At 37.6% G+C, this 241,458-nt stretch overlaps 1 protein-coding gene and 2 long non-coding RNA genes across 3 annotated transcripts; 2 read left to right on the forward strand and 1 right to left on the reverse strand.

Moving 5' to 3' along the window:
• The first annotated feature begins 7,768 nt into the window (after positions 1 to 7,768).
• On the forward strand, positions 7,769 to 137,680 carry LOC133070013 (uncharacterized). Its single transcript, XR_009696058.1, has 3 exons — positions 7,769 to 7,936; positions 62,768 to 62,841; positions 136,937 to 137,680. It is a non-coding gene; the product is annotated as an uncharacterized LOC133070013 (long non-coding RNA).
• Positions 128,414 to 129,786, reverse strand: LOC133070608 (uncharacterized). Its single transcript, XR_009696186.1, has 2 exons — positions 129,712 to 129,786; positions 128,414 to 128,940 (listed from the first exon to the last, which is right to left on the reverse strand). It is a non-coding gene; the product is annotated as an uncharacterized LOC133070608 (long non-coding RNA).
• Positions 137,681 to 143,342: 5,662 nt separating the features above from the next.
• On the forward strand, positions 143,343 to 240,778 carry PHYHIPL (phytanoyl-CoA 2-hydroxylase interacting protein like). Its single transcript, XM_061161575.1, has 5 exons — positions 143,343 to 143,515; positions 229,198 to 229,394; positions 231,197 to 231,371; positions 234,600 to 234,717; positions 239,728 to 240,778. Exons 1-5 carry the CDS (start codon positions 143,410 to 143,412, stop codon positions 240,260 to 240,262), a joined length of 1,131 nt encoding a protein of 376 aa, XP_061017558.1. The 5' UTR covers positions 143,343 to 143,409; the 3' UTR covers positions 240,263 to 240,778.
• The last annotated feature ends 680 nt before the right edge of the window (positions 240,779 to 241,458 follow it).

Here is a 241,458-nt window from a genome sequence, read left to right on the forward strand (position 1 = left end):
TGGACATCTAGGTTTCTTCCATGTTCTAGCTATTGTAAATTGTGCTGCAGTGAACAATGGGATACGTGTGTCTTTTTCTATTTTGGTTTCCTCAGGGTATATGCCTAGGAGTGGGATTGCTGGGTCACATGGTGGTTTTATTCCTAGCTTTTAAAGGAATCCCCATACCCTCTTCCATAGTGGCTGTATCAATTTACATTCCACCAACAGTGCAAGAGCATTCCCTTTTCTCTACACCCTCTCCAGCATTTATTGTTTGTAGACATTTTGATGATGGCCATTCTGATCACTGTGAGGTGATATCTCATTGTGCTTTTGATTTGTATTTCTCTAATAATCAGCGATGTTGATCATCTTTTCATGTCCTTTTTAGCCATCTGAAAGTCTTCTTAGGAGAAATGTCTGTTTAGGTCTTTTCCCCACTTTTGGATTGGGTTTTTTGTTTTTCTGGCATTGAGTTGTATGAGCTGCTTATATATTTTGGAAATTAATCCTTTGTCAGTTGTTTCATTGGCTATTATTTTCTCCCAACTGAGAGGTGTCTTTTCACCTTGCTTATAGTTTCCTTTGCTGTGCAAAAGCTTTTAAGTTTAATCAGGTCCCACTTTTTTACTTTTGTTTTTATTTCTGTTACTCTAGGAAGTGGGTCATAGAGGATCTTGCTTTGGATTTATGTCATCGAGTCTTCTGCCTATGTTTTCCTCTGAGGGTTTTATAGTTTCTGGTCTTACATTTAGGTCTTTAATCCATTTTGAGTTTATCTTTGTTTATGGTGTTAGGAAGTGTTCTAATTTCATTCTTTCACATGTAGTTGTCCAGTTTTCCCATCCCCATTTATTCAAGAGGCTGTCTTTGCCCCATTGTGTATTCTTGCCTCCTTTGTCAAAAATAAGGTGCCCATAGGTGCATGGGTTTATTTCTAGGCTTTCTATCTTGTCCCATTGATCTACATTTCTGTTTTTGTGCCAGTATCATGCTGTCTTGATAGTATAGCTATCAAGACTATAGCTTTGTAGTATAATCTGAAGTCAGGAAGGTTGATTCCTCCAGCTCCATTCTTCTTTCTCAAGACTGCTTTGGCTATGTGGGGTCTTTTGCGTTTCCATATGAATTGTGAAATTTTTTCTTTTAGTTCTGTGAAAAATTTGATAGGGATCGCGAATCTATAGATTGCATTTGGTAGCATAGTCATTTTCAAAATATTGATTCTTCCTCCCCAGGAACATGGAATATCTCTCCATCTGTTTACATCATCTTTGATTTCTTTCATTGTGTCTTATAATTTTCTGTCTCCTTAGTAAGTTTATTCCCAGATATTTAATTCTTTTTGTTGCAATGGTGAATGGGATTGATTCCTTAATGTCTCTTTCTTATTTTTCATTGTTGGTATATAGAAATGCAAGTGATTTCTGTGTACTGATTCTGTATCCTACAACTTTGCTAAATTCACTGATTAGCTCCAGTAATTTTCTGATACTATCTTTAGGGTTTTCTATGTACAGTATTCAGAGAAGGCAATGGCACCCCACTCCAGTACTCTTGCCTGGAAAATCCCATATATGGAGGAGCCTGGTAGGCTGTGGTCCATGGGGTCGCTAGGAGTTGGACATGACTGAGCGACTTCACTTTCACTTTTCACTTTCATGCACTGGAGAAGGAAATGACAACCCACTCCAGTGTTCTTGCCTGGAGAATCCCAGGGACCAGGGAGCCTGGTGGGCTGCTGTCTATGGAGTCACACAGAGTCAGACACGACTGAAGTGATTTAGCAGTAGCATGTACAGTATCACATCATCTGCAAACAGTGAAAGCTTTACTTCTTTTCTGATCTGGATTCCTTTTATTTCTTTTTCTTCTCTGATTGCTGTAGCTAGGACTTCTAGAACTAGGCTGATTAATAGTGGTGACAGTGGACACCCTTGTCTTGTTCCTGATCTTAGAGGGAATGCTTTCAGTTTTTCACCATTGAGAATAATGTTTGCTGTTAGGCTTATCATATATGGCCTTTACTCTGTTGAGGTAGGTTCCTTCTATGCCCATTTTTTGAAGAGTATTAATCATAAATGGGTGCTGAATTTTGTCAAAGGCTTTTTCTGCATCTATTGAGATTATCATATGGTTTATATCTTTCAATTTGTTAACATGGTGCTTCACATTGATTGATTTGCATATATTGAAGAATCTTTGCATTCCTGGAATAAACCCAACTTGATCATGGTGTGTGAGCTTTTTGATGTGTTGCTGAACTCTGTTTGCTAAACTTCTGTTGAGGATTTTTACATCTATGTTCATCAGTGATATTGGCCTGTGGTTTTCTCTTTTTATGTTGCCTTTGTCTGGCTTTGGTATCAGGGTGATGGTGGCCTTGTAGAACGAGTTTGGAAGTGTTCCTTCCTCTGTAATTTTTTGAAAGAGTTTTAGAAGCATAGGCATTAGCTCTTCTCTAAATGTTTGATAGAATTCTGCTGCGAAGCCATCTGGCCCTGGGCTTTTGTTTTCTGCGAGATTTTTGATCACAGCTTCAATTTCAGTGCATAATTTCTATTTCTCCCTAGTTCAGTCTTGGAAGATTGAACTTTTCTAAGAATCTGTCCATTTCTTCCAGGTTATCCATTTTATTGCCATGCAGTTGTTCATAATAGTCTCTTGTAATCCTTTGTATTTCTACCTTGTCTGTTGTAACCTCTCCTTTTTCATTTCTAATTTTGTTGATTTGATTCTTCTCTCTTTTTTTCTTGATGAGTCTGGCTAAAGGTTTGTCAGTTTTGTTTATCTTCTCAAAGAACCACCTTTTAGTTTTATTAATCTTTACTATTGTTTCTTTGGTTGCTTTTTCATTTGTTTCTGCTTGGATCTTTATGATTTATTTCCTTCTACTAACTTTGGGGGTTTTTTGTTTTTCTTTTTCCAGTTGTTTTAGGTATAAAGTCAGGTTGTCTATTCAATGTTTTTCTTGTTTCTTGAGGTAGGATTGTGTTGCTATCAACTTCCCTCTTAGGACTGCTTTTGCTGCATCCCATAGGCTTTGAGTTTTCATGTTTTCATTTTCTTTTGTTTCTAGAAAATTTTTTATTTCCCTTCTGATTTCTTGAGTAACCTGTTGGTTATTTAGAAACATGTTGCTTAATTTCCACGTGTTTGTGTATTTTACAGTTTTCTTCCCCTTGCAATTGATATCTAGTCTCATAGTGTTGTGGTCAGAGAAAATGCTTGATATGATTTCAATTTTCTTAAATTTACTGATGTTTGACTTGTGACCCAAGATGTGGTCTATCTGGAGGATGTTCCATGTGCACTTGAGAAGAAGGTGTATTCTGCTTTTGGAATGTCCTGAAGATATCAATGAGATCCATCTCATCTAATGTATCATTTAAGACTTGTGTTTCCTTATTAATTTTCTGTTTGACGATCTGTCCATTGGTGTGAGTGGGGTGTTAAAGTCTCCAACTATCATTGTGTTACTGTCAATTTCTCCTTTTAGGTCAGTTAGTGTTTGTCCTATGTATTGAGGTGCTCCTATGTTGGGTGCATCGATATTTACAATTGTTATGTTTTCCTCTTGGATTGATCTCTTGATCATTTGTAGTGTCCTTCCTTATCTCTTGTAATCTTCTTTATTTTAAGGTCTATTTTGTCTGATACAAGGATTGCTACTCTAGCTTTCTTTTGCTTCCCATTTGCATGGAATATATTTTTCCATCCTCTCACTTTCAGTCTATATGTGTCTTGAGGTCTGAAGTGGGTTTCTTGTAAATAGCATACACATGGGTCTTGTTTTTGTATCCATTCAGCCAGTCTGTGTCTTTTGGTTGGAGCATTTAATCCACTTACACTTAAAGTAATTATTGATATATATGTTCCTATTGCCATTTTCTTTATTGTTTGGGGTGAATTTAGTAGATCTTTTTTCTTCTCTTGTATTTCTTGACTATGTAAGTTCCTTTAACATTTGTTGTAAAGCTGGTTTGGTGGTACTGAGTTCTCTTAACTTTTACTTGTCTGAAAAGCTTTTTATTTCTCCACCAATTTTGAATGAGATCCTTGCTGGGTACGGTAATCTTGGTTGTAGATTTTTCCCTTTCAGTACTTTAAATATATCCTGCCATTCCCGCCTGGCCTGCAGTGTTTCTGCTGAAAGATCAGCTGTTAAGCGTATGGGGTTTCCCTTGTATGTTACCTGTTGCTTCTCCCTTGCTGCTTTTAATATTCTTTCTTTGGGTTTAGTCTTTGTTAGTTTGATTAGTATGTGTCTTGGCATGTTTCTCCTTGGGTTTATCCTGTATGGGACTCTTTGTGCCTCTTGGACTTGATTGGCTATTTCCTTTTCCATCTTGGGGAAATTTTCAACTATAATCTCTTCAAAAATTTTCTCATACCCTTTCTCTTTCTCTTCTTCTTCTGGGACCCCTATAATTCAAATGTTGGTGTGTTTGATACTGTCCTAGAGGTCTCTGAGACTATCCTCAGTTCTTTTCATCCTTTTTACTTTATTCTGCTCTTCAGAAGTTATTTCCACCATTTTATCTTCCAGCTCACTGATCCAGCTCGCAAATCAGTATTTTTAATTTCAGTAATTGTGTTGTTTGTCTCTGCATGTTTATTATTTAATTCTTCTGGGTCTTTGTTAATTGATTCTTACATTTTCTCCATTTTGTTCTCAAGTTTTTGATCATCTTTACCATCATTATTCTGAATTCTTTTCAGGTAGTTTGCCTATTTCCTCTTCATTTATTTGGACTTCTGTGTTTCTAGTTTGTTCCTTCATTTGTAGTAGTTCTCTGCCTTTTCTTTCCTTTTTTTTTTTTTTTTTAACTTATTGTGTTTGAGGTCTCCTTTTCCCAGCCTTCAAGTTGAATTCTTTCTTCCTTTTGATTTCTGTCCTCCTACAATGGTACAGTGGTTTGCATAAGCTTCGTATATTTTGTTTGTTTGCTGGTTTTTCCTCTGATGGGCTTGGTTGAGTGAGGTGATAATCCTGTCTGCTGATGATTGAGTTTGTATTTTTGTTTTGTTTGTTGTTTAGATGAGGTATTCTGCACAGAGTGCTAGTTGGGTGATGCCAGGTGTTGTATCCCAGTGGTTTTCTTTGCGTGAGTTCTCACTATTTGATACCCACTAGGGTTAGTTCTCTGGTAGTCTAGGGTCTTGGAGTCAGTGCTCCCACTCCAAAGGATCAGGGCTTGATCTCTGCTATGTGATATTGAGCAAACTTCTTAATGTTGCTAAACCTCAGCTTAATCAGCAGCAAAGCACAGACTGAAAATATCACCTACTTCTTCCTGGGGTGCTCAGTTGTCAAAGCATTAACAAAGTCTCCTTTTGGGAAGAATTCGAATTCAGTGGTTTTTGTTTTTTTTTTTTTTTTTTTCCATGAGGTACTCTACACAGCAGCTCATGATTGTGTTGGCAGTGGCTTTGCATAACTTGGTTTCCTTGGCTGGAATCACCTCTCTGAGGACTGGGCAGGCTTGGGTTCCAAGGCTGGATTGTTGTGAGGCTCAGCATCCTGGGAGAATGTGGCAAGTAGTGTGACCCCACAATGTTCCTGGAGTGCCTTTTGCCCTATGAAGGAGCCCTCAATCTATCTCACACTGAACCCTGGATCAAGGAGAGAGACTTGAGAGCTTTACCTCCTATCTTCTTCCTGGTTGATCTCTCAGTAAAACTCTTTTCTCAAAAGCCTATCACAGTATTGGCCTCTGTCACTGTTTTTATTTTGTGATTAGTTCTCCCTGAGTGCAGGTGTTCTGTATTACCAGCATTATACGTCTATGTACTTATTAGCACAGGTCTGCATATTAAGGCTCCTGGAAGATATTGGTTTAATGGCAGAAAGAAAGTACAGAGGAAGGAAAGGAGGAACCAGGCAAAGATTCAAATCCAGTTCTGTCAGAGTCTGAAGGCTGAGCTCTTTCTGATTTCCCACACTACAATTACTGTGTTGTGGCATCCCATCCACTAGATTGTGGTCTACTTGAGTACAAGGTTAACATTTCATTTATCTTTACATCACCAGTGCTATGTAAAGTGGCTTCATATATAGTATATGATAGACATTTGTGGAACTGATTAGCAATCAACAGAACAACATAATCGTTTAATTTATGTGGGTGGAAATGGAGTAATGAGACCATGCCAGGGGATGTTAGTGAATTATATGTGGCACTGAGCCTCCTCTTTGAAACTGTCCTTTATAAGTAACTGCCCTCCTCTTAGCATCATAGGGGAAAAAAGCTCATCTGGTCTCTTAACCATAATGGAGTATAACAAAAACTGACAATAAGTGGGTTCTCTGTATGCTGGTCTTCTTCTGTCTTCCCCTGACTTGGCTGAGAGCTGGGGTAACACACAGTGGAGCTTGCTGTCCCTAGTCCTTCCTCTATGACTTTTCTGCTGAGCTGCCATGCCCCTTTCTAATGTTTCTTTTCTCTTTCCCTTTCACTTGACTCAGCTTTTATGTATCTGTCCATCACTGACTCTCTAACTACCAGATAGAATGGCCTGGCTCTTTTCTAACTTTCAAAGGAAGCTGCCTGCTCTGAATGTGTGACATTAGAGAATGGGTTTGATAAGTCCTTAAGAAGAGTTGTTTATATTCTTTCAAAATTTCCTGGGTAATAAACAATTGTTTGAAAGTGAAGGGTAAAGTGGTATTTCAACAGCTTGTTCTCTGCTATTCCTGTGATGGCTCAAATCATACAACATTGCATTTCAACCTTTGTAAGGAGATCTCACCAGTCCAGGGCTACTGAGTGGGCTGAGTCACTTGATTCCCTACTTGGTACCCAGGGACCTACTCAATTCTAGCCCAGTTGGAACTCCACTGGTTGAATCTTTGAAACTCTGAGGCTGACTGAAGCTTCTAAGCCAACAAAAAGAGGCAAAGGGCCTTTGTACTTCAGCAAGGAAATGTTCCAGTTCTTTTGCACTTTCGTAATGAAGGCTGACCCAGCAGCCCTAGTGTCCCTGGCACACAGAGGGGGGTTGTAGGCAATAAAGGGGATTTGACTCTTTGGGGTAACTCCTCTCTTCCCAGGACTTTTATAGATGGCTTTCCAGCCATTGAGAGGTTCACTGCTCATTCACATTCCACAGCTTTGAATCTTGGGGAAAAAAATTTTTGTGTATTGATGAACTGCATCGAAGTTCCAATGCATCTCACACATGCCATGTCTCATTTACATCAATCCCTATCTAGCTTCATTAATTTAGGTCACTTGACCAGGCTTATAGGGATTTCAGTTTGCCATCTCAAACTTAATTTGTAAATTACAGGGCTAGGAAGGTGTAAACTGTTCATCACTGTTGTTATTGCTGGAGCGAGTTAAAGTGCTTCACAGTATGAATTCAGGTATTAATTCCAGTACAGTGCAATGCCTCCAGTAAGCTGCATGAAGGGAGTTTTACTTTTCCTCCTGACAATTTTAGAAAATGTGACATTTTAAAAATCCCAGGACCAAAGTTGCAAATTCCATCATGACTAGTTTTGTTAGATATCTGGATGTGGGAACTGAGGTAAGTAGAATTGCAAACAGCAGCCCTGGAAGGAGCTTTGTGATTTGATCCTCAATCCTTGACTGTATAAACAAGCTATCAGGGACCCAGAGTAATTACTGGATATGATTCAGCTCATACGATGACCACAGTGTCCTCCTGATCATCAGTTAGAAATCTCCAAATATGGTGAATCCATTAGAATAATTATGGTACAGCATCTGAGTTGGCAATGAAAGAATGCAATATAAAAGACTGTTCTGATACCACTTAGAAGCATCTGGCCCTAATCAGACTTCAATTTTAGACAGAGTCCTACCTAAAGCTTCCTGTAATTCATTACATCAGAAGACAAAGCACAGTACCGTGACTATTGAAACATGCTACAGATATAACAAAGAGCATGAACAGCAATGAAAGATGATCTTGACTAGCTGCCAAGGTAAGCAAAGATGAGGGGAATGTTTCTTTTGATTAGAGGGGAAAGTGAGGCAGCAGTAATTTCTTTTCAGAATGTTTACACACTCTGTTTGGTTAGATATTTTATTAAGGGTTCATGTTAACTATGATATTGATTATTCTTTAGCAGCATGTAGCTCATTTGAGCAATAAAGTGCATTTTTATTGCAAGTAACTTCAAGGAATATGGTCTCCCATTGAGAAAATAAAGAGACAGACTTATGATTGGGTCAGGGAATGTGAATTTGAGCTAACAGACATAGAATCTAGACTTAGGCTACAGGTCCATATTCTTTCAGGCGATTTTTTCGGTCCCTGGGATAACACAAAACTGCATTATCATTGAGGAGGGAAACAGTAGCATTGATGAAAGAAGATCTAGGCAAAAACAATACCTTTTAAAAGGTGAAGCAAAAGAAGATCTGTATGATGAAAGAGCTCATAAGTCAGTCAGCTATTTTGAGTTTTTGAAAAACACAAAGAACTCTGGTTTAGAGATAAACTTCAACTTACTCTCAACTCTCAATTACCTGTATGTAGCAGGTTGAATAGATTTAATTTATCTAGTTCCTTTCTAATACACTGCTGCTGAGAAGCAGTCTGCCTACAAATCACAATCTTTCTAAACCTCAATTTCTTCATCCACCAAATAGTATAAATCAATGTTATTTGGCATGAGAGGTAAGTGTAAAAAGGTAAACCTCACTAAACAGTAGTTTTAAATTAAAAAACTTAGAAAACGTCTGATGAACAGACCGTTTTCTAAGACTCCGAACTGTCAGTATAGTTTCATTGTCTCTGGAAGTGATGGGAAGAACAGTTATTTTCTTATTCATATAGTTACCCTTGCTGCCCAAGGAACAAACAACTTGGAAAAAGATATCTCTACTCAGGATGAGGGTTTGCACTAGTCCAAGATATATTACTCACTAGAAAACGGAAGAGGGAGGAAGAGGTTGGAGCAAGTAATTTTCATGCTCCTGTGAGCTAAAAACTTACTGTACTCTCAGTTTGACAAATCATCAGAGTTTCAGACATGGTTGTATATAAATATGTTGTTATATAATTATAAATACCAGTGGCTAGTTGAGCAGGCTGTTAAAAGGTATCACTCCACAAGCATGGACATTTTTATTTTGCTTTAAATTCGTATTAATGAGCATTCATTATGTGTTCAATATACACATATTGTTTAGGTGTGTATGTTTAGGTGTGTACTTTATATAATCCACCTGATTTAATTCTTGCCATTATACTATGGAAAGAATCTTATTCTAATTTTGCATGGGAGGGAACTAACACAGAGGTTAACCCGGCTTCATGAGCAATTTTACAATGTAAAGCAGAGGTAGGTAGGCCAGTCAGGACTCCTTTGCATTAATCTAGTTGAGAGGAATTATTGGTCTGTGAGAAGGGAAAGTAGTTAATCTTTTGGAAAGATTCTATGATGTTGTTTTTGCCCTAAATAGCATTTTACAGATATCAATTAATCCAGTTAAACTGCAACAGAATGTGCAAACATGTTCTTATGACTCATCTGGATCATATCTTGTACTTTCCCTTTAATAAATATGATTTATAAATACATTAAAAGCACTTGATTTCAAAATCTCCAAACCCCCACCTAGTCTCTATTTTAAACATCTTTAGATAGTGAAATTGAGAAAGCTGCCTTGCAAAGTGTGTTCTGCATCTTGACTGCCAGGACTTCCTTTTGGAAATCTGAATAAAACTGAGTCTTTGGTGGGTAAGCATTATGTAGGCTCTGAAGGGATCACTACCATCTCAATGATTTAGCCTTATCATGAATCTACTAAATGAAGATATCCAATATAATCTTGTTTTATTTAGCTGTTTCTTTTATACTCCCTCTCTCTTCTCTATAGTGAAACATGTATACAAAACAGCTGTAAAATAGAAGAACTATATTTAAAATATATATTTTTCTGAACTTCATTTTGAAAAAATGTATGACTTATCTGTAAGTTACACGGTTGGCCACTAAAAACATTTTCTTCACTAACCTGATGCTAAAATCATTCTGCCCTCAAAGAGGCTTTCAGTATCAAGATGCTAATTAATTTAGAGTGAAGTTTCTCAAACTTGACACTCCAAATGTCATTTTGGACCAGACAATTCTCTCTTGTAGGGAGTCAGTTGTCCTATGCATTGTAAGATGTTCAGCAACATCCCTGATGTCTCCACAAATGCCCCTTCCCATTCAGGGATCACAGCCTTGTCATGGTGAAGGGGCTTGCATAACTCAATGAAAGAATGAGCCATGCCATGCAGGGCTGATGGATTGGTCACAGTGAAGAGTTCTGACAAAACATGGTGCTCTGGACAAGGAAATGGCAAACTACTCCAGTATTCTTGCTGCAAGAACCCCATGAACAGTATGAAAAGGCAAAAATATATGACACCAGAACATGAGCCCCCCAGGTTGGAAGGTGTCTGATATACTACTGGGCAAGTGCAAAAGGCAATTACTGATAGCTCCAGAAGGAATGAATCAGCTGGGCCAAAGCTGAAATGATGCTCAGTTGTGGATGTGTCTGGTAGTGAAAACAAAGAACAATGCTATAAAGAACAATACTGCATAGGAACCTGGAAGGTTAGGTCCATTGGATGTGGTCAAGCACGATATGGGAAGAGTGAACATCAACATCTTAGGAATCAGGGAACTAAATGAATGGGAATGGGTAAATTTAATTTAGATGGCCATTATATCTACTACTGCGGGAAAGAATCCCTTAGAAGTAGTGGAGTAGCCCTCACAGTCAATGAAACAGTCCGAAATGCAGTACTTGGGTGCAATCTCAAAAACAACAGAATGATCTCGGTTTGCTTCCAAGGCAAACCATTCAACAATACAGTAACCCAAGTCAATGCCCCAACCACTGATGCTGAAGAAACTGAAGTTGAACAGTTCTATGAAGACCTACAAGAGAACTAACACCAAAAAGGATGTCCTTTTTATCACAGAGGATTGGAATGCAAAAGTAAGAAGTCAAAAGATACCTGGAGTACAGGCAAGTTTGACCTTGGAGTACAAAATGAAGCAGGACAAAGGCTAACAGTTTCTTCAAGAGAACACCCTAGTCACAGCAAACACACTCTTCCAACAACACAAGAGATAACTCTACACATGGACATCACCTGAAGAATAGTACCAAAACCAGACTGATATATTCTTTGCAGCCAAAGATGGAGAAGCTCTATACAGTCAGCAAAAGCAAGACTGGGAGCTGACTGAAGCTCATATCATGAGCTCCTTACTGCAAAATTCAGCCTTAAATTGAAGAAAGTAGGGAAAACCAGTAGGCATTTCAGATGTGACATAAATGTATTTCTTATGATTATATAGTGGAGGTGATGAATAATTTCAAGGGATTATATCTGGTAGACAGAGTGTCTGAAGAACTAGGATGGAGGTTCATAATACTGCATAGCAGGCGGTGACCAAAACCGTCCAAAAGAAAAAGAAATGCAACAAGGCAAAGTGGTTGATTGAAAAAGCCTAACAAATAGCTGAGGAAAGAAGAAAAGTGCAAAGCAAGGGAGAAAGGGAAAGACATACGCAACTGAACACAGAGTTCCAGAGAATAGCAAGGAGAGATAACAAAACCTTCTTGAATGAACAATGCAAAGAAATAGAGGGGGAAAAAATAGACTGGGAAAGAGTAGAGATTGCTTCAAGAAAATTGGAGATATCCAGAAAACATTTCATGCAAGGATGGGCACAAAAAAGGACCTCAAAGAAATGGTAAGGACCTAACAGAAGCAGAAGAGTTTAAGAAGAGGTGGCAAGGATACACAGCAGAACTATACAGAAAATGTCTTAATGACCAGTATAACCATGATAGAGTGATCACAACCTAGGGCCAGACATCCTGGAGTGTGAAGTCAAGTGGGCGTTAGGAAGCATTAATATGAGCAAGGCTAGTGGATGTGATGGAATTCTAGCTGAGTTACTTCAAATCCTAAAAGAAGACACTGTAAACTGCTGAACTCAATATGTAAGCACATTTGGAAAACTCAGCAGTGGTCACAGGATTGGGAAAAGAGAGTTTTCATTCCAATCTCAAAGAAGGGCAATGACAAGAACTTTCAAACTACCATAAAAATGCACTCATTTTACAGGTTAGCAAAGTAATGCTCAAAATCCTTCAAAACAAGGCTTCAGTAATATGTGAATCAAGAACATATTCAAGAATAGGGAACAAGATGGTGGAAGAGTAGGTGGACATGGAATATATCTCTCTTAACAGATGCATCAGGAATACACCATCAGACACAGAAATGCATGCAGAACACCAGCTGAGAGCAGACAGGAGTACCTGACTAGTGGAAAACAATATATAGACCATGTAAAACTTGAGATCAAGGCCTAAGCCTTTGGAGTGGGAGCACTGACTCCAAGACCCCAGACCACCAGAGAACTAACCGTCAGTTCAGTTCAGTCACTCAGTCATGTCCGACTCTTTGTGACCCCATGAAATGCAGCATGCTAGGGCTCCCTGTCCATCGCCAACTCCCAGAGTCTACCCAAACTCATGTCCATTGAGTCGGTGATACCATCCAGCCTTCTCATCTTCTGTTGTCCCCTTCTTCTCCTGCCCCCAATCCCTCCCAGCATCAGGGTCTTTTCCAAAGAGTCAACTCTTCGCATCAGGTGGCCAAAGTACTGGAGTTTCAGCTTCAGCATCAGTCCTTCCAATGAACACCCAGGACTGATCTCCTTTAGGATGGACTGGTTGGATCTCCTTGCAGCCCAAGGGACTCTCAAGAGTCTTCTCCAACACCACAGTTGAAAAGCAACAATTCTTCTGCACTCAGCTTTCTTCACAGTCCAACTCTCACATCCATACATGACTATTGGACAAACCATAGCCTTGACTAGATGGAACTTTGTTGGCAAAGTAATGTCTCTGCTTTTAAATATGCTATCTAGGTTGGTCATAACTTTCCTTCCAAGGAGTAAGTGTCTTTTAATTTCATGGCTGCAATCACCATCTGCATCACAAAATAAAGTCTGACACTGTCTGTTTCCATTGTTTCCCCATCTATTTCCCATGAAGTGATGGGACCAGATGCCATGATCTTAGTTTGCCGAATGTTGAACTTTAAGCCAACTTTTTCACTCTCCTCTTTCACCAAGCGACTTTTTAGCTCCTCTTCACTTTCTGCCATAAGGGTGGTGTCATCTGCATATCTGAGGTGATTGATATTTTTCTCAGCATTCTTGATTCCAGCTTGTGCTTCTTCCAGCCCAGCATTTCTCATGAGGTACTCTGCATATAAGTTAAATAAGCAGGGTGACAATATACAGCCTTGACTTACTCCTTTTCCTAATTGGAACCCGTCTGTTGTTCCAAGTCCAGTTCTAACTGTTGCTTCCTGACCTGCATACAGGCTTCTCAAGAGACAGGTCAGATGATCTGGTATGCCCATCTCTTTCAGAATTTTCCACAGTTTATTGTGATCCACACAGTTGAAGGCTTTGGCATAGTCAATAAAGCAGAAATAGATGTTTTTCTGGAACTCTCTTGCTTTTTCGATGACCCAGCAGATGTTGGCAATTTGATCTCTGGTTCCTCTGCCTTTTCTAAAACCAGCTTGAACATCTGGAAGTTCTCGGTTCACATATTGCTGAAGCCTGGCTTGGAGAATTTTGACCATTACTTTACTAGTGTGTGAGATGAGTGCAATTGTGCCGTAGTTTGAACATTCTTTGGGATTGCCTTTCTTAGGGATTGGAATGAAAACTGACCTTTTCCAGTCCTGAGCCCACTGCTGAGTTTTCCAAATTTGCTGGCATATTGAGTGCAGCACTTTCACAGCATCATCTTTCAGGATTTGAAATAGCTCAACTGGAATTCCATCACATCCATTTGCTTTGTTCATAGTGATGCTTTCTAAGGCCCACTTGACTTCACATTCCAGGATGTCTGGCTCTAGTGAGTGATCACACTATCGTGATTATCTGGGTCATGAAGATCTTTTTTGTACAGTTCTTCTGTGTATTCTTGCCATCTCTTCTTAATATCTTCTGCTTCTGTTAGGTCCATAGCATTTCTGTACTTTATTGAACCCATCTTTGCATGAAATGTTCCCTTGGTATCTCCAATTTTCTTGAAGAGATCTCTAGTCTTTCCCATTCTGTTGTTTTCCTCTATTTCTTTGCATTGATCACTGAGGAAGGCTTTCTTATCTCTCCTGTCTATTCTTTGGAACTCTGCATTCAAATGGGAATATCTTTCCTTTTCTCCTTTGCTTTTCGCTTCTCTTCTTTTCACAGCTATTTGTAAGGCCTCCTCAGGCTTTGGCTTTTTGCATTTCTTTTCCATGGGGATGGTCTTGATCCCTGTCTCCTGTACAGTGTCACGAACCTCTGTCCATAGTTCATCAGGCTCTCTGTCTATCAGATCTAGTCCCTTAAATCTATTTCTCATTTCTACCGTATAGTCATAAGGGATTTGATTTAGGTCTAGTGGTTTTCCCTACTTTCTTCAGTTTAAGTCTGAATTTGGCAATAAGGAGTTCATTATCTGAACCACAGTCAGCTCCTGGTCTTGTTTTTGCTGACTGTATAGAGCTTCTCCATCTTTGGCTGCAAAGAATATAATCAATCTGATTTCAGTGTTGACCATCTCGTGATAATCTCTTCAAACATTTTCTCTTACCCTTCTTTTTCGCTTCTGCTGCTGCTGCTACATTGCTTCAGTTATGTCTGACTCTGTGCGACCCCATAGACAGCAGCTTACCAGGCTCCTCCCTCCCTGGAATTCTCTAAGCAAGAATACTGGAGTGGGGTGCCATTTCCTTCTCCAATGCGTGAAAGTGAAAGTGAAGTATCTCAGTCATGTCCGACTCTTCGCGACGCATGGATTGTAGCCTACCAGGCTCCTCCGTCCATGGGATTTTCCAGGCAAGAGTACTGGAGTGGGTTGCCATTTCCTTCTCCACTTCTTCTTCTGGGACCCCTATGATTCAAATGTTGGTGTGTTTGATACTGTCCCAGAGGTCTCTGGGACTATTATCAGTTCTTTTCATTCTTTTTACTTTATTCTGCTCTTCAGAAGTTATTTCCACCATTTTATCTTCCAGCTCACTGATCCAGCTCGCAAATCAGTATTTTTAATTTCAGCAATTGTGTTGTTTGTCTATGCATGTTTATTCTTTAATTCTTCTGGGCCTTTGTTAATTGATTCTTGCATTTTCTCCATTTTGTTCTCAAGGTTTTTGATGATCTTTACTATCATTATTCTGAATTTTTTTTTTCAGGTAGTTTGCCTATTTCCTCTTCATTTATTTGGACTTCTGTGTTTCTAGTTTGTTCCTTCATTTGTATAGCAGTTCTCTGCCTTTTCTTTTTTTTTTAACTTATTGAGCTTCAGGATTCCTTTTCCCAGGCTTCAAGGTTGAATTCTTTCTTCCTTTTGGTTTCTGCCTTCCTAAGGTTGGTCCAGTGGTTTGCATAAGCTCCCTATAGGGTGAGATTAGTGCTGAGTTTTTGTTTGTTTGTTTTTCCTCTGACGGGCAAGGCTGAGTGAGGTGGTAATCCTGTCTGCTGATGATTGGGTTTGTATTTTTGCTTTGTTTGTATTTTAGATGAGGTGTCCTGCACAGGGTGCTAGTGGTCGTTGGGTGATGCCAGGTGCTGTATTCCAGTGGTTTCCTTTGTATGAGTTCCCACTATTTGATATCCCCCTAGGGTTAATTCTGTGCAGTCCATCTCAGCCTCCGCATCTGAATGCAGAGTTCCAAAGAATAGCCAGGAGAGATAAGAAAGCCTTCCTCAGCGATCAATGCAAAGAAATAGAGGAAAACAACAGAATGGGAAAGACTAGAGATCTCTTCAAGAAAATTAGAGATATCAAGGGAAACCTAGAAACCTAGATGTCCATCGATGGATGAATGGATAAAGAAGTTGTGGTACACACACACAATGGAATATTCAGTTCAGTTCAGTCACTCAGTCGTGTCCTACTCTTTGCAACGCCAAAGAATGCAGCACGCCGAGCTTCCCTGTCCATCACCAACTACCAGAGCTTGCTCAAACTCATGTCCATTGTGTCGGTGATGCATCCAACCATCTCATCCTCTGTCATCCCCTTCTCCTCCCACCTTCAATCTTTCCCAGCAACAGGATCTTTTCCAATGAGTCAGTTCTTTGCACCAGATGGCCAGAGTCAGTTCTTCAGCATCAGTCCTTTCAATGAATATTCAGGACTGATTTCTTTTAGGATGGACTGGTTGGATCTCCTTGCTGTCCAAGGGACTCTGAAGAGGCTTCTCCAACACCACAGTTCAAAAGCATCAATTCTTCCATGCTCAACTTTCTTTATAGTCCAACTCTCACATCCATATACATTGGACAAACCACATTTTTGACTAGATGGACCTTTGTTGGCAAAGTAATGTCTCTGCTTTTTAATACACTGTCTAGGTTAGTCATAACTTTTCTTCCAAGGAGCAAGGGTCTTTTAATTTCATGGCTGCATATTACTCAGCCATAAAAAGGAATGCATTTGAGTCAGTTCTGATGAGATGGATGAACCTAGAACCTACTACACAGAGTGAAGTGCATCAGAAAGAGAAAGATAAATATCATATTCTAATGCACATATACGGAATCTAGATAAATGGTACTGAAGAAATTATTTACAGGACAACAGTGGAGAAACAGACTTAGAGAATAGACTTACGGACATGGGGAGAGGTGAAGAGAGGGTGAGATGTATGGAAAGAGTAACATGGAAACTTACATTACCATATGTAAAATAGAATGCCAAAGGGAATTTGCTGTATGGTGCAGGAAACTCAAACAGGGGCTTGTATCTACCTAGAGGGGTGGGATTGGGAGGGAGGTTCAAAAGGTGGGGATATATATATACACCTATGGCTGATTCATGTTGAGGTTTGACAGAAAACAACAAAATTCTATAAAACAATTATCCTCATGAACAAAATAAATTTTTAAAAAATGAGTCAAAAAAAAAAAAAGAAAAGAACATCCAGTTGCACATGCTGGATTTACACAAGGCAGAGAAACCCAGGGTGCAAATTGCCAATATCTTTTGATCGTAGAGAAAGCAAGGGAATTTCAGAAAATGTCTACTTTCTGCTTCATTGACTACTCTAAAGACTTTGACTGTGAGGATCATGACAAATTCTGGAAAATTCTTAAAGAGATAGGAATACCAGATCACCTTATCTGTCTCCTAAGGAACCTGTATGCTGGAGAAAAGCAAGAGTTAGAACGGGACATAGAATGGGCTGGTTCCAAATTGGGAAAGGAGTACGTCAAGGCTGTATATTGTCACCCTGCATATTTACCTTACATGCAGAGTACATCATGCTAAATGCTGGGCAGGATAAATCACAAGCTGGAATCAAGACTGCTGGGTGAAACATCAACAACCTGAGATATGCAGATGATACCACTCTAATGGCAGAAAGAGAAGAGGAACTAAAGAGCCTCTTGATGATGATGAAAGAGGAGAATGAAAAAGATGGCATAAAACTCAACATTCAAAAACCTAAGACTATGGCATTCATGGCAAACAAAAGTGGAAAAAGTGGAAGCAGTGAGAGATTTTATTTTCTTGGGCTACAAAATCACTGTGTACAGTAACTGAAGACACTAATTAAGAATGTTTGCTCCTTGAAAAACAAGCTATGACAAATCCAGACAACATATTAAAAAGCAGAGGCATCACTTTGCCAACAAAAGCCTGTCTAGTCAAAGCTATGTTTTTTCCAGTAGTCATGTACAGATGTGAGAGCTAGACCATAAAAAAGGCTGAGCACAGAAGAATTGATGCTTCTGAATTGTGGTGCTGGATAAGACTCTTGAGAGTCTATTGTATTGCAAGGAGATTAAACCAGTCAAACACTCTGAATAATCATTCATTGGAAGGAGTGATGCTGTAGCTGAAACTCCAATACTCTGGCCACCTGATGTGAAAAGCAGACTCACTAGAAAGACTGAAGACAAAAGGAGAAGGGGGTGGAAGAGGATAAGATGGTTAGATGGGATCACTGACTCAATGGAAAAGAATTTGAGCAATCTCTGGGAGACAGTGGAGGACAGAGGTGCCTGGTGTGCGGTCACGTGTGGTCACAAATAGCTGGACCTGACTTAGTTACTGAACAACAACAACTGCCCCATACTTTGTCCAAATTTTGACAATAAAAATGTCTCTAGACACTGCCATATGACCCGTGAGGAGGCAAAACTGCCTCAAATTGAGAACCATAGCCCCAGAAACAAGATTCTATTATTCTACTTTCAATCATGATCAAAATGGTGTTCTCTGTTTTTCCATGTGTCAAAAGTCTGTAAGAATAAGCCTCAATATACAAGTCATCATCATTATTATTAAAAACAAATTTAACACTGTTAAAAGAAAAAGTAACATATGGCCATACAAATACACAAATACAGGTAAAACTATCAGATGGTACTTACTCAGTCTTCTTCCTTGTTTCAGAAACAGCCAGAATTATTATTTATGTATTAATCTTTCTGGTGAAACCTCAAAATAAGATTATACTGTACTTACTGCTTAGTAACTTGATTGTTTTTAAATTCAAAATATATAAAATTTCGTTATCTACCTAGAGCATAATTTTAAATAGAATAGCATTCCACTGTATGGCTTTACAATTAGTGAGTCACTCATTCATTTTATAAATACAGTAAACTTCTATATGTCAGGCACTGTGCTAGGTGCCAGGTTTAAAATGTGAAGAAGATAAACAGACAAGAAATTGTGTCATGAAGTTGGAGAGACCAACAAAGAAAATAGAATAGGAGAGGCTAGGCGATAGCCTAATACCCTCTAGGAAAACAGGCCTTGGCAGCCAGGGCAGTTAGATTAAGACAAACAAGAATAACAAAGTGAGGAGTAGCTAGTGCTGAATACAACCATGTGACCTATTGATCTATGTTTCTCTCCATTCATTTATCATTATATTGCTTAATAAATTGCTGAATAATTTAAAATTTTACATAAACTTGGACATTTCCAATCATTCGTATTGCTAGTTTGGTAACCTTTTTGCTACTCTTCCCTGATCCCAGTTCCCCAAGATGCAGGCAAATGCTTGGTGTCTTGCAGCTGTGTTCTTAACAGGTCTAGATATGCAGAGTGACCCTCAGATCCTAATGGAAATATTCAATAGATGAAAATTATGATTAAAAAGGTATTTGAACTCAAATTGATATCACATTTTAGAGGTTTTCTAGTTTTGTGTGTGTGCGTTTTTTCTAAGTGTAATAACAGCTCTGTGTGTGTGTTAGTCACTCAGTTGTGTCCGACTCTTTGCGACCCGTGGACTGCAGCTTTCCAGGCTCCTCTGTCCATGGGATTTCCCAGGCAAGAACACTGGGAATGCCATTTCCTTCTCCAAATAACAGCTCTATCTCCCCTCACTAGTGTCGATAATTCCTGCCAGAATGGTAATTCATTTTTGCCAACTGATCCCTTGAGAGAAGTAGACTCGGATGGAGTTCAGTGGAACTCTTCTTATTCCCTCTATAATCTGCAGAATCCAGAATTGTAGGAATTGGTAAGTAAAACTCTATGACTGGGTTACTAGGAGTGATGGGAAAGAAGTAATCAGGATCATTTCTCTTTCTATTTCTAGGTTCCTGGACCCATGTATTTTGCTAAATGAAGGAACAGAACTATGTAACAGTCACTGATTTATGCCATACTCTGTTCTTAGAAATGGAATCCTATCTTCACTGGGTATCATTTCTAAGTTGGCACTGTAACAGGTAGTTCTGTTACTCTTACCGGCCAGCAGATCCAAGGTGGTACAGTGTGATGGGACTAGTAGATCCTGTTGTAATATGTTCACTGCTGTACTTCCTTTACTTTAAAATAAGTCCCTCAATCTGTGTAATGTCTTGTGGTCAGTGGATCAGTCTGTAAGCCTGCATATAGTGGTGCTGACTGAGGACTATAGGCAAAAAAAGACAAACTCATACCAAGAATACAAGTCCGTTTTCATCAAAATGGAAACTTCAACATTGTACTGTGGTATCTAGTCAATGCAATATTAGAAAAAAAAAAAAAAAAAGGCATTCAAATTAGGATGGGAGAAATAAAACTATTTGCAGAAGACATGCTTATCATTGTAGAAATTCCTAATCAATCTACAAAAAACCCCTATGAGAACCACGAAGTGAATTTAGAAAGGCCATAGTGTGTATGTGTCTGCATACACACACACACTTTCAGCTTATGGCACTTACATAACAATGGGATCAAAATATATCTACAAACCAAATAAACAATAATAAAATCAACAACTAAGTATAATTTTTATTTTTTTAATTTTTTTTTCCATTTATTTTTATTAGTTGGAGGCTAATTACTTTACAATATTGTAGTGGTTTTTGCCATACATTGACATGAATCAGCCATGGATTTACATGTGTTCCCCATCCCAATCCCCCCCTCCCGCCTCCCTCTCCATCCCATCCCTCTGGGTCTTCCCAGTGCACCAGCCCTGAGCACTTGTCTCATGCATCCAACCTGGGCTGGTGATCTGTTTCACCCTTGATAGTATACTTGTTTCAATGCTGTTCTCTCTGAACATCCCACCCTCGCCTTCTCCCACAGAGTCTAAAAGTCTGTTCTGTACATCTGTGTCTCTTTTTCTGTTTTGCATATAGGGTTATTATTACCATCTTTTTAAATTCCATATATATGCATTAGTATACTATATTGGTCTTTATCTTTCTGGCTTACTTCACTCTGTATAATAGGCTCCAGTTTCATCCATCTCATTAGAACTGATTCAAATGAATTCTTTTTAATGGCTGAGTAATATTCCATGGTGTATATGTACCACAGCTTCCTTATCCATTCGTCTTTATCATGAATATCAGACAACAATTATCATCCTACATTGTTTTGAGATGAGCCTGCCTGTTATCTTGTTCCATGTGATAATTTCCATTCTTCTTCCACTCTTTTCTATTTCAGTTATTTATACAGCTTTCTACAATTTATTTGCATTTTAATTGGTTTGAATACTTCATTTATTTGTTAACTCCTGATTAGTAAGCACAAAAAAGTGATACAACTTGGTCTCCATGCTATTGTATAATCACAACTACAAATACAAACTTTGGCACTGAAATGTAGTGTTAGTACTCAATCATACTCCAGAATGTGATATTAATCAATTTAAAAAGATTTTCATAAAACTGTGAAAAAATTACACAAGGATCTTCCATAATAATACAACCATGGACCATACAGAGGTTTATTGATCCTACTTTTGAGACATACTGCTAAATACTACTCATTTGGCAATAAATTCTATGAAGTCTGGTATTATCTCTTATACCGTATGCTACACATTAGAGCTAGGAACTTTTCAAGCTTTTATGGTACATGGAAAGGGTGCTCAGTGAGGGTTTACTTCTTATTTCCTAACACATAGAGGATATTCATCTGGTATTTATGGGTTAAAATATACCCAAATTCCTCTTCAGTGGACAGAATGCCTTTGATCTGCACAAAATTCTAACCTTCAAATTTTGTTTTCCCTGATTGTAAAAATAAGGACATTTTATATGTGCCATCTAGTTTAAGGAGATGCTCAAATTAATATCTCCTGAATACTAAGCATTAATGCTTTATGCATTTCTGAGAATATAAGCTTTACCTCATTTGAACCTACCACAGTCCTATGAAGAAGGTTATATTGCTATCCTCACTTATAGTACTTAGGAAAATTAAAGCCCTGAGGCTTAGAGAGTGATAACAATTAACCTGGCTACTACCAGAACTGGGGTTTATACTCAGGCAGGTTTATTTTGAACTAGAGTACCAGACCCCCATGTTGTAATGCTCAGTGAATCCTGGAAGCTTCTTGTATATCCTTGATGACATTTGTTTCCTGAGTTCTACAGTTTGCCCTCCAGCTTATTAAGTTGCTTGGAATGTCTTGTCCATGGGGATTCTCCAGGCAAGAAAAGTGGAATGGGTTGCCATGCCCTTCTCCAGGGGATCTTCCCAACCCAGGGATCAAACCTAGGTCTTCCACATTACAGGCGGATTCTTGAGCATCTGAGCCATGAAGGAGGCCCCAATGGGAGTTTAGTAAGCTTATTTGTACTCTGGAGTTTTATGCATCTATTTTTTTAATAGTTTGATTTGGGCAGCTGTTGGTTTGCTAGGAGCACTAATGTACTTATGTAAGGATACTGACTTTTTATAGTAAAGAAAGAGATGATTCTAAATTTCTTTGATAATCAAAACCTAACCACTCCCCCTTAAAATACCCAAGAAAAGGAACTGCTTCTTCATTTTCTACATTAACCCAGATGGAACTGAAGGAAATTCACAAGCCATCTGGATTTAATTAGACAGTATACTGTATAGATATGCTGGCAACAGCATGGCTGAGGGGAATTAGCTTTAATGGAAAGAAATTTAGATTTGGAGTGAGACATTTTGGTTTCTCTCTGGCCTCTGTCACTAACCTCTCATGGTATGTTTTTCTTTTATGAAAAGAAAAGAATATGTCCTCTGGTACCTCCCTGAGTTTTACTTTTACTTTGGAGATCAGAAAATGTTTCAAAAAGCATAAATCACTGCAGAATATAATTCTTTTATTATTATCATGGTACTGCAGAATTTAAACCATATTTTTTGTTATTGCTGCTTTTAACAACTTTTATGAATATAGGATAATTAAATCTTTTTGGCATTTTTGACTACTTGCTTGGACCTAAGATGGGAGGCAGGACATTTTGAATCTCTAATTTTGGAATCCAGTATCTCTGTATTGGGGCTTCCCTGGTGGCTAAGATGGTAAAGAATCTGCCTGCAATGCAAGAGACCTGGGTTTGATCCCTAGGTCAATCTCCATGAGCCATAGAAGCCTTCAGTCATGTAAGTACAGTTTGCCTTTGTTTGCAGACTTCCTCTCCCTTTCCTATCTCCCTCAGGTTTCAGAAGTTTAAATATTCAGGCATGGATATAGAAAGCCAAAGAGTTATTATTGATTCCATATTGGGCTGAGGATTCCAAAACAGCTCAAATGAGAGAAAAATAATCTACATAGAACATGTAATTAGCCAGCTGTGGCTGTGGGTAACCAGCTTCTATTAGAGGAATCTTGGATTCCTAATAGCAATGTGCAGTTAGCTAATTCTTGCCCTAATTAGGAAACTCAGTGACTCAGCACAGAGTTTGCTCATATAAAAGTATTTGTAACCATCTTCATTTCATGGCCAAATATTTGGAAATTTGGGACATGTAGTGTTTATGAAAAATGATCAACTGTTCATTAGGCAGCTCACAGTAGGACAGGTGAAAAGATTCCATATCTCTATTTATAATTATACTCTCAGCACTAATCTTACTCCTTTGGGAAGTTGCAGGAAGATAAATAGACAAAAAATAAGCAAACAAAAAATTAGCATATGTGCACTGAAAACCTAAAAGCATCAAGTTTTGTTTTGCCAAAACCACTCTTTAAAGAGAATTAGGCTGATTTAGTAGCTGGAAAACAGATCTTCATTAGTTTTCTTCCCCATCACCAAACTTTAATTTTGCATTTTTAAAATTTCTTTAAAAATATTTTAGAAGTTCAAGATGGCAGAGTAGAAGGATGTGTGCTCATCTCCTCCTGCAAGAGCACCAAAATCACAACTAGCTGTTGAACAACCGTTGACATGAGATGCTGAAACCTACCAAAAATAGATACCCCACATCTAAACACAAAGAAGAAGCCTCAGGGAGAGGGTAGGAGGGGCACAATCATGATAAAATCTAATCCCATGCCTGCCGGGTGGGTGATCCACAAAGTGAAGAATAATAACATTAAAGAAGTTCTTCTACTGTTGTGAAGGTTTGAAATCCCACGTCAGGCTTCTGACAGACCTTTGTTGGTAGAGTCACGTCTCTGCTTTTTAATATACTGTCTAGGTTTGTCATAGCTTTTCGTAAGAGGAGCAAACATCTTCTAATTTCATGGTTGCAGTCACCATCTGCAGTGATTTTGGAGTCCAAGAAAATAAAGAGGATCTTTTACTTTCATCTAGTTTGTTTCATTTTTTCTATCTCATATTCAGTGCTCCCATTTCACTTAGTTTGTGTTTTCCGTCTCTTCTTTTTTTAGTGACGCACTTTCTCAAGACTTTATCAAGCACAGTAGAAAAGCTTTTGTATATATATATACAAATAATATGTATAACATATATATTTTAGAAAAGTTATGAAGTTTTGCCTAACAAAAAAATTTATGACATTTTGATTCTGCTTGTTTGACTTAGTATGAATAGAATGCTAGATTTCTAATTTTAAAAAAATAGGCAACAAGCATCAAAGGTTCACTGTATAGCACATGGAACTATAGTCAATATTTTGTAATAACCTAAATGGAAAATAATTTCAAAAATAATATATGTGTATATGTATAACTGAATCACACACACAAAAATTAATTCTACATTTTGAAATTTAGTAATGTTTATCTTTTTACCAGTTTTTCTAAATGTCCTATGGACATCTAATAAAAACATATGAGATACAAAATTTTAAATACATTTGTGTAGGATATGATTAATATAAATTAATTAAATATAAATCTATTATATTTAAATTATTAATGACATCATTCAAAATGCTCCTAGTCTTATTTTTTCTGTACTTGATAAAAATATTCTCAGAGAAATGTTAATATGTCTCACTATTATTTTATTTTTTTTTCCCTTATATATCTTCTGGTTTTTGCTTTCTGTACTTTTGTTTCTTTGTTGTTGAGGTGTCTAATGGTTTATGATATCTATCTTCTTTGTGAATTATATCTTTTATCATAGAAAACATTCATCTTTGTTTCATTTAAAATAAATAAATTTTAAAAATATTTTAAAGTATTATTGCAAAGAAAGCTGAGCATGGATAATTGATGCTTTTGAACTGCAGTGTTGGAGAAGACTCTTCAGAGTCCCTTGGACAGCAAGGAAATCAAACCAGTCGATCCTAAAGGAAACCAGTCTTGAATATTCATCAGGAGGACTGATGTTGAAGCTTCAATACTTTGGCCACCTGATGCGAAGAACATTGGAAAAGACACTGATGCTGGGAAAGATTGAAGGCAGCAGGAGAAGGGGATGACAGAAGATGAGATGGTTGGATGGCATCACCAACTCAATGGACATGAGTTTGAGCAAGTTCTGGGAGTTGGTGATGGACAGGGAAGCCTGGTGTGGTGCAGTCCATGCAGTTGCAAAGAGTTGGACACAACTGAGTGACTGTACTGAAGTGACTGCAAAGATGGTATGTTGTTTTGGTAGAAAAACTTCTATTTATTGACAAATAAAAATGAAATAAGATGAAAAAAAACAATCAACTTGAACTAACCCTGGGGTTCATGATCATTCTTGCTGACCTTAGCTTACTGCTCAGTGAAAATTAAAATCAGATAAATGATGTGACAGTCCTTTAAAAGGGTCATGTTGAATATAGAACAATAAGAGCCGACCTTCACTACGAGCTTACTAGATACCAGACATTTTTCTGACCACTGTGCAAGGGTTATTATGACAGCCCCAGATAGGTACTGCTATCCCTACCACAAAGATAACAAATGTCAAAGATGTTTAGTAATTCACCCAAGATCGCAAAACTAGTAAGGGATAGAATCTGAATTAAAATCTAGCAGTCTGACTCCAGAGCTCATATTCTAAACTGAGAGTCATCAAATTATATCCCAAAAGTCAAATCTGGCCCTACCACTTGTTTTTGTCAATAAAGTTTTATGGAACATACACAAACATACATTCATACTGCAATCAAAATCTTAAAACTCAGGAATAAATCTTGCTGATTATCGGTAGGCATATCCATGGTTTTCCAATTCTTTCCTGTTTTTTTGTTTTTTGGATGGGAAAGGGAAGAGATGATTTAATGACTAAGAATAGAGAGTATGCTAAACTTAATATTGATACCAATTCTAGACAACTACCACTCAAAGGATTTATAAGAAAGGGAAAAGAATTCTATATTACCTCAAAGGGAACAGAATATGAATTCATTGAACCCTTTGTATCTATTAGATAGGGCTAAACTCTCAGACAGATTTTGATAATGTTGTTTTTGATAAGCACAGTTAGCTGTATTGTTGTCACAGCTCATGACTTGATGATAATACTGATTTATGCCTTGACTGTAAGAAGGACTCTGAAAAATGCCACTAAATTTCAGATCCTGGTTTGGAAGTCAAGAATTGTGCGATGTAAATGTATCTTTTAAAATACTACTCATTTTTGAAAACAAAACAAAATAAAATCTAAAGACCAATAATTAAACAAGTGAATATCAACATGTGTTTATTAAGCCCTGCTATGACAACTATAAAATAGATACTATAAAGATAACATCTGTTTTTAAGTAGCATACAACCTTGCTGTAATAAAGTTTATTCTCTTCACAAACAGAGCTTCTTGCCAGTATACATTCATTGTTTAAAGCACACATCCCAGATTATTCTAGTCTATGGGGACTGTGAGCTTTCACTGCCTTTGACCTATTTTATAACACTGTAAGTCGTAGATAACTGAAAGCAGTACAAAAGAATTCTTGTGTATATATATGCAAATAAATTCTTTCCAGTGTAAATTCAAAGACTTCCCTCTTCCACTATGGACATAGTTGTGCTTCTATTCACAAATTCATTTCAACATTCCTGATCTATAATAAAGTCTATTCTTCAGATACTTTTTGAACTGGTTATAACATCTTACCGGTTTTCTTTGAGACATGTGGTCATTGTATATCTGTTATAAAATTATCCCTTAACGTGAATTTAGGCTCTAGAGACAGTCAGTGAGAGATCCTAATCCTAGTTTAGCTATTACCAGCTGTGTAACATTAGGCAAAAAACTACCCTCTCTATTAATAATATCTGCCTCACTAAACTGTTGATATCAGGGCTTCCCTGATGGCTCACTTGGTAAAGAATCCACCTGCAATGCAGGAGACCCCTGCTGGAGAAGGGATAGGCTACCCACTCCAGTATTTTTGGGCTTCCATTGTGGCTCAGCTGGTAAAGAATCCACCTGCAATGCGGGGGACACAGGTTCAACCCCTGGGTCGGGACAATGCCCTGGAGAAGGGAAAGGCTACCCACTTCAGTATTCTGGCCTAGAGAATTCCATGGATTACATGGGGTTGCAAAGAGTCAGACACAACTGAGTGACTTTCACTTTCAAACTGTTGTGGGATTATGTGACATGTTACTTCTGTTATAAAACTTAGATGCACTTGATAAAATAAAATTCATACTTTAAGGCAAAAGAAATTTAAAAATAAATACTGTAATATAGTTTATTTATAATAAATAAATGTATTTATTTATTGTTAATTTCTGCTGTATAGCAAAGTAATTCAGTTATATATATGCATATATAAAATTCTTATTGATATTCTTTTCCATTATGGTTTATCACAGGATATTGAATACTATGCTATATAGTAAGACTTTGTTGTTCACCCATTCCATATATAATATCAATAGTTTGCATCTGTTAATCCCAAACTTCCAACACATCTCCACCTACCTAGCAACCACTAGTCTATTCTCTCTGTGAGTCTGTTTCTTTTTTGTAAATAAGTCCACTTGTGTCATATTTTAGATTCCACATATAAGTGATATATGGTATTTATCTTTCTCTGACTTACTTCACTTAGTATGATAATCTCTTGGTCTATGTTGCTGCAAACAGCATTATTTCATTCCTTTTTATGGCTGAGTAGTATTTCATTATATATATATATATATATATATATATATATATATATATATATACACACACACACATCAAATCTTTTTTATCCATTCATCTGTTGATGGCTGTTTAGGTTGTTTCCATGTCTTAGCTATTGTGAATAGTGCTGCTATGAACATAGGGGTGCATGTATCTTCCCAAATTATATATAGTTTTGCCTGGATATATGCCCAGGACTGGGATTTCAGGATCATATGACAACTCTACTTTTAGTTTTTTGAGGAACCTCCATACTGTTTTCCACAATGGTTGCACCAATTTACTGCTTTACCAACAGTGTAGGAGGGTTCCCGCTTCTCCAAAACCTCTTCAGCATTTGTTATTTGTAGACTTTTTAATGATGGCCATTCTGACCAGTATGAGGTAGAATTTCATTGTAGTTTTGATTTGCATTTCTCTAATAATGATGTTGAACATCTTGTTATGTGTAAGGCAAGAGACATTTAAATGTATTTTTTCCTCTGCTGTTTGGGCCTCCTCTCTACCATTTAGTGCCTTTAGTGTGCATTGTGCATCTGTCCTATGCATTAACCACACCTTCCCAGTAGCAGAAATAGCTGTTCAACCATAAATATCTATTTTTCTCCTTCTGGAGCCAACCATGTAACTCCTTAGAAGATAATACACCGTTATCAATCCTACAAGGTGTGGCAATGAGCTACCACTGGCCTTGTACATGCAGATATCTTTGGTGAACTTTGCATACAAGGCCAATGTGTCATTTCCTTTAAAGCTAGCAACTGGTATGGGAACAAATTGGGTCAGATAACTTGGGGATATTCTGGGAACCATAATGGAAGTTCTTAGTTTAAATGCTAACTTATGACCTCATTAGTGTCACTAGCTATGTTACTTGTATTTTGTCTGCTCTATAAGATTGTTACTTCTTCCACTACCAAATATGTGACTGAGTCTCTGATAAAAATTAACTATGACCAGGTGACTTGAAATGATTGAGCAAATACATAATTCTATAAGATCAATAATGTAACTCTAGATATGGAAAGAAACAATGAGAAAACCATAGCCTGGAGCATAACAGACTAGTAGAACAGGTGGTCCAGAGCTTTGGACTACTATTAACAGGGCCTAGTCCAGTAATAAGACACTGAGGGGCCTATCAATGAAACCTATGCTTGACCTGGGAATAAGCACTCCGAGCACCATGGAACAAATTTGTCACAAAATGCCTCCCAAACCTTGAACAAAATGAAAACAAAAAGGAAGGGATTGTAAAATAATGTGGCCCACCATCCAGTTCTGTAAGAATCAAGTCATTAGCCACTGCAGTTGCTGACCTATAACACACCCTGACAGGAATTCCACTTGAAGATCAGGATGAGTTACTTTGTGCTCTAGGAAAATTGGTACTAGTCCTCAGATAGTTAAATATTTTCAGGAGAAAATTTTATGAGCTCAGTTTCTGGCATCTTCCCATACTTAGGAAAACACTTAAACCACTAAGATATCTGTTCCTCGTGAATAGCAGTAACATTCTGCCAAGACATGGCCTTGATTGCATGTACCTCTTTACCAAAATTACATACACACCTGATTCCTCCCTTACCTCTTCAGAACAGTCTTTAGAGCTTTCTGAAAGACTGTCTCCCAGGTTATAATCCACAGGTTGGCTAGAGTAGACTGATGTATTTCCTCTTAGATTGACCATTAATTAATTTTACATCAACATACTCAACAACAATAAAGAATGTCTTTTAAGGAATTAGCAGAGTCAGGTTATGAACTGGCTACTGTGTAACAGCAATAAAGTAAAAGACTCATTCTATCAATATCCAAGAAATACAATGAATGTGACTTCTTAAAACAAAACAAAACAAAACCTTTAAAGTTCCTACTTTGAGGCTTATGACACAACTACCTAAATTGGTCAAAATATTTCCCAAAACCATGTAAATGAAACAGGCTAATGACTTTCAAATTCCAGTTAGGCAAATTTAGTGTGCAAAGGTTAATCAGTGAATAATCTTTGCAATCATGTTTGTACAGGAAGACACCCACCATAGTCAATTACATGAATTTCCTCTCCTCAATAAGTTTTCCTGAAGTTCTTCTTCTAAATTCTCATCTAGTACACATTTACTATGAGTTATTTTTCAGTGGATTAAGAGCACAGGCTATCCTCAAAAGATCAGTAATCTTTATCCTTAATTCTAACTCAAATCATGAATATAATTAATTCCTCCTACAGTTATACTTTGCCTTTTACATTTAGAAATACTGCAACAAGCCTCTTATTTTTGGAAACTGGAATAAATAATTAAATATCTCTAAGTAGTGAAGAGTCAGTTGACAAAACACAACATATCACTGTGTGGTATTAATGTCATTTATGTGAACAGCCATTAATTCCAATTTGAGGCCCCTTTCAAAATCCTGCAGAGATTAAAATGGTCTCTGGATTTTAGAAGATTTATTATCAATCTTCTTAACTTCTGGAACAAAATTATTCCACCCATCCCTGCTTCAACATTTCTCACCCATCTAGTCCTTGCTATACTTATATACATACAAGCAGAATTTCCTACTATACTTTCATACATACAAGCAGCATTTTCTAAAGGAGAAATGTGAGAGTCCCCATAAGCTCTGTATAAAGTAACTTCAGATGGCTATATACAACACCCCTTTTGGAGCTTCACTAAACACTGGATTACTGAAGATTCTGAGAAGGCCTATGGCAAAGAAACCTATTTAACTTTGTTAAATTTACTACCTGAGACCTCTGAGAAAAGTTTGAGATAGATATGAGTGTCTTGAGAGGTCAGTGGGGTGTCAGAGAACTTTTAAGATTGCCAAATAATTAGCCATTGAAAGTGAAAGTGTTAGTGACTCAGTCACATCCGACTCTTTGCAACCCTGTGAAATGTAGCCTACCAGACTCTTCTGTCCATGGAATTCTCCAGGCAAGAATACTGGAGTGGTTTGCCTTTCCCTTCTTCAGGAGATCTGCCTGACCCAGGGATCGAACCCTTTCTTCTGCACTGCAGACAGATTCTTCACCATCTAAGCCACCATAATTAGCAGTTGAGGGGAGCCTATTCTTCCAGGTGAACATGAAAAAAAGCCAGATTGTTCTTCTCTCACCATTCACCATGTTTCTTTCTCTACCCAACTTTACAGATGAGCTACTTTTAAAAAGGGCTTGCAGCAGTGGCAGACTAGAATCACCTGAGGAACATCTAGAAAATACAAATGCTCAGATTTTATCTAAGACCAATTAAATTAGAATCTTTAGAGATGTGGTTGGACACTGGTATTTAACATAGTATCCTCAAGTGAATGGAATGTGTGGGTAGATTTTCAACAATCATTAACAAAAAGGAGATGCTCCTCCGAATAAGAATCAACAGGCAGTGAACAAACCTTCAGAGCAAGGGCATTATTCTAGGTAGAATCAAGGAAACAGAAAACAACCAAAACTTGTCTCTGTACTCAAGGAGCTTTCAGTTACTTATAGGAGAAAACTTCCATTAGGGGAAAAAAAAAAAAAAAAAGCCAAAGGCTCTAAGTGGCGAGTGTATGTGTGCATGTGAGTGCTAAGTCACTTCAGTTGTGTCTGACTCTGCGACCTTATGGACTGTTACAGTCCATAAGAGGCTCCTCTGTCAACGGAATTCTCCAGGCAAGAATATTGGAGTGGGTTGCCATGCCCTTCTCCAGGGGATCTTCCCTACCTAGGGATCAAACCCATGTCTCTCATATCTCCTGGACTGGTAGGTGGGTTCTTTACCACTAATACCACCTGGGAAGTGTATATGTAGGTAGGAACTAAATGCTGCAGAAATTTAGAAATGAGAAATCAGTGGAAGTTGGAATGGTCAAAGGTTTCATGGCAGAGGAAGGAGGTCACTGAAGATTTAGAGGGATATGAAGTCTGCTGGATCATCAAAAAAGCAAGAGAGCTCCAGAAAAACATCTATTTTTGCTTTATTGATTATGCCAAAGCCTTTGACTGTGTGGATCACAATAAACTGTGGAAAATTCTGAAAGAGATGGGAATACCAGACCACCTGACCTGCCTCTTGAGAAACCTGTATGCAGGTCAGGAAGCAACAGTTAGAACTGGACGTGGAACAACGGACTGGTTCCAAATAGGAAAAGGAGTATGTCAAGGCTGTATGTTGTCACCCTGCTTATTTAACTTATATGCAGAGTACATCATGAGAAATGCTGGGGTGGAAGAAGCACAAGCTGGAATCAAGATTGCTGGGAGAAATATCAATAACCTCAGATATGCAGATGACACCACCTTATGGCAGAAAGTAAAGAGGAACTAAAGAGCCTCTTGATGAAAGTGAAAGAGGAGAGTGAAAAAGTTGGCTTAAAGCTCAACATTCAGAAAACTAAGATCATGGCATCTGGTCCCATCACTTCATGGGAAATAGATATGAAAATAGTGGAAACAGTGTCAGACTTTATTTTTCTGGGCTCTAAAATCACTGCAAATGGTGATTGCAGTCATGAAATTAAAAGACTCTTTGGAAGGAAAGTTATGACCAATCTTGATAGCATATTAAAAAGCAGAGACATTACTTTGCCAACAAAGGTCCATCTAGTCAAGGCTATGGTTTTTCCAGTGGTCATGTATGGATGTGAGACTTGGACTGTGAAGAAAGCTGAGCACCAAAGAATTGATGCTTTTGAACTGTGGTGTTGGAGAAAACTCTTAAGAGTCCCTTGGACTGCAAGGAGATCCAACCAGTCCATCCTAAAGGAGATCAGTCCTGGGTGTTCATTGGAAGGACAGATGCTGAAGTTGAAACTCCAGTACTTTGGCCACCTGATGCGAAGAGTTGACTCATTGGAAAAGACCCTGATGCTGGGAGGGATTGGGGGCAGGAGGAGAAGGGGACGACAGAGGATGAGATGGCTGGATGGCATCACCGACTCGATGGACATGAGTTTGAGTAAACTGCGGGAGTTGGTGATGGACAGGGAGGCCTGGTGTGCTGCGATTCATGGGGTCGCAAAGAGTTGGACACGACTGAGTGACTGAACTGAACTGAACTGAAGTCAACAAATATCAACCTTGACTTTTTCATATCAACTTTGGGATATATTTTCAGGAGTGTAGGGGACTGTTGCAATACTCATATGTTTGTGGCCTAAATTTTTAAGACACCATAAAACCTTTGTAAATATAACTTGTTATGTCTTTAAAATTTCAATTCTCAGAACAGCTCCTGAATGCAACACTACTGTTATTTTCTGTTTAGGAAACTGACACTTGGAAGAGCTGAAAGTAAGTGATAGCTTTAAGGAAGTGTGGTGTATAGGCAAGTGCATATTAGACCTGAGGGAACAAACATGTAACCTCTGAGGAACTCGTATTCAGGCCAGGTGCCAATGTCCTCAGAAAAGTCAGTGTTCCTTCTGCCTTTTTGGTCTCTTCCTAGGTCACACAGGAAGGACACACTTCTCCGTAAGCAGCAGCACAAAGCTCTAATGGCCTGATTTCCCGTTTGGCAGCCTACAGCCTCCTTCTCTGCAAGGGGAATTGAAACTAGTCCTTGACTACTGTGCTTCTCTTGGTAGGAAACAGTCATTTTATTTCTATTCATTTCAACACAGTTTCTTTGCTGCTGAACCTCAGGGTTTTATACAGAGGGAAGAAAGCATTGAAATTAATGTATATTTTGTCTCAAGAGTATCTTTTTTTACACACATAGAGTCTGAGGTATCTAAGACTTTCATTTCTGAGAATCACACCTTTGTAACACTTTTGTCAAAAGAAACTCATTAACTTTTTCTAATGGAAAAGTTAGAGACATCACAGGCTTATTTGAAGTTTTATTCTAACAGAGTTGGCTGAAGATCCTTTGGTGGGGGGGGGGGGGTTCTGACTGAACATTGACCCCAATTACTGGCATTTTTTGTGCTTCAGTGCTGCTGCTTCAGAATAAAAACCAATAACTCAACCCTACAGAGAAGCTTTACAAACTTCCCTAGTGAGTCTGCAGCTCATTTCTCTTTTTTCATGGGCAGTGAATTGATTTTTCCTGTTGCTAATACATGGCATTCAATTATAGTGCATTGCCAGAATCAAATGACAGTATGCTATAAGAAAAATTGTAGAACCTGGGGGAAATACAAATTTTGAATACTTCTCCATGGATAACATCCCAGGTTTTGGCTCTCTATTCTGGAAAACTTATCACAATTTTAGGTTGCTCTACCAGGAAGTTTTGATCTTGCTTTTTGGGGGGAGAACATAGCAGTTACCACAATTAAGAGTAATGTGTAAATTGGCTTAATTTTCTATTTGGGGGTATCACTAAAATATAAATGGAGCAATTTTTTTTTTTTTTAAATCAGAGATACTTTAGAGTTGATCTTAAAATCAGGTTATTAAAAATGAGTTAGTCTGCACCAAAAGAAAAAAGTAAAACAAACAAAAAAATTGAGTAGCCATGATGGAAAGCAGTATGGAGGTTTCTAAAAAAACTGAAAATAGAACAACCATATGACAAAGCAATTCCGCTCCTGAGTGTGTGTGTGTGTACACAAAAAAACAAAACTCAAAACACTAATTTGAAAACATACATGAACCCCAATGTTCATAGCAGCATTATTTACAATTGCCAAAATATGGAAACAACCTAAGTGTCCATCAACAGATGAATGGATAAAGAAGATGTGGTATAATGTTCTTTATATCACACAAAATGGAATACTATCCAGCCATTAAAAAGAGCAAAATTCTTTCATCTGCAGCAACATGGATGGACTTGGAGGACATTATGCTAAGTGTAATAAGTCAGAGAAAGAAAAATACTGTACGATACGACATATATGTGGAATCTAAACAATACAACAAACTAGTGAATATAACAAAAAGCAGCTGACTCACAGGCACAGAGAACAAATTAGTGGTTACCAGTGGGGAGGGTGGGGGACTGGGAGGTAAAAACTACTGGGTGTAGGATAGGCTTAAAGATGTACAACACAGAGAATACAATCAATATTTTTAAAGAGTTGAATGTAAATTTCAAAAATTTTATAAAAATAATTTGCAACAATTTGATAGTTTTTAATTTAAAAAATGAGTTACCATTTTCTCCTCCAGCAAAAGCAAAAAAAAACAAAAAAACCCAAAAAACAGCTATGTATCCTGGCTACAGGATTCAAGCCAAGGGAATGACAAAGAATAAGAGCTGTGAAGTTTCCCTTCCAGGAAACCAGTTCAAATTGAAATAGGATGCCTAAATTGACTTTAGGAAGAAAGTCTAGAAAAAGTAGAAATAAGAAATTATCTGACAGGTTGTGTTTGTGAGCAATTCTCTGCCAGAGGATGTAGAAAGACTTTAAGTGTAAACACAGAGAAAATCAAGTAAATTTTTTAAAAAGATGCAATAAATAACTCTAGGAAAAACAAAAATTATGTTCAGGGAAAGAAAATAATATCATGACTTGGCACAATAATGAATTATATTTATATAATTACACTAACCTAAAGTTAACCTTTTGTTGTCTTTTGACTATCTTTTTTAAAAAATGTATTTATTTTAATTGGAGCTAATTACTTTACAATATTGTGGTGGTTTTGCCATACATTGACATGACTCCGCCACGGGTGTACAGGTGTCCCCCATCCTGAACCCCTTCCCACCTCCCTCCCCATCCCATCCCTCAGGGTCATCCCAGTGCACCGGCCCTGAGTGCCATGTCTCATGCATCAAACCTGGACTGGCGATCTGTTTAACATGTGGTAAGATACATGTTTCAATGCTATTCTCTCAAATCATCTCACCCTCGCCTTCTCCCAGAGAGTCCAAAAGTCTGTCCTTTACATCTGTGTCTCTTTTGTTGTCTTGCATATAGGGTCATCACTGCCATCTTTCTAAATTCCATATATATGCATTAATATACTGTATTGATGTTTTTTCTTTCTGACTTACTTCACTGTGTATGATAGGCTCCAGTTTCATCCACCTCATTAGAACTGATTCAAATGCATTCTTTTTAATAGCTGAGTAATATTACATTGTGTATATGTACCACAGCTTTCTTATCCATTCACCTGCCGATGGACATCTAGGTTGCTTCCATGTCCTAGGTATTGTAAACAGTGCTGCAATGAACACTTGGGTACATGTGTCTCTTTCAATTCTGGTTTCCTTGGTGTGTATGCCCAGCAGTGAGATTGCTGGGTTGTATGGCAGCTCTATTTCCAGTTTTTTAAGTTAATTCTTTAAAAAATGGACATAAATACCAGATGAAACAGGTAACATACTTGAAAAGAGTTGCCTTTGGAGAACAGGGTAAATGTTGCTGGTGGGGGGACAGGGTGGTGGGAGCAGCTAATTTTTTTGTCTATTTTGTTTTTTTATAAGCTACTAGCACTATTTGACTTTTAGAACTTTGCATCTGTATGATTTTGATTTAAAAACCAAACATTTAAAATACAAGTTTGTATTTCTAGCCCTTTGAGCATAAGTACAAACCTAACACACTTTCCTCCATGTTTTGCAGAGCAGTACTGGAGAAGGGGATTGACTTTTTAAGCATATGGCCTAGGATGACTTTGGTGGAATTTGTAGGATGGAAAAAGATCCTTAAGACTGAGGTTATATCTGGAAAGGACGGGGTCAAATTTTGTTGATAACATCAGCTGGTACTGATCCAGCCCTGATGAATACGGAGAGAACATTTCATCAGCCTCAGAATGTTGAGTTTTGTGTGCTCCTTTGAGCTGCTGAGTTCTTCCTTGTTCTTACTGGCTATTGGCCCAAACATAATTCTCATTTTGAAAAATGTTCCTCTGGGCTTCTGGCTATGCACTGGGCTTGTGTTTAACCCTTGGATGTGTTAAAGCACCTTGCTGTATCTAAGGTCTTTGGATGAATATGAATACAAGAGGCTGAGGAACTACAACACATTTTGAAAAAAAAAAGGACAAGGATTTATCCTGAACATTTGCTTGTAAGCAGACATGCTCTGTACCTTCTTACTCATCCTTAAAGCAATTTTTCTCAGTTTGCAAAGTAGGACCCAATGCATGGTGGTAAGTTTGGTGGGTGGTATGTTTGACTGTTTTTCACTTGAGTAAGTTTCAAAATCTAAATCAACTGATTTAGTTGGCTTTTGTGACATGGATAACTATATGCATGCATTAATGTTCTGTCATGCCTGAGTCATTCAAACATAGCAAAAATGTTTCTGGGATTGGCAACTGGTCATTTGAGTTGAGGTATGTGATTTTTTCATGATCTGAAACAGTGGAGTTGTTTACAATCAGGTTAGGAATTAAAGGAGAAATACATTCCAGTTTAGGCTCAGATTAAGAAGGAAGACTTATTTATTTGGGGAAAGAATTTAACATTATTTAAATGTCTACCATGTACCAGGCACTTCACATATATTATTAATCCTTGCAAAACCCTGAATTATTCTCAAAGTCAAGACACTGAAAGGTCATGTTACTTTTCTAAGGACTTCCAGCTAGTGACTTGTGTAACTGTAATTTTAACCAAAGTTTAGGTAGAAACCAGAAAAGGAAAGAGGCTGAACATTTTTTATCAACATAAATCCACTTGAAACAATTACTTGTAAAACTTGTTAAAAAGTGGAAATTGTGGGGCTCCACTCCCGACATACTAAATCAGAATTTCTGGGAGAAAAGTCAGGGAATACCCAGTGACTCTTATGTACTCCACAATTCGAGAACCGCTATATCATAACTGTAAACTGTGCTTCAATTATTTTGCAGAATACATGGTGTTATCCTTCCATTAGACTTCCTTGAAGATCAGCCTTGTTTTGTCATCTACTATTTCTCAGTCTCTATGGATGCAGTCAGAATTTTTGGAAACTACATACAGAAAATATCAGAAGATTATATTCTAGTCTTAAATTGGGCCACAAAGAATTAGCATTTTCTCTTTAATACTAAGTTAATGGGATAGTCATACAAAACAATAGAGAAGTAGGAAGAACAAGAATTGAGAAATTTTCTGAGTGTGCATTCATGGTAAGATGTGTTGCACCTGTTTATAGTGGCTTCTTCTCTATTGATATTAGTTTTAACATTCACTCAAAGATCTTTCTCTCCACCCCTTCTGATGGATCAATGGCTGTGTGCTAGTCCTTTTAAAATTTTTTTTCTCTCTCTCTCATGCTTATGCATAACTTATGCCTTAAATAACTTAGAACTCGAGAAGACTGAATGAGTGTTTCCAGGATCCCTGGAAAGGTTATTACCAGAAATTTAATAAAAAATATATAGACAAAAATCAAGTGCAATGCAAAATTAAGAAAACATAGGAAAGGGGTTGAAATGGGAAACTTTGACCTGGCCCATGTTTTCCATAAACCCAAATAAAAGGGTTGTGCCTTAAATATAACAGAACAGAAATGACCAAAAAGGATAAGGGCAGTGTAATCTCTTCCTACTGTGTCCTTTTCCAAAAAGGGAAGTGTGTTAATGTAGGAAGTGTGTTAATGTAGTAAGATGGCACCAGAGTTTGGCTTTCCTTTTCTAATAATTCAGTGTATTTTAAAACTGGAGACTATCAGGTCACCAGTTCAATCTGCAATATTCATTCTGAGTTTAACATGTATTTATTGAATGGCTTCTGTCTTAAGGCACTCTGAGTTGTGAAATACTGAACTCCTACTTAGGGAATCAGGACACATACGTTGTAATCTCAATTAGTTGTGTGACTTCAAAGTGGTCATTCATTTGTTCTGATCCTCAATCTCTTTCTTTTATAAAAAGCAATTCAGATTATTTCTGAGGCTCTTTCAAGCTCTGTGAGCCTGTGTCTGCATTTACACTTGTGCCACAAAGAGTCTGAATATTTTCTTTAGTGGATTAGGAGATTTTGAATGAGGTTTTAAGCTTTTTGAAAATGATGAAAAATTATAATTGTACTGGAAGATACTTAAAGTCAACATGGTGGTGATTATTTGGGGGTAATGTACTCAGTGGGGCTTCTGGGGTGACGGTAATGACAAAGAACCTGCCTGTAGATCCCCTGGAGGAGGCACGGCCACCCACTCCAGTGTTCTTGCTTGGAGAATCCCAGGGACAGAGGAGCCTGGTGGGCCACAGTCCATGGGGTTGCAAAGAGTTGGACATGACTGAAGAGACTTGGCATGCATATACATATTTAGTTAATATGAGTCCAATCAAGGTTCCTAGTCAGCACCTTTCCGCTTCAGAGACAGTCATCAAGTTAACTGTTCTGCTGATAAAATAAAATGCTAAGGTTTAAGGTGTAAAGTGGATAGGAGAAAGTGATAAAATATTTGCATCCTGCTCACTCTGAGGTGAAATCTTCTGTGCATACTATTGTATTCCAGTTGTTTTTGAACACCTTCAGTTCAGTTCAGTCACTTAGTCAAGTCATGCCCGACTCTTGGTGATCCCATGGACTGCAGCACGCCAGGCTTCCCTGTCCATCACAAACTCCCACAGCTTGCTCAAACTCATGTCCATAAAGTCGGTGATGCCATCCAACCATCTCATCCTCTGTCAATCCCTTCTCTTGCCTTCAATTTTCCCCAGCGTCATGGTCTTTTCCAGTAAGTCAGTTTTTTGCATCAGGTGGCCAAAGCATTGAAACTTCAGTTTCAGCATCAGTCCTTCTAATGAATATTCAGGACTGATTTCCTTTAGGATGGACTGGCTGGATCTCCCTGCAGTCCAAGGGACTCTCAAGAGCCTTCTCCGACACCACAGTTCAAAAGCATCAATTCTTCGGCACTCAGCTTTCTTTATAGTCCAACTCTCACATCCATACATGACTACTGGGAAAACCATAGCTTTGACTAGATGGACCTTTGTTGGCAAAGCAATGTCTCTGCTTTTTAATATGCTGTCTAGGTTGTTTATAGCTTTTCTTCCAAGAAGCAAGCATCTTTTAATTTCATGGCTGCAGTCACCATCTGCAGTGATTTTGGAGCCCAAGAAAATAAAGTCTGTCACTATTTCCACTGTTTCCCCATCTATTTGTCATGAAGTGATGGGACCAGATGCCATGATCTTAGTTTTCTGGATGTTGAGTTTTAAGCCAACTTTTTCACTCTCCTCTTTCACTTTCATCAAGAGGCTCTTTAGTTCTTGTTTGCCTTCTGCCACAAGGGTGGTGTCATCTGCCTATCTGAGGTTATCAATATTTCTCCCTGCTCTTTTGATTCCAGATTGGAATTCAATTGATTCCAGCTTTGTACATTTATTGATGTATAAAGAGTTTTTACTGATGTACAATAAGCTGCACATATTTAAAGGGTTCAATTTTATATGTGAAATGTGTCCACATGTTAAATATGACCTATGACTGTATCATCACACTAAAGTTATTGAACATAATACACCACTTTCAAAAGACCCCTTCTGCACCTTTGTCATCTCTCTCACCCCTGCCCACAATACCCGCCTCCTGTTCACCCATGTGGCACCCAGTGATTTGCTTTCTGTCACTACATGTTAGTTTGCATTTCCTAGGATTTTATGTAATGAATTACATAGTAGTTTGTTTCTTTTTTTTTTTGTCTGGTATCTAAGCTGAGCAATTATTTTGAGATTCTTTCACACTGTTCCTTGCATCAAGAATCCATTCCTTTTATTACTAAATACACCAAGGAGTGAAAGGCCTGGGTCATATGGCAAGTCTATGCTTAACTTTATAAAGAACCTCCAAGCTGTTTTCCAAAAAGACTGCTGCCGTTTAACATTTCCACCAGCAATGGGTGATAAACTTATAATTATGAAATGATACTGTTAGTATGGCATCCCTTTTTCCATACTTTCAACTTGTTTCTGTCTTTACATTACAAGTAAGTTCTTTATATGCATCATATACTTGGGACAATCTCTGTCTTTTAACTGAGGTATTTAGATTATTTATACATGGTTCACATTATTAATATGGTTAGATTTAAATCAACCTCTTCAACTTCTCTTTGTCGTACATGTTCTCCATTTCCTTTTCCCTCTTTTTCTGCCTTCTTTTGGATAACCAGGGTATTTTCTATGAGTCCATGTTATTTCCTTTGTTAATTTGCATGTGTGCTTATTCACTAACAATTCTTATTCTCTGTTCTGTTATTTAAGGGATGTTTTAGGATTTATAGTATACATGTTTAATTTATCTCAGTTTATCTGCAGGTGATAATGTATCATTCCAAATGATATTATAAGGACCTCATAACAATTTACTTCCACTTCTTCCCTATTAGTCTTTGTGCTGTTACAGTCATACATTTTACTTCCACATATCTTATAAACTCTACATATCAGTGTTGCTGTTCTTAATTATGTACTCAATTATCTCTTAAATATATTTAAACAATAAAAAAATCTTTATGGTGTTTGTATAGATCCCAATTTCCAACTGGTGTCATTTTCCTTTGGCCTCAAGAGCTTCATAAAACATTCTTATAGTATAAAATTACTGCCTATGAGTTATTTCAGTTTTTGGATGTTGGAAAGAGCCTTTATGTAACATTGTTTTGGAAAGATATTTTCACTGGGTATGGAATTCTGGATAGTTTTTCGCTCTTCCAGAAATTTTTAAATGTTGCTTTGCTATGTTTCCACTGGCATTGTTTGCTTTGTTTTTGTTTTTGTGTTTTTTTTTTTTACAAGAAAGCTGCTGTCATCATTATCTGCATTCCTCTGTATACAATGTAAAAATTTTCTCCAGCTGCTTATAAAATTTTCTCACTATTACCAGTTTTGGGCAATTTGGTTATGATGTACACGGGGGTAGTATTCTTTCCATTTCTTAATTCTTGGGATTTTGACTTTTGTGAAGGTTTATAGTTTTCACAAATTTGAAAACTTTTTGTTTACCATTTATCTTTTTCTAGTTCCCTCTTTCCTGGGAACTCCAATTATGCATACATTAAGTCACTTGAAGTTGTACCATAGTTCACTGATTTTTATGTTTTTTGTAATTTTTTAGCTAGTCTTTTTTTCTCTATGTTTGATTTTGGATAGTGTTTATTGTGTGTATTCAAGTTCACATAACTTCTACGATGTTTAATCTGCTATAATCCCATTAATGCTTTTTTCATCTAGGCTTTATTTCTAGGATTTATTTTATGCTTTTTGTCTCTAAAAGTTTGACATGGGTCTTTTTCTATTTCACATGTTCAGTTTTTACTCTAGCTTTCTGAACATGTGAAATATAGTATAATGATTTTCCAATGAACTTGTCATTTAATTTTAACATCTCTGTCAGTCCTGGGTCAGTTTTGGCTGATTAGTTTTCCTCCTTATTATAGTTTACCTGTTTCTTTACATGCCTGGCAATTTTTGATTGAATGCAGGATACTGTGTTTTACTTTGTTGGGTGCTGGATATCTTTGTATTCCTGTAACTACTCTTGGGTTTTGTTCTGGGACACAGTTAAGTAATTTGGAAATAGTTTGATCCCTTCTGTCACTGCTTACAAGATTTATCAGGCAAGACTTGAGCAGTGTTTTGTCTGGGTCTAATTATTCTCCACAACTGAAGCAAGACTATTCCCAGCATTCTATCCAAATGGTTCATGACTTACGAGTTTTTGCTCTCCAGTAGGGGGGATGGGTCTAGTCCTATTCTCTAGCTTATCCCGCTAGCTCTGGCCCCATATGGGATCTGAGTGATGTTGTCTCTGATCTTTTTGAGTATTTCTTTCTCTGTACTCAGTTTCTGCACATACATGCCCTGATCATTATGTGACTGAATACTTGAGGAGGACCCTCTGCCAATCTAGAGAGAACTCTCTCTTGGCAGACTTCTCCTCTCCAGCATCCTGCCTGCAAACTCGAAGTGTCTTGGTCTCTCCAGATTCTCAGTTCCAGCTCAACTTCAGTTTTGCAGCCTCTGCCTGTGTTTCTCCTCGGTGTGCAATGGTCTGGAAACTCTCAAGCAACAAATTTTGGCAATCCTAGGGTTCCCTCATTTGTTGGTCATCTCTCTGAGATCACTGTCTTTCATTGCCTAATATACAACATCTTAGAAATCATTTCTTAATTTACTTTGATTTTTTTTTTTTTGTTTCAGGCAAGAGGAGAAATTTAATTCTTATTACTACTTTGCCAGAACCAGAAGCCTTCTCAATACTTTTTTTCTTTTAAAAAAGAGTAACCTGACAATACTAAATGGAAGAGAGAGTAAGAACACAGAAATCACTTAGGAAAAAATTCTATAGCATTTTGGAAAAAGAAATAACCCTAATCAATCTAAATGAGCATATCTTTGTTTAAACATATACATATGAAAGACTTTGAAAATCCATCTTGCAGAAAGGCTCAAGAGTAGCTTCAAGAAATATATCATTTATAATCATGCCAATATCATTATTTTTATACATCTTCAATGCAAAACAGAAGAGGGAAAATATCATCCTAGTCATAAAACTATAGTCTTAAAACATGTGACTCTTTCCCCTGCCCCAACTTGGCCATGCTGATGCATTTACTATGCCTTGGGTAACTGCAGCCAAGGGCACTGTAGATAGCAATGAGGTTTTATAAGGCTTCACATGAGACTCAAGTCTCATCTTTGCAAAATGACGCAAGAACTCATTACTGTTGATGAATTTTAAATAGAGCAATCATTTTGATTACTTAAGTCTGACTCAGTAAGACTGCAAAAGCATTCTCGCAACATGCTGAATCCTCAAAAAATCTCAGGATTCCACCAGACATTTTCATGAGAAAATCTGAAAAATGTCCAGAGTTTCCCATATTACCACCAGACCAATGTGATCCCTTCTTCTGTGCCACTGTCTATGGGCATTAAATAGAAACAGAGAATAGAGTGCTAGAGAATAAAGTTAGGGAGGTTAAAACTAAACCTCGAATTTCATAGTTGTTCTTATACTTCCTATTTTTCATATATTTATTCTCATTTCCCATTCCCTTTTCTGAATTCTTTCTTTTAGCTTAAAAAAAGTATTTATGGTACCTCAAAGTCTTTAGGAAAGGAATGGGTAATAACACATGTAGTGCATGTAAATGGCATTCTAGTCAATTAAAGCAGGTGACTGAACTGTTTGGAGGGCAGACACTTAACATCTTATTAAGAGCAAGCAGAGAATCAGTCCTTGGAGAAGGCACTGGCGACCCACTCCAGTACTCTTGCCTGGAAAATCCCATGAACGGAGGAGCCTGGTGGGCTGCAGTCCACGGGGTGGCTAAGAGTCAGACACGACTGAGTGACTTCACTTTCACTTTCATGCATTGGAGAAGGAACCCACTCCAGTGTTCTTGCCTGGAGAATCCCAGGGACAGAGGAGCCTGGTGGGCTGCCGTCTATGGGGTCGCACAGAGTCGGACACGAGTGACACGACTTAGCAGCAGCAGCAGCAGCAGAGAATCAGTCACAGCCCGAGGTGATGCTAGAACTAGAAAGGTCTTAGTGATTTTGTGGTCTAGGGATAGCAAGATTTGGCATAAGGGCTTTCATTCCTCCATCCCATGCTTATGGTTAATTTATCACAAAACACTCTCCCAATGCATCAGGTTTTATCTTCGCTGTCTCAGCTCAGTACCAAATACTCAAAGGAGGACTGCAAAATAAATCCTATTTGCAATTCAGGACCTAGTCCACTCTCTTACTGTTTTAGATATGGGAACAGAGGCTTCCAATCAGCTGCGGGGCTCAGATTGAGCCCTAACTCCGAGAACATTCACTGTAGAATGTCTCCAGAGTCCTAGAGGGCCGAATATTTTCTGTGAATATACAATGACAAAGCAGATACGTAGAAACAAGATGACAGAGCTGTCCTGGAAAGAAAGATTAAGAGATGTTCATCTTGCTCTGCTTGTTGCCAGACTGAAAATTTTACCAAAAAAAAAAAAAAAGACTTTCAAGTGCTTTAGAAACTAAAATTGTTTGTCAGGCAACCCAAAATCAAAGGATAGCATGAGATTTTTGTTTGTCTGTTTTTCTTTTTTTCTTTTCCAGTTTTATATAGAGGCAGAAGAAAATATACATATATAAACATATTTCAGAGTCACTGGAAGTCTCTACCCACTTCAAAACTCCTCTTCCATCATCAGTTCTTAATAAGTAACATTCCTTTAGTAGATATATAGTTTATCAGAACTTACTGAATGATTACATTGAAAAGTAAATTCCTGTGGAGAGAAGCAATTCTTCATTAAGGTGTCAACAAGTATCAACAGATTCCTTTTCTCAAGGAAGTCTGTATAAAGAGGGGAAAAAACAGAAAATACATAGCAAGAGAGATGTGAAAAAGGCTAAGACAGTATTTTTAATAATACTGAGGACACGTGAGGATTAGGTGAATTGTCCAAGGTCATTCAGGTAAAACTGAATTTTGAATCCTGAATTCCTTGAACTTATTCACACTACACTCTTCGGCATTGCACACAACCCTAGAGGTTCCTCAGAGACTCTTTCCAGGACCAAAAATTATATGTCACTCAAAGTTCTAGATAACAATCACTGATATTAAGGGAATACTTACTATATACTAGGCTATATGCTTTCTGCTTCTCATATGTGTTACCTCATTTAACATTCACAGAAAATTTATGAAGTTCATTTTTTATTATTCATTTTTATTATTATATCCACTTTGCAGATAAGAAAATTGAGTCTTAGAGAAGTAAAGTAATTTGCCTAGACTTCTAGATAGAAGGTGACAGAGTACAGATAGGAAACACAATCCATCTGATTGAAACACAATCCATCTGATTGCAAGCCAAACTTCTGATCACTACAGTAATCTGCTTTCAGTCTTCCCAGAGCCAAATAGAAGAATCTTAGCCTGGATTTGTATGTTCCTCAGTATTAAGAATGCATTATGGGACAACATATAAAATTCTAAAGAATTCTTATTTTTTCTTCAGTTTTGCTAAAAATCAACAAATCATGTGAAGGGACATCCAATAAAAGATTGTGAGAGACAACTTAACTGTGGAAATCAACCACCAAATCAAGGTCCTTGATCAAGCTGACTCTTGCAGGAGGGCAGGGATTTTAACATTATTCTCTTGGGCTTGCTTATTGGAGGTATGCTAAATCATAGATCAACTGTCCCACTTTCAATAGCTGATCAAAAATGGGAAGTCTGACTAATGTCTGTTGTTGGACTTGCACAGACTTGAAATGAGTCACAGATACTGCATCCACTGAAGCCATTCATTCAAATGACATTTACTTGAACATCTCCTAAGTTCCAGAAACGATGTTAAGTTTTGAGGATTCAAAGGTAAAACAATATGATCACAGGATTCAAGAGCCTCCTGAGGTGATAGGCTGACTGTTGTAAGTAATTACAAAACTAAGAGTAGTTGTTATCATGGAAATAAAGACACACATTGCACTGCAAATATCAGAAGAGGGGTTTCTGTCCTAGTCCACTGGGTGATGACAGTGGACTGACTGTCCACAGACTGGGTGGCTTATAAACAATAAAAAATATTTTTCTCACAGTTCAGGAGGCAGGAAGTTCAATGTCTAGGTGATAACTGATTAAGTATTTGGTGAAAGCCCACTTTCTGTTTTATAGACAGCTGTCTTCTGTGTCCTAACATGGTGGAAGGGACACGGGAACTCTCCAGAACCTCTTTTATAGGGGGCATTAATCTCATCTGCAAGGGCATTGTCTTCATGACCTAATCACTTCCTCGAGGCTACTCCAAATACTATTACACTGTGGATCAGGATTTCAAAACATGAACCTTGAGGGGGAACACAATATTCAGTCTATAGTAGTTCCTAAGTCTTCCAATACAGCCTGGGAAGGCAAGAGAGGATATCCACTGAAGACTTAGACAGAAGTCATGTTTTTCTGTTTTGGGCAGTGCCACAAGAAGGATAAAATCACACAGAGTTGAGGGTGAAGTTACTACCCAGGAAAAGGCATTACTGAGTAATTCTGAAAGTTGCTAACAGTTATTCTTTTCGATAAAGGAAGTATTAAGACCCTAAGTTTCTACTTATACAGCAATTTAAACATGTAAGTTGAATGCTCCCAAGTCTCTCTCTATGAATCCAAATAAAATCACAATATTAATATTTTGGTCATTTATCTCAAGCTGCTACTGCTAATCAGGACTTCTGGTTCCTTGCAAGATTCCTCAAAAAGTGACAGAAAGCATGAAATTAGATATTAGTGATGGTTGCACAACATTATGAATATACTAAAAGTCATTAGAACATACTTTAAAATTATTACAAAGGTAAATTTCACATTTTATGAATTTTACATTAAAACAAAAAAATTCCATCAAAATATTTTCAAAACTCAAAGGATATTTTTAAAATGACTACAAAATCAATTCACGACTTGCTCACTTCTGGCCTCTACTACACATCACTTGTATAAAAGCTATATATGACAAACCCACAGCAAGCATCACCCTCAATGGTGAAAAATTGAAAGCATTTCCCCTGAAATCAGGAACAAGACAAGGGTGCCCACTCTCACCACTACTATTCAACATAGTGTTGGAAGTTTTGGCCACAGCAATCAGAGCAGAAAAAGAAGTAAAAGGAATCCAGATAGGAAAAGAAGAAGTGAAACTCTCGCTGTTGGCAGATGACATGATCCTCTACATAGAAAACCCTAAAGACTCTACCAGAAAATTATTAGAGCTAATCAATGAATATAGTAAAGTTGCAGGATATAAAATTAACACACAGAAATCCCTTGCATTCCTATACACTAACAATGAAAAAACAGAAAGAGAAATTAAGGAAACAATACCATTCACCATTCCAACAAAAAGAATAAAATACTTAGGAGTAAATCTACCTAAAGAAACAAAAGACCTATACATAGAAAACTATAAAACACTGATGAAAGAAATCAAAGAGGACACAAACAGATGGAGAAACATACCGTGTTCATGGATTGGAAGAATCAATATTGTCAAAATGGCTATTCTACCCAAAGCAATCTATAGATTCAATGCTATCCCTATCAAGCTACCAACGGTATTTTTCACAGAACTAGACCAAATAATTTCACAATTTGTATGGAAATACAAAAAACCTTGAATAGCCAAAGTAATCTTGAGAAAGAAGAATGGAACTGGAGGAATCAACCTGCCTGACTTCAGATTCTACTACAAAGCCACAGTCATCAAGACAGTATGGTACTGGCACAAAGACAGAAATATAGATCAATGGATCAGAATAGAAAGCCCAGAGATAAATCCACGAACCTATGGACACCTTATCTTTGACAAAGGAGGCAAGGATATACAATGGAAAAAAGACAACCTCTTTAACAAGTGGTGCTGGGAAAACTGGTCAACCACTTGTAAAAGAATGAAACTAGAACACTTTCTAACACCATACACAAAAATAAACTCAAAATGGATTAAAGATCTAAATGTAAGACCAGAAACTATAAAACTCCTAGAGGAGAACATAGGCAAAACACTCTCCGACATGAATCACAGCAGGATCCTCTATGACCCACATCCCAGAATATTGGAAATAAAAGCAAAACTAAACAAATGGGACCTAATGAAACTTAAAAGCTTTTGCACTACAAAGGAAACTATAAGTAAGGTGAAAAGACAGCCCTCAGATTGGGAGAAAATAATAGCAAATGAAGCAACAGACAAAGGATTAATCTCAAAAATATACAAGCAACTCCTGAAGCTCAATTCCAGAAAAATAAATGACCCAATCAAAAAATGGGCCAAAGAACTAAACAGACATTTCTCCAAAGAAGACATACAGATGGCTAACAAACACATGAAAAGATGCTCAATATCACTCATTATCAGAGAAATGCAAATCAAAACCACAATGAGGTACCATTACACGCCAGTCAGGATGGCTGCTATCCAAAAGTCTACAAGCAATGAATGCTGGAGAGGGTGTGGAGAAAAGGGAACCCTCTTACACTGTTGGTGGGAATGCAAACTAGTACAGCCGCTATGGAAAACAATGTGGAGATTTCTTAAAAAACTGGAACTAGAACTGCCATATGACCCAGCAATCCCACTTCTGGGCATACACACTGAGGAAACCAGATCTGAAAGAGACACGTGCACCCCAATGTTCATCGCAGCACTGTTTATTATAACCAGGACATGGAAGCAACCTAGATGCCCATCAGCAGATGAATGGATAAGGAAGCTGTGGTACATATACACCATGCAATATCACTCAGCCATTAAAAAGAATTCATTTGAATCAGTCCTAATGAGATGGATGAAACTGGAGCCCATTATACAGAGTGAAGCAAGCCAGAAAGATAAAGAACATTACAGCATACTAACACATATATATGGAATTTAGAAAGACGGTAATGATAACCCTATATGCAAAACAGAAAAAGAGACACAGAAGTGCAGAACAGACTTTTGGACTCTGTGGGACAAGGTGAGGGTGGGAAGTTTCGGAAGAACAGCATGTATATTATCTATAGTGAAACAGATCACCAGCCCAGGTGGGATTCATGAGACAAGTGCTCGGGCCTGGTGCACTGGGAAGACCCAGAGGAATCGGGTGGAGAGGGAGGTGGGAGGGGGGATTGGGATGGGGAATACATGTAATTCCATGGCTGATTCATATCAATGTATGACAAAACCCACTGCAATGTTGTGAAGTAATTAGCCTCCAACTAATAAAAATAAATGAAAAAAAAAAAAAAAAAAAAACAACTCTATGTAATAAAATACTTCAGGCATGCAGAAAAATGCACAGAATATCCACAACCCAAAATTAATATCATTTTGTCATTTTCAGATTACTTTCACTTAATATTTTTTTTCTTCCATTAAAAGTGAAATGATGGCACTTACTTGGTGGCCCAGTGGTCAAGAATCTGCCCTGCAATGCAAAAGATGCAGGTCTATCCCTGGTCAGGGAACAAAGATCCCACACACCATGGACAAACTAAGCTTACACACTGCAACTGTGTGCCAATGCACTCTGAACACACACCACAACTAGAGAGCCTGATGCCACAACTACTTAAGTCCGTGCGCACTGGAGCCTGTGTACCACAGCTACTGAGCCCAGACAGAACAACTAGTGTCTGTGCACCATAACAAAAGATCCTGCATGCTGCAACGAAGACCCTGCATCCTGCCTAAGACCCAACGCAGTCAAATAAATATATCAATTTTTTACAAATAAAATGTTACTTACAGTTGAAGACTTTTCCCATCTCTTTCTCTGCTCTCCTCAAAGATAGCGATTTTTCAGAAGCTGTTATGCTTTCCTTCTGTAACACAGTTAAAAATATTTACCACTTGTATGTTTCTTCATAAATTGTAAACAATATTTAACAAGTTTAAATTTAAATATTTTTACCACACAATTTTTATTCCATAATATATTTTCAAGATTTTTGTTGAAACAGGTAAACATGCTTAATTCAATTAAACTGCTGCATGATAAATATTTTATGATATGTATATACAAGTATTCACCCATCCCTTATTTACGGACATGTAAAATTGCTTCCAAATATTTGCTATTACAAATAAGAGAGCACTCATCGTCACTGTTAAGTCAGTATATGCACATTTCCATGAGTTTCTCAAAAATGTACATGTGATATAAAATTTGAAAGATATTACCAAATGCCTCTTCAAAGAAGTTGTTGCTATTTTCTCACATCTCCCCCCAGAATTTGTTATATTTATGTTTTATTTTTGCTAGTTCTCAAGGATGAGAAATAGTATCTACTGATTTGTATTTCATTAATTATTAGTGAGTTTGATCATCTTTTCTTAAGCTTTTTGGCCATTTGCAGTTCTTCCTCTGCAAATCTGCAGTTTGCACCTTTTGCTAGCTTACTGTTTGTTGTTTGTATCTCTTACTAATTTGTGGAAATTCTTTATATACTCTAAGTTCAATTCTTTTGATTATATATCTCCAAGCTTGACACAAAATCTAAATGCACATATAATCAAATTTATCAATCTCTTCTTTACAGTTTCAACCTTTCATCCTATTTAAGAACTTGTTTCCTGTCTTGTCACATTTTATTAACAATTTTACTTTTTTGTTCTTTACATTTATGTACTTACTCATTGTGGGAATTTTTTGGCAAAAGGCCTATTTTTTCCCCACCTGTTTGACAACTGTCAGAGCAACTATTGGTAAACAGTGCATATTTTCCCAATATAATGTCACCTCTCACATATACCAAGTTCTGTTGTATTCTTTTTCTGTTTAATATGTCTATTCATTTATTCTGAAGTCAGTACCATGCTATATTAAGGACTATAGCTTTATAATAAGCAGGCTTTGATATCCGAAGAAGTTCTCAGTCACTGGTTAGATTCCAGGAGCAAGGAAAACCCTGAGATAGATATAACCATGCAAGAGCTTTGTCACAGATTCCTCTTGGAGTTAGAACATGTGGAAGGGAAAGATAGGAAGCTGAACTGGGCAGAAGGAGAAGTTGAGCTATGATCCATTCCTACTGAAGGTCTCAGTGAACCTCAGAATTGTCCTGAGGTGGGACAAGGGTGTGGTCTTTATACTCTAGCATGGATCCGTAAAACACCCTGGACAAGGGGCATGGCCTTGGGCTGGAAAACTCTTCTCAACTGGGGCAATGTCCAAAGGCAGCTGACAACTAAGGAGAGTCTGTTGGCAGCACTCATCATTTGGGGCATAAATCCCTTCATTCCTACAGAGGGATCCGTGTGCCACATCATATACCCGCTTTCTTTATTATTCACAGTCACTTCAATTCAAATTGGCTCTTTACTATTGAAATGAATATTACATTTATCTCATAAAATTTCATAAAATTAAAACACCTGTTCAGGTATGACTGAAATTTAGAATGCATAAATTATTTGCAGTGAGATGACATTTATGATATTGAGTCTTCCTATTCACTGACAAAATCACTGCAGATGGTGACTGCAGCTATGAAATTAAAAGACATACACTTGCTCCTTGGAAGAAAAGCTATGACAAACCTAGATAGCATATTTAAAAGCAGAGACATTACTTTAATGGCAAATGTCCATCTAGTCAAAGCTATGGTTTTTCCTATAGTCATGTATGGATGTGAGAGTTGGACCATAAAGAAAGCTGAGGGCCAAAGAATTGAAGCTTTTGAACTGTGGTGATGGATAAGACCCTTGAGAGTTCCTTGGACTGCAAGGAGATCAAACCAGTCATCCCAAAGGAAATCAATCCTGAATATTCATTGGAAGGACTGATGCTGAAGCTGAAGCTCCAATACTTTGACCACCTGATGCAAAGAGCCGACTCATTATAAAAGACCCTGATGCTTGAAAGATTGATGGCAGGAGGAGAAGGGGATGACAGAGGACAAGATGGTTGAATGGTATCACTGACTCAATGGACATGAGTTTGAGCAAGCTCCAGGAGATGGTGAAGGACAAGGAGGCCTGGCATGCTGTAGTCCATGGAGTCGCAACTGAGAGACACAACTGAGAGACTGAACAAAAAATATTCATTGACTATGGTCTTAACTATTTAAGTCTTCTTTTATGCCTTGCAATAATATTTTACAATATTTTCCAAAATGATCTTGTACATCATTTGTTAGGTCTATTCCTAGACATATCAGTTTTTGCTGCTGTTACATTGTGATTATTGTTATTATTACATTCAAAAATTGTTAAAAATGATATATAAGGACTTCAAATAACTCTTCTATTTTGGATTTGAGGATAAAAGGACAGAATAGAAGGACCTGAGTGCATCTTATCTCACAAAACAACAGTATCACAATTAACTGCTAAATGTGTGTGTATTAAATTGCTTCAGTCGTGTCTGACTCTTTGCGACCTTATGGACTGTAGCCCTCCAGGCTCCTCTGTCCATGGGATTCTCCAGGTAAGAATACTGGAGTGGGTTGCCATGCCCTCCTCAGGGGATCTCCCAGTCCCAGGGATTGTACACATGTCTCTTACATCTCCTGCACTGGCAGGTAGGTTCTTTATCACTAGCCACCTGGGAAGCCCAACTGCTGAATAACCATCAACAAAAAAGTCTGGAACTTACCAAAAAAGATATTCTACTTCCAAAGACAAAGAAGCCACAACAAGATAGCAGAAGGGGAGCATTCATGATACAATCAAATCCCATTCCTACCAGGTAGGCAACCCACAAACTGAAAAATAATTATATTGCAAAGGTTCTCCCACAGGGGTGAGAGTACTGGGCCCCATCTCAGGCTCCCTAGTCTGGGGGTCTGACATTGGGAGGAGGGGGCCCCCAGAGCATTTGGCTTTGAAGGCTAACAGGGCTTGATTGTAGGAACTCCACAATACTGAGGGAAACAGGAACTCTATTCCTGCAGATCACATACAAGGTCTTGTGCACACTGGGACCCAGGGGGAAAAGCAGTAACTTCATAGGAGTCTGGACCAGACCTACCAGTTGGTCTTGAAGGAAGGTCTCCTGGAGAGTGGCTCACTGTGGAGAGGGGACATTGGTGGCAGAGGTACTAGAAAGTATTCACTGATGTGAGCTGTCCTGGAGGCTGCTATTTTGATGCCAAGACCTTGCCCCATACAATAGCCTATAGGCTCTATTGCTGACCAAACAGCCAATGCCTCAGGCCAAACAACCAAAATGGCAGGCACACAGCCTCATCCATCAGCAGATAGGCTGTTTAAAACCTTCTTGAGCCCATAGCAACCTGTAAACACACACATTAACATGGCCATGTTCACCAGAGAAACAAAGTGAAAGTGCTCAGTCGTGCCCGAATCTTTGTGACACCATGAACTATACAGTCCATAGAATTCTCCAGGCCAGAATACTGGAAGTGGGTAGCCTATCCCTTCTCCAGCGGATCTTCCAACCCAGGAATTGAACCAGGATCTGCTGCACTGCAGGTGGATTCTTTACCAACTGAGCTATCAGGGAAGCCAAAAACACAAGAGAGACAAGCTCCTGCCAAACCCACCAGTGGGCTGGCACCAATCTCTTCCACCAGGAAGCCTGCACAAGCCTCTTAGGCCATCCTTAACCACAAGGCGGAAGACACCAGAAGCATGAGGAACTACGCTGCTACAGCTTGTGGGACCACAAATGTAGGAAGTTAGACAAAATAAGATGGAAGAGGTATATGTTCCAGATGAAGGAACAAGAAGAACAACTAAGTGTAGTGTAGTTAGGCAATCTATATGAAAAATAATTCAGAGAAAGATAGTAAAGATGATCCAAGATCTCAGGAAAAGAATAGAGGCACAGACTGAGAAGATACAAAAAATGGTGAACAAAGAGTTCAAAGAACTCAAAGAACAAATAAACAGAGATAAACAATGTAATAATTGAAATGAAAAATACACTAGAAGAAATAAATAGCAGAATAAATGAGGCAGAAGAATCAATAAGTGAGCAAGAAGAGAGAATAGTGGAAATCACTACTGTGCAACAGAATAAAGAAAAAAATAAACACAGTTTAAAACTTCTCTGGGACAACATTAAATGCACAAACATTCACATTATATAGGTTTCAGAAGCAGATAAGAGAAAGGACCTGAGAAAATATTTGAAGAGATAATATCTGACAAGTTCCCTAACATGGGAAAGTAAACAGTCACCCAGGTCCAGAAAGCACAGAGAGTTCCATAGAGGACAAATCCAAGAAGGAACATGCTGAGAAACATATTAATCAAATTGATTAAAAATTAAAGACAAAGAGAAAATATGAGAAGCAACAAGGGAAAAGCAACAAATAATATACAAGGAAATCCTCATAAGGTTATCAAACTGATCTTACAGTAGAAACTCTGCAGGCCAGCAGAGAGTGGCATTATATACCTAAAGTAATGAAAGGGAAAAACTTATAACCAAGAATACTCTATCCAGCAAGGGCCTCATTCAGATTCAATGGAGAAATCAAAAGCTTTACAGACAAGCAAAAGTTAACAGAATTCACCACCACCAAACCATCTTTACAACAAATGCTAAAATAACTTATCTAGGAGGAAAAGAAAAGGCCACAACTAGGAACAAGAAATTACAAATGGGAAATCTCACCGGCAGTAAAAGTAGGAAATCATCCACACACAAATATAATATCAAAACCAGTGAGCAAAGTACAAATTCTGGATATTGAGAATGAATTTTAAATTAAGAGACCAGCAACTTAAATCAATCTTGTGTTTGTATGTAAGTGTGTGTGTGTATATATATACACACACACTGCCAAATAAAAACATCATATTAATTGCAACTCAAAAACCTGTAAGATACACATGCAAAAATGAAAAATTAATCCAAACACAACACTAAAGAGTCATAAAATCACAGGAGAAGAGAACAAGAGGAAGGAGGAAGAAAAAAGACCTACAAAAATAAATCCAAAAAATTTAACAAAATGGCAACAAGAACATACAGATCAGTAATTATCTTGAATGTAAATGGATTACATGCTCCAACCAAAAGACATGCACTGGCTGAATGGATACAAAAACAAGACATATACACACTGTCTACAAGAGACCCACTTCAGATCACATGTATAGACTGAAAGTAAGGAGAAGGAAAAAAGGTATTCCATGCAAATGCAAGTCAAAAGAAACCTGGAGTAGCAATAATCACATCACACACAATAGACTTTAAAATATTGTTATAAGAGACAAAGAAGGATACTCCATAATAATCAAGGGATCAATCCAAGAAGAAGGCATAACAGTTATAAATATATTTGCACCCAACACAGGAGCACCACAAATGCTAATAGCCATAAAAGGAGAAATCGACAGCACAGTAACAGTGGAGGACTTTAACACCCCACTTACCTCAATGGACAGATTATCCAAACAGAAAATTAATAGACCAAATGTACTTAATTAACATTTATAGAGCACTGCATTCAAAAGCAGCAGAATATACATTCTTTCCAAGTGCAAATGAACATTCTCAAGGATAGCTCACATGCTGCACCATAAAGCAAGCCTCAGTAAATATCAGAAAATTGAAATATTAGCAAGCATCTTTTTCAATGATCTTTTCCACAATGACATTAGAAATCAACTGCAAGAAAAAAAACTGCACAAAATCACAAACACATGGAGGCTAAATAATACATCACTAAACCAATGCATCACTGAAGAAGTCATTGAGGAAATAAAAAATACCCAGAGACAAATGACAATGAAAACTCAATGGTCCCAAACCTATGGGATGCAGCAAAAACAGTTATAAGAGGGAAGCTTATAGCAGTACAACCTTACCTCAGAAAACAAGAAAAATTCCAAATAAACAACCTAAAGTTATACCTAAGGCAACCAGAGAAAGCACAAACAAAACCCAAAGTTGGTAGAAGGAAAGAAATAATAAAGATTAGAGCAGAAATAAATGAAATAGACACAAAGAAAAGATAAAGGAAACTAAAATCTGTTTTCTGGAAAGATAAACAAAATTGATAAACTTTTAGGCAGACTTGGGTCTCCTGCACTGCAGGCAGCTTCTTTACCATCAGAACCACCCAGGGAAGCCCCAAGGCAAAAAAAGAGAGTGTTCAAATCAATAAAATTAGAAATGAAAAAGAAGTTACAACATGAAAACAAAGGGTCATAAGAGACTTCTACAAGCAACTATACACCAATAAAATGGATAATCTAGAAGAAATAGATACATTCTGAGAAAGGTACAATTTTCCAAGACGGAACCAGGAAGAAAGAGAAAATATAAACAGACTAATTACAAGTAATGAAATTGAAACTGTGATTAAGAAACTCTCAACAAATTGAAGTCCAAAACCAGATAGCTTTACAGGAAAATTCCAGCAAACATTTAGAGAAAAGTTAACACCTATCCTTTTGAAACTCTTCCAAAAAAACTACAGAGGAAGGAAAACTTCCAAACTTATTGTATGAGGCCACCATCACCCTGATACCAAACCCAAGCAAAGATACCACAAAAAAGAAAATTACAGGCAGTATCACTGATGAACATAGACCCAAAAATCCTCAACAAAATATAAGTAAACCAAATTCAATAATATATTAAAGGTTCATACAAATGGGATTTACCCAAGGGATGGAAAGATTTTTCAAAATCCACAAATTAATCTGTGTGACACACATCATGTGCTATCATTTATAAGTGAAATCTAAAAATAAAATACAAATGAACTTAATCACAAAACAAACATACTTCTATAACAAACTTATAGTTACCAAAAGGGGAAGGATAAGTTAGGAGGCTTGTGATTAACATATGCACACTACTATTTATAAAATAATCAACAGTGACTTACTATATAGCACAGGGAACTCTACTTAATACTCAGTAATAGCCTCTATGGGAAAAGAATTTGAAAAATGATAGATATTCATATACACATAACTAAAGCACTTTGCTGTACATCTGAAACTAACCAACATTGTAATCAACTATACTCCAGTATAAAATAAAAATTTTAAAAGGGAACAAATAATTATTCTACCATGATAAAATACATTGCAAACTTGATGAAATCTTATTATTTCTCTAATAAGAAATATTCAATGTGAATATAAGAATTTTCAGAATTTTCAAGTTCTCTGTCCATGAAAAATATAACAACAACAGGAGACCAGAATCTGGTTTCTACCTCTAGAAGGCCTTAAATCAGCATTACAAGTCAGAATGTTGTCTAGATAATGTGCAAATACTACAATTAAGGAACTAATCTGTGTGGGGGCCACTTCTACTTACTTGGTAAAGACGACTTCATCAATTTATTATCTATAATTTACATTCATTAAAATTCACCTATTTTTGAGGTATATACACTTCTATGAGTTTTAACACTGGAGTGAGTAGCCACTCCCTTCTCCAGGGTATCTTCCTGATCCAGGGATTGAACCTGTGTCTCCTGCATTGCAGGGAGATTCTTTACCATCTGAGCCACCAGGGAAGCCCTTTAACACATGCCTTGACCCTATAACAATGTTCACAATAAGAACAGACAGCTTCATTATTCTCCAAATTCCCTTGTGCTGCCTTTTATAATCATACCTTTCCCTGACCTTGTAACCCCAGCTGCCATTGATTTGTTTTCTGTCACTACAGCTTTGCCTTTTCCAGAACATCATAAAAAGCAATCATACAGTATGTAATTTTTTGAGATCAGCTTTGTTCACCTAGCATAATCCATGTGAAGCTTATCCATGTTGTTACATATGTCAACAGTTTGCTTCTGCTTGATGCTGAATAATCCATTGTATTAATTTAAATACTTTGTTTAGACACCTACCTATTGAAGAAAGTGTGGGTTGTTTCTAGGTTCGGATGATCATAAACAATGCTGCCTAAATATTTTTATACAACTTTATACAAGTTTTTATGAACACAAGAACTCATTTCTCTATGGCAAATACCATGAGTGAGATTGCTGGGTAATGTGGTAAGGGTACATTTAAATTCACAAAAAAACTACTAAACCATTTTCTAGAAGGGCAGTGCCATAAGCAATGTATGAATGTCCCCACAGCTACATATTCTTTACCAGAATTTGAGAGTGCCAAGATTAGGGTATGTTGTTATTTTTTTTTTAAACTTAAGAAATTCTACCCTAGAGGTGTACAGTATGGATAGTAAAATAAGCACACAAAGAGACACTGAACATCTTAATCATTAAGAAAATGCAAATCATGATCTTTTAATCATGATCCTTAATACCCTGAAAAGGGTATTCAGTTTCACACTAAAAAGACAAAAAATACTTCCTTCCAAGAGGTAAATTCAGTTCAGTCACTCAGTCATGTCCAACACCTTATGACCCAATGGACTGCAGCACACCAGGCCTCCCAGTCCATCACCAACTCTCAGAGCCTACTCAAACTCATGTCCATTGAGCTGGTGATGCCATCCAACTATCTCACCCTCTGTCATCCCCTTCTCCTCCTGCCTTCAGTCTTTCCCAGCATCAGGGTCCTTTCAAACAAGTCAGCTCTTCACATCAGGTGGCCAAACTATTGGAGTTTCAGCTTCAACATCAGTCCTTCCCATGAACATTCAGGACTGATTTCCTTTAGGATGGACTGGTTGGATCTCTTAGCTGTCCAAGAGACTTTCAAGAGTCTTCTCTAACACCACAGTTCAAAAGCATCAATTCTTCAGCACTCAGCTTTCTTTATAGTCCAGCTCTCACATCCATACAAGACTACAGGAAAAACCACAGCTTTGATAGACGGATGTTTGTTGGCAAAGTAGTGTCTCTGCTTTTAAATATACTGTCTAGGTTGGTCATAACTTTTCTTCCAAGGAGCAAGAGTCTTTTAATTTCATGGTGCAGTCACTGTCTGCATTGATTTTGGAGCCCCCAAAAGTAAAGTCTGTCACTGTTTCCATTGTTTCCCCATCTATCTGACATGAAGTCATGGGGCCAGATGCCACGATCTTAGTTTTCTGGATGTTGAGTTTTAAGCCAACTTTTTCACTCTCCTCTTTCACTTTCATCAAGAGGCTCTTCAGTTCTTCTTCGCTTTCTGCCATAAGGGTCATGTCATCCCCATATCTGAGGTTATTGATATTTCTCGAGGCAATCTTGATTCCAGCTTGTGCTTCATCCAGCTCAGCATTTTTCATGATGTACTCTGCATATAAGTTAAATAAGCATGGTGACAATATACAGCTTTGATATACTCCTTTCCCAATTTGGAACCAATTTGTTGTTCCATGTCCAGTTCTAACTGTTGCTTCCTGACCTGACTACAGATTTCTCAGGAGGCCAGTCAGGTGGTCTGGTATTCCCATCTCTTTCAGAATTTTCCACAGTTTGTTGTGATCCACACAGTGAAAGGCTTTGGCATAGTCATTAAAGCAGAAGTAGATGTTTTTCTGTAACTCTCTTGCTTTTTCGATAGTACAATGGATGCTGGCTATTTGATCTCTGGTTCCTCTGCCTTTTCTAAATCCAGCTTGAACATCTGGAAGCTCAAGGTTCACATACCGTTGAAGCCTGAATTGGAGAATTTTGAATATTACTTGGCTAGTGTGTGAGATGAATGCAATTGTGTGGTAGTTTGAGTATTCTTTGGCATTGCCTTTCGTAGGGATTGGAAAGAAAACTGACCTTTTCCAGTCCTGTGGCCACTGCTGAGTTTTCCAAATTTTCTGGTCTATTGAGTACAGTACTTTCACAGCATCATTCTTTTAGAATTTGAAATAGCTGAGCTGGAATTCCATCACTTCCACTATCTTTGTTCCTAGTGATGCTTCCTAAGGCCTATTTATCTTTGCATTCCAGAATGTCTGGCTCTAGGTGAGTGATCACACCATTGTGGTTATCTGAGTCATGAAGATCTTTTTTGTATAGTTCTGGGTATTCTTGCCACCTCTTCTTAGTATTTTGCTTCTGTTAGGTCCATACCATTTCTGTCCTTTATTGTGCCCATTTTTGCATGAAATGTTCCTTGGTACCTCTAATTTTCTTGAAGAGATCTCTAGTCTTTCCCATTCTACTGTTTTCCTCTATTTCTTTGATTACTGAGGAAGGCTTTCTTATCTCTCCTTGCAATTCTTTGGAACTCTGCATTCAAATAGATATATCTTTCCTTTCCTCCTTTGACTTACGCTTCTCTTCTTTTCACAGCTATTTTTAAGCCCTCCTCAGACACCATTTTGCCTTTTTGCATTTCTTTTTCTTGGGGATGGTCTTGATCACTGCCTCCTGTACAATGCCATGAACCTCTGTCCATAGTTCTTCAGGCATTCTATCAAATCTAATCCCTTGAATCTATTTGTCACTTCCACTGTATAATCGTTAGAGATTTGATTTAGGTCATACCTGAATGGTCTAGTGATTTTCCCTACTTTCTTCAATTTAAGTCTGAATTTGGTAATAAGGAATTCATGATCTGAGCCACTGTCAGCTCCTGGTCTTGTTCTTGCTGACTGTATAGAGCTTCTCCGTTTTTGGCTGCAAAGAATGTAATCAATTTGATTTTGGTATTGACCATCTGGTGATGTCCATGTGTAGAGTCTTCTCTTGTGTTGTTGGAAGAGGGTGTTTGCCAAGACCAGTATATTCTCTTGGCAGAACTCTATTAGCCTTTGCCCTGCTTCATTCTGTACTCAAAGGCCAAATTTGCCTGTTACTCCAGGGATCTCTTGACTTCCTATTTTTGCATTCCAGTCCTCTACAATGAAAAGGACATTGTTTTTGGGTGTTAGTTCTAGAAGGTCTTGTAGGTCTTCATAGAGTCATTCAACTTCAGCTTCTTCAGCATTACTGGTAGGGGCATAGACTTGGATTACTGTGATATTGAATGGTTTGCCTTGGAAACGAACAGAGATCATTCTGCTGTTTTTGAGATTGCATCCAAATACTTCATTTTAGACTCTTTTGTTGACTATGATGGCTATTCCATTTCTTCTAAGGGATTCTTTTCCACAGTAGTAGATATAATGGTAATATGAGTTATATTCACCCATTCCAGTCCATTTCAGTTAGCTGATTTCTAAAATGTCAACGTTCACTCTTGCCAACTCCTATTTGACCACTTGCAATTTGCCTTGATTCATGGACCTAAAATTCCAGGTGCCTATGCAATATTGCTCTTTACAGCATCAGACTTTACTTCCACCATCAGTCACATGCACAACTGTGTGCTGTTTTTGCTTTGGCTCCATCCCTTCATTCTTTCTGGAGTTATTTCTCCACTGATCTCCAGTAACATATTGGGTACCTACTGACCTGGGGAGTTCATCTTTCAGTGCAATGTTGGCAGTGTGACTCTCAACTAGATGGTTTTGGATAGGAGGAAAAAAAAGGATATTCAATAAAGATTCTGGAAGAATGCCAAAAATAAGAAAATACACTTCACAGTGTCCTGAAAGTTACTCACCAGGTATCTTTAATCTGTTGTTGGAAATTGGGTGTAGAATTGATTTTCCAATAATGGATTTTTGACAGTTGTTAAAAAAAAAAAAAGGTATTACATTTGCAGTTGAAAAGTGTAATTTTTCTGTGCTGTCTGAAAATCCAATGGTGCCTTCACTACAGGAAACAATGCATTACATACAGATAAATAGAGGGAAACTGAATTACTGGACATCAGTCCCACCAAAGGGTTCCATAAAATTGAGAAAGACCCTTCATGGTTTGTATAAATGCCAGAAAGTTGAAGTCAATTTACAGCCATAGACTTAAAATCCTGCCAGGAGACCTTACCTCCTATCAGTTATCCTCCCTGACTCAACAAATACTAATAGCCTCTGTTCTCTTGGCCTTCTCTAGTTTCCTCTCGGTGCTTTGGAATTGTGAACATTTCCCCCTACTTGCTTCTGCCTGAGAATGGAAGCAACCCCAAGTCCAGGCCTCCTGTCTGGTCTTGTTTTGTATCTCATCCTGCCTCCAACTCTCCCAAACCTCAGCCTCAGGCTTCGAGCCAGGGACACTTCCTTTTTTTCTTTGTTGCCTCTGAAGGCACCCACAGAGCTCTTCTAATTTTGCCTCCCTCCACTGATGATTTCATGTCAATTTGTTGTCAGCCCCAAGGACACATTTCTCTACTTTGAGCTTTGGCAGCATTGTTAGCTAAACTCCACAAGTCACATTCGAGTCTCGCTTGAGTCACTTTTCCTTCAGATTGTAGTGAGTTTTCAATTAGTTTCTTCCTAACTTATTTCATATCTTTCTCAGCTTTCTTTACCCACTTCTGTGCCAATATACACTGTGGATTATTTAATGAAAGTCATTTAAGTCCAACCCTAAATTGAGGGCCCTACTGTTGATTGAATGATTAATTAGTACAGTAAGAAAGCTTCTGTTTTCCATTTGCTTCATTATAGGGTCATTTCTCTGTTTCACTGCATCAGGAAGGTACTTTGGTGTCACTTATTTTGATCTATTCATTCTGGAAATAAGAGATAATATTCTTTAAGAAGAAGGATGGCCTGAGAGAATTTATGACAAAAGCTTGGCACTTTAAGCACAGATAGGTTCTAATTCTGTTGCTGACTCAGGACAGGACTTCAAAAATGCCATTCAGAGGTATGTTGCTTGTTAAGTGAGGATGAAATGTCTCTCAGGTTTCAGTTGATGGATAAATCGCTAAATCACTTTCCTAACATACTGTGTTCTGCAGCCCATCCACTGTCAGGAACCTGAGCTAAAGAGCATGGAAATGGCTCTCTGGACATCATCACACATCACTCATAGGTGAGTCAACTCTTCTAGGCAACAGAACTCACTCATGGAACCTGAAAAAAAAGTTTTTAACTAAAACATAAATGAGTCGATTCTTTCTGCCACGTAGAAATTTACACATAGAAACTAAAAGTTTTATCTAAAATGTGTTAGCTAAATTTTAGTTTAACATAATTTATGATGTTGCAAAGCTGGGTTACTCTAGCCTGGAACCCACAGGTCAAAAGAACTTAAGGACATTTCTCCTTGTATCACTGAGTGACACTATAACTAATGAAATGATTTAATACCTATCTTGCTAGTATCTTGTAAGTTCCATCAGAGTAGAGTCAGTATCCTGTTGTGTTCCATCCACATATGTTAAATAACTAAGAAGTAAAAAAAAAAAAAAAAAAAAGATTTTAAATTAAACAGCCAAAATATTATTTAAAAGTGAAACTAATATTGGGATTTTGTTTTGTCAGGGAATTCCAAAATACTCAGGAGTTGAACATTAAATTCCACTTGTCATACCTTACTGGCACAGTTCACAATTACCATTTGGTGTGTGCTAGCAGGCAGAATTTTTAGAGGAGGTTGGTCTAATTTTTAGCGATATGGAAGGTTTCTAGGTTTGTTTGTTGAGGGTGTTTTTGTTTTGGTATTTAAGTGCTCTAGTGGAATTTACTTAGCCTACAAATGTTGAACCCAAGGCATAAAAACAAATAAAAGACTATTTACATAGGCTAATTAGATTGGAGGTCTAAATAGGGTTAGGGTCACAGAATTGAGTTATAAATACAAATATACCTATCCCATCAATTTGGCCTCTAATCAGTCCTACATGTGGAAGCACCTCATTTTTTTTTTTTTTTTAATTTTTTTTTTCCAGTGGGTTTTGTCATACATTGATATGAATCAGCCATGGATTTACACGTATTCACAATCCCAATCCCCCCTCCCACCTCCCTCTCCACCCGATTCCTCTGGGTCTTCCCAGTGCACCAGGCCGGAGTACTTGTCTCGTGCATCCCACCTGGGCTGGTGATCTGTTTCACCACAGATAGTATACATGCTGTTCTTTTGAAATATCCCACCCTCACATTCTCCCACAAAGTTCAAAAGTCTGTTCTGTATTTCTGTGTCTCTTTTTCTGTTCTGCATATAGGGTTATCATTATCACCTTTCTAAATTCCATATACATGTGTCAGTATGCTGTAATGTTCTTTATCTTTCTGGCTTACTTCACTCTGTATAAGGGGCTCCAGTTTCATCCATCTCATTAGGACTGGTTCAAATGAATTCTTTTTAATGGCTGAGTAATATTCCATGGTGTATATGTACCACAGCTTCCTTATCCATTCATCTGCTGATGGGCATCTAGGTTGCTTCCATGTCCTGGCTATTATAAACAGTGCTGCGATGAACATTGGGGTGTATGTGTCTCTTTCAGATCTGGTTTCCTCAGTGTGTATGCCCAGAAGTGGGATTGCTGGGTCATATGGCAGTTCTATTTCCAGTTTTTTAAGAAATCTCCACACTGTTTTCCATAGCGGCTGTACTAGTTTGCATTCCCACCAACAGTGTAAGAGGGTTCCCTTTTCTCCACACCCTCTCCAGCATTTATTGCTTGTAGACTTTTGGATAGCAGCCATCCTGACTGGTGTGTAATGGTACCTCATTGTGGTTTTGATTTGCATTTCTCTAATAATGAGTGATGTTGAGCATCTTTTCATGTGTTTGTTAGCCATCTGTATGTCTTCTTTGGAGAAATGTCTGTTTAGTTCTTTGGCCCATTTTTTGATTGGGTCATTTATTTTTCTGGAATTGAGCTGCAGGAGTTGCTTGTATATTTTTGAGATTAATCCTTTGTCTGTGGAAGCACCTCATTTTTTTCAATGTGTACTTAAGTCTGTGCACATGTGTGCTTAGTCACTTGGTTGTCTCCAACTCTTGTGACCCTGTGGACTACCTCCCACCAGGCTCCTCTGTCCATGGGATTCTCTAGGCAAAAATACTGGAATGGGTAGCCATTCTTTTCTCCAAGGAATCTTCTCAACCCAGGGATCCATGTCTCCTGTGTTGCAGGTGGATTCTTTACCAGCTGAGCCGCCAGGGAAGCCTGAGATACTTAGGTAGAGCCAGTGACAATAGTTTCTGTCTACCTTCAGAGTTTTGTTGTACTGTGCCACTGGAACTAAACAGGAATTGAACTGAAGTTACTAAGAGCTCTCTGGACATAGCTGAGGCTGTGTCGAAGGGGGATCAATTAAGCTCAAAGGTCAGAACTAGACTTTATCTCATTGCTGGAATAGTCACTGCTTTGCTGGCTCAGAAATAACCTCTTTTGTGGTAGCCTGCAATGGCAATCCCACATCAAAGCAGAATCTTCACTTTTCTATAAACTAATCTCCAAGACATTCTCTCACTTTCCTCAAATGCCTTTGAGGCAGGTGGCTCAGATCTTCCCTCTGCCACCATCATCCCTTTCATCTGCCACCATCATCCCATTCATCTTCATAATAAAATTTGATAACTCTTCCAACTCTCTGGTCTAAACCATCTAAATTGTAACCCCCAATTTAGAGATCAAAACCACTCAAAACTGTTTCAGATCCTGAACCTTAAACTCAAGCATGTGAAATGAAGAGGTGTCATTCATATTGAGATGCAAAGAATGAGTAAAATCAGAGGCTAATGGAAGAACAATTGACAGAGAGGAATCTGCATCTCTAAAGGATCAACTATGAATGAGATTGCCCCGCTCTTTTAAGGAGCAGAAAGACACTCAACATAGCTGAGGTAAAAGCTGAGGGAGTATAATCAAGAGTTTAAGAGGAAGACAATGGAGGGCACTGGGAGCCTTGGGAGTCACACTAAAGAGTTTGAACTTCATTTTAAAGCTACTGAAGGATTTCCAGCAGGGCTGTAACAAGATAAAATTTATAATCTTGGAAAGATTAGTCTGGCTCCTATATAGCGTAGGGATTTGAGAGGGGTTAAGACATGTGGTCCAGAGATCACTAAGTGGATGTTGTAGAAATCTAGAAAAGACATGTCTGCCTGAACTTGGGCAGTAGGACTGGATAGAAATGGATGAATCAAGGAGGATTTCAGGAGGGAGAAATGGCAAGCTTTGGCGATAAACAGAATCAAAGGGTAAGGGAGAGGGACTTGCTAAGACTGACTCTCAGGTATGTAAGTTTAAGCAACTGGATGGTGGAGGAAGTTGGCTAATTTGACTTTACAAAAGTCTGAAATACCTGTCAGAAACCAATGCATAAATACTCATAAGACATTTAAGCAGTTTTATCTGGCTATTTAAAAATAGAAGGACTTGAGTTAAAGATGCAGATTGAGAATGTCTTGTACATAGATGGTAACTGAAACCAGAGTGGATGAGGTTGAGAGATGAGGTTAATAAATGAGGCTGAGAAACAGAGATGGGCAGGGAGGAGAATATTTATGTCTTAGCCTCAGTTCTGCAGAAAGAACAACTCAAGCAGAAGCTTCTAAAAAGTTACTAATTTTTTAGAGTGTACAATTTAATGAAAGCAAGACTTGAAAAAAGGGAAAGGAGTTAAGTAAGAAAGAAGGACTCAGAGGAGTTTGCTTTAACCAGCTAGTTGCTGCGCAATATCAAACACCAAAATCAAGAGGATGGGCAGAGGCAAATAAGTGGTAAAGGATATTAAAAAGGCTGACAATGTTTTAGAAAGGTGGGAGTAAGGGAAGGCTTAGAAGTGGGCAGTATCAAGCAAACAAGTATGTTATATTCCAGCAAAATGAGTAATTCCACAAGTTTCCCCCCTTCTGTACTATTGCTAATGATGTTTCTACTTCTTAAAAGTCTCTTCTCCCTCAATTTCACTGCTAATCTTGTAATTTTACCTACCAAACTGGCAGGTAATGAATTATTTCTGCACTGATAGTCTCTTTTATTATCCCTCTCCACCCAAACCAAAGGTCATTTCCCCTCTTCAGCTCACGTAAGACACTTAAAATACATTTCCCTTTGGGTTACTGCTACTTATGTATATGTTGTAAACTCCTGGTTATCTTCTCCAAGGTTCTGCCAGTTCTAGGGGACCTAGAGATGCTCTAGGATTTGAAGCATAAATCAAATCCATCAAATCCTGGATTCTAGGATTTAAAGAATGAAATTACCATTGAAAAGCTGCCCTCAGAGGTTCTCTAGCTAATATATCAAAGGACTGAATTCTATGATGACAATTCCCTGAAGCTCAGACTCTGAGTGAACAGTGTGAGTCAGGAAGTTCGAATGATCTGGGCCTTACTCCATCTTCCTGCCTCCCTTTTTGTCTCCCTTCTTTTGCCAGCTTCTTTTCTCTACTCTTTCACCACATACATACTCCCCGTTATCTTCTTCCTTCTTCATGGCTATCTCTCATTCTCTCTTCACTTCATTTTCAGTCCATTTGTCCCTTCTCCTCCCCCTTGGCCCTTCCCATCTTTAGAGTCTTATTAAACACCTATTATATATAAGGCACTCAAAAGAAATCAAATTATGGACCTCAAGGAAAAGAAAATCTAACTAAACAAATGGAACACCATGTTAATATAATCCGTTGGTAAGTGTCTGGAATATGTCTCCAACTATTTCTATTACCTGTTCTTCCTGGCCTTGCCACCCTTATTGGTCTCCATTCCTAGCAACAACAGCTCATTTTCAACTGGCCATTAAAAGGGACCTCATCTTTGGGTTTGTGACCTTGGGATTCAACCACAAGCAGGGTCAGCTCTACTACTTGCCAGCAGAGCAACCCTGGGCCAATTAAGCCTCAGCTTTCTCACTGGAAAAGCTGAAATAATAATAGTGTTTCTTTCTTAGGACTGTTGTTAGATTTAGAGATAATGTATAATACACAAAGCATGTAACAGAGTATCTCATATAGGAGTGCTGCTCAATAAACAGAACTATGCTAATGATAATCATAAAATATCATACATTATTGAGTCATATTTTACATTTTATGTTTGAAAATCATATTCGAGATTAACCCTATACAGCTGTTAAAGGTAATATACAACTAAATGAAGCTGCTTATATACCACATGGTTTTTGATAGCTGTTGGGGTGGGTAGGGGAGTTATCCTATTTCATGGGAACTAGCATAGGAGAATTTTGCCTGAATATGGATGGCTGTGTGCCAAGATCCCATCCTTTATCCCCTTAACCTCGCACTCTTCCAAAGACTAGGGAAAGTATGCCTTCTCAAATAAAAAGTCTCAAGAGTCTGTTTTCTTTATGTTTAAATTTAGTTCCAAGCTATAAATTTCTAACTTTACCCTGGGATGTGGGCTGCTTTCTGTTAAGAAAATCCCATGAAAGGGTCAGGCTAGTGTTTTCTCTAGAATTGTGCTTTTGGTATGCTATTGGCACTAACAGTTCCTATGGTTACACATTCTGTTAGCCAGAGCACTTTCTGTGAGCAGGCAGAGAAGTAGAAATCAGAGAGGAGGTTGTGAGCAAATGCCCAGCAAGTAGTCTTGTCAAGGAAAAGTAATGGGGTAGGAATGATGGATGAAAGAATGGCTTCTGAAATAGAGACAAGCGAAGGCAGGAGGAATAATAACCAGGCTTAAAAAGGACTCTGGAAAAAAAAAAAAAGGACTCTGGAAATAAAGGGGAAAAGAAAGAATTTACCATAAAAGAACACAGGGATTAAAAAATACAATAATTATTAATACAAAGATAGATCACAATGAACTTTAAGTTCATAAATTATTATGTGGAGAAGAAAAATTATACATTTTGTGGATTTAAGGCATTTAGAGTTATTTTATAGCTCCATACATTTTTTGCATTAAAATTTGGAATTCACATCTGATGATATAGATTCTCCTATACTTCCAACTCCAGAGAAATGGTTCTTCAGCTTTTTGGAGCCATGAGATGCTTCTAAGAATCTGATGAGAGTTGTGGACCCTCCTTTTAGGAAAAAAGCCCACACTTATAAACAAAATATTACACATATAACTTTATTCATTTATGGATATGAACATAATAAAGCTTATTCATGGGCTCAAATATTCTCAAATAAAGAAACTGGAAGAAAATCTTTTACCCTCATTATACTGATGTTTTAGATAAAAGAAATCATTATTTTCAGAAATGAATCATGATATTCTCAAATGGTAAATAGTGGGAAAGACAGTTATCACTGAGTCCTAGATTCTAAGAAAGTATTAAACCTTCACTCTGTTTATGTGATAATAAATTAAATACAACATCAACAAGACTATCAGCTTGATTTGACAGCCTCTGTTTGTGTGTTTTCTATAAGGGTCTGAATTGTGTCAAGAAAAGTGAAAAGTGTACATTTTAGCTGATCTACTTTATATACATTGCTCGCCTGGTCAGAGGCATGGGGTCTTTGGACATAAGAGGAAGGACAGAGAGAAAGGGGGACAGAAAGGGACTGTGAATTGGAGAGAGATTTACAAACCTCTGATAATGGTGGATAAATGATAAACACAAGAAATTCAGAGAAATAAAATCAGGAAATCTCCAAACACATAATTGACCTGATATAAGAGCTCTGCAGAATATAAATATTAAGACCTAAAAGTGAAATCTGAAGAACCACAGATTGCTAAATGAAATGGAGGATTCCAGGTTGAATCCTAGAACAAAAATAGTTCATCAATGAAAAACTTAGGAAAATCTTAATAAAGTCTGTGGTTCAGTGAATAGTACTGTACCAAGTTAAATTTATTAATTTTCATAAATATCATTGTATACAAGATGTTGAGACTGGGGGGAACTGAGAACTGTTTTTGCAACATTTTATAAATCTAAAATTATTCCAAGATAAAAAGTTAATTTTTTTTTTAAGAATCCTAAATGGAGGAACTAAGATAGATCTTGAAAAAGTCATCAAATTACCAAAAGTGACTTCAGAAAACGCGGAGCTAATCCATCACACTTTGAAAGAAAGATTCCACCTGGTTCCTCAGTAAATCTCCTCTCTCATTTCATTCCCCTTATTATCACAGTCCTACTTTATATTTACCTTGGACCCTATGACCAGGATTCTTTTCATTCACAATGAAATCAAAATGCTTGGATGACCACAATTCAGTCTTTTATATTTTTGAGTTAGTGTTTCTATTTCCTGGAGCAAAAAGATTCCTCTTAAACCTCTCAAAAACTAAAGTAATCCAGCAATTAATCATTTTCATGCTGTTCAAACTTGCTTCAGAATTACAGTTTGTCCTAAGATCCTGTCTATAAACAGTCAGTTTAATTAGATGGGAAAATATCTAATATATGTTATTAAATGGATGCCTTGGTGCGTGAGCAGTAGGGGAAGAAAATACTGGTTTTCCAATGTTTAAGCAATTATATTGTCTGGCTTACTAAAAACAGATTCCATTGAATACATCTATGCAATCCAATACAACAAATGTTTATTGAGAGCCTTTTATTAGCCATGTGCTGAGCTGAATGATGGGAAAACAAGGCTGACTAAAATGAAATCTCTGACTTCAAGGAGATTCCATTTGGGAGAGAACACAGACAAGAAAAGGGTTAATTTTGATGTGTTTAGTGCTATCAGAGAAGTACACAGAGGGTCTCATGGAATGGAGTTGTATGAAAAAAAGTGTCAGGACTAAGGCCAAATGTATGCTCAATCATTCTTCTGCCCAGTTGAACACCTGTAAAACAGACTAAAATGGTGTTTTCCCTATGGCTTTTTTAAAAAGATGTTTATTCCCTACACACAAGGATCTTTAAATAATTGTTCTACACTAGACACAATGCACCTATGACATGCCATTTTCTGTGAAACACATTGTTGTATTTTTTGTCTAACATGTTATTTTCCCAATGACTATTTATCATCTGCTCTGTGTTTGTCTAATGAACAAAAAGTGTGAGGCAATGAAACAAACCTCAGTGAAACAATGAAAAGGCAACCATGCATCATTGATTTAGCAGGGGAACAAAAATAACAAATAAAAAGAACACATTCAGTTGCCTCTGAACACCAGGAAAAGGCAACTGTATCTCTCAACTAGTTAATAACATCAACTCTGCCAACTAGTTGGAAACACTGAGGGAAAAAAAAAGTCAGCCACAATTTGATACAAAATAATAAAAAAAAAAAACTATTCAGCTGTTTTCAGGGCTTCCGACAGTATGCAGTCAATCAAGAAGCCAACAAAAGAGCCATAATAAGATGTCACATGTGTCTACACACAGTAATCTCTCCCTCCACTAAATCAACCAAGGAAAAGATATTACTATTTTCGTATAATGAATAAAAATCTGGAACCTATTCTGTACCTATAGGATTTTGTTATGGCCATTCTGGCTGTCACAACAAACCACCACAGACTACATGAACTAAACAGAAATTTATTTCCCACAGTTCTGGAGACTGAGAAATCCAGGATCAAGGTGCTGGGGAAAAAAGTTTCATTTTAAGGCCTCTTCTCTTGGTTTATAACTAGCCATCATCTCACTATGTGTTCATACTGCCTCTTCTTTGTGAACTGGGGTAGGGGGCTAGCTCTCTGATATCTCTTCTCATAAGGACACTAATACTATCAAATCAGGGCCCTCTCCATATAACTTCATTTAACCTTAATTACTTCCTTAAAGACTCATCTCCAAATATAGCCACAATGGAAGTTATGGCTTCAACATATGAATTTGAGGGGGACGGAAATATTCAGTTCTTAACATCTCACAAAAGAGGGAGTTGGTGGAGGTGCTGAAGAATGCAAAACATTAGGTGAAAATAATATAAAACTATAGGTTAAAAAGTTAGTTCTTGCATACACATTTTCTAAAAGCAGTGTCAACTACAGCAACATTTCTAGAGATGTCAGTGCCTTAGGCATACCTTCCTGATTGTCAGAATGAATAGTATGTCCTGGGAAACTCACATATCACACATGATAGGAAGTAATGTAGGTTTACAAAAAAAAAGCAGTGGATTGAATCAGGGTTAGAAAAGACCCAGTGGATGCAAAGAAGATGCTAGGAGAATAATATTCTTCAAGAGAACATTTAAAAATCTGAGAAATTATAACTTTCTAAATTTATATTTGAATTAAAATAGCATGTTGATGAATTTCTGGAGGTAGCTTTGGAAGCACATTTAAAGGCATCTTAAGAGAGCTACGGGGTTCTTGCTAGGTGGCTCGGTGGTAAAGAATCCATCCACCTGCAATGCAGGAAACCCAGGTTCAATACCTGGGTGGGGAAGATCCCCTGGAGAAGGGAATGGCTACTCACTCCAGTATTCTTGCCTGGAGAATCTCATAGACAGCGGAGCCGGGCAGGTGACAGTTCACAGGGTCACAGAGATATTCTTAGGTCCACATAAATACCACTTTCAAATGGAAAATTAAAAAATTATTCTTCAGAAAAACATATTATGTATTTCATGAGCATTTACTGAATATTTACCACGTGCCAGGACTGGGCTTTGAGTTTAGGTTAATCATATCAGAGTCAGCATAAGATGCTTCTCTACAAAGCAACTATGAATCCATAGACATGTTTGCAAAGCTGAAGTTTCTACCAGTTAATAATATTTGTACTCAGCCGCTTATTAATTTTTAGTCTTTCTAATTTCTATCCCTTTCACATGTTAGGAGGTAAAAGATGTGTTCTTTGACATCGGAGCTTACCTACAGGTATACACTGATTTAAAGATGTGGTAAAAGGTAAAATAAGCAAGGAAGGTGTCGTGTTATGGGTTTATTTTCTGTGTGCAGCTTCTTAGCTCTTATACATGGTAACCGACTGCTTTGTGCTATTAGGCTAATGTACAGTGATGGATGGTAAAAATAAAGTCTTGGTTGTGGTGACAGCTATCAAATGATGATGGTAGGCAATTGCTCTGATGAAATAGAGCAATTTCACAAATAAGAATAATTCACTAAAGGAAATTCCATAACATAGTACTATCTTAATATGATTGAAAGATTACACAGTCTTTGCATGTTAAACCACTTGGAGGTGAACATGCTGTGTACTAGTATAATGGCTGTATAGTGTTTCTGCTGTTAGAGCTATCTGTAGCTGGAAAAAGTTTAGAAAGGCAGTTCCTAAAAGATATTTTTCTTTATTACTAGAAAACTGAAAATGTAGGGACTTTGAGAAAAGATAAAGCTTAGTAATTAAGAGCACTAATGGGGGAGGCAGGATGATATCTGAAATTATGTGATCAAAATAGAGTTGGATTTGGAAGTAAAGAACTGATTTCTAGACTTAAATTTAACAAGCTGAGAAGACTGAAAAATCTCTGAACCTAGACCAGGGTGTGGCATATGGTTGATAGGAAGGGATGGCCTGGATTCGACACAGGGCTCACCAATGAGGCTATGTAATTGGGAACTTTCATACATCCTCAATTAATCACTTGTTAAAATTTATTGAGGAAGGCCACACTCTGTTCAAATATCTCCACATATCAAAACCACATTCTAGGTGGGTTTATTTCCAAGTCCTTCATGCAAGACAATTACATTCTTTGCAACCCCATGGACTGTAGCCTGCTAGGCTTCAGTGTCCACGGAATTCTCCAGGCAAGTTTACTGGACTGGGTAGCCAATCAAAACCAGTTCTCCCACATTGCAGGCAGATTCTTTACAGTCTCAGCTAGCAGGCAAGTTCAAGAATACTGGAATGGGTAGCCATTCCCTTCTCCTGAGGCTCTTCTTGACCCAAGGATCAAACTGGGGTCTCCCGCACTGCAGATGGATTCTTTACCAGCTACCAGGGAATCCCTTACATTCTACTTATGTTACTTTTGCAACTGAAGTCAGAGAAATGGCTTCATGGGAGTCATGGGGTCAGTGAATATTGCTAAATATATATTTGGCCCAAAGAACCCTTGACATTAAGAAAAATTAATTGGTTTTTACATACAAACAAACACATTTTACATTGCGGAAGCACAGGGGAGAAATTCGTATGAAATAATTATTACACATGAGAGAAAATGTATGAAAATTAAACATTAGGAGTTTGCAATTAACATATTAGTTCAGTTCAATTCAGTCACTCAGTTGTATCCGACTCTTTGCACCCCATGAATCGCAGCATGCCAGGCCTCCCTATCCATCACCAGCTCCCAGAGTTTACTCAAACTCATGTCCATCGAGTGGGTGATGCCATCCAACCATCTCATCCGCTGTCGTCCCCTTCTCCTCCTGCCCTCAATCGTTCCCAGCATCAGGGTCTTTTCCAATGAGTCAACTCTTTGCATGAGGTGGGTAAAGTACTGGAGTTTCAACTTCAGCATCAGTCCTTCCAATGGACATCCAGGACTGATCTCCTTTAGGATGGACTGATTGGATCTCCTAGCAGTCCAAGGGACTCGCAAGAGTCTTCTCCACAGTTCAAAAGCATCAATTCTTCAGTGCTCAGCTTTCTTCACAGTCCAACTCTCACACCCATACATGACCACTGGGAAAACCATAGCCTTGACTAGACGGAACTTTGTTGGCAAAGTAATGTCTTTGCTTTTTAATATGCTATCTAGGTTGGTCATAACTTTCCTTCCAAGGAGTAAGCATCTTTTAATTTCATTGCTGCAATCATCATCTGCAGTGATTTTGGTAAAGTCTAACCCTGTTTCCCCATCTATTTCCCATGAAGTGATGGGACCAGATGCCATGATCTTAGTTTTCTGAATGTTGAGCTTTAAGCCAACTTTTTCACTCTCCTCTTTCACTTTCATCAAGAGGGTTTTTAGTTACTCTTCACTTTTGGTCATAAGGGTGGTGTCATCTGCATATCTGAGGTTACTGATACTTCCCCCGGCAATCTTGATTCCAGCTTGTGTTTCTTCCAGCCCAGCGTTTCTCGTGATGTACTCTGCATATAAGTTAAATAAGCAGGGTGACAATATACAGCCTTGACGTACTTCTTTTCCTATTTAGAACCAATCTGTTGTTCCACGTCAAGTTCTAACTGTTGCTTCCTGACCTACATACAGGTTTCTCAAGAGACAGGTCAGATGGTCTGGTATTCCCATCTCTTTCAGAATTTTTCACAGTTTATTGTGATCCACACAGTCAAAGGCTTTGGCATAGTCACTAAAGCAGAAATAGATGTTTTTCTGGAACTCAGAGGGGCTGCAAAGAGGAGCCACACCCCACCCAAGGACAGGGGCGGAGACCGAGAGCACCAGGATGCGATGGCGCAGGAGGGGCTGAGAGAAGTTATCCCACGTCCAAGGTCAGGGGCGGCAGCCGAGAGGAGCTACCCCACATCTGAGGTCAGGGGCGGTGGCCGAGATGAGCTACCCATGTCCAAGGTCAGGAGGGGTGACCTCGTCCAAGGTAGCTGCGCTTTGCTGGAGCAACCATGAAGAGATACCCCATGTCCAAGGTAAGAGAAACCCAAGTAAGATGGTAGATGTTGTGAGAGGGCATCAGAGGGCACACACAATGAAACCATAATAGCAGAAAACTAGCCAATCTGATCACACAGACCACAGCCTTCTCTAACTTGATGAAACTAAACCATGCCCTGTGGGGCCAACCAAGATGGACAGGTCATGGTGGAGAGGTCTGACAGAATGTGTTCAACTAGAAAAGGGAATGGCAAACCACTTCAGTATTCTTGCCTTGAGAACCCCATGAACAGTATGAAAAGGCAAAATGATAGGATACTGAAAGAGGAACTCCCCAGGTTGGTAGGTGCCCAATATCCCACTGGAGATCAGTGGAGAAATAACTCCAGAAAGAATGAAGGGATGGAGCCAAAGCAAAAACAATACCCAGTTGTGAATGGGACTGGTGATAGAAGCAAGGTCCAATGCTGTAAAGAGCAATATTGCATAGGAACCTGGAATGTTAGGTCCATGAATCAAGGCAAATTGGAAGTGGTCAAACCAGAGATGGCAAGAGTGAATGTTGACATTCTAGGAATCAGTGAACTAAAATGGACTGGAATGGGTGAATTTAACTCAGATGACCTTTATATCTACTACTGTGGGCAGGAATCCCTTAGAAGAAATGGAGTAGCCATCATGGTCAACAAGAGAGTCCAAAATGCAGTACTTGGGTGCAATCTCAAAAATAACAGAATGATCTCTGTTCATTTCCAAGGCAAACTATTCAATATCAAGGTAATCCAAGACTATGCCCCAACCAGCAACACTGAAGAAGGTGAAGTTGAACAGTTCTATGAAGACCTACAACCTTTTAGAATTAACACTCAAAAAAGATGTTGTTTTCATTATAGGGGACTGGAATGCAAAAGTAGGAAGTCAAGAAACACCTGGAGTGACAGGCAAATTTGGCCTTGGTGTATGGAATGAAGCAGGGCAAAGGCTAATAGAGTTTTGCCAAGAGAACACAGTGGTCATAGCAAACACCCTCTTCCAACAACACAAGAGAAGACTCTACATGTGGACATCACCAGATGGTCAACACTGAAATCAGATTGATTATATTCTTTGCAGCCAAAGATGGAGAAGCTCTATACAATCAGCAAAAACAAGACCGGGAGCTGACTGTGGCTCAGATCATGAACTCCTTACTGCCAAATTCGGACTTAAAGTGAAGAAAGTAGGGAAAACCACTAGACCATTCAGGTATGACCTAAATCAAACCCCTTATGATTATACAGTGGACGTGAGAAATAGATTTAAGGGACTAGATCTGATAGACAGAATGCCTGATGAACTATGGACGGAGGTTTGTGACATTGTAGAGGAGACAGGGATCAAGACCATCCCAATGGAAAAGAAATGCAAGAAAGCAAAATGGCTGCCTGAGGAGGCCTTACAAATTAACATATACATACTACTTTATGTAAAATAGATAATCAACAAGGAAGCACTTGTTGAATAGCACACGAATGCTACTCAATATTCTATAATAGCCTAAATGGGAAAAGAATCTGAAAAAGAGTAGATAGATGAACATATTTATAACTAAATCACTTTGTTGTACAGCCAAAACTAGCATAACATTGTAAATCAACTATACCCCATTATAAAATAAAAATTAAATTAAAGAAGGCAAGGATATTCTTGGATTGGACGAATCAATATTGTGAAAATGACTATACTATCCAAGCAATCGACAAATTCAATGCATGTATACATGGTCAGTCTCTCAGTTGTGTACAACCATTTGTGACCCCATGGACTGCAGCCCCATAGACTGTAGGCTGCTTTGTCTGTAGTATTTTCCAAGTAAGAATACTGGAGTGGGTTGCCATTTCCTTATTCAGTGTTAGTCACTCAGTTGTGTCTGACTCTTTGCGACTCCATGAACTATAGCCCGCCAGGCTCCTCTGTCCATATGATTTCCCAGGCAAGAATACTGGAGTGGGTTGCCATTTTCTTCTCCAGGGGATCTACCAGACCCAGGGATTGAACCCAGATCTCCTGCATTGCAGACAGATTCTTTACCATCTGAGCCACCAGGGAAGATCCTCCTTATCCAGCGGATCTTCCTAACCCATGCATCTCCTGCATTGGCAGGTGGATTCTTTACCACTGCACCACCTGGGAAGCCCCACAGAGTCAATGCAATCCCTATAAAATTACTATTTTTTGGGTGGACACTTTTCATAGAATTAGAGAAAACTATAAAATTTTCACATAAATACAAAAGATACTGAGTAGCCAAAGCAATCCCGAGAAAGAAAAATAGAGCTGGAGGAATCGGGCTCTCTGACATCAAACTATACTACAAAGCTACCATTACTACATGGTACTGGTACAAAAACAGAAATATAGATCAATGGAACAGAATACAAATTTTAAAGATAAACCCATGCATCTATGGTGACCTAAACTATGACAAAGGAGGCAAGAATATACAATGGGGAAAAGATAGTTTCTTCAATATACAATTCTGGGAAAACTGGAAAGCTGCATATAAAAGAATGAAATTAGAACACTCCCTAACATAGTACACAAAAATAAACTCAAAATGGATTAAAGATGGGCATGTAATGCCAGACACTATAAAATTCTTAGAGGAAACATAGGCAGAACACTTTTTGACATAAATTGCAGTAATATCTTTTTGGATCCACCTAAAAATGAAAATAAAAACAAAAACAAACAAATCAGACCTCTGAAACTTAGGAGCTTTTGCACTGCAAAGGAAACTATTAACAAAATGAAAAGACAATCCTCATAATGGGAGAAAACATTTTCAAATGGAGCAACAAAGAAGGGATTAATCTACAAAATATAGAAACAGTTCACACAGCTCATTACCAAAGAAACAAATCACCCAATGAAAAAATGGGCAGAAAAATGGTAAAGACATTTCTCCAAAGACAACATATAGATGGTCAAAAAAGCACATGAAAAGATGCTCTACATCGCTAATTACTAGAGAAATGCAAACCCAAACTATACTGTGTGCTTAGTCATTCAGTTGTGGCTGACTCTCTGTGACCCGTAGGACTGCACCCTGCCAGGCTCCTCTATCCGTGGGATTTCGCAAGACAGAAACTACAATGAGGTATCACCTTACCAGAGTCAGAATGGCCAATATCAAAAAATCCACAAACAATGCTGGAGAGGGTGGGGAGAAAAGGGCACCTTCCTACACTATTGGTGAGAATGTAAACTGGTACGGACACTATGGAAAAACAGTAATGGAAGCTCCTGAAAAAAATGAAAAACAGAACTACCATATGATCTTGCGATCCCACACCAGGCATATCTCTGGAGAAAACCATCATTCGAAAAGATACATGTACCACAATATTCATTGCACACTATTTACAATAGTCAGGACATGAAAGCAACCCAAATGTTCATCAAAAGAAGAATGGATAAATTTGTGGTATATGTATACAATGGAATATTACAAATTGATGCCATTTGCAGCAACGTGGATGGACCTAGAGACTGTCATACTGAGTGAAGTCAGTCAGATACAGAGGGACAAATATGATATTGCTTATTTGTGGAATCTAAAAAAAGGGCATAAATGAACTAATTTACAAAACAGAAGTACAGTCACAGATGCAGAAAACAAACTTATGGTTACCAGGGGATAAAGACGGGTAGGAATAAACTGGGAGATTGGGATTGACATAAATACATATTCAGTTCAGTTCAGTTCAGTTACTCGGTCGTGTCTGACTCTTTGTGACCCCATGGACTGCAGCACACCAGGCCTCCCTGTCCATCACCAACTCCCGGAGTTTACTCAAACTCATGTCCATTGAGTAAGTGATGCCATCCAACCATCTCATCCTCTGTCGTCCCCTTCTCCTCTTGCCTTCAATCTTTCCCAGCATCAGGGTCTTTTCCAGTGAGTCAGCTCTTCATATCAGGTGGCCAAAGTATTGGAGTTTCAGCTTCAACATCAGTCCTTCCAATGAAAATTCAGGACTGATTTTCCTTTAGGATGGACTGGTTGGATCTCCTTGCAGTCCAAGGGACTCTCAAGAGTCTTCTCCAACACCATAGTTCAAAAGCATCAATTCTTGGGCGCTCAGCTTTCTTTATAGTCCAACTCTCACATCCATACACCACTACTGGAAAAACCATAGCCTTGACTAGACGGACCTTTGTAGGCAAAATAATGTCTCTGCTTTTTAATATGCTGTCTAGGTTGGTCACAACTTTTTTTCCCAAGGAGTAAGCGTCATTTAATTTCATGGCTGCAGTCACCATCTGCAGTGATTTTGGAGACCCCCAAAATAAAAGTCTGACACTGTTTCCACTGTTTCTCCATCTATATGCCATGAAGTGATAGGATCGGATGTCATGATCTTTGTTTTCTGAATGTTGAGTTTTAGCCAACTTTTTCACTCTCCTCTTTCACTTTCATCAAGAGGCTCTTTAATTCTTCTTCACTTTCTGCCATAATGGTGGTGTCATCCCCATATCTGAGGTTATTGATATTTCTCCCGGCAATCTTGATTCCAGCTTGTGTTTCTTCCAGCCCAGCGTTTCTCATGATGTACTCTGCATATAAGTTAAATAAGCAGGGTGACAATATACAGCCTTGATGTACTCCTTTTCCTATTTGGAACCAGTCTGTTGTTCCATGTCTAGTTCTAACTGTTGCTGCCTGACCTGCATACAGATTTCTCAAGAGGCAGGTCGGGTGGTCTGATAGTCCCATCTCTTTCAGAATTTTCCACAGTTTATTGTGATCCATGCAGTCAAAGGCTTTGGCATAGTCAATAAAGCAGAAATAGATTTTTTTTTTTTTGAACTCTCTTGCTTTTTTGATGATCTAGGCGATGTCAACAATTTGATCTCTGGTTCCTCTGCCTTTTCTAAAACCAGCTTGAATATCTGGAAGTTCACGGTTCACGTGTTGCTGAAGCCTGGCTTGGAGAATTCTGAACATTACTTTGCTAGCATGTGAGATGAGTGCAGTTGTGCAGTAGTTTGAGCATTCTTTGGCATTGCCTTTCTTTGGGATTGGAATGAAAACTGATATTTTCCAGTCCTGTGGCCACTGCTGAGTTTTCCAAATTTGCTGGCATCTTGAGTGCAGCACTTTCACAATATCATCTTTTAGGAGTTGAAATAGCTCAACTGGAATTCCATCACCTCCACTAGCTTTGTTCGTAGTGATGCTTTCTAAGACCCGCTTGACTTCACATTCCAGGACGTATGGCTCTAGGTGAGTGATCACACCATTGTGATTATCTGGGTCATGAAGATCTTTTTTGTACAGTTCTTCTGTGTATTCTTGCCACTTCTTCTTAATATCTTCTGCTTCTGTTAGGTCCATACCATATCTTTCCTTTATTGAGCCCATCTTTGCATGAAATATTCCCTTGATATCTCTAATTTTCTTGACGCGATCTCTAGTCCTTCCCATTCTGTTGTTTTCCTCTATTTCTTTGCACTGATCATGGAGTAAGGCTTTCTTATCTCTCCTTGCTATTCTTTGGAACTCTGCATTCAGATGGCTACATCTTTCCTTTTCTCCTTTGCTTTTTGCTTCTCTTTTTTTCACAGCTATTTGTAAGACCTCCTCAGACAGCCATTTTGCTTTTTTGCATTTCTTTTCCATGGGGATGGTCTTGCTCCCTGTCTCCTCTACAATGTCACAAACCTCCATCCATCATTCATCAGGCACTCTGTCATATCTAGTTCCTTAAATCTATTTTTCACTTCTACTGTATAATCATAAGGAATTTGATTTATGTCATACCTGAATGGTCTAGTGGTTTTCCCTACTTTCTTCAATTTAAATCTGAATTTTACAATAAGGAATTCATAATCTGAGCCACAGTCCGCTCCCAGTCTTATTTTTTTCTGACATTATAGAGCTTCTCCATCTTTGACTGCAAAGAATATAATCAATCTGATTTCAGTGTTGACCATCTGGTGATGTCCATGTGTAGAGTCTTCTCTTGTGTTGTTGGAAGAGGGTGTTTCTATGACCAGTGCATTCTCTTGGCAGAACTCTATTAGCTTTTACCCTGCTTCCTTCTGTATTCCAAAGCCAAATTTGCCTGTTACTTCAGGGATCTCTTAACTTCCTACTTTTGCATTCCAGTCTTCTATAATGAAAAGGACATCTTTTTGGGTGTTAATTCTAGAAGGTCTTGTAGGTCTTCATAGAACCATTCAACTTCAGCTTCTTCAGCATTACTGGTCAGAGCATCCACTGGATTACTGTGATATTGAATGGTTTGCCTTGGAAATGAACAGAGATCATTCTGTCATTTTTGAGATTGCATCCAAGTACTGCATTTTAGACTCTTTCATTGACTATGATGGCTACTCCATTTCTTCTAAGGGATTCTTGCCCACAATATTAGATATAATGGTAATCTGAGTTAAATTCACCCATTCCATTCCATTTTAGTCCGCTGATTCCTAAAATGTTGACATTTACTCTTGCCATCTCCTGTTTGACCACTTCCAATTTGCCTTGATTCATGAACCTAACATTCCAAGTTCCTATGCAATATTGCTCTTTACAGCATTGGACCTTCATTCCATTACCAGTCATATATACACACTACTATACATAAGATAGACAACTATTAAGAACCTACTATACAGCACAGAGAATTCTACTCTGTACACTGTAATGGCCCATATGGGAAAATAATCTTAAAAAAAAAAAAAAAGAGTAGATACGTGTATAACTGATTCACTTTGCTGAACATCTGAAACTAATATAACACTGTAAATAAACTCTACTTCAATAATTTTTTTTTTTTAAAGACGAGGGTTAATTTGGGCTTCCCTGGTGTCACAATGTTGAAGAATTTGCCTGCAACACAGGAGCTGCAAGTTCAACCCCTGGGTTGGGAACATCCTGTGGACGAGGAATTGCCAGCCCACTCTGGTATTCTTTCTAAGATAATCCCGTGGACAGAGGAGACAGGCAGGTTATAGTCTATGGGGTCACAGAGAGTTGGACATTACAGAAGCAACTTTGCGTGTACAATTATATTTGTAGTTTTCAGTGTTAAAAATGAGGAAATCCAGGCAAAATGAGTTTAGTTGATCACTCCACTAAGTATCCTTGCCTCTTCTATCTCAAAAATGAATGTAATGTCTAGGGATAGAACTTTCATCCTGAGACAATAAGGGGAAAAGCTTTAAGCAGATGGAAGTAAAAACAGATAAGGAAAAACTGGGTCCTTAATGCCCTATGTGAGCAGCTATATCAGTTTTAATCGGAAACTTCTAAATTTCATGTTGTGTGTGGAAAACCAGCCTGGTTTTGTTCAAGTTACTACAGTAGTAGTACTTCCTATTAAAAGAATCCAAATGCATTTCAAACTCATGGATCTAGAATTCAAAGAAACTTATTAGAATAGTTAATGATTAATCTGAGTCTTGATCAATGAGTGAAAATTTTGAGGGCTTAGAAAAACTTTAATAGCTGAGGTCAAGCCACAGTAGGCACTTCATGGAGTGACCAAAATTCCAGAGAAAACCCATACTCTCTGGCATGCAGAACTAGAGGACAAAGTTGAGAACAACCACAGTCACTGGAAAAGTAACTGTGAGTGTATAGGATGGGGGTGGGAGGGTTGTAAAATCAGATGGAAGCTCAGAACTTGAAGAAGTGAAAAAAAAACCCTGAAATTATAAATATATTGGTAGATATAAAAGACTATCTGCTCTTTTGTTATTAAAATAAATGACTATTTAAAAAATCATGCCATTGTGTTGTGGGGTTTAATTTTGTAGATGTAATAATTATGACTGGATAGTTGAAACAAATGGCCTATATAGGTACAAGGTACTGCATTTTACACTAAATAATGTTAACTAAGCATAGTGTAAATTGTTTACTGTCTATATTTAGAAATACAGCTTAACAGTCAATAAATGTATTAAAATGGAATTCTAAAAAATTTCAAGTAATCTAAAAGAAGGCAGCAAAAGAGAAACAAATGTAACAAACAGGAAAAGCAAAAATTAAATAATAAAATACGCAATCCAAATTCAACCATATCAATGATTATAATAAATGTCAATGAACTAAATGCTGCAACTAAAAATTAAAGAAAATCATAAATGATTAATGAAAAAAGGCCCAAATATAAGCTTGCTACAGGAATGAACTCTAAAATATAGATACAAATAGGTTGAAAACAAATGGATGAGAAAGATTTACTATGCAAATAGTAAGCATAAGAAAGCTGGAAGAACTCAATATTTGATAAAATAAGCTTTAAGACAGGACACAACCAGAGATAAAATGAACATTTCAAAATGCTAAAACTCATAAGAAATAACAAACATAAATGTGTGTATACCTAATAATAGAGTTTCAGAATACAGTGGTCCCTTGAACAATGCATGGGTTGAGGGCTCTGACAAAGAGCAATCCAAAATCTATGTATAGCTTTAGAGTTGGCATTCAGTGCCCGAATTTGCATTTGTGGATTCAGCCAACTGAAGATCATGTGGTACTGTACTATGTAGTTACTGAAAAAAAAATTCCAATATAAGTGGACCCACACTGTTCAAACCTGTGTTTGTCAAAGGTCAACTGTATATGAAGTAAAAATTGACAAAATGAAAGGGAGACACAGACAATTTCATTATCACAGTAAGAGCTATCAACATCCTCCCTTCAGCATTTGATAGATCTAGGCAAAATTCAATAAAGATATAACTGGCATGAATTACATGGGCTTAAATGATACCTTCAATAGCTACGGAATATACATCATTTTTCAAGTATACACAGTATGTTCAACAATAAAGGAAATAAATCACACAAAATATGTTTTCTGACCACAACATAATTTAAAAATAAATCTGTATCTGTAAGATATCCAAGAATTTCCTTGGGGGGAATCAAAAGGATATGAGAAGACAAGCTACCACAGGATGGACTGAAAGACAGCAGAGTTGAAATGTATGTCCAAATATTGTCACTTAGAATTATTCATGAAAATAATATAAAAGTATTATAAAATACCTAACCTCTGAGTTTTAGGCTATATTCAGAGCAAAGGATATCTAAGTATGAAGATTCCCAAATTAAATGTGGGAAAGAAACTATCAGATTTATCAGAACTTATGATAAAAATGTACATTTCTCGGAAAGGACAATTGTGGCCCTTTCATTCAGAAGCGCTGGTACAGTGTCTATATTGAGAAAAAGGTGCTTCACAACTGGTCCCTGTTCAATTTAGGGAACCTAGAGTACATCAATTCAACTCTCTGTATTTTAGTTTCCTGTTTATTCTTATCAACCTTGGTCATGAACTCTTAGAATAATTAATGAATTAACAAACTGAAACCATCTAGGGTTATTTGAGAAGATGCTGTTCATTTGGGTTTTATGTTCTTAGGGTAGAAGTACTACTAGATATTCAGTGGTTGTACTGTATACTTTTCTTCTAGAGCAGAAGTTGTGAATACAAGTCTTACATGATCACAATATCCTCTATCTGGCATGGCATAAAGTGGACATTTACACCGAGAAGTCTTTAAAAAAAAAAAAGGATGGGGGGAACCCTAGGGATTAGAAGAACAGACTTTAATCATCTCCTAGCTAACAGGTTATGAGTGGTACTTTCAGAGCAGAGCAAGTGAGTGGTGGTTAAATTCTCATGATGAAAATGGGCTCCTGCCACCTTCACCTCCCTAAGCCAACTTGTTAACTGTTGTTGACTAAAGACTACAAAGTATAAAGAGGCAAACAGTGCTAGGCACAAAAATAAAGCAAAGCTTTCATTTCTTCATCAGAATGATTAATTAAAATTAAGAGCAGTTTGAAAATGTTTATTGATTACTTAGTGTACAACCACACTTGGATGAAATATATTCACAAGACAGATTCAAGTGAGGTAACTGTAATCTGTTTGTCTTAAAAACCTGAAATCAGAATCATAATACTGGATCAAATCTTTTTACCCCACATTTTGAAAGTACCATGTTTCTGAAACTGTTTGCAATTTTATAGTTTTTAAAGATTATTTGTTTGTAATTGAACCATAACTGCTTTATAATATTGTTTTAGTTTCTGCCATACATAAACATGAATCAGCCATAGGTAGACATATGTCCTCTTTTGTGATTATTTGAATAATACTTTTTTTCTCTACTAGATTTTAAGTTATAAGTGTATATACCATGTTTGTTTTGCTAACAATTATATTTCTAGCACTTAGCATAGTGACTGGAACAAGGTGTGCATTCATTTTTTTATTGAAAAAAAATTATCATCTGTTGTATTCTTTCAGCTCTCTTATTTCCTCATCTACATAATGTGGATAATAAAACAACATTCAGTTCAGATCAGTCACTCAGTCATGTCCGAATCTTTGCGACCCCATGAATCGCAGCACGCCAGGCCTCCCTGTCCATCACCAACTCCCAGAGTTTACTCAAACTTATGTCCATCGAGTGGGTGATGCCATCCAGCTATCTCATCCTCTGTCGTCCCCTTCTCCTCCTGCCCCCAATCCCTCCCAGCATCAGGATCTTTTCCAATGAGTCAACTCTTTGCATGAGGTGGCCAAAGTATTGGAGTTTCGGCTTCAGTATCAGTCCTTCCAACGAACACCCAGGACTGATCTCCTTTAGGATGGACTGGTTGGATCTCCTTGCAGTCCAAGGGACTCTCAAGAGTCTTCTCCAACACCACAGTTCAAAAGCATCAATTCTTTTGTGCTCAGCCTTCTTCACAGTCCAACTCTCACATCCATACATGACCACTGGAAAAATCATAGCCTTGACTAGACAGGCCTTTGATGGCAAAGTAATGTCTCTGCTATTTAATATGCTAAGTTAGTCAGAACTTTCCTTCCAAGGAGTAAGCATCTTTTAATTTTATGGCTGCAATCATCATCTGCAGTGATTTTGGAGCCCCCCAAAAATAAAGTCTGGCACTGCTTCCACTGTTTCCCCATCTATTTCCCATGAAGTGATGGGACCAGATGCCATGATCTTAGTTTTCTGAATGTTGAGCTTTAAGTCAACTTTTTCACTCTCCTCTTTCACTTTCATCAAGAGGCTTTTTAGTTCCTCTTCACCTTCTGCCATAAGGGTGGTGTCGTCTGCATATTTGAGGTTATTGATATTTTTCCTGGCAATATTGATTCCAGCTTGTGCTTCATCCAGCCCAGCGTTGTGTACTCTGCATATAAGTTAAATAAGCAGGGTGACAATATACAGCCTTGACGTACTCCTTTTCCTATTTGGAACCAGTCTGTTGTTCCATGTCCAGTTCTAACTGTTGCTTCCTGACCTGCATACAGATGTTTTTCTGGAACTCTCTTGCTTTTTTGATGATCTAGGAGATGCCGGCAATTTGATCTCTGGTTCCTCTGCCTTTTCTAAAACCAGCTTGAACGTCTGGAAGTTCACGTTAGTAACTGTTAAAAAGATTAACTTAGATAACATACATTAATGTTATCTAAAAGAGCAAATTGTTTTGCAAATCTTATACTTTACTTTTGTGACCCAAGATGTGTTCTTTTTTAATTGTATGTTTTTTTGTTTTTTTGTTTTTTTAACTGAAGGATAATTGCTTCACAGAATTTTGTTGCTTTCTTTCAAACCTCAACAGGAATCAGCCGTAGGTATACGTATATCCTCTCTCTTTTGAACTTCTCTCCCCATCCCACCCCTCTAGATTGATATAAAACCCCTGTTTGAGTTTCCTGAGCCATACAGCAAATTCCTGTTGGCTATCTATTTCACATACGGTAATGTACGTTTCCATGTTACTCTTCCATACATCTCACCCTTTCCTCCCCTGTCCCTATGTCCATAAGTCTATTCTCTATGTCTGTGTCACTATTGCTGTCCTGTAAATAACTTCTTCATTTTTCTAGATTCTGTATATATGCATTAGAATGCAATATCTGTCTTTCTCTTTCTGGCTCACTTCACTCAGTATAATAGGTTCTAGGTTCATCCACCTCATCAGAACTGACTCAAATGTGTTCCTTTTTATGGCTGAGTAATTTTTCACTGTGTATATATACCACAACTTCTTCATCTGTTCACCTGTCGATGGACATCTAGGATGCTTCCATGTTCTACATATTGTAAATAGTGCTGCAGTGAACAATGGGATACATGTGTCTTTTTCCATTTTGGTTTCCTCAGGGTATATGCCTAGGAGTGGGATTGCTGGGTTATATGTTTGTTTTATTCCTAGCTTGTTAAGGAATCCCCATACCCTCTTCCATAGTGACTGTATCAATTTACATTCCCAGAAACAGTGCAAGAGCATTTTCCTTTTCTCCACACCCTCTCCAGCATTTATTGTTTGTAGACTTTTGATGATGGCCATTCTGACCAGTATGAGGTGATATCTCATTGTGCTTTTGATTTGCATTTCTCTAATAAAAAGCAATGTTGAGCATCTTTTCATGTGTTTACTAGCCATTTTATGTCTTCTTTGGAGAAATGTCTGTTTAAGTCTTTCCCCCATTTTTTGATTGGATTGTTTTTCTGGCATTGAGTTGTATGAGCTGCTTGTATATTTTGGAAGTTAATCCTTTGTCAGTTGTTTCATTGGCTATTACTATCTCTCATTCTGAGGACTGTCTTTCCACCTTGCTTATAGTTTCCTTTGTTGTGCAAAAGTTTTTAAGGTTAATCAGGTCCCACTTGTATACTTTTGTTTTTATTTCCATTACTCTTGGAGGTGGGTCATAGAGGACCTTGCTTTGATTCATGTCGAGTGTTCTGCCTATGTTTTCCTCTAAGAGTTTTATAGTTTCTGGTCTTACATTTAGGTCTTTAATCCATTTTGAGTTTATATTTGTGTATGGTATTAGGAAGTGTTCTAATTTCATTCTTTTACATGTAGCTGTCTAGTTTTCTCAGCCTCATTTATTGAAGAGGCTGTCTTTGCCCCATTGGATATTCTTGCCTCCTCTGTCAAAATTAAGGTACCCATAGGTGCATAGGTTTATTTCTGGGCTTTCTATCTTGTTCCATTTGTCTATGTTTCTCTTTTTGTGCCAGTACCATACTGTCTTGATGACTGTAGCTTTGTTGATTCCTCCAGCTCCATTCTTCTTTCCTAGGACTGTTTTAGCTAGTTAGGGTCTTTTGTGTTACTGTATGAATTGTAAAATTTTGTTCTAGTTCTGTGAAAAATGCCATTGATAATTTCATAAGGATCACATTCAATCTGTAGATTGCATTCGGTAGTATAGTCATTTTCACAATATTGATTCTTCCTACCCAGGAACATGGATCATCTCTACATCTGCTTATGTTGTCTTTGATTTCTTTCATTAGTGTCTTATACTTTTCTGTGTACAGTTCTTTTGTCCTCTTAGGCAAGTTTATTCCTAAATATTTAATTCTTTTTTGTTGCAATGGTGAATGGGATTGAGCCCTTAAATTCTGATTTTTCATTGATATAGAAATGCAAGTGATTTTTGTGTATTGATTTTGTATCCTGCAACTTTGCTAAATTCCCTGATTAGCTCTAGTAATTTTCTGATACTATCTTTAGGGTTTTCTCTGTACAGTATCACGTCATCTGCAAACAGTGAGAGCTTTACTTTTTCTTTTCTGATCTGAATTCCTTTTATTTCTTTTTCTTCTCTGATTGCTATAGCTAGGACTTCCAGACCTATGCTTAATGATAGTGGTGACAGTGGACACCCTTGTCTTGTTTCTGATCTTAGGGGGAATTCTTTCAGTTTTTCACCATTGAGAATAATGTTTGCTGTTAGGCTTATCATATATGGCCTTTACTCTGTTGAGGTAGGTTCCTTCTATGCCCATTCTTTGAAGAGTTTTAATCATAAATGGATGCTGAATTTTGTCAAAGGCTTTTTCTGCATCTATTGAGATTATCATATGGTCTTTATTTTTCAGTTTGTTAATATAGTGTATCACAATGTTTGATTTGCATATATTGAAGAATCTTGGCAGTCCTGGAATAAACCCAACTTGATCATGGTGTATGAGCTTTTTGATGTGTTGCTGAATTCTGTTTGCTAAACTTCTGTTGAGGACTTTTGCATCTATGTTCATCAGTGATATTGGCCTGTGGTTTTCTTTTTTTGTGTTGTCTTTGTCTGGCCTTGGTATCAGGGTGATGGTGGCCTTGTAGAATGAGTTTGGAAGTGTTCCTTCCTCTGCAATTTTTTGAAAGAGTTTTAGAAGGATAGGCATTAGCTCTTCTCTAAATGTTTGATAGAATTCTCCTGCAAAGCCAACTGGTCCTGGGCTTTTGTTTTTGGGAGATTTTTTTAATCACAGCTTCAGTTTCAGCACATAATTTCTATTTCTTCCTGGTTCAGTCTTGGAAGATTGAACTTTTCTAAGAATCTGTCCATTTCTTAGAAATAATCTGTCCAGGTTATCCATTTTATTGCCATATAGTTGTTCATAAATGTCTCGTAAAATCCTTTGTATTACTACCATTGTCTGTTGTAATCTCTTTTTCATTTCTAATTTTGTTGACTTGATTCTTCTTTTTTTCTTGATGAGTCTGGATAAAGGTTTGTCAATTTCGTTTATCTTAGAAAGTCAGCTTTTAGTTTTATTAATCTTTACTATTGTTTTCATTTCTTTTTCATTTATTTCTGCTCAGATTTAGGATTTCTTTACTTCTACTAATTCTGGGGTGTTTTGTTCTTCTTTTTCCAGTTGTTTTAGGTGTAAAGTTAGGTTGTCTATTCGATTTTTTTCTTGTTTCTTGAGGTAGGATTCTATCGCTATAAACTTCCCTCTTAGAACTGCTTTTTCAGCATCCCATAGGTTTTGAGTTGTCGTGTTTTCACTGCTATTTGTTTCTAGACATTTTTTAATTTACCTTTTGAATTTTTCAGTAGCCTGTTGGTTATTTAGAAATGTGTTGTTTAATCTCCATGTGTTTGTGTTTCTTACAGTTTTTTTCTTGTAATTAATACCTAGTCTCATAGTGTTGTGGTTAGAGAAGACATTTGATATGATTTCAATTTTCTTAAATTTACTGAGGCTTGATTTGTAACCCAAGATATGGTCTTGTTGTTGTTCAGTCATGAAGTCATGTCTGACTCCCTAAACTGCATCATGCCAGGCTTCCCTGTCCCAACCATCTCCTGGTTGCTCAAACTCATGTTCATTGAGTCAGTGATGCCATCCAAACATTTCATCCTCTGTCACATCCTTCTCTTGCCTGCAGTTTTTCCTTGCATCAGGGTCATTTCCAATGTGTTGACTCTTCGCATCAGGTGGCCAAGGCACTGGAGCTCAGCTTCAGCATCAGTCCTTCCAGTCAATATTCAGGGTTGATTTCTTTTAGGATTGACTGATTTGACCTCCTTGCTGCCCCAGGGACTCTCAAGAGTCTTCTCCAGCACCATAGTTTGAAAACATCATTCTTCGGTGCTCAGCCTTCTTTGTGGTTAAACTCTCACATTCATACATTACTACTGGAAAAACCATGGCTTTGACTTCACAGGTCTTTGTTGGAAAAGTGACATCTCTGCTTTTTAATATGTTGTCTAGGTTTGTCATAGCTTTTCTTACAAGGAGCAAGCGTCTTTTGATTTCACAGCTGCAATTACTTGTCTGTAGTGATTTTGGAGCCCAAGAAAATAAAATCTGTCAGATTCCATTTTTCCTCCTTCAATTTGTCATGAAGTGATGGGGACAGATGCCATGATCTTCAATTTTTGAATGCTGAGTTTTAAGCCAGCTTTTTCACTCTCCTTTTTTTTTTTTTTTTTTCATTTTATTTTATTTTTTTTTTCAGTGGGTTTTGTCATACATTGATATGAATCAGCCATGGAGTTACACGTATTCCCCATCCCAATCCCCCCTCCCACCTCCCTCTCCACCCGATTCCTCTGGGTCGTCCCAGTGCACCAGGCCCGAGCACTTGTCTCATGCATCCCACCTGGGCTGGTGATCTGTTTCACCATAGATAATATACATGCTGTTCTTTTGAAACATCCCACCCTCCCCTTCTCCCACAGAGTTCAAAAGTCTGTTCTGTATTTCTGTGTCTCTTTTTCTGTTTTGCATATAGGGTTATCGTTACCATCTTTCTAGATTACATATATATGTGTTAGTATGCTGTAATGTTCTTTATCTTTCTGGCTTACTTCACTCTATATAATGGGCTCCAGTTTCATCCATTTCATTAGAACTGATTCAAATGAATTCTTTTTAACATCTGAGTAATATTCCATGGTGTATATGTACCACAGCTTCCTTATCCATTCATCTGCTGATGAGCATCTAGGTTGCTTCCATGTCCTGGCTATTATAAACAGTGTTGCGATGAACACTGGGGTGCACGTGTCTCTTTCAGATCTGTTTTCTTCAGTGTGTATGCCCAGAAGTGGGATTGCTGGGTCATATGGCAGTTCTATTTCCAGTTTTTTAAGAAATCTCCACACTGTTCTCCATAGTGGCTGTACTAGTTTGCATTCCCACCAACATTCACTCTCCTTTTTTACTTTCATCAACAGGCTCTTTAGTTCCTCTTTGCTTTCTGCCAGTAGATTGGTGTTATCTGCATATCTGAGGTTGTTGATATTCTTCCTGGCAATCGTGATTTCAACTTGTGATTCATCCAGCCTGGCATTTCGCATGATGCACTCAGCAAGTAAGTTAAATAAGCAGGGTGACCTACTCCTTTCCCAATTTTGAACCAATCCATTGTTCCACATCTGGTTATAATTTTGCTTCTTGACCTGCATACAGATTTCTCAAGAGGCAGGTAAGGTGATCCGGTATTCCTATCTCTTTAAGAATTTTCCATAGCTGTGATCCAAGGCCTTAGCATAGTCAGTGAAGCAGAAGTAGATGTATTTTTTGGAATTCTCTTGCTCTTTCTATGATCCAATGGATGTTGGCAATTTGACCTCTTGTTTTTCTGCTTTTTGTAAATCAAGTTTGTACATCTGGAATTTTTTGGTTCATGTACTGTTGAAACCTAACTTGAAGGATTTTGAGCATTACCTTACTTGAATGTGAAATGAGTGCAACTTTATGGTAGTTTGAGCATTCTTTGGCATTGCCCTTCTTTAGGATTGGAATAAAAACTGACCTTTTCCAGTCCTGTGGCCACTGCCGAGTTTTCCAAATTTGCAAGCATATTGAGTCCAGCACTTTAAAGGCATCACCTTTTAGGATTTGAAATAGCTCTACTGGAATTCTATTACCTCCATTAGCTTTATTTGTAGTAATGCTTAAGGCACACTTGACTTCACACTTTAGGATGTCTGACTCTAGTTGAATGATCACACCATCATTTTTATCTGGGTCATTAAGACCTTTTTGTATAGTTCTGTGTATTCTTGTCACCTCTTCTTAATCTCTTCTGCTTCTGTTAGGTCCTTACTGTTTTGTCCTTACCATGCGATAACACCTGGGTTCATTCCCTTGGTTGCATTCAGCTAATGAATCAGTTGTGAGTGATGCTTAGTTGTAATGTGGAAAAGGCTGAGGCTTGACTCTCCAAGATGGCTTCACTGACACATCTGACTACTCAGTTGTAATGACTGGAACAGTTAGGGGATGGATAAGTATCTCTGTCTCTTTCTCTCTCTCATCTCCCCAGTCAGGTAGCTGAATCTTCTCACATGGTAGTTCAGGGCTCTAAGATGGATGAAGCAGACACTCTCTTAAGATCTAGAGTTGGAAGTTACACATCCTGCTTTCCACACAGTCTGTTTACCAAAGCATGCCACAAGAACAGCTCAGAATTGAGCAGCAGAGAAAGAGGCTTTGCTTCTTAATGGGTGACTAGAAAGAGCATGTAGAATGAGATATAGTTGTTAACTATCTTTAGAAACAAAAGCTACCATCAGTTCAGTTCAGTTACTCAGTCGTGTCCGGCTCTTTGCGACCCAATGACCTGTAGCACGCCAGGCCTCCCTGTCCATCACCAACTTCTGGAGTCCACCCAAACCCATGTCCACTTGTGTACATTTCCCAGTGGGTAGTTTTCTTCAAATAAATATGGGATCAGTATCATCAAAAAGAAAGGAATCTTAGAAGTTGCCTAGACTAACATGTTAACCTATCAATAATACTATATCTAAAACATCCCTGGCAGATCATTAACTTCTTTACACCCATACAGTTACTGTGATAAAGGAAGCAACATTTTAAGAAGCAGTTCATATTCAGACTACTCTAATTTCCTCTAGCTTTCTTAATCAGAATTTAACTAGAATCTACAAATTGTATTTGGTTGATAAAGTCCATATTTTTAAGCAGTAACAGAAAAAAAATTAATCCTCTTTATTACCTGCCATTTATTTGATATAGAAACTACCTCATTTATCTTACAGAATTCCCCATATTCTGACCTTGACTTTTTGCTTTCTTGGGATGTTGTTCAGCATGTTTCTCTGTCCACTGTATTTCCTGTAAAATGGTAATTGATGCCTAATTAAATTAAATTTTCTTGGCATGAATACATCATAACTGGTGTTGTATACTTTTGATCAAATCACTTCAGGAGATACATAATTACCAGTTGTTTCTCTCTGTGTTATTTAAAATTTATCAATGGGTTCAGATGTGATCAGTGTAATCTCCCAAGTAGGAAGTTCCCCCATGAACCTTTCTTATGGTTACTTTAGCATGCACAATGCTTTATGTCATTAGGTGTTGCAAACTGATTACTTCCTATGATTCTGTGCTTATTAGCTGAAATTCTTCTATCAGAAACTTGATTAAACACTTTATAAGGCAAGAGAAAATAAAATGCTTGATATTTTTTCCCTTTTATTTTCCAGTTTTTAGAATAATTATTTGGTGACCTAGCAACCTTTGAAGGTGAAAAATGAGTTTTGCTTTGTTTTGAACTCATGCATTTTAATGTACTTGCTTCAACCATTGGAGTCATTATTCTTTTGATGCACAAATGCCCATCTTTGGGCTGTAGCAGCCCTTTCAAAATGGTATCCTCTGTATACAACCACAATGGTCTTTGATCAATTTTCATGCTTTCCAGCATATGTCCCAAAGTAATCATAAACATTACTTGCCAGGATGCGGCATTAGTCATTCCTCCTAAAAGGTTCTCCTAGATTTAGTAAGAATAGGTTATTTAGAGAACTTTATGAGGGCTCAGTGATGTATTTCTACTGTGCTGATATTGCTTCCAGGAACTTTTCTATGGATAGGGAAAGGAACTAAATATTTTTTAAAAGGAAAAACATAGCATGAATTTATAGTGGTATTAACAATTCAAGATTTAGGATTTTTCATTAATTCACTTAATATCAGTATATTTATGTCTTTTCACTTATTCTGAAATAATAACTCCTAAAGATATGAACATAAGTATTACTTGGTATAGAGAATAAGTAATGAATCCAATGAATTTATGAGAACTTGTATATATACAAATTAATCATAAAACAGCAATACCAATATGATTATTAAGTATCTTTTAATTTTATTTTTTATCTTTTTTCTTGAGGATATATCTCCAAGGAATGTACATTCAAATTACTAAGTTTTGTAGATACTTGAAAAATTTGTTCTATGTGTAACTGTTTTGACATAGAGTTGGTCTTATTTACTTCGTTTTGTTACTGATTTTTTTTAAAAGAGATTGCTTTGCTTTTCAGATTACTTTGATCTATCTGTATATATTTTGTTTATACAATTATCTTTTCAAAACAATTTTAAGTTATATGAGTCACTAAGTCATGTCCGACTCTTGTGACCTCATGGACTGTAGCCTGCAAGGCTCCTCTGTCCATGGGATTCTCCAGGCAAGAATACTGGAATAAGTTGCCATTTCCTTCCCTCATAGCTCAGTTGGTAAAGAATCTGCCTGCAATGCAGGAGACTCTGGTTCGATTCCTGGGTTGGGAAGATCCCCTCGAGAAGGGATAGGCTACCCACTCCAGTATTCTTGAGCTTCCCTTGTGGCTCAACTGGTAAAGAATCTGCCCGCAATGCAGGAGACCTGGGTTCAGTCCCTGGGTTGAGAAGATCCCTTGGAGAAGGGAAAGGCTACCCACTTGAGTATTCTGGCCTAGAGAATTCCATGGACTATATAGTCCATGGGGTCACAAAGAGTCGGACATGACTGAGCAACTTTCACTTCCTCGAGGGGATCTTCTCATTCACTTAAAGTATACAATAAAACATTGCTTAGTGTGCTCACAGAGTCCAACCATAACCATAATCAGAATTTAGATCATTTCCACTCAACCAAAAAGAAAGCTTACACTCATTAGCAGTCACTTGCCATTCCCTGCCACCTCTATGCCCTTAAACCCTAGTTAATCACCAATTTACTATCTATATCTATAGATCTGCCTGTTCTGGACATTTCACATGAATAGATAGTGGAATATCATTTATGACTGGCTTCTTTCACTTACAATGTCCTCAAGACTCATGCATGTTGCAGCATTTTTCAGTACTTCATTTTTAAACATTTTAATTGGAGGCTAATTACTTTACAGTATTGTAGTGGGTTTTGCCATACATTGACATGAATCAGCCATGGGTGTACATGTGTCCCCCATCCTGAACCCCCTCCCACCTTCCTCCCCATCCCATCCCTCAGGGTCATCCCAGTGCACCAGCCCTGAGCACCCTGTCTCATGCATTGAACCTGGACTGGCGATCTGTTTCACCTATGGTAATGTACATGTTTCAATGCTATTCCCTCAAATCATCCCACCCTTGCCTTCTCCCACAGAGTCCAAAGGTCTGTTCTTTACATCTGTGTCTCTTTTGCTGTCTCGCATATAAGGTCATTGTTACCATCTTTCTAAGTACTTCATTTCTTTTTATTGATGAATAATGTTTCATTATGGAGGAGATAATCAAGATGGAAGAGTAGGAAGACTGAACTCATACTCCCCTACAGGTGCACCAAAAACAACTACTTACAGAGTAACTATGAAAATGACCTGAAGATGAGCAAAAAGGATTTTCCACAAGTAAGATATAAACAAAAAGCACAGCAGATCTGTAGAAGGGGCAGAGATGTGGTCGAGTCAGGACTAACACTCCTAAGCTAGAAACAGGAGGGCTATCACAACCACGGAGGTCCTTCCAGAGAGGGGCCCAAGCCCTACATCAGGTTCCATAGCTCTGAGGTCCTGCACCCAGTAAGCCAGGTTTGAAAACCATCAGGGCTTGTTTGGGAGCATCCAAAGGTTACAAGAGACTCTGTTCTTAAAGGGCACACAAAACATCTCACATGTTCTGACTCTCAGAGCAGGGGCAGTTATTTGAAAGGTGCTTAGGTCAAACCCAAATGCTGACCATGAAGAGCCTCCCAGAGATGTAAGTGGCATCTGGGACTCCTCCCAGGGACTGAGAGACAGTGATGGCCTAGCCATTTTGGGCATCTCAATCTACCAAGCTAACAGAATGCTGGCAAGTGACATTTTTCCTGCTAGCCTTTTAGCACTGCAGGCCTGTCCCACTTCCTGCAGGCCTACAGCATCACATACCACCAGACTGCATGGCCAGATGCACAAGGTGCCAGCCCCAACCTTCGGTACATCTGCAGCCAGTAGACAAGGGAGGGCCTCACAAAACCGCCACCTCCTAGCAGACTCATGGCAGCTGGCCCCGTCACAACAAAAGCACACACACACAGCTTCTAGCTTACATAGGGGACACACTGAGAGCTTTTAACTCAGGTGAGCAAAAGGGGAGTGTGATTTGGGGTCCCATAGAGGAATTCATACATAAAGTCAATTCTCCAAGATTGGGAGATGTGACAGACCTACCACACATACAAATAAACACAGAAAAAAACAACAACAACAAATAAACACAGATATTTAGGTAAAATGAAGAGACAGAGGAATGTGTTCCAATGAAGGAATAAGACAAAACCTCAGAAAAAGAGCCAAAAGAAAATAATTCAAAGTAATAGTCATAAAAATTATCACTGATCTTGTGAGAAGAATGAATGACCATAGTGAGAACTTTAATAAAGAACTTGAAAATATAAAAAAGAATGAACCAGAGCTGTAGAATGTGACAACTGAATAAAAAACACACTAGAGGAAACTGACAGAAGATTAGATGACAGGGAAGAATGAAACAGTGATCCAGAACACAAGGTAGTGGAAATCATTCAAGCTGAACAGAAAAAAGACCAAAAAAAATTTAATAAGAAAAGTTAATTAAAATGTTAACAATTAAAGATAAGAGATAATCTTACAAGCAATGAGAGAAAAGCAACTATTTACTCAAAAAGGAACTTCCATACGACTATTAACTAGTAAAGACAAATGTATCCTATTGTTCATTGCAGCACTATTTACAATAGCTATAACATGGAAGCAACCCAGATGTCCATTGACAGATGAATGGATAAAGAAGTTATGGTACATATACACAATGGAATATGACTCAGCCATAAAAAGGATCTCATTTGAGTCAGTTCTAATGAGGTGGATGAACCTAAAGCCTATCATACGGAGTGAAGTAAGTCAGAAAGACAAGGATAAATATCATATACTAACACAAATATACAGAATTTAGAAAAATGGTACTGAGGAATTTATTTGCAGGGCAGCAATGGAGAAACAGACATAGAGAATAGACTTATGGACATGGGGAGAGGGGAGGAAAGGGTGAGATGTATGGAGAGAGTAACATAGAAACTTACACTACCATATGTAAAACAGATAGCCAATGGGAATTTGCTATATGTCTCAGGAAACTCAAACAGGGGCTCTGTATCAACCTAGAGGGGTGGGATGGGAAGGGAAATGGGAGGGAAGCTCAAAGGAGGGGGGGTGGATATATGTATACCTATGGCTGATTCATGTTGAGGTTTGACAGAAAACAACAAAATTCTGTAAAGCAATTATCCTTCAATTAAAAAATAAATTAAGAAAAAAGACTATCAGCTAAATTTTCAGTAGGAATTTTTCATGCCAGAAGGAAGTGACATGATATAGTCATGGTGCCAAAAGCATAAGAAAACTACAAACAAAAATGCTTTATCCAGCAAGGCTATCATTCAGAATTGAAGAACTGATAAACAGGTTTACAGTGAGTCCATCACCAATAAATCAGACTCGAAGAAAATGTTAAAAGGACTTATCTAAGTTGAAAAGTAAAGATCAGTATGAGAAATAAGAAAATTATAACAAGAAAAATATCATTGGTAAGAGTAAATATATAGTATAGGTAGTGGATCAACTATTTATAAAGCTAGCAGGAAGGTTAAAAAACAAAAGTAGTAAAATAATCTTATCTACAATAAGTAAAAAACATACAAAATAAAAAAATGTAAAATACATCAAAAACAAAACAGGGGGGCATGGCAAAATACAGGGTTGTTAGAATGTGTTCAAGCTAAGAAATTATTAACTTAGGACAAGTTCATATACATAAGTTGTTATATGAACCTCATGGTTCAGTTCAGTTCAGTTCAGTAGCTCAGTCATGTCCGACTCTTTGCGACCCCATGAATCACAGCACGCCAGGTTTCCCTGTCCATCACCAACTCCCGGAATATACTCAGACCCATGCCCATCGAGTCGGTGATGCCATCCAGCCATCTCATCCTCTGTCATCCCCTTCTCCTCCTGCCACAAATCCCTCCCAGTATCAGAGTCTTTTCCAATGAGTCAACTCTTCGCATCAGGTGGCCAAAGTACTAGAGTTTCAACTTCAGCATCAGCCCTTCCAATGAACACCCAGGACTGACCTCCTTTAGGATGGACTGGTTGGATCTCCTTGCAGTTCAAGGGACTCTCAAGAGTCTTCTTCAACACCACAGTTCGAAAGCATCAAGTTTTCAGCACTCAGCTTTCTTCACAGTGCAACTCCCACATCCATACACGACCACTGGAAAAACCATAGCCTTGACTAGATGGACCTTTGTTGACAAAGTAATGTCTCTGCTTTTTAATATGCTGTCTAGGTTGGTCATAACTTTACGTCCAAGAAGCAAGCGTCTTTTAATTTCATGGCTGCAGTTACCATCTGCAGTGATTTTGGAGCCCAAAAAAATAAAGTCTGAAACTGTTTCCACTGTTTACCCATCTATTTCCCATGAAGTGATGGGACCAGATGCCATGATCTTAGTTTTCTGAATGTTAAGCTTTAAGCCAACATTTTCACTCTCCTCTTTCACTTTCATCAAGAGGCTCTTTAGTTCCTCTTCACTTTCTGCCATATGGGTGATGTCATCTGCATATCTGAGGTGATTGATATTTCTCCCAGCAATCTTGATTCCAGCCCAGAGTTTCTCATGATATACTCTGCATATAAGTTAAACAAGCAGGGTGACAATATACAGTCTTGACGTATTCCTTTTCCTATTTGGAACCAGTCTGTTGTTCCATGTCCAGTTCTAACTGCTGCTTCCTGACCTGCATACAGGTTTCTTAAGAGGCAGGTCAGGTGGTCTGGTATTCCCATCTCTTTCAGAATTTTCCACAGTTTTTTGTGATCCACACAGTCAAAGGCTTTGGCATAGTCACTAAAGCAGAAATAGATGTTTTTCTGGAACTCTCTTGCTTTTTCGATGATCCAGCAGATATTGGCAATTTGATCTCTGGTTCCTCTGTCTTTTCTAAAACCAGCTTGAACATCTGAAAGTTCACAGTTCATGTATTGCTGAAGCCTGGCTTGGAGAATTTTGAGCATTACTAGCGTGTGAGATGAGTGCAATTGTGCGGTAGTTTGAGCATTCTTTGGCATTGCCTTTCTTTGGGATTGGAATGAAAACTGACCTTTTCCAGTCCTGTGGCCACTGCTGAGTTTTCCAAATTTGCTGGCATATTGAGTTCAGCATTTTCACAGCATCATCTTTCAGGATTTGAAATAGCTCAACTGGAATTCCATCACCTCCACTAGCTTTGTTTGTAGTGATGCTTTCTAAGGCCCACCTGACTTCACATTCCAGGATGTCTGGCTCTAGGTGAGTGATCACACCATCGTGATTATCTGAGTCATGCAGATGTTTTTTGTACAGTTCTTCTCTGTATTCTTGCCACCTCTTTTTAATATCTTCTGCTTCTGTTAGGTCCATACCATTTCTGTCCTTTATTGAGCCCATTTTTGCATGAAATGTTCCCTTGGTATCTCCAATTTTCTTGAAGAGATCTCTAGTCCTTCCCATTCTGTTGTTTTCCTATATTTCTTTGCATTGATGGCTGAGGAAGGCTTTCTTATCTCTCCTTGCTATTCTTTGGAACTCTGCATTCAAATGGGAGTATCTTTCCTTTTCTCCTTTGCTTTTCACCTCTCTTCATTTCCCAGCTATTTGTAAGGCCTCCTCAGACAACCATTTTGCCTTTTTTGCATTTCTTTTCCATGGGGATGGTCTTGATCCCTGTCTCCTGTACAATGTCACAAACCTCCATCCATAGTTCATCAAGCTCTCTGCCTATCAGATCTAGTCCCTTAAACCTATTTCTCACTTCCACTGTATAGTCATAAGGAACCTCAGAGTAACCAAAACCTAATAATCTATAATAGGTAAATCCAAACTTAACAATAAAGATACTCATCAAATCATAAGGAAGAGAGCAAGAGAAGATCAACAGAATAGAGAAGAATTACAAAAATAAACAGAAAAAAACTAACAAAATGGCAAAAGAATAAAGGAATTGAGAGGAACTACAAACTAATCCAGAAAAAAATTAACAAAATGGCAAAAAGGGCATACCTATTAATGATGAGACAGGGTGCTCAGGGTTGGTTCACTGGGATGACCCTTAGTGATGGGATCGGGAGGGAGGTGGAGGGGTGGGTGGTTCAGGATGGGGAACACATGTACACCCATGGCTGATTCATGTCAATGTATGGCAGAAACCACTACAATACTGTAAAGTAATTAGCCTCCAATTAAAATAAATTAATTAATTAAAAAATAAAATTTAATTTAAAAAATAAAATAAAAATGGATTAAATGCTCCAATCAAAAAACATACAGTGGCTGAATGGATATTAAAAAAAGCAAGACCCATGTATATACTGCCTACAAGAGACTTACATCAGATCTAAGGACACACATGAACCGAAAAGGTGGGTATGGGAGAATATATTCCAAGCAAATGAAAATGAAAAGAAAGCTAGGACAGCGATGATTACATCAGACCATACAAACTTTAGAGCAAAGACTGTAACAAGAGACAAAAATGGCAGTAATTACTAATAAAGGTATCAATGCAACAAGAAGATACAAGACTTATAAATATTGCACCCAACCTAAGGTACCTAAATTTATAAAGGAAATATTAACCTATATGAAAATTGACATGAACAGCATAACAGTAAAGAACTTTACTCGAGTTACCTCTGGAAAGATCATCCAGACAGAAAATCAATAAAGAAATACTGGTCCTTAAATGACACATTCAGTTTAGTTCAGTTCAGTCGCTCAGTCATATCCGATTCTTTGTGACCCCATGAATCACAGCACGCCAGGCCTCCCTGTCCATCATCAACTCCCAGAGTCTACCCAAATCCATGTCCATCGAGTCGGTGATGCCATCCAGCCATCTCATCCTCTGCCATCCCCTTCTCCTCCTGTCCCCAATCCTTCCCAGCATTAGGGTCTTCTCCAATGAGTCAACTCTTCTCATGAGGTGGCCAAAGTACTGGAGTTTCAGCTTCAGCATCACTCCTTCCAATGAACACCCAGGACTGACCTCCTTTAGGATGGACTGGTTGGATCTCCTTGCAGTCCAAGGGACTCTCCAGAGTCTTCTCCAACACCACAGTTCAAAAGCATCAAATTTTCAGTGCTCAGCTTTCTTCACCATCCAACTCTCACATTCATAGATGACCACTGGAAAAACCATAGCCTTGACTAGATGGACCTTTGTTGACAAAATAATGTCTCTGCTTTTAAATATGCTATCCAGATTGGTCATAACTTTCCTTCCAAGGAGTAAGTGTCTTTTAATTTCATGGCTGCAATCACCATCTGCAGTGATTTTGGAGCCCAAAAAATAAAGTCTGGCACTGTTTCCACTGTTTCTCCATCTATTTCCCATGAAGTGATGGGACCAGATGCCATGATCTTAGTTTTCTGAATGTTAAGCTTTAAGCCAACTTTTTCACTCTCATCTTTCACTTTCATCAAGAGGCTCTTCAGTTCCTCCTCAATTTCTGCCATAAGGGTGGTGTCATCTGCGTATCTGAGGTTATTGATATTTCTCCCAGCAATCTTGATTCCAGCTTGTGCTTCTTCCAGCCCAGCGTTTCTCATGATGTAGTCTGCATATAAGTTAAATAAGCAGGGTGACAATATACAGCCTTGACGTACTCCTTTTCCTATTTGGAACCAGTCTGTTGTTCCATGTCCAGTTCTAACTGTTGCTTCCTGACCTGCATACAGGTTTCTCAAGAGACAGGTCAGATGATCTGGTATTCCCATCTCTTTAAGAATTTTCCACAGTTTGTCGTGATCGACACAGTCAAAGGCTTTGGCATAGTCAATAAAGCAGAAATTAGCCAAAAATTTCCCTGGTGGTCAAATGGTTCAGAATCTGCCTAGTAATGCAGAGGACATGCATTCAATTCCTAGTTGGGGAACTAAGATCCTACATGTCGCAGAGCAACTAAATGCCTGCACCACAACTACTGAGCCTATACACTCTGGAGCCCATGTGCCACAACTAGAGAGTCTGTGCACTGCAGTGAAGATCCTGCATGATGTAACGAAGATCCTGCATGCCACAAGTAAGACCTGACATGGTCAAATAAATAAACAATAGTAAGATTTTTTTTGAATGACACATTGACTAAATTGATTTTATAGATATATACCAAACACTCCATTGAAAATTAGCAGAATACACATTCTTTTAAGTTCACATGGAACATTCTCCAGGATAGATTACACGCTAGGCCATAAACATCTCTCAGTAAAATTTAGAAGACTGAAATCATACCAAGTATCTTCTGTGACCAAAATGGTATGAGGCCAGAAATGAAATACAAGAAAAAACTGAATAAAAAACCCAAACATATAGCCTAAATGACATGCAACTAAACAACCAATGGGTCACTGAGGAAATAAAAAATGAAATTGAAAACTGAACAAATGAAAATGTAAACACAACATTTGAAAATCTATGAGGCACAGCAAAAGCAGCTCTAAGTGGGAAGTGAATATTGATACAGGTCCAATTCAAGAAATAACAAAAAACTCAAATAATAATCCAACCTCTCACCTGGAGGAAACAGAAAAAGAAGGACAAACAAAACCCAAATTCAATATAAGAAAGGAAATAATCTATACCCAAGTGGAAATAAAAGACACACACACACACACACACACACACACACACACACACACAACCAACAAGTGATTCTTTGAAAAGATAAACAAAATTGATCAACCTTTAGTCATACTCATCAGTAAAAAGAGAAGTCTCAAATGGAAAGTCAAAAATAAAAGAGAAGCTACAACCAACACCATAGAAACATGAAAGATCATAAGGGACTACTATACACAATTCCATGCATACTCAGCCATGTCCGAGTCTTTGCAACCCCATGGGCTGTAGCCCACCTCTGTCCATGGGATTTCCCAGGCAAGAATACTGGGATGAGTGGCCATTTCCTTCTCGAGGGGATTCTCCCAATCCAGGGATCAAACCCGTATTTCCTGCGTCTCCTGCATTGTAGGTGGATTTTTTACCACTGAGCCACCTGAGAAGCCCACTACAAACCATTAAATACCAACAAACCATACATCCTAGTAGAAATGGATACTATCATTCCTAAAAGTGTACAATCTCCTAAGACTGAATAAGGAAGAAATAGAAAATCTAAACAGATAAATCACTAGTAATGAAATTCAATCAGTAATCAAAAAATTCCCAACAGACAAAATTCCAGAAATAGAAACTTCCCAGGTGGACTAGTGGCTAAGACACCACACTCCCAATGCAGGAGGTTCAGGTCAATCCCTTATCAAGGAACTAGATCCCATATGCCACAACTAAGTCCCAACACAGACAAATAAATAAATATATATATTTTAAAGTTCCAGAAACAGTTTCACAGGTAAACCTGACCAAGCATTTACAGAAGTATAAAAACTTATCCTTTTCAAACTACTCCAAAAAAGTTTCAAGGAATATTTCCAAACTCATTCTATGAGGCCAGCCCTGATTCAAACACCAGATAAAGACACCACACACACACACACACACACACACACAAAATTACAGATCAGTATCATTGATGACCCCAATATCATTGATGAGTATCAATGTAAAAATCCTCAACATCATATTAGCAAGTCAAATTTAAAAATATATTAAAAGGATCATATATTATGTTCAAGGGGGATTTATCCCAGGGATGCAAGGATGGTTCAGTAATAATGAATCTATGTGATATACTACATTAACAAAATGAAAGATAAAAATAATCACCTCACTGGATGTAAAAAAGATTTTAACAAAATTTATCATCTATTCATGACAAATGCTCTCAACAAAGTGGGTATACAAGGATCATATTGCAACATAATACAGCCCATATATGACAAATCCACAGTATGTATCATACTCAACAGAGACAAACTGAAAACATTTCCTGTAAGATTAGAAACAGCGAATGATGCACACTCTCACATTTTTATTCAACAAACTATTGGAAGTCCTAGCCACAACAATCAGACAAGGAAAATAAATGAGACATCTAAGGTAGAATGGAACAAGTAAAACTGTCACTATTTGCAGATGACATGGTATTATATATAGAAAACATTGAGAATTCCACCAAAAAACTATCAGAATATATGGATTCAGTAAATTTGAAGAATACAAAATTAATATACATGTATCTGTGGCATTTCTATGCACTAGTAACACACTACCAGAAAGAGAAATTAGGAAAAGAATCCCTTTTACAATTACATGAAAAAGAATAAAATCCTAGTAATAAAGCTAACTAAGGGGAAAAAATGATGAAAAGTATCTTTTAGCAAACACTGGGCTATGAATTTAAAATATTGACATCTAGTGTTGAAATATATTGACATAAATTTACTAAAATAAAAATGTAACAGATATTCATCTGCAGAAAATAAATCTAACCAAGGAAGTGAAGGGCCTATGCTCTGTAAATTCTAAGCTACTTATGAGAGAAACTGAAGATGATACAAACAAATAGAAAGACATACTGTGTTCATAGACTGGAAGAATTAATATTGTTAAAGTGTCTATACTACCTGAGGTAATCTACAGATTAAATGCAATACCTATCAAAGTACCAATGACATTCTCCAAAGAATTAGAACAAATAATCCTAAAATTTGTATGGAACCTCAAAAGACAAAACAGACAAAGCAATCTTGGGAAAGAAGGATAAAGCTTGAGGTTACATGACCCCTGATATCAGACTATGCTACAAAACTACAGTAATCAAAACAATATGGTACTAACAGAAAATGATATATACATAGATCAGTGGAAGAGAATAGAAAACCCAGAAATAAACACATTTACACAGTCATGTAGTCTATGACAAAGGAGGCAAGATTATACAACAGGGAAAAGATGATGTCTTCAATAAGTGATGCTGGGAAAATTAGATTGCTTCATGAAAAATAATGAAACTCAATCACTTTTCACACTATATATAAACTCAAAATCATTAAATACTAAAATGTAAGACCTGAAACCCAAAAATTATGGGAAGCAAACATAGGCAGTAGGCTCTCTGGCATAGGCCTCAGTAATATTTTTTTTGATATGTCTCCCCAAACAAGAGAAACAAAAATAAGTAAACTGAATTACATCAAACTAAAAAGCTTTTGTACAGCAAAGGAAATCATCAAGGAAACAAAAAGGCAGCCTACTAAATGGGAGATGTTTGCAAATGATACACTTGTTAGGGAGTTAAAATCAAAAATATATAAAGTTCTCATACAATTCAGTATCAAAATAAAACCAAGTAATTGGGTTAAAAATGGGCAGGAGACCTTGAACAGACATTTTTCCAAAAAGACATACATGTGGCCTACAGATACATGAAAAAATGACCAACATCACTAATCACCAGGGAAATGCACATTTAAACCATGCAATACAATGAGTTATCACCTCCCACCTGACTGAATAGCTGTCAATAAAAAGACAACATATACCAAGAGTTGGCAAGGATGTGGGAAAGAGGGAATATTCCTGTACTGTTGGTGGCACTGTAAGTTAGTGCAGCAATCCTAGAAAACAATACAGAGATTCCTCAAAAAATTAAAAATAGAACTACCATATGACCCAGAAATTTTACTCCTGTATGTTTCCCTGAAGAAAAAAAAAACACTAATCAGAAAAGATATATGCACCTCTATGTGTTACAGTATTATTTACAATAGCAAGCTAAGTGTTCATTAATAAATAAATGGATATGTAATAGGATATATATGTGTGTTTGAGTATTCAGCCATAAAAAAGAATGAAATCTTGCCATTTGGAACAACATGAATGGATTTGGAGGGTACTATGCTAAGTGAAATAAGTCAGACAAGAATAAACAGCATATGACCTGCTATATGTAGAATCTAGAAAGACAAAACAAAGAAAGAAAATGAAAATAGACTCAGATACAGAGAACAAATAGGTAGTTGCCAGCAGGGAGATGAAGTAGGAAATGTCAATCCACTCCAATATTCTTGCCTGGGAAGTTCCATGGAGAGAGGAGCGTGGCAGGCCATTGAGTTCCAGAGTTGGGACACAACTGCACAAAGCACAGCAGCAGCAGAAAGGAGAATTGAGTATGGAATAGGGAAACTAGCGGAAGGGAAGAGAGGTACAAACTTACAATCACAAAATAAATGTCACAGAGAGGGAGTACATAGCATAGGGAATATGCCTAATAATAATGTAGGAATTTTATATGGAATTCCAGCTGAGCTATTTCAAATCCTAAAAGATGATGCTGTTAAAGTGCTATACTCAATATGCCAGCAAATTTGGGAAACTCAGCAGTGGCCACAGGACTGGGAAAGGTCAGTTTTCATTCCAATCCCAAAGAAGGACAATGCCAAAGAATGTTCAAACTACCACACAATTGCATTCTTTTTCACATGCTAGCAAAGTAATGCTCAAGTATGTAAAACAAGAACTTCCAAATGTACAAGTTGGATTTAGAAAAAGCAGAGGAATCAGAGATCAAATTGTCAACATCTGTTGGATCATAGAAAAAGCAAAAGAATCCTAAAAAAAAATCTACTTCTGCTTCACAGACTATGCTAAAACCTTTGACTGTGTAGATCAAAACAAAACTGTGGGAAATTCTTAAAGAAATGGGAATACCAAGACCACCTTACCTGCCTCCTGAGAAGCCCGTATGCAGGTCAAGAGGCAACAGGTAGAAGCAGACATGGAACAACTGACAGGTTCCAAATTGGGAAAGGAGTAGGTCAAGACTGTATATTATCACCCTGCTTATTTAAATTATATGCAGTGTACATCATATGAAATGTCAGGCTGGATGAAGCACAAGCTGGAATCAAGATTGCCGGGAGAAATATCAATAACCTCAGATATGCAGATGACACTACCCTTATGGCAGAAAGTGAAGAGGAATTAAAGATCCTCTTGATGAAGGTGAAAAAGGAGAGTGAAAAAGCTGGCTTAAAGTTCAACAGTTGAAAAAAAATCAATATTCAAAAAACGAAAATCATGGCATCTGGTCCCATCACTTCATGGCAAATAGATGGGGAAACAATGGCAACAGTGACAGACTTTACTTTCTTATGCTCCAAAATCACTGCAGATGGTGACTGCAACCATGAAATTAAATGAGGCTTACTCCTTGGAAGAAAAGCAATGACAAATAATGACAGTGTATTAAAAAGCAGAGACATTATTTGCCTATAAAGGTCTGTCTAGTCAAAGTTATGGTTTTTCCAGCAGTCATGTACAGATGTTAGAGTTGGACAAAAAAAAGGCTGAGCACCAAAGAACTGATGCCTTCAAAATATGGTGCTGAAGAAAACTCTTGAGAGTCCCTTGGACAGCAAGGAGACCAAACCAGTCAATCCTAAAGGAAATCAACCCCGAATACTCATTGGACAGACTGATATTGAAGCTGAAGCTCCAATACTTTGGCTACCTGATGCGAAGAGCCAACTTACTGGAAAAGATCCTGATGCTGAAAGATTGAAGGTAGGAGGAGAAGGGGACGACAGACAATGAGATGAGTTTGAGCAAACTCGCGGAGATGGTGAAGGACAGGGAAGTCTGGGTGCTCTAGTCCATGCGGTCAGTCGCAAAGACTTGGACATGACTAAGCAACTGAACAACAACAATTTTGCACGGGAACAGATGGTTACTAGACTTACTGTGGTGATATTATAGTGCATTTAAATGTTAAGTCACTAGGCTGTAAGAAAGAAATGTAACATTGAATATCAACTATATTTCAATAAAAAAGAATTATGTAAAACATTTCCAGTTAAACATATATTTACTAAGTGCTTTCTCAGATAGTTTACTTTAAATAAGTTATTAATTAAAAATATTCCCTCATATACTATTATATGTATATTCTATATGTATCTTATTTATCCATTTATTATAGATATCTTGGTGAATGATGGATATCTTGTTTCTCCTTTTTGCTATCATGAATAGTACTACTATGAACTTTATGTATACACTTTCGGGTGGATGTATGTTTTCATTTCTCCTGGGTCTTTAAAAAGTACAGTTTTTTTCTTATTAAAGAAAACAGTAGTGACTCCACTGTTTATCATGTTATGACTCCGGTGGTAAAGAATCTGCCTGCAATGCAGGAGACCTGGGTTCAGTCTCTGAGTTAGGAAGATCCCCTGGAGAAAGAAATGGCTACACACTCCATTACTTCTGCCTGGAGAATTCCATGGACAGAAGTGGGCTACAGTCTATGGGGTTGCAGAGTCAGACATGACTGAGATACTAACACTTTCACTTCACAGACCTAGTACTAAGAACGTCTCTACCACCTTATGTGATAATTCAGAAAAAATATCTTAGGTAGCTGTCCCCATTTTCTCCTACTTAGTAGATGTCCAAAGAAGTTGCCCCAACAAAAGAGCAAAGGAAAGTATAATGAAGTTTCAGTTATATCACCCATTCTTCCTTAGGTCTTTTGCCAGCGGTTCACACCTATTTCTTAGGTTTTTGACATGATTTTAGCTTTCTACCCATAGCTCAAAAATACCTTGTATGAATATTCATTTGTATATCTCTTACAGATTGACCCAAACAATCAAAGAGTATTCACTGATATATGTATAAGAAAAGGAAAATTATGTAGTGAGAAAAACATGTAGCTGAAAGTTAGAGATCTGGATTCAAATCATGATTCTAACCTAGTAGCAGAATAACTCAAAACAAATTACTACTTAGTTTCTGTGCCCAGGTTCATTCTCTGTAAAAAGAAAGCAAACAACACAGACCTCCCTAATCTTATAAAAATTAAATTTAAATATCATGAAATCCATAATATTGGATGCATTGCATGCTCTATGTACCTAACAAATGCTGGTCATAATTTTTTATTGCATAATTTTTAGTTTAAGAGTAAGTGATAATAAGATTTAGTGAAAAGAGTTTAGTAACTGCACTGAATTCTTATTCTACAGGCTATATATAATTTATTATCACCAACTCAAGAGAGGTTTAGAACTGTCATAGTACTGAGCTGTACACTGAGTTGCCTTGACAAATTATTGTGGGAAAGTTGTAAATGCTCTTTTTCCAGCAGTTTGTTTTTTTCCCTTCCTTTCACATACTATAATAAAAAACTTGGAACACCACTCAAGGGGATAGAGGAGAAGAAGGTGTCTTTGTAACTAAGGATAAGAATCCAGCAACTTGGCCTCTGCCTAGAGTTTCATTAGTTAAATGTAAATACCCGCATTCAGCTTTTTCCACTGAGACTTAAATCTCTTCTAGTAATAGCAACTTCTATGCCCGTTATCCTTAGGAGAAATGAAATTAATTTCTCTAGGTTGAGTTCCTATTAATATCATCATAATGGGTTCCTGTCTTCAGTCATTGAATCTAAATCAGTTGGTCATGACCCAGCCCCATTTGTTTCAAATTATAATTATGTTTGCCAAGTTAAGTTTATTCATAAATCTTCCCAGGTGTCCAAGGGTCTATATTATGCTCATAAATTTGTTAAGAATTGGAATGCAAATTTAAGCTTAGCAACGTTTTAGATTATATTTTCATTTATTCCACTTAACATTGTGAATTGTAAAGCTGGTAATAAGCCAAAACATCTTTCATAATTCTGACAAAATCATTGTGTTTTACAAAATTGCTCTCTAGTTGACATTTCCTTATTTGCTAATGGGAAACAACATAAAATTTTCTAAAATAACAACTATTCTATAGCAATAAACTTTTCAGAGATCTTATTCATCACTATCGTTTTCGTAACTACAAATGTAAACAAATCTGTAATGCCCTACAGCTGGGGTCTATTTTATAATCATTGTTTACCTCCTACAAATAAAATTTGTTTTGTAAAAAAATGGCATTGGGTAAGATCAAAATGCATGACTTAAAAGAATTTTGAGGTACAGTCAACATGCAATACATGTACTACTTGTATTCCCCAGGAAACCATCAACATAATTTTAAAAATTAATTAAAAAATTCATTCCTAATGGTTTTCTCATGCTCTTTTGAACTCCCTCTCTTCCACTCCCCTCCCCACTCTCCCTCTGCCAACTCATCCCTTGGCCATCACTGATTTGCTCTGTGTCCCTCTAAATTTTCTGGCAGTATGTATTTTTTGTCTGCTTTCTTTCACTTAGAATAATTATTCTGAGATTCACTCATGCTGTAACATATGTTTCTTTGTCAATCATGAATATTTCATGATTCATGAATAGTTCATGAATATTTGGGTTATTTTTGGCTGGGCGATTATAAATAGCACTGTTGTGAACACTCGCCACAAGTCTTTATACAGTCAAATCCTTTTGTTCATCTTAGGTAAAAGATGAGTAAGAGTGGCTGATTCATACAGTATATGAATGGTTAATTGTTTAATAATTGCCCATTTTTCAAAGTGGTTGCAGCATTTTACATTCTCATTAGCAGTGTATCAGAGTTCCAGTATATCCACATACTTGTCAACACTTAGTACAATCAGTCTTTTAATTTCAGCCATTCTCACAAGTGTGCAGTGGTAATTCACTGTGGTTTGAATTTGTGTTTCCCTAACAGTTCATGATGTTGAGCATCTTTTTGAATATTAAATGAGCATCTAAGTGCTTAGCATCTGAATACTTATTTACATCTTTACTGAGTTGTCAGTTTTCTCACTATTGAATTTTATAAAGTAATTTATATATTCTGGATACAAGATTTTTATCAGGCATATAAATTTAAATTATTTCTCCCAGTCTGTGGCTTTTCATTTGCCTAACAGTGCCTTACGAAGATCTAAAGCTTTTCATTTTGATGAAGCTCAATTTTTATGAATTGTGCTCTTGGTGTCATGTTGGAAATGTCTGCCTGACATGAGATCACAAAGACTGTCTCTAAAGTTTTCTTCTACAAGTTTTATAGTTTTAGGTTTTACATTTAAACTTATGATCCATTTTGACTTAATTTTGGTACATAGAGCAAGGTATAGATTAGGTTCCTTTCTTTGGGGGAGGTTTCAGCATCATTTGTTAAAAAGACTATCCTTTCTCCACTGAATATCATTTAAGCCATAGTCTAGTATCAGTTTCCCAAATGTAAATAGATGAATTACTGTCAGAAAAATAAGACAGTTGCTTCCCAATCTTTTAGCTCATAAATTTTCTAATTTCCTTCTTGATCTTTTTATCCATAGGTAAACACATCAGTTATTTCAATTGCTATTCCCTAGTCACAATACGATGATGGATATTTTTCCTCCTTGGGAGTGAGAAGAACGAGAAGTAACAGTCTACTTTTGTGACTAATTCTGTTTGCGTTTGGTGCTGTTTGTTATTTTATTATTTGTCTTTAAAGATACAACAATGTGGTAACTGTTGCCACTATGTATATGATTATATTAATAACTAAGGTACTAACACCATCCTTCAATGTTAGCAAGACACAAACTGGGGCTTCCCAGGTGGTGCTAGTAGTAAAGAACTTGCCTGCCAACGCAGGAGACATAAAAGACGCGGGTTCAATCCTTGGGTTGGGAAGATCCCTTGGAGGAGGAAATGGTAACCCATTCCATTATTCTTGCTTGGAGAATCCCAAGGACAGAGGAGCCTGGTAGGTTACAGTCCATGAGGCCACAAAGAGTCGGACATGGCTGAAGTGACTTAGCACAGCACAAGACAGCAAGACACAAACTAAGGCATCAAAAACTCTCTCATGCACATGTGACATCTCTTCAGAAAAATCAGGCTGAAATGGCAGGAGGACACACATGTCACAAAGCTTTTTACATGTTTATGACTCCTGAACAACACAAATATGCACAGAATTAAAAGTCTGCAGAAGAGAGGCAGGAAAGAAGATGCAAAAAAATGAAGACAAAGACAATAATAAGGGGCAAATGTAGGATTGTGCCTATCTCTAAAGTATGTTCTTCTAGTGTCTATTCCTAGAGAATCAACAATTCCTGATATCATACATTAATATTCAGTCTTACACAGGACAGTGGCCAGATCATGAGGCTACTTTAAGATACTACTCTGAATACTTATATTCACACACACACACATATATCCCAGATTGAGTTTCTGAAATAAATATTTAGCTTTGACTCACAAGAAAGCCAGAGAAGGAAATGGCAACCCACTCCAGTATTCTTGCCTGGAGAATTCCAGAGACAGAGGAGCCTGGTGGCTACCATCTATGGTGTCACACAGTTGGACATGACTGAAGCGACTTAGCAGCAGCAGCACAAGAAAGCTGCTGAATTCCTTTAGGAAAAATTCTAACAATGACATTAAGTTGACAGTTATTAAGAGTCTTTGCCATACTGCTATATCTTATTCATATTAAAAAAATTTTTTTCTCCTTCTATTCAAATACCTACTTGATGAGAAATAAAGAAATAATCAGAGGGACTTCCCTGGTGGCCAAGTGGTTAAAAGTCCACCTGTCAATGCAGGGTACATGGGTTTGTCCCTGGTCCGGGAACTAGGATCCCACATGCCACCTCACAACTACTGAGCCCGTGCATCTGTGATCCACAACTAGAAAGCCAATGAAATGAGAAGCCAGCACACTACAACCAAGAGTAGCCTCCACTTGCCGCCAACTAGAGAAAGCCCATACTTGCCAACAAAGAGACCATGCCCTGCAATGAAGACCCAGTGCAAACATAAAGAAAGAGCAGTAATTAGAAAACTTGACAGGTGAGACAAGTTAAATAACTTCTTTAATTCTTATTATCTGCTAAATACTGGTGCCGATGGAAAAGACTCTATGTAAATAATACAACTAACCCTTTACTAAGTCACTCACATAAGTCGATGAGTATACTGATAAATTCAGCCCCAAATGAACTCATTACTGTTTTCTTTTTTTCTTACATATGGTTTTCATCATGTAAGGTATTTTTGCTCCTTAGTACAAAAAGCTGAGGGGGGGTGGTCACAATTTAAAAATCCTATATTATCATTATAAATAGTGATAACGAGTTGGCCTACTATTCTTGTATCTAAACTTAGCTGAACATCAATGTATGAAATTCATGTCTGGTACAACTTCGTGATCAAAAGGCCAAAATTTTTCTCCTATGAAAACATGTAACTTAGGAAGCTAGATACACTCAAGATACACTAAGAATCATATTTTCTAAATAAGAAGAGAATGAAAACAGAATATAGTTGCAGCCAATGGGTTTCTTAACAGCCTAGAGCAAAAGTAAACAATACACTGCAATTTTCATTAGTATTTCATAAAACAAAACTAAATTGTCCTTTGCTTTACACAGTACTTTATGTTTTTAAACCTTGGTTACATCTGAAACCTCAAATCAAATTATTCTCACCCATAATTACCTCTGAGTTATGAGATAATAGAGAAATGTAAAAAAAAAAAAAAAAAAAATAGGGACAACTCCATTGGGATCCTGTATATTTAATTATGCAGTATCTATTAAATAAAGACTCATAGTTCTTTAATGGCATTTTAAAAAATATAAGCACTATACATCTCAGGGCAACGTGCCCTTTGGGGTTTTGATCCCAAGTAGGTCATCCCAAGGGCTTTGTCTACATATGGCCAAAGACCCACCTGCTTGCATAGGACATCATTTAACAGGCTCTCTTAATGATTCAAATAGGTCACTGCACAATTGATTTGTATGTGGCACATTCAAATAGACTGAATAAAATCTCTAGTTCCATTATGTTTGTTCATTTTTCAACTGCCAAAAGCTTGCACAATGTGTGAATATTTTAAAAATGGCAATTAATAGTTTAGGACACACTTGCCCCAAAGTTTACATTTTTGTGTAGAATGAATATATAAGCAACTTTAGATATGTTAACTAAAAGAAAAGTCTTGACTGAAAAAGTGTAATGAGAAAGCCACCTTTCTGTTGCTTTGAGGAGAATATCCCTCTCTTTTGATACAAAGAGGGAATAGTTACAAATACTTACATAATACCTACCAGGTACCATGTTACTTTTTGCACATTTTACATTCATTATTGCATAACAGCTATATAAAATGGATTCAATTATTATCTGTTTTACAGAGGTAGAAACTAAGGCATAGAGAGGTTAAATAACTTGCTCAACATCTCACAGTAGTAACTGGCAGAGCTGGAATTTGGATCCTATCAGTTTGGCTTCAGAGCCTGTACCCTCAACCATTAGGCACCACTGCGTTTCCTTCCTTTTGCCTTCTAGTTTCCCTCTTTCTAAATTCAGCTTCACTCTGATTTTCAAAGAGACTTTTCGCCACTTCTATCCTCTTATCATCATGCCCTCTTTGACACAGGATGAGGTGGGAATTGGTCAGAAAATAGTTGAGTTGAGAAGAAATGAGCACAATGATCAAAAATGGTTTTTTATTTATTAATGCAAGGAGCTAGTATATAGTGAAAGATCAAAGAGTAGCAATGGCAAAAGTTTTGTTTTTGTTGTTTAGTCGCTAAGTCATGTCTGACTCTTTTGTCACCTCATGGACTGTAGCTCACCAGTGTCCTCTGTCTATAGGATTTTCCAGGCAAAGGTTTTAGGAAGTCAAAATTTTGAAGATTAGTTTCTCAAAACAAGAGAATGCACTATCTCCCTGGATTTGAAAGAATGTAACATGGGATTTATCTGGGATCCCTGAGCTGACACTGAAATCCCCATAAAGTAATGTGACTCTCTAAAAGCACAAACTACTGGCAAATCATGTTTAAAAATCATGTTTTAAATATATTTCTGAAATCCTACAAATGGTAGTTTGAGTGGTGGTGCTAGGGTGCAGGATTAGCAGTGGCTCAGAGTGACAGTTGGTTAGCTTTGCACTGGTGTGTGGTAAAATGTTTTAACAACTAGGTGGGAAGAAGTAGGTAGATTCCTGATTTGTAGCACTAGTTACCTGATTTCTGTGAAATAAATGCTCCCACTATGGTCAGTTTCAAAGTACCAACCTGACATCACTGAACACAGAGTTTAGAAGAGACATGCCACAGCACACTGTTTCATGGTGCTCCTTCCTGACAGATGAAATAGACGTCAATAAACTCAAAAACACAAATAATAGTAAAATGCATTGCAATGATGTGTTCTGAGTATTTATAACCACTGTGCATACTGTGGAAATGAACAGAGATCATTCTGTCATTTTTGAGATTGCATCCAAGTACTGCATTTCAGACTCTCTTGTTGACCATGATGGCTACTCCATTTCTTCTAAGGGATTCCTGGCCACAGTAGTAGATATAATGGTCATCTGAGTTAAATTCACCCATTCCAGTCCATTTTAGTTCGCTGATTCCTAGAATGTCAACATTCATTCTTGCCATCTCCTGTTCGACCACTTTCAATTTGCCTTGATTCATGGACCTAACATTCCAGGTTCCTATGCAATAGTGCTCTTTAGAGCATCAGACCTTGCTTCTATCACCAGTCCCATCCACAACTGGGTGTTGTTTTTGCTTTGGCTCCATCCCTTCATTCTTTCTGGAGTTATTTCTCCACTGATCTCCAGTAGCATATTGGGCACCTACTGACCTGGGGAGTTCCTCTTTCAGTATCCTATCATTTTGCCTTCTCATACTGTTCATGGGGTTCGCAAGGCAAGAATACTGAAGTGGTTTGCCATTCCCTTCTCCAGCAGACCACATTCTGTCAGACCTCTCCACCATGACCCGTCCATCTTGGGTGGCCCCACAAGGCATGGCTTAGTTTCACTGAGTTAGACAAGACTGTGGTCCATGTGGTTAGATTGGCTAGTTTTCTGTGATTATGGTTTCAGTGTGCTTGATGCCCTCTTGCAACACCTACTGTCTTACTGGGGTTTCTCTTACCTTGGACGTGGGGTATCTCTTCACGGTTGCTCCAGCAAAGTGTAGCCACTGCTCCTCACCTTGGACAAGGAGTTTCTCCTCACAGCTGCCCCTCCTGACCTTGAACGTGGAGTAGCTCTTCTCAGCCCTCCTGAGCCTGTGCAGCCGCCGCTCCTTGGACGTGGGGTAGCTCCTCTCGGCCACTGCCTAAAGGAGATCAGCCCTGGGTGTTCATTGGAAGGACTGATGCTGAAGCTGAAACTCCAATACTTTAGCCACCTCATGCGAAGAGTTGACTCATTGGAAAAGACCCTGATGCTGGGAGGGACTGGGGGCAGGAGGAGAAGGGGACGACAGAGGATGAGATGATTGGATGGCATCACTGACTCGATGGACATGAGTTTGAGTAAACTCTGGGAGTTGGTGATGGACAGGGAGGCCTGGCGTGCTGCGATTCACGGGGTCGCAAAGAGTCAGACATGACTGAGCGACTGAACTAAACTGTGCATACTTTATTTGTATATTTATATAATTTTTAATAATGGCTGCTTTTAGCAGCCAGCTTGCAAAATTCCTGAAAATTTACTAATTAGTTCTTGTGAGTTGTTATGAACTGACAACACTCTACTGCTAACAGAAAAATGTACAGATGACTTTTCAGGCTATAATGTCAAAAATAAAAATCCACCAAATTTCATGGGCCTATTGTCAAGTATTTAATTATTGGTAGACCACATCTTCGGGTTTCCCTGGTGGCTTAGTGGTAGATAACCCACCTGCCAATGCAGGAAACACAGGTTTGATCCCTGGGTTGCGATGATCCCCTGGAGAAGGACATGCTAACCCACTCCAGTATTCTTGTCTGGGAAATCCCATGGACAGAAGGAACCTGGAAGGTTGCATTCCATGGGGTCGCAAAGAATTGGACATGACTTAGCAATGCACAGGACACATCTTCTAGTTTTCTTACTCTAGAATCCAAAACCAAATTCTGTATTAAATCAATCCCTGAGAAGGCAAAGTGTTTATTAAGAATGTTCTCCTAGCCAAGAATACTTAATATAGAGGGTGCTGTTTGGTAGGAAACTATTTTCCAAAATTGCCTTACCTGAAACAACTCAGTGTTTAAGAAATTCTATAATCACTAGAAAAGGAATATAGATTTCCTATCACAGACTGGCTGATAGCACACCATTGATTCTAAAAGAGATAAAGTGCAGCATAGTATTGAAAACCATGGACACCAGAGTTAGATAACTTGACTTCAAACCCTGTTTCTTATACTCATCATCTGTGTGAAGCTGAACAAATAACTTGCTTTGTGTCTGTTTTTCCCATCTGTCAAATGTGAATTAACATAGTGTCTACTTCAAAAGACTGTCATCAGAATTAAATAAGTTAATATATGCAAGTTCTGAAAACAGTACCTGGCACATAATAAGCATTCGTTTAGTGACTGCCTATTGTTAAGAACAGAAAATCTATCCTTTTAATAGTTTTTACTTCTGATAGTTTTTCTTCATTTATTGTCATATAGCAGTTATAAAAGCCACTGCCGGGCACCTATTTCTGCTAAGCCTTTCATGTATATTTGTGTGGGTATGTGTGTGTCACAAGTGTATTTGTGCATGGAAGTGAAAAGTTAAAGTGTTAATCACTCAGTTGTGTCCCACTCTTTGTGACCCCCATGGACTATAGCCCACTAGGCTCCTCTGTCCATGGAATTCTCTAGGCAAGAATATTGGATTAGGTTGTCATTCCCTTCTCCAGGGGATCTTCCCGACCCAGGGACCGGACCCAGGTCTCCCACATTGTCGATAGATTATTTACCGTCTGAGCCACCAGGGAAGCCCACTGATGTCTAGTTGCTCATAATTTACAACCAGACTTAAGAAAAACTCCTATTACCTCTTCTTTATATATCAGGCTTCCCTGATAACTCAGTTGGTAAAGAATCTGCCTGCATTGCAGGAGACCCCGGTTCGATTCCTGGGTCGGGAAGATCCCCTGGAGAAGGGATAGGCTACCCACTCCAGTATTCTTGGGCTTCCTTTGTGGCTCAGCGGGTAACGAATCTGCCTGCAATGCAGAAGACCTGGGTTCTATCCCCGGGTTGAGAAGATCACCTAGAGAAGGGGAGGGCTACTCACTCCAGTATTCTGGCCTAGAGAATTCCATGGACTGTATAGTCCATTGGGTCGCAAAAAGTTGGACATGACTGAGCGACTTTCACTTTCACTATAATTGAAAATATGAGTTTTAGTGAGGTAACGTGACTGGCACAGCTTTCAGAGTTAGTAGGTGGTGAATATAATTTTTAAACTCGGTACTTTCTACCTCCAAAGACTGAATTTACTCTTTTCCCTATTTAGCACTGCCTCTCTATAATATCCATAATTTGATGCTCTTGTTCACAACCTATTTCTTGAAATAATCTTTCCATGGTTGCTATGACACTTAATTTCTTCTGATTATTCTGATTCTATATCTACGTAATCATCCCTATCTCAATGAGTCATAGCCACACATTATAAACCATTCACATGATATTTACTGTGTGCATGTCTATCTCTGTGTCCAAATTTATAAGGACAACAGTCATAACAGAGTGGAGCTCATTCAAATAACCTTAACTTGATCACATCTACAAAGACCCTATTTTCAAATAACATCACATTTTGAGGTTATAACTTGGGTGTTATGACTTCAACATATGAATTCTTAGGGTAGACGTCATTCAACTTATAGAACTGCTTAACCCTACACTTAATTTCTCACGATGAGAAATTTCTGTTTGGGATTTTATTGTCTATACATGATTCTGTTCTGGGCTTTCATTTAAAAATACATAGATTTGCCACATAAAAAAATAAACTTTTCAACTATTTATTTACATCCTACCTCTTCCAAAGTGAATTAGCAATAATTTACAATACAAGAAAATGGACAGACAAGATGTATATAATAATAAAGGTAGAGATATGGAATTAGCCAAAATATTTGGGTTTTTCCATAAGATGTTACAGAAAAATCCAAATGAATGTTCTGGCCAACCCAAAACATGCTGTGATTAACACAGGGATTAATATCTTTTCAAATTACTATTTTAATATTCTTCAGATAAATACCCAGAAGTGAAATAGCTGGGCCATATGGTAGTTCTGTATGAACAGTCATGTATGGATATGAGAGTTGGACTATAAACAAAGCTGAGCATCGAAGAATTGATGTTTTTGAACAGTGGTGTTGGAGAAGACTCTTAGAGTCCCCTGAACTGCAAGGAGATCCAACCAGTCCATCCTAAAGAAAATTGGGCCTGAATATTCACTGGAAGGACTGATGCTGAAGCTCCAATACTTTGGCCACCTGATGCGAAGAACCGACTCACTGGAAAAGACCCTGATGGTGGGCAAGATTGAAGGCAGGAGGAGAAGGGGACGACAGAGGATGAGATGGTTGGATGGAATCACCAATTCAATGAGCATGAGTTTGAGAAAAATCTGGGAGATAGTAAAGGACAGGGAAGCCTGGTGTGCTGCAGTCCATGGGGTTGCAAAGAGTCGGACATGACTGAGCGACTGAACTGAACTGATGGTACTTCTATTCTTAATTTTTTGAGGAATCACCATATTGTTTACCATACTGGCTGCCTCAATTTACAGTATCAAAAAATGGTGTATGAGAGTTTTTTCTTCACATCCTCTTCAACATTTACTATTTCTTGTCTTTTCAATAATAACTATTCTAACAGGTATGAGGTGATACCTCACTGTAGTTCTGATTTGTATTTCCCTAAGAGTGATGAACAACTTTTGAGGCATCTGCTGGCCATCTGTATTATATCGTCTTTGGAAAAATTCCTATTCAGATCCTTTGCCCACTTTTTAAACCTTTTTTTTGGTCATTGAGTTGTATGAGTTCCTTATATATTTTGAGTATTAGCCCCTGGAAGTTTCTTTTTATTTTACATGCCATATGTCATGCACAGTAACTAGAAATGAGTTTCAAGGATAGATTATAATGATTTGACAATTTAAAGAAATTTCATGATTATAAAGTAACACATTTATTATAGAAGTTTTAAAAATGCAAAGTATTAAACCCATACTGAATCCTATCACTCTGACATTTTGATATGTATCATCCCAAGTTACACTATATCAATAAGCAGACACATATTTGTAATTTGGAAGTTAATGGTATACACAAGTTAGTAGGTTTTCAATTTATTATAATGTGAGCATCATTCTATAGTTTATTACTACTATGATTTAAATTTTATTACAAATAAGTGACAGAAGTCACTGTATTTGTTTTTAAGTACTGGCAAGTGAAAGTCGCTCAGTCATGTCCGACTCTTTGCGGGGATCTCCCCAACCCGGGAATTGAACCCAGGTCTTCCGCATTGCAGGCGGATTCTTTACCAACTGAGTCACAAGGGAAGCCTTTTTTTTTTTTAAGAGTTTGACTAAGGATTATAAAATCAAGAACTAGATGTTAAAATTCAATTTTACCCAAATAGAATAGGCAGAGCTGAATATAATTTAGCAAGACTCCATTGAAAAATATAAATCGCCAAAGATAGAATTTCAGTAAAATATCATACAGCAAAAGGGCACCACTAAGATTTGAAAGAACCTCACTCCATTGATAGTTTTCAGGACTAGACTGAGCAAAATTACTCAGGAATATATGCTCAGTAACTTCTTTTTGATATGCAACTGTTCCATCCTACCATCAGAACTACTTCTTATGAAGATGATATATTCTTACTATTACTCTCAAAAAGGTACAAAATCCCTGAGATTTTTTTCCCTGCTTACAAGCTAATAAGTTTATCTTATACTGTTTCACAAACACCAGCAGAAGACACAAGATTCCTGGATCAGAGACAAAGGACTTTATTACTCATGACAAAGCAGTAGCCATAACTTCCTGTTGGTTTGCTTTGGCTCACCATGCCCTTTCAAATCCTACAGGAATAATATAAGTGGCCCTAATGGATGTCTTCATAAACAGTGGGCTACATTTCAGGAGAGGAACACTGAGCTTGGGGAATTTACTACTTTTATAGTAGTAAACTTGTTCTCTGTATGAGGAAAATACATCACCTCATCCCTCAAGGTTGTTTACTGCAAGCACAAAACTGAGGAACGGCTCGAGCAAAATGCAGTCAGGGTCTTGCATTCTTGCCATTACAAGTCAGAAAGTACACCAATCTTCATGGCCCATGGTAGATGGCTCTCGTAACAGTCTCTATGTTCTAGTCATAATCTCAGTCTCACCAAATCTTGACATTTATGAGACTGTTTTCTTCCCTTTATGTTTAGATTCACTTTTGGATAGGCCTTTAAAAATAGGCATTATTTTAAAAGTTTTTTGAAGCCCTTTATATACATTTACATTAATAACTATAGTTATTGAGCATCTATTAAGTCTGGAAACTTGGGACATCTGAACTAGCCTTGTTCCCGACGCTTGTCTTTATTATTTTCTCTTAAGAATTACTGGATATGCAGTATGCTTGATATTTACCAAAGTGTCAGATTTTATATTTTTTCATACATTTTCTTTCCCAAATTTGATCTTCCCTAACCACATTAAAATTTTTTCATGCATGCTCTTTCTAGTTTTTCACTGCCTACCATCCTACACCTAGTCAAGAATCCATCATTATAGCATATCATCATAAGGAAGATAAAACCCTACTTTCTAATAGCATCTGCATAAGCAGTATTTAACTTTCACATTCTGTTTTTTGTGCCAAAGTCACAACCTCCAACTTGAGATCTAAATCCATCTGTGCTCCCTTTAGTCTTTCAGATTCCCTTCCCAAATTTCCAAGTCACTAAGTCTATGTTCCAGTTTCTTCTGGCTCCCTCAATCCTCCTATGAAAATCTGTCTCCACAGAGAGCAGTTGTTAGGTTTCACGTATCTTGGCAAGCTTGCTCATGCATCTTAGGTGCTTACTCCAGGAAGGGAGCACACATTCCAAATGACAATTCAACTTCAGACCTAGATATGCCTATCTCACTCCACTTTCCATTAAGGAGCTGCATACTACCATATTTTTCTCTTCCTCCAAGAAGTGATAACTTGATTCCAAACAGCTGTTATTGCCCATGGACCTCCTTTTCTTGGTCTGTGATGCAAGGAATGCTGAGTCATCTTCAGAATGTACACATTCCCAATTAACTATATTGCATTTCTACCCCTCTTTCTATTCTGCGGCAGGTTCTACTCCACGCTAACCTCTTGGCACTGATTTTGATTGCTTTTTATCTCCTTGAATCTTTTTTCTTTCTGACTTTTTCCCATCTTATCCAAGAAGTCTTTGTCCTAACATGTAAACCAGTGTCAACAGGCATTCCTCAATTTCAACCTTAGCAGGAAGCTAGCCTGAATAATTATGCTAGGCAGAAAAGCAAAAACATTGTATCTCTGCTTATAATTTAAATACATCCCCTAAATTTACATTTATGGATCCCAAGTTGAAATTTTCCCCTTGGAAGCCAAAAGAGTAATGATTTGGAGGAGCTAGTTTTCTGGAGATAAAAGGATTCCTACAAACACTGCCCTAACCTTGCTTGGCCACTCTGCTCCACTTCCAGATAATCTCTGCTAACACTTAAATATAACTAAATACTACTAATTTTACCAGAACATCAACCTCCATTTTGTTGGTAAACAAATAGCCATATTACATGGTTCTGACATTTAATGAATATCTACAGTATGTCAGGTACCTTATTTTGCTAAATTCTAGTTTAGATAGCTCTTACAGTATGTTATCGAAGTGAAAACTACATAATTATAAATGCTTTCAAGTATTAAAATAGAGGGGCTGGGAATCAACCCCAGGCAGTCAGATTCCAGATCTGTGCTCTTCAGTTTAGTTCAGTTGCTCAGTCATGTCCGACTCTGCAACCCCATGAATCGCAGCACACCAGGCCTCCCTGTCCATCACCAACTCCCGGAGTTTACTCAAACTCACGTCCATCAAGTCAGTGATGCCATTCAGCCATCTCATCCTCTGTCATCCCCTTCTCCTCCTGCCCCCAATCTCTTCCAGCATCAGGGTCTTTTCCAATGAGTCAACTCTTCTCATGAGGTGGCTAAAGTACTGGAGTTTCAGCTTCAGCATCAGTCCTTCCAATAAACACCCAGGACTGATCTCCTTTAGGATGGACTGGTTGGATCTCCTTGTAGTCCAAGGGACTCTCAAGAGTCTTCTCCAACACCACAGTTCAAAAGCATCAATTTTTTGGTGCTCAGCTTTCTTCACAGTCCAACTTTCACATCCATACATGACCACTGGGAAAACCATAGCCTTGACTAGATGGACCTTTGATGGCAAAGTAATGTCTCTGCTATTTAATATGCTATCTAGGTTGGTCATAACTTTCCTTCCAAGGAATAAGCATCTTTTAATTTCATGGCTGCAATCACCATCTGCAGTGATTTTGGAGCCCAGAAAAATAAAGTCTGACACTGTTTCCACTGTTTCCCCATCTATTTCCCATGAAGTGATGGGACCAGATGCCATGATCTTAGTTTTCTGAATGTTGAGCTTTAAGCCAACTTTTTCACTCTCCTCTTTCACTTTCATCAAGAGGCTCTTTAGTTCCTCTTCACTTTCTGCCATAAGGGTGGTGTCATCTGCATATCTGAGGTGATTGATATTTCTCCCAGCAATCTTGATTCCAGCTTGTGCTTCTTCCAGCCCAGCGTTTCTCATGATGTACTCTGCATATAAGTTAAATAAGCAGGTGACAATACACAGCCTTGATGTACTCCTTTTCCTATTTGGAACCAGTCTGTTGTTCCATGTCCCGTTCTAACTGTTGCTTCCTGACCTGCATATAGGTTTCTCAAGAGGTGAGTCATGTGCTCTTAGTGACATATATTTAATTTTCACAATAATCCTGCAAGGCTAGTTATCCATAATTTTAAAATGAGAAAACTTAGGGAGGAAAAGGATGAATAAATTTCTCAGGTTCATTCACTTACAAGTGGTAGACCCAGGTTTCACTAATCTCTTTTCGCAACCATATCATCTCCTGTATAAATTCTTTCCTTCCTAATAAAATCTTGCCAAATCATAGCATCATTGTAACAGTCATCTATTAATAAAGCAATGCTATATAAGAAACAACCACAAAATCTCAGTGAAAACATTTTAAAAATGTATTTATGTACCATGTCCCTATTGCTCCACATACTTGTGCTAGACTTGCTTATGCATCTGTACTCAACAGTAGGTCAAGTAAACAGATTTCTGATTTTGGCTGGGCTCACTCATATGTCTTGGGATTGGCTAGCTGTCAATTGATTTAGGATGGTATTAGTTTCAAGGCAGGAAAATCTGGCTTTGCTAGATTGAATATGTTCTAATAGTAACAGCAGAAGTTCAAGAGAAAGAGTGGAAATACGGTCTTTTTCAAGCTTCCACTTATATTATGACTGATAACATCCCATCAGCCAAAGCAAGTCACTTGGCTCATCCAAGAATATCGGTGGCAGAGTGTTACAAGCCCATGTGGCAAAGGATGTAGATACAAGAGAGGGGAAGCACAGGGCCATAACGTATCAGGCTACTGCAGTTGTTATTATTGGGACTAAGTAATCAAGTCATATAATTATGCATTTAGTTGTATGTGAGAGCTGAGTACTAAATTTTCATAAATTTTGCAAGGCAGTTGCTAAACCATTAGCAGCTCGAAATTAATCCATAATAAGAGTATTTGTATCACAAAACTAGTCAAATGCTACAAATGACAAATCAAATTTTGTATAGCCAATTTAGCAGCACGCTGCTGTATGCATCTCAAAAGTTTAAATCTAATGCTACTTCTATATATAGAAAATTTCAAGTGATTATGTGATCAAGTTGCATTTCCATTTTGCATGAAAAATTATGTAGGATTATGATCAGGTTGCTGTTCTGTTTTCTTTTCCTTAGTTACCTTCCATGTATGCAAATAGCTTAAAATGAATAGTTCTAAAGATAGATGGCTCATCATTTCTTGAACAGTACAGTAAGGATAGTAATTAAGTAAACATCATCAAAGAAATTACTTATGAGCCTAAATATTCCAATTTGCTACTTTAAAGAGTATTTTAATTCTAATTCATTCTGTGTTTTCAGCAAGTTTGTTGTAGATAATCCCAAGGGCAGTATCAGGTTCCAGAATCTGTTAATTTTGTCTGAAGACAACTGAAGTGGTAATTTAATCTGCCTTAAATCACAGATCACACGTGGAGTTCCTTCTATCACTCGAAGAACTTGCACATAGGTGTGTCCTTTATAAACAAAATAAAAATTCATTCATTTTAAATACAAGTAAGTATGTTTCACAAATTATGACTGATGAAGCTGGGGATGCAGGAGATGTAATTTTTCTAAGCTTTTAGCCATTCCCCATGTCTCTAGTGTACCATCACTGCCATCATCAAAAAAAGAGAAAGAAGGAAGAAGTTGCCAACAGACCACAATATGAAACATTAAATAATGCTAAAATGGGTTGAAAATGACTATATATTTGGTGTTTTACTTTCCTCAGTGGCTAAGGAAAGTGTGAAGTGAGTCTGCTTTCTCTATGAAAAGTTCAATTATGGTAGTAAGTTATGAAATTGTATCCAGTATTTCTTTCTTATTAAGAACTGAAAACACTGAATCTGAGCATATACACATATTCTCTCTTTCTCCCTTTCTTTCCCTTTCTCTGCCTGTATATGTGTGCCTGTGTTTCTTTTCTTTTTTGAATATAAAGATTATGCATGAAGCCAACTATGTCAGTTCAGATTCAAGCTCTGGTACCTTGAGCAAGTATTTAACCTTTGTGTCCACTTTCCTCATCTACAAAATGTGGACAAAAACAGTATCCACTTCAAGGGTTGTTATGAGTATTAAAATAATTAATACATACAAAGCATTTAGAACAGTGGCTATAAATTCTCAGAAAATGTTGCCTGCCATTATTATATGATACCCAAACCATTTAAATCAGTTTTAAAAAACAACTCAAACTGCAACATTCCCTAACACCACATATAAAATAACCTCAAAATGTATTCAAGACCTAAATGTAAGGCCAGATACAAAATACTTTTAGAGAAAAACACAGGTAAAACACTCTTTGACATAAATCACAGCAATATCTTTTTGGATCCACCACCTAGAGTAATGAAAATAAAAATAAACAAATGGGACCTAATTAAAATTAAAAGCTTTTGCACAGCAAAGGAAACCATGACCAAACCACAAGCAAAAGCCACAGAATGGGAGAAAATATTTGCAAATGAAGCAGCTGAAAAGGGATTAACCTCCAAAATATACAAGCATCTTAAAAATATCAAGAAAGCAATCAAAATATGGGCCAGAAGTTCTAAATAGACATGTCTCCAGAGAAGACATATAGAGGCCAAAAACCACATGAAAAGATGCTGAACATCACTAATTATTAGAGAAATTCAAAACAAAACTATAATGTGGTATCACCTCACACCAGTCAGAACAGCCATCATCAAAAAGTCTACAAACAATAAATACTAGAAAGGATGTAGAGAAAAGGGAACTCTCCTACACTAGTGGGAATGTAAATTGGTATAGTCACTATGCAGAACAGTATGGAGGTTCCTTAAAAAACTAAAAATAGAGCTATCATACGGTCCAGCAATCCCGCTTCTGGGCAAATATCCAGAGAAAATCATAATCCGAAAGGATACATGCACCCCAACATTCACTGCAGCACTATTTACAATAACCAAGACATAGAAGCAACCTAAATACCCATCTACAGAGGAATGGATAAAGTAGATGTGGGACATACATGTTCATACAACAGAGTTTTACTCGGCCATAAAAGAATGAAATAATGCCATTTGTTACATGGATGAACCTAGCGAGATGACCATACTAACTGAAGTAAGTCAGAGAAAGTCAAATATCATATAATTATTATGCATATGTGGAATCTAAACATATGAGACAAATTAACTTATTTACAAAACAGAAACAGGCTTCAAAACAACAACAACTTATGTTTACCAAAGGGAAAAACTGGAGAGGAGGTATCAATTAGGAGTTTAGGATTAACACATACACACTACTATACATAAAACAGATAAACAACAAGGATGTATTATATAACACAGGGAATTCTACTCAATACTCTGTAAGAGAAAAGAATCTGAAAAAGAATGGATATATGTATAACTGAATCACTTTGCTATACATCTGATATTAATACACTATAAATCAACTGTACCTCAATATAAAGTAAAAACTAAAATAAAAAGTAATTAGTTAACTCAGAAAGTTTAATTTTATTTGTCATGATTTTAAAACATATTTATTTCTCAAGGATCTGTGTGTTACATTAGTAACAGTTTAAAAGTGTGTAGACAAGAATATGAGGAGGGCATCAGCAGCTCAGACTCATGGTAAAGACAAAGACCTCCCACCTTAGTTTTGGTGGTTATGTTTATTAACATATATAGAAATGTATATAATAAAGACTTTATGAAAACATACGATATCTGGGTCCCCTTAAAATCTTATATCTCCAAAACCATAGGATACAAAATAGGTCTATGTGTGCTTAATATTCTTATTTTAGATATCTTTTAACTAGGAAAAAATCTTAGATGTATTAGAAATATTTACATGCATTTTTATTTTGTAATAACTGTAATTTCACACTGGGGGCAAAGATAAAAGTGTGAACTGTTATCTCTTGGTGGTATATGACTGGCAAAGCCCAGAAGACATAATGGAAAAAGAGAAGAGTGAATGGTTCTGGTAATGGAATATGAAATACTACAAAAGAAGACTTTACAATATTATAATGTACTCAGTTCAGTCGCTCAGTCATGTCTGACTGTTTACAACCCCATGGACTGCAGCACACCAGGCCTCCCTGTCCATCGCCAACTTCCAGAGTTTACTCAAACTCAAGTCCATTGAGTCGGTGATGCCATCCAACAATCTCATCCTCTGTCATCGCCTTCTCCTTCCACCTTCAATCTTTCCCAGCATCAGCGTCTTTCCAAATGAGTCAGTTCTTCGCATCAGGTGGCCAAAGTATTGGAGTTTCAGCTTCAGCATCAGTCCTTCCAATGACTATTCAGGATTGATTTCCTTTAGGATGGACTGGTTGGATCTCCTTGCAGTCCAAGGGACTTCTTGGACTCTTGCAGTCCAAGAGTCTTCTCCAACACCACTGTTCAAAAGCATCAATTCTTCGGTGCTCAGCTTTCTTCAAAGTCCAACTCTCACATCCATACATGACTACTGGAAAAACCGTAGCTTTGACTACACAAACCTTTGTTGGCAAAGTAATATCTCTGTTTTTTAAGCTGAGATAAAAAAGATAAGTTTTATATTTTGTAAGCATGAAGTTTAATTATATAGGATAATTGGAAATCTCACATGTAAGACAAAGACATGCATATCACAATGAAAATTCCACTGAGATAAAAACTGGCAGTTGAAATTATTTTATTATACACTACTTGTAGGGAGAGCAAAACACAGACTAGCGATTGTGGTAGTTTTGTTGCTAAGTCATGTCCGACTCTTGCAACCCCGTGGACTGTAGCCCACCAGGCTGCTCTGTTCATGGAATTTCCCAGGCAAGAATACTGGAGTGGGTTGCCATTTCCTTCTCCAGGGGATCTTCCTGACCCACAGATAGAACCTGGGTCTCCTGCATTTCAGGCAGATTCTTTACCAACTGAGCCACCAGGGAAACCATATACTAGTGATGCTATTTATTAAATATGTTTGGAAGTTACATGCTGTGGCACTATTAGCCAGCATCTATGAAACAGGCCCTATTTGTTTTTCTAGGCTTTATCTGAAGACATAGACAGAGAATAGAATTATTAAGGCTATAAACACGGAAGCTGCTATGGTTTTAATTAACATATGTTCTAATATGATATATATCATTATATGTAGGTATATATTTATATAAATTACAGTATATTTATAGTTATATTTTAAGAGAAATATAAATCATATTTATATTTATAGGAGATTAAACAGCCTGAGACAATTTAAATGTAATAGCCATAGACTACAGTGCAAGAAAATAATATTTGATAACTATAAAAATTCAAACTTACGGTATCATAGGTTATCACTCGAAATCAACCAGAGCTCAGTCAATATTCGGAAGCCCAGATTTTCAAATAGCACTGCCAGGCCAATCTTACAATGAAATGTAATCCTTACAGATTCAACAAGAAAATAAAGAGTCAATATAAGCCTTTATAATATTACAGAGATATTTTATAGTATACACAAGTACTTCCATTACATTCAATAAGGTTAAGGTTGTCTACACAACTGATCTCATTATTCATCACTGTTAAATGGTTTCTGCACATAGAGCACTCATCCTCCCTACTCACTACAACGGCCCAACCTGAAAGAACCTATCACATATGTTGACATGAGGTTGTTTAATTAAACAATTTTTTCTCATCTATAGAAAAGAAGAAAAAAAAGTATTTTGGGGAAAAGACGAATGCTTCCATGGCTCCCTCTACAGATTAAAACGGTTGACTCAGCAGCACTCTGAGTAAAATACAGAGCCTAGAGAAGCAAGCTGATGGCACTTTAGTTTATTGTACTTAACAGCACTCAGGACAAGCATTTTATTCACATAGATTTCCCCTAGCTGAAATTAATTTCTCCCTTTTTGTGCTTGCACAGCACACAATTTCTTCCTCTCATGCAGCATTTGCCACATTTTGCCTTATTCTAGGCTCTACTCTTCTTGTGTAAAAAAGTGAAACATCAATACTTACAAGTATCTTGATAAAATGTTTAAGATTTTTCTGTATCTCCTCTCCTTCTCCATATGCCCTTCTCCCCTAAAACTATTATAATGGACATGCTTGACACACAGAATACAAGTACAGATCAACTGGTACCACTATAAAACAAACCAACAGCATGGAAAATAAGAGTGAATTATAATGAAATATCATATTTTAATTTCTTCTTCACTTCATCATATTTTATATATATTTTAGGCTACCAGTGTCGTTCTTTCTGACAAAAAAGTGGTTACAGCATATACCATATCATGAAAAGCAAATTATTTGTGTGAATTTGAGGTCTCTTCAATGGCAGAAGACTGTTATCATCTTATCAGTAAATCCAGTCTCAGAATGAAGTCTTATACTCTGTGTCCTGGTTTGCAGTGTCCTATATATAGGAAGTACTAAAAATCTTTGTTAAATTGCATTAATCAAACCAGTGGAGTTTACATTTGCTGACGCTAGTCTGTAAGTCAATGATTTGGCAAATATTCTCCTATTCAATATCCACAGGCTTCTTGGTTGCTGTTACTTAGTCACTAAGTCGCATCTCACTCTTCTGAGATCCCCATGTACAGAAGCCCACCAGGCTCCTCTGTCCATGGGATTCTCCAGGCAAGAATACTGGACGGGTTGGCATGCCCTCCTCCAGGGGATCTTCCCAACCCAGGGATACGAACCTGTGTCTCCTGCACTGGCAGATGGATTCTTTACCACTGAGTCACCTGGGAAGCCCATTCATAGGCTACTACCACTCAAAACAAAAAGGAAAAGCAAAAAAAAAAAAAAAAGGTGATTAACTGATTTAGTGTTAGCTGTCTTCTTCATAGTCTGGGGAATTGAAAGATAGAAAGTAGACGGATCTAGTCAAGGGGTCAAGGATGAAGCGTGAAAGCCAAAGTATCTTATAACTCAGCTATATAAACACCTCTTTGAGCTTAGCCTTTTAAATCATTTATAGGCCATTATCTTGATAAAGGAACTGAAGACCTGGGATGAGAAAGAAAAAACAAGAGTCTTGAAATAGAAACTTAGTACATCCAAATTAAATTTGCATCTGACAAGAAGAAAAAAATCAATCATAGGTTTTGACTCATAGGGACTTTTCTGCTCATCCATAAGAAGGTGACTGAGATGAGAAAAATATCATTTGTACCATCTACTACTACAGATTACCATTCTCTTATGAAGACATGAGACCAAGTGATTACGAGTTGACTTAAAAAAATCTGGCACAGTTTTGAAAAGATATTCAAAAAAGTATTTTAAAACTATAAAACAGATTAGATGCTTGATTTGTTCATGTGACACCAAATTATTCTGACTAAAAACATACTAATATATTTCCTGAAGTAAAAAGTTATGTGGGGTCACCTATAAAGACATCCTTAAGGGACTTTCCTGGTAATCCAATAGTGAAGACTCCATGCTTCCATTGCAAGGGGCATGGGTTCAATCCCTGGTTGAGGAATAAAAATTTCACACACTGGGCAGTGTGGCCAAAAAACAACTTAAAATATCATTAATAAAAAATAAAGACAACCTTAAGAGAGAGAAACAGAGGAGCTGACTCAGTTCAGTTGTTCAGTCATGTCCGACTCTTTGCAACCCCATGAACTGCAGCACACTGGGCCTCCCTGTCCATCACCAGCTCCCAGAGCTTGTTCAAACTCATGCCCATCAAGTCGATGATGCCATCCAACTATCTCATCCTCTTTCATCCCCTTCTCCTCCTGCCTTCACTCTTTCCCAGCATCAGGGTCTTTTTCAGTATCAGGGTCTTCTCCAGTGAGTCAGTTCTTCACATCAGGTGGCGAAAGTATTGGAATTTCAGCTTTAGCATTAGTCTTTCCAATGAATATTCAGGACTGATTTCCTTTAGGATTGGCTGGTTTGATCTCTTTGCAGTCCAAGGGACTCTCAAGAGTCTTCAACACCTGACTAATGTCCTATAATGGTCCTATTAAGTATCATATCTGTTTTGTTTCATCTTTTGTTCATCCTCCCATCCCACGTGGACATTTGGCTTCTATGATACAAAAAGAAAGAAAAAGATACAGAAAGGGTGACTGATGCATGGATGTAAAACAGTGAGATAATACGGAACAGAAACCAGGGCAACAAAATGTAGCTTGTGGCAAGAATGAAAATGTGCCTAGTCTCTTAAAAGCTCAATTTCGCAAGGTAATGGCTCAGTACTTAACTTTGTATCAGTCTGATTCCTAGGAGTATTAGGATCTTTTCAATAGCCTTACTGTCTATGTAGTACCTCTGTACACTCAGTCTGTTGGCTATGTTTGAATAAGGATCCCCATCCCTCAGTTCTGAGACACCTTAAACAGTCAAACCACTAGTTAAGGTGAGCAACATTTTTGTGGGGAAAAGTCAATGTGATGTCAAACTATTTTGTATTAAAATAAGTATCACATGAGAAACCAAATAATCTCCCTTATCATTATAGCAGCATCAACTAAATCCTTACAAGGCTGTCAGGTTTGCCCTATGGACTATCTGAAATAAGGCTTTTTTATTGAATTTCATGGACTGTCAACAGCTGCCACACCATGTAAGATTAGCCCATGATCTGTGCCACAAAATGTGTGAATTCACAGATACTCTGTAGTTATGTGACACTTATCATAAACAAAATCTTATTATCAAGTTTCATGACATACTATGGTTCAAAGATCTTAAGGACCATAGAATAATCAAGAGACTACAGAAAATATAACTGCACTGCAGTAGTTATTCTATTTTTGATATGTTATGCATAATTAGCTTTAATATCATCTGTGATTTGTAAAAATGAGAATTGTGGGCATTTCTTTCAGCTTGAAAAACAAAAGTTCAAAAAGGTTGCTGTGAGGAATAATAAATGAAAGTTATTGTGAAGGACTTTAAAATATGAATAGCCATACACTGTCAAATAATAATCAAGTAACATTTTTAATGTGAATGAATTGAAAATTTATATAAAAGTACTTCCTTATAATCAAACAGTTCAGATAAGTTGCTCTACTGTAATCAGATCATTCTCATTATATTGTGTTTATTCTGCACATTGTATTTTCAGAGGGAAATACATAATTTTAGAGCAAATTCAGAGTAAACTAAGGACTCGATATCTGCTGAGTCAAGCTGCAATATCTAAGATTTGGACTAGGAAAAAGATGAATCAGAAGATATAACAGTGTTTTGAATTATACAAATATGCCTATCATGTGAAGAAGAATTAACTGTTCTCTGTGTCTTCAAGATAAGTGGGGAAACACTGACAGGGGAGGAAGTTTTTTATTTCATACAATGTTGACTTTGGAGCTCCCTCTATATACAAACAGGCTACTTCCAGGGGAAACAGTTTTCTAGTTGGCAGACCTATCACATACAATTTCGGCTAGTTATTGTGGAGAAGTTTCAAACAAGCAAGTGATAAAACAAATTTTCCAATCTTTAAGGATTTAACAATTTATGAATATCAGACAATGAATATGAACACACATTGGGACAATAAATACATAGTCTCATTCATTTATGTGTCTGAATGATGGGGGCTTTATTAGGAAGATCAAAAGGTGAGAGTTATCTGGCTCCGTGGCCCTCACTACTGCTGCTTTCTAGTTGAAGCCTCTCCTATGAATAGCTGTTGTGCTAATTTTTATGATGCCATCTCCTCTTGCTAAAATTAGTTAGCCAGAAGCAATTCCATTAATCTGCATTACAGGATAACAGCAATAACATGGGGTTAAGGGGAAATGTTGACATGGCAGAGTCTTTGTATTATCACAGAAACCCTAATGGCTGTTCAATAACGTGCACTAACCTCATGAATACACATGTACATACATAGAGCACTGACTCATCATTCATTGGATGTTACTGACTGAATAATCTTTTTAACAAACCTCTGTCCACCCTGAAGTTTTTTTCATTATGGATCTTGGAGCAGGCCTAGCCTCTAGGCCTATGTAGTCAGCAGTGTTAAACTCCATTTGAGTGCAGTGGTTTTCTAGTAGTTTTGTTTATTCAACTATTACAGAGCAATTCTCAAGGCCAGATGTGGTTGTTGCATTGCACTTCTTATACTAATGAGTGCAAATATGAGCTACATAACATCATCAATGTTACAGTACAATTTCAGAGAGAATTCGGTGTTTAGAAAAATGAGAGGATTTTGAGAGATCCTATAGGCATTTTCCTTTAGCTTAGGAAGAATTTCAGGAAACAAAATGTTAATCCTTATAAAAGTCACAGCTCTAATTCTGCTGAGATAAAAATCCTAGAAAAAGACTCATCAGGAAATTTCTGTGGTTATATTTAAGGGGACACTAATTAAATCAGGATTTCAGGGAAGGATTTTTTGAGCTGTGTTTGAGGGGAACAGACTGGAGATCCTGTTTGTCAATAATGTAAATATGTAAGTGAACAGCGAAAAACTCAAAACTAGAAAGATACATCTGTGAAGGCAAGCACAACCTACAACTGTGGCAAACTGATTGTGACTATATACTTATATGTCTTTACTCACTATACAGAATCTATTTTCAAGATTCCCTGACATGACACTTAGGGAAAGCTGTAGAGCTGAATGCATTCTGAAAGTATTCTGCTGTAATACATACTAACAGAACAGGAAACCACAGAAGAGAAAGGCATTCCATCAAAGTGGTTCAATGTATAGAGAAGTTCTTTCTCATCTATTCCTCCCAAGATTTCTTCCCTTCAACGCCAAATCCTTTTATATTTTAACTAGTGACAGCAGAGGGGATTCTAAGACATGTTTCTCTTAGAGCCATTTTTAGTTGAGCTTTCTTTATTTACATATATAGAATAAGAGCTAGATGTTGCTTTAGTTTTTAAGATTAATCTACTTGTGTATCACTGGCAAATAACTATTGGGTTTAAAGATGGAATAAGTATGTGCAATACATTTTTCTTGCTTCAGGTGTCATACGATGCTATACTATAAAATTAACAGTTATAGTATATAGCTATCGTTCATATGAGCAAACAATTTAAAAATTTAAAATAAGAAAATATTGAAGAACCTCTCCATTTTATGATTTTTAAAAATATTTTCAGAAAACAGTAGCATACAACCACTCTGTCAAATCCATTGCTTCCTGTACATTCCCCATTTTACTACCTTGGTCTATAATACATTTTATTTTTGCCTGGACTATAATAATCTCCTAAACTCCTGTCTTCCTCCATTCCATTCATCCTATGAAACATGGGAGATTAACCTTATAAAACATTGCTTTGTAACTGTCATATACCTGCCTTAAAAACTTCAGTAACTCACCATTAAATCTAGAACAAAAAATAGGTAGCCATTTTTATTGAGCAAGTTCTGATCAATGAAGTGCTTTAGTGTGTTGATCTTAGTATCAGTCTGATTGAAGAAGGGAGATAGGAAGACTATGCATATGGTAATTTCAATAATCTGGTCAAAACGACAAGAACTTAATATATTAGCAGTACTTATATTCCAGAAACAAAATCACATATCCAAGAACTTTTGCAAAATTGTAATTATTTTGAGGATAGTTTCATGTAAAGAGAAAAATTTTTAAAAATCAGAAAACTGGGTAATACTGAATGACTAAAAGGATACTGCTGCCAGTGACAAAAAAGGGAGAAATCAGAAAAGGGAATCTGTTTTGGGGATGAACTGATCGATGAGAAGTGGTTAAGGAAATGTAAATAACAATGTTCATTAACTGGAAATAGGGCAACAGTTTTTGTTTATAGTTGGGAACTTGAGATAGGGATTTGACGTTAAAGGTGAGAATTTAAACATTAAGGAAACATTAAAATTTATGGGAAAGCATGCATTCTTGGAAGAAATGACTTTCAACAGAGAGGAACATAATATCAGAGGATGAACTTTATCGAACACCTACACTCAAGAGGGTAGCTTAGAAGCTAGAGTAGATAAACATTAAGCATACATGCAGGAAGATAGCCAATAGAGTTCAGTGCTACAGAAGTGCAGCAGAAATAAAGTGCTGAAATATCAAAGAGGGTGCAAATGATAAAAGATCTTTATATTTGGTGATGAGAAATCTTATAAAATCCAAAGATGATTTTGAAAAGTAAGAATCATAGTGGTGAGGATAGGTGATAAACTGTATAAGAATTAAAAGGAAACAGATGCAACAAGTTAACGCTTTTATGGCACTATACAATTTATAATGGGCTCTTTATATACCTTAAAGATTAAGAAAACGGACAGTAACTGGATGGTTCAAGGAATGTAATTCTTAAAATCAAAGAGATCTGATAATGTTTAGAGACTAAAAAAAGGGGGGGGGGGCGGGCTGTGGAATTAGAGGAAAGAAAAAGACCATAGTAGCTGGAGTGGGTAAAAATATAAACAGGAATCTAACTATATTCTGCAATACACAGGTACTGAATGGAGAGCAGAGGTGAAGGAAAAGTACCAAGTTTTAACAGGACACACTGAGCTAAAGATAAGAACAAATGAGAAACTTCATTGTCTTCTTCTTTTTTTTTTTTTCAGGAACAAGAGAGGGAGAAGGAGAGATCATCTTTTGAAAGTGAAAGAAGAGCTAGGGGTTTCAAAGAGAAGTGGTCTGCAATAGCCACTGAAATGTCAAGCAAGCTGAATTCTGACAGCATGAATTTATAATGGATTAGGTCATTACAGTTCTCTATCTTCTCCCATCAGTGTTAGGAGAATTAAGTGGTACAGAATTAAGAATGTAGAAATCAAATATTGGGCAGAGATTTAAAGTCGATCATTTGCTTATAGGTTTGGCAAAAATCTATCACTGGATAAAACGGAAAACAAACAAAACCAAGAATAATTTTTAAGGGTCCCAACACACTAAATCACAAAGACATTCTAAATATGGATGTGCTTCATGTTTTGAAATAGCTAATTAAAATATTTCCAGAAATGTGTACTATAAAATTGACCAGATATTTCTTAAGGCATTCCTGGTGTCCCACAATAATATCCTAACTTTCTGAAATGCCTCACAGCTCACATACACTGTCATATACATTATTTCATTTGATCTTCACCCACTCAGACTCTACTTAACTTGAGTCAAAATAAAGAATTTAGAATATCTGAGTTGCTTTCAAGCTTGTCTCTATCAATCATGAGTTTTCTTTCACTCCACCATTTATAATTAAAGCTTAGCAAAACTTATGGTAATGTTATGAGATAAAGGACAAGATAAAGGACTATTAGATAAGGGACTAGATCTGATAGACAGAGTGCCTGATGAACTATGGACAGAGGTTCCTGACATTGTACAGGAGACAGGGATCAAGACCATCCCCATGGAAAAGAAATGCAAAAAGGCAAAATGGTTGTCTGAGGAGGCCTTACAGATAGCTGTGAAAAGAAGAAAAGTGAAAAGCAAAGGAGAAAAGGAAAGATATATCCATTTGAATGTAGAGTTCCAAAGAATAGCAAGGAGAGATAAGAAAGCCTTCCTTAGTGATCAATGCAAAGAAATAGAGAAAAACAACAGAATAGGAAAGACTAGAGATCTCTTCAAGAAAATTAGAGATACCAAGGCAACATTTCATGCAAAGATGGGTTCGATAAAGGACAGAAATGGTATGACCTAACAGAAGCAGAAGATATTAAGAAGAGGTGGCAAGAATACACAGAAGAATATACAAAGAAGATCTTCACGACCCAGATAATAATGATGGTGTGATCACTCACCTAGAGCCAGACATCCTGGAATGTGAAGTCAGGTGGGCCTTAGAAAGCATCACTATGAACAAAACTAGTGGAGGTGATGGAATTCCAGTTGAGCTATTTCAAGTCCTGAAAGATGATGCTGTGAAAGTGCTGCACTCAATATGCTAGCAAATTTGGAAAACTCAGCAGTGGCCACAGGACTGGAAAAGGTCAGTTTTCATTCCTATCCCAAAGAAAGGCAATGCCAAAGAATGCTCAAACTACTGCACAATTGCACTCATCTCACACGCTAGTAAAGTAATGCTCAAAACTCTCCAAGCCAGGCTTCAGCAATACGTGAACCATGAACTTCCAGATGTTCAAGCTGGTTTTAGAAAAGGCAGAGGAACCAGAGATCAAATTGCCGATATCCGCTGGATCATCGAAAAAGCAAGAGAGTTCCAGAAAAATATCTATTTCTGCTTTATTGACTATGCTAAAGCCTTTGACTGTGCAGATCGTAATAAACTGTGGAAAATTCTGAAAGAGATGGGAATACCAGACCACCTGACCTGTCTCTTGAGAAACCTGTATGCAGTTCAGGAAGCAACAGTTAGAACTGGACATGGAACAACAGACTGGTTCCAAATAGGAAAAGGAGTACATCAAGGCTGTGTATTGTCACCCTGCTTATTTAACTTATATGCAGAGTACATCACGAGAAACCCTGGGCTGGATGAAGCACAAGCTGGAATCAAGATTGCCGAGAGAAATATCAATAACCTCAGATATGCAGATGACACCACCCTTATGGCAGAAAGTGAAGAAGAACTAAAGAGCCTCTTGATGAAAGTGAAGGAGGAGAGTGAAAAAGTTGGCTTAAAGCTCAACATTCAGAAAACTAAGATCATGGCATCTTGTCCCATCACTTCATGGGAAATAGATGGGGAAACAGTGGAAGCAGTGGCAGACTTTATTTTTTTGGGCTCCAAAATCACTGCAGATGGTGACTGCAGCCATGAAATTAAAAGACGCTTACTCCTTAGAAGGAAAGTTATAACCTACCCAGACAGCATATTAAAAAGGAAAGACATTACTTTGTCAACAAAAGTCCATCTAGTCAAGGCTATGGTTTTCCCAGTGGTCATGTATGGATTTGAGAGTTGGACTGTGAAGAAAGCTGAGCGCCGAAAAATTGATGCCTCTGAACTGTGGTTTTGGAGAAGACTCTTGAGAGTCCCTTGGACTGCAAGGAGATCCAACCAGTCCAATCTAAAGGAGATCAGTCCTGGGTGTTTATTGGAAGGACTGATGTTGAAGCTGAAACTCCAATACTTTGGCCACTTGATGCGAAGAGCTGACTCATTTGAAAAGAACCTGATCCTGGGAAAGATTGAGGGCAGGACGAGAAGGGGACAACACAGGGTGAGATGGCTGGATGGCGTACTGACTTGATGGACATGGGTTTGGGTGGACTCCAGGAGTTGGTGATGGACAGGGAGGCCTGGTGTGCTGCAGTTCATGGGGTTGCAAAGAGTCGGACATGACTGAGCAACTGAACTGAACTCATCAAATTGTACTGAAGTATCTTTTCAATGCACACATATAATATGTGCTCAAATCTTACAACTTCACAGGTGAAATAAGAAATGTTCAGGAAGAATACATTTTATGTTATTGTAAGCTCAGGATTTATAAGCAGAGGGATAAAACTGTCAGAAATTAATGTGTTCCTGGGCTGCATTAAAGATGTCTGGCATATAAAGCAAACACAGTAATAGACTATTGGGTATTTCTTTATGTATATTTGTAATATAATTTATAATATTTATATTAAATATATAATATTTCCACATTTAGTATGTTCACCTATGAACTCTTACAAAAGTTAGAGTTATCCAGAGAAGTGTGTTCAGAGCGACAGAGGAACTCAAAACAACATGGTATCAGAAATGTTTTAAAAAAAGAGACACAGAAATACAGAACAGACTTTTGAACTTTGTGGGAGAATATGAGGGTGGGATATTTCAAAAGAACAGCATGTATGCTATCTATGGTGAAACAGATCACCAGCCCAGGTGGGATGCACGAGACAAGTGCTCCGGCCTGGTGCACTGGGAAGACCCAGAGGAATCGGGTGGAGAGGGAGGTGGGAGGGGGGAATCGGGATTGGGAATACATGTAAATCCATGGCTGATTCATATCAATGTATGACAAAACCCACTGGGAAAAAAAAAAATAATAAAAAAAAAAAAAAAAAAAAGAACTAGGAGCATTTATCTAAAGAACTGAATATATATGGGCAGAAGGAAGAAGGATTATCATTATTGTGTATGACCAACAGAGGGGAAAATTAAGGCCTTTGTATCGACCTCACAGTAGGCGTGTTTGGGCTCAGATAGCGTAAGACTTTAGGTTATTTCATTAGGATTTTAATTTACTATTTCTTAAAAGGTAAACAACTTCTTGTCACGGGCTTCAACACTGAAGAAGGGATTGAAATGGGATATATTTAAGATCACTTTCAAATTTGAGCCTGATTCTTCATGTTTAATAATAACTTACAAATCATAGTGTGATTTTGCCTGTAAATTATAAACAAAGCCCTGTGTAAATAAAACAGGGATTTCTGGCAGTGGGAATAATCTATATGTACCATTTGAGTCAGAGCTTGAATTACTGGTAGGATTTTGACTGTAATAATGGGCACCTCAAGCTAACAATTAAATGATGTTAAGTATATGGGGACTGGAATTACACTGAAACTTCAGTATGAAAAGAAAAATGGAGAAGTTTCATTTTCTTATGTAATAATCTAAATCTTCAGCAGAAGGTCCTTTGGATAGAATGGTCTTACACCCAGAAAGTCACCATTAATATTTCTCAAAACATTACTCCCTTTCCCAATACACAAACATTCTGCCCAACAATCTGTTCATGGTAACTTCCTTTTCAAAGTCTTTCAACCATTTTCCAGTCCCTTAAAATAAAATCCTTTTAGAGGCTTTCCTAACTAATCAGGCTACAGTGGGCCCTGTGTGTGCTTCCACAAGCTCCCATACTTGCTCTTTCATAATACTCATCATTTTACTTTTTAAATGTATATCTTTCCTCTTAAGATTTGAACTCATAGTTTGCAACATCTTATGTACTGTGTACTTATGTATCCTTGGACATAGCAGATGATTCCTAAATATATGAGTCACATGTGTATATGTGTGTGTGCCTGCTCAGTCGTGCCCAGCTCTTTGTGATCCCATGGACTGTAGCCTGCCAGGCTTCTCTGTCCATGGGATTTTCCAGGAAAGAATAATGGAGTGGGTTGCCATTTCCTACTCCAGAGGATCTTCCCGACCCAGAGACAGAACTGCCTCTCTTGCTTCTCCTGCCTTGGCAGGTGGATTCTTTACCACTAGCACCACCTTAAAATACTTTTAATTATATGTATGAATTATATTTATCATCTGTAAACCAATAAATTGGTAATCTAGCTTACACAGTTCCTTTTAAGATTTGTGAACTTAACGCTACTCTGAAATTTTACACTACCCTGTGGCTGGGCTGACAATATCAATTTCTAGTCCTCCAGAGCCAGACCTTGGAACACAGGAAATTCACCAATAAGCACCATCTTGTCATATTTCTTGACAAGTAATAATTTATTCTCTCCTTGAGGACCCTCCTACCTTGACACAAAAGCTCTCAAACTGTATGAAGGAGATCTATCTTCATTAATATCTAGGTTCGTAATGAGGACATTTCAGTTTATGATACCCAATTATCTTCCACAAATTTTTAACAACTTGCAGTTGTGCCAAATTTTCTCATCAGCTTATTTTACCTTAAGCTGGTTCATCTGTTTTATGAGGCTTCAATTAACTAGATTTAGTCATGTCATGGCTAAATGAATGTGACTAGAACGGATAGCATACAGGAATCTTTGTGTAAACTGTTACTCTACTGGTTAACATTTAGGTTTGAAATTGGAAAAAACATGAAGAGACTTTAAGAATATATACTCAAAAGGGGAGTGGGCACTCTTTTTGATACCGACATAGCAGCAAAACCAAAAACTATTCCAAAGAAGCATATGGCAACAGAGATCAATCAGCAGTGACCTACACCTATTTTCTTTTAAAAAAATTATTTGCACCTTCACTGAGTTATTGCTAAACCTTAAGTGACGTTAAAAACAATAAGCAGACAGGTTTAGGGTGACTTAAGAAAGGACATTTTCTTCCATATCCTTGAGGGCAGGTACTGTCTTTTCACCCTTCACTGGCACCCAGAACAAAGCTTGGCACAGAGTTAGCACTTATTGCTTAGTCGGTGGGTGAATATAAATGGATGAATGAACGACGCTATTCTGCAAAGCCTGAGCAATCAGGGGCTGGTGTCCCTGAAACACGTTTGCTGCCCTTCCAGCAGGCTGGCAAGCATCTCTTCATTCCCTTACATTTCTGGCAGGTCTGAATTCCCCTGTTTGCCCCTCCTTTAGGATGACCAAAACCCTAAACCGCGCCATTCCTCAGCTGATAACGCTCATTTCTCGCACAGGCGTAGCTGTTTCTGAGGAATGGCAGGCGGAACATGTAGGTTTTGGGAGGCGAGTAGCTGGGGGCCTTGACGCGGCGAAGGTAGCTCCAACGCCCGATATAAAAGGGTCTGGACCCTCATTTCTCCAACCGTTGACAAACAAAACTGCTCACTCTCACCTCCTCGTGCAGACGCCGCAGTGCTAACCTGGTTCCGACTGACACCGTGAGGAGGGAAAAGAACGCCGAGCCGCCCTCACTAGGAGAGACAGGAGAGGGCGAGCGCCTCCCCAACCCCTTGACGCCTGCCGTTCCCTTGCGCTCCGCCGTCAGACGCCTCAGGCGCGGGGTTGCGGGCGCCAAGCCGCGAGGGCAGCCGGGGGCGCGTGCGCGCGGGAGGACCGGGTGTGGGGTGGGGGCGGGGAAGGGACCGAGGAGAGCGCGGCGCGCCAGCAGGTGGGAGCGTCCTCTCGCGCGCGTGCGCTCCCCGTGCCTTCTCCCTCACGTTCCCCGCGCGCCGCGTCTCCTCCCCGCCGGGCGCGCGCCGCCTCCTGCCCTCGCGCCGGGTCTGTCTCGGTCTCTCAGAGCCGCACGCTCCGCGGAGCTCCAGCCACTGCCGTCGCCTCGGCAGCGGCTCTCCAGCCCGGTGGCTCAGCATCGGCCCCTCAGCGCCGCGTCCCAGGCCACCTCCCTCTCCTCCGCCACTCCCCTTTCCTTTCCCGCCCTTCTTGCCCACACTGTCCTCGGAGAGAGCCTGGATACGAAGCAGGCGGACGTGAGAAGGGGGTTGGAAAAATGGAGGTGCCGCGCCTGGATCATGCCCTCAACAGCCCCACCAGCCCCTGTGAGGAGGTGATCAAAAACCTCAGCCTGGAGGCCATTCAGCTGTGCGACCGAGATGGTAAGAGCGGGCGGGACGGTGAGGATTGGCGGAGGTGGGGGTAAAGCCCGCTGCCAGACGCCGCGGCCACTGGGGCTCCCGCCGACCCTGCTTGCCCAGGCGGTAGGTTCTTTTGTTGTCCCCCTTGTGCAGTTGAACGCCGGTTGGGGGCTCCCCTTTGCCCACCCACTCTCCCCTCAGACCCCAGAAACAAAAGGACCCCGGGGCTCGCGGGTTGGCTGGGGAAGTCGCCGTGGTCCCCGACCGCGGAGCCCCTCGCCGTCCTCGCCCGCCTTGCTCCCGCCGAGGAGAGCCGGCGAGGGCGCCGTTCCCGCCGGCGTCTCCTGCTCCCGACTAGGTGTTTCGGATCTTTGCCGCAGTCCCGGCTTTCCTGGGTTTCCGGGCAAAAGCCCTCAGGATGTTTCCAGCGTTGCCCCCTGCGCCCCGCACACACTCGTTAGCGGTCTCTGCCCAGAAACTTACTAGTTCCTTTTTGAACCTCCCATCTTCAGACTTACTACATTTTGAAGTCTTTTTATCCTTTCAAAATGGAATTTGAAGTGACAGTTTTTTTTTCAGTGAAGGGACAGAAGAGTGTGTTTCAGCACCAAGGACAGCCACAAGCTTCGTGGTTTGAAACTGTGATTCAGAAACTGTCAAAAATGTGTAATGGAAGTGGCCTCATATATCTGCCGTGATTCAGAGTATGTGGCGAGTACTCACCGTTGTGTCTAGATATTATATCGCTTATTCTATTGTTAAAGTTGACAGTCTCCTTAAAAAGGAAATTGATTAAACAGGTCTAAGCCTTAGAGATAAACTGGTACAATGTGCAGTATGGGTAGTTACAGCGCTTCTGTATTATTAGTTGGAGTAGTTGGAAAGTCAGTGCTATTTCAGTAATGTGAAATAAAACTTCATTTGTAAAGAAGTCATCTGATTAGTACTGATTGATGTAATAATTGTAAAAAATTATACAAGTGACAAAGGAAAAATAATTTATGTGTTGTCAAGATGACCCTGAACAGTTTTGACTTGTAAATGAAATTAGTGTTTAACTGTGTATAGAGATGATTTAAAAATGGTTTTTAGTCACGGTTATGTAGATATACTAATATACTTACAATAAGGTGGTAAAATTGATCAGTATATAATCCAAGTAGGGAGCAGAGGTCTTGTTTCCAGTCATTTAAATGGTAATAACTTGGTTAGGTGTTGCTGTATAGTACAGTTTAGCTCAACTGAACACAGAATTTCCGTTTATTAATAAATTTAGGACAATCGCTCTTGGATTAATTGCTCTTTGAAGCCAAAGGCACTTTAAATAATTTTGAAAAAGGTGTAGTATAGATAATAAATATTTTTGGAAAAGCTGCTTTTATTTTCTTCATCCCTAAACTGTTTTGGTCACCATAGTAATAAGTGGACATATTTTTGACATTAACAATTCATTGTTTTGGTATTCCATATAGGAAGTTGCACTATTGGACTGTATGGATTATTTATAACATACCACATAGAAAGTCCTATGGGTTTGTTTATACTTTTGTGAAATGACTTTGCAATGTTACCATTGTAAATATTTTTATTTTCCTATGCTGGTTTGACAGAAAGCAATAATAAAGGTAGATTTTATTTTTATCTGCTTCAATGATTTATCAAAAGCTCTTCACTGTAGTTATTGGAAATAGGCAATTCATGGTTGCTCCTCAAAAGTCAGTAGTTAGTACTTAAAATTGCACTTACCAGATGTTTCAAAGATACTAAGAGAAATAAAGTTTTTTTAAATGACCTTTACAGAGTTAATAATGTACAAAAATTAATGTTCTGTATTTACCGTGTCTCTTCTCCTGGAGTAGAAATTATTTTATTTTGGTAATGTTTTTTAGTTTCTATGATTCACATTACTAATCCTGCAAAATGAATGAATTATGTAACATTTAATTGGGGATGTATTGGCACAGGGCAGTTTGAAAATTACTACTTATTTGCAGACTTCTAATAGATTCAACACAGATTAATTAAATAGAGTTTCATTTTATAAAATAGCTTATGTCTTCAAATACAAAGGCTTAACTCTTTATTAAAAGATGTGTAAAATGTGAAAATAGCTCATGTAAAGATTTTGTTAAATGCCTAACTTTACATTTTGTGAAACTCTATATGTCAATTCCAAAAATGTTAAGTTGGCATCATAGGAATAATTTAGAGCAGATGATATAGTTACTTTTACAGAACAATTTAAAAATGTTACATTAATTTTTTCAACCAAATCTAGTCATACTTTTATATTGAGAAATTTTCAGCTAGATGAATTTGCTTCCTTCATTTCCTTTCACTCCCTCTCCAGTCTCATTGTTTTACTTCTGGAAATATATAACACAAAAATTTGTGGCAGATCTGTTTTGCACTTAAGTACATAATGAGTTATGTTTTCATAATTATATGATTGTAGAAATAAATGTGTCTTGTTTGCGCTTTACTTTTCCTACTTTAATATGAATCTGATGATGGGAAAAATTAGTGCAATATTAATTCCTTAGAAGTGAAATGAAGTAGAATAAGAGAAGATACCATATGATTGTTTAATAAACATTTCCTTTTACCCTCTCCACTTATAGATGTTTTTAATTTTATAATTTTTGCATATTACATCAACTGAGAGCTATAGCTGCTGGTAAACATAACTGTCTTACTGTCTTATGCTTCCTTGGCTCTCTTATGTTTTTTTTTTCCTTGTCATTTGCCTTTTTTCTTATCTGTTTACATTATTAGTAACAATTTACAATGCTTCTTTTCTCAACATCCCTCAAAATGCCTAATAGTTTCTGGAGAATTTGTAATAGATTCCAAGTGGTTATATAATTGGATATTTTAATTAAGCAAGAGGGTTTTCATACACACATTATCTCATGTGTAGTTTTATCCTAGGCATGTGTGCTCTGGTTGCTAATACAAGGCCCTACCTACATTTCACTTACAGTTCAAAATGAGGATTCTGGACAGACTTCTATTAGAAAACCTCTGAAGATGTGCTATAGATCTAGTAGTTTCTATAACCTCTGTTGTAAGAAAAAGAGTGTTTCTGTTCTTCTCTTGTATGTTGATGTGGCCTCATGTGACGTATATGATACACTTTAATGATGAGTTTTCAAAAAAAAATCAAAATAATTTCTTATCTGGAAGCATTAGTGATATGGAAACTTATTTTCAGTTGTTTCTTCTCATAGATACTTCAGACCCTCACTGACCTGTGACATTTCAAAACATCTCTGACCCCACACAGAGAATTCTACACTGCTTCTCTTCATCTTTTTTTTTTTTTTCATCATATATATGGAAGCTTTCTTTCCTTGCTGTGGAGCAAAGATTCATCTTTATGTTGCTTTATATGCATCCAAGCTCCCTGCACATATTTTGAAAGGTAAATTCCTCTGAATTTGGACTTTACCTTATTTACTTAAATTATAAATCAGCTGAGACTGTCTTCTTTATTGGCGTGTCAATTAAACAAATTTTAAGTTTGAAAACAAAAGGTAATACAGGAGTGTTTAGTAACACAGTGCTGTGTTAGATAATTCTTAATGGTATTGTTTAAAGCAGATGTCTAGGATGAATACTCTTAACTATTACCTTTCATAGTACAAAAATTTAAGGTAGGCATTACTGAGTCTCACTGACATGCGTGTAGCATGGTGGTAATACCATTTTACATTCAGACCTCTCATGAAATGTTGACTCTTGATAGATATACGATCTTAGGCAAATTACTTAACCACTTTTTAGCCTCAAGCTTTCTCACGTAATATGGGTATGAAAATGTCAGTCCTGTGGGATTGCTGAAATAATTAAGTATTGTAAAGCAGTTCTTGACACAAAATAGAGAGTATTAGTTATTTTAAATGGAATATTATTCTCCATATACCTTCTTGAGTTGAACTACTGCTTTATAATTCTTCATTTTTTTGGCCAGTGTTTGGTTTAGATCTTCTTTTAAAAATTTCAGTTGTGTTTTTTGTAGTAAATCTTATGTCACTTCAGTTTCATAAGTTGTCAATGGAAACTAAATTCTGAGTTTTAAATGAACAGTAAAATCACAGTTATAGTACTCTAATCTTTGCTTATGTTTTTCTATCACATCAGTTATATCCTTCTTAACCTTAATCCTAAAATCTATTTTCAGTTTCTATTTGAAACCTGCTGTTTGCTGTTTTTCATGTACATTGTGACCTTGATACCTGCTTTGAGTAGGTATTTGCATCAGAGATCTTCTATGTTCTTGATTCAACAATTGTTTTCTTTCTTTATTTTATTTATTATTTTTTTTAGAGTATAGATCTGGACCTCTGGGTTCATTTATTTGACCCAGATATGACTATGGAGATGCTATGAATTTTTATTAGTGTGAAGACAGAACAAAACTAAAAGAAACAAGCAAACAGCTTGAAAACCATCAGATTATGTTAAACAAATTTATATCTTTGGTAGGGATTCTAATTCATTCCCGGAGAAGACCAGGAAGTTACTACAGTAAAAGTCTCATCAAAGCATATGTGGCCGGGCTCCCTCCAGTGGTAGAATGACTGATTTGTCATAAGTTGAAACATTCTTGCCTAGGTAATTAAGCCAATTAGAAATTCACTGTATAGAATACTATCTAGAAAACATCCAAGTCACCTTTAAAAGAATTACTGCTGATATTTCCTTCTCTTTAGGCCTAAGCTTGATTTTTTTCATTTAACTTAGGTAATAGTTTCATGATGACTTTTATATTTTATCCTGGATTTCAGGATAATAATAATAATAGCAGGTACATCAGTTATAGCAGTAAGCATGCTACTTCTAGTTTTTTATTTTTCTTCTCTGTCCTTAGTAAATGTATAATTTGTTTTCCTTGTAGTATTTGCCTCTTTCTTTGGTTTATTTCCATCTCTTTTAACTTTCTCTGTAATCATTTTATTGTTCATAAATTATTTAAATTCTGTCTTTACAGCTATAAAGCATTGCCTCATTTTAAGAGTTTAAAATATTTTGTTAATACTAGACAGTAAACTGTCCTATTAATAAGACTATATTTTAACACATACGAGAAGTAAAATTAGTATTCGGGGAGGACTTCTAGCAGAAATGTGACGAAAGAGTTGAAGAGTCTTGACAGGAAAAATAGGCAGCCTCAGCTTGTTCTCTGTATGGGAGGAGAGTGAGTGGCAGTGGTATAAAAGAAATCTAAAAATAATTACCAAAAATTTGTGATTGATTGAATTTTCAAGCAAAATGAAAAGTGACCAGTGGTAACTCTAGGATTTTAGATCTAGGAAATCTGAAGAATCATTAACAAGAATGAAAAAAAAAAAAAAAAAAAGGAAAGGGTATTTTGACATCTGATGACAGTATTTTATATCTTAAATTTTAGGCCTCAGTGGACATCTAAATACATCCTGAACACTTTTCCAGGGGTGCTTCCCTCTGAGAAATCATTCTCAGAACAGTTTTTATGTATTGCTTTCTCATTATTGTTTCAGTGTGGACACTCACAAGAAAATCCATTTACATTCTTCTTAGACAGTCCTTTTTCTTCATTCTCACTATTCCTGCTCTTTAAGGCTATTTATCATCCAATGATAATATTTTGAGAATCATTAGTAAACTGCTTGATACCTTGCAGAGGATTATGAAATAGATTTTTGAGTCATCTGCATGAAGATAGTTTTGGAGTCTTAGGAGACTTTTCACAGGGATGTAGTACAAAGTGAAAAGAACATGTACATTAAGGTATTTGAAGTCTAACATAAGAGACTTCCTTGGAAGTGTATATTAAGCCTTTACCAATTCCTCCTGTGTCCTGGGAAAAGTGTTCTAGAATGAAAAGAGAATTGTTCACAGAGCTATGTATTCCACTGGGGAGACTAGAACTTGGCTGAACAAGGAAGATTAGAATTTGACTTCAGTTTTAGAGTGACCTCTGAAGAGCTTTGTGTCTCTCCCCTTGAAGGTAAGGAATGATCACATGCTGGGGAAGGCCAAGTTGAACCTCAAAGATGAAATAAATGTGCAATTCAGGCTTGTTAATGCAGACAAGTACATTTTGAAGTCCCTCATTAGATGTGAGTTGAACAAAAAGCATACTTTGAATTGTGGTTAGTTTGTTTGTGATGTTATGACTACTTGGACCAAGTTTGTGGTTCTTTATAAAGGGGTTGTTCATTATAAAGGGGTTGAGGAAACCAGATCTGAAAGAGACACGTGCATCCCAATGTTCATCGCAGCACTATTTATAATAGCCAGGACATGGAAGCAACCTAGATGCCCATCAGCAGATGAATAGATAAGGAAGCTATGGTACATATACACCATGGAATATTACTCAGCCATTAAAAAGAATTCATTTGAATCAGTTCTAATGAGATGGATGAAACTGGAGCCCATTATACAGAGTGAAGTAAGCCAGAAAGATAAAGACCAATACAGTATACTAACGCATATATATGAAATTTAGAAAGATGGTAACGATAACCCTATATGCAAAACAGAAAAAGAGACACAGATGTACAGAACAGAATTTTGGACTCTGTGGGAGAAGGCGAGGGTGGGATGTTTCGAGAGAACAGCATTGAAACATGTATATTATCTAGGGTGAAACAGATCACCAGCCCAAGCTGGATGCATGAGACAAGTGCTCGGGCCTGGTGCACCGGGAAGACCCAGAGGAATCGGGTGGAGAGAGAGGTGGAAGAGGGGATCGGGATGGGGAATACATGTAAATTCATGGCTGATTCATGTCAATGTATGACAAAACCCACTACAATATTGTAAAGTAATTAGCCTCCAACTAATAAAAATAAATGAAAAAAAAAAAAGAATGCATTGAAAACATAAAAAAAAAATAAAGGAGTTGTGGGATTTCTGCATACGAACTGTTGTTACTTGTACGGTTTGTGTAAACTACTTTAAATAGATCTTTTTGTTTTCTATAGCTTATGCGAGTGTTGCTATCTAATAATAGTAAGAAAAGCTTATAATTTCCCTCAATGTATGCTAGTAAAGACAAGGCACAAAATATTTTTCAATATACTTAACGTGATTTTTCTTGAAAAATACTGCCTTACCTTCTCTAAGCCTGAATGTTGGTAAATCTCCCAGTCTTTAAAAATTTTAAAGCTGATGATAAATGCAAAGAAAAATGACAGACTATTTTTGAGCATCAAGTATGTGATATGTTCCTCATGATTGCATTTTAGAATTATATCTATGATGTAGAACAGGGATCAGCAAGTTACAATCCTTGGGCCAAATCTGAAAACCTGCTGCCAGCTTTTTAAGTAAAATTTTATTGGAATAAAGTCATGCTTATTTGTTTATGTATTTTCTATGGCCGCCTTCTTGCTAATACATCAGAGTTGTGTAGCTGTGGCAACAGACCACATACCCCACAAAACTTAAAATACTTATTATCTAGTCCTTTACACAAAAGGTTTGCCAACTCTTAATGTAGAGGACTAAGAAAATAAATTAATATCTCTTGATAGGAATAAAAATATTGAAAGAGTTTCTGAAAAAAAAAATCATAATATTTTGATGTCATAGATTACCAGGGCTTTAGATCATGCTGCTCAGGCAGAATTCTGTGAAAAGCTTACCAGGCAATAACAGGAAACAAGCCCTAATTTTAATTTGAAATCTAGGCATCATATAAATAACTTTAGAAAGAAATACTAGTTTTGCATCACAATTTCATTAATAAAGGTGTTTTAAAGAATCAAACATGATATGAACTTTGAGAAATACATTTATATTGATACATATTGCAAACATTTATGTATACATCATATTCTTCCTTTTAAACCAAATTCTTATTGAAAAAGATTCAAGGTCTTCCTCATCTTTCTATTTCCACAATCTCACAAACTGCTTCTCAGTCTACCTGTATTTTTTTTCAGTGTTTAACCTAAGACTGTCTGATACATTATAAAAAATAGAACAAAAATGAATTATTAGAAAAGTGAAATTTAAAAGATCCAAAAAGATTCAACAGACATAAAATTTACTGTCAAATTCCTATGCAAGTTTCCATACATTGACATATTGTAAAGTAATTAGCCTCCAACTAATAAAAATAAATGAAAAAAAAATTCCTATTCAAGTTTCCAAATGTTTAATCCTAATTTTTATATTTATCTCATCACAAATTGGTAAATAGTTTGCAAACCACACTTTGAGCACAATAGCTAGAGGACGGGTGATATTCTATCCTTATTCAAAGCTTAATTTTTAGGTACTGAACTTAACCAGTTAATATTCTCACTTTGTTTCCTTTTGTTTTTTTTTACCTGCCTGGTATTTTTACTGTTTATACATGTATTGCAAGTTTAGGATCTTTGTTAAGAACTGGAAAAAGGATCCAAGAATGTGTAACTTGGATCCTGCATTTAAAGGATTTACTGGCAATTAGGGAGATGATACATTTAAATAGATAAATACGTGATAAGTATATACTAAGAGTATAGAAGAGATAGTGGTTAATTCTGTCTTGAGTCTCTCAGATGACTTCACAGAGGGAAGCAACATATTTTCCGAGTATTAAAATTTAAAAATTTGAAGAAGCAGAATAAGGGCATTTCTGGCAAGATAAGTGCATATAAAGGCATAAAACCATATATGTCCTAGGAATACATAGCACTTAGTATTGCTAAAAAGGAGGTATTCTTTATAAGAAAATAAAAGCTAGTTAGGGAGAGCTGTTAATAGATTATGCCATGATCTATAGTTTGGAATTATCTAGTTTGAAATCTTACTAGTAGACTCCAAACTTTCTAATTTGTAGAGAACCTTTTAAAACAAAACGACCACATTTTAGAGAACTCTTAATAAGTAAAAGTAGCATTTTATTAGTATACTCTTATCCTGGAATTTCAAACATACCTTGTACTTCAAATAAAGTCAATTGATTGATGGTGTAGTAAGAAATTAAAATTATCAGTTTACTTGAAAGTTGTTACTTATATCAGCCTGAACATCCACTTTATTTCTGAATTTTATTTTTATTACATTGTGTCTAGGAAATTCTGGTTCATACAGATAAGTAGTGGCAAATGATAATGTTGTTAATTCATTTTACCTGATCAGGATACTCTTTAAATAAATTCATTCAGACTTTAGAGAAATAGTAAGATTTTTTTTTTTTTTCTCAACTCAAAGTGTAAGTCCTTTTGGAGGGAGGTGATAGAATTGACTCATCTGTCAGTTCATTTTGTCATTGTTCAGTGTGAAAATAATGTATCTTGTAATATTCTGAGATATTCATTGATAGCATTTTTTAAATGCTCACATTTTTGTGCTGATCTCTGTTTAAAATTTCAGAACAGCTTAATTACTTGAATGATGACTCAACTATAAGGATCAGTTTCATTACTGATACTTTATATGCATCTATAAGCTTGGTAACATTTATAACTTATGTCAGATTGAGGTTTTTCAACTTGTTACAGTGTTATATAATGATATTAGTATGCCTATTCTTTATATTTAAAAATATTTATATAAAGACTTTTTAATGACTAAATAAAGTATCTCTTGTTTCTTTTGAAGTATTTATACTTTGCCTCAGGACATCTATTTAAGTTTGGTATGAAGAAAACGAATTTTGAAATTTTCAATCTGTAACAATACAGTTAGCCCAGGCAAAAAAAAGAAAAATCCATCAATTTAAATGATAATCTATGTGTGATTAGGCAAAACTGTTTTGAAGTATCTTAATATCCAGTCCTTATTAGTGAACACTTAGTACTTAATAAAAGCTGGGAAAAACATTTATAGGAGCTACCACTTCTGAGATTTTAGAATTTTTATCTACTTCCCTTAATAGAGTTGTCTCAACAATTCTTACAGTTTAGTTGATGATGTGTTAAAAACTGATTTAAACATTAGATTTTTCTTGTTTGTATGTTGGTTTAGCATCCTTGAATTGACCTATTTGAGAAACTTCTACAAAAATAAATGCAGAGATCTGCCACATTCAAATTCTGATTCAGTTAAATTGGAAAGATTTTACATAATTTCAACATTTGAATTAATCAAGCATATGTGATGAAAAATTTTGTATTTTCTGCATTTTTAGAAATGTACCACTATTTGAGTTTTTTACAACAGTTTACTAATTTAACATATTGGTCGTACTGTCATATAGGTTTTAATAAGACTTTTGTCCAGTCATGTATGTTGTTGTTCATAGGTAATATGGTGACTTTGTTATGAGCACATTTTAATTTCTAGATGTATAATAACTTCATATACACTTTTTTTTCTTCAAAATTGTGGAACTTGTCAAAGACCATCATTACAGGTTTCCCCTTGATATGCGAAAGCAGAGCTTTCTTCTGAAAGCTTTCATGAGCCAAAATGGTATAAAGTGAAGAAGCAATTAACTTAGGACACATATTGCTAATGTATGCACAAAATAAATCCAGATAAAGCATAGATGCTCACAAACACAGTTCAGAGCTCTGGGACTTGATCCTGAGATGTGGAGTGTAGTTCTCAGGGAAGGAACTTGGAGGTGCAGCTCTTCCTGCTTGGGGTGCACCCTGCCTCAGTAGTGGCTCCCTGCCAAACAAATACTGAAGGCTGTTTTTTACATTTTGACTCTTTTTGTAGAAGGGAAAATTCTCTTTGGATTTTTGTGGCTAGCAAAAACAGATACTAGTGTAGATATCTTGTAAAAGTGAAGTGACATGAAGTGAAGTCTTGGGAAAGTGGAGGATAGCTTTATTTGCAAACCTTGATGTATAAAACCCAATGAAAAATGATCATTTAAAATTTGCCACTACAATGTAAATTCTACTGACAGATGACTGTCATTGAATTTTAGTACTGTGTTTTAGCTTTGAGAGCTCCCAAATGTTAGTTGAAAGAGCAACTGTTACTAATTAATAGGAAGGCTTTGAGATGTCTTGAGCGAAATCAGTCTCAATACATCCATGTTAACACCTATGTAAGATTCCTGCTTTTAACTAGGGATCCACTTCTAGTTTTATAAGTAATTATTTCATAACCTATACTGGAATAAGTAGAACTATAACCCAAACTTAGAGACTCTATCACATGTGTGAAGAAATACACAAAATTCATAAGGACTTCTATTTAACTTGTTCTAATGAGCTGAAAGTGAAGAGGAACTAAAAAGCCTCTTGATGAAAGTGAAAGAGGAGAGTGAAAACGTTGGCTTGAAGCTTAACATTCAGAAAACTAAGATCATGGCATATGGTCCCATCACCTCATGGGAAATAGATGGGGAGACAGTGGAAACAGTGTCAGACTTCATTTTTTTGGGCTCCAAAATCACTGCAGATGGTGACTGCAGCCATGAAATTAAAAGAAGCTTACTCCTTAGAAGGAAAGTTATGACCACCCTAGATAGCATATTAAATATCAGCAACATTACTTTGCCAACAAAGGTCCATCTGTTCAAGGCTATGGTTTTTCCAGTGGTCATGGATGGATGTGAAAGTTGGACTGGTAACAAAGCTGAGTGCTGAAAAATTGATGCTTTTGAACTATGGTGTTGGAGAAGACTCTTGAGAGTCCCTTGGACTGCAAGGAGATCCAACCAGTCCATCCTAAAGGAGATCAGTCCTGGGTGTTCATTGGAAGAACAGATGCTGAAGCTGAAACTCCAGTACTTTGGCTACCCCATGCAAAGAGTTGGCTCATTGGAAAAGACCCTGATGTTGGGAGGGATTTGTAGCAAAGGAGAAGGGGATGACAGAGGATGAGATGGCTGGATGGCATCACCGACTCGATGGGCATGGGTTTGGGTAGACTCTGGGAATTGGTGATGGACAGGGAAACCTGGCATGCTGCGATTCATGGGGTCGCAAAGAGTCAGACACAACTGAGCGACTGAACTGAACGGAATGAGCGGAAACAGTACCCAGTTGTGGATGTGACTGCTGATAGAAGCAAGGTCCGATGCTGTAAAGAGCAATATTTCATAGGAACCTGGAATGTTAGGTCCATGAATCAAGGCAAATTGGAAGTGGTCAAACCAGAGGTGGCAAGAGTGAATGTTGACATTCTAGGAATCAGCGAACTAAAATGGACTGGAATGGGTGAATTTAACTCAGATGACCTTTATATCTACTACTGTGGGCAGGAATCCCTTAGAAGAAATGGAGTAGCCATCATGGTCAACAAAAGAGTCCAAAATGCAGTACTTGGATGCAATCTCAAGATGACAGACTGATCTCTGTTCGTTTCCAAGGCAAACCATTCAATATCACAGTAATGCAAGCCTATGCCCCAACCAGTAATGCTGAAGAAGCTGAAGTTGAACGGTTCTATGAAGACCTACAAGACCTTTTAGAACTAACACCCAAAAACGATGCCCTTTTCATTATAGGGGACTGGAATGCAAAAGTAGGAAGTCAAGAAACACCTGGAGTAACATGCAAATTTGGCCTTGGAGTACAGAATGAAGCAGGGCAAAGGCTAATAGAGTTTTGCCGAGAGAACGCACTGGTCATAGCAAACACCCTCTTCCAACAACACAAGAGAAGACTCTACACATGGACATCACCAGATGGTCAACACCGAAAACAGATTGCTTATATTCTTTGCAGCCAAAGTTGGAGAAGCTCTATACAATCAGCAAAAACAAGACTGGGAGCTGACTGTGGCTCAGATCATGAACCCCTTATTGCCAAATTCAGACTTAAGTTGAAGAAAGTAGGGAAAACCACTAGACCATTCAGGAATGACCTAAATCAAATCCCTTATGATTATACAGTGGAAGTGAGAAATAGATTTAAGGGACTAGATCTGATAGACAGAGTGCCTGATGAACTATGGACGGAGGTTTGTGACATTGTACAGCAGACAGGGATCAAGACCATCCCCATGGAAAGGAAATGCAAAAGCGCAAAACGGTTTTCTGAGGAGACCTTACAAATAGCTGTGAAAAGAAGAGAAGCGAAAAGCAAAGGAGAAAAGGAAAGATATATCCATTTGAATGCAGAGTTTCAAAGAACAGCAAGGAGAGATAAGAAAGCCTTCCTCAGTGATCAATGCAAAGAAATAGAGGAAAACAACAGAATGGGAAAGACTAGAGATCTCTTCAAGAAAATTAGAGATACCAAGGCAACATTTCATGCAAAGATGGGTTCGATAAAGGACATAAATGGTATGGACCTAACAGAAGCAGAAGATATTAAGAAGAGGTGGCAAGAATACACAGAAGAATATACAAAGAAGATCTTCATGACCCAGATAATCACAATGGTGTGATCACTCACCTAGAGCCATACGTCCTGGAATGTGAAGTCAGGTGGGCCTTAGAAAGCATCACTATGAACAAAGCTAGTGGAGGTGATGAAATTCCAGTTGAGCTATTTCAAGTCCTGAAAGATGATGCTGTGCAAGTGCTGCACTCAATATGCCAACGAATTTGGAAAACTCAGCAGTGGCCACAGGACTGGAGAAGGTCAGTTTTCATTCCAATCCCAAAGAAAGGCAATGCCAAAGAATGCTCAAACTACTGCACAATTGCACTCGTCTCACACGCTAGTAAAGTAATGCTCAAAATTCTCCAAGCAATGCTTCAGCAATACGTGAACCGTGAACTTCCAGATGTTCAAGCTGCGTTTAGAAAAGGCAGAGGAACCAGAGATCAAATTGCGAACATCCGTTGGATCATCGAAAAAGCAAGAGAGTTCCAGAAAAACATCTATTTCTGCTTTATTGACTATGCCAAAGCCTTCGACTGTGTGGATCACAATAAACTGTGGAAAATTCAGAATGACATGGGAATACTGGACCACCTGACCCACCTCTTGGGAAACCTGTATGCAGGTCAGGAAGCAACAGTTAGAACTGGACATGGAACAACAGACTGGTTCCAAATAGGAAAAGGAGTACATCAAGGCTGTATATTGTTACCCTGCTCATTTAACTTATATGCAGAGTACATCATGAGAAACCCTGGGCTGGATGAAGCACAAGCTGGAATCAAGATTGCTGGGAGAAATATCATTCACCTCAGGTATGCAGATGACACCACCCTTATGACAGAAAGTGAAGAAGAACTAAAGAGCCTCTTGATGAAAATGAAAGAGGAGAGTGAAAAAGTTGGCTTAAAGCTCAACATTCAGAAAACTAAGATCATGGCATCTTGTCCCATCACTACATGGCAAATAGATGGGGAAACAGTGGAAACAGTGTCAGACTTTATTTTTTGGGGCTCCAAATTCACTGTAGATGGTGATTACTGCCATGAAATGAAAAGATGCTTACTCCTTGGAAGGAAAGTTATGACCAACCTAGTTAGCATACTAAAAAGCAGAGAGATTTGCCAACAAAGGTCTGTCTAGTCAAGGCTATGGTTTTTTCCGGTGGTCATGTATGGATGTGAGAGTTGGACTGGTAAGAAAGCTGAGCACCAAAAAACTGATGCTTTTGAACTGTGGTGTTGGAGAAGACTCTTGAGAGTCCCTTGAACTGCAAGGAGATCCAACCAGTCCATCCTAAAGGAGGTCAGTCCTGGGTGTTCATTGGAAGGACTGATGCTGAAGCTGAAACTCCAATACTTTGGTCACCTCATGCAAAGAGTTGACTCATTGGAAAAGACCCTGATGCTGGAAGGGATTGGGGCAGGAGGAGAAGGGGATGACAGAGGATGAGATGGTTGGATGGCATCACCAACTCGATGGACATGAGTTTGAGTATATTCCGGGAGTTGGTGATGGACAGGTATCCTGGTGCACTGTGATTCATGGGGTCACAAAGAGTCAGATACCACTGAGCGACTGAACTGAATGAGCTGAAGGGACAAATAGATGCAGTGAGCCATGCCTGCAACTAATTGAATACGGCTTGCAAACCCATAATGTTGCAAAATTTTACTTGAGTGTATACTTGTTGAATTGAGAAAACAAACATGAAATATGGTCAGAGCCATAACCTTTTTCCACATTATGCCATTTTGTGTACTGAAGTAGCAGGCCAAGTTTTATTTTGATGTTTACCCCAAATCATATAATACAGCGTAATTTAATATATGCTTTTTGAACTCAGATTTTAAAATAGTTCAAAATTATTCAGAAGAAACTTAAATGATAGTGTTTGCTGAACCTCTCAATCACTTCTACTAAAAATATAAAACCATTTATCAGAAACAATTTAAATCATGGATCTCAGCATTTGTTACCAGGAGGACTTTGTAAAGCAGGCTGCTCTCCCCACCCCCTGAGTTTCTGATTTAATAGTTCTGGGGTGGAGCCCAAGAACTAACATGTTTCCAGGTGACGCTGATGTTGTTGAGTCAGATACCACACTTTGAGAACCACTGCTGTGGCAGCATTACCAAAGACGTCCTTAGGTAAGGAAAAGTTATTACATATTTGGTTTTAATAAATACAGCCATTTGAGGAATGAACTGGAGTACTGAGCTCAGGAATCTCACTACTTATGGGGCAATTATAGACAAAAGGATTGTTTAGAAACAGAAGATGAAAACTGGAAGTGGAACTGAACATTTTTGAAGTAAAGTCTGTTGATTTTGTGATTGAACTGAAAGTGTGAGATATGAAAAGGAATTGTTGTTGATGGCTAAATTTACTAGATTGGGTACATTTTGATGCTAGTAAAAAGTAATTGTTGGAGTGAATGTGCAGGAGAAGTCTTGCTATCAGAATATTAACAAGCTATTAATCTCCTGAACAACTTAGGTTTCTGATATTTGTGGAATACCTATATGGAAATATCCAGGAAGCTCTTAGAAATATCTCTGCCTTAATGGAGTGTCTGTGAAGATAAAGATGGAATTTGATAGTCATTTTCAAGCTGTTTTTTTTTTTTTTTTTTTTAACCGCTTCTGTTTCTCCTTTCCTGTGTGCTGTGTTCAGTCACTCAGTCGAGTCTGACTCTTTGTCACCCCATGGATTGTAGCCTACCAGCCTCCTCTGTCCATGGAATTTTCCAGACAAGAATGCTGGAGTGAGTTGTCATTTCCTACTCCAGGAGATCTTCCCAGCCCAGGGATCGAGGTCATGTCTCCTGCATTGGCAGACAAATTCTTTACCACTGTCCCACTTGGGAAGCCCCTATCAAATGTTTTTTCCTTCTAGTCAGTCCTTTAAAATCATACTGAGTTGTTGAACTGCTCATTTGAGCAAGTAAATTCAAACGTTGGCATTATTTTTTGTGGTGTCTAAAATGAGCATTGAAAACTACTTTTATATAATTTTGGGAGTTGTTATTTGGGGCAGTCAACATAAAAGAAAACAATTGACCTAAACTCTTTACTTGATAGATTTCTCTCCCTTATATCAACTGGAAAGAGAATTAAGTATATGATTCTCTGTGCTTACTGTTGAGTTATATTCACCCATTCCAGTCCATTTCAGTTCACTGATTCCTAAAATGTCAATGTTCACTCTTGCCATTTCCTGTTTGACCACTTCCAATTTGCCATGATGCATGGACCTAACATTCCAGGTTCCTATGCAATACTGCTCTTTACAGCATCAGACTTTACTTCCATCACCAGTCACATCCACAGCCATATGTTTTTGCTTTGGCTCTGTCTCCTCATTCTTTCTGGAGTTATTTCTCCACTGATCTCCAGTAGCATATTGTGCACATACCAACCTGGGAAGTTCATCTTTCAGTGTTCGATCTTTTTGCCTTTTCCTCCTGTTTGTGGGATTCTCAAAGCAAGAATACTGAAGTGGCTTGATATTCCCTTCTCCAGTGGACCACGTTTTGTCAGAACTCTCCACCATGACCCATCTGTCTTGGGTGACCCTACACAGCATGGTTCAGAGTTTCATTGAGTTAGACAAGGCTGTGGTCCATGTGATCAGCTTGGTTAGATTTCTGTGATTGTGGTTTTCAGTCTGTCTGCCCTCTGATGGAGAAGGATAAGAGGCTTATGGAAGTTTCCTGATGGGAGAGTCTTACTGAGGGGGAAACTGGGTCTTGTTCTGATGGGCAGGGCCATGCTCAGTAAATTTTTAATCAAGTTTTCTGTTGATGGGGGCGGGGGGGGCTGTGTTCCTTACTTATTATTTATCTAAGGCCAAACTATGGTGGAGGTAATGAAGATAATCTACTTGGAAAGGTCCTATGCACACATTGCTACACTCAGTGCCTCCAACCCTGCAGCAGGCCACCGCTGACCCATGCCTCCACCAGAGACTCCTGGACACTCATGGGCAAATCTGGGTCAGTTTCTTGTGGGGTCACTGCTCCTTTCTCCTGGGTCCTGGTGGGCATAAGGTTCTGTTTGCACCCTCCAAGAGTCTGTTTCCCCAGTCCTATGTAAGATCTGGCAGCTCTATGGTGGGGTTAATGGTGACCTCTTCCAAGAGGGCTTATGCCATACCCAGGTCTACTCCACCCAGAGCCCCTGCCCCTGCAGCCGTCCACTGCTGACCTGTACCTCCTCAGGAGACTCTCAAACACAGTTCTGCCTCAGTCTCTATGGGTTCTCTGAGTCCTGGAGCACACAAGGTATGTTTGAGCCCTCTGAAGGCCTCTGGTGGGTATGGGGTTTGATTCTTAATGTGATTTCAACGCCCCTCCTGTTGTCTTGCTGGGGCTTCCCCTTGGCCCTTGGACTTGGGGTACCTCCTCAAAGTCGCTCCAGTACCACACAAACACCGCTCCAGAACCACACAGCCACCGCTCCAGCGCCTGCTTGTATTGCTGGGGCTTCTCTGCCCTTGGATGTGGGGTGTCTCCTCACAGTCAGAATCAAGGCAAATTGGAATTGGTTAAACAGGAGTTGGCAAGAGTGAACATCAACATTTTAGCAATCAGCGAACTAAAATGGACTGGAATGGGTGAATTTAACTCAGATGACCATTGTATCTACTACTGTGGGCAAGAATTCCTTAGAAGAAATGGAGTAGCCATCATAGTCAACAAAAGAGTCCAAAATGCAGTATTTGGATGCAATCACAAAAACAACAGAATGATCTCTGTTCATTTCCAAGGCAAACCATTCAATATTGCAGTAATGCAAGCCTATGCCCAGACCAGTAATGCTGAAGAAGCTGAAGTTGAACGGTTCTATGAAGACCTACAAGACCTTTTAGAACTAACACCCAAAAAGATGCCCTTTTCATTATAAGGGACTGGAATGCAAAAGTAGGAAGTCAAGAAATACCTGGAGTAACAGGCAAATTTGGCCTTGGAGTACAGAATGAAGCAGGGCAAAGGCTAATAGAGTTTTGCCAAGAGAACACACTGGTCATAGCAAACACCCTTTTCCAACAACAAAGAGAAGACTCTACACATGGACATCACCAGATGGTCAACACCGAAAACAGATTGATTATATTCTTTGCAGCCAGGATGGAGAAGCTCTATACAATCAGCAAAAACAAGACTGGGAGCTGACTGTGGCTCAGATCATGAACCCCTTATTGCAAAATTCAGACTTAAATTGAAAAAAGTAGGGAAACCACTAGACCATTCAGGAATGACCTAAATCAAATCCCTTATGATTATGCGGAAGTGAGAAATAGATTCAAGGGATTAGATCTGATAGACAGAATGCCTGAAGAACTATGGACAGAGGTTTGTGACATTGTACAGGAGGCAGTGATCAAGACCATCCCCAAGAAAAAGAAATGCATAAAGGCAAAATGGTTGTCTGAGGAGGCCTTAAAAATACTATGAAAAGAAGAGAAGTGAAAGGCAAAGGAGAAAAGGAAAGATACACCCTTTTGAATGCAGAGTTCCAAAGAACAGCAAGGAGAGATAAGAAAGCCTTCCTCAGTGATCAGTGCAAAGAGATAGAGGAAAACAATAGAATGGGAAAGACTAGAGATCTCTTTAAGAAAATTAGAGATACAAAGGGAACATTTCATGCAAAGATGGGCACAATAAAGGACAGAAATGGTATGGACCTAACAGAAGCATAAGATATTAAGAAGAGGTGGCAGAATACATGGAAGAACTATACAAAAAAGAGCTTAATAATCCAGATAACCATGATGGTGTGGTCACTTACCTAGAGCCAGACATCCCGGAATACAAAGTCAAGTGGGCAGTAGGAAGCATCACTATGAATAAAGCTAGTGGAGGTGATGAAATTCCAGTTAAGCTATTTCAAATCCTAAAAGATGATGCTGTGAAAGTGCTTCACTCAATATGCTGGCAAATTTGGAAACTCAGCAGTGGCCACAGGACTGGAAAAGGTTAGTTTTCCTTTCAGTCCCAAAGAAAGGCAATGCCAAAGAATACTCAAACTACCACACAATTGAACTCGTCTCATACACTAGCAAAGTGATTCTCAAAATTCTCCAAGCCAGGCTTCAACAGTATGTCAACCGTGAACTTCCAAATGTTCAACCTGGACTTTGAAAAGGGAGAGGAATCAGAGAAATTGCCAACATCTGTTGGATCATTGAAAAAGCAAGAGAGTTCCAGAAACACATCTATTTCTGCTTTATTGACTATGCCAAAGTCTTTGACTCTGTGGATCACAACAAGCTGGAAAATTCTGAAAGAGATGGGAATACTACACCACCTGACCTGCCTCTTGAGACATCTGTATGCAGGTCAAGAAGCATCAGTTAGAACTGGACATGGAACAGACTGATTCTCAATCGGGAAAGGAATACGTCAAGTACGTCAAGGCTGTATATTGACACCCTGCTTATTTAACTTATATACAAAGTACATCATGAGAAACTCTGGGCTGGATGAAGCACAAGCTGAAATCAAGATTGCTGGGAGAAATATCAATAACCTCAGATATGCAGATGACACCATACTTATGGCAGAAAGCGAAGAAGAACTAAAGAGCCCCTTGATGAAAGGGGAAGAGGAGAGTGAAAAAGTTGGCTTAAAACTCAACATCCAGAAAACTAAGATCATGGCATCCGGTCCCATCTCTTCATGGCAGATAGATGGGGAAACAGTGACAAACTTTATTTTTTGGGCTCCAGAATTGTTGTAGATGGTGACTGCAGCCTTGAAATTAAAAGGCGCTTTCTCCTTGGAAGAAAAATTATGATGAACCTAGATGGCATATTAAGAAGCAGAGATATTACATTGCCAACAAAGGTCCGTCTAGTCAAAGCTATGGTTTTTCCAGTAGTCATGTATGGAATGTGAGAGTTGGACTATAAAGAAAGCTGAGCAGTGAAGAATTGATGCTTTTGAACTGTGGTGTTGGAGAAGACTCTTGAGGGTCCCTTGGATAGCAAGGCAGTCCAACCTAAAGGAAATCAGTCCTGAATATTCACTAGAAGGCCTGATGCTGAAGCTGAAACTCCAGTACTTTGGCCCCCTGATGCGAAGAACTGACTCAGTGGAAAAGACCCTGATGCTGTTAAAGGTTGAGGGCAGGAGAAGAAGGGGACAACAGAGGATGAGATGGTTGGATATCCATCACTCAATGGACAAGAGTTTGAATAGGCTCTGGGTGTTGGTGATGGACAGGGAGGCCTGGCGTGCTGCAGTCCATGGGGTCTGATGCAGCTGAGTTGAACACAACTGAATGACTGAACTGAACTGTGCCTACTGTGGAAATACAGTGGACTAATTTTTCCTTCGTTGGCAACAGTCTACAGTGTATAAAGAAAACTGTTGGAACTCAGCAGGTAAATAATGACACTTGAACCTATGAAAGCATTATGCCTCCAGCTTTGTTGTTTTTTCTCAAGATTGCTTTAATTACTCAAATTCTTTTGTGTTTCTGTATAAGTATTAGGACCATTTTTTTCTATTTCTTTGATAAACGCCATTATTGTTTTCCTTGTTCCTGTTCAGTCACTAAGTTGTTTTTGACTCTTCTGTGACCCCATGAACTGCAGTACACCAGGCTTTCTTGTCCTTCACTATCTCCCAGAGCTTGTTCAAACTCACGTCCGTTGAGTCAGTAATGCCATCCAACAATCTCATCCTCTGTCGTCCCCTTCTCCTCTTGCCCTCAATCTTTCCCAGCATCAGGGGCTTTTCCAATGAGTCAGCTCTTCACATCAGGTGGCCAAAGTATTGGATTGCACTGAATCTGTAGACTGCTTTGGGTAGTATGAACATTTTAACAAAATTGTTTCAGTCTATGATTGTAGATTCTTTCCTTTATTTGTATTGTCTTACATTTCTTTTTTTGTTTTATTTTATTTTATTGAAGTATAGTTGATTTGCAATGTTGTGTTAGCTTCCGGTGTGCAGCAAAGTGTTTCAGGTTTTTTGTATATTCTTTTTCCTATTCCTTAACATTATAGTTTATTATAGAATATTGTACATATAATTTCCTGTGCTATACAGTAGGACCTTGTTGTTTGTCCATTCTATGTATAATATTTTATATCTGCTAATCCCCAGTGCCCAACCATCCTTCTCACCCACCCTCCCCCTGGGCAATCACAGGTCTGTTCTCTATATGTGTGAGTCTGTTTCTGTTCATAGATACGTTTATTTGTGTCATATTTTAGATTCCATATATAAGTGATATACTATGATATTTATCTTTCTGACTTACTTCACCTAGTATTATAGTTTCTAGGTCCATCTGTGTTGTTGCTAATGGCATTATTTCATTCTTTTTATGACTGAGTAATATTCCGTAGAGTATTACATGCCCTTTTCTGTATCCACTCATCTTTCAGTGGGCATTTAGGTTGTTTTCATGTCTTTGCTATTGTAAGTAGTGTTGTTATGAACATAGGGCTGCATGTGTCTTTTCAGATTAGAGTTTGTCCAGATATATGTCCAGGAGTGTGATTGCTGGATCATGCGTGCATGCTCAGTCACTTCAGTTGTGTCTAACTCTGTGCAACCCTATGGACTATAGTCCACCAGGCTCCTCTCTCCATGGGATTTTCCAGATAAGAATACTGAATTGGGATTCCCTGGCCTCCTCCAGGGGATCTTCCTGATCCAGGGGTTGAATCTGTGTCTCCTGCATTGCAGATGTATTCTTTACCACTGAGCCACCAGGGAAGCCCTGCTGGATCATATGACAACTCTATTTTTAGTTTTTTAAGGAAGTTCTGTACTGTTCTTCATAGTGGTTGCACTACTGCATTCCCAACAATGTGGGAATGTTCCCTTTTCTCTACACCCTCTCCAGCATTTACTGTGTGGACTTTATCATGATGACCATTCTGACTGATGTGAGGTGATATATCATTGTAGTTTTGATTTGCATTCTCTGATACTTAGCAGTGTTGAACATCTTTTTATATGGCCATCTGTATGTCTTGTTTGAAGAAATGTCTACCTATGCCTTCTGCCCATTTTTTGATTGGCTCGTTTGGGTTTTGTTTTTTTTTTTTAACTGAGTTGTGTGAGGTGTGTGTATATTTTGAAAAATAAGCCCTTGTGAGTTGCTTCATTTGCAGATATTTTCTCCCAGTGCATAGGTTGTCTTTTCATTTTGTTTATGGTTTTCTTTGCTGTGCAAAATCTGATAAGTTTGAATAAGTCCAATTTGTTTATTTTTGTTTCTATTTATTTTGCCTTGATAGACTGGTCTATGAAGACATTGGTATAATTTATGTCAGAGATTGTTTTGGCTGTGTTCTCTTCTAGGAGTTTTAGGGTGTCATGTATTATAATTTAAGTCTTTCAGCCATTTTGAGTTTATTTTTTGTGTATGGTATGAGAGTGTGTTCTTACTTCACTGATTTACATGCAGCTCACCAGCTTTCCCAGCACCACTTGCTAAACATATTGTCTTTTCATCAATGAATATTCTTGCCTCCTTGGTTGAAGATTAACTGACTGCAGTTTTATTGGTTTATTTCTTGGCTCTTTTCTGTTGCACTGATCCATACATCTGTTTTTGTGCCAATACCATGCTGTTTTCCTCACTGTTGCTTTGTACTATCGTATGAAAATGTGAGTGGGTTATGCCTCCAGCTTTGTTCTTTTTCCTCAGGATTGCTTTAGCAATTCTTGGATGTTATGATTTCACTGGAAAATTCTACCCAATGTACAAAGAACTTATACTGAGTCTTCTCAAACTCTTCCAAAATATTAAAGACAAAGAAATACACTCCAAAATTCATTCTATGGAGTCATCATCACCCTAATACTAAAACCAGACAAAGACACCACCAAAAAAGTTGGTTACAGACCAATATCTTTGAATATAGATGCAAAAATTCTCAACAAAATATTAGCAAACTGAGTCCAACAACATGTAACAAAGATCATACATCACAATCAAGTTGGATTTATCCCAGAGTCATAAGGATGGTAAAACATATGCAAATCAATCAATGTGATATATGAACAAAAGAAAAGACAAAAGCAGCACGATCATCTTAATAGATGCCAAAAAAGCATTTGATAAATTCAACATACATTCATTATAGAAAATCTTACCAAAGTGAGCATAGAGGGAACGCATCTCAACATAATAAAAGCTATTTATGACAAACTCACAACCAACATAATATTAAATGGTGAAAAGCTGAAAGTCTTTTTGCTAAAATCTGAAACAAGAGAATGATGCCCACTCTCACCACTTCTCTTCACTATAATATTGAAAGTCATAGGCATGGCAATCAGACAAGAGAAAGAAAAAAAGAATGTCTTAAATTTCTTTCACTAATGCTTTATAGTTTTTAGTGTTCAGATCTTTTACTTCCTTGGTTAAATTTATTTCTAGTCACTTTATTCTTTTTGATGCAATTTTAAAGGGGATTGTTTTCTTAATTTCTCTTTCTGATAATGTATTATTAATGTATAGAAATGCAACAGTTTTCTGTATATTGACTTTGCATCCTGCAGCTTTACTGAATTTACTTATTAGTTCTAACAGTTTTTTGGTGTTTTCTATATACAGTATCATGTCATCTGTAAATAGTGATAGTTTTACTTGTTCACTTATAATTTAGATGCCTTTTATTTCTTTTTCTTGTCTAATTTCTCTAGCAAGAATTTGCAGTACTATGTTGAATAAAAGTGGCAAGAGTGTGCATCCTTGTCTTATTCCTGACCTTAGAGGAAAAGCTTTCATGATTTCACCATCGAGTATGGACTAGTTGTGGACTTGTTACATTTGGCCTTTATTACGTGAGGTACAGTCCCTTTCTATGCACTTTGTTTAGAGGTTTTGTCATAAATGGATTTTGAGTTTTGTCAAACAATTTTTCTACATCTACTGATATTATCATATGATTTTTTTCCCTTTATTTTGTTAATGTGCTGTATTACATTGATTTATGGATATTGAAGGTGGCAGTAGTGGTAAAGAATCCACCTGCCAGTGCAGGAGATGCAAGAGACATGGGTTCGATTCCTGGGTCAGGATCATCCCCTGGAGTAAGAAGTGGCAACCCACTCTAGTATCCTTGCCTGGAAAATCCCTTGGACAGAGGAGCCTGGTGGTTTACAGTCCATAGGGTCGCAAAGAGTCTGACATGACTGAGCGACTTCACTTTATTATTATTACCATTTAAAAAATTATTTTCTGGTTGTTTTATGGTTGCTTCTGTTACTTTCTTCTTCTCTGCTCTCTTCCGTTGTGGCTTGCCTGTCTTTAGTGGTATGCTTAAATTCCTTTATCTTTCATGAATCTACCTTGGGTTTTTACCACAAGGATTGCATATGACAACCTGTAGCACTGTATTTTAGGTTGATACCAACTTAAGCTTTAATGCACTATTAAGCTCTACATTTTTAGTCTTTCCCACACTGTATTTTGTTTTTGATGTGACATTTTACATCTTATTGTCTTGTTTCTCTTAGATAATTATTATAGTTACAGTAATTTTTACTAGTTTTCTCTTTTAACCATTATACTAGTTTTATAAGTGATTAACCCACTACTTTTACTATATATTTATCTGACTTTACCAGTGAGGTTTATACTTTCATATGTTTTCTTGAAATTAATTATAACTCTTTTTTTCAGCTTTAAGAGGTCCTTCTAACATTTCTTGTAAGGTTAATTTCCTGGTGAAGAACTCCTTCAGCTTTTGTTTGTCTGGAAAACTCTCTCTCTTTCAATTCTGAATCATAAAGTTATGATTCAGATGATATGATATGATGAGTAGAGTATTCTTGATGGAGTTTTTTAATTTCAGAACTTGAAGTAAATCATGCTACTCTCTTCTGGTCTACAAAGTTTCTGCTGAAAAATCTGCTGATAGTTTATGGGGGAGTTCCCTTGTGTGTAACAAGTTGTTTGTCTCTTACTGATTTTCAAAAGCTCTCCTTTTCTTTAACTTCTGATATTTTGATTATATTGGTTTATTATGGATCTTATTTTATTTTTATTTATTATTATTATTTATTTGAGTACCTCTCTTTTGGAACTCTCTGATCTTTTTGTATCTAGAATTCTGTTTCCTTTCCCAAGTCAGGCAAGTTTTTAGCCATTTTGCCCCTTTCTCTGTCTCTTCTCCTCCTTGGATCTCTATCATACAAATGTTAGTTCACTTAATATTACTCCATAAGTCTTTTAAGCTCACTTCACTTTCTTTTTCTTTTTCCTGTACTGTTTGGGTGAGTTCCACTTCCCTGTCCTTGGGTTGGTTTATCCTATCTTTGCTTTATCCGGTCTGCTGTTGAACCTCTCTAGTATATTTTTCAGTTCAGCCATTGAATGCTTCACCTCTGTGACTTCTGTTAGATACTTGCTTATATTTTCTCTCTTTGTTGAAGTTCTCACTACATTTATTCTTTCCCCAAGGTCAATTACCATTTTTATGACTATCACTTTGAACTTTTTGTCAGGTAAATTACTTATCTTTATCTCATTAAAGATTTTTGATGTTTTATCTAGTTTACTTATTTGGAGTGTATTTCTCTGTTTCTTCAATTTTCTTAATTGTCAGTGTTGGTTTTCTAGCAATAGATAAAACAACCACCTCTTCCAGTCTTATAGGAGTGGTCTCATGCAGGAGATGAACTCTGCCCTAGGTCTTGGTTATTTCTCAAGTCTTTGTGATTATTCGAGTAGCCTATTTTATTTTTAATGGCTTCCAGTAATTGAAGAAGTGCCAGGACCTATCATTGTCCCAAAGGAGAGGATTTCAATCAGCATTTAATAGTCAGGCTGATTTGGAAGCCAGATCCTCAAAAAGCAGCTTTTAGAGTATGCAGATATATAGAGTACTGTAGGACCACTAGTATAAGCCCCATTGACTCCTAGAGCTATGTGATCTAGAGGTGTCTTCTCAATGGCAGTAACAAAAATTATGGCTCCATGTGAGTGTATAACCTCCTTTCCAGAATATGTTGGTGAGGTATAGAAAGGTAGAGGGAGACTGCAAAGATGGCATCCATTGGCCTTTGTTCCCTGTGAAAACCTCTCTAGGTCCCTGTGGTGTGACAATCCTGAAGCCTGCCCCTTAGGTGAAAGCTCTAAGACAACTAAGTCTCTTTCACAGAAAGACTGGAGTGTGTTTTAGTCAACTGTCTGCACAGTGCCCTGGGAGTATTGACCTGCCAAGAACTCTCTTTTGCTGAAACAATCCCATGGGACACAAAAAACACAAACCTCCTTGGCCACCAGAGCCAGATGATCAAGGAGCATCCACTGGGTGGCAGCTGCAAAAACTGGGACACCAGACCTAGAAACGGGGATACCAGAATTGTATAAAAGCTTGCCGCTGGGAGATACTGGTGCTCTGGAGCACAACAGAGGGAAACTATGAAGATGATACCCACTGACTGGAATGATGCAGAGGGAGAGTGAATAGATGGTACCCACCAGGAAAGAGGGTAAAAGAATGATGGCACCTGCTAGCTAGAGAGAGCACAAAGATAGCACCTACTGCCTGGAAGGAGACAAGAGAAGAGCATATAGACGGTGCCCACAGGAAATAAAAACAGGAAAAAACATAGCATAAAAAAAAAAGATGTTACACACTAGCTATAGCAGAGCTGAGGCAGATTGTGAAGATGGTGTCCCTCAGCCAGCAGGCCCCTAGATGTGTGCTAAGTTAGATGACTGCTCCTCATGCCAGAGCTTTATGATTAGCAAATGAATGTCATTCACATTAAGTCTGGGTGCTTCTCTATTGGCCACCACTGCCCTGAGCCCTGGGGTGGGTGAATCGGAACACATGAGACCTTTTGGAGCCATTTTTCATGTCATTATAGCCCTATGTATCTTATGGATGCAAGCTCTGTTGATTTTCCAAGCTAGATGCTTTGGAGGCTGATCTCTCAGGTGCAGGACTTAAACACTGGGGGCTCAATGTAGGTTTCAAGCCCTTTATTGCTTTGGGAGAAACTCTGGACTCTAAGCTCCTTCCTGGTTGTTGGTCACTGCATGGGAATGGAGTTCCTGGCAAAATTGTGTACCAGACTCTCCCACAAATTTTGATGACAGACTTCTCTCTTCATCTGATACACATGAGTCACTCAGTTTTTAGGTCCTTTTCCAGAGAAAGTTGTTCCATATTACCTGCAAATTTTATCTGTTTATGGAGGGAGATAAGCCTAAGAGCTTCCTACACTATCATCTTGAACAGGTATTTTAAATGTATTTTTAAAGATGATGCAGAATGATGAATTCCCTGGGTTAAAAAAAAGGTAATTTTAGTTATGTATATGAAATCACAGTTTAGGTGCTCATCAGGGAACTAAAATCCCACAACAAATTTAGAAACATCTTGCTATTCACTACTTCCATTAATAGTTCACTCTTCCAGAAGATATTATCATTGTCCTCCCCAACTCCCAAGGCATTGACCTTTAGAGACATTCTTTACATCAAATCTTAAGATAGTATCTATTTGATTATTTCTCTTCATTGGTCTAATCTGATTTTATCTTCTATGACTTTAAAACTGAATCATTTTGAGAGCCTCCTTGATGATCTAACATCACTAGTCTCTCTTCCAGTCATATCTTATTCTTGCTCTAAAAATAATCTTTTTTTGACAATAGGTTTTCAGTATCTGTCTTCCCTGTTAAGAAACTTTATTTCAACTGCAAACAAGTGCAGAGTTTCATGAAGGCTATTTCAACCTTCCCTCTTTTAGGGTTATTTGATTTTGGCATCTGTCACCACATTGTTCACCAAGTTCACCTCTCTGACTAGTCACCTGTACTGTTTATCCCCCTACATTCTGTATGTTTCCTTCCAAAATTTCACTTTCAAGTTCAAAGCTTTACCATGTACAAGTCACTGTACCATGCTGCCAGGGCCAGCATTCCCTCCTTTCATTTTTGTCCCACCGTTTACTGATGTCATCTTCTATTCTGGTTGTGCAATAATTCCTTGTCTTTTGCTTAAGGTTTTACTTCCTCCTTCTGTGGGATTGTACATGTTAGATCTCCCAGTAATTCCAGAGATTGCTTTCCTTTAAATTCAATCTTAAGTCACAGTTATCCCCTCTTTTAATTATCATTTATTCTACTTCAGAATTATTTTGTGCTCCTCTTGCACCTTATTTATATTCATTACTTTTTCTTTTATCTTATGTCAAATACAGTTGCATTTATGTGCTTTTTGTTGCTAAGTACTCAGGGTTGTACTTGAGGATTTGAATTTATACTCTCTTATGGGATGAAACACTGGGAAAGAATGTGCACAGGAAGAAGAACGTGATACTTGCCTTCTCATTTTGGTAGTTGTCAGCTCTCCTTTAGATTAATCTGGCTATGGTATGATGATTTTGAGGAATCAAAATGTTGTAAAGCCTTTCCTATTCCAGTTTCAGACTTTAAATAATGAAAACTGAAATTAAACCAAAAAACTTATTAACAATTTATAAAAATTGTAAATTGAAATTATTGAGGGTAAATCTGGGCCTTGATTTTTTTTTTACTTAAATATATATTTGAAACCTTATTTGAAGATTAATGGTTTATCATTTATTTATTTTTTATTCATCTAACAGAAAAATACATAGGAAGGTCTCCTAGTGACTTGTTGGGGGAGGGTATCAGGAGAATAAAGTAACTTGAAGAAAGAATAGAAATTTGGAAGGCAAAATTCCTGGAAATGGTGGGTGGGAGAGGGATAGAAGACAGGCAGGACTAGGCCAGGTTTGAGAAATCATTCCAACAGAGGCTTAATAGTGACAACCGAGAATGATATTTAATAGGATTTAGGCCAGAGAGGATAATATGCCAGATCTTGAAGGGCCGATGTAGACAGTTACATCATATTAATTTCATCACGTGGTTATCTGGGTAAGGATTTAAGGAATGGGAGTAGCACCTTCACATGAACGGTGAAGAGGATAATTTAAACAATTGTTATCAGATAATTAAAGTCAAAATAACTTTTGCTAAATTACTTAGGTAATTTAGAGGTGTGTGTATGTGTGTTTCTGTTCTGAATGATATTACTTCACTTTTAAACCATTTTGGTGCTTTGAGTGCTTAACTAGTATTAAATTTATAACCAGAAGGAAACAGAATTTTAGAGCTTAGGAAAGTTAAATACTTAAAAAGTATTTAATTCAAACTTCTGTTTTTAGTTGTGAAAATCAAGCACTATTGAAGTTATCTTTCTAAAGTTATATAGCTAGTAAATAGCAGAGTCAGGATTTGTATCAGTTTTGTCTTAACCAATACATAGGTATACTTTAATACTAGGTATACTTCAGATATGTTTTTTTCAAACTATTTTATTAATATGATTTTATTTTATAATTTATAAAACTATGTACATATTGTAATTCACAGATTCAGAGTCATACTAACATAAACTGCAGTACATGTCTCCACTTTGGCAGACTAAAGAGACCTTAGACTATGATAAATTGATCAGTTGGCTGCATATATTAGAATTCCTTTCCAGTAACTGGAAAGTGAGCAGAGAGGCCTAGATTGTTTCATTGTTATATAAATCTACATCAAGGTAAAATTCCATTAAAAGTCTAGGGAATGTTTAATGTTTATAGAGTTCATGCCAATAAACCAAGTTTCTGATAAACTTTATTAGAAGACCGGTTAAGAAGATGAAATAAGTCACAAAATGGGCTTTCAGTATATACAAATATTAAATTTTAAAGGTTCTAGCTTGCTAAGATGTGTGTGTGTTAGTCTCTCAGTTGTGTCTGAATCTTTGTGACCCCATGGTCTGTCCATGGAATTCTCTAGGCATGAATACTGGAGTTGGTTGCCATTCTTTTCTCCAGAGGATCTTCCTGACCCAGGGATTGAAGGCAGGTCTCCTGTATTGCAGGAGATACGCTTGCTAGGATGCCAGACATTAAATAAACACTGGAATACAGAAATTCATGACTAACTTCTGCTATTTAAATTGTATGTTACTATTAGGGTGCGTGGCATTTTTTTGATAGGATAGTTCATAACCATTCTAAATAGTTTTAGTGGTTACAGTGTTAAAAGCCATATAGTGAGTCTAGGAGTGATAACTTTTAATAGATCCTTTTTTTAAATGGGGCTTTAAATTTCCTCTGTCAGTCAAATGAGAATCATTTATTTAAAAAGAAAGGGGAGGAAGAGTTTCATTAATTTCAAACCCTGGATTAGTACAAATTTAATATGGTTCTGTTCCCATGTTATCTGGGGCAACTTGAGGACCAGCTTCTTACTCAATGTAATTTCTTTCCTTTTTGAGTAAATGGCTTCTGTGTGACTTTATTGGCATTTAATCTGAATTTTTTTCTTAATATATTAAATATTGCCAGCCAAGTATTTATCAGTGCCAAGAATTCAAAGTCAGTAGAAAGGAGTCTGTTAAAATTGTTGAAAGTGAAAGTCGCTCAGTTCGTGTCCAATTCTTTGCGATCCCATGGACTTTACATGGAGTTCTCCAAGCCAGAATACTGGAGTGGGTAGCCTTTCCCTTCTCCAGGGGATTCTCCCAGCCCAGGGATCGAACCCAGGTCTCCTGCATTGCAGACAGATTCTTTACCAGCTGAGCCACAAGGGAAGCCCAAGAATACTGGAGTAGGTAGCTTATCCCTTCTCCAGTGGATCTTTCTGACCCAGGAATAGAACTGGATTCTCCTGCATTGCAGGAGGATTCTTTACCAACTGAGCTATCAGGGAAGCCCCTAGAGTTGTTAAAAGAACGTAAAGTCAGTATGCTTAGACTGTGAGAAGATGTCCCAATTCCAACATGTTAACATGTGGACATGTTGTTCATATCATCCTGATAAGGCAGCTCAGTTTTGGCCATGTGACGTTCTAAGTGGATATTTTTCATGAATTATGCAAGTATTGGCCATGGGACAAAAAGGGAAGTAGTTGATACATTTATTTTTCACAGAACAGTATTCCCTTATTTTTTTGTAATTACAACATTGCTCTCTTCTCACCAAACATAAGATATCTGAATTGTTCACATTATTAATATTGTTTTCATTCTATTTTTTAAAGTCTTTAATATAGTCACCTATTTTGTCAGCTCATGATGGAGAGCATATTTGTCAACCTTCTTGTCATGTATTTATTGTCATAATGAAGTGAAAGTTGCTAAGTTGTATCCAACTCTTTGTGACCCTATGGACTGTAGCTTGCCAGGCTCCTCTGTTCATGGAGTTCCCCAGGCCACAATACTGGAGTGGGTATCTGTTCCCTTCTTGAGGGGATTTTCCCAACCCAGGGATCAAACCCAGGTGTCCCACATTCCAGGTGGCTTCTTTACCATCTGAGCCACCTATTCCCTGCCAAAAGAATGGCATGACATTTTGTTTGCCAGTATGCTGGAATCAAGATTGCTGGGAGAAATATAAATAACCTCATATGCAGATAATACCACACTTATGGCAGGAAGTTAAGAAGAACTAAAGAGCCCCTTGATGAAAGTGAAAGAGGAGAGTGAAAAAGTTGGCTTAAAACTCAACATTCAGAAAACGAAGATCATGGCATCCAGTCCCATCACTTCATAGCAGATAGATGGAGACACAGAAGAAACAGTAATAGACTTTATTTTTGGAGGGCTCCAAAATCACTGCAGATGGTGACTTCAGCCATGAAATGAAAAGATGCTTGCTCCTTGGAAGAAAAGTTATGACCAACCTAGACAGCATATTAAAAAGCAGAGATGTTACTTTACCAACAAAGGTCCATCTAGTCAAAGCTATGGTTTTTCCAGTGGTCATGTATGGATGTGAGTGTTGGACTGTAAAGAAAGCTGAGTGCCAAAGAATTGATGTTTTGAACAGTGGTGTTGGAGAAGATTCTTGAGAGTCCCCTGGACAAGAGGAGATCCAACCAGTCCATCCTAAAGGAAATCAACTCTGAATATTCATTGGAAGGACTGTTGCTGAAGCTGAAACTCCAATACTTCGGCCACCTGCTGTGAAGAACTGACTCATTGGAAAAGACCCTGATGCTGGGAAAGATTGAAGGTGGAAGGAGAAGGGGACGACAGAGGATGAGATGGTTGGATGGCATCACCAACTCAATGGACATGAGTTTGAGTACTCTGGGAGTTGGTGATGGACAGGGAGTCCTGGCGTGCTGTAGTCCATGGGGTTGCAAAGAGTCAGACACGACTGAGCAACTGAACTGAACTCAACTGCTGCTGGAGAATTGCAGTTTCATTGGTAACCTGTGTCCTTAATTCTATTTCAGCTAAATTTTTTCCAGGCAGAGGAAGCAATCATGCTTAAGGCTTGAATTCTGGAGTGACAGCTACAACAATAGGATTTGAATTAGTATTAAGATGTAGACTTTAGCCTGATAATCTTCTGAATTTCACAACTTGAGTTTTTCTTAATACCACATTTAAGTTTAGCCTTTTTCCAGTTACTGGAAATAATTCTATATTTAAGAACATATACTGAAAGGAACTCAAGGTGAGGATTTTTTGATCTTAGCATCAACTCATTTCTTGGCATTACAGTTTCTTTCTTTCTTTCTTTCTTTTTTTTTTTGTTTATTTATTTATTTTTATTAGTTGGAGGCTAATTACTTCACAACATTTCAGTGGGTTTTGTCATACATTGACATGAATCAGCCATAGATTTACATGTATTCCCCATCCCGATCCCCCCTCCCACCTCCCTCTCCACCCGATTCCTCTGGGTCTTCCCAGTGCACCAGGCCCGAGCACCTGTCTCATGCAACCCTCCTGGGCTGGTGATCTGTTTCACCATAGATAGTATACATGCTGTTCTTTTGAAACATCCCACCCTCAACTTCTCCCACAGAGTTCAAAAGTCTGTTCTGTATTTCTGTGTCTCTTTTTCTGTTTTGCATATAGGCTTATCATTACCATCTTTCTAAATTCCATATATATGTGTTAGTATGCTGTAATGTTCTTTATCTTTCTGGCTTACTTCACTCTGTATAATGGGCTCCAGTTTCATCCATCTCATTAGGACTGATTCAAATGAATTCTTTTTAATGGCTGAGTAATATTCCATGGTGTATATGTACCACAGCTTCCTTATCCATTCATCTGCTGATGGGCATCTAGGTTGCTTCCATGTCCTGGCTATTATAAACAGTGCTGCGATGAACATTGGGGTGTATGTGTCTCTTTCAGATCTGGTTTCCTCAGTGTGTATGCCCAGAAGTGGGATTGCTGGGTCATATGGCAGTTCTATTTCCAGTTTTTTAAGAAATCTCCACACTGTTTTCCATAGTGGCTGTACTAGTTTGCATTCCCACCAACAGTGTAAGAGGGTTCCCTTTTCTCCACACCCTCTCCAGCATTTATTGCTTGTAGACTTTTGGATAGCAGCCATCCTGACTGGCGTGTAATGGTACCTCATTGTGGTTTTGATTTGCATTTCTCTAATAATGAGTGATGTTGAGCATCTTTTCATGTGTTTGTTAGCCATCTGTAAGTCTTCTTTGGAGAAATGTCTGTTTAGTTCTTTGGCCCATTTTTTGATTGGGTCATTTATTTTTCTGGAATTGAGCTGCAGGAGTTGCTTGTATATTTTTGAGATTAATCCTTTGAATCTTTGTGTTTTCATCTATAAATGGATCTGTGCTTTGTTTTCTTGCACATTATCCTAGTTCCTTCCAATTTAATAAGAGATGTTTTGAATACCCAGATTTTGCCTTTGATGGTTCCTTAAAGGTTGAATTCGGCAACATTCTGTTCAGCTTCCTGGTCACCTGTACTCCTTTCTATTGCGTATTATTAGATTACTTCATGTTACTTTGAGTCATGCTTTGCCTATTGAATGGAGCTTAGACTCTCTATAGACTGCCAAATTTCTCTAATAGCCTGTCTGGATTACCTTCCCCTCCTGCTACTTAGAATTTCCCTGATTACCATCTCTACTTCAAAGGTCTTTCTGATCTTTGGGTCTTTGCATACTGACTAGCAATAGTGTAAAACCCATTCTTAATCTGAATCTCTGTTTTTAGGGTAGTAACATGAAAATTCTGTGTGAAAATTAACTAATTCTGAAAATCCAGTGGACCAGTGAGGCCTGTTGAGTGTACCTCCATGTTGTATTTAGAAGTTTAGAAATAGAAAGACATTTATCTGAGTCAAACTGGCATATAACATAAGGAAATAGAAAATTGTAAAAGCTACTAGTAACTATAAACTGCTCTGGGTTTCAGTTTTATTTTTTAGTAGTTTTTGGAAAACTAGATCCAAAATAAGTGGGAAGAAAAGGATAAAAATACTTGTTAGTTCATGTTGAGTTCTTACATTTGAAGTAATTAACCATAAGTGCAGATTATCTCCTGTACACATCATGTTTTATGACTTTTCAAAATTTTGGAATGTATGATATTAATATAATTTGCTAACATAGTTAACATTTCAAATAGATAAGATGAATTTCTTTAGTTAAACAATACAGCAAGAGAGTAATTTTCTCAATGAACCATAGGCTAACAACACAATAGAGTTTACTTAAAAGAATAGAGCATAGCTTACTTAAAAATATCACAAATAGGTCTTTTATTTAGTTCATTAATTATAAGTTTAGCTGCCTTACAGCACAGCATCTGAATAAACCAAAGTACTTTTTAAAGTCAACTGATTTTGTTTATATGTATCTTTAAAATATGTATCTTTAAAAAAAATTTAAGAGAATAGACAGTAGATGACCAGTAAATAATTTTGAGTAGTAAATGATTATATTTCTTTTTTTTTTCCATTTATTTTTATTAGTTGGAGGCTAATTACCTTATAATATTGTAGTGGTTTTTGCCATACATTGACATGAATCAGCCATGGATTTACATTCTGCTAGAAAAATCACTCACTGTCTTTAAATCAAAGCTGATCTCTTTCTTAAAGTGAAACTTGTATTTCTGATTTCATATTTTCCATTTTCAAGGAAAGGGCTTATATTATTGTTTCCATACAATTAAAGCCAAACTGTGAGTGTACCCCTAAGTAGTTATGGACCCTGTAATTTATGGATTCTCATAAGTAATTAGTCATTTCAACACCTAAGATTATATGATAACATAACCTGTATGTGTTTCAAATGTATAATAATTTTCTAAATGCAAACTTTTAACTGCTTATCAAGTTATAAATCATAAAATGACAAATGATAATTTAGTTAATTATTTGATTTGATTAGAAACCATATTTGTTGTCTGTCATTCTCAAAGTGACACTTGGTAAACAATGTTGTGTTCATATTATCTGTGAGCTCATACAGTTTTATAAATTAATTGGAACCCATGCTGTGTTCAGTTCAGTTCAGTTTAGTTGCACAGTCGTGTCCAACTCTTTGCGACCCATGAATCACAGCCCGCCAGGCCTCCCTGTCCATCACCAACTCCCGGAGTTTACTCAAACTCATGCCCATCGAGTCGGTGATGCCATCCAGCCATCTCATCCTCTGTTGTCCCCTTCTCCTCCTGCCCCCAATCCCTTCCAGCATCAGGGTCTTTTCCAATGAGTCAACTCTTCACATGAGGTGGCCAAAGTACTGGAGTTTCAGATTCAGCATCAGTCCTTCCAATGAACATCCAGGACTGATCTCCTTTAGGATGGACTGGTTGGATCTCCTTGCAGTCCAAGGGACTCTCAAGAGTCTTCTCCAACACCACAGTTCAAAAGCATCAATTTTTCACCACTCAATGGTTCTAAATTACAGCTTTTGGTTAGTAATTTATGGAATACTATTTAAATGTGTAGTAAGGCCCTAAATCTATTTGGGTCAAAGGGCTTTGTTGAAAAAAAAAAAAAAAGAAAGAAAGAAAAAAAGAAGGGAAAAATTTCTCATGTCTGTGCACTTCAGTGCTACCAGAGTGATTTTTCTAACAGAAATCTATAATCATTTCACTTACTACTCGAAATTGTTCACTGGTTACTTATTGTCGATATTATTTATTTATTTATTTTTTTAGTGTTTATTTTTGGCTGTGCTGGGTCTTCCTTGTGGTACACAGGCCTTCTCTAGTTGTGTCAAGCAGGCCAACTACTCTCTAGTTGCAGTGTGCAGTTTCTCATTGCAGTTGTTTCTTTTATTGTGGATCATGGGCTTCAGTAGTTATGACTTTGCAGGCTCCAGAGCATGGGCCCAGAGTTGTGGCACGCAGGCTTAGTTGCCCCTTGGCATGTGGAATCTTAGTTCCTGGATCAGGGATCAAACCTGTGTCACTGCATTGGCATGTAGATTATTAACCACTGGGCCACCAGAGAAGTCCCTGTCCATATTCTTAAATTCCCTGGTATTATATTCCCTGGTAGCTCAGCTGGTAAAGAATCTGCCTGCAATACAGGAGACCTTGGTTGCATTCCTGGGTTGGAAAGATCCCCTGGAGAAGGCGTATGCTATCCACTCCAGTATTCATGGGCTTCCCTGGTGGTTCAAATGGTGAAGAATCTGCCTGCAATGCAGGAGACCTGGATTTGATCCCTGAGTTGGGAAGATCCCCTGTGTCATATTCTTAAATAGTAACTCTCTAACATAAAAAACTCTGTGATTTTACTTTTGTCACCTAAACCAGCCTTATTTCCTGCTGTTTCTCCTGTGTTATTTCTAGCCATATCATTCTGTTTGTTTCCTTTGCCTTTAACACCCCATGCTGTCTTTTAAAGCTTCAGAATATTATTTAAAAATAATACTTAAAAGTTTTGAGTATTAGGAAAACCAACTATACATATATTTACCCTCTTAAATAAATAAATAAATGTGCGTGTGTATGTATATACATATAATGAGTTAAGATGAGCTCATGGTGAGTGATAAATATTAGGAGTCAATTACTAAAGATAGTAAAAATTCTGGTAATTATTATTGTGGGCATGAGTTTCAGCTACAGAATGTAGAGCAGAGACCCAGAGGCTGCAGTTTTGGGAATGTTCACCACAGAATTGTGGGGGAAAAAATCATAGTGTGTAAGTTGGGCTTCTTGGCTGCAAACAGTTTAAACTACTTTGTTTTTTTTTTTTAATCTCTTTTATTAACTTTTTATTTTGTATTAGGGTGTAGCTGATTAACAGTATTTTTAACTGAAGGTAAACAAAACAGAATGTATTAGAAAAAATTCAAGTGACTCTTAACCTGTGTTAAACCCAGAGCATCCAGGATGGACAGAAAACAAAGGATGCAACATAGGTAAGATTCTACTACAGCAATAGTCTACTTGAGGTACTACTACTGGTAGTGCCATTGCCAGCAGATACCCTCAGCCATTGTCACTAACTCTCCAGCCACTAGAAACTCCTGCTATGAGTCTGCACCCTTAGCAATGGTGATATTTCTAATTTACAAGGAAAGAGATGGATTATTAAATGAACTAGGTAGCCATTTGGACAGAATAAATAGATTCCTACTCTACCATAATTCCATACAGATCAAAGTTATAAACATTTGGAGAATAAAATCACAGAAGTGCAAGGAAAAAAAATGAAGGAATATTTTTAAATATATGCTCTTGAAATATAGAAGATGCTCAGGGATGACACAAAGCAAGAAACCATAATAAAAATTACTTTGACTACAGTAAAAAATTTAAAATCAGCCCTAAAATTTAAAACAAATTAAATCAAATTAAATCTCAAAAACGTATGGAATTGGTGGCATAATCACATAGACAGGAAGTACTCCAAGTGACCTGAAAACACAGAAGTTAGAATGCACCTCCCTGGTGACATAGGTCTTATGAAGACCTACAAGACCTTCTAGAACTAACACGCAAAAAAGATGTCCTCTTCATTATATGGGACTGGAATGCAAAAGTAGGAAGTCAAGAGATACCTGGAAAATAGGCAAATTTGACCTTGGAGTACAAAAGGAAGCAGGGTAAAGGCTAACAGTTTTTCCAAGAGAACACACTGGTCATAGAAAACACCCTCTACCATTAACACATGAGAAGACTCTACACATGGACATCACCAGATGGTCAATGCTAAAATCACATTGATTATATTCTTTGCCCCCAAAATGGAGAAGCTCTATACAGTCAGCAAAAACAAGACCAGGAGCTGACTGTGGCTCAGATCATGAACTCCTTATTGCCAAATTCAGACTTAAATTGAAGAAAGTAGGGAAAACCACTAGACCATTCAGGTATGACCTAAATCAAATCCCCTATGATTATACAAATGGAAGCGACAAATAGATCCCAGGGATTAGATCTGATAGAGTGCCTGAAGATCTATGGACAGAGGTTTGTGACATTGTACAGGAGGCAGTGATCAAGACCATCCCCAAGAAAAAGAAATAAAAAAATGCAAAATGGTTGTCTGAGGAGGCCTTAAGAACAGCTGCGAAAAGAAGAGAGGATAAAGGCAGAGGAGAAAAGGAAAGATATACCCGTCTGAATGCAGTGTTCCAAAGAACAGCAAGAAGAGATAAGAAAGCCTTTTGCAGTGATCAGTGCAAAAAATTAGAGCAAAACAATAGAATGGGAAACACTAGAGATCTCTTCAAGAAAATTAGAGATACTAAGGGAGCATTTCTTGCAAAGATGGGTACAATAAAAGACAGAAATGGTATGGACCTAACAGAAGCAGAAGATCTTAAGAAGAGGTGGCAAGAATACACAGAAGAACTATACAAAAAGGACCTTAATGACCCAGATAACCATAATGGTGATCACTCATCTAGAGCCAGATATCCTAGAATGTGAAGTCAAGTGGACTTTAGGAAGCATCACTATGAACAAAGCTAGTGGAGGCGATGGAATTCCAGTTAAGCTATTTCAAATCCTAAAACATGATGCTGTGAAAGTGCTGCACTCAATATGCCAGCAAATTTGGAAAACACAGCAGTGGCCACAGGACTGGAAAAGATCAGGTTTCATTCCAATCCCAAAGAAAGGCAATACCAAAGAATGTTCAAACTACCACATGATTGCACTCATCTTACACACTAACAAAGTTATACTCAAAATTCTCCAAGCCATTGAAAAAGCAACAGAGTTCCAGAAAAACATCTACTTCTGCTTTATTGACTACACCAAAGCATTTGACCGTGTGGATCATAACAAACTGTGGAAAATGCTTCAAGCGATGGAAATTCCAGACCAGCTTACCTGCCTCCTGAGAAATCTGTATGAGGTCAAGAAGCAGCAGTTAGAACTGGACATGGAACAACAGACTGGTTCCAAATCAGGAAAGGAGTATACCAAGGATGTATATCGTCCCTCTGCTTATTTAACTTAAATGCAAAGTACATCATATGAAATGCTGAGCTGGATGAAGCACAAGCTGGAATCAAGATTTCTGGGAGGAATATCAATAACCTCAGATATGCAGATGACACCACCCTTATGGCAGGAAGCGAGGAAGAACTAAAGAGGCTCTTGATGAAAGTGCAAGAGGAGAGTGGGAAAAGTTGACTTAAAACTCGACATTCAGAAAACCAAGATCATGGCATCCAGTCCCATCACTAAATGGCAAATACAAGCAGAGAAACATTGAGAGACTTTATTTTGGGGGGACTCCAAAATCACTGCAGATGGTGACTGCAGCCATGAAATTAAAAGATGCTTGCTCCTTGGAAGAAAAGTTATGACCAACCTAGACAGCATATTAAAAAGCAGAGACATTACTTTGCCAACAAAGGTCAATCTAATTAAAGCTATGGTTTTTCCAATAGTCATGTATGGATGTGATAGTTGGATCATAAAGAAAGCTGAGCACCAAAGAATTGATGCTTTTGAACTGTGGTGTTGGAGAAGACTCGAGAGTCCATGGACTGCAAGGAGATCCAACCAGTCCATCCTAAAGGAAATCATTTGAAGGACTGATGCTGAAGTTGAAGCTCCAATACTTTGGCCACCTGATGCAAAGAACTGACTCATTTGAAAAGACCCTGATGCTGGGAAAGATTGAAGGCAAAAGGAGAAGAGGGTGACAGAGGATGAGATGGTTGGATGGTACCACCAACTTGATGGACATGAGTTTGAGCAAGCTCGAGGAGCTGGTGATGGGCAGGGAAACCTGGCATGCTGCAGTCCATGGGGTCACAAAAAGTTGGACACAAGTGAGCAACAGTACTGAACTGAGTGACATATACCCAACAGAAAAACCACGTTTAAAAAAAGATACTTTAACGACTATTTACAGAAATATTGTTGGCAGTAATTTCTGTATTGTTATTCTCAGATTGTTATGTTGGATTGTTTCTTTTTTAAATGAGTAAATAAATAATATTCTAATTTTATCATCATGCCCCCCTTGAAAACCTGGCATGGGAAAAAGGAAATATGAATATAAAATGAAGGGATTAAATTAAATCTCTACAGTACTAAGTTTGAATTAGAAGTATTAGTGAAACTCGTAGCTTTTCTCTTTAAGAATAAAACAATTGGGACTTTCCTGGTGGTCCTGGAGGCCCTTGTTCGATCCCTGATCAGGGAACTAGATACCACATGCTGCAATTAAAGATCCTGCATACCACAACTAAGACCCAGTGCAGCCAAATAAATTAATAAATAAATAAAAATAAAACAACTATTTCCTAGCAATGTCAAATGAAAAAAATCCTAGAAACAAAGATTAATAGAAGTGAAAGTCCTTAGTGCCCAGATTATGCTCCTAAAATGTCATTTTACATGGAAAAACAACTAGGGATCCTTGAAGAAATGGTTCATTCCAGATCTGGAAAAGGCAGATAACAAGGGTATATGTATAGAATATTCTGGAAGGATACACAGAAACACTGTTGATAACAGTTATTATTGGGGAGGAGTAGGTGAAATTGAGTATCTTGGTAACATTGTAGACAGTACACTTTTTATAGTACACTTCTGTCCTTTTTTGAATTTGTGCATTCTTTCTTATCAGCATGATAATATCATTAAACTTATTTGGAGAGAGAAATTCTTGCTCATTGTTATTGTCTTCCTGAAAGCACATATTACTTGAGGTTGAGTTTAGCAGGATATAACCATATAATGTGATTTAAGTAAATGACATTGTAGTGTCATATGTGTGTTTTAAAGCATACTTATTAACTTTACTTTCACTTTTCACTTTCATGCATTGAAGAAGGAAATGGCAACCCACTCCAGTGTTCTTGCCTAGAGAATCCCAGGGACGGCGAAATCTGGTGGGCTGCTGTCTACGGGGTCACACAGAGTCAGACATGACTGAAGTGACTTAGCAGCAACATTGACTTCTTTATTGGATCTAAAAAAGTAAACATTACCTGCTAATAGGTTACCACCTGATTAGTACAAGAAAAAATTTGGATAGTTTAGTATGAACCTTTGAGAATCAAATAATAATTAAAATATCCTTTACAAATTAATAAAGTGATATTATAGATAAAAATAATGTCTTATTTCTGAATTTGAGGAATGAATTGATTATTTAAGCAATCATGTATCAATAAATATTTATTTTAACACTGTGAAAATAATGGTAACAAGATGGTCATGATCCCTGTTTTTGTAGATCTTATGACCAAGTTGGAAAAACAGATTAAAGATAAATATTGACAATACAAATTATGAAAGTGCTGTGAAAAAATAATCTCATGGAGAGTATCAGTACTAGAGGAACAAACTTACTTTAGATAAGAGCCCTGAAGGATGAGAAGAAGTAGCTTTTAAATGACTGGAGGTGAAACATTATAAGATAGGAGAAGCAGCCTTCAGGGAGAAAGGAGCTTGAATTTTTAAAGAATTGGGGAAAAGAAAAAGATTGATTAACCTATATTTATTGTTGAAGTGTAAAATTTCTAGATGGAGCATCTGGGCAAATTTTGATGCCATTTACTAAATATGGAGGTTTAAATATGCTTTAGATCTTGAGATATAAATTTGGAAACTATAGGCAAAAAGATAGATCGGTTATAAGGAGAAGAAAGAAAAGGAGGCTTTCTTTAAAGCTGTGTTGTCCAATATCATAGCCATTAGGGTCAAATGGCTCTTCAGATTTAAATTAACTAAAGTTACATCAAACTTAGTGTTATGTCTTCACCAACACTGGCCACATTCCAAATGTTCAACAGCCATATGTGGTTGATTGATGTCGTTTAATCACTAAGTGGTGTCTGTTTTGCAACCCCGTGGATGTGGCCCACCAGGCTCCTCTGTCCATGGGATTTCCCAAGCAAGAATAGTGGAATGGGTTGCCATTTCCTTCTCCAGGGGAATCTTCCTGACCCCCAGGGATCAAACCTGCATCTCCTGCATTAACAGGTGGATTCTTTACCACTGAGTCACCAGGGAAGCCCATATGTGGTTAGTAGCAGCCATAATAATATTATATATGTGTGTGTGTGTGTGTGTGTGTGTGTATAAACATTTCCATCATTGCAGAAAGTTCTGTTGCACAGTACGGTAGACCCCTGAGAAACACTAGCCTCTAGTTAGGCACAACTAACAAATGTGTAGAGAATATGAGAGTAGTGAAGAAGGAGAAAAGCTAAGAACATGTTTTAAGACTCAGGAAATGGTCAACTGTGTTAAATGCTGTTAAGAGGTAAAGTCAGGGGAGAACTGAAAAGTATCCTTTGGATTTCCTACCATGTAGTTTATTGGTGACATGACATGAGGACTTGTCCAAGAGGACTAGATTTGACTGGATTTAAAAGTGAGGAGAAGGTGAAGAAATGGAGATAGTGCATTTTGGCAGGTTTCAGAGAAGCTTGGTTAGGAAATGAAGCAATTAAATCTGAAAAGGTATATAAGAGCTTTAAAAATTTGACGTATATAGTTATAAACAAACACTTATATACATGTATATGCATATATATGTGTCTATCAGATTATAAAGTAAGTTCCTCGAAAGAATGAATTCTATCTCATTGGTTCATCTTTTTAAGTTTCATTTTATATTGCAAGAGATTTCTGAATATTAATTTTGTATCCTGCAACTTTACCAAATTCATCAATGAGCTCTAGTAGTTTTGTGGTGGCATCTTTAGAATTTTCTGTATATAGTATCATGTCATCTGCAAACAGTGACAGTTTTATGTGTTCTTTCCCCATTTGAATTCCTTGCATTTTTTCTTCTTTGATTTCCATGGCTAGGACTTCCTAAACTGTTTTGAATAAAAGTGGCATGAGTGGACAATCTTATCTCATTTCTGATCTTACAGGAAGTGCTTTCAGTTTTCACCATTGAGTATGATAGTAGCTGTGGGTTTGTCATATATGGCTTTTATTATGTTGACATAATTTTCCTCTATGCCAACTTTCTAGGCAGGTTTTATCGTAAATGAGTATTGGAAGAACTCCCTGGTAGTCCAGTGGTTAAGACTCCATGCTCCAGGTGCAGGGGATGGAAGTTCAACCCATGGTCAGGGAACCAAGATCACACATGCTTGGTGACTTGGCCAAAATATTAAATAAATAAGTAAATGGGTTTGGGATTTTGTCAAAGCTTTCCCTGCATCTGTTGAGATGATCATATTGTTTTTATTCTTCTGTTTGTTTCTGTGGTATATCACACTGATTGACTTGTGAATATTAGAGAATCCTTGCATTCTTTAGATAAATTCCACTTGATCATGGTGTATGATCCTTATAATGTATTGTTGGATTTAACTTGCTAGTATTTTGTTGAGGATTTTTGCATCTTTATTCATTAGTGATGTGTGTTAACTTGCTTCAGTTGTGTCTGACTCTGTGACCCCTTGGAGTATAGCCCTCCAGGCCCCTTTGTCCGTGGCGTTTTCTAGATAAGAATACTGTAGTGGGTTAACATTTCCTTCTTCAGGGGATCTTCCTAACTCAGGGATGAAACTCACATCTCTTAAATCCCCTGCATTGGCAGGCGGGTTCTTTACCATTAGCACGACCTGGGATACTAACCTATAATTTTGGTGTGGGTTTTTTTTTTTTTTTTTTGGTGGTATCTTGCTTTGGTTTTTATATCAGTGTGATAGTGGCCTCATAGAAGGAGTTTGGGAGTACTCCTTCCTCTACAGTTTTTTTGGAAGAGTTTCAAAAGGATAAGTATAAATTCTTCTCTAAATATTTGATAGAATTTGCCTGTGAGGCCATCTGGTCTTGGACTTTGGTTTGTTTGGAGTTTTTATTTACTTTTTTAATATAAATTTATTTATTTTAATTGGAGGCTAACTACTTTACAATATTGTACTGGTTTTGCCACACAATGACATGAATCTGCCACAGGTGTACATGTGTTCCCCATCCTGAACCCCCCTCCCACCTCCCTCCCCATCCCATCCCTCTGGGTCATCCTAGTGCACCAGCCCCGAGCACCCTGTATCATGCATCGAACCTGACTGGCGATTAGTTTCACATATGATAATATACAAGTTTCAATGCCTTTCTCCCAAATCATTCCACCCTCACCCTCACCCATAGAGAGCAAAAGACTGTTCTATACATCTGTGTCTCTTTTGCTGTCTGACATACAGGGTTATCGTTACCATCTTTCTAAATTCCATATATATGCATTATTATACTGTATTGGTGTTTTTCTTTCTGGCTTACTTCACTCTGTATAATAGGCTCCAGTTTCATCCACCTCATTAGACCTGATTAAAATGTATTCTTTTTAATGGCTGAGCAATACTCCATTGTGTATATGTACCACAGCTTTCTTGTCCATTCGTCTGCTGATGGGCATCTAGGTTGCTTCCATGTCCTGGCTATTATAAACAGTACTGCGATGAACATTGAGGTACACATGTCTCTTTCAATTCTGGTTTCCTCAGTGTGTATGCCCAGGAGTGAGATTGCTGGGTCGTATGGCAGTTCTTTTTCCAGTTTTTTAAGGAATCTCCACACTGTTCTCCATAGTGGCTGTACTAGTTTGCATTCCCACCAACAGTGTAAGAGGGTTCCCTTTTCTCCACACCCTCTCCAGCATTTATTGCTTATAGACTCGATGGCAGCCATTCTGACTGGTGTGAAATGATACCTCATTGTGGTTTTGATTTGCATTTCTCTGATAATGAGTGATGTTGAGCATCTTTTCATGTGTTTGTTAGCCATCTGTATGTCTTCTTTGGAGAAATGTCTGTTTAGTTCTTTGGCCCATTTTTTGATTGGGTTGTTTATTTTTTCTGGAATTGAGCTGCAGGAGTTGCTTGTATATTTTTGAGATTAGTTCTTTGTCAGTTGCTTCATTTGTTATTATTTTCTCCCATTCTGAAGGCTGTCTTTTCACCTTGCTTATAGTTTCCTTTGTTGTGCAGAAGCTTTTAGTTTTAATTAGGTCCCATTTGTTTATTTTTGCTTTTATTTCCAATATTCTGGGAGGTGGGTCATAGAGGATCCTGCTGTGATTTGTGTCAGAGGGTGTTTTGCCTATGTTCTCCTCTAGGAGTTTTATAATTTCTGGTCTTACATTTAGATCTTTAATCCATTTTGAGTTTATTTTTGTGTATGGTGTTAGAAAGAGTTCTAGTTTCATTCTTTTACAAGTGGTTGACCAGTTTTCCCAGCACCATTTGTTAAAGAGATTGACTTTCCTCCATTGTATATTCTTGCCTTCGTTGTCAAAGATAAGGTGTCCATAGGTGTGTGGATTTATCACTGGGCTTTCTATTTTGTTCTGTTGATCTATGTTTCTGTCTTTGTGCCAGTACCATACTGTCTTGATGACTGTTGCTTTGTAGTAGAGCCTGAAGTCAGACAGGTTGATTCCTCCAGTTCCATTCTTCTTTTTCAAGATTGCTTTGGCTATTCGAGATTTTTTGTATTTCCATACAAATTGTGAAATTATTTGTTCTAGTTCTGTGAAAAATACTGTTGGTGGCTTGATAGGGATTCCATTAAATCTATAGATTGCTTTGTATAGTATACTCATTTTCATTATATTGATCTTCTGATCCATGAACACAGTATATTTCTCCATCTATTTGTGTCCTCTTTGATTTCTTTCATCAGTGTTTTATAGTTTTCTATATATAGGCATTTTGTTTCTTCAGTTAGATATGTTCCTAAGTATTTTATTCTTTTCGTTGCAATGGTGAATGTAATTGTTTCCTTAATTTTTCTTTGTTTTCTCATTGTTAGTGTATAGGAATGCAGGGGATTCCTGTGTGTTGATTTTATATCCTGCAACTTTACTATATCCATTGATTAGCTCTAGTAATTTTCCAGTGGAGTCTTTAGGGTTTTCTATGTAGAGGATCATGTCATCTGCAAACAGTGAGAGTTTTACTTCTTCTTTTCCAATCTGGATTCCTTTTGTCTCTTTTTCTTCTCTGATTGCTGTGGCTAGGACTTCCAAAACTATGTTGAATAGTAGTTGTGGGAGTGGGCACCCTTGTCTTGTTCCTGACTTTAGGGCAAATGCTTTCAATTTTTTACCATTGAGGATAATGTTTGCTGTGGATTTATCATATATGGCTTTTATTATGTTGAGGTATGTTCCTTCTATGCCTGCTTTCTGGAGAGTTTTTATCATAAATGGATGTTGAATTTTGTCAAAGGCTTTCTCTGCACCTATTGAGATAGTCATATGGTTTTTATTTTTCAATTTGTTAATGTGGTGTATTACATTGATTGATTTGCAGATATTGAAGAATCCTTGCATCCCTGGGATAAAGCCCACTTGGTCAAGATGTATGATCTTTTTAATATGTTGTTGGATTCTGTTTGCTAGAATTTTGTTAAGGATTTTTGCATCTATGTTCATCCGTGATATTGGCCTGTAGTTTTCTTTTCTTGTGGCATCTTTGTCAGGTTTTGGTATTAGGGTGATGGTGGCCTCATAGAATGAGTTTGGAAGTTTACCTTCCTTTGCAATTTTCTGGAAGAGTTTGAGTAGGATAGCTGTTAGCTCTTCTCTAAATTTTTGGTAGAATTAAGCTGTGAAGCCGTGTGGTCCTGGGCTTTTGTTTCCTGGAAGATTTCTTATTACACTTTCAATTTTTGTGCTTGTGATGGGTCTGTTAAGATTTTCTATTTCTTCCTGGTTTAGTTTTTGAAAGTTGTACTTTTCTAGGAATTTGTCCATTTCTTCCAAGTTGTCCATTTTATTGGCATATAGTTGCTGATAGAAGTCTATTATGATCCTTTGTATTTCTGTGTTGTCTGTTGTGATCTCTCCATTTTCATTTCTAATTTTATTGATTTTATTTTTCTCCCTTTGTTTCTTGATGAGTCTGGCCAATGGTTTGTCAATTTTATTTATCTTCTCAAAGAACCAGCTTTTGGCTTTGTTGATTTTTGCTATGGTCTCTTTTGTTTCTTTTGCATTTATTTCTGCCCTAATTTTTAAGATTTCTTTCCTTCTACTAACCCTGGGGTTCTTCATTTCTTCCTTTTCTAGTTGCTTTAGGTGTAGAGTTAAGTTATTTATTTGGCTTTTTTCTTGTTTCTTGGATACATATGCCTATTGCTATGAACCTTCTCCTTCACACTGCTTTTACAGTGTCCCACAGGTTTGGGGTTGTTATGTTTTCATTTTCATTCATTTCTATGCATATTTTTATTTCTTTTGTGATTTGTTGGTTATTCAGCAGCGTGTTGTTCAGTCTCCATATGTTGTAATTTTTAATAGTTTTTCTCCTGTAATTGAGATCTAATCTTACTGCATTGTGGTCAGAAAAGATGCTTGGAATGATTTCAATTTTTTTGAATTTACCAAGGCTAGATTTATGGCCCAGGATGTGATCTATCCTGGAGAAGCTTCCATGTGTGCTTGAGAAAAAGATGAAAATCATTGTTTGGGGGTGAAATGTCCTATAGATATCAATTAGGTCTAATGGGTCTATTGTATCATTTAAAGTTTGTGTTTCCTTTTTTATTTTCTGTTCAGTTGATCTATCCATAGGTATGAGTGGGGTAGTAAAGTCTCCCACTATTATTGTGTTATTATTCATTTCCCCTTTCATACTTGTTAGCATTTGTTTTACATATTGCAGTGCATATGTTGGGTGCATATATATTTATAATTGTTATATCTTCTTCTTGGATTGATCCTTTGATCATTATGTAGTGTCCTTCTTTGTCTCTTTTCACAGCCTTTGTTTTAAAGTCTATTTGATATGAGTATTGCTACTCTTGCTTTCTTCTGGTCTCTATTTGCATGGAGTATCTTTTTCCAGCCCTTCACTTTCAGTCTGTATGTGTCCCTTGTTTCGAGGTGGGTCTCTTGTAGACAACATATATCGGGGTCTTGTTTTTGTATTCATTCAGCCAGTCTTTGTCTTTTGGTTGGGGCATTCAACCCATTTACATTTAAGGTAATTACTGATAAGTATGATCGCGTTGCCATTTACTTTATTGTTTTGGGTTCGAGTTTACACGCCCTTTCTGTGTTTCCTGTCTAGAGAAGATCCTTTAGCATTTGTTGGAGAGCTGGTTTGGTGGTGCTGAATTCTCTCAGCTTTTGCTTGTCTATAAAGCTTTTGATTTCTCCTTCATATTTGAATGAGATCCTTGCTGGGAACAGTAATCTGGGCTGTAGGTTATTTTCTTTCATCACTTTAAGTATGTCCTGTCATTCCCTCCTGGCCTGAAGAATTTCTATTGCAAGATATGCTGTTATCCTTATGGGAATCCCCTTGTGTGTTATTTGTTGTTTCTCCCTTGCTGCTTTTAATATTTGTTCTTTATGTTTGATCTTTGTTAATTTGATTAATATGTGTCATGGGGTGTTTTGCCTTGGGTTTATCCTGTTTTGGGACTCTCTGAGTTTCTTGGACTTGGGTGATTATTTCCTTCCAAATTTTAGGGACGTTTTCAACTATTATCTCCTCAAGTATTTTCTCATGGTCTTTCTTTTTGTCTTCTGGGATTCCTATGATTTGAATGTTGGGGTGTTTAACGTTGTCCCAGAGGTTATGAGGTTGTCCTCATTTCTTTTAATTCGTTTTTCTTTTTTCCTCTCTGTCTCATTTATGTCTACCGTTCTATCTTCTACCTCACTTATCCTATCTTCTGCCTCCGTTTTTCTACTGTTGGTTCCATCCAGAGCATTTTTTATCTCTTTTATTGCATTATTCTTTATATATTGACTCTTTTTTATTTCTTCTAGGTCCTTGTTAAACCTTTCTTGCATCTTCTCAATCCTTGTCTCCAGGCTATTTATCTGTAACTCCATTTTGTTTTCAAGATTTTGGATCATTTTCACTATCATTATTCAGAATTCTTTATCAGGTAGAGTCCCTATCTCTTCCTCTTTTGTTTGGTTTGGTGGGCGTTTATCCTGTTCCTTTACCTGGAGGGTATTTCTCTGCCTTTTCATCTTGTTTATATTGCTGTGTTTGGGATGGCCTTTCCCTATTCTGGCAGTTGGTTCCTCTTTATTGTGGAGGTTCCTCACTGTGGGTGGGGTTGGACGGTGGCTTGTCAAGGTTTCCTGGTTGGGGAAGCTTGTGTCTGTGTTCTGGTGGGTGGAGCTGGATTTCTTCTCTCTGGAGTGCAATGAAGTGTCCAGTAATGAGTTTTGAGATGTCAGTGGGTTTCCTCTGACTTTGGGCAGCCTGTGTATTGAAGCTCAGGGTTATGTTCCTGTGTTGCTGGAGAATTTGCGTGGTATGTCTTGCTCTTAAACTTGTTGGCCCTTGGGTGTTGCTTGGTTTCAGTGTATGTATGAAGGCGTTTCATGAGCTCCTATCGATTAATGTTCCCTGGAGTCAGGAGTTCTCTGGTTTTCTCAGGATTTGGACTTGAGCCTCCTGCCTCTGGTTTTCAGTCTTACTCTTACAGTAGCCTCAAGATTTCTCCATCTATACAGCACTGATGATAAAACATCTAGGTTAAAGATGAAAAGTTTCTCCACAGTGAGGGACACCCAGAGAGGTACACAGAGTTACATGGAGAAAAGAAGAGGGAGGAGCGAGAGAGAGGTGACCAGGAGGAGAAGAGGGGGAATCAAAAGAGGAGAGAGCAAGCTAACCAGTAATCACTTCCTTATGTGCTATTCCACAGTCTGGATCCCTCAGAGATGTTCACGGTGTTACACAGAGAAGAGAAGAGGGAGGAAGGAGACAGAGGTGGCCGGGAGGATAAAAGGGGGAATCAAAAAGAGAGAGACAGATCTAGCCAGTAATCAGTTTCCTAAGTGTTCTCCACAGCCCGGAACACACAGAGAGATTCACAGAGTTGGGCAGAGAAGAGAAGGGGGAGGGAGGAGATAGAGGTGGCCTCATGGAGAAAAAGGAGAGTCCAAAGTGGGAGAGAGAATCCAGCCAGTAATCTCGCTCTCAAGTAAAAATGGGTACTGAAGATTGGGTTCTTAAAGGTACAAAGTTGATAACAAATACCAAAAGGCAAAGACTAAAAATCTAGAGTAGAGGTTGAATTCTCAAAAATACAATATTAAAGAAAAGAAGCAAAGTCACAAAAATTATAAATAAATATATGAAGTTTGCTTTTAAAAAAGTAGGGCCTTTTTTTTTTTTTTTTTCAAAATAAGAGTAGGTTATAAAAATGAAAATTAAAGGAGTAATAGAGGACTTAAAATTTTTTTTTAAATTTTAGTTTAAAAAATGATAATAGTAAAAGTATTTCTAACACTTTCTCTGGTGGTGTTGTGGACAGTGTGGGGTCAGTTCACTTTCAGATAGTTCCTTGATCCGGCTTATACTTCTCAAGATCTATAGGCCCGTTCCTGTGTAATCAATGCTAACTGCAACGTTTTAATCTATTGCACCTGTCATTTCCAAGGCGGTTCCCTCTGTTTTAGCTTCTTCTGTTTGCTAGTCTCTTCAGTGTCTAATTTCCGCCCTGACACAAGGGGATGAAGGTGGTCACTTATTTAGGCTCACTTGTTCACTTGTGCTGTGGGGAGGGACGAACACTGCAAACATATGTCACTGGCGTGTGTGGGGAGCGCTCGCAGTGTCTTGGCCGCACTGGGTTTGCCCCCGCTCAGGGCGTGTGTGTTTTCCCAGTCTACACTGCTCAGCCTCTAGGTTGCTCTGCCAGGAACTGTCTGAGGCAGGCCATGGGTTGCATGCACTTCCCAGGTCTAAGCCGCTCAGGTTCAGGTTCTCAGGTACTCCACAGAGGTGCAGACTTACTTGGTTGGGCCTGCGTTTTGTGCCCTTCCCAGGTCTGAGCTGCTTAGGTGACCAGGTACTTGGCGAGCACAGTCACCCCCAGGTGGGGTCTGTGACTTATCGCCTCCCCTGTCCCTGCCGCTCAGTTTTCTGGGTGTACAACCGGCGCGCCTTCTCAGGTGTGCCATATGTCTCTTCTGGGGAGCTGATCTCTGGCTGTGACCCTCCTGGCTGATGTTGACCATCCAGAATCGCAAGAAGTCTTGATTAGCAACGAAGCCTGTTTGCAGTTTGGTAGAGGATGCCTCTCTGGGGCCACACTTGCCCCCTTCTGGCTCTGGCTGCCCTCGCCTGCCTGTCTCTGGTGGGGAATGGACTGGTCCGCAGCCGGCTAGCTCTGCTCAGTCCTGTGTTCTGTGAGTGGGCCTGGTGGTGTCTTAGGTTAGGGCTTTTTGCAGGATAGCTATCCCACAGTCTCTGTTGCTATATCAAGTTAGTTCCCTCAGATTGCCCTCGGGGCATTCAGGCCCAGTCCTTACCCTAAGCAATGCAGCCTGCACCTCCTTGTCCAGCCCCCGCTTTCTAGTGGCAGATGCGAACATCTGTGGTGCTTCTCCTCTGGGAGTTGCCATTAGGAATGTACTCTGTGGGTTTTAATTATTTATTTTTCCTCCTGGTTATGTTGCCCTATCACTTCCACTGTATAGTCAAGGGATTTGATTTAGGTCATACCTGAATGGTCTAGTGGTTTTCCCTACTTTCTTCAGTTTAATTCTGAATTTGGCAATAAGGAGTTCATGATCTGAGCCACAGTCAGCTCCCAGTCTTGTTTTTGCTGATTGTATAGAGCTTCTCCAACTTTGGCTGCAAAGAATATAAGCAATCTCATTTTGGTGTTGACCATCTGGTGATGTCCATGTGTACAGTCTTCTCTTGCGTTGTTGGAAGAGGGTCTTTGCTATGACCAGTGCGTTCTCTTGGCAAAACTTTATTAGCCTTTGCCCTGCTTCATCCTGTACTCTAAAGCCAAATTTGTCTGTTACTCCAGGTGTTTCTTGACTTCCTACTTTTGCATTCCAGTCCCCTATAATGAAAAGGGCATCTTTTTTGGGTGTTAGTTCTAAAAGGTCTTATAAGTCTTCATAGAACCGTTCAACTTCAGCTTCTTCAGCATTACTGGTTGGGGCATAGGCTTGCATTACTGTGATATTGAATGGTTTGCCTTGGAAACGAACAGAGATCAGTCTGTCATGTTGAGATTGCATCCAAGTACTGCATTTTGGACTCTTTTGTTGACCATGATGGCTACTCCATTTCTTCTAAGGGATTCCTGCCCACAGTAGTAGATATAAAGGTCATCTGAGTTAAATTCACCCATTCCAGTCCATTTTAGTTCACTGATTCCTAGAATGTCAACATTCACTCTTGCCATCTCTGGTTTGACCACTTCCAATTTGCCTTGATTCATGGACCTAACATTCCAGGTTCCTATGAAATATTGCTCTTTACAGCATCGGACCTTGCTTCTATCAGCAGTCCCATCCACAACTGGGGATTGTTTTTGCTTTGGCTCCATCCCTTCATTCTTTCTGGAGTTATTTCTCCACTGATCTCCAGTAGCATATTGGGCACCTACTGACCTGGGGAGTTCCTCTTTCAATATCCTATCATTTTGGCTTCTCATGCTGTTCGTGGGGTTCTCTAGACATGATAGACAGAGAGTCTGATGAACTATGGACGGAAGTTTGTGACATGGTATGGGAGACAGGGATCAAGACCATCCCCATGGAAAAGAAATGCAAAAACGCAAAATGGTTGTCTGAGGAGGCCTTACAAATAGCTGTGAAAAGAAGAGAAGTGAAAAGCAAAGGAAAAAAGGAAAGATATTCCCATTTGAATGCAGAGTTCCAAAGAATAGCAAGGAGAGATAAGAAAGCCTTCTTCAGTGATCAATGCAATGAAATAGAGGAAAACAACAGAATGGGAAAGACTAGCGATCTCTTCAAGAAAATTAGAGATACCAAGGGAACACTTTATGGAAAGATGGGTTCAATAAAGGACAGAAATGATATGGACCTAACAGAAGTAGAAGATATTAAGAAGAGATGGCAAGAATACACAGAAGAATTGTACAAAAAAGATCTTCATGACCCAGATAATCATGATGGTGTGATCACTCACCTAGAGCCAGACATCCTGGAATGTGCAGTCAAGTGGGCCTTAGAAAGCATTACTAGGAACAAAGCTAGTGGAGGTGATGGAATTCCAGTTGAGCTATTTCAAATCCTGAAAGATGATGCTGTGAAAGTGCTGCACTCAATATGCCAGCAAATTTGGAAAACTCAGCAGTGGCCACAGGACTGGAAAAGGTCAGTTTTCATTCCAATCCCTAAGAAAGGCAATGCCAAAGAATGCTCAAACTACTTGCACAATTGCACTCATCTCACACGCTAATAAAGTAATGCCCAAAATTATCCAAGCCAGGCTTCAGCAATACGTGAACCATGAACTTCCAGATGTTCAAGCTGGTTTTAGAAAAGGCAGAGGAACCAGAGATCAAATTGCCAATATCCGCTGGATCATTGACAAAGCAAGAGAGTTCCAGAAAAACATCTATTTCTGCTTTATTGACTACACCCGAAGCCTTCAACTGTGTGGATCACAATAAACTGTGGAAAATTCTGAAAGAGATAAGAATACCAGACCACCGGCCACCTGACCTGCCTCTTGAGAAACCTGTATGCAGGTCAGGAAGCAACAGTTAGAACTGGACATGGAACAACAGACTGGTTCCAAATAGGAAAAGGAGTACATCAAGGCTGTATATTGTCACCCTACTTATTTAACTTATATGCAGAGTACATCATGAGAAACGCTGGGCTGGATGAAGCATAAGCTGGAATCAAGATTGCCGAGAGAAATATCAATAACCTCAGATATGCACATGACACCACCCTTATGGCAGAAATTGAGGAGGAACTAAAGAGCCTCTTGATGAAAGTGAAAGATGAGAGTGAAAAAGTTGGCTTAAAGCTTAACATTCAGAAAACTAAGATCATCGCATCTTGTCCCATCCCCTCATGGGAAATAGATGGGGAGACAGTGGAAACAGTGTCAGACTTTATTTTTTGGGCCTCCAAAATCACTGCAGATGGTGACTGCAGCCATGAAATGAAAAGATGCTTACTCCTTGCAAAGAAAGTTATGACCAACCTAGATAGCATATTAAAAAGCAGAGACATTACTTTGCCAACAAAGGTCCATCTGGTCAATGCTATGGTTTTTCCAGTGGTCATGTATGGATGTGAGAGTTGGACTGTGAAGAAAGCTGAGCACCAAAAAACTGATGCTTTTGAATTATGGTGTTTGAGAAGACTCTTGAGAGTCCCTTGGACTGCAAGGAGTTCCAGCCAGTCCATCCTGAAGATCAGTCCTGGCTGTTCATTGGAAGGACTGATGCTGAAGCTGAAACTCCAGTACTTTGGCCACCCCATGCAAAGAGTTGACTCGTTGGAAAAGACCCTGATGCTGGGAGGGATTTGTGGCCGGAGGAGAAGGGGATGACAGAGGATTAGATGGCTGGATGGCATCACTGACTCGACGGACATGGGTTTGGGTAGACTCCGGGAGTTGTTGATGGACAGGGAGGCCTGGCGTGCTGCAATTCATGGGGTCGCAAAGAGTCGGACACGATTGAGCGACTGAACTGAACTTATGTTGCCCTCTGAGGTTCCAAGGCTTGCCACAGACTTGCCAGTGAGAGTGTTTCCTGGTGTTTGCAAACTTCTCTCTTTTTTAAGACTCCCTTCCTGGGAGGGATCTCCATCCCTACCTCTTTTGCCTCTCTTTTTATCTTTTATATTTTTTCCTACCTCCTTTCGAAGACAATGGGATACCTTTCTGGGTGCCTGATGTCCTCTGCTAGCATTCAGAAGTTGTTTTATGGAATTTACTCAGCGTTCAAATGTTCTTTTGATGAACTTGTGGGGGAGAAAGTGATCTTCCTGTCCTATTCCTCCACCATCTATGTTGGGAGTTTTTAAATCATAGTTTCCATTTCAGTACTTCTAATTGGCCTGTTCATATTTTCCATTTCTTCATGGTTCCATTTTGGAAGGTTGTATCTTTCTCAGTATTTGTCCTTTTCTCCTAGTTTGTCCATTTTATTGGCATATGGTTGCTTGTAGTAGTCTCTTATGATCCTTTATATTTCTGTCATGTCCACTGTAACTTCTTTTTCATTTCTGATTTTATTGATTTGAGTGCTCTCTCTTTTTTCTTGATGAGTGGCTAAAGATTTCTTAATTTTGTTTATCTTATCAATCTTTTCAAAGAACCAGCTTTAAGTTTCATTGATCTTTTCTGTTGTCTTGTTTGTCTCTATTTTATTTATTTCTGTTTGATCTTTATGATTTCTTTCCTTCTGCTAGCTTTGAGTTTTCTTTGTTCCTCTTTCTCTAGTTTTTTTAGCTTTAAGATTACGTTATTTTCTGGGGATTTTTGTTTCCTGAGGTAAGATTGTATTGCTATAAACTTCCATCTTAGAGCTGCGTTTGCTGCATCTCACTGGGTTTGGATTGTTGTATTTTTGTTGTCATTTGTCTCTAGGTATTTTTTTATTTCATCTTTGATTTCTTCATTGATCCATTGGGTTTTTTAGTAGTATATTGTTTAGCCTTCATGTGTTTGTGTTTTATAGTTTTTTTTTTTTTCTTATAATCAATTTCTAATCTCATAAATGTTGTGGTCAGAAAAGATGCTTGATGTGATTTCTGTTTTCTTCAATTTATCAAAACTTGCTTTATGGCTCAGCAAGTGACCTATCCTGTAGAATGTTCTGTGTACACTTGAGAAAAATGTATATTCTGCTGCTTTCAGATGGAATGCTCTATAAATGCCACTTAGATTCATTTTGTTTAATATGTCATTTAAGGCTTGTGTTTCCTTTTTGATTTTCTGTCTGGGTGATCTGTCTGTTGTAAGTGGGGTTTTAAATTCCCCACTATTATTGTATTACTGTCAGTTCCTCCTTTCAGGGGCTGTTGGCATTTGCCTTATATATTGAGGTGCTCCTATGTTGAGTGCATATATATTTACAGTTGTATTTTCTTCTTGGATTGATCCCTTGATCATTATGAAGTATCCTTTGTCTCTCGTAAGTATTTTAGTTTATTTTGTCTTGTCCGAGTTTTGTTACTCCAGTTTTCTTTTGATTTCTATTTGCATGGAATACCTTTCTCCATTCCCTCACTTTCAGTCCATAAGTGTCCCTAGATCTGAAGTGGGTCTCTTGTAGACAGCTTGTTTATTGGTCCTGTTTTTTATTTCATTCAGCCAGTGTATCTTTTGATTGGGGCATTTTATTAATTTATATTTAAGGTAATTATTGATATGTATGTCCTTATTGCCATTTTGTGAATTGTTTTGGGATTGTTTTTGTAGGTCTTTTCCTTCCCTTCCTCTTTTATTCTCTTTTGACTTGATGACTATATTTAGTGTTGTGTTTGGATTGCTTTTTCTTTTTTGTCTATCGTAGATTCTTATCTGCAATTACCATGTTCTGATATAGTAGTCTATATGTAAACAATATTGTTTTAAGTCTCTTAAATGAAGATGCATTTCCAATATTCTGCATTTGTACTTTCCTCACAACCACTGGTTTTGATATCATATTTTTCTGTAGATGATTTTCTACCGTATGTTTGCCTTTACCTGTGAGCTTTCACATTGATAATTTTCTTGTTTCTAGTTATGGCCTTTTCTTTCCCACCTAGAGAAGTTCCTTTAGCATTTGTTGTAAACCTGGTCTGGTGGTGCTAAATTCTCTTAGCTTTTGCTTGTCTGTAATGCTTCTGATTTCCCCATCAAATCTGAATGAGAGCTTAGCTGGGTATTCTTGATTATCGATTTTTCCCTTTCATCACTTGAAATGTATCCCGCTACCCGCTTCTGGCCTGTCACTGAATCATATTTTAATCCTCTTGCCTTAGGCATTCAACCAATGTCTTATGAACATAAAATTAGCCTTCTATAAAAAAAAAACAGTTTGTAATATTTAATTTTGCTATTCTTGAAATGAGATTCTCATCCTCAGAATTTATATGAATAAATATAAATTAGATATAATTTATACATAAATAAATATGGAAAACTGCCTTTTCATAATCTTGAGATGACAAGTAGTAGTATACAAAACAAACGGTTTTGTATACCTTTTACAAAACACATTACTTTCAGTATTTTCCAACTGAAACACATTTTAATCTTCAAGTATTAAGGGAATATGAAAGGATGGGGGAAATTATCTTTTTTTTTTATTTAGTAAGATAAACTTGATTGTGTTGATCAAGTTTATAGCAATGTTCTGAATACAAATAGAATCTCAGGTTTAAAAGAAAACACTTTATGATGCAGTAGCTTCTTTATTATTTACAAGCATACTTTCTGGTGAAAACTGAAATCAAGGAAAATGAATAAGTAATTTGTCAATCACTATTATGTATTTTTTATTTTAATTTTTTGAATTTATAGTGCAGAAAATAATGTACATATTTTTTCCTCATACATTTTCTTTGTAAAATTTCCTCCTCATTTCTATAAAATACAACTGTAGTATTCTTAGTTCAAAAAAGTATTTGCTCTTCAAGTATTTTAGCTATTTCTATACATACTGATATCTGTGATGCTCTTATATTGTTAATATATTTTACACAAATATTTTTGCATAAAGTTGTTTTGTGTTTCAGTGAAGAGGCAGATGTGAAGAAAATATCTTAAAACATGGTACATAAAAAATTACATCTTATAAATCATTATTCCCCATTAAAAATAAAATTTGGATAATTTTAATTTGTGATAATTTATAACCAAAATTGTGAAGAAAACTGAATGTATATCACTTCCTACTAAATAGATGTAATAGCATTCCATCATTTTTACCTTTATTTGAGAAATAGTTCTTTTTAAGGATGTTTGCCGGAAGAAACGGAGTTTCTGGTACAGTGCCAGCCTAATACTTTATGACCTTAGATCAAGATCAGATATTTATTTTATCTTCAATGTTACCTTCGAGTTGACTATGTAAAGAATAATTTTCCAATTTTAACATAAGTTTCATTGAAATCTAAACCATTCCAATACCATGAGTCCCCAAGTCCTTGAGCTAAGGATTTTTGCCTAACTAGCTATGCTTGTTTTTGAACATTTTGGGCCTGAATGTTTATATATCCTTTTACTCTAGACAGGGATGAATCTAATATCCTGGTGACTGAAGTTTATACAATTTAGATGCCTTATTTGAGAAAAAAAATATAAAATTATGGGTGTAAAATCAAGTACCAAAAGCAAGTACAAATGAAGGAACGTTAAAGCTTAATGTTCATTAGTTTCATCATAAATTCCTCTCTTGATGTAGTATCATTCTCTCTATTTTCAAGGTGAATGACTTGAGTAAAAATAATTTAATATCCCCAAGTGACAAATATGTCAAAGTCTTGCCTGATTTCAAAGCCCATGTAATATAGAAATAGGGTAGCCTAGAAGAACCTATGGCGTACACAGTACTATATGAAAGTTCTATAAGAGTTCTGAGAGAAGGTTTCTGTAGATCCCAGAGTTATCAGGGTGGACTTTCAGAGATGTGGCTTGAGATCAACTCTAAAGAATAGGTTACATTTTCGAGGAAACGTCCTAACTGTTTTTCATAATTGCTGTACCAATTTACATTCCCACCAACAGTGTAGAAGATTTCCTTTTTCTCTATAACCTCACCAGCACTTTTTTTTTCTTTTTCATAATAGCTATCCAACAGGTATGAGACACTATCTTATTATGGTTTTGATTTGTATTTCCCTGATGACTAGTGATAATTGAGCACCTTTTTGTCTGCCAGTTGGATAGGTGTATATCTTCTTTGGAAAAATGTCTATTCAGGCCCTTTGCCCATTTTTAATGGAATTACTTGGATTCTGTGTTTTTGGGGAAGATTTTGTTTGTTCATTTTGCTGTTGAGTATGAGTTCCTTATGTATTTTGGATATTAACCCATTATCATATGCACGGTTTGCAAATATTTTCTCCCTATATATAGGTTGTCTTTTCTTTTTGTTGAGTGCTTTCTTTGCTGTGCAGAAGCTTTTTCATTGAATATAGTTCTGCTTACTTTTGCTTTTATTAGCTGAGCTTTTGGTATCATATTCAAAAATAATTGGTAAAGCCAGTGTCAAGGAGCTTTTTTCCCATGTTTTCTTCTAGGAGTTTAATGGCTTCAGGTCTTATGTGTAAGTGTTTAATCCATTTTGAGTTGATTTTTGTGTATGGTTTAAGTTAAGGGTCCAATTTCATTCTTTTTTTTGCATGTGGATACTCCATTTTCTCAGCACCATTTGTTGAAGAGACTACCCTTTCCTCATTATGTATTCTTCATGCTCTTGTGGAAAATTAGTTGGCTGTATATGCTTGGGTTTATTTCTGGGCTGTCCTGTTCTGTTAGTCTATGTGTCTGTTTTGGTGCCAGTACCATACTGTTTTGATTATAGCTTTGTGATATAACTTGAAATCAGGAAGTGTTTCTAATTTTTTCCTCTCAGGATTGTTTTGGCTGTTGGGGGTCTTTTGTTGTCCTATATGAATTTTAAGATTGTTTTTTCTATTTTTGTGAAAATTGCCACTGAAATTTGGTAAAGATTATGTTGAATCTGTTTGTTGTTTTGGGTAGTATGTACATTTTAGCAGTATTAGTTCTTTTAGTTCTTGAACATGATATATCTTTCCATTAATTTGTGTCTTCTTCAGTTCTTTAATCAATGTTTTATAGTCTTCAGTGTATGGCTATTTTAATTCCTTAGTTAAGATTATTCTAAGTATTTTATTATTCTTGATGGTATTATGAATATTACTTTGTTGATTTTCTTTTCAGATTATTGCTGTAAAGAAATGCATCTGATTTTTGTATCCTACAACTTTACTAAATTTGTTTATTAGTTTGAACCATTTTTTTGTTGTTGAGACTTTAGGGTTTTCTACAAATAGGATTTTCCATATATAAACAGGGATAATTTTACTTCTTTCTTTCTGATTTGGATGCCTTTTTTTTTTTTCTAGTCTAATTGTTCTTGCTACTGTATGATCTAGTAATTCTTCCTTTGGATATATACTCAGAGGAAATGAATTAAGTACCTCAAAGAGATAGCCATGTTGCCATATTAATTGCAGTGTTACAATAGCCATGTTATAGAAACAACCTAAGTGTATGTCAAAGAATAAATGGTTAAAATAATTGTGATATATATATAAACAATGAAATATTACTCAGCCTTAAAGGAGAAGATTCCATAATTTGCAACAACATTGTGAACTTGAAGGACATTATGCTTAGTGAAATAAGCCAGACAGATATAGGATATCACTGCAGATGGTCCCCAACTTTCAATGGTTTAATTTAAGAATTTTTTGTAACATTATTATGGCACAAAAACAGTATGCATTCAGTAAAAGCTGTACTTTGAAGTTGGAATTTTACTTGTTTCTTGAGCTAGTGAAATGAGTGCTATACACTCTTGAGATGTTGGGAAGTAGCAGTGAGCCACAGTATTCAGCAATATGAACACAGGGTAAACCACCAACACAGTTACACCATTCTATTTTTCACTTTCAGTGTAGATTCAATAAGTTATATGAGATATACAACAGGTTGACCTTCTGTTAGATGATTTTGCCCACCTGTAGGCTAATATATGTGTTCTAAGTGTGTATTTAAAGCAGGCTATGCTAAGGTATGATGTTCAGTAGGTTAGGTTATTAAATGCCTTTTCAGTTTACAGTGGGTTTATTGGTACATAATCCCATTGTAAGTCAAGAAAGATTTGTATATGATCTCCCTTAAATGTGGAATCAAAAAAAGTTGAGTTCATAGAAGCAGAGGGTGGAAGGAACGGTAGTTTACAGGAGCAGGAAGGGTAGGGGAAATGGAGAGATGCTGGTCAAAAGGTGAAAAGTTACACTTATGAGTCTAGAGGCCTGATATATAGCATGATGACTATAGCTGACTATACTTTATCAAATACTGAAGATTTGCTAAGAGAATATATTTCAGGTGTTTTCACCATTTTAAAAAAAGGTAACTGAAATGTTAATTAGCTTGACTGTAATTATCATTTCACTATGTATATGTATATTAAATAATCATGTTGTATGCCTTATATAAAGGTGTGTTAAATGCCTTACATACAGTTGTATAAAGGTGTATTTTTATTTTAAAATAGAATAAATTAAAATTAGCATGATTCATTAAGAAATGTTTAAACCTACTCTGGAAGAGTGGATCTAAATATTGTGTCATCTCAACCTTATATAATTTGGAAGACCCTCTTTAGAAAAAATAATTATAAATAAAAAATTTATGTATTGGGCCATGGGAGAGGACCATGCAAATGAGGAGCCTTGAATATTAAGCTTCATTAACCTCATAATAAAGCATCTCATTACAATGTAGAAGTATAGATTTTCTATACAGTATTTTTTTTGTATTGGGGAAGCTGTGGAATTATCATACCATGTAAATTTCCTTGAAATTAGCTGGTAATGTCTACATGCAGAAAAAATATATTCTAAGTACTTTAGAGACTTTTTAATATCCTTGTTATATTGGGACCGTTTCCTGCATGTGTTCATAAAGAAATAAGAAATTACTATTTAAAAATTATAGAAAGCCAAATAAATAGTTATTCACAAATAATAGCTTAATGCCTTGCATATGTAGGCATTTTAAAAATATTTTAACATTTATGTTCTGAAGTGTGATATGTAAAAATAGTGTATCTATCTATAAGTTTCCTACATTAATAGTGCTTTTATTTACCTAAGTGTGAGTAAATAAATTAAAATTTCGCTCACTGACTAGGCTCTCTACATAATTTCATGAAGCAGGCTTATTTTAATACCCCAAAGTATTCTATCCATAACTGCTATTAGAAGTCACAACATAAATGCTAACTGGATCCATTTACATATAAAACTATTAATTTATTTTCAGCTTGATATGAACTGTAACCACTATTTTCCTGTAAGTTTTAGACTTGAAAAATGATGCTCATTATCTTACTACATGGAAGTACCCCCATAAATGTCAATTAAGTGAATTTGGTTATCAGTTCAGTTCAGTCACTCAGTCATGTGCGACTCTTCGTGACCCAATGGACTGCAGCATGCCAGGTTTCCCTTTCCATCACCAATGCCTGGAGCTTTCTCAGACTCACATCCATCGAGTTGGTGATGCCATCCAGTCACCTCATTCTCTGTCATCCCCTTCTCCTCCTGCTTCAATCTTTCCCAGCATGAGGGTCTTTTCCATTGAGTCAAGTTCTTCAATCAGGTAGCCAAAGTATTGGAGCCTCAGCTTCAGCGTCAGTCCTTCCAGTGAATATTCAGGACTGATTTCTTTAGGATGGACTGTTTTGATCTTCTTGCCATCCAAGGGACTCTCAAGACTCTTCTCCAATACCCGACTTCAAAAGCATCAATTCTTTGGCACTCAGCTTTGTTTATGGTCCAACTCTTATATCCATACATGACTATTAGAAAAACCATAGCTTTGACTAGATGGACCTTTGTTGGCAAAGTAATGTCTCTGCTGTCTAGGTTTGTCATACACAGCTTTTCTTTCAAGGAGCAAGCATCTTTTAATTTCATGGCTGCAGTCACCATCTGCAGTGATTTTGGAGCCCAAGAAACTAAAGCATTTCAGTGTTTCCATTGTTTCCCCATCTATTTGCCATGAAGTGATGGGACCGGATGCCATGATCTTTGTTTTTTGAATGTTGAGTTTTAAGCCAACTTTTTCACTCTCCTCTTTCACTTTCATCAAGAGGCTCTTTAGTTCCTCTTCGCTTTCTGCCATAAGGGTGGTGCCATCAGCATATCTGAGGTTATTGATATTTCTCCCAGCAGTCTTGATTCCAGCTTGTGCTTCATCCAGCCTGGCATTTCACATGATGTACTTTGCATATGAGTTAAATAAGCACGGTGACAATGTGCAGCCTTGATGTATTCCTTTCCCAATTTTGAAGCAGTTATTGTTCCATGTCTGGTTCTAACTGTGGCTTTTGACCTTTGAATTTGGTTATAGATTGATAATTTTTCAAGATTATTAAATACACTGGGGGGACTAGGGTCATTATTAGAGAAGCAGAAGGAGGAAAGAACTCTTAATTGACATCCACAATGGATAGTAACTTTTTCCCTAAGAAAGGATTATTTCATACAGTAATTTCATTTAAAATGTATATCTTCATCAGAGTTTCTAGTATACAAGATACGTAGCACAAAACACAGGTCTTAATGAATTCATATAAAAATAACAAGGGGTCAGGTATGTTGAAAAAGCAGAGAATAGGATTATGGAAACAAGTTGTGTTTGTTTTATAGTCTTGGATAAAAGGAGCAGCAAAAGCAGTTCAGGCCTATGTTAATAGATTCTGCTACTTTTCACACCATTTTATGCTGAACTGCTAATAACTAACAAAATAAACTGATAACGCCTCTTGAGTATTCCCACTTTCATCTGCGCCTGGGTCTCCTTGCTTGTTGTTCTTGTTCAGTTGCTCAGTTATGCCTGACTCTGCGACCCTGTGGACTGCAGCATGCCAGACTTTCCCGTCCTTCACTAAATCCTGGAATTTGCTCAAATTCATGTGCATTGAATCAATGATGCCATCCAACCTTCTCATCCTCTGTTACCCCCTTCTCCTGCTCGCTTCAATCTTTTCCAGCATCAGGGTTTTTTCCCAATAAGTTGGCTTTTTGCATTAAGTGGCCAAAGTATTGGAGTTCCCACATCAGTCCTTCAATGAATATTCAGGGTTGATTTCCTTTAGAATTGACTGATTTGATCCCCTTGCAGTCCAAGGGACTCTCAAGAGTCTTCACCAGCACCACAGTTGGAAAGCATCAATTCTTTGGTGCTCAGCCTTCATTATGGCCCAACTCTAACATCCATACATGACTACTGGAAAAACCATAGCTTTGACTGTATGGATCACATCAGCAAAGTGATGTCTTTGTTTTTTAATATGCTTTCTAGGTTTGTCATAGCTTTCTTTCCAAGGAGCAAGAATCTTTTATTTTCATGGCTGCAGTCACAATCTGTAGTGATTTTGGAGCCTAAGAAAATTAAGTCTTGGGCTTTATGGTTTCCATTGTTTCCCCATCTATTTGCCATGAAGTGATGGGACTAGATGCCATGATCCTTTGAATATGGAGTTTTAAGCCAGCTTTTTCACTCTCCTCTTTCACTTTCATCAAGAGGCTCTTTAGTTCTTCTTCACTTTCTGCCATAAGGGTGGTGTCATATGCATATTTCTCCCTGCAGTCTTGTTTCCAGCTTGTGCTTCATACAATCTGGCATTTTGCATGATGTACTCTACATAGAAGTTAAATAAGCAAGATGACAATATACAGCCTTGACATACTCCTTTTCCAAGAGGGAACCAGTCCATTGTTCCATGTCCAGTTCTAACTGTTGCTTCTTGACCTGCATACAGATTTCTCAGGAGGTAGGTAAGGTGGTCTGGTATTCCCATCTCTTTAAGAATGTTCCAGTTTGTTGTTATTCACAGAGTCAAAAGTTTAGTCAATGAAGCAGAAGTAGATGTTTTTCTGGAATTCTCTTGCTTTTTCTAGGATCCAATGGATGTTGGCAATTTGACCTTTGATTCCTCTGCCTTTTCTGAATCCAGCTTGTACATCTGCAAGTTCTCAGTTCAGATACAACTGAAACCTAGCTTGAAGGATTTTAAGGATTACCTTGCTAGCATGTGAAATGAGGACAGTTGTGCATTAATTTGAACAGTTTTTGGAATTGCCCTTCTTTGACATTGGAATGAAAACTGACTTTTTCAGTCCTGTGGCCACTACTGAGTTTTCCAAATGTGCTGACATATTGAACGCAGCACTTCAACAGAATCATCTTTTAGGATTTGAAATAGCTCAGCTGAAATTCCATCACCTCTGCTAGCTTTATTTGTAGTAATGCTTCCTAAGGATCACTTGATTTCAGACTCCCAACATATCTGGCTCTCACACCATTGTAGTCCTTTTCTGTACAGTTTTTCTGTGTCTTCTTGCCACCTCTTCTTAATCTCTTCTGCTTCTGTTAGGTCCTTGACTTTCTTGTCTTTTATTTTGCCCATCTTTGCATGAAATGCTCCCTTGGTATCTCTAATTTTCTTGAAGAGATCTCTAGTCTTCCCTTCTATTGTTTTTTGATTGTTTTCCTCTATTTCTTTGCATTGCTCACTTAAGAAAGCTTTCTTATCTCTCCTTGCTGTTCTTGGAACTTTATGTTCAGATGGGTATGTCTTTCTTTTTCTCCTTTTCCTCTTGCTTCTCTTCTTTTCTCAGCTATTTGTAAGGTCTCCTCAGACAACCATTTTGCCTTTTTGCATTTCGTTTTCTCAGGGATGGTTTTGGTCACTTTCTCCTGTATAGTGTTATGAACCTCCAGCCATAATTCTTCAGGCACTGTCTATCAGATCTAATCCCTTCAATCTATTTGTCACTTCCACTGTGTAATCATTGTGTGCATGCATGCTAAATTGCTTCATTTGTGTCCGACTCTTTTGTGACCTTTTGAACTATAGCTCTTCAGGGTCCTCTGTCCATGGGATTCTCCAGGTAAGAATACTGGAGGAGATTTCCATGCCCTCCTCCAGGGGATCTTCCTGACCCAGGGATTGAACGCATGTCTCTTATGTCTCTTGAACTGGCAGGTGGGTTCTTTACCACTAGTGCCACCTAGAAGCCCTCCTGGGTGTCCTTGCTGAATGTTCAATACTGTAAAATGGCAAAAAGGCATAAATAGTCAGCTTTTATGTAATTTAAAGTTGATCAGTTCTGTTTTTTGTATTTAAGATTTTTCAAATCAAGAACATCTCTTAAAATATTGGAATACACTAAGTCCCTTGAACTAAATGAGGAGGAACTTGAATTCAAGAGAAGTTAAATGAATTAATTAATGAAGACTATCAGTAAGAGACCTTTCAATAAATAAAGTTCAGTCCCTGGGTCAGGAAGATCTCCTGGAAAAGGAAATGGCAACCTACTCCAGTATTCTTGCCTGGGAAATCCCATGGACAGAGGAGCCTGATGGGCTACAGTCCATGGGGTTGCAAAAGAGTCTGACACGACTTAGAAACTAAACAACAACAACAATACTCAACTACATCATGGTGTCACAGTTTCCCTATGACAAGGGAATATAATCAGAAAAGAGTTGAGTTCCTAGATGTAGGGATATATTAACTTGATCATGAGTAAAAGAAGCTTAAGACAATTACACTTGAGAAAAAGTGTGATAGTCAAGTATGACTTTAGAGAGAATCTATTCCAGATCATTTCTCTTACTTCTACAAATGATGAAACAATGAAGATTAAGTGATTTGCCCCAAGCAGTACAAGTAATTCTAGAGCAACTATCAGAACACAGTTGTAGTTGCAGTGGTTAAGAACCTACATTTTAATTACCTGCCTTCTAGGTTGAAATTTTGGCATTTATATCAGTTATTTGATCTTGGGAAAGTCCTGTAAACTCTCTTTACCTCAGTTGCCTCATCTGTTAAAAAGGGATAATGATAATAGTAACACTTATTAATTCACAAAGGTTATGATGATTAAAAAATAGATTCAGAACACTGATTAGCAGGTATGTTTAGTAGATGTTTGTTACTGTAAGATTTTGATCAAATGCTTTATTTAAACATTGTGATTTTAGTTAACTAAAAAAATTTTTATACCATGATTTGCCTAGTTAGTGAGAGAACCTCTGCTAGACTCTTGATATCTACAATTGTCATCTAGTGTTTTTTTCAATCATGATGTTTCTTTTGTTACAGATTTGTTTTATGTAACCATTTGCCAATTTTTTTTTCCAACTTAACTCTCTATAAATACTTGTAACATTTGAGTATTGAAGCAAGTGAAAAACAAATTTATCTTACCTTTAAAACTTGTTTACCAAGTGCACTCTTTCTTCCTCACTGCGGTTTTGGCTTTCATAAGGAGAAATGACAAAATAAATTGTTGCTATTTTGTTTACTATTTTTAGGCCATGTATTTGTATTTTGAGTAATTTAACTGCACAATAGATAGCAAATGAGTTCACATTCTGATTTGCTGGTCATTTACTAGTGCTTTGGTTCACCTTCACGCTCAGGGATCACATCCATCCTAAAACTGGTTAGACAGTTTAACTAGCAATTTAACACTGGGTGTGGCCAAAAGAGACAAGCCTACAAATGGTGTGAAGCATTAATCTTGTGCTGATTCTTATGTCAGTGAAAGCTACATATTGTGTTTCTTCTCTGAACTGCTGTATCCACTGTTGTATGTGGAGGGTCAGCACCACAGAGATTGACCGATTTTCTTGGTTTCACACAGAAGATCAAAATTCTATAAAGTCCATGAGCATTGTAATTGAACCATATTCAGATTCTTTTGAATATTAGTGACTTGGACTTCAGAGTCTGAGGTTCCAGAATAGTCACATTCCCCTGCTTTGACCACAGATTGCCTTGGTGGTGGTGGTAGTTTAGTCACTAAGTCATGTCTAACTCTTGAGACCCCATGGACTCTAGCCCGCCAGGCTCCTCTGTCCATGGGATTTCCCGGGAAAGAATGCTTGAGTGGGTTGCCATTTCCTTCTCCAGGGGATCTTCCCAACCCAGAGATCAAACCCAGGTCTCCTGCATTGCAGGCAGATTCTTTATAGACTGAGCCACCAGGGAAGCCAGAGATTGCCTTAACAGAGAGGAAAATTTTCATTAGTATTCCAGTGCTAGTGTTCCCTGTAGAACTATTTTCCTAATATTGTGACAGTTGAATTTTTATGTCCTCCATTTGTAACTCTTTACCTCTAGAGTAATGAGAAGCTGTGAAAAAGTGTTGGTATCAGGAGGTTTCAATAGCCTTGCAGCTGGTTCAGTAAATGCACTTTCATCATTGGTGAAGAATAAAATAGTACCCCATAAAAGTTTCTTGAAAAATGAACTGGGATTCCCTTAGTAAAGAAGTACTGTTACATGGATTTAAAGCAACCCCAGGAACAATATTCACAGACTAGAGATTTACGATCCAAAATTGGGATGAAATGCCATTTGAATACTATGGTTCTTGGGAAATATGCTTTCAAAAAACTTTTATTAATGATTTGGCTGTGAAATAACCACGAAAAATATACAGATCAGTAGGATGTGCTATAAGCATAAATCTAAGAGAAATAGTTCAAAAAGAGATGCTTAAGAATTGGGTACATACTCCTGCAGTTCAATTGGATGCAACTCCTGCAACTCAATTCCAGAAAAATAAATGACCCAATCAAAAAATGGGCCAAAGAACTAAACAGACATTTCTCCAAAGAAGACATACAGATGGCTAACAAACACATGAAAAGATGCTCAACATCACTCATTATCAGAGAAATGCAAATCAAAACCACAACGAGGTACCATTACACGCCAGTCAGGATGGCTGCTATCCAAAAGTCTACAAGCAATAAATGCTGGAGAGTGTGTGGAGAAAAGGGAACCCTCTTACACTGTTGGTGGGAATGCAAACTAGTACAGCCACTATGGAGAACAGTGTGGAGATTCCTTAAAAAACTGGAAATAGAACTGCCATATGACCTAACAATCCCACTCCTGGGCATACACACCGAGGAAACCAGATCTGAAAGAGACACGTGCAACCCAATGTTCATCGCAGCACTGTTTATAATAGCCAGGACATGGAAGCAACCTAGATGCCCATCAGCAGACGAATGGATAAGGAAGCTGTGGTACATATACACCATGGAATATTACTCAGCCATTAAAAAGAATTCATTTGAATCAGTTCTAATGAGATGGGTGAAACTGGAGCCCATTATACAGAGTGAAGTAAGCCAGAAAGATAAAGACCAATACAGCATACTAACACATATATATGGAATTTTAAAAGATGGTAATGATAACCCTATATGCAAAACAGAAAAAGAGACACAGATGTACAGAACAGACTTTGGTACTCTGTGGGAGAAGGTGAGGGTGGGATCTTCTGAGAGAATAGCACTGAAACAAATATACTATCAAAGGTGAAACAGATCACCAGCCCAGGTTGGATGCATGAGACAAGTGCTCAGGACTGGTGCACTGGGAAGACCCAGAAGGATGGGATGGGGAGGGAGGCGGGAGGGGGGATTGGGATGGGGACACATGTAAATCTATGGCTGATTCATGTCAATGTATGGCAAAAACCACTACAATATTGTAAAGTAATTAGCCTCCAACTAATAAAAATAAATGAAAAAAAAAAAAAAAGAATTGGGTACATAGAAAAGAGGTAATAAAAAGTGATATATTGTACAAAAATAAAAACTAGCGGCTTGTGGAAAGAAAGACTATAGAAACAGGGTGGCAAGCATTAAGATTAAATAATACTTTAAAAACAGAAAATTGGATGTGACCTGCAGTGATTTTTTAAGAATATATTCAAGTGGGAAGCATGGTGTAATTTAGAGATTATATTCCAATGTCACATCAAGATTGGGAATTTATAGCCTCTTTCAGCATATATTGATTAACTCAAAAATACTTGCATATATCTGGACCCTAATGAATGTCAGCCTATTTATAGGATTTCCAAAAAAAATAATCATTCAAAACTTGGAGGCACTGACATTCTGGAGTAAATTAGAAAAGTTGTGCATTAATTAGACTAAAGGATAGAGTGAATTAGTATTGCTTTTGTCTATCAGAGTAATGTTAAATTAGCTAACGTTTATTGTCTACTACATGCTAGATGCTGTATTAAATGTTTTGTGTGTCTTCATTGCCTCATTTAATAATCATTGACCCTGTGAGAAAATGGAGACTTTGTTGTTGTTGTTTTTTGTTTAGTTGCTAAGTCATGTCTGACCTTTTGCAACCCCATGGACTGCAGCATGCCAGGCCTCCCCATCCATCACCAACTCCTGAAGTTTACCAAAACTCATGACCATTGAGTTGGTGAAGCTATCTAGCCATCTCATCCTCTGTTGCCCCCTTCTCCTCCTGCCCTCAATGGAGGCTTAGCATGTTAAAATATTTATATGAGATCAGGCAGTTCTTGTGGCCTAGCTGGAATTCAAACCCTTGTCTGTCGAACTAGTATAAGCAATCTTAGGCAATCTGTAATAGTTGTTATTCAGTCACCCAGTTGTGTCTGACTGTTTGTGACCCCCATGGACTGCAGCACACCAAACCTCCCTGTCTTTCACTCTCTCCTGGAGTTTGCCCAAGTTCATGTTCATTGCATCAGTGATGCCATTCAGCCATCTCATCCTCTGATGCCCTCTTCTCCTTCTGCCCTCAATCTTTCCCAGCATCAAGGACTTTTCAGTGAGTCCTCTGATGCACACAGATGACTGAAGCTTCAGATCCAAACTACTTGGAGCTTCAGCATCAGTCCTTCCAGTGAATATTCAGGGTTGATCTCCCTTAAGATTGACTGGTTTGATATTGTTGCTGTCCAAGAAACTTTCAGGAGTCTTCTCTGACACCACAGTTCGAAAGCATCAATTTGTTGGTGCTCTGCCTTCTTTATAGTCCAGCTCTCACAACCATACGTGACCACTGGGAAGACCATAGCCTTGACTATATGGACCTTTGTTGGCAGAGTAATGTTCTCTGCTTTTCAACACATTGTCTAGGTGTCTAGGTTTGTCATTGCTTTTCCTGCCAAGAGGCAATCATTTTCTGATTTCAAGACCTGCAGTCACCGTCTGCAGTGATTTTGGAGCCCAAGAAGAGGAAATCTGTCACTACTTCCATTTTCCTTTCTACTTGTTGTGTAGTAATGGGGCCGGATGCCATGATCTTAGTTTTTTTAAATATTTAGTTTAAAGCCAGCTCTTTCACTCTCCTCCTTCACTCTCATCAAGAGGCTCTTTAGTTCCTCTTCTCTTTCTGCCATTAGAGTGGTATCATCCACATACCTGAGGCTGTTGATGTTTCTCCTGCTATCTTGATTCCGGCTTGTAACTCATACAGCCGGGTATTTCTCATGATGTGCTCAGCGTATAGTTTAAACTAATAGTGTGACAACAGACAGCCCTGTCGTACTCCTCTCTCCATCTTGAACCAATCAGTTGCTCCATACGGGGTACTAACTGTTGCTTCTTGACCCGCATACAGGTTTCTCAGGAGACAGGTAAGATTGTCTGGTAGTCCCATCTTTCTAAGAGCTTTCCACATTTCGTCGTGAACCACACAGACAAAGACTTTAGTGTAGTCTATGAAACAGATATAGATGTTTTCCTGAAATTCCCTTGCTTTCTCTATAATCCAGAGAATGTTGGTGATTTGATCTCTAGTTCCTCTTCCTTTTCTAAATCCACCTTGGACATCTGGAAGTTCTTGGTTCGCCTAATGCTAAAGCCTAGTGTGCATTTTGTTCTGTAGGAAAACCTATGTAAATTTTATAGATTCTGCTTTGAATTCTTAGTAAAATTCAAGATTGGATTTAATGAAACTTACATAAAACAAAAAATGAAAGATAAACTAATTCATAAAGAGACCTAATTGCTAACAGGAAGAGAATATTAAAAAATTAATAATGCTATATCAATTCTAAAATTCCACTGCAGCAAAGAATGAAATACATACTGAAGAAAATAAATCAGAGATATGGAGGACACACTTAGAATTTTTTGAGGAGAATGTAAAAGAAAAGCCAGAGATGAAAATAGAAGCTAGTATATATATGAAGGTCAGAAACAGATCCATCTATAACAAATTTACCCAAAAAGATTTAAAATGAAAAATGCACAAATGAACAAAGATTCATACGCAGGCAAATTGAAGGATATAAAGTAGGATATAAATTATTTCAAAGTATAATTAATGTATTACACTTATTAAGATGAAAGTGATCTTTTTTCATTAAAAAGGTTGTTGGTGCCCAATGATGGTGTGCACATTATAACACATACATACACACAGACATATATATACACACACAATGTGGCATTAAGATCTAGAAAGCAAAAAGGAGAAATAAGCTGAAACAATGGGCACTTCTGTGGTTTTTATGTTTTACATTTAGGTTTTTTAATCCATTTTGAGCTAATTTTTGTGTAAGGTATGCAAGTTATGTAAAGGATCTTTTTTGTGTTTTTTGCCTTTGTAGGATAAAGATTTCAACTTTTGCCCATCAAAACACATGGACATTTTAGGTAGTAATATATGGAATTGATAAAACTGCAAAAAAAAGACACTCTAAAACTATAGTTGGGGATACAAATTGATGAAAATAAATGTGATTCAATATTTTCAGTTCTTGGGACTTATCCAAAGATAAATAATCATAGATATGCAAAAAAATTACATAGATTAATATTAACTGAGTGTTATTACAGGAAAACACTGAAAACATCAATGTACTTGTCCAATATTAGGATGACTGATGGATAGACTAGAATACACCAAGATTAGAATATATGTGGTCATAGGAAATCAGTCATAATGTAGTAAGAGAAAACCAAGTTATAAACCAATATGCTATAGCAGTGGTCCTCAATCTTTTTAGCACTGGGGAAAGGTTTCGTGGAAGACAGTTTTCCTATGGGGAAGGTTTCAGGATGATTCAAGCGCATTACATTTATTGTGAACTTTATTTCCATTATTCTTACATTGCTCAGTTGGTAAAAAACCTACCTACAAAGGAGGAGACCCAGGTTCAATTCCTGGGTTGGGAGGATCCCCTGGAGAAGGGCATAGCAAGCAATTCCAGTATTCTTGCCTGGAGGACTCCATGGACAGAGGAGCATGGTGGGCTACAGTCCTTGGGGTCTCAAAGAGTTGGATACAACTGAGCAACTAACACCACCTCAGATCATCAGGCATCAAATCCCAGAGGTTGGGGACCCCTGTGCTATATAGTATGTTAAAAATATAGTGATTGCAAGTGATTTTTATTTTCTTTTTTGTGTTTTGTCCTAGAAGTTCCAACAATATTCAGTATTATGACTAAGAATACTTTTATTTTGGGAGTTCGTTGCTAATAAAGCAGAGAACAATTTCAGGTTTTGTTGTGGTTACTATTTTCAGTTTTATTACTGTTTTAATTAATTTTTCTTTCATGACTTTAATAATATTACAATATTTTAAAGTTATTTTATGAAAAATGTTTTTAGCCCAGCAGACTGTATTTCTGATTTTATAATGAAAGTTATTGACATATATATTTATTTAAACATTTACATACATATATAATTTTAATTATGAAGTCAATCCTTTTTGTACTATGATAGCTGATTTTTTTAATCACTAAAATTTTAGGAAGAAAAAAAAAGATATGATAATGAGGAAATTGCTCCTCATAGTCATTTTTAAGGGAAGTGATTGGGGTTTTCAGTCTGTCTGCCCTCTGATGGAGAAGGATAAAACTCTTATGGAAACTTCCTGATGGGAGAGACTAATTGAGGGGGAAACTGGATCTTGTTCTGATGGGTGGGGCCATGCTCAATAAATATTTAATCCAATTTTCTATTGATGGATGGAGCTGTTCCCTCCCTGTTATTTACCTGGGACCAAACTATGGTGGCCCTACAGCCTTGTCTAACTCAATGAAACTATGAGCCATGCCATGTAGGGTTAACGAAGACAGACCGTTCCTGGTGAAGAGTTCTGACAAAATGTGGTCCACTGGAAAATGGAATGGCAAACCACTTCAGTATTCTTGCCTTGAGAACCCCATGAACTGTATGAAAAGGCTAAAATTTAGAATAGTGAAAGATGAACTCCCCAGGTCAATAGGTGCCCAATATGCTACTGGAGATCAGTGGAGAAATAACTCCAGAGAGAATGAAAAGACAGAGCCAAAGCAAAACAACACACAGTTGTGGATGTGACTGGTGTTAGAAGCAGAGTTCTATGCTCTAAAGAGCAATATTACAAAGGAACCTGGAATGTAAGGTCTATGAATCAAGGCAAATTGGAAGTGGTCAAACAGGAGTTGGCAAAAGTGAACATAGACATTTTAGGAATCAGTAAACTAAAATAGACTGGAATGGGTGAATTTAACTCAGATGACTATTATATCTACTACTGTGGGCAAGAATCCCTTAGAAGAAATGGAATAGCTATCATAGTCAAAATAACAGTCTGAAATGAAGTACTTGGATGCAATCACAAAAATAACAGAATGATCTCTGTTCATTTCCAAGGCAAATCAAATCGTTCAATATCACATTAATCCAAGTCTATGCCCCGACTAGTAATACTGAAGAAGCTGAAGTTGAATGGTTCTATGAAGACCTACAAGACCTTCTAGAACGAACACCCAAAAAATATGTCCTTTTCATTATATGGGACTGGAATGCAAAAGTAGGAAGTCAAAAAACACCTGGAGTAACAGGCCAATTTGGCCTCTGAGTACAGAATGAAGCAGGGCAAATGCTAATAGAGTTTTGTCAAGAGAACACACTGGTCATAGCAGACACCCTCTTTCAACAACACAAGAGAACACTCTACACATGGACACACAAGATGGTCAATACTGAAATCAGATTGATTATATTCTTTGCAGCCAAAGCAGGAGAAGCTCTATACAGTCAGCAAAATCAAGACCAGGAGCTGACTGTGGCTCAGATCATGAACTCTCCTTACTACCAAATTCAGACTTAAATTGAAGAAAGTGGGGAAAACCACTAGACCATTCAGGTATGACCTAAATCAAATCCCTTATGATTATACAGTAGAAGTGAGAAATAGATTCAAGGGATTAGATCTGATAAAGTGCCTGAAGAACTATGGGCAGAGGTTTGTGACATTGTACAGGAGGCAATGATTAAGACCATCTGCAAGAAAAAGAAATGCAAAAAAAGCAAAATGGTTGTCTGAGGAGACCTTACAAATAGCTATGAAAAGAAGAGAAGTAAAAGGCAAAGGAGAAAAGGAAAGATATATCCATTTGAATGCAGAGTTCCAAAGAATAGCAAGGAGAGATAAGAAAGCCTTCCTTAGTGATCAGTGCAAAGAAATAGAGGAAAACAATAGAATGGGAAAGACTAGATATCTCTTCAAGAAAATTAGAGATACCAAGGGAACATTTCATGCAAAGATGGGCACAAGAAAAGACAGAAATGGTATGGACCTAACAGAAGCAAAATATATTAAGAAGATGTGGCAAGAATACACAGAACTATACCAAAAAAGATCTTCATGACAAGAATAATCATGATGGTATGATCACTCACCTGGAGCCAGACTTCCTGGAATGCAAAGTCAAGTGGGCAGTAGGAAGCATCACTAGGAACAAAGAGTGGAGGTGATGGAATTCCAGTTGACCTATTTCAAATCCTAAAAGATGATGCTGTACTCAATATTCCAGCAAATTTGGAAAACTCAGCAATGGCCACAGGACTGGAAGAGGTCATTTTTCATTCTAATCCCAAAGAAAGACAATGCCAAAGAATGTTCAAACTATTGTACAACTGCACTTATTTCACATGCTAGCAAGATTATGCTCAAAATCCTTCAACAAGGTTTCAGCAGGACATGAACTGAGAACTTCCAGATGTATAAGCTCAATTTAGAAAAAGACAGAGGAACCAGAGATCAAATTGCAAACACTGGATCACAGAAAAACAAAGAGAATTCAAAAAAACTTCTACATCTGCTTCATTGACTATACTAAAGCCTTGACTATATGGATCATAATGAACTGTGGAAAATTCTTAAAGAGATGGGAATACCAGACCATCTTACCCGAGAAGCCTGTATGTAGGTAAAGAAGCAACAGTTAGAACAGGATATGGAACAACGGCCTGGTTCAAACCTGGGAAAGAAGTATGACAAGTATGACAAGAAGTATGACAAGTATTGTCACCCTGCTTATTGCTTGCATATTGTGCAGCACTTTGACAGAATCACCTTTTAGGATTTGAAATAGCTCAGCTTGAATTCCATTACCGCCACTAACTTTGTCAGTAGTAATGCTTCCTAAGGCCCACTTGAGTTCACATTCCAAGATATCTGGCTCTAGGTGATTGACCATACCACCATGGTTACATTAAAATCTTCTTCTTCTTCTTCTTTTTTTTTTTTTTTTCTTACAGTTCTTCTGTGTATTCTTGCCACCTCTTCTTAGTTGCTCAATGTGAAACCTTTATGGTAAATCTTATTCTATATCACTTATAATGCATCTCTTTTCTGATTGAGCCCCAACTGATAATAAATAGTTCAAATTAAAATTAATAGGCTAAGGTAAGGAGTGTTGATTTTATTTTAAATGCATGAGTTCAGTGCAGTTCAGTCGCTCAGTCATGTCCAACTCTTTGTGACCCCATGAACCACAGCACGCCAGGCCTCCCTGTCCATCACCAACTCCTGGAGTCCAACCAAACCCATGTCCATTGAGTCGGTGATGCCATCCAACCATCTCATCCTCTGTCGTCCCCTTCTCCTCCTGCCCTCAATCTTTCCCAGCATAGGGTCTTTTCCCATGAGTCAGCTCTTTGCATCAGGTGGCCAAAGTATTGGAAATTCAGCTTTAAAATCAGTCCTACCAATGAACACCCAGGACTGATCTCCTTTAGGATGGACTGGTTGGATCTCCTTGCAGTCCAAGGGACTCTCAAGAGTCTTCTCCAATACCACAGTTCAAGAGGATCCATTCTTCTGCACTCAGCTTTCTTTATAGTCCAACTCTCAATCTTTTAGATAGTTTTAATCAGCTTGCTCTAATGAGACTGAATTTAGGAGAGTCACGGGTATAAGCCAGCTGAGCTTTCCTATTGTAATCATCTAGGTGAGAATTGATGGCAACCTGGACTCGAAAGGTAGCAGTATAGCTTAGCCAATTAATTTTTGACAAGGGTGCCAAGACAATTACATGAGGAAAAAATAATAAACAGTGCTGGGACAACTGTATATCTGCAAGGAAAAGAATGAACCTGGACCCCTACCTCATAACCATATATAAATATTAACTAAGAATGGATCTAAAACTTAAATGTAAGTGTCAGAACTATAGGAAGAAAATTTAGGTGTAAATCTTTGTGACCTTGAATTAGGCAATGGTCTTTTAGATATGATACCAAAAGTACAAGATAGATAATAAGAAGTGTGGATGAGAATGTGAAGAAATTAGAACCCATATACACTGCTGGTGGGAATATAAAATAGTGTAGCCACTTTGAAAAACAGTTTGGCAGTTCCTTAGCGATTTAAGCATAAAGGTACCATATGAATCAAGAGTTGAACTTCCAGGTATATACTGTAGAAAAGAGGAAACATATATTCACACAAAAAGCTGTACATGAATGTTCATAGCAACAAATAGTCAAAAAAGTAGAAACAAACCAAATGTCCCTCAGCTGACAAGTGATAAACAAAAGTTGGCATATCCATACAATGAAATATGCAGCAATAAAAAGAAATAAAGTCTTTATACAACATGGGTGAGACTTGAAAATTTTATGCTAAATAAAAGAAGCCGGTCACAAAGGACCACATATTATATGATACCATTTAAATGAAATACCCAGGATAGGTATTCCAGGATAGGTATTTCCAGAGACAGGAAATTGATTAGTGATTGAAGGAAGAGGGAACATGAAGAGGTTGAAATTGGAGAGTGAAAGCTAAGGTGTGTGGAGTTTCTTCTGAAGTAAAAAAAAAAGTTCTGATTGTAGGATGGATACAGAACTCTGAATCTACTAAAAGACATTGAGTTGTACACTTTAAACAAATGGCTGTATGGTATGTGAATTTTATTTCAATAAATCTGTTTTTTCAAATGCCATTTTTGCTAGGCTATTTAAGTTCAGTGAAAGAAGAACCATACATATAAAATATATCTGTATAATTTGGCTATGTTTTCAGTTTGTATTTTAGTAATTGCTGTTGTTACAAAAGTAATTTTGAAATATTTGTTCTGGAAAAAGCAATTTTCATATTTTGGATGTACAGAAAGTCCCACTTATTTGTTCTTCACTCAGTATGACCAGTGAGCAGTATAGCCACAGTTATTAGAATTATTTGGCATGTAAAGTAGAAAAAAATGTAGCTTGATTTACCCTTATGGTGAAGGGGAAGCTGCATTTGAAAGTACACTTGATTGTACAGATCTGAGATCGTATTGGCTGGTTATTGAATATTAACATCATATGGCTCCCTGTTTTCACCAGTTTTAAAGACAGAATCATTGTTTTCTGTCACTTATCTCAAAATCTCAGTTAAAAATGAATTCATATAGCATGAGTAAAAAGCGAGTTACATGTTAACTGGTAAGAATTATTTAAATTATTTTTCTTTCTGAGTAAGAAAGCTGCATAGAGGCTAATCTGGTGGTTTTATTAAGAATTCAGATTATGATAAGGAGCTTCAAAATGAGTGTTCCTGATATAACACATCCTATAGATTTGAGCTTTATGTTGTTCTGAATGGCAAAATCTGATATAAGCAAGTTTCTATCACCTCCTCCTGTACAGTGTTCCGAACTTCCATCCATAGTTCTTCAGGTACTCTGTCAGATCTAATCCCTTAAATCTATTTGTCACTTGCACTGTATAATCCATTTGTCACTTCCCCTTTAGGTCATATCTGAATGGCCTAGTGTTTTGTAAAAAAATAAAATACGTCTTTGTATCATTTTTTAAAATTATGTTCCAAATATAAGTGATGTCATATGACATTTGTCTTTCTCTGTATGACTCACTTCCCTTAGTATGATAATCTCTGGGTCCATCCATGTTGCTGCAAATGGCATAATTTCATTATTTTTTGTGGCTTGGAATATTTATTTAAAAACATGGATTTAAATGGATAAAAAATGGATTTAAATGGATGGATTTAAAAAAACATTATTTATATGAAAGAGTGTTATTCCTATGTTATTTATTTATTTATTTTTTATTTTTTGTGTATTCCATTGTGTATGTACACCACATCTTTATACATTCATTTGTGGATATACATTTACATCACTTCCCATGTCTTGGCTGTTGTATATAGTGCTGCAATGAACACTGTGGTACATATATCTTTTTGAAGTATGGTTTTCTTTGGAGATACCCCAGGAGTAGGATTGTTGGATTATGTGGTAGCTGTATTTTCAGTTTTTTAAGGGAAATGCATATACTGTTCTCCATAGTGGCTGTACCAATTTATATTCCTACCAATAGTGTAGGAGGATTCCCTTTTCTCAACACCCTCTCCAGAATTTATTATGTATAGACATTTTGATGATGGGCTTTGATGATGGGAAGATCCCCTGGAGAAGGGCATGGCAACACACTCCAGTATTTTGCTTGGAGAACCCCTTGGACAGAAGAGCCTGGCAGGCTACAGTCCATGGGGTCACAAAGAATTGGACACAACTGAAGCAACTTAGGACATTCTGACTGGCATGAGGTGATAACTTATTGTACTTTTTATTTGTGTTTATCCAATAATTAGTGATGTTGAGCATATTTTCATGTGTTTGTTGGCCATCTGTATGTCTTCTTTGGTAAAATGTCTATTTAAGTCTTCTACCCTTTTTCAGTTGAGTTGTTTGATATTGAGTAACATGAGCTGTTGTATATTTTGGAGATTGATCCCTCGTCAGTCACATCATTTGCAGATATTTTCTTCATTCTGTGTGTTGTCTTTGCATTTTGTTTATGGTTTCTTGTGCTGTACAAAAGCTTTTGAGTTTAATTAGATCCCATTCATTTTTGTTTTTATTTCCATTACTCTAGGAGATGGATTTTTAAAAAAAAAAACATTATTTATATGAAAGAGTGTTATTCCTATGTTTTCCTCTAAAGGAGTTTAATAGTATCAGGTTTTATATTTAGGCCTTTAATACAGTTTGAGTTTTTGTATATGGTACTAAAGAATTTTCTAATTTCATTCTTTTTCATGTAGCTATCCAGTTTTCCCAGAAGCATCTCCTCAAGAGAGTGTCTTTTCTTTTTTCCCCATTTATTTTTATTATTGGAGGCTAATTTATTATTGGAGGCTAATTACTTTATAATATTGTAGTGGTTTTTGCCATACATTGACATGAATCAGCCATGGATTTACATGTGTTCCCCTTCCCGATCCCCTCTCCCGCCTCCCTCTCCATCCCATCCCTCTGGGTCTTCCCAGTGCAGCAGCCCTGAGCACTTGTCTCATGCATCCAACCTGGACTGGCGATCTGTTTCATCCTTGATAGTATACTTGTTTCAATGCTATTCTCTCAGAACATCCTACCCTCACCTTCTCCCAGAGAGTGTCTTTTCTTCATTGTGTATCTTGCCTCCTTTGTCACAGATTAGGTGACCACAGGTGTGTGGGTTTATTTCTGGGCTTTTTATCCTGTTTCATTGAGCTAATATGTTTCTTATTATTAAGTGTCAGTACCACATGTTTTGTGTCAGTACCATATGTTTTGAAAACAGTGGCTTTGTAGTATAGTCTGAATTTAGGGAGCCTGATTCCTTCAGCTCCATTTTTGCTTCCCCCTGCCCTGCCCTTAGGATTGCTTTGGTTATTTGGGGTCTTTTTTGCCTGCATACAAATTTAAAAATTATTTTGTTCTAGTTCTGTGAAAAATGCCATTGGTAATTTGATAGGGATTGCAATGAGTCTGTAGATTGCCTTGGGTATTATAGTAATTTTGACAGTATTGATTCTTCCAATCTAAGAAAGTGTTATATTTTTCCATTTGTGTCATCTTTGATTTCTTTCATCAGCATCTTGCAGTTTTCAGAGAACAGGTCTTTGCCTCCTTAGGTTGGTTTATTCCTGGATATTTTATTCTTCTTTAAAAAATAATTTTTATTTATTCATTTTTGGCTGTGCTGGTTCTTCATTGCTGCATGGGCTTTTCTCTAGTTGCGGAGAGCAGGGGCTACTCTCTAGTTGCAGTGTATTGAGGACTTCCCACTGTGGTGGCTTCTCCTATTGCAGAGCATGGGCTCTAGGGCACACAGGCTTTAGTAGTCACAGCGCGAGGCCTCAGTAATAATTGTGGTTCCCAGACTCCAGAGCACTGGGCTTCATAGCTGTGCTGCGTGGGCTTAGTTGCTCTGCAGTGTGTTGGTTCTTCCCAGACTAGGGATTGAACCTGTGTCAACTGCACAGACAGGCAGATTCTTTATCTAGGTCACCAAGGAAGCCCTATTTTATTCTTTTCAATGTGATGGTAAATGGGATTGTTTCTTGAGTTTATCTTTCTGATCTTTCATTGTTAGTGTATAAGACATGCAACAGATTTCTATGTGTTAATTTTGTATCCTGCAACTTTACTGAAATCATTGATGAGCTCTAGTAGTTTCCTGGTAGCATCTTAGCAGTGACAGTTTTACTTCTTTTCCCATTTGGATTCCTTTTATTTATTTTTCTTCTTTGATTGCCATGGCTAGGGCTTCCAAAACTACATTGAATAAAAGTGGTAGAGTGAACATCTTTGTCTTGTTTTTGATCTCAGAGGAACTGTTTTCAGCTTTTCACCATTGGGTATGATGTTAGCTGGAGGTTTGTCAAATACGGCCTTTGTTTTGTTGAGGTATATTCCTTCTGTGCCCACTTTCTGTACAGTTTTTTTAATTCATGATTGGGTGTTGAATTTTGTCAAAAGCTTTTTCTGCATCTGTTGAGATGATCATGTGATTTTTATTCTTTAGTATGTTAGTGTAGTGTATCAGACAATTGATTTGCGGATACTGACAAATTCTTGCATCCCTGGGAAAAGTCCCACTTTATCACGGTATATGATTCTTTTAATGTATTGTTGAATTCTGTTTGCTAGTATTTTGTTGCAAATTTTTGCATCTATATTCATCAGTGATATTGACCTATAATTTTCTTTTTTGTGTGTGTGGTATCTTTGCCTGGGTTTGGTACCAGGGTGATGGTAGCTTCATAGAGTGAATTTGGGAATGTGTTTTCCCCTGCAATTTTTTGGAGGTGTTTCAGAAAGATAGGTGTTAACTCTTCTCTAAAGCTTTGATAAAATTCACCTGTGAAGCCATCTGATCTTAGATTTTTGTTTGTCGAAAGATTTTAAATCACAGTTTCAGTTTCATTTGCGGGGGGAGGGCTCAGCCTTCAGTCTCTTTGTCCCACCACTGTGCCACAGCCAACTCCCGCCCCCCCAGGAGACTCTCCACGACCCTCAGGTAGGTCTAGTCCAAGCTCCTGTGGAGTCACTGCTTTGTTCTGGGTCCCAGGGTACAGGAAATTATCTGTGTACCATCTAGGCATGGAGTCTCTGTCTTCACCAGTCTTGGGGAGATCCTGCACTCCAACCCTGCTGGTTTTCAAAGCCAAATGCTGGAGGCATCTCCTTGCACTGCCAGACCCTCAGGTTCTGGAGCCTGAAGTGGGGTCAGAACTAGCACTCCTGTGGGAGACCTCTGGGATACTGTTATTTTCCAGTCTGTGGGTCTCCCAACCAGCTGGTATGGGATTTGATTATATTGTGAAAGTACCCCTCCTACCATCTCATGGCTTCTTCATCTCATGGCTTTTTTTGGGTAGGTTCCAGTCTTTTTTTGTTGGTAGTTGTTCAGCAGTTGTGATTTTGGTGTTTTTGTAAGGGGAAGTGAGCTTAAGTCTTTTTACTTCACCATTTTGTCCAAACTTGAGGGGCTGCTTTTATCTGAAATGCTTTCTGCCTCCTTCCTCAGTGTATGTTGGTCGTTATCCCCTTGATATGGGGTGTGTAAGTGCAGCACCCCTTGCGTGCTTTCCTGGTAGGGCAGCAGTGATCAGCGCACACCTGTGGGTCTCCCAATAGCAGCGGTGGCCTGTACGCCTCAGGACAGCAGAGGCAGTGATTGGCGCACACTCTGGATCTCTCAGTGGGGCTAAGGCCCACGCCATCCTAGAACAGCAGGGGCAGTGATTCGGTGCCTGCTCACTGCTCATGCATGCTTCCCCCGACCGCAGGGCAGCGACTGGCTTCTGCTGCTAGGTCCCCTAGTTTCTGCAGCAGCCCCTGCCCACCTCTGGAGCCCATGATGGTGGCAACAGCTCTTGCCCAACCCCAGAACTCATAGAGGTGGCATCCTGTTGCCTGAGAGCATGCACACATGGAAAGAAGCTCCTATGGTGGTCCCACCACTCTTCTTGTGCTCCCCCAGCAATGGTGCCTTGCCTCTCTGGTGAACTCAGCTTCTTCCGAGTGCACCCTCAGTTGTCACAGTCACCTCTTCAGGCTGTTTGCCCGCAGGCAGCCCCAGTCCTCTCCCTGGGTCTGACCTGAAGCTTGAGCTTCAGCACCCAGCTGCTGCCCATACCAGTGGATGAGCACCTCAGGATGGGGGGCACGGGGTGGCAGTGCCAACTGTCTGTGCAGGTAACTCTCTTGCCCTCCACACACTGGTGTTCTCCCTCTGTCCCGGCTGATTCCCTCTGTCACCCCAGTCCCCACTGATGAGAAGACTTCCCAGGATGCAGGAACCTTTCCTCCTTCACAGCTCCCTCCCCGGGACACAGGTCCCATCCAGTGCCTCTCTCTCGTTTTTTGTTTCTTTATTCTTTTGTCCTACTTCATTATGTTGAGCTTTTCTTGCCCTTTTTGAAAGCTGAGGTCTTTTGTCAGTGTTCAGTAGATGTTCTGTGCAAATCGTTCCATTTGTATAAGTGTTTTTGATGTATCTATGGAAGGAAATAAGCTCCAAGTCCTACTCCTCAGCCATCTTGGTTCCTCCTTATAATACATGTGATTTCTGCAGAAATTTCTGCTGTTAGTCCAGACAGGTTTTCATTTAATGTTGCTTATATTTTGAAGATAACTGCAATCAGAAAATGTCAGCTTTTCTAAATAGAACAAAAATTACTATTTGCATATTTACTGCCTTTCCCTTTCCCAAGGCCATTAAAGAGATTCCACTTCGTTTCTTCCCTTCACTTGACTTCTGAAAGGCTTTTAGCAGGAAGCAATTTGGGGATTCTATGAGGCTGTGTGTGTGGGGGGGGAGCAAAAACAAGGTGAAAGAGTGATTTATCTGGGAGTTTTATCAAATGGGTATCTGGGGAAACTAGGGTGTGAGGGAGTACATGAGAGAAGAAAGAAGGATTTTTCAAAGTATTGTTCAAGAATGACAATAAAGAACTTTAGTTACTTTGAGATTAGTCATTGATTGTCATCAGGTTGCTCTGGCCACAACACAGCTGGGGTGAGACAAATGGATGAATGATTTAATAAGACTGCAAATTATCAAAAGCCTTACAACAATAACTGAGAGGGTGTGTGGGGTTGTGCTGTGTGTGCGTGCATGCTCTGCCACGTTTGACTCTTTGCGACCTCGTGAACTGTAGCCTGCCAGGCACCTCTGTCCATGCCATTTCCCAGGAAAGAATATAGGAGTGGGTTGCCATTTCCTACTCCAAGGGATCTTCCTGACCCAGGATTTGAACCTGGATCTCCTGCATTGGCAGGTGGATTCTTTACCACTGAGCCAGCTGGGAAGCTCTTGTGAGGGTAAAGAACACAAGCTAATCTGAAAGTGGAAGGTGTTGTTACAAAGTGACATTCACTGTTGTTCTTTTCAGTTTTTGTTGATCAAGATTTGCTATTATGTTAAAGAAAAGTTAGGTAGCTGATTTATGATCTATGACTTTTATAATGTGAATAACAATTATATATATTTTTTCTTTTCTGGGACATTGAATTTTACATTGTCTTGGAGGAAAAGGAACACAGGAAGGAGAAGTGGAATAAAATTTCATTCAATTTGTCTTTCTTGCATATGAAACAAACTTGTCAACTATATTTTCTTTTTTTGTCCTGTCATCCGTCATATTCTGCTCTATAATGTTGGCCAAAGCAATAGAATTTTCTCTAACTGAAAATGTAGGACATAGTCTGTAAAGTAACCAGATGTCGGATGAATTCTTCAAGATTTTAATGTTATCAGTCAGCATGACTACAACAGGTAAAAAAGATTCCTAGAGTAATCCTTTCACAGTAACTGTTTTAAAAATGGTCTTTTATATTATTTGTAAATATAAACATTACATGCAATTTCTATATATAAATTTCCAAAAGGAACAATTTTTATAGACTGTCACTGACACCTCACAGATTTTTTAAAAGAAAATTTTCCTTTATTTGACTGGACTCTTTCATATCATTATCAACGTTTCTGATTTCATTTGGCTTAAAAATACCTAGGATTACTTTAGAGCAGAATCGATTGGTCATGTAAGAAAAATGGTCCCTTGAGGGTTTTCAGACAGAATCTACCATATAAGGCTAATCTTTCATAGGTTAGAGAGGTGGATCAACAGCATTCTTGCGTTTATTTCTGTGAAAGCAGAAACTGGGAAAGAAGACTGAAAATGTAGAGGTCGTAAGAACTAATTCATTTCTGCTTTTTGTTGGTAATGTGATTATGTAAAGATAGTGTTACTGTCATTAACATTCAAATTACTTCATGAAAAAAATTTAGTAATTAGATGAGTTCACAAACAGGTAGTTAATGGCCTTGCAAACTAGGAAAATTTCACTAGTCAGAAACTATCTGTGCATTGTTTTCTTGCAGGGAACAAATCACAAGACAGTGGCATAGCAGAGATGGAAGAACTTCCCGTACCACATAACATCAAAATAAGCAACATTACCTGCGACTCATTCAAGATTTCATGGGAAATGGATTCAAAATCAAAGGACCGTATTACACACTATTTCATTGACCTCAATAAGAAAGAGAACAAGAACTCCAATAAATTTAAACACAAGGTAAAATGCTAACACATCCTTATATTCATTTGTATCTTAAAACTTTCTAATTATGATGCCATTTTGAAAGAAGGAATAATGTTGCACTGATTACTTGACATTGAAAATGGAAATTATACGTCACTTAAAAGCTGTATCTTTCCAAGAAATTTTATAAGGAAATGACACATATATGGGTAAAATACATTTTTTTTCCCAGAAAAGGTGAAATCTTAACTCTCTTACAGACATAAAAAATGAACATGTGTTAAAGATTTTATTTAACACACTAATGAGGTAACTGATGAAGTTTATTAATAGAACCAATTCAAAGGATGGTCCAGAAAAGACATTTTAAGGATCAGGATATTGAAATAACTGTACAGTGGAGGCAAAACCCTTGTGGTGTTGGGAAAGAACAAGGGCAATAGCAAAGGGAATACTTCCAGTGGACAAAATTCGCTGGCATGTGTTTAGACAAGAATAACGGAATTGGTATCACATGTCTACAAATTACAGAATTGTAGAATATATTCTGCAAAATCAGAAAAAGACAACCAGCAGAGTGTGCTATAGATGGTTCATAGTTTTCCACTGAAGCACACATTTTTCCCTATAAATAACTGCCAAAAGGACAATGTCAGTGGCAGCTTATAAACTTTAGAATATTTTTCAAAATACTTAAGGCCTGAAAACTGCTTTGTGTAGTCAATTTTATTTTATGGTTTGAGAATAAAAGTAGCATTTAAGTGTTTTAGACTTGTAACAATTCTCTGATATTTATGCTCTTAGCCGTCTGCTTATCACTATCTTAACTGATACATCTCTCTCTCCAAAAGTAGCTCTAGAGAGGATAAATAGTTCTCTGACTTAAAAATTCTTTATGTTTTCAGTGTTTTCACTGATATGAAAACTGATCTTATTTTAATACTTTATAACTAAATTTTAACTTGATAAATTTTTTGGAAGAATTCTTGTCTAAAACTTATGCATTTTACTCTATGTGTATAGTAAAACTATACATACTAATGGTGAGTGAGGCTTATATGTACAGATAAATGTGATAGAACAAGATTGATAAAACAGTATTTTCTGATGTCCCAGTTTTAATCTTTGGAGTGTTGGATATTCTCTTTGGTGACCCTTGGCCTCTTTGAAATAGCTTTGAAATGTTTAGCATTAAATGTGAGGGGTCAAGATTTGACCCCCTTCCTTCATTGCACACTTAGAATACCATATCTTTGGAAATACAGTGAATACGAACTAGCAGGTTTAGTTACCTTATTATTAATCATTGTTTTAAAGTACCTAGACTTTCTGTGACATATAGCCTCCGTACTTGAATACAAGTAAAACAAATGTTACCACATTTGTATGTGAAGCAGTCATTTATTTAAAAATATTATGTCCCTTCACATATAAAACATTTAATAATGGGCTTCTCTGACTGAAAAACAGCAACAATGTATTAAATAAATATAATATTTTAAAATATTATATGCACTTTAAGGAGCATATTAAGGAATGTATAGAGAAGAACATTATACTAGAAATCAAGAAGATGAATCCATGTACACTTATGCCATTAGCTAGCTGTGTGATCTTTGCATATTTCTTGATCAAATCGGGCCTTATTTTTTACATATGAAGAATAAGAGATTTGAAGATCATAATTGCTAAATATCTTTAAAGAAGAAACTTCTGTCACTAGCCAGGAATTTAGTAAGTTCTTCCACATTGTTTACAATTGACTCAAGTTACACTGCTACATTAATTCATCTTCTTCCACCCACCTGTCCCCCCTTCCTCCTTTCTTTTCTTAGGATGTTCCAACAAAACTGGTGGCAAAAGCCGTTCCCTTGCCGATGACTGTCCGTGGACACTGGTTTTTGAGCCCGAGAACTGAGTATACAGTAGCAGTGCAGACTGCCTCAAAACAAGTTGATGGTGATTACGTTGTGTCTGAATGGAGTGAAATTATAGAATTCTGCACAGCAGGTAAGAGAACTGGGTACAAATATTGGGGAGGGGACCTTATTTAATAGTTCCTGGAAAGCTAATTATAGAAAATATATTTTTGTAATTATTAAGTGACATTTATTGGTCATTTTTACATTGCCAGTAGCACTGGGTGATAGAACAAACTGATTAGAGAGGAGGTTCTCAGCAGAAACTGGATAATGGCATTAAATTACTTCTGTGCTACATGCACAATTTGATTTTTCAAACTAAAGGCTTTACAAATAAAAACTGATGCAGTATGAAAATATATTCAGCATATTTTGAGATTCATTTTGAGAGAGAGAGATCTTTTTTCTTCCTTTTTTTCATTTCTTATTTTCACAGTCTTGAAAGAAGGAAGCCAGAAATATCATTCTCTTAATTTAAGGAAATGAAGGCAGATCGCAATGACTTTATGTAACAAAAATGTTATTGGATTTTTCACTTGAATGCTGACAATCTCTCTCTAAACTCATGTCGTGTGAGTGTGTGTGTCTTTGCTTCATGAAAGTACCTCATAGCCATTTGGCATTGGGGTGTCTAATGTAGAAAGCCCGTCCCTCTTGATCTTGAACTGTACTTTAATAGCCCACTGGACTGAAAAGGTTACCATAACCATTCATATCATGCATTTATATACTTGTTTTATTCATTCAGTCAAGAAACAAATATTTATTGAGCACTTAAATAGATGGTGAAGGGACACAAAGACATAGAGCTACCTGAATACATCTGTCATCCATTCTTTCTGTCTCTTAGAATATGGCTTTGTTTCCTTTTTGTCTAGGTGATTGTTTCCTCTATAAAACTGTAGAAAGAGGCCAAATGTTTGTTTCCACACAAAGGAGCTTGTAGAAAAAGTCTTAGACACTTGCCTCACCTATTGCAGGTTGCTTAGCAACTTCCCCAGCTGAGGCATCCTTCAGATAAATCAGCTATTTTTCCCCCATAGCCTCACAGTAGGTTTATTTCAGACTCAGAACGTGCTTAGCTACTGCTTTATCTCAATATCTTCTTTTTTTTTTTTTTCTTAATTTCAAACTCAGTATAAAATTTCCCGTGTGGATATGTACAATGGATGAAGTTTTAATTCTTAACTATTGTGATTTTATCTTTAACCTTTTTTGTTTGTTCTATGAGGAAGTTGCTGAGGATCTCAGTGTGTGAGCAAACAAGCAGGACCCCTCTGGTACTATATCTCTTCCTAAGATGTCATAGATCGTAAGATCACCACTTCATGCATCTCTAAGAAAAAATTAAACTGTGAGACAGTGCTTTCTTATCACATTTATTAGACTCATGTCAGAGATGCTGAAATGTGGGAAAAATATATTTTAGAATAGATGAAATATGGTATACATCATAGTCCAGTAGTCAGTAATTAAATTGCTAAAGATTTCAACATTGTATTAATAGTGTGTAAGGAATTCTCATTTTACCTGTATTTTATGTGTCACATTAGAATTACTATATCCCCTCAACTTTTCTCCTGAATTAAAATTCCTCCTTGGAATCCACCTCATGCTTACTCTTTTTACACATCTTTCCATTTGCCCTTATTGCATCCTACCAGGGAGGGAGGTAGACACAGTAAAAGACACAGTATCTTTTGACATTGTTTTAATACATGCTATTTTCCATAGAATTGTACCAAACAGCATCATCGTATTCATTTTTTAAGAAGCTATAATGTACCTCCTAAACCCCATTTGACATCAGGGAGAAGTGAGATAATATTTCTTCTTTAGCTTAAGGAAAACCTTTGGCATTTTCAGTTCAGAAACATCTGTCTAGATACTCCATTCTATAATCTATATGACTACATGAGTACATGTTTTATTTCTATGTATATAAAGAAAGACCTTTAGTTTTCTTTCTTTCCTTTAGAGTGATCAATCTGTTGCTCTTTTATTCAAGTATATCCCCTAATTATTCTAAGGAAGTTTTAGGGGTAAATAATAAGGAAAATGCCAGCTTATTTTAAATGTGCCACAATATTTTTGTATAAATCATTTTGTTTCCATGAGTAAAATCTAAGGAGAATTTTTTTTCAAAGCTTGTTGTTTCAGTTTATTAAAATAATTCAGAGCCTGTTTCACCTAAGCTTTATCAATCACCTTTACTCTGTAAATCTTAGAAAGTTATCTTATATATTGTCTTTTAACCTAGACATCTAATTCAGTCAAAATTTACTGAGCATATATTGTATGCTATGCACTGTGCAAAGTATTGGATATAAAGCAGAATGCCACTGACCAATCTAGTTTAGTCAGTGACACAGATAAAACCCCATAATAAGTCATGGCTGTCTATATATTACCTCTTCCCTTAGACTGAATTCTTTGAGAGGAAGAGGAATTTTTATCTTTTCAATTGGTCGTTTGTATAATTTTGCACAATGTCTTCTACATCACATGTCCTAATCTAAATAAATATTCATTGAGCCAGTGAAGCAGTGAGTAAACAAACTATGCTGCCATGAGTAGTTCAACTAGGTTGCTTTCATTTGGAAAGTCTTGAAATCTTTATAGACCAAAATTTTTGCTTCGATTCTAGAACAGGAGTTTGGCAACAATCCTCAATTTTCAAAACACAAAGCTGGTAAAGACATCAGCTTACTGTGAGAGATGCTTTATATTTTCACAAGCTCTTGTGTACTCAGAAACTACCAACTAGTAGCCAAAGACCTAGTCTCTTAAGTTACTAGCTTTATGGACATTTGGCAAATCATTAAGCTGTGGCAAGCCTCAATCTCTGCATCAATAAAATGGTTATATTATATGTCTTCCCAGCCTCATAGATTTAGAGTAAATTAGATGACCATTATTATTACTCCTTTAAATTCTATTTGCTATTCCTTTCAGGTTACAAGCTTCTTTTATTTGATTCAGCAGCTGATGGAAGGAAAGGCTAGTGTGGTACTGATTGACATTACTCAATCTTTAAATAAGCGTTCCTTATATAACACTTTGGTTTCAGGATCTTTAATTTCAGTGAGTGAAAAAAATGCAAGCATATTCTTAAAAACAACCATAAACTATAACGAAAATATTTTTGCAGAAAAAAAATGTGCCACAAAGACAGTGAATGTTTTCAAGTGAAGTTTCTTATTCACTGAGATGAGTTTCCCAAAAAAGAATCTGAATAATCTACAAGTTATTAAGCATGTAGCCAATACTTTCGATGGTATATTTTTAATAACAAACTTTTTTTTGTTATTTTCAGACTATTCAAAAGTTCATCTAACACAACTGTTGGAGAAGGCCGAAGTGATTGCAGGACGGATGCTCAAATTTTCTGTTTTTTATCGTAACCAGCACAAAGAATATTTTGACTATATTCGGTAAGAATCAAACAAGATACATACCGATTTACTTTACTAAGTGCCATTCCAAATTCTAGGCTCAGGTTTCCCTTGAGTCTGCTTCTGTGAAATAGCAATTTTAGTTTTCTTCTCAAAATATTTAATTCTATTGACTTTTATTTCCCAGAATAATTAAGTTAAAAAAAAAATCGGATCATGGGATTTTTTTCCCACCTCACTTAGATTCCTTTCTATGATCACTTGTAACACCAACTCCTATCTGTTTGGGTGGAAGACCGCCAAGATTAAGGTTGATGAGCATGTCACGGACTCCTCCGATTCCCAGTAACTCAGTACCTTCTGTCTCATACCAACTATTGAATTTTCTCCTGAAAATGAGAGAATAAAAGGGTGACTGTTTCATGAGATATGGTGAGTTAGGCAGGATTGTCAGGCTTCTGCCAACATAGAAATCTCTCAGCAATTATACTGTGTTAATTATTCATGAGGGAAATCTTATTTACTTTAGAATTCTAGTGATCAGTAGTATTTTTAAGTTATCCTGTGTTTGTCCCTGAAAACAGTTTCCCAGAATTCAAAAGAATTCCATGTCACAAGTAGTTTTAATACTTACAGCCCTTTCATATTTGTAGAAGAGAATTTCATGAGAGTAAATGGGCAGATGTGTGTTTTTAAGTGAGACTGAAGCCTTTAAGTTGATGGTGCTATACAGGTTCTAAAACTTCTACACAGTAATCCCTATAATTTGTCATTTTAAAAGCCCTTGCTCTCACTTTTTAAACTCTTGATGGGATTGTATCTGAAAAAAATTTAGGAAGTTTTGTTGTTTTGTTTCACAACTCTCTAGTTTTTCTTAAGTCAAGATGATGGTTCTAAATCTAAATAAGCTCCAAGCTGTGGAAAATGCAAAGGGAATCAAAGAGAGAGGTGAATTTAGGCATGCATGTTCTTCAAAATAAGTACTTTGCAATATCATATATTTTGATCATGAAAACAATTCCTGCCTTATGTTTGAATAGCCTATAAATACAGAATATAGTCTATAATTCTCTTTCTGATAAATTATTTACTTTTGAGTCTATGTAATTCATGGAAAATGCTATTCACATAATTTAGAGAATATGAACTGAGAGAATACTAATTACTATACTTGTCAGTTGTATGGGAGTAACCACATATGACTTAACAAGAAAGGTATTTCTTTATATTTGTTAAGCATAAAATCAGAAATAAAATAGATCCACTGTTGCTATTTTCTTTCGTAATAAATACAGCAATGGAATAAATACACCTTTGGTACTAGGCTTAGCCCTGGAAGGCTGCCAGTGTCAATCTTAGGTGGCCACTGGAGGTCACTGTTTCTCTGACTTCTCTGTCCTTTGGCCTGTTTTCAGGTCCTTAGATACTCTAGAATTTGCTCCATCTGTTTTCAAAAGTTCTTCCAAGAAGAAAAAAGAAAGACAGAAAGCATGGAAAATGGAAATAAAATTGTTGTATATATTGTATGATTGATTCCAATATACTAGTATAAAGGGCATGTTTACTAACAGGGAAATTTACCTTTGTTGGACTTTCCATGATAGTCATAAAATCCATGTACATTAAATTTGATACAGTTTATATACATATACTTCAGTATGTACACATAAAATATATTTTCCAAGGCATGAGTACAGTTTTTCAACACTGCTTTTTTAAATAGTTGTATTAACTAAAACCACATTAGCATCAGTGGATCTTGATTTTCTTTTTATGTAATGCATTCTAATCAGGGCACACTTTATCAGAATTCATTTAAAATGTCATCTTGTTATTCACAGTGCTTGACTAGAAAGGAACCTTTCACTTACCTGACACACTTTCCAAATCATTATGAATTATGAAAAATCCCTAGATAAATTCTGCATCAGTCCACATGGAATGAACTCGTTTTGATCTCTACCTCTAGAAATGAATTCCTAAATGAGTGCTGCTTTATGTTACCCCAGATCAAAATACCACTTTTGCTCTTCCTCCTTCAAGTTCCCTAGGTGGCTTACTTGTCCTTAAAACACCTTTCTGTATCTTAAAGGTTTCTCTCCAGGGATTCACTGATATGGGTAGACATGTGTAGGATTTCCATTAGTGTTTGGCGGTAGATTGTATTTTCTCAGAGTTGATGTCAGTCGCTGATAGTAAGACATTTCTCTTAGCCTAAGTTCCTGTTTATCTGTTTTCTGCTGTTCCTACTTCACATAATTGCACTTGTAGATTTATGCAAAATACATGTCATATTAATAATTGGGTTTTGTTCATGAGAATGTAACAGGGTAAGCAGTTTTGATTCAGGACAAGATAGAGTAGACCTATTTCTCCCTGTTCCTCCTACTACATACAATTAAAAACCAGGAGTGTTATATATATAAAGCAAACATAAGAGTCTGAAAGGTGGAAAGAAGGTCAACCAGTTAGGGACCTTGGGACCCAAAGGACAACACAGTGATGGATTTTCTGTTTAGCTCTCGTTCTGGACTAGGTGCTAGTCATCAGCTCACAAACATCAGTGGACACAGACAAAAAAATATCTACCCCAAAAGTCTTCTGTGTTTACCCAAATGAACAGGAAAGGGACAGCCATGAAGGCAAAGTTTTTAGACAATAACTGCCTTTACTCCAGCTAAACACCATAGAAAAAAACCTTTTTTTCCACGCCACCAGCCTCGGCCAGGTAGGGAACCTAGACTTGTATCTTCCAGCTGTTAGGAACCACCCTTCCTCCTCCTCCACCCCTTGTTGCAGTGGCATCAGAGAAGGCTAATGGGGAGCCGGTGTTTACAACCCACACCAGTGGCAATGAGATGCCTGTCAGCCTTCCCACTGGGCTGGTGTCAGAGGAAGCCCAGTGGAAACCAGGACTTTTCATCATAGCCAAGGGATGATAATAAGGTTAGCCCCTGCAGTGTCAGTGAAGGCCACATAGGAAGCAGTAATATCATATGGTATTTGTCTTTCTCTTTCAGACATTGTTCACTTAGTATGGTAATCTCTAGGTCCATCGATGTTGCTGCAAATGGCATTCTTTCTTTTTTAAGACTGAGTAGTATTTATCTGCCAATGTACATTTCAGACACGACTGAGCGACTGAACTGAACTGAACATTTAGGTTGCTTCTATCTCTGGACTATTGTGAATGGTGCTACTGTAAACACTGGGGAGCATGTATCTTTTTGAATTTTCATCTTTTCCAGGGATATGCCTAGGAATGGAATTGGTGGGTCATATGGTAACTCTAGTTATAGATTTTTAAGGAACCTCCATACTGTTTTCCACAGTGGCTGCACCAATTTACAGTCACACCAACAGTGTGTGACCACATCATCTCCAGAATTTATTGTTTGTAGACATTTTAATGATGGCCATTCTCACCAGTGTGAGAGTGGTAACTCTTTGTAGTTTTGATTTGCATTTCTCTGATAACTAGCAATGTTGAGCATCTTTTTATGTGCCTATTGGCCATGTCCTCTTTGGAGAAATGTCTGTTTAGGTATTCAGGCCATTTTTTAATTGAGTTGTTTGTTTTTTGTTATTGAGTTATATGCACTGTTTATTTTGTAAATTAACCCCTTGGCAGTCACATTGTTTGCAAATTATTTTCTCCCAGTCTGTGGGCTTCTTTTTCATTTTGTTTTTGGTTTTCTGTGCAAAAGCTTTTAACTATGATTAAGTCCCGTTTATTTATTTTTTGCTTTTATTTCTATTGCCTTGGGAGACTGACATAAGAAAGCATTGGTACAATTTATGTCAGAGAATGCTTTGCCTATGTTCTAGGAGTTTTATGGTGTTCTCTATATTTAAAGTTTTTAAGCCATTTCACCTTTATTTTTGTGTGTGGTGTGAGGGAGTGTTCTAACTTCATTCTTTTACATGTAGTTGTCCAGCTCTCCCAACAGCACTTGACCAAAGAAACTCTTTTCTCCATTATATACTCTTGCCTCCTCCATCAAAGATTAACTGACGATAGGTATATGGGGTTTTTTCCTGGACTCTGTTCTGTTCCATAGATCTAACATGTCTGTTTTTTGTGCTATTATAATATTTTGCTTACTGTAGCTTTGCAGAATTGTCTGAAGTGTAGGAGGGTTATGCCTCTAGGTTAGTTCTTTTTCCTTACGATTGCCACAGCAATTCTGAATCTTTTATGGCTTCATATAAATTTTAGGATTACTTGTTCTAGTTCTGTGAAAAATTTCATGGGTAATTTGATAGGGATCACATTGATTTGATAGGGATCCAATTAAATGTAGACTGCTTTGGGTAGTATGGACATTTTAGTAATATTAATTCTTCTAGTCTAAGACCATGGGCTATCTTTCCATGTCTCTTACTGTCTCTCTCGTTGGTAGAACTGAATGGAAGGGACCAAGGAGCAGGAAGAACTGGATGACAGAGGCCCAGCCCAGTGGGAGGTGAGAAGTGTAGAGAAAAGAGCTGAGTGTAGTAAAGGAAGACAACCAGCTCTATTCTAAGCAAAATGCAAGCAAGATGACCTGAGTAGTCAACTGGGCCTGGGTTAAAAAACTGACGCAAAAAAATAAAACAAGATGCTTTTGTACTGATGTTCATGGACAACACTCTTTTTAGACCTAAATTCTGGCAGACTTTGAGGAAACATTCAGCATGTTTAACCCGCATTGTCAGTCCAGTTTTCTTTCCCCCAGATCACTTCTAAAACCTAGTAGGGTTATAGTGGATGTGATTTCAACCATAATATTTCTCATTCCACTTTTGTCTTCCTGGTCAGGAAATTTATCATGTTAAAAGACCTCCAAGGTTTGTAGCAGAGCATTCTTACCCTAGGGTCATGGCTGGAATTTAGCCTTTTGTAAGTAATGTCAAAAGATGCATTCTCCTTGATCTGATGGTAGGATGGATGAGCACCCAGGCTCTTAATAGTAGACAGTTGACTTGTAGTCTAACACCATTCAACTCTATACATTAGTAGCTCTACCACCACTGTACCTAGCAGTGACCGTTTACTTTCTCCTGCAGAGAACATCATGGGAATGCTATGCAGCCCTCTGTCAAGGATAACAGTGGCAGCCACGGCTCTCCTATCAGCGGAAAATTAGAAGGCATCTTCTTTAGCTGCAGCACTGAATTCAATACTGGGAAGCCACCCCAGGATTCACCTTATGGAAGATACAGGTTTGAGATTGCAGCAGAAAAACTTTTTAACCCCAATACTAACTTATACTTTGGGGACTTCTACTGTATGTACACTGCTTATCATTATGTGATTCTGGTCATTGCTCCTGTGGGATCACCAGGAGATGAATTTTGTAAGCAGCGCCTTCCTCAACTAAATTCCCAGGATAATAAATTTCTGACCTGCAGAGAAGAAGATGGGATGCTGGTTTACCACCATGCCCAGGATGTCATTTTAGAAGTCATTTACACTGACCCCGTGGATCTTTCTCTAGGCACCGTGGCAGAAATCACTGGTCATCAGCTCATGAGTTTATCTACTGCAAATGCAAAGAAAGATCCCAGCTGCAAAACCTGTAATATTAGTGTTGGACGTTAATGCCCACTTTTCTTATTCTTAGTCCCCCTTTCTTCCAGTAGGAGCCCCGATCCTCTGTTGTCCATTTTCACCACCCAGATGTTTTCCACTGAAGCATGCACATGCCACTGTCACCAAAAGCGAACCACCACTTTTCAGATTTCCAAGCTGTTGTAGTGTTTTCCTGTTTCCTACCCTTCCCATAACTTTGAGAGATGAACTATCCTAAGTTGTTTCTGACACTCTCTTGCCTAGATGCTGCAATGTTTTTATTTTTCCTTTATGCCAAATATAACCAAACTATTATATAAACTGCTTTAGTAAAATACAAAATAATGGCTTATAAATGGTGTTTAAATATGCTCTCATTTTAATCTACTGAACAAATATTGGGATAACTCCAAACCGCATGAAAAAGTGTAATTGCAGCATGAGTTAAATCTTGAAGCCTAGAATTGTCAGCACTTCCAACTTGTTGTTTGACAGTGTTATTTATGTTATTTATATTAGCTAACAGGAAACAACTACTGTGTTTCAACATAATAAATATAATAGAAAAATATTTTATTTGTATTGTTGTATAAAATATTTACAATCTTATAGAATATATAGAGTTACATCTTAATAGCAATTGTATACATGTCACGAAACCATTTTCCTTATCAAAGATGTAGTTTGTAAACCTCAAATAGTTGTGTATCTGTCCTGTTTCAAGTACATAACTTTAATTAAATTTGTGAAGGACATTATTCTGATTCATAAAGCTTATAAAATATCAGGTAAATATAGGTAAATATAAAGAAAACAATAAGCCTCTGAAACCATGTGCTTCAGAAATAGTCAATATTAATCCCCATCCAAATTACATGAAAATGTGAATTTGTTCACCATTGTGCTTAAACATTACAGAAAAGAGAACTACAAACATGGCTGGTATGAGAAAGAAAATGTGGACCTTTTACTTATTTTTACAAAAGCAAAATAATAAACGTGGTTTAATACAAAATAACAAAACAATATACACTGAAGTTAATGACGCAAATAAAATATTCCGGCTTCTTTTCCAAGGTGTTATAGCAAACATTTTCTAAACCTTTCATTTTGTACAGAATGAGGAACAACAATATAGTTCATGGGAAAAATTTTTGACTTTACAAAATATAGACCTTGGAACATTAAGAAAAACATATATTCCCAATGGAAAAATAGTTTATATA

Source organism: Dama dama, chromosome 15, assembly GCF_033118175.1.
Source record: "Dama dama isolate Ldn47 chromosome 15, ASM3311817v1, whole genome shotgun sequence".
NCBI classification, from domain to species: Eukaryota; Metazoa; Chordata; class Mammalia; order Artiodactyla; family Cervidae; genus Dama; species Dama dama.

What these genes read in the sequence shown, in the direction of transcription:
- PHYHIPL (XM_061161575.1), top strand. Translation starts at nt 143,410, where the DNA reads ATGGAGGTGCCGCGCCTGGATCATGCCCTCAACAGCCCCACCAGCCCC. An exon ending in TCAGCTGTGCGACCGAGATG is followed by an intron (nt 143,516 to 229,197) that starts GTAAGAGCGGGC and finishes GTTTTCTTGCAG; the next exon opens with GGAACAAATCACAAGACAGT. An exon ending in TATAGAATTCTGCACAGCAG is followed by an intron (nt 231,372 to 234,599) that starts GTAAGAGAACTG and finishes TGTTATTTTCAG; the next exon opens with ACTATTCAAAAGTTCATCTA.